The sequence below is a fragment of the Peromyscus maniculatus genome, chromosome 5 (assembly GCF_049852395.1).
Source record: "Peromyscus maniculatus bairdii isolate BWxNUB_F1_BW_parent chromosome 5, HU_Pman_BW_mat_3.1, whole genome shotgun sequence".
NCBI lineage: Eukaryota > Metazoa > Chordata > Mammalia > Rodentia > Cricetidae > Peromyscus > Peromyscus maniculatus.
Window position 1 is genome coordinate 71,097,829 of NC_134856.1, and position 288,358 is coordinate 71,386,186.

A 288,358-nucleotide genomic window follows, 5' to 3' on the forward strand; every position below is an offset into this window, starting at 1 on the left:
GGTTCAGCCTGCTGTTCTTTCCTTCCTAATGTGGTAGTGAGGATTGTGGTCCTGAGAGTGGTCCACACCCCCACTCCCAGATGGTGCTGCTGCTGCTGCACCCGGCAGAGAGGGATTTTCCGGTGGTTGAAGTAAGGCTTCTGAGATGAGGAGGTTCTCCTCTTTTGTTCAGATTGGCCCAGTGTGTTCACAGGGGTCCTTATGACAGGGAGGGTGGGAGGAGGGGCAAGGGAAGAAAAAAGATGATGGAAGAGGGTGTCAGACTCAGCAGCAGAGGTGCATGAGGATGTGGCATGACCAGCTTTGAAGATAAAGGAGGGGCACATGAGCCAAGAAATGCAAGTGCTCTAAACAAGCTGGGAAAGGCAAGTCGAGGAGGAAAGTTCCACACTGAGCTTCTGACAGGAACATAGATCTCCTGACAGTTCTAGCTTTATGAAAAACACTTTGAATTTCTGACTCCCAAAACTACAAGATTAGATAGATAGATAGATAGATAGATAGATAGATAGATAGATAGATAGATAGATAGATAGGTAGATAGGTAGATAGGCACTGATGGTGATTGGTATTGACACATTGTGTTAATGAGGTGTAGGGGTATGTGTTCATATTTGTACATGTCCATGTGTGTATATTGGGGGTCGGAGGACAACTTTATGTGTCATTTCTTAGGTGCTACCCTTGTTTTGTTTTGTTTTGTTTTGTTTTTTGAACAGTCTCTCACCAGCCCGGAGGCTCACCAACTGATGAGGCTGACTGGCCAGCAAACCTTCAAGGCCTTCAAGGACCCTGCTATTTCTGTCTCCCCAGACTTGGGATTACAAGTATGCGCCATCCCATTATGCCTGGGTTTTTTAAAAAAAAACATCCATTCTAGGGATCAAACTTAGATCAGTCTGGGCTACATAGTAAGACCCTGTCTCAACAAGTCAAAAGAAGTCCAATAACCACACAGCACCACTGTACACCTGTTATGGTGTAATCTTAAATGTTCCCCAAAAGCTCATGTGCCAGAGGTTTGGTCCCCCAGTCTACAGTGCTATTGGGAGGTAGAAGAACCTATATGAAGTGAGGGCCTACTTGGGTAAAGTTAGGTCTTCAGGGTCACACTCCTGAGTGAGGATATTGGGTCATAGGTCACTTCTCTCTTCCTGACCTGCCATGAAGTAAGCTGCCACACTACCACCGTAATGTATGTTTTAAGCCCAGGTCCAAGGCAAGGGCCCAGTGACCAGGGAATGACACTCTGAAACCATGACCCTAAACAACCCTTTTCTCTTCTTAGTTTTCTTAGGTGTTTCCCCCACAGCAATGGAAAGCTGACTGATGCCATGTCTACATGCTGGTAAGGCAACAGCAAGTCGGCTGGGCTCCTAGCCAACAGAGCGAGAAGACCCATAAATGGATGCCTATTTCTCCCCTCAAGTTGGTAGCAGGGCAGAATAAGACCACCAACTATTTGCTCCTTTAAGCATGCATGAAACATGTATTGATTATTTACTGCTCCTAGAGGGAGTTTCAGTGATATTGAAAATGTAGGTTTTCTTCTAGAACTAATGTAACAAAACATATCTGTTAAAAAAAAAAGCGTACCATTCATCCATTCATGTCCTTGAAGCCCGGCATCATGCCTGGAATTCAGTAGAGCTAGCTCATCCTCTGGCACTGATTTATGTCTCTCAGTTAACAGCCTCAGGATCACTGGTGGTGGCTAACTATGGTCTTCTGGGAAAGCAAGCAAGGAATTTCTTTGTTTTGCCGAGAACTGGCCTCATCCCTTACCTATCAAACCAGGGTAGATTCTTCCGTGTCTCCAATGACAGACAGTCCCTACCTTCAGGTATGACAGGAATGTTGTAAAAGTCGGTTTGTCTTCTTGAGGTCATTCTCCTTGCTTGTTGGTACATGGTCTACAGCCCAGCCACACAAACCAGTTTGCTGCCTGCGATCAGGGTCCTCCCTGGCTGCTGCCTTGACCTCTGGCATGAATGGTATTTTGCCACTGGATGCTTTTCACTTTCTCCAGGTTCACAAGGCTTTTTGTGTGCTTCTGAGTTACCACCAACCCAGGTAAATGGTCCCGGAAGTCGGTTTTCTCTGTTCTTACACTTCCACCAGAGTCACAAGGGAAAGGTCTGCGTTGTACTCATCAGTGCAGGCTTGTGTCTGCTGGGTACCCCCAGATTTCAATGCAAGCTTCAGAATGGGGGGAATCTTATCATTGGTATTTTCCCCCATACTTCCCTGCCAACCACAGGCATTGGGAGACACTTGGACTCTCAGCAATTTAGCCAAGTTCACACCTCAGGAGCTTAGATTCTAAGTGTACCCCAAAGGCCCAGGTAAAGAATGGCACTCACTGGGTTTGCTCTTTCAGGAAGACACAGTGTAGCCCTCATTTTAAATCCTGGCTCCATCGTCAACCCCCATGGGTGGTATTAGTCAGGACACAGTGATTCATGCTCCTCAGCCTCCCGTGACAGTTCCCGCCCCAAAGCACCCTTTCTGTCCCTGGAGTGTTCCCTCCATCCCACCCTCTCTCTTCCCACTGTCGGACCCCTCCAAGACTCCCCCAACATCTCGAACATTCTTGACGTATGGTAGCTGTCCAGGAGATGACAGCAATGTGATGAGCGCCCCCAGCACGTGACTTTCTGGAGGGTTTGTCTTGGAGTCAGGCAGGTTTGTTGGGACCACAAGTCCCAGCACAGTCTCATCTCAGACTAACTCTTAAAAGGACACCCGACAAGGCTCTTGGAGACTCTTTTCCTGTCCTATGACAACTCCAGAACTCTCTAATGGCAAGGGCCTAGCTGACCATTTCATCACAGACTCGGGGTGAGTCACCCACACTAGTGGAATGCTCCTCAACCAAGTGTTTTCTCTTGCAGTGTGAGCCTGGCTAAGTCCCCGGGGACAGATAATGGTACCCACTCCCGGGGTTCTTATGAAGAGTCCAGGAGTCACCACCGGACTGGGGACACAAGTGCTCAGCAGACGCTTGCTAGCATTATTATACTAGGGAGCCTCTTCTGTATCAATTCTCCACAGGACCCTCGCCCACATGACCACAGAAACCCAGACAGGGCGGGGAGGAGAATCACGGAGCAGCCAGCAACTTGCTGAGCAACACAGAATCCTGGGATTCCTCCTGCTAGTATTTTATTATTATTATTATTATTATTTAGCAATGATGGTGAATCATGAGCATTTAGTGTCAGAAAGACTTAAAATTGAAATGACTTTTAACATCTCTACAGTATTTTTTACCACATAATTTTATATGGGCATTAAAAAATATGGTTTTAATTATATCTTGTGTGGCAGAAAAAAAGGAAGAAAAGAAAAGAAAAAAAAAAACAATCACTTGCCATGTCTCTTTCTAGGCCCGTCTTTCACTCCCATAGAAAGCGGGCTTCTGAAATCATCGTCCCCGGTGAAGGGTCTCTTGGTCAGGTGGAGCTGGCCAGTGAAGCCCCACTGTGACCGCAGGAAATGAGTGCATTGTGTGGCCGGCTCTTTGTTTCCCCATTGTTTCCCAGGCACGGGCCTGTGTGGGAATGTTTGTCCGCTAGCACACACAGCAGCCATTGTGTCCTCTGCAACATCCTACATGCAGCTGTGAACACTTGTGCCCGGGCCAGTTTCTGGGCTGTGGAATTCACTCAGAAAGGAACTCTGTGAGCCACATACCACGGCAGGGCCCTGCTTTTCTCTGGGAATGTCCTGCGCTTTCCAACATTCCTCCTTCTACTTAGCCAAGAACAACAAGTAAATAGGAGATCTCGGTGCTGTACATAACCCTAGGCTACTCAGAGGTGAGACTCCAGGGGAAACCGTTTCCAATCTGTGCAAAGAATCTTTATTCACAACTTTCTGACCCGAAGCAGGGAATGGGGATGCCCACTTGGCTAGGTGTGGCTTTGGCCTAAGGCAGCAGCACCCTTGGTGCCACCATCTCTGGGGCCACGTGGTGGCTCTGCACGAACAACATCTAGAGGATGTCCTACCTGGTCATTTGACACCCATCCTAGCCAGAAACCTAATCTATAGTGTGTCTCTGAAACCCACATGGTCCCTTCCCACATTTCCTTCAGCCCCTCCAGCAGGTGTCTCACATTTAAATCATAGAACAGGAGAGGATGGTTCCCAGGGCTTGAAATGTGTGTCCAGGATGACAAGGCTTTGAGTTCACAGATCAACCAACAGCTTATCATCTCTGTGGATGAGCCTAAGGCGTGGGTTCGCAATGGCTGCCTTGAGAACGCTGGGAATTGCTTCTTAGGCACAACATCCACGGTTTCAGTTGTCAAATAACGGTAGCTGAAGAATTGGTGGTTGTTACCCTCAAGATACAAAGTGTCTTCTTAAAAGGCTCAGGAATTGACTGCTTGGCCCCCAGCTGGTGGTTGACTGAGACGTGATCGGATCATGAAGGCACTAACTTCATTCATGGGCTACTAGGAAGGAGAGGCTGACTGAAGGCCACTGAGGCGTCTCTTTGAAGGATAGATCTGGTTGCTAGTCCCTTCTATATTGCTTTCTGCCTCATGTTCACCATCAGGGAAGCTCCTTTGCTTACCACATGCTCCCTACTGGGATATTCTGCCTCGACACACATGAGGCCAGAAGCTACAGAGTAAAATGACCAGGGACTGGAGTCTGCTGAGTCTGGGAGCCACCATGGTCAGCACAGGGTTGGTTAGCTTTTTGGTTTTTTGGGTTTTTGGGGGTTTTTTTTGTTTTTTTGTTTTTTTTGTTGTTGTTTTTAAATCAATTTGACATAAGCTAGAGTCATCCGGGAAGAAGGAACTTCAGCTGAGGAATTGTCTCCATCAGACTGGCCTGGAGGCACAACCTCAGGGCATGCTCTTGATTAATGAGTGACATGGGAGGGCAGTGCCACCCCTCAGCAGGTGGTCCTTGGTTAGATAAAAAAGCAACCTGAGGCCGGGCGGTGGTGGCGCACGCCTTTAATCCCAGCACTCGGGAGGCAGAGCCAGGTGGATCGCTGTGAGTTCGAGGCCAGCCTGGGCTACCAAGTGAGCTCCAGGAAAGGCGCAAAACTACGCAGAGAAACCCTGTCTCGAAAAACCAAAAAAAAAAAAAAAAAAAAAAAAAAAAAAAAAAAAGCAGCCTGAGCAGGCGGTGAAAGCAAGCCAGTGAACATCGTTCCTCCATGACCTCTGCTTCAGATCCTGACCTCGGGTTCCTGCCCTGCTGGAGCTCCTGCCTTGGCTCCCCCTGAGGAAGTGGGGCAGAATGTAAGATGAGATGAACCCTTCCATCCCCAAGTTTCTTTTGATTATGGTGTTTACCACAGCAATAGAAAGCCAAGAAGGATAGATAGCCTTTTGGTTATCTTCTTGGGTATTTTGTCTGGGTAGAAACACTGGCCACAAGACATATATGTGTATGTATACCTATAATCGATGTGTACATATCAAACTGTGAGGGTATTCTCATCAGGATAAATTTTTAAGAGTCACAACTTTTCAAAATTTGGCAGTAAATTTGGAGAAGACGTCACTAAAAATGTCACGTAGGGGAGTGTAAACATATAGATGCAGGCTTCCTGTTTTCATTTTCAACATGACTGGTGTTCATGACCAGGGTGAGATATGAATGAGCTTCACTGACTCCCAAGCATCTTCTCATGGTCTGAGGCCTTTCTAGGGCATATGCTCAGCTTCCTCACAGCACTTAGACATTAAAGGCTTTTTTCAGTTTTCTGTGATGCTAGTGTAAATGACCCACTGATGGTAACTCCTTCTGAAGAGCTTGCTGTCTTTGGCCACACGGATCCTGAAGACTCCAATTCTCTACCGTTTTGTTCAAAGCACCTCTCCCCCGGCAGACCTGACCGCTGCTCATTCTGACCACCAGCAATGCAAAGTGTAAGGAGGGTTGTGGAAAGTACATCCCCATGAGCCACCTTCTTTAGCAGCCTCTTTTCTAGTTAGGAAAGACTTCTCTTGATAATCGAGTTTCCCTTGATCTTTGGAGTTTGGAGAGGCAATGAAGAAAACCACACTTCTTCCTACCCAGACTCCTTACCAAGCAATCCTGGGTTCCGCCACTTATTTTTAACAGAGCAGAAGGGGAGGAGGCAGTAGAGAATGAGTGAGATTGGGTTTGGCTTTAAAGTAACGGTGCTGAGATGGTTTCCCTGCGGGACCCGCTTCTTGAGTGGCAGCCTGCCTGCCCTCCCAAGTGTCCCCAGAGCAGGAGACTGAACTGCATATAAAAGGAAGGAGGGGTCAAGGCAGCGGTGGCTCCTGCCTTTGATCCCAGCACAGGAAGCTGAGGCATGCTGATCTCTGAGTTTGAGGTCAGCCTCGTCTACACAGAGAGCTGCAGGACAGCCCCGGCTACACAGAGAAACTCTGTCTTGAAAAAAAATTGAAAAAATAAAGGGAAGGAAGGTTGGGTGGTTTGAGTAATAATAGCTCCCCTGGGCTCACATATTTAAATGCAGAATCACCAGGGAGGGGAACTCTTCGAAAGAATTAAGAGGTGTGGCCTTGTTGGAGGAAGAAGGTTGTCACTGAGGGTGGACTTTGAGGTTCCAAAGCCCTTGCCAGGCCTAAGCTCTCTCTGCCGATGGATCTCTCAGCTACTTCTCCAGCACCATGCATACCACCATGCTCCCCAACATGATGACAATGGACTAAACCTCTGAGACTGTGAGTGAGCCCCTAGTGAAATGGTGTCTTTCCTCAGAGTTGCCTTGGTCATGGTGTCTCTTCACAGCAATAGAATAAGGACAAAGACAAGGGTAGACTAAACTATTAGAACTTACTGCTCAGTTGTTTGGATCTAGGGCCAGGGTCTCATTCTATAGTCCCGACTGACCTCAAACGTGGGATTCTCCTGCCTCTACCTTCAAGTGCTACAATTACAGGCATGCACCACCACGCGTAGCCTAATTTAACTTACTTCTCTAAGATAATTATTCTCTTTCAAGTTTTCCAGTGGAAAACAAGCTTAAACAAATTTATAAAATAAAATGTGAAACCCATTCATAGAAAGTAATCACTTCTTTAAAGCATATTTACAAAATTCTGCATTGGAGATCTTTAAACATTTTGTTCACACTCCCTGTGACCCACTCGAAAATAGAAATTTAAAAAGCTGATCACTTTCTCACTTGTCTGAAGGGTACCATGCAACAATTTTCAACATAAGCTTAAGTAACTGCTGGGGCTGTCACTTCCAGCAGGCTTTAAATAGTAACATTTGAAACTAAGACATCATGCCATTTTTACATGTGTCTGACCATGTGTCTAGACCATTTAATGCCCATTTCCGTCTACTAAAATATACAAGAAAAGCACTGTTTAATATGTGGAGATGGGATAGCCTGTCTTTTTCTCTATTCCATTCCACTCATATCATTCTATCCTAATGAAATTGATTTTTAATTCTTGAAAGTCCTTTATTAGCCACACTGATATAATTCCTCGCAATGAAATAGGTTCATGAACTGTGTTTATGGCTGGAATGCGGAAGGAGATTTGGAAGTAGACTGATGCTTTGAGGAACTGCAGCTCCCCTAGGAAATTATTCAGCGGTTTAGTTCAACATCATTCTCATTGTGATAAACTCTAGCAGCACAGGGGCTAGAACAAGGCCATTCCTCCCAATTCAGCCTCAGTGAGCAAGCCTCGGTATCTTACCTGGGAAAGGGAAGGAGGCAAGTTAAAATGGAGACTACCATTAGCATGGAATGCTCTCTGTGGAACCTTGGGAGTATATGGCCACACTTCGTTGGCCTGGAGTGTGAGTATACATCCCCTGATGGCTACAGAAAGGTTTAGCCCTGATTTTGGCAGGCCATCTCTGTCCAGGGAGTCACAGATACTATGAAGTTGAAGTTCCGGGAAGCAGCAAGCAGTTACAGCCACCAGACCAGCACCCACTCTGGTGGTAGTTGCCCAGAAGGAGTGAGCGAATGCACCCTGCGGGCAGCAGCTTCATTGGCAGGCCCATCAGAATGCTTTGGCTGTCTCAGTGTGGTGTTGGCACAGCAGCTCTGCCATAGCAACACATTCAGTGCTGGCCAGTGGCTCCAGCAGCAGCGGGCAGCACCAGCTCATGAGCGCATCCAAGGGTCAGTGCCTTTGCTGCGTGCCTTGTCGCAAGTTCCAAGGTGACATTTCCAAGGGAGCCAAAGCAGGAGAGCATATAGCTAACACTTTAAGGATTTATAGGCAGAACCACAGGAAACACCAACTAGGCATCTCTCAGAAATGCTTACTGTACAAGAGTCCCAGAGGTACTGTGACAGAAGAATGTGCCAGGACCAAGAAAGTGTGGACTCGTTTATCTGTGAAATATAAACTAGGGATGTTCTAGTATGGGAGAATGCCCAATCAAATTAAGTGGACAAATTATTACTGTGGATCACACCAGAGCCAAGTGTACATGCAGAGGAAAAAAAAAAAGCAGAATCGAGCATGGCAAAGACAGCATTCTAATTCCTATACAGTAAAAAGGGTGGGAAAAGGTCATGGCTGAAAAACAGCCTTCTGTTCCATTCATCGCCATTTTAGCTGAAGGGCACTACATGGCTAATTTTAGTCATAGCTTCAGAGAACATGAAGTTAGGTGATGACAAATATGTAGAGGAAGACGTATATACTACAAAACTGAGGCCCTGCTTCCAGCAAGTCTCTAAAGTGAAACTCCACAGGCAGCTGAGGCTGAGATGGAAGATGTGCTAGGAAGAAGTTGTACCCGCTTCTACGCTGCCTTTTTGTTTTGTTTTCCCAAGAGGATGAGAAAACAACCCTTTGCCAAAACAGCGCTGAGTTCCGAAAGCTTCTGGCTCCTGAAGACAAGCCGGTGTGCATTCCCAGAAGCTTCCAGACCTTGCCTCACACTGACAGGTACCTCCCCCAACTCCAGTCAGCTTCAGGCAGGGGAAAACAGTGCCACCAAGTCCGAGACTCTGCAGTACAGGTACACAAGCAAAGCGTCAGGCTCCCTTCCTCCTCTGAACTCAACATAACAAACTTCCAGACCAAGATCCATAAATTGGTTCAGTTCTGTATTATTTGGGGGGAGGGAAGTCCTTTTGGACTTATAGACTTTTCTCCTTCCTTTATATCCTCTGTACTACACAGGACACTGGCCAGGGCTTAGTAAATACTGTTAAATGTAAAGCAGAAGCCCGGGATTCAATTGCCAAGCAAAACAAGCCCTTATCAGGGGTCATTTAAGACAGCCCTGAAGATCCTCCTTTCTGTAGCTCCTCCCACAGTGAAGAGTATAATCGACATGTCTCCATGTAATCTACGGTATAATCTTCCAGGGCCTGTGCATTCTAGTGTGGCCTGGACCGGATCCCTCTTGTTACCAGAAGCTGGAGATGTATTTGTGGACTTGTAATTATCTGTAACTAGAAAAGAACAGGGAAGGAATAAGAAAGAAATGAGAGTAGAGTCCAGGTTATGCCAAATCTTACATACACTAACTCGGCTTTATACTAGAACTCGGAGAAAACTTTGGGTCTGCCAATCTTTACAGAACATCACAGGTCCTGCTTTGGGAGAGAAGTCAAGGTTAGGGCAACTGTGCGTCTGCTGATGCTCACTGACCCCTGCCCCAGAGTGCAGGTCCCACCTCCTCTGCCCCCATCCCACCCTCTGCTCTCTACCTGCCCTCCCTGTTGGGCAAGGGTTGAGTGTGGCAGGTCAGCCAGAACAGAGTTTCTCACCCAACCCCACATTAGTTCCATCCTCCCAAGCGTTTCTCATCTATTTATAGAGAAGGAACCAGATGAGAAAGAGGACTTCCTGAAGACAAGGAAGAGGAAATGTGGGGATGCCGTGCATTCATGTAAGGTTCTTGACCCATCCTGTGCCCATGTAGAGGGTGGGGCTCTGTTAGGCAAGCTCCAACGTCACCCTGCAAATACTAACTCCGTGTACATCTTCAGAAAAGTCCTTCGTGCTCTACTTGAAGCCCAGTTACTAAAGAATAAGCCACTCGTCTAGTATTCCATCAATTGCTATGACCCCAGCTGTTCTGTTTTGTTTTGCCTGCAATGTACTTACTGAAAACCAAAGTAACATTCCCAACAATGTGTCGCTTAAGGTAACAGCAATAATCATGATCAGCACCCATACTACTTAAAATGGATAAGCATTATTCTGTTTCAACGTATCCTCAAGAACTGGTTTCTATTGTGTCCCCATTTCACAGATGAGGAGTATCTCGTTCAAGGTCATATATCTAACAGGTAATGTAGACAGAATATAAACACAGGTGATTCAGATTCCAGATCAGATTTATAAGCAGTCACCTAAAACAACTCATAGGTTTATATTTCTTGTCAGCCCAGGTATGTAAATAATAAATATTTATTTATTATCAGCCAAGGAGAAATGGAGACAACAGTAGAGGATTGGACCTTAAGCCAGAAGAGAAGTCTGGAGTCCATATTGTTTGCATAATTTTCTGCCAGAAGGAGGGAGTTAAATTTATAAAGAAAAGAGAAATTGTATGCTCCAGTTCTTTCCCTGATTCTGATGTGTGACCCTCGCAAAATTCCTTGGGCAGAAAATAATGGCCATCTATAGCTTCAAAGACTCACTTTGAGAGTCCTTTAGAGTTTTGGTTACTTACGATGAGTTTAACACATAAATCTAATAAAATATCAGAAATAAAATTTTGAAATATCAAATGAACAATATGCTAACATATCTTTTGTAAAATGATCCTCCACCCCCACCCCTAGACACGGTCTCTCTGTGTAGCCCTGGCTGTCCTGAAACTCACTCTGTAGACCAGGCTGGCCTCGAATTCATAGAGATCAATCTGCCTCTGCCTCCTGAATGATAGAGTTAAAGGCATTCGTCACCACCACTCGGTGATTTATTTATTTTTATTTTATGTATATTGGTGTTTTGCCTGACTGTATGTCTTTGTGAGTGTGTTGGATCTCCTGGAGCTGGAGTTATAGACTGTTGTGAACTGCCATGTGGGTGCAGGAAATTGAACCTGGGTCCTTTGGAAGAGTGGCCAGTGTGCTTAACTATGGAGCCATCTCTCCAGTCCCAACATCTCTTAAGAAAACAAAAAAGAAAGAGGCAGAAAAGATGGATGAGATTGCATTCAGAATGGAAGCCCTAAATTCTGTCTACAAAGAGGAACAATATTGAAAAGAGTTACACACATACACACACACACACACACACACACACACACACACACACACGGTGTGGGGGAAAGGGAGAGAGAGAGGAAGGAAGGAAGGAAGGAAGGGAGGGAGGGAGGGAGGGAGGGAGGGAGGGAGGGAGGAAGGAAGGAAGGAAGGAAGGAAGGAAGGAAGGAAGGAAGGAAGAAAGAAAGAAAGAAAGAAAGAAAGAAAGAAAGAAAGAAAGAAAGAAAGAAAGAAAGAAAGAAAGAAAGAAAGAAAGAAAGAAAGAAAAAGAGTTAGAAAGCCACAGCATTGAGGATTGCGAGGAACTTGGGAGGCTGTGGGTTGTTAGAGGCGTAAACTGAAAATACGGATCCATCATCTCTCACCTGGGGCTTCAGCCCCGTGCTTCCCAAACCTGTAGTAATTCTGGGTCAGGAATAAACATTGCAAATAAACAAATAAACAGACACAATAAAAAACAGATCCTAAAACTTATAGGGAGAAAAATTAGTTCACACACAGAGTACCAGAAATTAAAACAACATTGGTTCCAATAACAGAATAATAACAATAACACACTGCTTTTTGATCTCTAGAAAGATAAGGAAACTTTTTCAAAATTCAGATTTCTAGACAGAGCCGATTTTAACCAAGTGTAAAGATAACATCATTTTAGATGTTTAAATGCTCAATGTTTCACCTTTCATAGACTCTTGTTTTAGAAAAAAAAATGTAGACTATGGCTCTTTGAAAACTGAGGAGATCTATAAATGGAAGGAAGTAGAGGCTCCTCTGAATGTCAGCTGTGGAGGAAGCGTGGACGGGACTCGGTCTCTCTTACACAATGCTGAGGAAAGCATCCAGGGGAAGAGTGCTCAGATTTAGACCAGCAGCGGCAGCAGAAAACCCTGAAATACTTGACTCTGTGGTGGACAGAACCAAAGGGCATACACAGAACTATGAGAACAATTAATGTTGGTGGTTGTACAAGCTAAGAAAAAGATATTAGGTTAATAATTCTAGGAACACTTTGAAAATGTGAACAAAAAATGAAACAAAATTATGTTATGCTGTTCACCTTAAGTAAAAAAAAATAATAATAATTTCCATAGTCTTAGTAATATAAACTCTACTGATTTACCAGCAAAGTACTGTGTCAATTAGGAAGAGTGGGAAGCAGGGAGAGCAGTGAGGAGAGAATGTCATAACCTCATGTGTGACGACAGGTCTTTAAATTTCAAAAATAGTAAGTCCAAAATGGAGGTTAAAGCACATTATTTTAAATTATAGAAGAAGAAAAGGCCAAAGATGTAGCTCAGAGGTAGAGTGCTTGCCGTAAGATGAGTCCACGGATTTGGTCCCCAGCTTTGCAAGGAAATAAAATCAAGACAGAAGAGCCACTCATGGTAGAACACATCTGTAATCCCAGCAATCCAGAGGCCGAAGCAAGAGGATCATGCATTGAAAGCCAGCCTGTGGTGTAGAGTGAGACTTGGTCTCCAAAAAAATTTGTTCTAATTAATTTAATTATGGAGAAAAATGTCACAGGAAAGTGTGTTGGACTAGATCGGTTTTGAGAACAGAATAAATGCTGGGCAGAATTCTTAATTTGGATGTTCTATGATATGGCAGCATCTCATTTCATTGCTGGCCTGGAACTCGTGGGTGGAACCATTCTCCCACCCAGCCTCCTGAACAGCGGGATCACTCCTTTTCTTAGAAAGAACTTGGAGGAGGCGGAAAGGTACATCAGTGGTCAAGAGCACTTGCTGCTCTCCCAGAGGACCATGCCAGGTGGCTCGCTACCACCTGTAACCCCAGTGCCGGAGGAACCAATGCTCTCTCCCAGCCTCCACAGTCAGCCACACATGCTCACGTACACACATACAAATAAAAATAAGATCAATCTTTTACACAAGCATCTTGGAAATACTATTGGATTTCTAAAAATACGTTCATGAGTTGTTTTTAAGAAGAATGAAAACTGGTGTACTGTAGCAGGCATCTGGGGCTCCCTGATGGTGTGTCTGCAACCCTTGCAAAGATCATTATACAAAACGAGAAAAACCAACATCCAAAGAAGAAGAAGGGAAGCAGCAGGCTATTATTGGCTTCGTTACTGAAATAATCACATGGCAATTTGGTAGAGAATTCAAGAGGCAGTCAAGGTGATTTGGAGAGTTTATCCTTATGCCCATGTATATAATAATATTATACCCATGCATATCTATTTATAATAGTTATATTTCATAGGTGTATATGCTACATATATTCCAAATGTGGAAGAGCTTGGTATCCTGGTGAATGATGATATCATGAATGATCTTGGATTTCATCTCTGTGCTGTAATAGAAAAAAAAATCATGGCTTTTAAATGAGCTCATTTATTGACTGTGTTTTCTGTTTGCCTTCTGCCTTGTACTTATAGAGTTATAACACTTAGAATTGGAAGGGACAGGTGATTAGATTAAGATGGCTAACTGGGCACAGATGTCTAAAACTGACAGAAGAGATTCTGTGTTTAAAATGATAAACTCGTAACAGAGCTGGAGCACGGCAAGGCATATTCTTGTGGGTCAGAAAGAATGAATTCCTCAGGAAGAGAAGGCAGGCAGGATTGGATCAATAGAGGAAGCTCTTTTTAAAACTCCACAGTCGTCTTCTTCTTCTTCTTCTTCTTCTTCTTCTTCTTCTTCTTCTTCTTCTTCTTCTTCTTCTTCTTCTTCTTCTTCGGTTTTTCGAGACAGGGTTTCTCTGTGTAGCTTTGTGCCTTTCCTGGAACTCACTTGGTAGCCCAGGCTGGCTTCAAACTCACAGAGATCCGCCTGACTCTGCCTCCTGAGTGCTAGGATTAAAGGCATGTGCCACCACCACCTGGCCACAGTGTTTTTAAGACAGTTGACTCCATTGGTAAAGAGATGATATCTATAAGTTTACAGTTCTCTCATTTAGAGTCTTACGTTTTTATAAATAGCAAAGGCCTGTTGTAGAAAGGAGGGTTCAGTCTGGATTGCTCTGAGCCTCTATCCACAATTTGGGGGTGGCAGTGTGAGCAAAAAGGAAATCCATAGAAAAAAATTGGGGATTAATGATTTCTGAAGTACATAAGGAACATCGCATGGGGTGACCTCTGACCTCTACTTACCAAACAGAGGTGGCTATCCTCAGGAGGTCAGAGTGATTGTAAACTGCTGAAGAGTATTTTGTTGGTTAGTTTTTTTTTGTCCACTTCATACAATGTGGAGTCATTTGAGAATAGGGAACCCCAAATGAGAAAATGTCCCTAAGATTGGTCTGTAGGCAAACCTGTGGGGGATTTATGTGCAAAGGCCCAGCCCACTGTGGGTAGGGCCATTCTTGGGCAGGTGATCCTGGGTAATATAAAAAATCAAACTGAGGAAGGTATGGAGAGAAAGCCAATAAGCAGTGCTCCTCCGTGGGCCCTGATTCAGATCCTACCTCCAGGTTCCTGCCTGAGTTCCTTGTTGGCTTCCCCTGATGATAAACTGGAACCTCTAAGCCAACAAACCCATTCCTTCCCAAGTTGCTTTTGGACATGGCGTTTGTCAGAGCAATAGGAAGGAAACAAACTAAGGCTGGTGCCTTAGAACTATCTAGAGTGTAAATGGAGAATCCTCATACCGAAGAGACTGTTGACGCATGGTCTGACAAGGCAGACCCAGCAGTGCTTGAGAAGGCTGGGAGACAGGTAGGGTGATCACAGACAGGCTGCAAAGAGACTTCACGATGAATATGAGCTCATAACTGAGAACAGTCAATCTCTGAGAAAAGCTAATATCCCAAAGAGTAAGAAGGAGGTATTTTTTTTTTCTGAGAGCCTTGCATTAATATCCCCAGAAGGGTAAGAGAGGATGTTGTGTCCTTGAGACTAGGACTTGTTTTTTTTAAAGAGAAAACTTCTAGGTGACTTGACTGGGGGGGGGGAACGACACACGGGGGGAGGGACGACACACGGGGGGGGGGGGGAATATGATGGTCACACTAAGGTTCTTTGGGATCTGATCTGTATTTCACTTTGTACTGTCGAGAGACAAGGAAACACCTTATGGCAACAGGCCGACCACTGTGTTGCTGGAAAGCTCACATTTGTAAGCCCTCATATGGGCTCTTGCCTCTTTGCGCCCAAGCCTGTTTGTCCTGGGCCTGTCATTAGAGCCAATCAAGTCACCTACCTTTTCCTTAAGAATGCCTTTCCAATATCTGCTTTTTGCCTTCATGGTCTTATCTCCAAACTAAATAGTAGCTCATTCATGGGCTTCTCGCCCAATCGCTTTCTGACTTTATTCTTCTGCTAACCTTGTCCCAAAGCTCTTTTTGGATTATCCTTAACATCTAAAACAGAGGCCATTCCAGAAGGCCCATAGTTGTCCTGTACTTCAGATGTTTTGCTTTATTTTTCACGATGATATTATTACTTCCTCTGATTATGCAGCTACTATTAATACATGTAAGTCCACATGAGCATAGTGCCTTCCCCAAAGAACTCCAGGAAATGAGTAAGCAGGTCTGTTTCTCTAATGTTTTCTGTTGGGTTCATCTGTTTAGTAAATATTTATGAACTTCAAGCCATGTTCCAGAGACAGTGCTAGGTGCTATTGGGACTCCTGGGGGATTTGAAGCAGAGCTCCTGCCTGAAGAAGCTCATCATCTGGTAGGACAGAGAAGATATGTGTCTAAATAACCTCCAGCTTAGAGCATGGTGCAGATGGGGCCGTGGGTAGAGCTGTGAGTAGACAGGCACACACGAATGAAAAGCAGAAATGCTTCCCAATCAACAGGATTTCAGAAGTCTGGAGTCAGAATGCCAGTTCAGATTCCTTCCCTGGACTTGGATCTTGTTATCCCAACTTCCTGTTCCGGGTGTGTCCTCAATTCCAGGACTTAGTGAGTGCCTATTTGTTCTTATTATTCTCCTGGGCTTAAAGATCAGCAAAGAAGCCTGGCTTTCAGAATCAGGCATTCAGTAATCCCATTTCTTCATATAAGCACACAGACACAGACACACAGACACACACACACACACACACACACACACACACACACACACACTGAAAATTGTAAATAGGGAGTTGAGTTGAATGGATATGTATGCATCCATTATATAAAAACACTATTCACATAACCAAGAGGCAGAAGCACCCCAAGTAGCCACTGATGGATGAATAGATGGACAGCCTGTGGTTACACACACAATGTAGTATTGTTCTGTCAAAGCATGGAACTTCTGACACATGCCACAATAGGAATTACTCCTCAAGATGTTATAGGAAATGAGATGAGCTATTCACAAAATGTCAAACATTAAATGATTCCACTTACGTATTATTCATAAAGATGGAAAGACAATGATGTTTGCCTTGGGACAGGGCCCTGGGAGAGAGGGGAGACAGCATTTGATGGCCACAGAGTTTCAACTGGAGAAGATGAAACAGTTCTACAGATGGTCATGCTGGTTGTGCATCAGTGTGAACGTGTGTATGTGTGTGTCCATTTGTATTTGTAGGTTCGCAGCCCTGAGTGTCCACCTGTGAAGGCCAGTGCGTGGTCCTCTTCTACTCCTGTCCTACGCCTTGTTCCCCCGAGGCAGCATCTCTCACAGAATGAAGAGCGTGCTGCTGTCCATCAAGGCTAGCAGGCCGAAGTTCCAGGGACCCTTCTGTCTCTGCCTCCCAGCTCTGGAGTTACAGGCACATGTGGCCACAGCTGGCTGTAGCAGGCTTTTTTGGAGCGCCAGCCCTCAAATCATGGCACTTATTATGACCTGTTAAGAAGCCTCTCTCTGCCCAGCTCTAACTTTTTAAGGGAACAATGCGTCTCCTTTACTGTTCCAGTCCAGTCAACATCTAAATGCTTCTCCCTTGTTCTCAACTTATGAGAGGAATTTTTGCATCGCACTTGAAGGCAAAACAGCAGCAGTATTTACTGAAAGCTGGGCAAGAGATTTGCCCTTATGTTGTCTTCCATCAGTATCGTCTGTCTGGCAGGCTAAGGCTTGCAACCTGATTTCACACCCAAGTACATGTTAGATGCACTAGAAAACATCGTTCACAAAACATAAAATTTAGCTGGCTACTCTCAACCGAAGCTTGTGAGTGTACTGTGGGGGAGGTATTAATGCACACTTGCACACACACACACATACACAGGTTGAGGCCAGAGGATAACCTCAGATATCAGTCCTCTGGCACTGTCCATCATTTTGCAAGACGGCAAGGCTGGCTGGCCAGTGAGCTCCAGGGACCTGTTTGTCTCAGACTCTCCAGTGATGGCATTACAAACTTGAGCGTTCATATCCGGCATTTTTTTTTTATGTGAGTTGTGGGGATCATACCTGTGTCTTCATGGTTTAAGTAACTGGGCTATCTCTCCAGCCTTCATTTATGCTCTTTAAATTTTTTCATCTTTTGTTTTGTTTCCGAGATGGGGGTCTGGACTTGTTTGCCCAGGTTGGTCTCAAATTCTGGGCCTCAAGTCATGCTTCTATCTCAAACTCCATTTTGGTTGTTGTCTTTGGGGGTGGGGAGGGGGGGTGACCAATGAAGTCAGCTAAGCCATGTTATTTTGCACACTCCTACTGGCTCCTAGACTGAATAATACCCTTGCTCAGGTCATCACGCTCTCATTCTCTTCATCTAGCCGATTACAAGCTGCTACAGTTCTGCGATGGCTTTCTTTGCCCTCCCATTGCATTTTGAGCATTCTCACTCCAGTGTTTCTCCCTGTTCAAAGCCAGACCATTGTGTGTGCCGAGCTGATTCTGCCCAGGCTGCGCAGGGTGTGCTGGGAGCAGTGTGGACTTTGTAGCACAGAGAACTGCTCTTGGGAATACTAATGGCATGCCTGATAAACTGGGCTGGGGGGAGCCTCGGGGACAATGGCAGACCCGCCTGAGAACAGAACCAGAAAGCGCATCTGCAGAAACAGCAGTCAAGGGAAGCAACCCTGTTCTCTCTCCTAACTTTTCACATCCTTTGGCATCCATCCTCTCTTAGGCCATTCCAGGATCAACCATTTCAAGAGCCTGCACAAAGCAGAACCATCCAAAATTAAAAAAAAAAAAAAAAACAACACAGAGCTCAGATTCAAGGTCTGTTTTGTCAAGTTCAGGATTAGCTGGAAAAGCCCTGCCTTTCGGGTCTTGTCTCCCCCCCCCCCCCCCCATCATGAAACGCCATTTTCCCAAGACATTCTTGTGGTACGTCATCATTCACCAATCAGAGAGCCCAGTGGGGTGATATTTAATTCATGTCTGTCAATCAGGACACAAAGAAAAGGCCTTCAGCTGGCCAGAGAGAATCCTGCGCTCACCAAACAAAGAGTCCACGGGGATCTCTGGGCCCAGCCGCCAACCACTCTCAGGGAGCAGGCTTCACGCTACCAGCCCCTTGTGTGGTTTCAAAATAATTGTGGCTTTGGAAGCTGCGAGGCAGATGAAAGAGATTAAACAGAGCATCCCCGCGACAGTCGGGATGGGACTGGGACTCTGGTGTTTGAGCCCCTCTGTCGCGGATCAGCATGTCCTTGGCATCAGACCTCTGTGTCCCATCCAAATATTTGAATTCTAGAGACAAGCAGAAGTCTGACCCTCCCGACTTGCGGTTATATTAGTTCCATGATTTTTAAACACACATATCAGCAAAACCAAGTCGTTAAGATAAGAATCTTGTGTATGAAAAAAAAATTTTTTTAAAGCCTCATTTCTAATGCCTGTCATTGATCTTTGGAAGCTGGAGGGATATGAACAATAAATAAATGAAATGAAATACTTCCGCGGCAGTTGTCGGCAACACAAACACAGGATTCAAAGCAGCAGATGGGCGACAAAGGAACCGGTCCTCGTGTTCAAACTTAGCTCCCTGAGTACTTCCCCCTCCACTCCCCCAACCCCCATAAACCGTCCCTGGGAAGTGCAGCGAGCTTCTCTCCTCCCTTTGGCTCCTCCGGAACAGCGGAACAGCGGTGGACCAAACTGCTTGTGCACTTGACCCTAAAAAACGGGAACCAGAGCTGCTGCTGCTCAACCCAGTGAGGCCCTACCCCTCATTTCTTTTTACTCAGAGAACAGTTATTTCACACCTTTTTCTTTCGAATTATATTTCCCTTGCTCGCTCATTTTAGTGGCGGTAACAAACGACCAAATAGGAGGGAGGGTGGGAGGGAGATGAATGACGAAGGGCCAAGAGCCAAGGCAAACGTGTGCGGCCCGGAGAAGACCAGCTTTTTAATCTTAGCCCTCCCGACTTCGGGCTCTCTGGGACTAGCAGGAGCTTAAACGCCTTGATCTTCAATTTCCTGTCTGGTGAAGTGGGAAACACCTACCCGCAGTATTCTCATTACAATTAAGTGAGATTACGGAGGTGAGAGCTCTTGGCAGGACCGGAGCTCTTAGACACAGTAGTTTCTTCCATAACACAAGAGGAGGTTTAGAGCATGGCTGAACAGTCTGCGTGTAACCGGGACGCCCCTGGACCACCAGCTAGCTCAAGTCCCTGTTTAAGGTTGTGGCTTCGCTGGCATTGTTCTTAGGCTAACGCCCTTAGATTCCTTTCTTGCTGCAGCGGCAGCAGGATCGGCAGCTGTCCTTCGAGAAGGCTCTCTCCTTCTTATTTACTGCTGTTATTATGAACATTGGGGGCACAAGAGATTTCAAGAACAGGTTAACCCCTGTGATGGTTAATCTTGATTGACAACTTGACTGGATTTAGAATCACCATAGAAACATGCCTCTGGGTGTGTTGGTGGGCGTTTCCGGAAAGGGTCCACTACAGAGGGAAGACACATAGCACCAAGGATGAGTTGAATAAGATGGACAAGTAAACAGCACCAGCATTCATCTCTCTCTGCTTCTTGACTGTGGACACCATGTGACCAGCCACCTCACACTCCTGCCAGTGGACCTTGTATCCCCACGGACTATAAGCCCAAATAAACCTGCCTTCACTTAAATTGATTCTTGTCTGGTATTTGATCACTTCGATAATAAAAGCAATTAACACACCCCGTTAGATTCAGGCAGGTACACGGTGCCTACCAGCTTAGACTATAATTAAAGGTTCAAGCAGCTGTAGTCTCAATTACTTGGGAGGCTGAGGCAGTAGGGTTGGTTGAGCCCAGTCTAGGGCCAGCCTGGGTAACAAACTCCTTATTAAAAACAAAAGCAATAAGCACTATTTGGGCTAAGTATACAGCTCAGTGGTGAAACATATCTGGATTCGAGCTTAAGCACTAAAAATAGCTGTCTTTGGAAAGGGGGAAGTGATAGTGGTATTAAGGTTGAAAAATGGCAAGTTGGAGCTGGGTGGTGGTGGTGGCAGTGGTGGCAGCTGCGGCGGCTGCAGCAATGGCAGTGGCGCACTCCTGAGATCTCACCACTAGGGAGGCAGAGGGGAGGATCAGGATCCCAGGCCAGTGGAGGCTACAAAGCCAAGTTCCCTCACTGTCTCCACATCTTAGTTGCCTCAGTTATGAAATGAGGTGTTTGATACTGTTGTTGGTGTTCGTTCTCATTCTTTATGTAATCTTCCGTTTTAATGACTGTAGAATGGACACAGGAGTGCATCCTCCTGTGCTCTGCTCTCTTCTTATCCACTGAAGGGCTGCACACACAGCTGCCTCCACTCTGCCGCCTAGCGCCATGCTTTCTCTGCCACTCCTCCAGCAAGCAGCTTCTTGCTGGGTATTGGGTCAGAAAGTCTTTTGTTTGGGTTTGTTTGTTGTTTAGTCTTGTTTTTGTTGTTGCTGTTGTTTGTTTAAGTAACCAATACAGGAAATTGGTGGAGAGAAGTGGGGTTGTTGTTATGATACCCTAACTAAGATTCCCAGGCCTTTAGAGCCAGCTTGTGGAAGGAATGGGGAAGGATTGGAGCTGTGGCCTGGAGAAGTGCTAGCAGCTTGCAAGCAGAGTTTAATGGGCCACGCTGCCCCAGCCTGGAAGGCAAGAAAGCAGATAGAAATGTAGAGTGGAGGCTGAGCTCATTAGGTTTCTGAGGGGAACAGGATTCTACTGGGAATGGGGCCAGAGGCCATTCAAGCTATACTCTGGCAAAGAATCATGTTCTATCTATTTCCTGAAAACCTGAATGAGGCTGAATTCAGAGGCAATGGACTAGCTTGTTAGACCAAGGTAATTTCAAGACAGCATAACATTTAGGCTGTAATGTGGTTTTTACTTACTGCATTCATCCAGCTTACACTGAGAGAGTGTGGGAATGTGAAAAATGACCATAGTTAGAGCTTAGGACAGGACAGTTTCAGAACAAATAACTATAATTATTAAGTAGATTGGCAGCAATACAGAGAAACCTCTGACTTCTTACAAGGACAATGGTGTTGTGGGATAACCTTTTTGTACACTGTAAAGATGTGTCTCTGCCCAAGACACCTTGTGATTGGCTTAATAAAGAGCTGATAGCCAGTAGCTAGGCAGGAGAGAATAGGTGGGACTTCCTGGGAGAGAGAGGAACTCAGTGTTAGAATCTAGGCACACAGGAAAGCTAGGGAGACATTGAAGAGGTCGGACATATGGTACAGAGTAGAGGTAACTGAGCCACGTGGCAAAACGTAGAATAATAGAAGCAGGTTAATTTAAGTTATAAAAACCCATTAAGAACAAAAATGAGCTAAAGGCCAAGCTTTCATAATTAATATGAAGTCTCTGTGTTGTTATTTGTGAGCTGGAAGCCCAAGAAAGTTCAACTACACAATAGGGAAGGTGTCTGTATGGGAAGATGTACCCGTGAAGAGTTCCAGGTTGTAATCATGAAATCAACTTGAAAGAAACAAACGTGAAAAAGAAGAAACTTTGGGTGCCCCATTTGAAAGTTGTCTAGGAAAGTGTTTTCCTAGACTCATCTACAAAGGCACAAGGAGGCTATTGCCAATGTAGTGCAGTGAGCAGGTTATATTTGAGCTGGCAGCAGAACTTGCTGGTGGGAGCCACAGAGCATTGGTTTTGTAGGCATGCAAGTGAGAGACGCATGGAGGCTGGCAACAGCAAGCCACCGAGGTCCAGTGACATCGCAGCAACGCCAGACTCCCTTCCTGGAAGTCCCGAGTGGGCTGTACATGGAACTTTGAAGGAAAACTCTGAATTTCAACGGAGATCTTAAAAAATTGGAAATAGCCAGGTGGTGGTAGTGCATGCCTTTAATCCCAGCACTCAGGAACAGAGGAGACAGGTGGATCTCTGAGTTCAAGACCAGTCTGCAGAATGAGTTCCAGAACAGCCAGAAAAAAACCTTGTCTCAAAGAGAGAGGGGGGGGAAGGAAGGAAGAAAGAAAGAAGGAAAGAAAGGAAGGAAGGAAAGAAAGGAAGGAAGGAAGGAAGGAAGGAAGGAAGGAAGGAAGGAAGGAAGGAAGGAAGAGATACTGGAAACATGGGTGTCTTTTGAGGGAAGGTGCAGGCATGAAGTGGGATAGACTGAGCAGAGAGGCTACATACAGCCTAGGAAACAGAGCTTTAGGAGGAGGGCTACCTACTTGATGCTGGTGGAGCCCAGGCAGAGATACTGGATGTGAAGCTACAGGGTCAGCCTGCTGGCGTCTATCTCTTATTTTTTACCTATGCTTGCCATGCTCCTATGTCTCCCCTTGGGTACGTTCACTCTGCCACTGTATATTGGAAGTATATGACTTAATTTTTAATTTACATATGTTCACTGTTGGAGCTTTTGGGCACTGTTAAAACTGTTAAGACTGGGGATTCTTCCAATGCACTAAGTGTTGATGTAACCAACCATCTTATTAAATAAGAAACACAGAAACAATGTAAAAGAGAAAGCCAAGAGGTCAGAGCTCAGAGCTAAAATCTCACCCTTCCTCCTGCTGTGTCCCAGCTTCTTTGAAAGAGAGCTACTTCCTGTGTGTCAGTCGTTTCAAAGTCATTCTGCCTTCTCATTGGTTGTAAACCCAAACACGTGACTGCCTCGTCACTGTCTGTATGTACAGCCCCCTAGGTCTTAAAGGCATATGTCTCCAATGCTGGCTGTATCCCTGAACACACAGAGATCTATAGGATTAAAGGCGTGTGCCACTACCGCCATGCTCTTTCTATGGCTCTAATAGCTCTGACCCCCGGGCAACTTTATTTATTAACATACAATCAAAATCACATTTCAGTACAATTAGAATACTACCACAACTAAGTGCTTTTTGCATTATGAGATGGCTATGAGCCTTTGAGGACTGGGGGCTGGAATGGTATAGGCTTTTGTTTTCGTTTTTCAAAACAGGTTTTCTCTGTGTAATAGAGCTCTGGCTGTCCTGGAATTTATTCTCTTTGTAGACCAGGCTGGCTTTGAACTCACAGAGATCTGCCTGCCTCTGACTCCTGGATGCTGGAATTAAAGGTGTGTACGACCACTGCCAGGCTTTGAACGTTATAGCTTTAAAGTGATTTGTTTGGGTGTGTGTTAACAAGATGTGGCCTTTTGATGATTCATCATCACTATCAACTTCAACGGATTCAGAATCACCTAGGAGACATACCTCTGGGCACATCTGTGAAGGCATTCCATTGGGGGGTTCACTAAAGACGGAAAACCCACCCTGACTGTGGATGGCACCAACCCGTGAAAGTCCCAAACTGAATACAAAGAGAAAATGGAGGAATCCAGCTGAGCACTGGCTTCCCCCTTTTCTGCTTCCTGGTCTACTGAGATGTGGCAAACAGTTGTTACACATAGAACCAGCAGCCACAGAAGCACCTGCCACCATGCCTTCCACACCATATTTCTTCAAACAAGAGCCAAGATAAGCCTCCCTCTCTCTCTGAAAGTGGGGAGGATAATAATAGTCCATATACAAGATCATCATGAGATCTAAAGGAAATGATACATCTAATGGAACAAATCCCAAACCACAAATACTATTATAAAAATGTGTGTATGTATATGTTTGTATGTTTTCTTTTACATGCATGTATTAGTCAGGATTCTCTAGAGAAACAGTACTTACAGAATGAATACACACACACACACACACACACACACACACACACACACACACACACATGTACAAGGAATTTATTAGAGCGGCTTACAGGCGATGGTCCAGCTAGTCTAACAATGGTTGTCTACCAATGGACGAGCCAAGAATCCTGTATTAGTCCATGAGACTAGATGTCTCAATTGGTCTTCAGCATATGCCAGAATCCCAAAGCAGTAGGCTCTAATGAAGTAAAGGAATAGACTTGCCAGTGAAAGTGAGAGCAAGCTTCTTTCTTCCATGTGATTTATATAGGCTGCCATCAGAAGGTGCAGCCCAGATTAAAGGTGGATCTTCCCACCTCAAAAGATCCAGATTAGAAGTGATGGTGGTGCACATCTTTGATCCCAGTGCTTGGAAGGCAGAGGTAGGCAGAGGCAGACCTCTATGAGTTCGAGGCCAGCCTGATCTACAGAGTAAGTTCCAGGACAGCCAAAGCTACTACACAATGAAACCCTGTTTCAACCGCCCCGCCCCCCCCCCCGCCCCCCGCAAAAAAAGTAGGTCTTTCTGGGGCTAGAGAGATGACTTAGTGTTTGAGAGCACTAGCTGCTTTTCCAGAGGTCCTGAGCTCAATTCTCAGCACCAACAAGGCAGCCCACAAACGTCTTTAACTAGTCCCATGGGATACAATGCCCTCTTCTGATGTGCAGACATACATGCAGACAATAGATACATATACATAAAATAAATAAATCTTTAAAACAAATAAGTAAATAAATAAAAATGGTTCTTCACACTTCAAATGATTTAATTAAGAAAAAAAATCCCTCACCAGTACCTAGCCAATTTTTTTTTTTTTTTTTTGGTTTTTCGAGACAGGGTTTCTGTGTGTAGTTTTGCACCTTTCCTGGAACTCACTCTGTAGACCAGGCTGCCCTCAAACTCACAGAGATCTGCCTGGCTCTGCCTCCTGAGTGCTGGGATTAAAGGCGTGCGCCACCACCGCCTGGCTCCTAGCCACTTTTTTAGTTAATTCTAGATATAGTCAAGTTGACAACCAAGAATAGCCATCACATATATGTATTATATGTATATATGTATGTACACACATATATATCTACAATGACATGCATGTATAGTATGCATGTGTATATATGTGTATATATAACCAACAGCATGTATTCTAGTATGTATATGCAATACATATACATATAGTATATGGTATATACATACTATATATACATGTCATTGGATATATATAAATATAATTTTTTAAAAAACATCACACATTCTCTGAGTCATAATCCCCTGAGTTAACAGGAAATTTAACTTCAGACCCTATTGGGAATTCCCACCCATATTCCTGGGCACCATTTCAGTGTCTCACATAGATGTTGTCCATTAATATCTACCAGGATGGTTCCAGGGCCTCTTGAGAATACCAACATCTACTAGTGTTCAACTCTCTTATAAAAAACAAAATGATATTTGCATATAATTTACCTATGTCTTTCTGTATATTTCAAGTCATCTTTAGGTTGCTTATAAAACCTGATAAAGCAGAAATGGTTTATACATCTTATCATTTCATATTATTTGGAAAATTATGCAAGAAAAGTATCTGTATATGTTCAGATTTTTAAAAATGTCTTCCATTCATGATTGGTTAGATCTAAAGATGAGGACTCTGCAGAGGGCTGATTTCCCAGTGTTCAGCAGGGGGTGGAGGCAAGGGCATCCTCCCGTGTCTCTGAGATGCCTGTTGCATTGGCGATAGGGGCCAGTCAGTAACTCTTCTGCCGTGTTTGGATAAAGGCTCCTGGGCTGAGACTAGGAAGTCCAGCATCCTGATCTCTTCCCTTTGCTGAGATCTGACGCCTGTCCTCCATGACTGGAGAGTTTCTTCATGGTCTAGTCACCACCTAGGTCTGGGACCAGTCTCTAGTGCTTGAAAGGCTTTGACACCAAGGAAGTGCCTGCAGCTCTCCAAGCCCGCCACCACCTCACCAGCTCTCCGCAGGCAGCTCTAGGTCTACATTTGCTCTCCCTGACACCTCAGCTGACCTCCCTCCATGCCCTCCTCTCAGCTAACTCACCCTGAAGCTTCGACTAACTTGTGGTCTCATTCAGCGGAGCTTCTTCTATCTTGCCTCCAGACAGAGTGGGCTCTTTCACCTCATTGCTACCACCCTAGTAACACGGTCCTGACTCCATCTTGTTACATATCCTGAGTGAGTGTCTGTTTTCACTGCTCGTTTGAAAACAACGTGAGTTCTCTTTGTCTCTGGCTAGTGCTGGACCCAGCAAGTACCCAGTTTAGGTTTGGTAAGTTGACTTTCTTAACAGCAATTCTATGCATTTAGCTTTCTCTCCTAACAGAGCTTGTCCTCTGTACTTGAACCCGTGGCAGTGCTGTGCACATTTAAGCCATTTAGGTCTGTGGCCACCAGTGACCACAGACTAAATGAATTACGTGGCTTCCTAATTGCAGATCCTGGAAAAGACCCCAGCTGTCAGCCATTCCAACCTCCTCTTCTGTGTAGTGTAGAACTCATTTATAGATGCTCACTCACTCTCTTCTTAAATAATCCCCAAGGCTTTCACATTAACTAGATTCAGAAGTACATTGTGGAAAACACTAGCATGTGGGTAGACATTACCAAGAGAACATCCTGGCATACAGCACCTGACTCATTCTGTGGATGAGAACGGAGCAGTTCAGAACACACAGATGCTGGGAGATAGGACATTCTGTTTTTGATGGGAGTTTATTTTTCTTTCGGATTACAGCCCAGGCCAATAAGGAGGCTGGGCGGCCCTAATCTTCCGGGCCCTGCTCTCTTAGTTGGTTTTGACTCCAGTTCCACAGGTGACAGACACATCCAGAGCCTTCTGCTCACTCTTCCAGGAGCCATTGTTATCACCACCAAGAGTTTTGGACTCGAACAGTTTTTGGAGATGAGGAAGAGGCAGGGACAGTGGCTCTTTGTGTCTCTCAAAGGCAGCACTGTTTCCTCGTGCTGGCACAGACCACCATCAACCATCAACGTGCTGCCCGTCATGCGAGACTGTTTGACTTCCCTGGCACATGGACTGCACAGTGCCAGCCCTCACGAGGGAGAAACGCTGGTGTCCCCGGCAGTGCCTTTGCAGGGCAGCAAATGGGGATACCTTCCCAGCAGAGACTGTCCATACCTCATCCTCCTCCCTGCTGCTGGCTTCTTCGTGTCTCCTCTAGCTAGCTGCCAGCAGGGGCCCTGAGCTTTGAAGTGGAGTTGCTAAAGGTCCCTCTCATGTTCCTCTATTTGGATTCATCGTCCCAGGCCATATGTCAATCGCATGATAATCTGTAAAAGTACCTGTTTGCTGATGCTACTACCACTTCCAGATTCATCCTACACCAGTCACTCATTGATACAGTTAGCAAACACTTGCTGAGAACAGCTTTTATGTCACCTGCCTCAGCCACCAAAGTGCATATTGACACACCTAGCTTAAGAGTTTCCTTTGCAGCCTACCTGTCTCTTTTGTTTTTTTCTTAAAAAGGGTGGAAATGGTGATCATGATGTTGAGATAAACGGGCCAGACTCAAGAAGACAAATAGTGCATGTTTTCTCTCATGCATGGAATCTACACTATACATGACATATGTGTCTTGGGGGAAGAGGGAGGAAAGGTACAAGGTAAATATTAAGGCACAAATATTGGCAAAGTACAATGATACACATCTGTGGAAATGTCATTAATGAAACCTATTATTTTGTATGCTAGCTAATAATAATAATTAACAATAATAATAATAAAATAATATGTGGCTCTTAATAACGGGAAGACTATCATTGTTGGTGTTAGGTGCTGTGGGTCCTTCGTTGGTTACAGAAATACCAGGGACAAAGGACCACACTGCCTCCTTGAAGCACAAAATAAGCCTTTGCTGTCTCAAGCCTCTGAAATTCTGGGTGCATCTGTAACTACAACATGAACCATTCCATCCTAATTAGCATGGAGTTTATCATACACTGACATTCTTGTACTTAGGTCATAGTTATCCTTTGTTTTAATTTCTGTCCTATGTTTCTATGGTGATGAATCTTGATTATTTTTCCTTTGGTTCCATACTGTTTATTGAGCTGCAATAATCCTCTCCGATGATTTTCCAGTGGGTTTTATTTTCTGAGAAATAGTCACATCACAAAAATCTTTCTTGAATGACTATCAATAGTGGAGTAGTTGGAATACATACTTTATTCATTATATTTGGCAAAGAGAAAGTATAGTTCTTTTTAGCGGGTCCCCACCCTTCAGCTGCAACTCATTACTGTCTACCTAAATGGCCTGAACTAGCCAGAAAGCAAATGTTTCCCATTACACATGACATCCATCAGCTAGTCTCAGCAATAGGCTCCCTTCAAAATTGATCTAGCTTGGAAGTAACAGTTATGACTCACTACTGGATCTCTTCATGCTTTCAAAGTGAAAAAGGACAATGGATGATACGGTTAATCTTGACCCACCACGTCTTTCTTAGGCATGCATCAGCCTTAGCATTTATTTCTCTGGTAAGATACTACTTTTGCCTATCAGTTCTAGAATGCCTTCCTCAGTAGGTCTGATAATCCTTCATCTGCAGGCATAGACTATATTTAGAAGTTTTTATACTTTTTTTTTTAGAACCTGTTATCTTATTCTGTAATGCTACCCACAAGCTGAATTATGTGGCACAATGTTTGAGTAGACATCAATGCTGATTGAAATGTATGAAGTACCCCAACTTCCACATGGGTTGCATTCTGAAAATGTATGATCTACATTTTTGGAACTTAGGTGACATTTCCCATAGGTAGTTCTGAAATCCACCATCTGTTCCATCCTAACTACTCAGAGCCAGTTTAACCATAAGAGCAGGTGAAACACACTCCTTCAGTATACTAACTATTTTGCATGAGTTATCTTCGAAATATAATCACTGTTTATAAAAATGTTTGTTGAAACCAGTCTGTTGATATAAAAAAAAAGTGGTGCACACTGGTTTGGGGAAATGTGTGGCCTCCCAAACTATCGATGTAAAGGAAAGCAACATAAAATCCACAAGAACATATTCTGGTCACTCACATGTATTTCAAAACAGCAAGTGGCCTGTACAAGAGGGAGAAAGCATCAGAGCCTTTTTTAGGGGCTCTGGTGGGTCCCTTCAAACATGAGCTATGGTTTAAGATGGAGAGTTAAGATCAAAGGGTCATTGTCAAACAGATAAATCTAATTTCAAAGTTAATTTTAGGCAATAACTTTGAGAACCCTTGAAGTCAATCCATGTCACAGCAGCATAATGCAAAAGTAACTCAAGTGCACTGGACTCTGTTATTCTGATTCCAAGCATAATGTACGAGTGGCCACCTGATAGGAACATCCATCTAATAAAAAGTATCATCGCCAGCTGAGAGGGCTCTGCAGTTGCCTGCCAGGAGGCACTGAAATGCCTCTGGGAGTCTTGCTTTAGTAGAAGTGGAACACAGAGTGTGTGCTGAGTGACAAACTGTTGCTACTGTCCTGCCTCCTGGACTCAAAGATAGACCAGCTCGGCACCAAGTCCACAAGTACCATTTTTTTGTACCATTTGCTCCCTTTTGAAAGCAAAGTTAAACAAGGGCCCATAGTCGACACAGGGAAGTAATGAGGAAAAACCCAGGACCCCATAGCAGTATTATATAACAATTCTGCCGTTGTCTGTGATAATTCATTATGATTCGCTCATTTTCAGAAGGAAATGGATGGTATTGAAAATTCAGCTGATAACCCAGGTCTGGGGAGGGTGTAGGCCCAAATGGAAGAACTTGTCTCTGTTTTTTAACTAAATTGACACAGCATCAAACTGCCTTCTAAATGTGTAAGCTTCTACCAATAAGCAAAAGCCACCCCAGCCTCTATCAGAGAACCTCTCCTTGCAGCAAATGGCAGAGAATAAAGAGATTCATGGCTGCCCAAGAAGTTCAGATTAAGTGGTAGTGGTGGTTTCATCCCAAAACAAGACATTTTCATCATTCCCTCTGAAGCTCAGGGACCATTTCAGAAAATGGGTTGGGAAGTGTGTAAGAGCCAGAAGCTAACTAGGCTCGAAGGGCAGTGAAATGCTGCCTCCTAAGCTCAATACAACCTTGGCAATCACTAACTTTGGTTGCCTACACTGGGCGCACACAAGACTGACCCCATCAACAGTCAGCCATGGATGGGGTTCGGAGGCCCTATCCTTTCCCCCTGAACTCTTGACGGATTCTAGGACAGGGGAATCGCTGTCTCTTCTTGTATGCTCACCATTGAGTCTACTGGTCTCCACTGGATAGTGCCAAAGCAAGGGACACACAGATATCATGGTTAAATTCAGTCATAAAACAAACCAGACATGAACCTGAGGAGAGAGAGAGGTTTGTAGGGAAGTGGCATAATAGGAAAAAATGGTAGGAAAATAGGAGACGTGTAGGGTAAGAGTGGATATAAGAAATTATCTAAGAACACATTTCATTAATAAAAATAACTTTTAAAAATAAATAGAAAATGCAAAATAAGTATTTCAATTTTTAAATTCTCTTAGAAATAGCTATGAAATGGAAATTTAATTTAATAATGAAAACAAAAGGTTCTTTCTCTCTTTCCCTCCTTCCTACCCTCTCTCCCTTCCTTTGCTTCCTTCCTTTCTTTAAATTTTGACAGGGTCTCACTATGTAGTCCAGGCTGGCCTTGAACTGACAACCTTTCTGCCTCAACTTCCTAAGTGCTAAAATTATAGGCAGGCACCACTGCACCCAGATTTCCTATACTTATTAAAGACTTGAAACCAGAGCCAACCACGAGGGTAAAAGTCTGGAAAATATTAATTTGTTACTGTAAAACTGCAATAGAAAAACAAACCGAGTTTTCTTTTTCTCCCTGGACCAGGGATTGAACCCAGGATCTCGGACACATGAAGTGAATGCCCTCTCACTGAGCTTCATCTCTAGCCCTGGGATGTCCTATAAGTTACCAATATTGATTCATTTTCTCCCTTAAATTGGATAGACAATTCTGAATGAGAAAGCTCTGGCATTAGCAGAGCCTGAATTAAGTTTCTCTACTCCTGGGCAGCATACTTTCCATGGTCATGTAAAGGCACTCCAAAATTAACCACTACATTCCAACTTAGTAAGCATCCATAAAGTATTTTGAATACTTAGTAAGCATCCATAAAGTATTTTTAAAAAGATACGTGTCTTGGTGTAAATATCATGGGTTTATTATGATTGAATTTTTAAAGTCAATAAATTAAAAATGCCAAAGGAAAAAAGCCAGGTGTGATGTTCCACTCTCGTAATCCCAATATTTGAGGAAGAGAAGTAGGGGTACCAGCGCAAGTTCAAAGTCAACTTAGTCTCCATAGTGCATTGACATCAGTGACTGGAAGTTCCCAGCTATGCCTCTGTACACACTTGGCTAATTCTGTAAACTGTCACTGTCTCCCTCTGGCACCTACCATGCATGTTAACATGGTAACTACCACACAACTCAAGACCTCTGGATCTACATCTTCCTTTTCTAAAGCTCTCTCATACAGCCTAGAGGATGCAGCTTAAGGTAAAACATAGTCCTACTCAGTTTCACTTCGAAGGGAAGGAAAAGGCATCGAGAGTCAACAGATCTACTCATTTCCAGTTGTGGTTCTCGGGTTTTGTTAATCATGGAGTCTGGCTGTTCCACTACATTTCTAAAGATTAAATAAATTAATACCATGAGAAATACCTCAACCTGGTTCTGCCTCAGATACAAATATACAAAAGAAGAACTCATACAGGTCTGTTTATAATTTAAAACAATAAAATAAAATGAGATTGAAAAAGTCATGGAGATGAGTCCAGAGTGTCTGAGCCAGCTTCAAGTTATCTGGCCTCTGAGTTGCTAAGGTTTATTTTTTCCATCCCCTTCTGAAAGCATTGTTGCTACAAAATCTCAGAAACAGAACTGCAGTGAAGGGACAGAACTACTTTATTCCATCAACCCCCAGTCACCAAACTGTGATTAAATGGGTGTGAAGAGGAAAGCAGCCCAAGATTCCTAAAATGTCACATATTTGCAATTTGCCCAAAATGGAACCAAGCCTAGAGAAGCCTGTCTCATTACTTTTTGGCAAAGGACAGGGAATATCCATGGAAATGCTCTTAAATTTGTCTTTGTTTTCTTCTGAAAAGTGGTATCAATTTATAAAATAAATTTGAGCCCCAGTGTGAAAGGGATCAGCATATCCAGCCAGGGACCCTCAAAGAAGAACCTGTCCACCCCAAACTTTACTGTTAGCGTTATGCTTGGAGCGAGAGCCAATAGCCAACCAAGCATACATGTCCTAACATGCCCTCACCTTATTAACTGTTAGAAAGAGTTTTCTCCCATTCAAAGTGGCTGCCTCTTTGGGGGGTGTAAACACTAGGCCTTCCAGGATAATCACTGTGCCTCTTCTCTGAAGTAAATGAACCAGTCCCTTTGGACTAATAGAAAGCATTTTAATGATCTTGGATTATGGTTGAGTTAGTTCTTTCTTTGTAGAACTGCCCATTAGAGAAATCAGTAGGCCCAGTAATCCACTCACAGAGTCTAACCATAGTTTCACAAGTAGAGCAGTTATGGACTTGTTCATACTTCTGCTTATTTGTCTAGAAGTTTCTGAAGCTGATAATAGCACACATTGGCACATCTTAGCTCTTTATTTAAGGAGGTGGCCATACCCATCAGCTTAACCATCTTCAATGTCCCTCTCCTTTGTTAAGGATGGAAATGTAAATCAAAAAGATAGACTTCTCTGTGTCTTTCTTATATTCCTTACAGCAGCCTGTGCCTTCCAGGGTGAGTATCTGATAACCTTGGAGTCCTGGACCTGCTGCTCTGGGCTTTTTGGCATTAGAGTTGTGTTGGTTTCATTCCTTATCAATGAGACAAAACATTTTTGGAAAAAAACATAAGGGAGGAAGGAAACCCAGTGCAAGGAAGGCATGGCAGAGTTCTTGGTGTTGGGATTCTCTAAGAGAGGACTGTTTACATCTTGGTGGATTGGGGAACTTGAGATAATCAGGTGAGTACAGTCTTCATGGCCTGCTCCCAAAGGTTCTATGACCTCCCCAAATAGAAGCACAACCTGGAGACCAAGGGTCCGAACATATAAGATTGTGGAAGACATTTCACACTCAAGTCCTGACAATAGTGCACTCATAAAAAATGTTGTTGATCTTAAGTGGTTTTGCATATGGCATTGAGGTAATAATGGTATAAAGTAAGGGAATTCTTATGTATTTAATCAAGGTCAAAGATGAAGAAAGAAAAAGCGTATCTCATCTATGTTTCAAGTGTTAGGTGATATAAACTTGTTTACAAAATAAAATGCTACTTAGTATCATACTGTAGTTTATAACCTGTTCAAGGGTGGGAGCAAGCATCCGGATTGAAAAGGGACAAATAGAACCTGTAGATACATCACAGAAGAAGGATGCAGAAAGATTATAAAAGCCAAAGTATGGGAGGACTGCTGTGGAAGTGTCTTCTGGATGTGTGTCTCAGTTAGGGTTAGCATTGCTGAGACAAAACACCATGACCACGAAGCAAGTGGGAGAGGAAAGGATTTATTTGACTTACTCTTCTGTATCACCGTTCATCCTCAAAAAAGGAACAGGCACTCGTACAGGGCAGGAACTCAAACTTACCAGGACAGGAACTCAAACAGGGCAGGATCCTGGAGGCAGGAGCTGATGTTGAGGACATGGAGGAGTGCTACTTACTGGCTTGCTCCACATAAGCCTACTTTCTTATAGAACCCGGGAACCACCTGCCCAGGGATGGCACCACCCATAATAGGCTGGGCCCTCCCCATTCAATCATTAATTAAGAAAATAATCTACAGGCTGGCCCACAGCCCAATCTTATGTAGGCATTTTCTCAATTGAGGTTTCCTCCTCTCAGATTACTTGTATCAAGTTGGCATAAATCTAGCCAGCACATCATGGCAGGGTTGTTGCATCCATGAACCCACAGCAGCTATTGAAAATCACTATTGGGGAGTGGCTTCCAAGTACCCACCCCTAGCCGAGGGACGTTTTTTGCTGTCGAAGGCTGTTGAGGGCAGGAAGAATCAGTGTTCCTCAGGGGTGTGGGCCCTGGTGGGTTTCCATGGCATCAACGGATGGTCCCACACCCATGGGCATTTGGGCAGCACTAATTGGACTCTGTGGGTTTTCGTGTTTGGTTTTATTTATTTATTTATTTTGGACGTCTTGAAAGGCTGGATGTGGTGGTGCACACCTTTTACCCTAGCAACTGAAAGGCAGAGGCAGGCCTTTGAGCTCCAGGCCAGACTTATCTACATAGTGATACCCTATTTAAAAAAAATCCCAAAATGTTGGCAAGTTGTGAGGGAAATATGGAAAAGGGATCCAGGAGGCTTTGGAGGAGCATAAAGGGTGTGAATAGGATCAAGATGCATTGTATTACATTGTATACAAGTATACAATTCTTAAAGAATAAATGAAAAATATCATATTAAAAAAACTTGTTCACAAATGACATAATAGTCTATGTAGAAAATCCTTTAGAATTTATAGAACAGAGTTCAGAAGTAGGTCAACATTACAAAGAAAAGTAAGTAAATTTCACAATGGTCTTAATGTAATTTAATGAATCAAAGGAATGTTTTTTGTAACAAAATTAACTTTAAACTTGTATCAATATACCAAAATCCATGCCAATGCAAAATATCTGAGATTAATAGGGTCTTTTTACCTTATATTCCTATATTCCCTTACATATAACAAATATCCACGACCCACCAAATAACCAAAAGCCTCCTACAACCCAATCCTTGGGAATGTGGACATTATTTTCTCTAGACTGCATCCTGCTGTCTGTAGGCAATGACATCTTTAAGGTTCCCTGAGAAAATTTGAGATAATGGTCAAGTCCTGGGAAAACCAGCTCTAACCTTTGTTGGTAGATATCACCTGTCAAGTTTCAGGAGGTCTCCCTTGATCAAACCTGGTCCGTGTTAACAAGGCCTCTCATTTCTTGTGGAAGCAAAAGCAAAATCTCTTCTCCAAAGCATTTTAAACTTCCATTTGACAAATATATTTTTCTGACTTCCTTTTTAAAGTTAAGATAACCCTAAAGTGTTGTCGGAAGTTTTCCTGTCCTGACCACCTGCTCCCCATCAAGGCAGCTGCTTCCAAATTACCACACAGATACTTAATATTATTTACAAATGATCGGCCAATATCTCAGGCTTGTTACTAGCTAACTCTAACATTTAAATTAACCCATATTACTATTTATGCTTTGCCCTGTGGCTTCTAGCTTGTTATTTCATTTTCTACACATCCTGCTTGCTTGGTGGCTGGCTGGCATCTCCTCTGACTCCACCCTTCCTCCTCCCAGCACCCTCTGTGTCTGACTGTCCTGCCTATACTTCCTGCCCAGTACCAGCCTGTCAGCTTTTTATTAACCAATGAGAGCAATGCATATTCACAGTGTACAGAAGGATTATTCCATAGCACTAAAGTATCTAGGTTGGTCTAATTTGGCAGTCCTGTTCACAATCCATGCGTATTTTCCATTGTTACATGTGGCTTTTTTATTTTACATTATTTTTACTCTCTCTTTAAAGACTTTGCTTTACTATTTTTTAACTATTCATTTCTTTCTATGACTGTCTATATCCATATTCTTTCTTTCTTAAGGCTACACACATTGTAAAACACACAGGAACTTGTTTAGAAGTGTTTCTGTCTGGATCTCTTTTACTGAATATCTTTCAGCCTTTTTTGTCTGCATTAACAAAAAAACCATGAAGTGGTGAGGTTATGACCTCCACACTGCTTTGGTGGCTGGCTCTACCTGCCTCTCGGGTCAAGAAAGCCAAGCCTAAGCCGGGCGGTGGTGGCTCACGCCTTTAATCCCAGCACTCGGGAGGCAGAGGCAGGCGGATCTTTGTGAGTTCGAGGCCAGCCTGGTCTACAGAGCGAGATCCAGGAAAGGCGCAAAGCTACACAGAGAAACCCTGTCTCGAAAAACCAAAAAAAAAAAAAAGAAAGCCAAGCCTAAAGCTCACAGCCCGGTTGGAGGTTCATGATCAAGAAATGAATTAAACCTTCCTCGCTGTAGGAAACTAGTACCTGTACTGCCACAAGCATTTTTTACTTAGCTTGCTGTTTTTATTTAGCGCTGCCCTGTCAGCTGAACAGCAGTGCCTCTTAAAGGAGCAATATCCTTTTTCTTTTTTTCTTTTTTCTTTTTTAGCTTTCTCGGGCCTTAGATGGAAATATAGCCCATGTTGGTATGCCAAAATGTTGTTAGTTTTTTTTTTTTTAACTCTTTGACTTTTGGGGGGATCCACAACCCTGCTCCCAAATAAATACACATGCAGACTTATCATTACCTATAAATGCCCAGCCTTAGCTTGGCTTGTTTCTAGCCAGCTTTCCTTAACTTCAAATTATCCCATCTACCCTTTGCCTCTGGGCTCTTCCTTTTTCTTACTTCTGTAATCTTACTTTCACTCTTTTTTTTTTTTTCCCAGAACTGAGGACCAAACCCAGGGCCTTGCGCTTGATAGGCAAGTGCTCTACCACTGAGCTAAATCCCCAACCCCCTTATTTTCACTCTTACTCTATGGCTGGCTGGGTGTCTGGCCCCTTCTTTTCTTGATCCTTGATTTCTCTTGCTTCTTTTTCTTGCTTCTTCCTTGGTCCCCTTTTCCCAGATTTCTCCTTCTGTTTATTTTCTCTGCCTGCCAGCCCTGCCTATCCTTTCTTCTGCTTCACTACTGGCCGTTCAGTTCTTTACTAGACCAATCAGATGTTTTAGACAGGCACAATAACACAGCTTCACAGAGTTAAACAAATGCAACATAAAGGAATGTAGCACATTGTTTCATCATTAACAAATGTTCCACAGCATAAACAAATGTAACACATCTTAAAATAATATTCTACAACAGTTTTTTCCAACAAATGGTTTACTCAGTTGAAGTTCCTTCCTCTCAGATGACTATAGGATGTATCAAGTTGACATAAAACTAGCCAGTACACCTAGCTTAATTACATCTTATAAAAACAAGGAGGACAGCACATGAGGGGGAAAAACTTTGGAGGTTGTTCCCTGGCCTGTGCTGTGGATATTGCTCTATATATAAATAAAACACTGATGGCCAGTGACCAGGCAGGAAGTAGGTGGCCAGGCAGGAAGTAGGTGGGATAAGGAGAGAGGAGAATTCTGGGAAGCGGAAGGCTGAGGGAGAGACACTGCAGCCACCGCCAGGACAAGCAGCATGTAGAGACTCTGGTAAGCCACCAGCCACGTGGCAAGGTATAGATTTATAGAAATGGGTTAATTTAAGATAAAAGAACAGTTAGCAAGAAGCCTGCCATGGCCATACAGTTTATAAGTGATATAAGCGTCTGAGTGATTATTTTATAAGTGGATTGTGGGACTGCGGGGCTTGGGGAACCTGGAGAGAAGCCCTCCGGCAACAAATGGCGCCCAACGGCTCGAGTTTCCACCTTAAACCTGAGACTATTTAATAAGCAATTCTAAACAGAGCCAAAACCAGGTTCCTGCTTCTTGTCTCATACGGGCAGCTAGACAGCGCAAAACGCAGGTTTGAACACTGGCGGGTTCCTGGCATGTGCGTTTGACCGGCAGTATGGCGGGAATGAGGCGTCTGCCAGCGGCAGATTACGCTGTGTGGTAGATTTAGTCTTTACTAGTATAAAAAAAAAAAAAAAAGAAGAGGTTTCTGGACTACACGCTGCTTTGATAAAAGCTTAGACATACTATTTCTGAAAATTGATGGCTCCTCAAGCTGGCGGAAAATGTACCACCGCCATGTTGGGAAGCTAAAGTGGGCGGAGCCAGCAGCCACAGCGCTGTTTCAGTCTTAGAATGGTGCAGCTTAAAGCAATAGGCTCGAGGTAATATAAAACATAAGCCACGTAAAGATGGCTACCACACAGAGAATCTGGATTATGTTCTCTTTGATATTCGTAACTGAAGAAAAACATTTGATTACAAAAACTGTTGAGTTATGCCAAAATGTATATTTTAAAGGTACCTTCACTTCAAAATTTGGATTTAAGGATATGTTGCTTTGGAAAAGAGATTCTGCTTTTGTTTCCACAGAAAGCCAGAGGCTGTGGATTTGTTCCAGATTAAGATACATCAGGTTTCACCAGCCAAGACCCCCTGAAAGGTCTCCGATGACATCATGGCCCAGATGATCCAACATCCAGAGCGGTTTCAAGGCAACTGGTTCACACAAGACAGCCTCACGGACTACCCCATAGGCCTAAAATTTTTTTTGCGTCCCCATAAGATACAGCGCCCGCCTCCAGCAGGAAGTAGTAAGAGATACTACGCCCAAATTCCCAAATATACCAAGCTGGCTTTAGAGGTGGAATTGGCTCACTCCCCCTCTAAACCCAGACATATTACTTTAAAAAAAAATGGTTAAGAGATTCTTGTGTCCCAAATCAGAAGAGCCCTCTGGTGTGGGACAGAGAAAAACCAATATTTTTATTTAAAACAGGTTGATTATAAATGTGATCTCTTTCTAAAAAAGAAAAGGGGATTTGATATAGATATATAGGAGGCTATAGAGATGATAAGATAAAAGGATAGATTAATCAACCTACTTTTAAAGAACAACTTGTTTAAAATGTTTTACATTGGTATAGATATTAGTTTATGTTTAAAATGTTTTACATTGGTATAAATTTTAGTTTATTGATACAAACTTGAAGTTAATTTTGTTATACTGTATATATATATTTCTATTCTTGTTTGAGGTATTATGTTTATGTAACTCATTTAAAATTGTAATAGATAATTAAATAATAGATTAATAATTAGTCATCTATGATAATCATATCTGTAGCCATGTTAGTTAAGTTTTCTAGGTATACATAGATATATTTCAGATAGATAGGTAATCTTCAAACACTTCATAGACCTAGAGAATATGGCATTTAAATAACTTAAAATTCTGTTGACGTGAGACACAATTGCTCCTGGCTACACCAATTGATCCCGAGAGAATGTTGGGCTTCTAAGACATTTCCATTTGGAAGTTTGTCTTTTTGGCACAAAATGGCCTACTGGGCAAAGAACTGCCCTTGCCTTGACGGCTGACAGTACAAATACAATGCTGTCCTTTCTGGACAAGCGGGACACAAGGAAAGTGACCACTGTACTCTGCCAAGACAGGGTAAGATGGTCTCTCAGAATTCCTGCTTCTGAAAATGGTCTGTCAGATACTCTAGGCCTGTAGCCAATTTGAATGCACCAACAATGCTGAGAAACATTAGGTGACTGTCCAGGCTGCCAGCTGTCTTGGTCTACTTTTACAAGATTCCCGAAAGTTGCTTGCATCCATCTACCATTTCTCAGGTACCATTATGTTCCTTCTCAGGTCTTTGATGTGATTAAAAACTAGATAGTTGTAATTTCCTCAGTTATGATAAAAGATAAGTTAGACATAAAACCTTAAATTCACAAATATAAGATAGATAGGACATCTTCTTTAATATTGTAACTATAATTCTTGCTCGGTAATTGTTTTGTTATATGTAATTTTACCATTTTAAAGTTAAAACCTTCCTTTTTAAAAAAAGAAGAAAAGGGAAGTGCTGTGGATATTGCTCTATATATAAATAAAACACTGATGGCCAGTGACCAGGCAGGAAGTAGGTGGCCAGGCAGGAAGTAGGTGGGACAAGGAGAGAGGAGAATTCTGGGAAGCGGAAGGCTGAGGGAGAGACACTGCAGCCACCGCCAGGACAAGCAGCATGTAGAGACTCTGGTAAGCCACCAGCCACGTGGCAAGGTATAGATTTATAAAAATGGGTTAATTTAAGATAAAAGAACAGTTAGCAAGAAGCCTGCCATGGCCATACAGTTTATAAGTGATATAAGCGTCTGAGTGATTATTTTATACATGGATTGTGGGACTGCGGGGCTTGGGGAACCTGGAGAGAAGCCCTCCGGCAACAGCCTGTATGAACTCATGTATGTATTTATGAACGTGCATGTGAACACACACACACACACACACACACACACACACACACACACACACACACAAAATAGAACTGACAACATCAAATGTTGATATGGCTATAGACCTAACAGAATTCTCATAGAAGGAGAATATTATATGTCACTTTGAAAAGCTATAAGATTTTATATAAAGCTAAATATATGCATACTTTATGATATGATAATTCTTCTAGGTATTTATTCAAGAGAAATACAACATACTTACAAAATATTTGTACAAGAATATATGTAGCAGTATTTGACTTTATTTATAATAGTCCCACAAGTGTAGTCAAAGTCATGAAGGACATATGAATAAAGGGGTTGTGGAATCTTCCTCTGACATTAAGGAAAGCCTCAGAGGCCAGGCATGTGGGAGGAGAGTCCCTGCATGGAGGCCTGGAGAGGCCATTGCATAAAGTTGTGAAGGTAAAACCTGGACTGCATTGGAGAACCCAAGATGTTGGAGATTCCAGAGCCCTGGAATGTCTTCCATGGAGAGCGGCAGACAGGGGATGTAGCCAGACCAAGAGAAAGAAGTTTGTTGAAGGCAATAAAGCCGGAAGGTAAGAACCATCTAATCCCCCTGCCACTGGATGCAGAGCTACAGAATTCAGTTTTCCTTGCTGGGTTTTGATCTTGTTTTCATTCAGTACTTTCTCGATATTCCCTCATGCCTGCCTTTTGGAAAGGTAACGTGTATTCTGTTCCGTTGTGTGTTGGAAGTATGTAATTGGCCTTTTGATTTTTGCTGGGGTGACAGTTAAGGGATTGCTTTGAGTCTTAGAAGAAACTTTGGACTTTTAAACAGCATGGAGACTGAAAGACTGTGGGGACTTCACAACCTGGACTAAATGCATTTTGTATTATGATATGGTCGCAAGCCTATGGGGGCCAGGGAGTGGGATGTGGCAGTTTGAATGAGAATGGCCCCATAGGCTCATAGGTTTGAATAGTTGATCTCCATTGGTGGAACAGTCAAGGAAGAATTTGTTAAAGGAGGTTGTGTCACCACCACAGGTGGGCTTTGAGGTTTCAAAAACTCATGTGATTCCCAGTGTGCTCTCTGTGCCTGCTGCCAGTGGGTTAATATGTGAGCTCTCAGCTGCCTGCCTTTGCTCTGCCATTGTGGACTCTAACACTCTGAAACCATAAACCCAATTAAACACTTTCTTTGATAAGTTTTATAAGTTGGCCACAGTGTTGAAGCAACAGAAAAGTAACTAAGACAGATGATGACTGTATTTTCTGTATTTTTTAATGCTAAACAAATACTTATTTCATAAATAAGTATGCATTTAATATTTTTTAAAAGCTGATTTTTAATTTTTACTCTATATGCCACTATACATCTTGTTTAACTAGAGTTAGAATGCAGGTGTTTATAAAGAGTGATGTATTTCTAAGCCATTTCTTCACCTAAGAGTTAAAATTTGAGAGAAAACCCAAAACAAATGCCGCTACAACATTGGGTGAGATTGATGGATTCAAGACCACAATGAAATGCCACACAACAGGAGGGAACAGTAAAAAATGGAAAACAAGTGGGCCTTAATAATAATTAAGCCCCCTGGGGGTAAGCCACACAAGCAATGGAAGTGAGTAGCCAGCCTTCTATGATCCCCACGGAGGAGCACAGCTCACTGCCAGCCCTGCCGTGACCTTGGGTCTTGCTCTCATGCCACGCATACCTCTCATTCCATGGGACACAAATATGCCTTTCATATCAGAAAGAAGACTATCCCCTATATGCCCAGCCTTCGTGTCCTTCCACAGACACAGGGACAGACAGCTGGACAGAAGCTATTTATGTTTCCCCAAACCTTTATTTCTTCCCAGATCAGTCAAATTTTTCTTCAGAACTGTTTTCACTGGACTCACTAGATGCTGTCTTCAAGAACAAGATTTCACCATCTGTTTATTTATTTATTTATTTATTTTTTAAAAAAAGATATTTTGTTTGAGAAGTAAAGTGTGTTGGTATAAGCAGCTGTTATTGCAAGCTGTGGAATGGAGATGTCCCGAGGGCTATAGGTGTTTCGTACGGCTTGCTTTTGGTTAGAAGTGCTTGTTTCCTTCACAGTTTAAGTGCAAACCCACATGGGCAGGCACCATGTTTGGCTTCTCCTCCGTGTCTCTCCTGCAGAGCTTTTAGCATGCCTGGACTTTGACAATTTACTTTATTAAAATGAATTGACTTGCCTTTCACCCTTCCCTCTACATTCTCAGGGGCTCCAGAGTGTCTCTGGCACAAATTCCTCTCCTTCAGCCGTCTTCCTTACACGTCTCAGTCTGTTTGGAAGGTGGGTATGTTCCATTCATCCGTGCATCTCATCCCAGCTCCTCCTGGCTTCTTTCTATCTTCCTAAGAAGGTCAATTGCTAAATAGATAAGTAAGAGTTGGCCTGAGTCCTGTTTTCTCTACAACTTCCTCCCAAAGAAAAGGCAATAAATAAAACAGAGCAAGCGGGGGCTGTGTCAACACAGCAAAACACCTGCACAACAACTCCGGGCTGACAAAGACTTATGCAACCCTCAGTGGCTGTCCTGGGTCCAACAGTAAGCTTTTCCGGACCGTAACTCTCTCCTTGCCAAGGAGTCATGACCTTTGAACCTGGTGGAGTTCAGTGTAACTCCATTATTGCATTATTGCTTCATGGAGCAACAGGATGAAATACATGATTGGAATTGGTCACAGACAGAGGCTATGTGTCAATTAACAGATGCTAGAAAATGGTAAAAATGATGACAACCCAAACAACTTGAAATGTATAATAGGATTTACTGTTTGCAAGCCGATTTTGCATACATTATATCAACCTTCTTTACTTCCACTTCCATTAATAAAATAAGCCTCAAAGTGGCTGAAGTTTTCTTTATGGTACCCACAAGGAAAAGTGCTCTGAGTGATGGGGGTATTTATTCAGGGTCATGAAATCATATTCCTCTTCAATATTCTGTCTCTCAGGTACTAGTCATCTAACTCCATTGTGAAATGTGTACCATAGCCAAGTTTTATTCTAGCCATCACTGAGCTTTGATATAGTGTTGTTTAAAGCTCAAAAGTGACTTCTCTTTGCTAATTTAGTTTCCCTAATTGTGCACAGAAATAACCATAGATCCATAGCAGAGGAGGAAGAAAAGTCACCACAAGGAAAATGGGAATATATATAACTCATAAAGTTGGGTGCATTTGACCAATATTAATGAGAAATATTGAGCATATATTCCATATCAGGCATTGTGTCAGGTGCCTATAGAATCTTTGGGCCTGTACTAGGCTGGGGTGCAGACTGGCTATAGAGCATTTGCCTAGTAGGCAGGAGGCTCTGAGTTCAGTTCTAGTACCACACACACACACACACAGACACACACACACACAGACACAGACACACACAGACACACACACACACACACAGACACACACACACACACACACACACACATTCTCTCTCTCTTTCTCAGAATAACCCAAGAATAATAGTCTATGAAAATGTAGTATGAAGCCAGTGGAAAGGAATGATCTCTACAGAGCTCTGAAGAATTTCAGGAATCTTAGTGACATCTTTACTAGAATGCCAGAAGATGCTCTCTCCATGAATAAGAACATTAAAAAAGAGAGAAAAAAAGAAAAAGATTTGAAGAAGAAGAAGAAAAAGAAGATCATGAGAAAGGAAATGAGTAGAGATAATTTGGAAAGCAAAGTAGATAAAATAAGAACATTTTAAAAAGCAAAACAAGAAACAAAATAACAACAACAACAACAAAAACCCCAGAGTTAAAGTTGTTTGTGTCTGAAAACAACACAATGACTTTCCTAAATATACAAGAATTAAGGAAATATAATATCTGACTGCACATAATGACAGTCTATAATCCCAACACTGTGGAGTCAGAGGTAGGAAGATCCTGAGTTTAAGGACAGCCTGGGCTAGCTAGACCTGTCTCAAAAACAAACCCCAAAAGTAATCAAAAAGAAAAAGAGAAACCAAATATAAAATGCAGTGTTTCTGTGCCTGGTCATTGCTTCTATTTAGGATTACTCAGGGCCTTTCAGTCAGAAATAGGTCAAGAAAGGGAATGATCCATTAATCAGAAAGGAGAAACAAGCTATGGGGCGGGGGGGGGGGGGTTTAGAGGATTCAATGCTATTTATTAAACAAATATGCAAAATTATTTCCTGCATATAAATAAATAGTTCGAAAATATACAGGCAAGAATTTCAATAACAAATCAGAATGAGTTATAAAACACCTCAGAATAAACTTAAATAAAGGCAGGGGGTAGGCAAGAGGGCTCAGTGGACAAAAAGTGCGTGATGCCAAGATCTGAGTTTGATCCCTGGAAAGAGAGAACCAACTCACTCCTGAGAGCTGTCCTCTGACATCCACATGTGTGTGTTATGTTAGACAACACACATACTTACACACACACACACACACACACACACACACACACACACACACGCTAAAGTGTAAGAGAAAGGGAGGGAGGGAGGGAGGGAGGGAGGGAGGGAGGGAGGGAGGGAGGGAGGGAGGGAAGGAGGGAGTTGGGCATGGATGTACACACCTGTAACACCAGTGCTCAAAAGGCTTGAGGCAAGAAGATTACTGTGAGTTCAAGGCCCGCCTGAGCTCCACAGCATAAAAGGACTATGTAAGAATGACATTGAAAATTGTAACGCTGGGGCTGTAGAGATGGCTCAGCAGTTAAGAGAACTGGCTTAGTCCCCAGCACCCACACGGCAGCACACAACTGTCTATCACTCCAGGTTCAAGGCATCTGATGCCCTCCTCTGACCTCTGCAAGCACCAGGTACACAAACGGCTCACAGACATACATGCAATCAAAATACTCAAGCAACATTAAGTAAGTCTGAAAAATAAAACACTTAAAAAATTATTAAACTCCACCCCAAGCGACAAACTAAGACAAAGTGCTAGAAAGAACATCTATTCATGGGTAGAGAAACATAAAGTGCCATCATATCCTAAAAGCAACTCTTTCTGAGTCCATGCAATACCATTTCAGTTTCAATTTTGGTGTTTTTTTGTTTTGTTTTGTTTTTTTGAAATGACTATTCAGAGAAGAAAAGCCAAGAATCAAATTAGAAAAATATTCCTGAAAGGGGAAGCTTGCTTCAACAAGGGAGGGTACATGTTAAAACAAAACAAAACAACATATGTATATATTCACTCTTAGTTTTGAGCTTGTCTAGACAGCCAGGCTCAGCTTGCCAATTAGCTGGTGGATCTAGAACTTCAAAATCAACATATCTGATACATTCCCTCCCCACACTGTGTTTACAGCCTATGAGACCACAGTTGGATGGATTCCAACTGCACATACTTCTCTTCCATTTCCACTCCTGAACCTTAAGACAGGCTCCTACACAGACAGAGCTATTGCCATACACTGCTGCAGGTCTCTGTGACTCTCTGTCCTTGGCCCCAGGCCTGGATTCTTCTTCCTCCTTTGCTTCTACGTGACTAATCTCCATGGAGAGACCTTGGTCATGGCATTCCTTCAATCACATGCTTCAGAACCTTTAGTGACACCTAACTGTCTACTAAATATAGTCCAAACTCTTTAGTTTGGTATTTGTAAAAGGTCCTGTGCGATTCTAACCCCTGTTTCTGTTCTTGGCTTTACCTCTCATTAACGCCCTTCTTGGCAATGAAAAGGACTCGAGTCTTCTGAGCAAAGGACATTTTAGTGGGAATTTCAGAGAAATCAAAGGAAATAACAGAGAGTGAAACATATGCAGACCGTTCATTAGAAACCTTTCACAAAGCCAGGCATGATGATGCGCATGCCTGTAACAAAAAGGAGGATTGCCAGTTTGAATGAGCTTTCAGTGAGACCTGCTTTCAGAAAGCCAAGGATTAGGCATATAGATCAATAGTGGAAAACCTAGCACATAAGAGCTGTGAGTACCGTTTCTAGCACAAGACAAAAAGCAAAACAAAAACAGAGAAGCACTCTAATGTGAAAGGATGGTGAAAATTGAATACTCTCTAATACTCTAGAAGAGGTTTTGTCTTACTTTGCCTTGGAATGGACTATTTGGAAGATACTTATTTCATGAGTTCCTTAGCCATTGCTCTGTAACACACTACCCCAATATGAATGACCATTTATATTGGGTGCTTATTTAGTTCCCTAGTCTACAGGACTGCTGATGGCTTGGTTGATTTGAACCATGCTTAGCAGATCTTGGCTGGGCTACCATTAGTCAGCTGATGGAAAGGTAGCGGACTCCTGATCTAGTATGGTTATAGCTGGTGCAACTGATCTCATTTGTGGAATCTTCATCCAGCATCAGGCTTGTTCATATGGTGGTGGGAAGGTTTCAAGGAAAAGCCAAAAGCAGCAGGGCTTCCAGGTTGTAAGCATCCCAAGGTGTGTAAAGGGAACTGAACTCAGGTCCTCTGCAAGAACAGTACATGATCTTAACCACGGAGTTGTCTCTTCAGTAGCCACATGGGGCTTCTTAAAGCTTAAGCTCAGAACTGGCACGCTGTTGCTTCCTTTGACAGAACAAGCGACAAGCAGCCTAAATGCAATGGACAAAAACACTGAAATCATCTCCGAACCGTAAAAACTTTAAGGAAACACCAGAAAGGACAGAAATAGGAGGAACAGCGAGGATTTGGGCCATGTTTGTAACCAGTAGTCACCAGTCCCTACAGCTTATATTATCATAAGCAGGACAGGCAAGGGGCTGAGCCCACAGCACTCAGTTTTGATTGACAGATACTTAGGCCAATCTGATTGCTCACGGTATGTGCTCAGCAAGGATCTCCTTTGCCCACTAATCTCAATGGTCACCTCAAGAGCTTTCTTGCAGATGCATCACTAAGAAAAGTAAGATGAAAGCAATATAATTTTTTTTTTGTGTTTGGGGAACTAACTCAATGTTTTACCATATCAATGTCATAATTTGTAAAGTTTTGTTTACACGCTGATAAATGCTTCTTGCTCTTTTGCCCTCGAAGATACTAGAACTCATCCTGTACGGAATGAGTCCCTCTGTCCTCAAGATGCACCATTGATCCCTTCTACAGAGGTTGGAAACCATATTTTTAAAATTTTATCTGTTCAATTCTTCAAACCAGTTTACCTAGCACTAAAATAATTTTCAAATGGCTTTATTATTCTGAAGCAGCCTCCTTTAGTTGGCCATTGTTTTTAGTCTTTATGCAGCATAGTAATCTGTATGTATGTCTGTTACAAATACTATTTGTTTTAAGGACTAAATGCAGAATCTCAGCTTTTTTGAATGACAACTTAAGTGGTTTATAGAAAGCAATTCTACACTTTCTTTCAGTATTTCAGTTTGTGCTCGCTCTGAGTTATTGTGGTAAAGAAACATCTGAGAAGACCAAAGGATTCCATTCTGTGCCAGCTGAGAGTCATCCCCTACCTAAAACAGCTTACAAATACAAACAAAAGCACCATGCCAAGAAATCAGATCACAGAAATTCCCTCCCAAATGAGTATAACTTATATAATAATTGTGTTTTCGGCTCATTTCATATATAACTGTGTTTGTACTGTAAAACAGTATTGTTACCTCACATTTAATACTAAGTAGAAAGGAAAATTAACAGACCTGTAACTAGATCCACATGCTAACACTTTCAAATATAAATTAAAAAAAAAAAAAAAACAAAACTCAAGGACATTGTAGCCCAGCATAATGTTGGAGCCCTTTTAACATTGAAGATTTTCCCATTGTTTCTTTTGCTGTTGTTGACTCTTCCTCCTTCATCAACTTATTCTCAGTCTCTTCCTTTTTGTCATCAAAGAAGCCTTGAATCTTTTAAAATTAGCACCACCTAGGTCCTTCCAGCACAGCTACGCAACTACACTGCAGGCAGCCTGAGTTCAGTCTTCTAACTGCGGTAGCAGCCAACGTTTCTCTCTGTGGTCGTCAGTGTTCACTGGCTCGGACAGTTTGTCAAGAGACAGAGAAGGGCTGGATCTGGTGGCACAGACCTGGAATCTCAGCCACTTGGGAGGCTGAGGCAGGAAGACCACAGTTCAAGGCCTGCCTTGGAGAGATCTTGGGGCAAAATGAAGCTGGAAGAGGAGAAGAGGGCTAGTGGTGCAGAGAGAGAGAGATTAGACCCCGAATTTGAGGAGAAGAGGGCTGGTGATGCAGAGACAGAGAGATTAGACCCCGAATTTGAGGAGAGGGCTGGTGGTGCAGAGAGAGAGAGATTAGACCCCGAATTTGAGGAGAAGAGGGCTGGTGGTGCACAGAGACAGAGAGATTAGACCCCGAATTTGACGCAGCATTCTACCTATATTTAGATGTTAACACCAGGCTCTGAATGTTTTTCTCCACGTTGACAAGAAATAAGGAATGTCACCCCAAGCATCCAAACATCTTAAGTTTCTTTTAATGATGATTTAAAACTTTAAATGTTGTTATTACATACAACATTAAAATTATTCAAATAGCATAGAAAAATAAATCTCAACCCCATCACCTGGCATCTAGTCCAATTCTTTAGTTAGTTTATAACTTTCCTGACAATAAATGTCTATCAATAAGGGCATATAAGTTATACACAGATACATATAATCAATATTTATTGTGTTATTCCATAGCTTATGAACCAATCCATAAATCTCTACCCAATTCATTTCGACAACCACATAACGTTTTTACTAATCCTTTCGTATAATCATTTAAGCCAAATGTCCATTCCTTGTTGAGGAGCTTGGCATATTTATTCAAACTAAGCTCTACATTCTATTTATCTATTTATATATCTACAATATATAATTTGCCATCATCTTTTTAAAGACTGCTCTAAGGCGGTGGTTCTCAACTTTCCTAATGCTGAGACTCCTTAATATAGTCCCTCATGTGTGGTGATCCCCCAACCATAAAATTATTTTTGTTGCTACTTCATAACTTTAATTTTTTTACTGTTTATGAATTGTAATGGAAATATCTGATATGCAGATGGGTTTAGGTGACCCCTGTGAAAGGGTCATTCAACGTCCCCCCGCCCCCCAAAGGGAATACAACACAAAGATTAAGAACCATTGCTGTAGGTGATTCTTGTGTCACTCATGGTTTCATTATTCTTGCCTTGTCCCTGATGGAAGAATCTTCTTCATTCTGTTTTTTGTTTGTTCGTTTTTTGTTTTTCGAGACATGGTTTCTCTGTGTAGTTTTGGAGCCTGTCCTGGATCTCACTCTGTAGCCCAGGCTGGCCTCAAACTCATAGAGATCTGCCTGCCTCTGCCTCCCCAGTGCTGGGATTAAAGGTGTGTGCCACCGCCACCCAGCCCTTCTTCATTCTTATGATTGAAGGGCATAGTTTAATAATATATAAATTTGGGGCTGACAACACACATATGAATAAATAAAGTAAAGTAAAAAGTTATAAAATTTTAAATTAAAATACATATTTTGTATAGGCTGAAAATATTAACTTACTACAAACCTTAAAAGAACCTTAAATATGACTAAGCCCTGTACATACCTTTGGTTTTGAGTAGATAATCAAAACTTTCTTCTCACTCCTTGAAATGGTGAAAGGAAGGATGGAAGAAAAGGTGTGCCTTGCTTGTGTTTAGGAATTCAGGAATCTGAATCAAATCTCCTAAGACCTTGTGAGTTACAGAATTCCTGGCAGTTTCAGACTGGAAAGTTTATCAAACATTTGTCAGGAATGAAGAGAACCTTCCCTATCCACGGACAGCTAGGAAGTGCATGGGAAAAGCCCAGTCCCATAAGGTATGGCTCTAACTACGCCTTGGGTCAGAAAGCGAGATAACTGGGCATAAGAATCATCTTATGTATTTTAGTTTAAATCCCTCTAGTGAAGCAAACTTTAAAGTTTTATGAAACACATGCATTCTACATAATAATGCAAACTTAACACTGTACTTTAAAGTCCTTTGCATGGGTTAGCTCATTAAATCTTCAAAATAAAAGGAGAGGTGGCACATGCTAGTAGTTCCAGCACTTAGGGGCTTCGGGAAGAGAACCAGGAGTTCCAGGTTGTCCTCCATCAGTTGCACAGGGAGTCTGTGGCCTGATCTACCCAAGATTCTTAACTCAAAAAAAAAAAAAAAAATTCCCAAACACAACAGGTGTTATGTCTGTTTTCAATATTGGAGAAATTAAGAAAACAAGAGAGGTTGCCTAAGTTTGCAAAATCAGACGTGGTCATAGCAACATTTCCTTCGGCTGCTTTTTTTTTTTTTTTTTTTCGGTTTTTCGAGACAGGGTTTCTCTGTGTAGGTTTGCGCCTTTCCTGGGACTCACTTGGTAGCCCAGGCTGGCCTCGAACTCACAGAGATCCTCCTGGCTCTGCCTCCCGAGTGCTGGGATTAAAGGCGTGCGCCACCACCGCCCGGCTCCTTCGGCTGCTTTTAAATAAAGTATAGAGCTACAGACATCATATATAATACATAATATATAGTGATTAAAATCCACACTTCATAAACAATGCATGTGTGTATAGGTGAGCATGCGAGAAAAAGTTCTGCATCAACAACCACGAGGAAATACAAATTGAAACCACAGTGAGCCATCACACGAGAGACTCTCAAGTCCCCACTAGGAAACTCTTAGAGATGCTAAGCACTTTCAGCAGAGTGGAGGATACACAGCTAGCGTGAGAAAACCAGTAGCCTTCCTGGACACCGCTGACAATCATCTGAGAAAGAAATCAGGGAAGCAATCCTAGTTACAAAAGCCTTTGAAGAAAACCAAACAAAAAACACCTTGGAATAAACCCAAGCGAGGAAGAGAAAGACCTGCTAAGAGAAGGACCCGAGGAAGACACTGGAAACAGGAAGATCTTATGCTCACGGATTAGGAGAGTTAATATTCGAAGAACAGCTATTCTACCAAAAGCCATCAGTCCCCATGATAAGCCCAACACCCTTTTTCACAAAAATAGGAACAACAACAGCAACAACCCTTTAAATTCATATGGAGGCAACAAAGAGCCTGGGCAGGCAAAGCAAGTCTGAGTAAAAAGGATACTGCTGATATGATAACACCTGATTTCTAGTTGTACTACAGAGCCAAAGTAATAAAAACAGCATGGGAGCTGGGCGGTGGTGGCGCACACCTTTAACCCAGCACTCCCGAAGCAGAGGCAGGCAGATCTCTGTAAATGTGAGGCCAGCCTGGTCTACAGAGTGAGTTCCAGGACAGCCAGGACCATTACACAGAAAAACCCTGTCTTGAAAAACCAAACAAACCAACACAAACACACAAAAAACAAACAAGCAAATGAAAAAAGAAACCAGCATGGGACAGGCACAGAAACAGACCCAAACATTAATGGGAGAGAATCAAGAACCCAAATACAAGCCCACGTAGTTATAACCACCTGATTTTTGACAAAGATATGAAAAATATACAAACCCTTCCACATTCTTCCCACAAACCAGTTCCTCAAGCCTAAGCACTACATACATGGTCAGGTTTATCTCGGCCATGGCCAGACTCCTCTGGACCAGTTTTCTGAATTAGTCACTTTTTTGTTGTTAGGATAGACTATCTGACAGAAGTCACTTAAGGGGGGAAAGGTTAATCTTGGTTCACAGTCAGGCTACAATGTGTCATGATGGAGGGCACGTGGTGTCCTTGAGTAAGAGCTTGAGTAGATTGTGTCTACAGTCAGGAAACAGCAAGACGAATTTTGGTGCTCAGCTCACTTGGACATCAACTCATGGGATAATGCCACCCATATTTAGGATGGGTCTTCTGTCTTCAGTTAACCCAAACTTAGAAGCTTCCTCATAGACATGCCCTGCTTCTTATTCCTTATTGTTTTTTTTTTTTAACTTTTCCTCTTCCTGTTTGAAGCCAATATGAATCTGCCCATGATTTTTGTACTTTTAATGAATGTGTGTGTGTTCAAATATACTATGTGACAAATATATACTATAAATCAACTCACACTTTGCAATTTCCATTCACATTCAGGATTCATTTTATTATAAATTGATATATATATATATATATATATATATATATTGACTTTGATTGATAATTCAACTTGTATTGCCTAAATAAAGTTGGTTTTATCCATTTCCTACAGAAGAAGAACTTATGTAGAGGGGATATTTTATACACATCTGCTTACACAGAGAAGATACATTTTGTTGGATGAATATGCAGAAGCATGACTTTTTTTGTAGTAAGATTTGAGAATGCTCAACTTTTCAGCCATTATATTTAAAAGCCCCCTTTTCCCCAGAAGTGGTTATTCACTCAGTTTTCAACACATACTTTACTGAGTATCTCATACAAACCAGAATCTGTGGGAGGCACCCAGGAGATAGCAATCCACAAAAGAGAACTTCTCCCAGCTCTTCTGAGGCTTACTGTCTAAAAAGAAAAAAAATAAATACACAACACCAGGTAATGATGAATGCTTTGAGAGACTGAAACCCAAGGGGCAGTATTATAGTTTGGATCTTAACTGTTCTCCAAAGGTGCATATGCTGTTGGCGGGACTGTCTGGAAATGGGACCTACGGAAGGAAGTGGGGCCACTGAGGGAGTGATCTTGAAGGGGATCTTGGCACTCCAGGCTCTTTTTTATCCTTCTTGCCCACTATGGCATGAAGAGCCTCCACCACACACTCCTCACCGTGATGCATTGTATAACACGACAGTCAAATACCTGATCAACACGGACTGTGGAGCCATGACCCTGAACAAGCCCCGTCCTCATTTTCTGCTGCCCACCTAAGGTACCTGTTAAAATTACTGAGATCTAATACAGGTAGAGGGAGAACCAACTGCAGGGCTGAGGTGGGGCCGGTGGGGGTAGCTAAGGTGCCATCTTGATTAGAGTGGTCAATGAAGACCTCTTTAAAAATGACTCTTAAGTAAAAGGCCTCAATGGAATGATGAGGCCCCTTGGCTGTGGGAGGGAAGCCTACTCCAGTCTGGGAGGATGGCAGGTGTGAACAGTAGGTGAGCCGCAGTTGTGGTGGGAGCAAGGCCCCAGTGCTTGAGGAATGACAGTGAGCGGATCGGTGTATCCTGGAGGTGGACCAGGAGAGCCAGTGTATGTTCTTGGAAGGATTTAGGCTTTTTGTCTTAACACAAATGGGAAGCCACGGGAGGACTTTAAGCAAGGAGGTGTCATGATCTGACGTGGGTTCTCAAAGGCTTCCCCTGGCTCCGGTGGATTCTGGTAAAGATAAGGGCAGAAGTCAGAAGACTAATCAGAGGCTGTGGCTTTAGTCCAGGTGAGAGATGGCTTGGCTGGCGTTAGGGTGACAGCTGTGGGGGTGATGGAGGTGACAGATACTGGGTGTAATTCAAAACCGGAGCTGCCCAATGTGTTTGTGGGCTGAGAGAGAAAGAGGGGTTCAGGGACCCTCATAAGTTGTAGATATGAAGCAACTGGAGGGACAGAATTGCCACTTATGTGGGCAAAGCAGATTGGGGATTCTCACATTGGAGACGCTTTGCTGGGAATACCAAGGTGGAGATCAGTGGCCTCAGATTTTGTAGACAGTTTGGAATGGGGGCCTGAGCAACCAGCATGGATTGCCTTATGATGACCTTGAATTGCCCACATGCTGGGAAATCAGCGCTTTCCTCCCCCACACAGTGTGGTGGGTTTCAGAAGGCCTCATCCTTTCGATTGGCATTATCCCAACCCCAGTGGCATGCAACACCTTTCTTTAGGCTTAGGGTCAGAGGTCATTTCTCTTTTGTGAACTATTGGTCTTTTCTATTTTTCTTACTGGCCCCTGGGAACTCTTTCCACATCAGAATACAAATCTCTTTGAGTTGCTTATGTCTCATGAGTCTGTGGTTGGCCTTTTCCCTTTCTAAGTATTTAGTCATTAGAATTTAAAACAGCTCAAATAACTTAATGGCCTTTCAACTCTTCCTTGTAGCCAATGAAGAAATCCTCATCATTGACATTTCTCCACCTTCTTCCTCCCCCCCCCACACCCTTGTTTTTGTTCTGTCCTAGTGTGCTATTGCAATATTAGTACTACCTTTTCCTACAGTGATTTTCTTCTCAAGATTTTTAGTATCTGCGTTCTGTAATAACATAGTGTAGCTCTGGCTGTCCTGGAACTCACTCTGTAGACCAGGCTGGCCTTGAACTCAGAGATCGGCTTGCCTCTGCCTCCTGAATGCTGGGATTAAAGGCATGTGTTATTTGCTCTTTATTTGAAAGTAAAATGGAACTGGGTGCCATTTATATATTATTTATGATTGAGACAGGGTTTCATGTAACACAGACTGGTCTGAAAACTTATGTTCAAGGATGGTATTGAACCTGATTCTCCCTTCTCCACCTTCCAAAGTGCCGGGATCACTGGTTATGCCACCATGGCCAGTTCTATCTAGCCCTGGAGATGGAACCAGAGCACTGCATGCCAGGCAAGGGCTCTGCTCAACGAGTCCAAACTCTAACCCTGGCCTTTCATTTTTCTATGCTAAACCTGACCACCTATCTTGAAACACTGTGAAGTCAGGGACCCCTTTCAGGGTAGAATTCTGGAGTGACCCACAGTCATTCATGTTTCATGTAATCAGATGGTCACACTTGGGAGGAAGGCTGGGAAATAAAGCCTAACTTGTTGCCCCAGTAAAATGAGGACAGTACAGATACTGGGGGACACTCAGCTCTAAGTCCATTTTACCTCTGAAAAGCTTTTTAGTTTTGTTAATGCACACTCTTTGTCAGAGATCTTTATTTCTCTAAATTATATTTTTATCATTTATTCCTTATATTTATTTTTCTCACCCTCCTCCCTCCTGTTGTGAATAGTTTCCTCTGAGATTGAAACATTCTGTCGTGCAGGAAAGTACCTTAAATACCTTACAGGAAGGTAAACTATTCAAAAGAGCTTCAGGAAGTCCCTGAAACTGACCAGATTCACTAGCGCCCCTCCCTGCCAGAGTAAACAATAGACTCGGAGAGTCCCTGTCAGAGGAGTGAAGAAAAGCTGCAAAGACGACTTTTAGGCAAGCCAAACAGCAAAAAAGACTCTGAGACCAGACCAGCTGCCTGGAAGAGGTTTAGGCCAAATGAGTCACTGGGAAGGGACACTCACCAATCCGTTGAGCTGCCTGCAGGCTGTGCAGTGTGCTCCAGGTTCCCAGCTTTTGTGAGCTGTCACCATGCTGGGGTGGGCCTTGGTGATGCAGCTGTCTTTGAGTCATTTCTGCTCCTGTAAGCGACCCCTCACCTACACTCCTGTAAATAACCTCAATAAAACTCATGGGTTTACCAAGTTGGATTTTGGAGGCATTTGTATTTTGGTCTGGTGTGGCTTTCCCATCTAGGGTGAGTAGACGTGTGTGATTCTCCCCAGGAGAAGTGTTGTCACACAGTACTGCCCTCTCCTTCTCTTTGGTTTCCCCTTTCTGCAGAACTGACTATGTAGTTCAGGCTGCTCGCCCGACTCCCACCCCCAGACAGGGTTTCTCCATGTAACAGCTCTGGCTGTCCTGGAACTCACTCTGTAGACCTGTAGACCAGGCTGGCCTCGAACTCACAGAGACCCACCTGTCCCTTCCTCCCGAATGCTGGGATTACAGGCCTGGGCCACCACTGCCTGGCTCAGGCTGGTCTTGAACTCACAATCTTTTTGCTTGCTCCTCTGGCATGATTTTAATCTCTAGCCTATCCACTTTACATCTCTTCTTTTCCTTTGGGTTTCATATGGAAAACAACCAGACCAATGCTCCCACACACTAAAAGCCTCTCAGTCAACCACACTGCGTTCTACTAAAGATTTCTTACCCCGATTGCTAACTCACTCTTTACCTCCACAATGGCATGCTTCTTCCCTGTGGATATATTCTCTCAGCTCTCCTAGTGCTTTTTACATTGTCTTCATTCACTTTTAATATGTCATTTCCACTAAGGTATAAAATGTTTGTCTACTTTTCTTCAGTTACTGGAGTTAATTTTCTTCCATAATATACTCTTTTCTCTCTTGTAAGAAGAATAGTCTCTGTTTTTGAAGTTTTTACAGTTTATTAGTCTTCTGATAATCGGCCCTATCACTGCAGATCCAGTCCCTGCAGAGTTTCTGCTCCTGCTGTTCGCCCAGCTGCAGTCCTGACTTCACGATCCTGCTCTTGCAGTCCACACGCCGATTTCTTGAGGTCCATTTTGTCTCATTCAGGGCATGTTTGCAAGGCTGTTTGGGCTGGGTTTTCTTTGCACAATCCAAGGAATCATCAATGTCAATGTCACTTGTTTTGCCACCACTAAACTCAGTTCTGAACCAGTACAAAAAAAACGATACTGAATGTAGTCTTGTACATTTTAGATCATCCGCCTGCATTTTTTGTCTTAGGAACCATTACCTTCTCAGAGTGAGAGAAACTGATGACCATTCATTTCCTTTGAAGAGATTGATCACAAACCTGTTACCACTGATGTCCAGTTACCATTGATGATGGTAGATCCTCAGGCAGCCAGGAAAGGAAAACTGCATGCTCCTTTATTTTACCTTCATCCCCACAATGACAATGTAAAATGTTTCTATCAATTAAAAAAAAAAGTAGCCCAGGTATGCGTAGAACTCACTAAGTAGCCCTCCAAGTTGGCCTTGGACTTGTCTTAGTCTTAATGGTCTAAGTCTTCCTTAGTGCTGCAATTAAAAGCCAGCATGTCTGCCTCTCCATTCGGACTCACACTCTGCCTTTTCCATTTGTATATAAACAGACCTCAGAGTAGATGAAATATCTCTGAGCATCTCAGGATTCCTGTTGGATTCAGCCAATAAGGAGCTTTTGGAAGAAGGCCAGGCAATGGATTTGTATGATATAAAGTCAGCTCTGCATAGTCTGAATGTTAATTTTTTGTTTTGTGAATCTTTTAGAAATTAAAATATAATTGAGCTGCCTTTAATCACAGCAATTGGGAGGTAGAGGCAGGTGGATCTCTGTGAGTTCGAGGCCAGTCTGGTCTATAGCTAGCACTATATAATAGACCTTGTCTCTCTTGTGCAAAGAAAACAACACCAATTATATATTTATATGTAGTTGAAATAATCTTTAGGGGGAACGTTATGCAAGCCTCAATTTATCCTTCTTAAACTCACACATGAATCGCCACATATTACTCTGTAATGTGTTCCTATCTCAAAGAAGGCTCTTTAGTTAGTTGACTTTTGGATTAATAAGGAATTCAGGCAATTTTAGGAATAAGAGAATCTAATCTAGGGAGCTAAGGAGTATGGAAAGACAACCAGAGTTTCACTAATGCAAGGATGTCTTTCCTACTTCTGCCCACGATGATGAAAGGAACTGTTAGGACCTTTGTTTTTTTTTTTTTTTTTTAATTCCTTTCTTTTTTAACTATGATGAAAAACTTGGGTTACTCTGGATTGGGCCTACCATATTAAAAAATCAACTGCTGGCAGTCTCCTAGTTAGAACCAACCAGCTGGAATGTAGCACTCTCTTCCAAGATGATAAAACACACTTCACTTCTACTGTAACGTGGGTTTCCACCCAGAGTGCACAGTGTTTGCACAGCATGTTCCAGTTCAGATTTAGGTGAGTGGGTGGAAACATTTTTAAAAACTGGTCTCATATTTTTTTTTTAAATAGAATATTTCTAAATGAAAGTCACGATTCCTAGGACAAAATAAAAGCTGTGCCTAAATGTATTTAGTTCTATTATTCTTAAAATGCAGAAATAAACTCTTTTTAATGATGCTGATTCATTGTAGCACTACACTGGAATAACACAAATTTGACTGCTGAAACACCATTTGAATTCAGAAGAAAATGTTGGGTCTGTGATTCTGGATAAACTGTGAGCTGAGATTTTACACCACCCAAATGCAAGTGATACTAGGTTTGGGATGATGTGGTGAGCTCAAAGAGTCGGTCATCAGAGATGGAGTTAGGTAAAGAGCTAAAACCTGGCCTGTGTGGAGCCTGAGGCACACGGCTCCTGTTCTCTTTATGGAGACCTCTTTGAATTTATTCTCTCCAACCATATGCATACTGTGATCTGGATAATTAGTGATCAGCAAGGAATCTGAGATAAAAACATTTATCAATAATAGTGATATAGACTCAGTGGTGGAACACTTGCCTAGTGTGTGTGAGGCCATGGGTTCGAACCTTAGAACTACAAGTAATAACAATCATAACAATACTACCTTGATTATTTATTTGTTGAGTAATTGAGTACCAAAATCTGTGGGCCAAAGATGTGGCAGGTATTATGGGAATCTAAATTAAAGCTTCAAAATGAATACTAGTATTTTATTACAGAATTGGGGGAAAAATAAACTGAGAGCAAAGAAATTATTCACAATTAGTATTTAACTCTTTGCTGGTCACTGTATATTAGAAACTAAAGACTATTACCTTCACATTCAGAAATTAATGGTAGAAACTAGATCATCTGTAATGTGAATAAGAAATAATATATTTAGCAAATGCATAACATTAAACTAGCAAATAATTTACAGTATTTGTTTGAAAGGGTTGTGATGAAGGGCCCTAGGATTTCCTTACCTTGGAGAATCACTCCTGTCTCTTGATTACAACAGTTAAATGCCTTGTGAGTGAGGTGAGATTTCTGTAGCTGTTTACCAGGAAAGTGTCCTTTCAAAGAAATGTTAGTAGATATCATATCCCCTTCGAAACTGTATGAGTAAGAAATAAAGCACCCAGTGTTTTCCTCATTAAAAAGGAAGTCGCTCCTCCGATGGCATTTGGGCTCAAGTATCTCAGACACATAATTTTGCAAGTGCTTCATACTGCATTACAAATTTCACTCGTGGAATTCTCTGGCAAACACTTGTGCCTCTCAGACTTGCCAGCTTCTGTATTCAGAGTAGAAATCATCCATAGATTGTCACAGAATGACCTCAGACCAGACCAGGCCAGGACATTGTGGCTCTATTTTTGGCTTTGACATTTTTCCCTGATAATGGGTCACCAAACAGTATTATTATGCCGTCCACAAAGCCAAAATTTATATTTTGAGGATATGGTTGCCATCTTTAAAAAAAAAAATGTCTTGCTCGAACTGCAAGAATTATAGTTTATGAGTTGGCCTTCTAGTTGTTAATATAGTGATTTTTGAAACTCGAATTTCAAGTGAGAGGATAGGAAATCACACATTAGGCATGCTGTGGGGAGGAAAAGATCGGTCTCTCTAGTCAACAAAGCTAGAATTACTGTTGGTTATCACTTATCCAAGAGACTTGGGTAAACAAGAGTCCAGGTATCAACCATGAAATCCATGAAACCCGTCAGAGTTCATTCCCGTGCCCTCTCAGTTACAATGACACCCCCCCCACACACACACACCAACATTGTTTCACCAAGTATCTCAGGAGAGCTTTTAACAAGTAGCCACATGATTGAAGCTTGGCTGGGTTTCCTTTCCCTTGACCCTCCCTCTGGTGGAGGTGTTAATGAGTGAAACGCCAAGATGGGCAGCTGAGAATTCCATGGGCTTGTGTCCGGTACCCTGTACTCTATTAGCCTGGGGCGTGGTGGTGAGTGACTGGTGTTGGTTGTCACTTTCTGGATGAGCCAAGGGTGTCTGTGCCCTTTTGTTATACAGAAGGAATCTAAATGGGAGACGAATCATTTATTCAGAGATTACTGTGTCTCACGTCTTCAGACAGGAAAAGACCCAACCCTTAACTGGCTAATGTGTTTCTAGTAAGTGTCAGTGAACGAGTGAAGTTCCATTGGAGAAACAAGAGGAAGTCTTGCTTCACAGTAACTTAATGGTTTAATAGTTAATACACAACGATTTGGTATTCTAATTAATTATTTATTTATTTTGAGACAGGGTTTCTCTGCATAGCCCTGTTTGTCCTGGAACTAGCTCTGTAGACCAGGCTGGCCTCAAACTCACAGAGATCTGCCTGCCTCCGCCTCCCAAGTGCTGGGATTAAAGGCATGAGCCCCCATTGGCATACTTTAATATTTTAATAGCCAACATAATGTTTTTATATTTTCAAAGTCCCTTTATAGATGTGATTTCACTTGATGTTCTCAGCCCAACAAAAGTACTGTTATACTCACAGATTCTAGTGGAGGGACCAGAAGCGTGTTTCCCAGATTCTAGCCACACAGTCTTCTCCATCCAGCTTGTGGCTGATACATACAAGCCACACATGATGTAACTAACTTATAAAGTTATGAAAAGCATTCTCACATTTTTGAGACACCATGATCATACCTGTCCCAGGAATAGGATTAAATTGGTGCTTACAGACCCTAAAAACTAGCACATAGTAAGTTAATGTTAGCTAACATGGTAATTATCATTGAAAAGGATGTTTGAGGTAGTCTACAGCTGTATATAAAAGAATGGATTCTGGAACCAGACTCTCTGGGCTTGACTCCTGCCTCCATCACACAGCAATCTCATAAGATGTACATATAACTCTTAGAGTAGTACCTACCAGGAGACAGCGAAGGAGACGGTGGCTGCTATTGTTTCTCATTAGCTCTAGTACTTACGTACAAACAAGACTTTGCGTGTTACATGAAAAATGAAGAAGATAGATTATATTTTAAAAACACTTTATTTTTAATTGTGTGTGTGTGTGTGTGTGTGTGTGTGTGTGTGTGTGTGCAGTGAGGAGACAGAGGTGTCGTGTTACAGATGAGTTAGCTGGAGTTACAGGTGAGCTGGCTGGTGTGGGTGCTAGGAACCAAACTCTGTTAACTGCTGAGCCATCCATCTCTCTGGCCCCTGGATATAATCTTGGTTCTCATATATTACTTCCTTTGACAGAAATATCCCATCTGTAGAGTATGTTCCTTTCCAGTATTTCCACAATGAATGTCATTTCCTTTCACGGCCAACCTTTTATTCTCTAGTACCAAATGGAAACCCTTTTCCCAAGCCAATGTTTTCAAAGATCTTCTGCAAAACTTCTGGGTATCTTCAGCTGTTAGGCACTCAGTTATGCCACGTCTGCACATCTACACCTGTAAGTAGAGGATGTGAACTTTTGCCCATCTCCTCTTATTCTCTAAGCTCACTAGAGACAAACTGCTCGAATGTTATATTTTTATTCAGTTTTTGTTGATTTATCCAATAGCAGGGTGGAACTAGATCTGCTATAGAACAGTGGGCTGCTACGGAGCAAATTACTGAGCAGTAGGCTCTATTTTCTTTTTCTCCTTCTCTTTCCTTCCTTCCCTCCCTTTTTCATCCTTGGCTATTGGTTAACTATTTTGGTTAGAGCCTGTCAGACCTTGCCTATCTCATGGCTACTGAAAATGATCTAGTTAATTTCTCTCCTCTAAGTGTGAGGGTTTGGTTGTAAATTCTTTCATTGTAAGGAACTATAAACTAAGGTTCGGGTTCTCCACCAGCTCCAGAGTGCTTTAAACCTGGAAAAGAAACAGGACCCTAGGCGGTGGGTGTGGAACGGGGAGGAGTCTTCAGAAGATAATTGTAGCCAAGAAGAAAAAGGTAACACACGTCCCACAGTGTCTTGTTTTTGTTCTGTTCTCTCAGGATGGTGGTGACAGTTGATCAGACACAAAAGCTGGCAGTCCTCTGCTGAAGTGAGGATCAAAATAACCCTCAACAGTATCAGCAGGAGGACAGAGATCGGGAGGAGGGGTGTGCATAAGAGGAGGAGAGGACGACGGTGACAAGGTGCCAAGCGCCACAGCCGCAGCTAGAGGCTCCTCTAAGGATCAGAGCCGGTGAGCCACCTCCCGAGAAGGGGTGGGGGTGGGAAGGGGAGGTTGGAGGGGCGGGGCAGAGGGCCTGAGCCGGTAGCCTCTGATTGGCTCGCATTCTCTCGCAGCGTCTCCGGATTGGGCGGTTTGCAGCGGGAGATGTTGTGAGGCGCAACAGGGCGGAGCTAGCCTTTGGGGTCTGAGCGCAGGCCCGGGAGTGGGGTGTGCAGCCCCGGCCGCGGTGCAGGCGGCTGGCCCGCGGGGACGGGAGTGTGGGGGATAGCACAGCCGCCGCTCGGTTCCGCTAGCCGCGCCTAATCGCTCTGCCGCTCCGCAGGTTAAAAAAGAAAAAAAAAAAAAAGATAGCAACTCCAAAAAAATCTGAACGACACGTAGCCGCCACCACCGGGTCCCCGCTTACCGCAGGAAGCTACCTTGCAGTGGGGCGGGCGGGGACACTCCCTTATCTGGAAGCCCCACATCCCGTAGCCTCTAACCCCACCCGCTGCAGAAAAGGGGCCGCCGTCCCCCAAGACCTGTCCCCGCGGGTCGGGGACCCTCGGTCCCGCAGACAGCAGCAGCAGGGCTGCGCCAGCTCCCGAAGCGGCGCTCGGGAAGCGGCCGGGGTTGTGTGGCCGCCTTCGGGGTGCGGGGACGAGAGGGCTCGCGGGTGTCCAGGTTTCGGGGGGCTTGGCGAGCACCACCCCTGTCCTGGCCCGTCTTCCTCCTCCAGCTTGGCTTCCCGGGCCGGGTGACTGCAGACCGAAAACTCCTCGCCCCCGAGCGTCCCCCGGGAGGGGAGGGGAAGGAGGTGGGGTGGGAGGAGGTGGATCCAGAAGGAAGGCGCGAGCAGTCCGCCCCCGGGAAGCAGCTCGCGCGCCCGCTGGCCCGGACACTCTTCGCGTTCGGCGATCGCGGGAGCCGGGGGGCCCCGGCCGGCCCGGCCAGGCGAGGGGGAGAGTCCGGCGGCCGCCTCCCCGCCCCACGCCCTCCCGCGGCGCCGAGAGCCCGGGGCCGGCCGGGGCAGGTCGTGGCTGTGCCTGGGAGCGGACCTCTAGCCCGCGTCCTCCGTTGCGTGGCCGGCCGTCTTTCTCAGCGCCTGGGGCTGAGGCGCGGGCCCGCGGAGGCCGCGCCCGCGTGTGCGCAGCGAACGAGGCCGGGGCACAAAGGCGGGCGGCGGGCGCCGGGGTCCGGCGGGCCGCGGAGGAGGGGCGGCGCCTCATGAATATTAACCGAGCCGCGGCCTAGCGCGCCCCGCCGCGGGCCGAGCCGCCGAGCGGAGCCCTTGCTTACCCGCACGCGCCCGGGCCGCGCTTCCCGGGAGCCCGCGCCGGCGACCCGCCTCAGGAAGGGGCGGAGGAAATAGTGGTAGGTGGGTGGTTTGCTTTGCGCTTTGCCTTCTTCAGGTGGCCACCCGGGAGGGCGAGCCGGGGTCGGGGGTTGGGGGGAGCTGGGGGTTGGGGGGCTGCAGCGGCGAGCTGAGAGTTGCCGGGGCCGCGCGGCTCTCCCAAAGCATGCCCCGGGAGCTGGAGCGGGAGCGGCGCCGCGTCCCAGCCGCGGCCGCACGCCTCCCCACCCAGCTCCGCCGCGGGCCAAGGAAAACAGCCGCCTCCTCGGGGGCGCGGGCCGGGGCGCAGGGCAGGCTGCCACGGGCGGCCGGAGTCACCCGCGGCCCGGGCGGCCGCCGCAGACGCCGCCGAGCCCACGCCCGCCCGGGTCGGAGCTGGCTTTTTGTTTGTTTGTTGGGGGAGTTGGAGGGCGTCTGCGAGTCTAACCCCGGTGCGGTGCGGAGAAAAACTTCACTTAAGAGTAGGTATCCGGGTGCTGCAGAATGCGCACACTGCCTCGGCACTGCCCAGGAAATGCAGCAATTAAAATGCACTTGAACCGGGAATTTTTTTTTTTTTTTTTCTTGAAGGCTTCATAGCAGCCGGGCGTGTTTGACACAGCCACCCAGGGCAGTTCTGAGGTCTCACTTGCTCATTCTCTTCCCCACGTTTAGGCTTTTTTTTTTTTTTTTTTTTTTTTTTAAACGTGTTGCATGCGAGGATTGTTTCTTTCCTTTGCGGGGTTCACCTTCGTGGACTGAGTAATCCTTCGGATTGTGGGAGAGGGGGAACTTGGTCTGGACTTGTGGGCAAGGCTAAAGATCGGCGCCTGGGGAAAGTTCACGTCCTTCATTAACTTCTCCCTGCTCTAGGAAGGATCTCCGAAAGCTGACGCCAGAGCAGCCCAACTAGGATTTTTCTCTGGCCTCGGAGTAATACCGCTTGGAAGTAGACCTCTTCTCGCTGCACTTGGCCTCCACCCGGCCCGCCAGGGAAACCTGTCGCCCCTAGACTTTTAAGTCTGGAGACATGAAGAGGGCGAAGTCTGTTGACGAGGGCATTTGAAGGGGGCTTCCTGCGAATCTTTCTTATCTCGCACGTTGTTTGACCAGTCCCTCCCTACCCTGCACCGGCCGCCCCAGAACCTGCTGTGGAATTGGTCCCCTTTTGGTGTGTTGTGGCGTGCGGCACCTCTCCAATGTGGACTCCAAAGGATTTGTCCCTTTACAGCGTGAAATGAAATGATGGCCACACATTGGACTGGTCTGCCTGAGGGAGATGGTGACAAACTCAAGGCCTGTGGGGCCGCCTCTGCCTGTGAGGTAAGCCAGCCAGCTGGGCGGTGGCTAATGTCTGTGGGCGTCCTGAGTGAGTGGGGTCCTTTACCCCTGGGCCTCACGAGGGGCCTTCGAGGGGGCGTTCAGCGGCTTGGTGGCAGCGTCCTGGTTGACCAGGAGGGAGGGGAAACCTGGCCTACTTTTGTTTCTAGGGACTTTAGTGATTTAATTGGCAGGAACGAGCCTCTCATGTCTTACATGGCCACATACATCTGGGTTACCCTTGGGGGCAGGGGCATCCTTCCATTCCTGAAGGCTGAGAAAGAAGCCTGAGAACAGACAGTGCAGCATCCATTTTTCCTCTCAGTGTTTTGGAGATCGAGCTGCTCGGGGGTGGCTTTATGTAACTCGTGTGTGTGTTACATCCCCAGTGGAGAGGGCAGATGGTGTGCTTTGCTGCACCTGGAAGCCAGTGTTTTTTTACTCGGGTGGGAGGGGATCCTAGCTAGTGGTGCCCAGAGCAGCTTTGGGTGGGAATCGAAGGAAGCCTTCCCACCGACAGTTTAGGCTCAGTCTTGGAAAGCGCCTGGAGTGTTGAAATTCTAACCTCCAAAAAATCTCCCAGCTTTGCTGTTCTTTTATTGATGTTCTCTGGGCCCTAAGACTGCTCCACAGTTCTGGAGGCTGCTCTGGGTGTCAGGTGGCTTGCACTACAGTTCAGAGAACGGTTAGCTGGGAAGAATGTACTCCAGGTTTCCTAATTTTTTTTTTTTTTTATTAACTAACAAACAGAATTTGTAGAAAATTTATCCATTTATGGCATCCACATGTCCTGTTGTCTTCTCCTGCCCTTTTATTCTCCTTGTATGTGAGTTGGTATATGTGGAGTTTATTTCTATATTGGAGCTATTGTGCTTTGTTTTGTATAGTTTCTCTAATTTGATTGGTAAGGGCCCTGAACGTTGTTATTCTTTAAACTTGATCTTTGAGGTGCCTGTGTCTTTATTAAGATGTCAGCGATGACAATCATAACATCTCCAGTGAGCCCTCACTACCTCACTGTTTCCTTGGCTTCCTTTGTAAATTTTCACTTCTTGGTCTTTGGAACACGACTAGTTCTAAGCATGTAAATTTGGGCATTTAGTCAGTTAAATTTTGGTCCATAAAGCATGCAGAAAACGTGCTTCAGACAGTTTATTTTGTGTGGGAATAGAAAGTTTGTGCAGAGGGGACATTCTGTGTGTTACCACACAGTTTATTGGTCGGAGCCTCAGGTTTACATCTAGAATAGGTATTCTACTTTTGGGTATCGGTAAACACCTGCTTGCAGGTAAAGCATGATTAAGTCTGACACCACAATCCTCTGATCCAGTAAACCATAATGACGCCTTTTGGAAGACCTACCTACAGCCTGGTGATTGCTTAATGGGTATTGTAGTTACGTAATGATATGTGCTGTAGTCCGAAAGCCTTATTTGTCATTGTCTTGTGAACACTTTAATTAGCATATTGCTTGCATTGTGTTTGCTAGCACTAATGTTTATTTGATAACATCCATCTATGTGTGTGTTGTTGTTATTGTTTAAGAGTTGCTCTCAAACCAAGAATTTAGACACACCTTGTACTTGTCTATAAAGCATTGTGTACTTCCAGTTAGTTGCATACTGTCTTTTATTGACAGTGGCAGTATGTATGTGTGTATGCATATATACACACACATATATATGTATATGCATATATGTGTGTATCTCTCTCTATATACATATGTATGGATATATGTATATATATATTTAAGAGCTTTGAAATTTGTTTTCATCTTGGCATTTTTTTTTTTTTTTTGCTTGTGTGGCTATATTGTTTCTAGTTGGGAATGAAGAAACAATGGTGTCTGTATTTTGCTCATTTAAAGAGTACTTGAATCTGGTATTAAATTAATATGTTTTGGCTTTCTAAAGAATAGTCTTAGATTCTTTGTGCTTCAGGAAGCGTTTTCAGATTGGCAGGTGGGAAGTGAGGAGCACTGTGACTATTGCCTGCAGTTAGCTGGGATGTGGGGTTCTCTCAAGTGCTGCTTTCAGCTTGTGGATATTTCTGAATACCGGGAAGGGAGTTGCTATAGTTTGGTTTGATAAGTTTTTGTCATTGAACACCACACTCAACATTTGTTTTTAGTTTTACTGGACATAGTCTATTCTGTAATACTGTCATTCTTCAATGAAAAAGAAAAAGGAACAAAAAGGAGAGGCAGTAGCTGTATTCCTGGATGTGTTAGAATAGTAAATTGATGTATATCTTTAACTAACCAGGAAACAAACACATATGTCTTGGTTGTAATGCTGTTTGCTAGTTGACCAAAATGCATAACTTTGTGAGACAGAAGAAACCAATTGGTAATTTAGTTGGAATTTCTTTCATGCCTTATCTAAGTAGCCCATTCCATGTTCTATGGATAAGGTCAGTTGCTTTGCTTACAACAGAAATTTCACGTTCCTATTAAATGATAGAATCCCCTTGTGTTGATAAGTATAATATTAATTTAGGCACCCTTCCTCAAGACTATTGGAAGACTGAAAAAGCAGATTACCAATTGCTCTCATGACTTAAAGAATTATGATAATTCAGAAAGTGTTTTGGACACAGTAAGGACAGTAGTAATTGTGTTCTTACTATCTTACATGGACTTACTCTGTGCCTCTAAAATGTCTTTCTCCTTCCCTTCCCTCCCCCACCCCCGTCCTGTAGGGCCCTGCTGTGTAGCCCAGGCTGGCCTCCAACTCAAAGCAGTCACCCTCTGTCAGCCTTCCAAGTGGTGGGAAGAAAGGCTCGAGCCGCCAGGTGGGCTTTAAAGATGTGGTTTTTAGTGATGGTTTTAGTCACTCTGAGCTGTGGTGTGTGTGTGTGTGTGTGTGTGTGTGTGTGTGTGTGTGTGTGTGTGTAAAATTTGGGCTTGCTATTTTGTATTACATGGACTCCTTTAATTCTGTGATAAGATCATTTCCCTTACATATTACTTAGTTTTAGTATTAAAGGTTTAGCTTGCTATTTTGTTAACTGGAGAACTGAACAGTTGCATTGATTTCCCCTTTCCTTCATTTTAAACACTAATTTCACCTTTTAGTCTGAAGCCCCTAGTATTCTATAGTAATGAAAATTTTAGCAACTTCATTATTAAAAACTTACTTGTTATTGTTAAGTTCATTAGTTCACTCTATGTCTTGCCTTTTTTTTTTTAACTTAGCCTGAGATTATTCTGTAACTGTGATGTATTTGTGGCTGATGAAAACTCTTTGCTCGTTGATAATGGAATAATGTGTAAACACTACGATAGGGTGATTTTTCTGAGTAGGAAGTTGTGTGAAGTCTTGCTTCGGTTGTCTTTTATAATAGTGCTCATTTTCTTTTTGTCCCAGACTCCCTTGCTCCATCTCAGCCTCTTTCTGTCCTCCTCCTCCTCCTCCTCCTTTTTCTATAAGATTCTTTTACTGTCTGCCCGTTTCATACTGGATTAAGCCAGAGCCAGGCTCTTTCTAGTCTTATCCTCTGTTTTCATTCCCAGGCTTTATTTTATGGTTTCCTGGGACTTGATAATATCAGTGATTCTCAGTCTACCACTCCATCCCAGATTTTGTGGTTGTCTAATCCTAGACCCACATAAGCACTTTGTTTAGTTCTCGGCAGTGGTTCCGAAAACCCCACAAGCAATGCAGACTTGACAGTCTTAGCCCTGCCACCAGCCTTTCTGTCTGTCGGTCTGTCTGTTTGCTGTCAGTGGGCCGAGCCACCGCCTGTGGACTGTCTCTGTTAAATACTAGGTGGGTCGTCTTGACTAGCTTCGTGTCTGGTATCTAAGTTCTGTCCCGTCTCCACTCCACATTGCTGCTGCCACTACCTGAGTTGAGGTCACCTCCTCTCTGAACCACAGAAACAGGTTTCTCCAGGAGCTTCCCAGTAGTCCAGCTGGTCTCTGTCTTCTTCCAGAGCTTAGTCTTAAGTGACTTCAGTAGTCAGGGTCACCTTTCTCCTTTCTCGGCTCTTTCTGTACTCCTATAATTGAACTTGCGGGGTTGTGGGGCAGACGAGGCCTGTTTACCTTCACCTCCTCACAGGTGTCTCTCTCACCTTGCAGTCACTCTCCTCTGGCGTCCCCACGGCTGCCTTTATCTGATTTTCACTTAAACCTCCAGGCTTTCCTTTTCCATGAGTCCTAGGGAAGTCTGCCCCAGTCTCCAAGACTGATTAGTTTGCCCCTAGTGCATTAGTCCAAAGCACACTGTACTTTATTGGGAACAAGTGCTTACAGCTCTGGCCATCTCTGTCTTCTTTGGACTGCAGCCGACATAAGAGCACAGATCATGTTTATTTCCACAGTGTCAGACACATAATAAAGGCCCAGTGTTTGTTGAATAGATGAATGAACACACTGGCAGGCTTTACATTTCATTGACTGGTCACTGAGATTCTAGTACACTGATGGTTATCTCGGTTACTCCACCTCACGGTTCCTTCCTTCATCGTCCTTCAAGTTTCTTCAACTTTCTGACCTATGTACATCTGAGGACTCAGTTTGACCCTCTACATTTCCTCCTACATTTCATGGTTTTGACCCCAGGGTCGTCTCAAACTGGATGTCCTTGAATTTGTGATCTACCTGATTCCACTTCCCAACTTGGGGATACAGGCATATGCCAGGAAGTCTGCTTTTCTCTGTTGTTTTTGTGTTTGAGACAAGATCTCACCATAGAGCCAGGGTGGTCTTGAATGTACCATCTTCTTGCCTCCGCCTCCCCAGTCTGGGATGACAGGTACCTGCCCCCACGTCAGGCCTCCCTTTTTCTCTTGGATTCAGATGCCCACAGCCTCCTGGCCTGAGTACTCAGAATCCATCTGCTCTCGGAGAGTAGGCAGGCAACTCCAGAGCCAGACTGGAGCTTCTCAGCCTCCTGCTGCTCACCTTCTCCACTTGCTCCTTCTGGGCATGCTCATCACATGCCTCCTCTCTGCAGGCTCTGGAGTGATTGGTGTCTCTCTTTTAGTGCACACATGACATGTGTATTTGCGTGATTGGGGTCTCGGCTTGCTAAGCTGGCGTTTCTCTCCCTGCAGTAAGCAGAGCAGAGCGTTTACAAATCAAATCATGTCCTTTTTTTCCACTCAGATTCCTTTAATGGCCTTTCGTTTCCTTAAAAACTGAAGGACAGAGTTCTTTCAGTGACCTTCAGGGCTTTTCCCCTTTCGCCTTCCTGCCCTCACTTCCTGTTACTCTTTCTCTCATTTTCTACTGGCTTTCCCAGATTTTTGCTCTTCTGCTGCCTCCAGCCTCCCATTCGCCGTCCCCGCCCTGCGGGCTATTCCCCTTCTCCTCACAGCTTGCTCTGGCTTGCTCTGGTCTCCCATTTGTGTGGACAGGCCGTTCTCTGGACGGAGCCCTGCCACCGGCCCAGGTGAGTGGACACCTGCCCTCCACCTGCTGCCCACTGCCCCTTGGCTGGCGTTACTTATCCCCGCGTCACCCGTGTCCAGTGGGCGTGCCGAGCTAGATGATTTGACTTTTTTTTTTTAGAGACCTATAGAGAATAAAGGTTCCGAGTGCAGAGTGTGGCTGATGTGTTCATGTGCTCTTTGTGTTCTAGGACATTTCTGAGATGACTGAAGACAAGGGAAATCCCACAGTGTGGCGGAGCTTGTTCTTAGGCAGGTTATATGGAAAGACTGTGTGTGAACCATGGAGTAGGAAGTGCTTGTCCTTCAGGAGGCCTCCTCACTCCTTAAGTTCCCTTCCATTTCCATCAAGACTGCTGCTGAGATGGTTGAGTCATGGTTTTTTTTTTTTTTTCCTTTGTATCTTTCTTACCTTGGGGAAGTTGGTTACCAAGTTACAGTAACCAGGACGATTTGTAGTACAAATGAAGGAAATAATTTGCACCACTGGGTTTGGTGACAGACTAGTAGAAGGGTAGTTAGAGTGATGGGTGGTAAAAGTGTACGAGAAGGTAATATATCAGGGCCTAGAGTGCTTTACCTGGCATGCATGTGGCTCTGGGTCCGAACCCCAGCACTTAAAAAAAAAGTAATATGCCTGTATTTACATTGTTTCCTTAGTGAAATGATTTTCTAGCATATGGCCGACACTTATTGTCTACTTTTGTTTTTAATGTAACAACCATGCAAATTTAACAGGTGTTGATTTTGATGAGAGTATAGAGATGATAAGTTTTTATCCTTTTAAATTCCAAACTGCTGTTACATGTTACCAGTCGTGTGAAATTCTGATTTCTAGCAAACCCATACTCAAAGCAATACATGAACAGCCTTTCAGAGGCACATGCTTTGTTCTGGGAAGTCCTGGGATTGATTCTACCTAGTTATGGTATAAGACAACACCATTACTTAATTTTAAGTCTTCTTCCATATAAATAGATCCAAAGCCAGAATACCATTCTGCCAGAATCTCTGTGTAGAATTAGGAGTGGGGGTGAAGCCTGCCAGGATTGAGAGCAGTTCAGTAGCAGAAGCGCCTGTCACTTGGGGCATCCTGTGTGAGTCAGGATTTGAGTGCGTCAAGCAAGATCTTTCACTAGAGAAGAGCCATCAACAAAGAAAATTTCCCCATAAATTATTAGTATTCCTTAGCATTCATTTCTCTTAACACATTTTGAAGTCTGTTGTGCTTTGATTTCGTGGTTTTAATCTGAGCAGCTATGGGTCAGGTAATCTACAACAAAGGTAATGCTCTCTCTCTTTTGTTCTTTGCGCTGTGGAGAGCTTTGTCGTCTTGTTATATTAACAGTATGCTCGCTGAGTTAAGGATGGGCAGCGCTAGTGTTGATAGATGCACAGATGCTGTTCCTGAATGCAGCTATTTTCTGTTACAGAAGGACCATATGGTAGGCACTTGTTTTTCTTTCTGGTTGATGTGATTAGATTACTAAAATGAAAGGTTACTGTAGTTAAAGACGGTCCCAGTAGTTATCTGCTTTTAATTGACCTTAAGGAATTAAATGTGTGAACTATTATAAAATAGCCTTCTGTATAGTCTCTGGAGGAGAAAGACTGTGTGTAAGTTACTTTTCTAGTTTCGGCAATGAAACACCTGACCTGAAGTAGCCTCAGGAAGGACAGGTTTATTTTGGCTTAGAGTTCACCAGGATCTAGTCCGTCGTGGGAGGAGCAGCATTGTGCAGAAGGGAGAAGGTGCTGGCCACGCTGTGTCTGCAGACAGGAAGGAGCTCAGGCTGATGACTGCCAGTGCTCAGCTGGTCTCTCAGTTTTAGCCTCTCTAGGACTCCAGCTCATGGAGTGGTTACACCTGTAGTCAGTCCTTCCTCAATTAAGTTTTCAGGGACCATCCTCATGAACAAACCCAGGGGTGTGTTTCCATGGTGATTCTAAATCCAGTCATGTTGGCCATGGAGACACAAGAGCTCCATTTTGGATTATTTTTATGAAAATAATTTTACAGTTTGAAGTAGTCAAACTACAAACCATAGTTTCATCAAACTGAGTACTATACAAAATAGTTTATTTCACAATGAAATAATGGAAGACAGCATTCTGTGCTATTAAAGTAGTCTGAAAGTAGGCTTGAAAGATGGCTCTGGGGTAAAGGCACTTGCCATGTGAGCCTGGCAGCCTGAACCCAAAGCCTGTAGCCCATGGTGGAAGGAGAAAACTGATTCTCCAGGGTGGTTTTCTTACCTCCACATGTGTACCGTGGCATGCGCACCCCTCCATCACTCTCTGTCTCTGTCTCTGTCTGTCTCTCTCTCCCCCCTTCTCTCTCTCTCTCTCTCTCTCTCTCTCTCTCTCTCTCTCTCTCTCTCACACACACACACACACACACACACACTGTAAATTTTTTTACAAATCTGAGAGAGAAATGGATATACTGTACTGTAGCTTTAAACACTTCACGCGATAGAGTTTTGTTTTTTAGTTAATATAAAAAATTCCATTCTCTTAAGTGAGGATTAAAAGAATAAGGTTTAAAACTTAAACTCAGTATTTCTGAATATTTATCTATTTATGGGAACATAGTTAGACAGACCAGAGCAAACTGTCGTCCCTTACTATAAAGAAGGCTAAGTTAAGGACTTTTATTTACTTTCACGTATCTGGCTGCTCCCCGGCCTTCTGTTTGCTGTTGGGTATGTTTGCATTCTGGCTTGGTCACTTACTGCCTTTTGCCCTGTTGCTTATCTCAGCCCTGGATGGACATCTGGTGCAGCTGTGGGTCCGTGCCAGGCATTCTCTGTCCTTCTTACAACCTAATGAGCACACGGTGTCTTGACTTCCTGGCCTTCTTTTCTCTGCATTCATTACTAACATAGCTTATGAGGACTTACATTCTTAATAACATGTTGATTATTTGATATCAGATGGGTTTAGTACATTTGGAAGTTTCTTCTGGATATCATTGAACTTGTATGATCTTGGACTTATAGGCACTTTAAAAAGTATCTTCAGGAAAAGTGTTTGGATATACCAGTATCTCCTGGTATATCAGGTTTCTGTATTGAAGATAATCTCTGTGAGCTTGATTTGTGAGGCCTGCTTTCTGGCCTCTAAATATTGGCTTCTGGAAGTAATAGGGATTGGTATGTGAGGTGAGGGAAGGAAATGCTTGGGGCACCCATTTTTAAATGGATCTTTATTAAAAAGCTTTTAGGACATTGCTTTTTACTTCATTCATCCATTCATTCATGCTTCTCAACAGGTTTGAAAACAGGAAAATAGAGACAGGAAAATAAAAAGCCTAGAATTGTCTCCAGGTGTGTGTTTGCAAGTTCTGGTGAGCATTGCTGAAGTTATGGGCTGAGCTCCTGTCCTGGATTTCTTCCTTGACATTCCAGTTTGTTCTTTAATCCTTGAAGTGAGAGAAACCCAGGAAGGAAACAAAGGCAGAAACCCCTGAGGTACTGGAGACGTCTGAGAGGCCTATCATTTCCTAGAACATTCTCTCTTCAGTGCCAGCAGTTTCTTACAGGGTTACTTCCACTGTGGAGCATGGGCCACAACTTTGATGTAGCGAAGTAGAGTGCAACATGATTAGAAACTTGTTTTTGCTTTTTTAATTTTAAAAATTTCATATTTGCACTATATATTTTTTAGAAAATCATTTCATAATATATCATAGGCATATGTCTTTGTCCATAGGTTTTATGGATGGACCATACCCATATTGTATATGGAGGACAAGAAACCTAAACATTATAGGCCAAAGGGAATTTCAAAGTCTGTAATGTAGAACTACGTATGATTCACCTCATTTCTGTGTCTGTGAAGGTAGAACTAGGTGATCCTAGGTAGATAGGCCCATTTTAATAGAAGTTTTCAGAAATTAAATGTATTTTCTTGACAGAGGTAGGACAACCTTCAGTTAGAGATGTTCTAGTGGCCACTTCTGCCTTGGAGGATTTTCAGTCAGGTGCCTTGGGGTGATCAGTTGAGTAACTTTTTGAACTACAGATTTCTAGTCTATAATCATTAATGTAATGAATAGAAAACCCTGGAATTCACCCAAACCTTTAACTATTGAATGGGTTTGTGGTATATCAATGATCATCCCAGTTTGAGAACAGCATAACTCTAGATCATATTCACTGACCTTTCCAGGAAGATTCAAGCGGCCATAAACTTAGTTAACTATCTGCAAGATTGAAATCGTATTGTAGCCCCTTCTTTGGCAGTCAAGCATTATGTCCGTGTTGCTGCTCTCCTGAAGTGATATCTTAGACACAGGAAGCTGTCAGGAGAGCCAGGCATGGTGGTGCACATCTCTAGATGCAGTTTTGCTAGCTTGGAAGCTGAGGCATGTGCATAAGTTGAACCCAGGGGCTCAGGGCAGCAAAACAAAACGCATTTTAAAATTCAACAGGTGTAAGTGATAGCTAGTGTACTCTTGAAAAATATCTGCTGTCCCTTAATTAAATGAAACATTTTAAAGTGGTGGAATTCTGCTTCTTGGCTCAGTGCAGCTACAACTGTTAGGTTTTTTTCTTTATTATAAAAGTAATTTATGCCGGGCGGTGGTGGCGCACGCCTTTAATCCCAGCACTCGGGAGGCAGAGGCAGGCGGATCTCTGTGAGTTCGAGGCCAGCCTGGGCTACCAAGTGAGCTCCAGGAAAGGCGCAAAGCTACACAGAGAAACCCTGTCTCGAAAAACCAAAAAAAAAAAAAAATAAATAAAAAAAAAAATAAAAGTAATTTATTTGGTTTCATTTGCACAAGACTGTACTTAGAAATAAATTGTAAGCAGTTGTTTTTACTAGTTTTTTAGCAAGAACAGAAAAAGTTTTAGTGGAAGAATATATATGCATACCCACATGCACACATTACACATGCATGCACATGCACACACAGCTCTGTCCCTGCGTACACAGTGAGTACACATTGTGAGTGACAGAAATCATTACAACATAAATCTTCGATAATGAAGTGTTCATTAGTGAGATAATGTCCCCTGTAAATCCGTCCCCATTTCTCTCCAGCCAGCAGCTCTTCTGATTCTGTCCTTTGAGTCAGTCTGGTCTTTCAGTCTGACTCACAGTGGCCGCCATTGGATAATATGATGCAAACACAATGCAAACTAATTGCAGTGTCCAGTTGCAGTTCTGAAAAAGAAGTGGGGTTTCTTGAAGACAGCGAATGTGAAGGAGAAGGCGCACAACCACTGACAAAGAGGCTCTGGCAGAGTGAGACCCGTTCCCAAATGGAGAAAATGTAATCAGGGTTGATAGGCATCTCAAAGGAGAGCAGTGGAGAGCATGTTTAAGGATTAAGAGCTTTTGAGAAATTGATGTCTTTGACTGTGATTGCATCTAGGAGGGTGCAGCTCTTCTCAGAGGCAAAGTTTAGCTTAGACTCAGTCTTTCAGCAGCTCTGTTTGCCAAGAGACAATAAAAAGCAGGTATGAATATATTGATGGATGGATGGAAGTAGTGAACAAATTTCTCTTACCACTGAGAATTAATAGAAAACCCTAGCTTTTCTGGTTGACTTTTTTTTTTTTTTTTTGGTTTTTAGAGACAGGGTTTCTCTGTGTAGCTTTGCGCCTTTCCTGGAACTCGCTTTGGAGACCAGGCTGGCCTCGAACTCACGGAGATCCGCCTGCCTCTGCCTCCCGAGTGCTGGGATTAAAGGCGTGCGCCACCACCGCCCGGCTCTGGTTGACTTTTAAAGGAAGCTGTTTTAAAAAAGGCACTCAGGGGTAGCCTCATACAAGGTTGTGGTTCTTAGATGCCCAAGTAGTTCAGAATTGTGACTGTTTTAGCTGCTACCATTTGTGACTCTCACAGGTCTTTGCTGCCTAGAGTCCCAGTGATGCCTTAGCCAGGAGGTCAGGTGATTAAGACCAAGACTGATAGGCACAATTAGGTTATAAGCTCCGTGAGAGTCTTCCTTAGGATATATGACTCAAACTGTCTCTAGGTGATGATATTAACAGACCCATAGTTGGTGGCTACCAGAAATGTGTCTGCTCTAGGCATGTAGAATACAGATTCTCCCCAGCTCAGGGAGAACCTAAGAATCATTTGTCTCTGTTTGGCCTTTGATTGCCGTTGTCACTCTTGACAGTCTTTGGCCTCTGTAATCATCATTTCTAATTTTGACTTTTAAGCAGATTATTCGAATGATATGTTTAGATTAACCAATATTTTGAGAAGAAGGTAGACAGTTATTTAATGGCCTATAATATGTGTGCCCATTTGGAGAGCGCAATGATTCCTCCAAACAGGGCTTAGAAAGTGCATGCCCCATGCTGTGCTGAAGTGTTAGGCAAGCATTGACAGGAAAATGGTATGTCTTTCCTAGCTGGCTCTTAATTGACCGTAGACTAAATAGAACTCTTAGTCTCTTAATAGGATTTGAACTTTGAAGTTATTTTGTATATTAACTAAGAGGGATAGAGTACTAATTTTATGAATAAAATAGAGGTCATTGTTCAGAGCCTATATAGATAATAAAAAAGAGAATTTCATGAATTAATTTATGTCAATGAATTTGGCAAATGAAATGGTCACATTCCTTAAGAAGGACAAATTACTGAAACGGACACAAGGAGAAATTAAGGAATCTTCACAGTGCCATGTGTTGGAGCAATTGCATGTGAAATCATAAGCCTTTGCAAATAAAAGGTTCTAAATCCATTTGGTACATTGGTATATTTAAGGTATATATCTATATACCTATATATATCTTATATATTAAACGTCATATTTAAGAAAGAAAAGATCCTATAAACCAATTTTTTACAAACTCAAAAAACAGGTAGAGAGAACTTTTCTGATCTCCATTTTGTGAGGCCATTGTAGGCCTTCCAGATACAAATGTAAGAAAAGGAGTTTGTATTAACAACTGTCATGTTTAAATGAATTTAAGAATATTAGCAAATCAGATCTAGGAATGAAGTAAAAAGGGCAATATACTGTGAAAAGGGTAACATGCCACAAGTCAGTTTGAGTTATTCTAGAAATGAAAGTTTGTCAAAAATGAATTAGTAACAAAACGAGAGAGTTCATATGATCATCTCAGTAGATGCAAAGTATTTTGACAATGTAAGTCAGAAAGCTGGCACTATAATGAAACTTGTTGAATTTGATGAAGAGCATCTATCTATAAGAAAAACAGCTGTCATACTTTGTAGTCATGAGTGTTTACATTCAGGGTAGCACTGTAGACCTACCTAGTGTGTAAGTCAACAGAGGAACTAGAAGGAAGGAAGAAGAGAGGAATAAATCACTTCTCAGATAGAATACGTCTATACACATTGAAAACTATAAGGGATGCACCCCAAATGCCTACTAGAACCAGCTAGTAACAGTTGCAAACTTAGGGATGCAAAGAAGCTGTGTGGTAGACTTTCTTTCTTTTTTTTTTTCTTTAATTTTTATTAATTTTTCTAAGCCTACAGCACCCGGTATTCCCAGGCGGTCTCCCATCCAATTACTAACCAGGCCCGACCCTGCTTAGCTTCTGAGAGCAGATGAGATCGGGCACGTTCAGGGTGGTATGGCCATAGACCTATTTTTTTTTTTTTTAAATAGAAACACTTTTAATTAATTTGAGTATCTTTTAAATGGATCTGTTTAAGCTTACCAAAGTAAAAGAAAGTTGGCATGGTGTAAACAAAACAAAACACCCTTATTGGTAAAGGCTGGAAATCTGTGGGATATTTTTGGTCAGGAAATGGCTATGTGACCCACTCCACATATTAAATTGAAATTAGTTATTCAGTTAAGATCCCAGTGTCTAACTGAAGCTTCATTCCCATAGGTTAGTGGTATGGGTCTTCCTGGGAGGTGATCCTAGCATCAGTCACCAGGGGAGATGCAGGTCCTCAGACACAGGTATGGAGGGGGCTTTAGGTGGCTTCTTTCCCTGGCTCTGGATTACAGGGGTCTGAATTGGAGTGGTTTCTGGTAAGTGGGGGTGAAGAGGGCACTACCACACAGAGAAGTGGGGAGCCTGGCTGGTGGCGTGTAACACGAATTGCTAAATGGTCTTATAATAAAAAACCCAGAGCCAGATACTGGTGTAAATGCTAAAAGATCAGCGAGACAAAGGAAGAGACCACTGCTACCTCTTACCTCTAAAACTCCTCAGCCTGAAAAGGCTTGAGCCAATAGGCCTCTAGCTGAATGAGCTTCCTCAGCCAAAAAGGCTTCTAGTTCCTGCCTCCTCAGGCCTTGTTAGGCTTTATTTCTATATGCTAACAGCAGCTGGAAAATGAGACTTAGAAGTGAGCTTTATTTTAATGTTTGAAGGGGAACTAGACTGAGAGTTAGCTACAAACTGCTCCGTTAGATTCCATTTCGTTACAGTTAGAATTCTAGCAGGCTTTTGGTGGTGGTTTGCTTGGTTTTTGAGACAGGGTCTCTCTACATAGCCCTGTCTGTTCCGGCACTCACTCTGTAGACCAGGCTGGCCTCTAACTCACAGAGATCCACCTGCCTCTGCTGGGACTATAAGTGTGTTTTACTACACCTGGCTTTTAAAAAGAGAACTAAATAAGTATGTGGGAATGCAAAGGACAAACAGTTACTAAAGCTATACTGAAAAAAAAAAAAATACCAAGTTGGAGGGCTCACAGTATCATGTTGACTGAAAGCCGTGGAAATCAAGACAGTGTAGAATCAATATAATCTTGATGTATGCAAGAATGAAAGAGTTGGGAGACCTATTTGTCCATCCATCCAAATGCAGTAGGGAAAGGATAGTGTTTTCAACAAGTGGAAATACATACAGAAAAAAAAAAGTATCATTTTTTATGTCTCATTGGACAGAAAAGTTAATATATTGATCACTGATGTGAACATAAAAGCAGATTATAAAGCTCCAGTAAAGCAATAGAATTGGCAAAGATTCTGGGAAATGACAAAAGTATTAGCTAGAAGAGAATAATAGTGACTATTTCTACTTTATCAAAATTTAAAACTTCTGTTCTTGCAAAATGCCATTAACAAAATGTTTTCTGGCTGCACATGGTAGCACATGCCTTTAATTCCAGCTCTTAGGAGTCAGAGGCGGCAGATCTCTCTGAGTTCGATGCCAGCCTGGTCTATAGAGTGAGTTCTGGGACAGCCAGGCAGGGCTACACGGAGAAACCTTGTCTCGATAAAACAAAATAAATAGGTAGCTAGATAGGTAGATAGACAGACAGACAGATAAATATTTTTTAAAACCAGAGATAGGGAGGAGAGGTTTGCAGAATCTGTCTTGGATGAAGGGATTGCTTCCAAAATCTGTTCAGAAAATTCTTATGACTCAGTGATAAGACAGCCTAGTTTTAAAAATGGGAAAAAGCTGAACTCCACAAGACAAGATAAATGAAAAGCACATGCAGACATGTTCATTGTTATTAGTAACTGGGGAGGGGAACAAATTAGTTTGTAGCATTAGCTGTTCTTTGTCACAATGAGATTTGCTGCTGTGATTTAACTACACTTAGTTAACTCTGATAGTTCGTGGGACCGTCTTCATTTAGGTTCCCTTGGAAGTAGTAAAATAATACTGCTGTTACTTTTTTAAAAGTAATTTTATTTTATGTTCATTTGTTTGTATGTATGTCTGTGTGAGGGTATCAGACGCCCCAGAACTGGAGTTACAGACAGTTGTGAGCTGCCATGTGGGTGCTGGGAATTGAACCCTGAGCCTCTAGGAGAACAGCCAGTGCTCTTAACTGCTGAACCATCTCTCCAGCCCGATTGCTGTTACTTTTAAATTTCATTTTCCAGTTAGCCATTACTACCACATAGGAATGGAGGATTTTGTGCAGCAATTTTGTATATTCAAAACATGAAAGTTTTGGCTACTACTGTCTACCCATTAGAATGGCCAGAATTAGAAGTCAGAATACCAAGTGTTGGTCAGTGAGGAGCAACTGAACTTGACATGCTGTAGCTGACATGATGACAGAGCGTGGAAAAAGACATTTTGGCAGCTGTCAGAAATCCAGGCACTCATTCACTATGTAGCCCACTCTAGTTAATTATTTGTGTTATTTTGAGACAGTCTTGCCATGTAATATCCCTGGTTCACTTAGTACTAGCTACATTGCCTGGGATACCAGGATAGCCTTGAATTCAAGATAGTCCTTCTGCCTCAGCCTCTCACATTCTGAATTTACAGGCATGTAGCACGTGTCTCTTTTTCGCTAGACACACACACACACACACACACACACACACACACACACACACACTTGTTTTTTTTTGAGACGGTTTTTTGTTTAACAGCCGTGGTTGTCCTGGAACTTGCTTTGTAGACCAGGCTGGCCTCGAACTTACAGAAATCCGCCTGCCTCTGCCTCCCAAGTGGTGGGATTAAAGGCGAGCGCTGCCACCACCACCACCCAGCTGCTGTTTATATTCTTAACAGCTAACATCTTCAAATTTGAAATAGCCCATGTGTCTACCAACAGATGAACCAGAAAATAAATTTTAATGTATTACATAGTAGAGTACCATTCAGCACTTAGAATGAGCTGATACTTGCAACCATATAGATGTATCTCAAAAAGAGAAATAAGATGTGAAAGAGTGTGTGTGTATATGTGTGTGTGTATGTACATACTCTTATTATATATATAAACATATATATACTTAGACATATATGTATACATCCATCCATACACACACACGCATTTCCACTTATAGGGAATCCTAGAACTGGAGAAAATAAGCTCCAGTGATGGAGAGTGCACTGTTGGTGGGAAGATGGATTGCAGAGGCCCGAAGGAACCGGGGGTAACCTTGTGTGGTAGTGATGGTTATGTGTATACATGTATTTGCCAAGATGAATTGTGCATTTAATGGGTACATTTTGTTCTGTGAATTACATCTCAGCAAAATATATTTGAAAAGAAAAAAGTTTGGTAACATGAAATTGTGGTGACTGCGACTGCCCTCTAAAATGGCACACTTACCCAAAGACTTGATAGCTTCCTATGATTGACATCAGATACCTACAGTATGACCCAGAATTTTCATTCTTAGATGATGCCCCAAGGGAAATAAAGCAGATGCCCACAGGAGTATTCATAGGGCTTGCTCATGGGAGACTGGAAGCAACTCAGCTGTCTATCATAGGAAAACAGATCAAGCATTGTGTGTGGTTACACAGCCACAGAGGATGGATGGATAGGAAAATAGCCTGAACAGAAGAGGCAGACAGACAGACATCAGGGCCCAACACTATGATTGCAGAACCATTACATGGTGATAGAAAGCAGAACTGAGTTTGTTTTTGTGCCTGAAGGCCAGGGCATCACTAGGAGGCACACAGGCAACTTCCAGGGTAATGGGAATGTCTTCATGTGTGTGTGAATGGCATAGGTGCATGAACTTGGAAAATCAAAGAAATGGGGCTCAGGAGCTGCATGTGACTGTATAGACTGCAAAACACACTTGAACCATTTTTAAGTGTATAACTGGCTACACTAAGAATATTCATGATGTTATGTAATCATCACTCTTTATCCCAGGGTCTTTTCGTCACACTAGAGTGAAACCCTGCCCCCTCTCCCCAGCCCCTGGCCACCTCTGTTCTATTTCAGGGTTACCGGTTTGCCAGTCCTTTGCAGTAGTCACACAGCATTCGTCTCTTCCTGTCTGGCTACTGCACTTAGCACAGTGCTTTCGTGCTTCTCCCACGCTGTGTGACATGTCAGAACTCCATTTCCTTCTATGGTGAGCAGCATCCTGCTGTAGGAACATAGTGTAGTTGTTATGCATTCACTTGTGTATGGTTTCTTAGGCTGTGAATAGCACCATTGTGAACATACCACACAAGTATCTGTTTGAATTCCTGTTTTCTTCCGAGAGTAGAACTGGTGACAGTTGCAGGCAGAGAGGACAACATGACAGGAGCAAATGGGAGAGAATGACTGATGTCCAGAGCAAACCAGAAATTTATGCACGGGAACTCCTGTTAAATATGCCGGAATACATACATTAATTTCCAGAGGAGATTTTCACTGTCACGTCTTCCAGTGATGATGCAGGGAACAGGCTCTAGTGTCTGAACAAGTCTTTGCTGCGTTCCATTCCAGCTCAGACCTGTTTTTGGCTCATGAGGGCACTGTGCAAGGAATCTCTGCTATAGTCTGCATCCAATATCTGACTTTTGAAAAGCACTAGTGTTAGGAGCAGTAAGCCACTGGTGTTGGTTTGTTTATTTGTTGTTTGGTCAACCTGGATCATCTGTTAGTTCTCACAGAGAGTGTTTTGAGGACTGAGAAATGATAGTATTTTTTTGAGTTTTTCCTTTCTAGTGAGTTAAATCAGAGGTGTCTCCATTTTTATTATTTTAATAAATTCTGGTTTTGTTTATTCATTTACTTAACTTTGTTTCTGCCCATCTCATTTCACTGCTGGTTTATAACCTGTAATCTGCTGGGGACTAATGAGTGGCTGTTTTACCTTTCTGTAAATGGAACAGACACAGTCATTAGAAATAAATTTACTTCTATCTGGTTAGTTTTGCACAGTTTTAGAAGCTTGTTTGCCAAGTTACTTAAGCTTTTAGCAGGATACTAGTTAGATTGTTTTGTCTTCAGGTAAAAATAGACTATGAGAACAGATTTTAAATAGTTGGAGTAATTACATTAAAGACTTTAAAAAAGTGTGTGTGTGTGTGTGTGTGTGTGTGTGTGTGTGTGTGTGTGTGTGCGCGCATGCCAAATGGGTGCAGGTGTTGAGGAAGCCAGAAGAGGGCGTTGGATCTCCTGGAACTGGAGTTAAGTTTTTGTGAGCTGTCTACCACAGTTAGGTGTCTGGAAGAGCAGGAAGAACTCTTAAACAATAAAGTCTTTCCAGCCCCTAGGGAATTAAGTCTTTGCAGAGGGTGATATGGGCTGTTGTTAAATAGCCATATAGCTTATGCCTTGGTTTCTTGTTTTGTTTTGTTTTTTTGTTTTTTGCCTATAAATGTGTACATCAAAAGAAAGTAGTAGTTGCTCTGCTTTCTAACATGCAGTATGTAATTGCATCTGTTTTCAGTTTTGAGTATTCACAACCTTTTAGTACTCGTTCCTACTGTACTGTAGGCATTTATGCTGCTGACATTTGTGAGCTATGTTTGTTTAGTCTGAAAGTACCGATGAGTTCTTTGTAAGCTCTAGACAGTAGTATCTGTTTCCTAGAAGTAGGCTATGAGACAAAGAGCGTTTTAGATAATTTTATAGTGCTGAAGAAAGAGCATTAACACTCACTGAATATTTCAACACTCTCAGCATTCCAGGAAGGTATGTATGACTGTATGTGTTTTCACGGTAGAAACTGAGGTTCAGAGAGCTTAATTAACGTGGCCAAAGCCACACAGAAAGCCTGTGTTGAGGTTGAATCTGACCTAAGCTAACCTCGTCCTTGGAGCTCTCCATCTTGTCTTGGTAGCAAGTGTCATATCCGTGGTTCCTTGAACTCAGGAGACACCCGAAGTCTGTCATGTCTGTTCAAGTTCATTATGCTGAAATACCTTTCTTGTGTCTTCTCATCTATGTAAATCCTGCACTTTCTTCAAGCCTGCCTCAGATTTCACTGCCTGAGAAGTGAAATCTGACCTTTTTCTGACCTTACTGACCTCAGGTAGAAAATATTTTTCCAATTCTGTAGGCGAAGTTTTCCTGTTCTGACCGCCTGATCCCAAATAATCACTCAGAGGCTTAATATAAATTATCAATGCTTGTCCAGTAGTTCAGGCTTATTATTAACTAGCTCTTATATTTTAAGTTAACCTATATTCCTTATTTATGCTCTGCCATGTGGTGGTACCTTTATTGGCATGGCAAGTTCATCTGCTCCCTCTGTGTCTTGCTGGTGACTCTTCTGACTCTGCCCTTCCTCATCCCATCATTCTCAGTTTGGCTCTCCTGTCTAACTTTATCCTGTTCAGCTATTGGGCAGTCGGCTTGTTTATTAAACCAATCACAGTGACATATATCCACACAGTGTTCAGAAGAATTATTCCTCAGCACAGTCCCAAGGTGGATAGTCTTGCTTTTGGTGGCTTTTCTTCCTTTACTCTTGTGCTTTCTCTCCCTCTGGACTCCTGCTGTCCTTTACCTTATTTTTAGTATTGAGTAGATCTGCAACTCCTTATGTTCAGAGTTCAGAAGTTCTCAGATCTTGGAAGTGTTAGAGGATGCAGATTCTGGCTGTGAACTGTGTGAGTATTTGCACTTCATGGAATAAACACAGACTTAGAGCCTGTGTTCAGCTTAGGTGAAGCTTTACTACCAGTATGTTAAAAAAAACATTTTCACTTTCAGGGCTGTTTGAAATTTAGGATAGTCAATATGTAATTACAGATAGAGATCGACTGTTGTTTTAGAAAACCTATCTAACAGTCACATGATACTTTGACTTGTGTGTGTGTGTGTGTGTGTGTGTGTGTGTATATATATATATATATATATATATATATATATATATATATATGAAACAAATTGGTCTTGATTACCTTAGAGATGATGTGAATGTGTGGGTATTGCCTGCCAGTTGATCCATCATTAACAGGTAGATGTGAGCATATCATATCTTTCAAAGCTTATTATAATTTGATTTTTTGGTCACTGGTGACCTTTTGTAGTTTTCTCCTAAATCCTTTAGACACAAACCCAGTTATCACCAAAGGTTTTTTTATTTTCTAGTTCCATTTTATTTGCTGTTACAGCCTGAGATCTGGAATCAGTCATTGTTTCAGCATGTCCTGGTGTCTTTGAGTGGACACAGTATTCTAAGACCTCGTTTCCTGTTAGAGATGTTCATTCCTAATGAATTGACTCTGAGACTTTTCACACAAACATACACACTCATGTCCTGTAATCAACCCTCTATACTTACTCAAACCAGGACAGTGGTAATAATATTGCTATAGTATTGTTACTAAGTTATAGGCCTATTTGCTGTTTGTTTGTTAAGATAATGAGATAGTGTAAGTCATGCTATTTTCCTTTCAAATTCAGGGTTCGGAGGGTGGTGTTGTTTGAGACAGGGTCTCACTATGTAGTCCTGGCTGTTTTGGAACTCACTGTGTAGACCAGACTGGTCTAGAACTCACAGAGATCCTCTTGCTTCTGCCTCTTGAGTGCTGGGATTAAAGGTGTGCGCCACAACACTTGGCAGGGTTAGGAGTGTTGTTTAACTTCTTTGGGATTGCATTCTGTTCCTCTTTACCCCCAGAGTACTCATTTAATTGTATCTCAAACAACATACACAACAATCTGGAAAAAAAAAGTAGTACCCGATGAATGTAATCACTGAGAAGTTACAATCCCCCCCCCCCATTCTTTCTCTACTACTGCCCTTCCCTTCTTTCCCATCTGTTTTTCAAGTTGTATTATATCTGCCTTGTCAAACTATCAGGAATTACAGGTCCACTTTCCCCTTTTAACTCTCAATTAGTGTTAATTCTAAAATAGCTGAGTGTTTAATATCCATCTCTATTTCCCATGCCCTTGCCTATCTATCTATCTATCTATCTATCTATCTATCTATCTATCTATCTATCTATCTATCGGTTTGTTTATTTATTTGGCATGGGGGTCCTTCTTTGTAGCCAACACTGGCCTGTGATTTACTATGTAGCCCAGGCTGGCCCAGGAGTCATGCTTCCTTAATTACAAATGTGAGTCACCACACCTGGTTGCTTTAGTAATTTTGATTGTCTAGAGGTGGTTTTCTGATAGGTTCTGTGGGAAAGTCCTAGGACACAGAATTCCTGGGGTCTCACAAGTTTGTCTGTGGCTATTACAATGGAAAGCTCTAGCCTGGGCAGTTGTTCCCAGACTCATTTTCTTTCTGAAAATGTCTTAAATCTGATGCTGCAGTTTGTTTTTGTTGGGGGAAAGTCAAATGGCCATTTAATTCTATTCCCATCGGCACTTTGCTCTTTCTGCCTCAGTTAGGCAATATTGGTTATTTTTCATTGCTGTGATAAAACACCATGACCAAAAGTGACTTAAGGAGGAAAGAGTTTATTTTGGTTTACAGTTCATGGCAGGGAGTCCATGGCAGGGAGTCCGCAATGGTGGCGGAGGTGGAGGCCTGGCAGCAGACAGCTAGCGCCCGACGCCGGGCAGTTTTTTCATCTTTCACTAAAAACACTAAGCAGAAAGCAAACTGGAAGGGAGGCCCGGATAGAAACATTCACAGCCTGCCTCCAGTGATGCAGTCTTCCATCAAGAGTCCACCCCTCGAAGGTTTCACAGCCTCCCCCAAACAGCACCCCCAGGTGAGGACCAAGTGTCCCAGTACAAGACTGATGGGAGCCGTCGCTCGTTCAGATCACCACAGTGGCTCCAGTTTTTGTCGTGTGTTGATGGCCATTCTGAGGGCATTCTCTTTCGATTTCCAATGTTTATTTCGGGAAAGCATCATGAATTAACTCCTTGTACATGCTCTTCTTTCTGCTTCCCTGGGACTCTTAAGGGACTGGGCTGTGCGCACATTGAAACTTCTCTCCTGTTTTCAGTGCTTACCACATCCTCTCGTGTCTCCTCCAGCTTGCTGTTTACTTCTGGTTTTGTGTCTTTTTCTTCTTTTGAGTTTTATCGTCTCATTTCTGAGTTTGTGTAGTGTGGAAGCAAGCTTATTTGACCAGCTGGTGACTGTTTTAAGGCAATTCTCATTCCCGTTCCGTGTCCTGTAGAAGAAGTGGGAAACATACCTTGTGAAACGGTGCTGTATCCTGACAGAAAGCAGTGGTGGAAGTGATGGAACCTGGGTAGTCCCGTGTTTAACTTTGCCTTAAAATATTCTGTTGTTAATCCTGTGGAGCAAGGTTTCAGAGAGGTGTGACAGAGTGGTTGAGAGACCAACCCAGGAGAAAGCTTCTGGGAGTTTAATTCAGCGGGAGGCAGAGGGGTAAGAAAGGGACAGCCTTTTAGAAGTGACAGATTTGGTAGCTGGGTAGAGAGAAGGGACTCCAGGATGACTGTTTGCTGTTTGGTAACCAAGGGCTTGAACTGCCCTGTCGTTATGTAGATTAGGAGATGATTGGTGCTGGGAGGTCGGGAGAGGGAAGAGAATGAGCTCTGTTTGGGGCATGTAGTCCATCTAGGTACCCGGGCTTAGCAGGGGCTCAGTCATGCAAATTGGGGCTTTGGAGAAAGGGTGGCATTGGAGAGGGTTGAGAGTAATTCATAGTCATGAGCCTGGAGGATGACATCATCCAGGGAGAGCGTAAGAAAGGAGAAAGTGGGTCAAGGAGAGAATTCTAACTTAGATAAGAAGGGAAACCAGCCTTGGGCATACTAATAAGAATGACTGGGAGCCCCTTCTCTTTTAATCTTGGTATGGTTGTTCATGCTAAAAGGCCCATGCAGGTGTTACTCATTTACAAACATGATTTGGAGTTCAAAGGTTAAACCATTCCCTCCTTGTTGCTCTGCTAGCAGGCAGCCATTGAGGAGGAAGCGGAGTCTGGGTGCCTTGAACCCCTGCTTCTCACTTCCTCCCTGGCCTCTTGCTGGGCAGGAGTTAGGGAAATAGTGCCCAAGTGCTGATGTGCTACCTGGGGTGAGAGCGAATGGAAGGTGTACGGTCCTGCCGAGATTAAGAAGGATAAGTCACGTCATCATCGGTTCTTCTGTTGGAATTGCTTTGCTGTGGAATGTAGATAGCATGGTTAGTTTATTGCACCGCTTCCCTAAGCAGTGCTTTTATTGACTAAGTAAATGCCAGCTCACAATTCCCCAGAAGAAGAAGACAGCAAAAAACGAAGTGATGCTAAATACAGACCGAGACTGCTGTGAGACAGGCTTTCCTGCGTGATGTAATAATATCCTAGCGTTTGGGAGGGTGATGCAGCTTGGCCAGCTGCTGACGCGGCTCAGACAGGAAAGGGAGGGGAAGGGCCTCTGTGCGCACTTGACTGCGGAGGGAGGGAGCGCTGCTTGCTGACAGAAGCTGAGTCAGAGGATGAAGAAGACTGCGCTATAGCAGACATGGCCCAGTTCAGGCTGCTGGACTGCATGATCAACCACAACTGGGGTCTGCTCTGCAATCTGTACTGTGCCTGGAGTGGCCAGGTGTGTCGGGTGGGTGCATGCTCTTGCTTTTTAATTTGAGGCTGCTGTGACTGTAGAGCAGAGTGGAAATGCTTAACGTGAGAACATCGCCTTGTTGCAGTCGTCTTTTCCTACTTTCTGCTGATTAATTAGGTTTTTGCACATGGCGTATGGTAAATCTGAGGATCTGAATTACTCTGAGAGACTTAGTTCACTCAAGTAGTACAGAGGATGCTGTTTGTAGAGCCTTGCGTGGTGGGGGAGGGGAAGTGGGCATGAATTACTTGACACAAAACTAATAAATATGCAAACAATGCAGGTGTAAAAGAAGGCAGACAGCACAGCCTTCCAAAGAGTTTAGGACTGTGTTAAGGTAGTGGGAGTCTGGAATGAGCTACCTTTTAGCAAGCTTTTTATTTGCAAAAAAATACGGTTCTATTTCTTTCACAGTGGTATTGAAAGAAGTTCCTTTCTGAACTTTCCGTGTTACGAGCCAGGCTTTTCTGAAAACTGTTGTTTTGCAGTAGAGAAAACTTGCTGTGCATATTTCTTAGAATAGCTCTCCGCTCTTGAGTGTTCTCTAAGAAGCAAACCGTTCGTTCTCTGTGCATCCCATCAATGCTCTTAGCAGGTAGAGTGCTTCAGTAAGCCGTAAATCATGTTGTACATGCTCAGCCTAATGGCTTTTAAAACACAGAAGACCCAGCCACACCCCAGGTATGTCTCAGTTCTTCCGCAGGCCGGACACAAGCTTCCTAGGTTGGGAGACTTGAAATTTGTTCCAAGCAGAACATTCGGGTCTCAGTTCTTTTCTATATGTCCTATTTTTCCAGGCCTGGAAAATAGTTCCATAGTTTAGCATGGATGCAATAGACCAATAAATCAGAAAAATTAGAGATAGAGGTCATTGAGTGTCTGTTTCTTCCAGGCTAAGATTGATCCCTCAATGCACTTTCTAGTACTCACCCTAATGCATTTACATTACCATAAAAATATGGGTTTTACATGGCTGCTAAGAGAATAAAAGAATACTGCAATTATCTTAACATTTAAAATTCATGATATCAGGAGCCTAGTGAAGCTGAAACTTGAGCTCTGTGCTTTATACTTGCTCCATCACTATTCGTAAGGAAACTTTCTTGTTCGAAGTCTGAAGCTTCTTGGTCATAGCTAACCCCAGAGGAGTGTTAAGTGTACCATAGGTGCCCCAGGATGAGGCGATGCAGCTGCTGATCCTGAGAAGTTGGTGTGTGCCCTGGCCCGACTGTTGCAGAGCTGCTGTTGCTGCCTTTCCTGTGGTTTCCATCTTGTTGGCCACTTAGCTAGTGGCATCTCTCAGAGAGTTTGCAGAATGTAGCATAAGGAAAATGGCACAGGACACCGTCTCGTGTGATTTTGATGCCATTACTTAAAAGTATTTTGTTTGGCCAGGCGGTGGTGGCGCACGCCTTTAATCCCAGCACTTGGGAGGCAGAGGCAGGCGGATCTCTGTGAGTTTGAGGCCAGCCTGATCTACAGAGCGAGATCCAGGAAAGGCACAAAGCTACACAGAGAAACCCTGTCTCGAAAAACCAGAAAAAAAGAAAAGTTTTTTGTTTGTTTGCTGGGTTTCTCTTTGTAGTCTTGGCTGTCTTGAAACTCACTCTGTAGGCCAGACTAGCCTTGAACTCAGATCGCCCACCCCTGCCTCTCCAGTGCTGAGATTAAAGGCGTGTGCCACCACTGCCTGGCTACTTACAAGTATTTAATAGAAGTCACAGATGTAGTACCTTTGAGGCCAGACTTACAATTGAAGTATGAATGGAGTAAAGAAAGAGCGAAGAGACTGGTCAGGTGTGATGGCACATACCTGTAATCGCAGCACTTGGATGCAGAGGCAAGAGGATCAGGAGTTCAAGGCCAGCCTGAGCTTGAAAGAGTGAAGAGACCTGCATGGAGGCAGGTATTAGAGACCACAGATGACAGAAGAGCAAGCTCTCGGAGACAGCTCCTCTGCCGGACCTGGGGGTGACAGATTCTGCCTGTGTGTGTGTGTGTGTGTGTGTGTGTGTGTGTGTGTAGTAACACACATAGCTGGTGCCGGCAGAGCTCAGAAGAGGGGGTTGTGTAGCAGGCTTTCTTGGGCTGCCAGCCCCCAAATCATGACACAGAGACTTATTATTAACTATGAATGCTTGGCCTTAGTTTAGGCTTGTCCCACTAGTGCTTATGACTTATTTTAACCTGTTTCTCTTCATTATGTTTTGCCTCAGGGCTTTTAACCTTTTTCATTCTGTATATTCTGCTTTCCTACTTCCTCCATGTCTGGCTGGCTGGCAGCTGCCTGGCTGGCAGGCTCTGGGCTTCTCTCCCTTTCCTCCTTGTTCTCTTCTTTTCTGAGCCTAGATTCCTCCTACAGATTCTTTCTGCCTGCCTGCCTTGCCTATTCCTCTACTGCTTAGCTATTGGCCATTCAGTTTTTTATTAGAACAATCAGGTGCCTTAGGCAGGCAAGGTGAAACAAATGTAACACAACTTTACATAGTTAAACAAATACAGCATAAGCAAATGCAACACGTCTTTACATAGTTAAAGTAACATTCTGCAACATAAACAAATGTAAAACATTCTTACATAGTTAAAGTAATATTCCACAACAGGGTTGGATCCCCTGGAACTGGAGTCATGGATGGTTGGGAGCCACTGTGTTGGTGCTGGGAACCGAGCCCAGGTCCTTTGCAAAAGCAGCAAGTGCTCTTAACTTCTAAGCCTCGTCTCTAGTCCCTCAAGATACTTTATTTTTAAAAGAAGCTAAATTTTCCGATTTGTATGTGAACTTGCCATATCTTTTAAACATTGATGACTTATTAAAAAATTACAGAACAGTAGGCTCTGAAGCAAATACCAATGGTAGGCAGATGTGGCTCTAGGCTTCCAGTGTGCAACTTGTGATTTATAGTAGACTTAGGGTCGTACTTGGTTCCCTTGATTCCATCATTGAAGCTAAGCTGTGCCCTAGAATGTTGCTGGATAAAAGCATGTGATATTGATAGGGAAGGTGTGCAGAGGATGAGGAAGAAAGGGAGTAAATGAAATGGTGGGTGAAAAAGGGAAACAAATTTGAGATGAAGAAATGATAAACTAGGAATCAGGAAATGCCATCATGGGCACAATGCTGGTCAGTGTGGCACACTGAGAATTCTGATCAAGGTCATGTTGGTTGCTGCATTTTTCACTGCTGTAGGGAGACAGGATAGTGGAGAAGGATGCCAAGTTTAGTGTCCCCGAATACCTAAGGCAGAGGTAATGATGGTTCTTGATGGCCATATGCTGCTAACTTTGTGCACCTCAAATAGTGTGGACATCAGGGATGACCGTGAAGATGAAAACTAGGGAGCGTGGTTCAGCATTTAACACAGTGCCTGGCACGTTATATTTGATGTGTGCTTACTGTTATTGTTCATGTATTCTAGTTTGAGACAGTGCTCATAGAGGCAATACCATATGAAATTGATATTGGAAATTAAAATTACATGTAAGTTGAATGATCATGTACAAAATGAGAGCTATAAGTTAAAATTGATTTACACATTTTAGTCATTCAGCTATCACTCCTACTAATATCTGGTTATTATATGACCAGTGTTTTCCAAGTGCTTTTGAGTGTTTTGAGTAGTTCATAGTTTTTACAAACTGGAGTCATATTGTGAACACCTCTCTCTCCACCCCTAGCCCCATTTTAAAGGCTTCATAAAAGAATTATTTTTTTTATGTATGTGTTTGTGTGTGTGTGTGTGTGTGTGTGTGTGTGTGTGTGTGTGTGTGCATGTTGAGTGCAGGTGTTCATGGAGGCCAGGAGAGGATGTGGGATTCTCCTGCAGCTGGAGTTAAAGGTGGTTGTGAGCAACCCTATGTAGATGCTGGGAACCAAATTTAGGTACTCAGCAAGCGCAACAGGGACTCTTAACTGCTGAGCCATCTAGTCCCCATGGCTTTGTTTTTAATAACTAATATTCTAGCTAGAAAATTATATATTTTAAATACATTTGTTGGGCATTTAAATTGCTTCTTTGTATGTTTTCAGGTGTGTCTGTATACAAGTGTGTGTGCATCTGTATGTGCATGTGTGCATGCACTTGGAGACCAGAGGACAACCTTAGGTGCCATTCCTTAGGTAGCATCTACTAGAATTGTTGTTTTTCTTTTTCTTTTTCTTTTTTTAGACAGGGCCTCTATGTGGCCCTGGCTGTTCTGGAACTGGCTGTGTAGACCACGCTGGCCTTGAACTCATAGAGATCCACCTACCTCTGCCTACAGAGTACTGGGATTAAAGGTGAACACCACCACTCCAGTCTCCTGGGCTTTTTAGTGATAGGGCCCGAGGTTCTCTGATTAGGCTAGGCTGACTATCTACTGAGCCCCAGGGATCTGCCTCTCGGCCTCTCCAGCGCTGGGATTTAAAGCCCAGGCTACCATGCCTGGCATTTTTGTGTGGGTTCTGGGGAATTGAACTCAGGCCCTTGTGCTTGTGTGGGTAGCACTTTGTTGACTAGCATTTCTCTAGTCCCCTCTGGTGGTTTTAATAACAATGACTCACGTGGGACTATAGGGTGTGGCACTGTTAGGAGGTGTGGCCTTGTTGGAGGAAGTGTGCCATTGGGGGTGGGCTTTGAGGTCTCAGAAGCTCAAGCCAGGCTGAGTGGCTCACTGTCTCTTCCTGCTGCTGTGGATCCAGATGTAGAGCTCTCACTACCTCTCCAGCACCCTGTCTGCCTGCATGCTGTCATCCCCCCGCCCCCCATGATGATACCGGACTAAACTTCTGAACTGTAAGCCAGCCCCAATGAAATGCTTTCCTTTACAAGGGTCGCTCTGGTCCTGGTGTCTCTTCACAGCAATGGGAACCCTGGCGAAGACCCCCTGCTTCTGTATCTTTGCTGTAATAAATTGCTGAGTATCCTTCAAGGCCAGGGCTGCAGCTCAGTTGACAGAGTGCTTGCTTAGCAGCAGGCAGAAGTCCTGGGTTAGATCGCCAGTGCAACTGGGTGTTGCAGCACATGCTTGCAATTTCAGCACTTGTGAGGTGGAGGCAAGAGCATCAGGAGGTCATAGTCACTTTACAGCTACCCCCCACCCCAGTACCAATACCAGTACCCTCCCTACCCCAAATCCAATATACTCCTCCAAGAAAACCAATAATCTCAGTTTTTCATGTTTTGTATTTCACTAACATAGAAGGTATTTAATTATTACTACTTTAACCAGCTAGGGGCTTCACAGGGACTTTCGGCAAAGATCCCGAAGGTTTTGTTTCCTAATGGACACAGTGCTGTAAATGGGCTGTACTCCTTACTTCCAGGACAGCCCTGTTCATAGCTTTGTGCGTATGCATCTGGAGTCTTCTGTCTGCTCATTCTGTTTGCTGCTCATTCCGTACAAATGGCCTTCTTAAGATGCGCAGGTGACATCCGCTGGGAGTGGCACTTGAAAAACACACTAGTGAGTGGGACAGATACAGGATGAACACAGGTAGGACTTGGAGATGAGGTCAGGCGACATGGGGATGGGAGAACAGAGGCTTCTTCGTCACTGTTGAGAGAGGTCCAAGCGGAGCCAGCTGTGTGTTGAACCACTGGTGTATAAGGACTGTTAGCCCAGGTCTCAGGACCAAAGCTCTCACACCCTCGGTCTCAGGAGGAGGAGGAAGCAGCACTGTTCCGCCATTAGCTCTGAGGTGAGCCCTGTCATAGGAAGCCTGTGCAATGATGATAAAGGCCACGAGGAATTTTAGTTCAGCGCTTTCAGAGTGATTAAAAGTAGGTGGCAGGCATTTCAGATATGGAACCTTGTTCAGTGCTTCTGATAACCCCACGGTGATGGTCTAACTGTCACATTCCTGTTTTTGCACAGGCAGAAACTAAAGTGGGAGGTTCAGTCCCCTGCCCAGGTTCCCACAGCCGCCATGATGCAAAGCAAGATGTTCTGACAGTCAGACTCAACAAGACAGGTTGGGCCGCCTGTTAAACTAATGTGGTGATTTCCAAGGATTCTCAATTCTAACAAAATAAGATATGGTTTACATACTGCTGTATGTTTGAGAAATGCCATTTTAATTGTGCTTTGTACCGTGGTTAATGGTTAAGTCATAGTTGGTGAGGTTACTTCTCCGAGTGGCCTTGGGTTCAGAGACTGACTGGGGAAGTTCTTAGAATGAACTTCACTTGGTGCATTAAAGAACACCGTGCTTGATTTTCCTGCGGTTTATGCAGGCACAAGCAAATGCAGCAGCCGTGGGCTCTGCTCACTTCATCAGCAAGAGGCCTGCGGATGTCTCTCTCCAAGTGCAGTATGTGTCTGTCTTATACTGTATTTTCTCTTAGAGAAAATTGGGCTCAACCACTCATCTGGCTTTAAGTTAGGAGCCATAAAGCCACATTCAGAATGTTTAAGAAGTAACGAGTTTAAAAACCGATGAACCGTTGGCGGAGTAGGAGAGAAGGTTTGGCCTAGGTCAGTAATCAGAACAGGAGAGAGGAAAGATGAAGATGGCATAGGACACGAAGACAGCAGCTCCTTCTCACTGCTTCCCATCTTTCTCCATGCATGCACCCCTTTATTTTCCGTTCCTCACAGTCCACTTGACGAGGCCAGCCACCATCCCCCTGTGGCCGACCCCTCTCACCACCCTCCTGACAGCAGTCCTGTAGCCTAGTGAGATTTGCCTCTCCTGTGACATTTCCCCACTCTTTGGAGGCAGGTGGCGGCGAAGGTTGGACCACATTTCGGAACAGTGTTTTATTACTCTTCTCTATCATTTCTGACTCGGGCCCTTTGGTACCGTTCTCACCGGGACACTCATTCCTGAATTTCATCTTGTAATGAAGGTTAAAATGCCACTGTTGGACCCCTGCCGCTTCCTGTGATGATGCCATCCCTGTTGCTCGTCACAAGGCTGTATCTTCATTCTTAGTGCTGACTTAGAGAGAGAGAGAGAGAGAGAGAGAGAGAGAGAGAGAGAGAGAGAGCGCGAGCGCACGTGCAGCATCTTGGCATTTGGCGCTGCCCTGGTAAATGGAGTCCCGTCCGTCCCCCCCCCCCCCCCCCCCCCCCCCCGCAGATCCCTGCTAGCTGTTTTCTTTTCTTTTCTGATGCATTGGCCTAGTCCTGGATGTCCAGTTCCTGAGCATCATGGTCAGCCACAGCAGTTCTGTCCCCTCTGTTTCATATGAAGTCTCACTTTGTCCAGGCTTCTTCCCCTCCGGGTGGTATGTGTGAGCCTCCCGTTTGCTCTACCATCCCTACGGCCCTACAGGTAGCAGTTCCCATGCACCAGTGGGTACTGGCCAGGGCCTGCAGTTCTTGGCGAATAAGAACCCTTTCCTCTTCGTCTTGATGGCCGTGTTTATAACCATTATTAGGTGGACCAGTTCACTTTCAGTTGGGGGCAGATCCACCCTGTTAGTGGGCAGTACCCTTAAGTATTTTGCTTGGTGTATCACTACTGACTGCATGTTCTCTTTCTTGCTGGTGGGAACAGGCTGTGTTCCTGGTCCTGTGTGATTTTCAGGGACTGGCCATCCATCCTTTCAAGAGGTCCTTCCTTCTGGCAGACTAACCCTGGTTTCTTAGGACTGGGCTTCTGGGGTAAAATCCCCTGATCTCTCTCTCTGGTTCAGCCCTGTGAACTCAGTCTTCCCTGCCTGGATTTCCTTTCCCTGTGCCGAGGTCTTACAAACTGTGTAGAAGTGAGGGTGATCATAGGCTCCCTTCGTCCTCTCAGGCTCACTGCTCTTTGTCATCTGCTGAGCCCTGTCTGGAAGCCATTGCTTCAGAGCTATTATTTGAGTTTGGCTTGTGTACATGGTAGAATGTTAGTTATCTATTACTGAGTAGCAGATTACCCCTGCAACTTAATGGCTGAGAGAACATTATTATCTCAGTTTCTTCTTGGGTAGAAATAGAAGCATACTTTCCTAGGGTTGTGGGCAGCATCAGTCACAACACACTCATTCATCCTGGCTCTTGGTTCACCTGGGGAAGGATCCTGTTGTTGATGGTGGACTTCAGTTCTTCAGAGGCTGTGGAGCTGAGCACCTGAGTTCTTTTTTCTTTCTTTTTTAAAAGAGATAATTTCATTTTATTTAAATACATCTTTTACAAAGAAGTAAATTTTTATTTTTTATTTTTATTTTTTTTATTTTTTTATTTTTATTTTATTTTGGTTTTTCGAGACAGGGTTTCTCTGTGTAGCTTTGCGCCTTTCCTGGGACTCACTTGGTAGCCCAGGCTGGCCTCGAACTCACAGAGATCTGCCTGGCTCTGCCTCCCGAGTGCTGGGATTAAAGGTGTGCGCCACCACCGCCCAGCGTAAATTTTTATTTTTAATGTGGGTGTGTTTGCCTGCATGTATGTGTATGAATCTCATGTATGCCTGGTACCCATGGAGGCCAGAAGAAGGTGTCAGATTCCCTGGAACTGGTGTTGTAGATGGCTGTGAGCTGTCATGTGGGTGCTAGGAACCAAACTCTCAGGTCCTTGGCAAGAACAGCAAGAGTCATCTTTCTAGGCCACCTCCCAACATTCCCCCTCCTGCATAAGCTTTGGTTGTTAAGCAGACTGCTGAGTGGAAGGCACCTTCCATTTTGTGTTTTGTGCCACGTGACCCTTTCCAGAGAGAGTGTAGTGTACAGCACGGTAACCTGTTTCATAGGAGGATGGAAGGGAGAAGAGGCAGAGAGTGGACAAGGCAGTGATTCCTGTGTTTTGGAATCTAACCTTGGAAGGGACATTCCATCACTTTTATGGAATCCTGTTCTTCAGGAGCTAATCACTAGGTCCAGCCCACACTCAAGGGAGGAGTTTGCACGTAGACAGGAATGCCAGGAGGTGGGGAGATTGATTAGAATCCATTGCAGAGTTGGGGAATGTGTTGGAAATCATCCCCAAATCCCTTGGTTTGTGAGGCGGCGCCTCACAGATCTGCATCTGTAGGACTCAGCTCTGGTAGATCTGTCACAGTGAAGGGACGCAAAGCAGATCAGCAAAGAGAAAAGGAAAAGGCCCCTGGGACAAAGGTCAGTGGAAAGCACACACAGGCGTCCAAGAGTCCTCCCTCGGTGAAGTCACACAGGATGTGCTTAATTGCTTCAGCAACAGACTGTTACAGTGAATGGAAAAGAGCAGTGCACCAGGGAAACTCATTCAAGGTGAGATTTTGTTTTTTTTTTTTAACTGCAGCCCAGTCAGTCACCTTGTGCCTAGAATATACCAAAATTCTAGACTCCTAGAAAGCAAGCAAGTGCTTAGCATAAAACATTGTTTGCACTACACAGTTTAGGCAAAGAAAGCCTCTTTCATCAGCTAGGGACTGATGGGAACATTCTTAAAATCTAAACAGCATGACACCAGTCTGTGGCTTCCTTGCAAGCAGCTCGCAGGTCCTGTTCTTCTGAATAGGATGGAGTTGGAGTTTATGTCCATCTTACTACAAATCATAGTAACCAGTCAAAATATTTTGTTAAAACCAGGTGTGGCAGTGCATACTTGTGATTCTAGCATTCAAGAGATTGAGTTAAGAAGATAGACCGTCTTTGCCAGCCCGGACTATATAGTGAGACCATGGCTAAAAAGAAAATAAAGTAAATTACTCATATAGTGGAATAATGTTATCTAATTCTTTCTTTTAGTAGTCTCTTTTTGAGTAAACAAAACAGGTTAACAATGAATTATAAGACTTTGTATTTTTTTCAGCAGTTCTAAGAACTGAATAACTAAACATTAACTAATATTAAATATTTTCTACACAGATAGTGTCTATTTTGGATATAAAGAGTTTTCAAGAGAATAGATCCGAAGTGTGAATTAGCATTGTTAGAACTCAACTAGAGTTGGGAGCTGGCTCACTTGGTAAAGTGCTTGTTTCACAAGCATAAAGACCTGGTTTGAGTCCTCAGAGTCCACGTGAAAATGGGCATGACGGAGCACACTTGTCATCCTGGTGCCGTGGAGGCAGCTCTGGGGCTCGTTGGCCAGCCAGTCTCACCTGATAAGTGAATTCTAGATCAAAGGTAGACCTTCCCCCAAAAGAGGTGCACACAAGGTTTTTTGCTCTGGCCTACACACACACACACACACACACACACACACAAATGAATGAAAATCAGCTTTCAAAAAAATAACATTAGTTGGGGATGCAGGTGAGTTGGTAGAATGCCTAACATGCTGGATGCTCTGGTTCAACCCTAGTACTGTGTTAAACTGGGATGGTGGTGGCACCCAGGCCTATAATCCAACGCTTCACAGGCAAAGCAGGAGGATCAGAAATTCCAGGTCATTCTCAATCCCAGCCAGTTCCTGGCCAACCTGGATTATATAATATCTTGTCTTAAAAAAACCAACAATAACAAAAAATACATTGTAAGAAGACTCTTGTTCTTCTTTCACAAGAAGAAACAATTTTTAAAAATAATTTTTAATTAATAATTAATTATTTAAGCCCAATTTACCTATAGGTTACTCTTCTGAACACAGGTTCATTTTGATATCTAACTGTAAAGCCACTCTACATGCACCTTACAAGTACTTAAGGACTCATGTTAATGACTAGTATGTCCCTGTCTCCCAGTACCATATCCAACATCTCTCAAACACGGACAAGAATAGCATATCAGCATCAACAAAAATGTAGTATTTGCTTTTGGAGATGTCCTGACTGACCAGTATTTCAAGACATGCCCCATGGCTTCCAGTGCACCCAGGAGCATCTGCTCATGAGCCAAGCAGAGCAGTGCTGCCCATCCTCGGCTGTTTACTGTGAATGATGCATGCTTCCTTTAGCTTCTAAATTTGTATGCCTTTGTGTTTTCAAAAGTTTGATACACACTTTAAGACACCTGAAAATATTCCTCGTGTAATATGCAACTTTCTTAAAAGTTGTGATGGATTAGGTTGTAGTGTGGAGCACTTGGTCAGCATGCACAAGGCCCTATTTTGATCTTAACATCTTCACATTATAGATGGTTTCTGAGTTCCCAATTTCTGTATCTTTGCTTCTTGATGATTGTTGGGTCACTTCTGGGTTTGGGAAGCATTTGTCTTTGTAATCTATTAGAACAATCTGTTCTATAATGTCGTTTCTAGAAATACAGTACATTGAAAGGCTGTATTGTAGAATTGTTGAAACCCTTCAGTGCTTTCTAAAAGATTTACATCAAGGTTCTCTTAAATATCACGCTTCCCCACAGTGCTCAAATGTGTTTAAAATACTTTCTCGATATTTAATTATAGCTTTTTCATGACCCAATTGTAAAATAAATATGTCCTTCATTTGGAACGTTTTACTTGGCTGAGTTTTTAGTGATTTTGACCCTAAAACGACCTTTGAAAGTTCAGGAAGGAATTGTGTATTTCTACAATGGAAGTGGGACAGGAGGAATCTTGGGGATTGGCTCAGTGGATGAGGCACTTGTCGTGAAAGCATGAGGGCCAGAATTTAGGTCCTAGAACGCATGTAATGCCAGGTGCGGCATGGCTGCCCATCTCTAATCCCAGTGCACTAGGAGAGACAGCCAGACTGGTGATCACCATGTTCAGCTGAGATGTCTTGCCTCAGTTTATAAAGGTGCAGAACAATTGATGAACACACCTGACATCAATTTCAGGCCTCCATACTCACATATGTACCACGCACATACCTACCTCATACATGACACGAATGCTTGCTCATACACACACACACACACACACACACACACACACACACACACACACACACACACACACGCACACAAATGCATGTGGACAAAAAGACAGAAGGAAGGAACTGTAGCCTCCTTGCTCCGTCTACAGGGTGTGTCTTCCCCCCAGGGAACCTTGCATTTCTAGTTAACTGTTCCAAGGTCAACCCACTCTGCTGGTTCTACCCATTTAGGGTGCATCCCTGTGCTGTGACTAATCAGATTATAAAGCAGTTCCAGCCTACCTTGGTTAGGACATTATCTCCTCTGTGAACCCAAAGGTCTGCTATCTTTGGTGATAACCTCTGTGTATCCGCAGCTCTTGCCAGCCCTCAGGGATTTTGTTTTGTTTTGTTTTCTGCTACCAGGATTCAAGACATTCCTGTCAATTTGAACTGCATTCTGAATTTCAATGAACCACACACTCTTCTCTTTGGGGAGACTGTGCATTCTTTTCTGCTATTTATATTATTTACATTTATATCTAGGAAGAGTTTAATGTGCTTAGCTTTGCTAGATGAAAGAAACAAAAAATTAAGTCAGTGAAAATCTTTTTCATGTTAGCATATTTGTAAAACTTAAAAAAAATCCCAGTGCTAATTGGAATACAACAATGTCCTGCTGTAGATGGGTTTGTTCTCTATTTTATGCTTAGCACTTTGAAACTTTGAAATGAAAAACAAATAAAATGATAATATAGTAACAAGCCCATTCTCAGGAATTTACCCTAATGTGATTCTCATGTTTTTTCAGACACTAGCCTACAAAGAGGTAGTAAGTAGTGTAATAGTAAGAGAAGTTCACTGGTCGTATAACATGACCTGGCTAGAGACATGGCTTACTGCTCTTGCAGAGGAACCAAATTCAGTTTCCAGCATGGAGGTGGGGCAGCTCAAACTCCAGTTTCAGGGGATCCTTTACCCTCTTCTGAACTGTGCAGGCACCAGCACTAATGTGCACACAGACACAGCCACACACACACACACACACACACACACACACACACACACACACACACATACACACTCCTTAAAAAGAAAACAATCTTTAAAAAAAGATAATGAATGTAGCCCGTTGTGGTGGTGCACACCTTTAATCCTAACACCTGAGAGGTAGAGGCAGATGGATCTCTGAATTTGAGTTCTAGGACAGCCAGAACTACACAGAAATCTGTACCAAAAAGAAAAAAAAAAGTGAACAGTGTATATGTCCAATTTAAAAAAGTTTAAATGAACAAAGTATGTTTTATTCATGTGATGAAATAGTTTTAAAGATAATAAAGACATATAAGTTTTAAAAAAAAGCAAATTAGAAGAGAAATTTCTCTTAAGTATATTTTCATATGAAAAGTGTCTGAGAGTATACAATATATAACAGAATTTTGACTTAGTTTTCTCTAAAGAGGTTAGTTTTTCATCAACTTGACAGAGAACCTTAATTGAGGAATTGCCTCCATCAAATTGGCCTGTGGACATGTCTTTAGGGTATTTTCTTACTAATTCTTGATTAATGATTGATATAGGAGGGTGCAGCCCACTCTGTGGTGCCCTGGGCTTGTGTAAGATAGCAGGCTGAGCAAACGCCTGGGGAGCAAGCCAGTGAGCAGCACCCCTCCATGGCTTCTGCTTCAACTCTTGCCTCCTCCTGCCCTGAATTCCCACAGTGATGGATTGACCTGGGTGTTGGAAGATGAAATAAACTCTCTCCTTTCCAAGTTGCTTTTGGTCATAGTGTTTATCACAGCAACAGCAAACAAAATAGGACTAGAGGAATGGTAGATAAGTTCAGTTATTTTCTCCTTTGCTTATTTTTATCTTTAATGAACATTGATTATGTGTCTACTAAGAAAAGTGGAATGCCACCCGCTAGCTGTCTCCTTGTATTGCTGAGATAGTCTTGTGAATGATGTACTTTACTGGGAAAGTTCCAGTTCAGGAGACTGGAAACTTCAGCTGTAGTCCAGGCTGTGCAGCTAGTTAGCTATGAGACCGTCAGCGAGTCACCGTGTGTGTGTGTGTGTGTGTGTGTGTGTGTGTGTGTGTGTGTGTGTGTGTGTGTGTGTGTGTGTATAGGTTGGTTGAAGCAGATCTCGGATTCTGGGGGTTCTAGTTGTCAGAGCTCCATGTATGCTCCCCGCCTCTCTCCCCAGCAGCTCTGTGTAGTTGCTCATGTAGTTTCTCTTTCATCATTCATAGATGGGGAGAGGAAGAAAAAGAAAACCCACCCTCAAGACTTAGCAATCTGTGCTGGGCATGGGCAGGCGGCACCTTCAGTCTTCTCTCTTCTAATACTGAGACAGACCGTTGTGAGTTCAAGGCCAGCCTGGGTTATGAACTAAGACCCTAATTGAAACATAGTCACCTGGCTTGGTGGTGCCATACGTGTCAGGATGCCCTTGCTGGTCTGGAACTCAACGTTCCTTCAGCACCAGTTGGTAAGTGAATGATTGTTCTAGTGGACTCCGAGAGAACTATGCTTTACACACGAGAAAGCTGTATCAGCACTTGCTCTGTGCTGTTTTCTCTTAGTCCTGACCCTTTGAGCATACTGTCTTCTGGTCTGCCCAGCTGAAGCTGGACCCTAATGTATAGTTTGAACTGCCATATTTGCAGAGTGTTAGGCCATTTGCTTGAGGTTTCAATGTTAGCGTGTGTGTCTATACGTTGTACATCAGTAAGTGTAGCTGTGGCGCATGGTGTGAAAGTCAGAGGACAACTTTGGGAGTTGGTCCTCTTCTTCCACAGTGGGTTCCAGGGATCCAGCTCATCAGGGCAATCGCCTTCACCTGCTGAGTCATCTCACCAGATTGATGTTTTGAAGATGCCAAGTAACTGAGTTGGCTTATTTCATCTCCAGGTTTCCTTTGGCTATAAGTTTCTGTGAAATTATATGTAATCTTTACACTATTAGGTAATGAGTCCACTGTTAAGTTGATAAAACTGTGTGTGTGTGTGTGTGTGTGTGTGTGTGTGTGTGTGTGTGTGTGTGTGTGTGTTTTCTTTTTGCAACAAAGTTTCTCTCTGTAGCCTTGCCTAGCCTGAAACTCACAGTATAGACCAGGCTGGCCTAGAACTCATACGTGATCCACCTGCCTCTGCCTCCTGAATGCTGGGATTAAAGGCACGCACTGCCACACCAAGCTGATATTACAGTGTCTTAATACTATATTTGGGGTGAAAGGTGCCAAGGCTGTGTTCATGTTCATTATATACAAAGTCCTGAGATTGCTCAGCAGAATAGTAAAAGCCTGTGCTGTGGGGGCGAAGAAAGGGGGAGTTAAAATAATTTTGATTATATTGTGAAGTTTTATATCTTATTTTCTTTAGCATTACACATTGGGCATCTTCTCATACCCTGAAAAGGTTTCACACTCATGACTTTAGTAGCTCGGTCATAATTCTTTTTTGTTGCTGTTGGACATTGGTTTGTTTGTTTATTATTATTATGGAGCTAGAACTCAGGGCTTGACCCATGCTTGGAAAGTGCTTTACTGCTGAGTCACACACCTAGCCTCTGAACATTTCACTAGTTCCAAATTCAATTTATTATTATAATTAGGATCAAGGAGAGATGGGGAGGGGGATGAGAGAGGGAGAACTTTGCTTTTGAAGAGCATTATTCATGAGAGGATTAGCTGAATGTTAGATACTGAGGTGACTTCTTCAGGAATCCTTAGCAGAGCAATACTTTGGATATTGAATGTTTTTTCTTTATAATTTGAAAGTCTCTTAGAAAGGTATTTTAGGAGGAGGCTAACTTCATAATGGAGAGGATAGTGTATCACAGTGTAGTAATTAGGAAAGAACAGGGTTGTTGGTTGAACTGTACTTGTGGACAAAACTTTTCCTGGGGAGAAACAACCCGGATCTGCTCACCCCTGATAGGGAGCCCATGACAGACCAAAGTCAGGATACCACCAAAGTTCAACTTAGTAAACCCATGAGTTTTATTGAGGTTACTTACAGGAGTGTAGGTGAGGGGTCGCTTACAGGAGCAGAAATGACCCAAAGACAGCTGCATCACCAAGGCTACCCCAGCATGGTGACAGCTCACAAAAGCTGGGACCCAGGAGCACAGCCTGCAGGCAGTTCAACAGGTCGGAGAGTGTCCTTTCCAAGTGACGCTGGTCTAAGCCTCTTCCAGGCAGCTGGGCTGGTCTCAGAGTCTTTGCAGCTTTTCTCTCTGCCAGTCTGCATTGCAGCTCAGCTTCTCTGGGTCTTCTTGGCCCCTCAGCTCCCATATGAGAGTCTTCTTTGCAGCTCAGCTTCCTTTAGTCTGAGAGGGACTCAGCTTCTATGGCTTACTCTGGCAAGGAGGGGCCTAGTGACTCTGGTCAGTTTTAGGGACTTCCTGAGGCTTTTTTGAGTTGTTTACCTGCCTGTTTAAAGAGCTTATCTGAAGGATGGAATGTTTACATCAGTTATTATACAACATTATCATTCTGTTAGGTATGTTATGGTTAGGAAATGCTTAGGAAAGTTAGAAGCAAATAAAGAATGAAAGTAAAATTGTGGTGCCAGGCTTTGGTACCATGCTTGAAGGTGATGGGCTATGCATGCTCAGTGCAGTTGGAGTGGCTTTAAAAGGGTGGAACTACTTGTGCCAGCGGAAATCGTAGTAAACTGCGGGTGTCTACACTGATCTAGTGCTGTGGTGTGGTGTCACTCTTGGCCTGTGCCAAATGTGGTTGACTCTTGTCTCTTTTTATCTTGAGACCTCTCCCTGCCGTTAGGAAGTTGCATGTTTGTCAAAAGGTAGGAAAGGAAAAGCAATTGATCGGAAAAGCTAGTGCTTATTAAGACAATGCCACAACATGACTTGTTGAGGAAGAAGTCAATGAGTGCCTAAAATTGTGTTACCAGATTGTTTTTTCCTATTTTAAACATGCATTTGATTTGGTCACTCTAGTTGGTGCTCCTTAACAACTAAGTAAGTCATTATTCATTGTAAACCTATTCCTAGTATGCTTAGAAATACTCAGCAGTCAAAGTGATACATTCTTGGGATTGAAAATCATTTGTTCACTGGCAGTTTTGTACATGTGTACAGCGTATTTTACTCACATTACTGTTGCTGCCTCTTCCTCCTCTGTTTCTTCCTCCTCTTTTGTTTCTCCTTATAACCCACTTGAATCCAGTTACTGATAACCTGCATGTGTTGGACCTGGAACCAAAATTTCTAGAAAATTTTTATTTCTGACATTTAGTTTGAAAATTTTTGTTTGTACGTTGCTTAATCTTTTTTTTTTTAAATAAAATACCTGAAGTATATATCTCAATGAAAATAATTTTCTTTTTCACAATGTTCTAGTAGCAGCTGTTCATTGAACTTCCAGTCTCCCATGTCCTTGTGTTTAATCATGATTAATGTTTGAATTTTTATTGCAGTAACATATCTAAGTAGAAACACTGTCTTTTGTAAGTAGAGTTTGGACCTTCGGTTCCTTAGGAGACAGCCCCTTAGTGTGCTTACATTATTCAAAATACCTTCTTTTGTTTTGTTAAAAGTTTAAGCCATAAACCATTTTTAAAATAATAGTGGACAATTTCAACTTCTTCTGATGCAATACTAAGGAGAGTTTGAGTAAATCTTTGAATAAAATTCTGAGCAAATCCCACAGATGTCCAGAGAGAAGTGACATCCTTCTCTTGTGCCTGTCTGGGTGGAAGATGGCAGAACAGACCACACTGTAGTAGCTCTTGGTGGCTGAGACCCAGCTCACATGTTTCAAATTCACTCCATCTTAATATTATACTGTAGAGACACTCTATCCCAGCCAAGTTCATGAAAAAGATAGAAATACTATTAAGCATGTGTAAGTACCTTAAAGAATTCATAAAAATACTGTGTAGATACCATGAAGAAACCACAGCACAATGCATTTCCCTACAGACAGATGTTCCGAGGAACATTTAAAAATTTTATTAGTGAAGTAACTGGACACCCACATTTCCATTTACTGGAGAATGGATAAATATAATGTAGTCTTCTCCCATAAGATCCCCCCCTTTTGTGGTGGAGTACCTAAATCTCATGGCCTTGCATCCTCCCTTTAATGAGTATTGTTAATAACAGAAGCAATGCCAGAAGATGATAAAGAAGTGGCTGCAGACATATTGCAGATGCTGTCATTTGTATTTCAGAAGGAGAGAGAGGAAAACTCCCCCACCCCCCCACCCCCACCCCCCGGGTTTCTCTGTGTAGTCTTGGCTGTCCTGGAACTTACCCTGTAGACCAGGCTAGCCTCGAACTCACAGAGATCCACCTGTCTCTGCCTCTTGAGTGCTGGGATTGGAGGTGTGCGCCACCACTGCCTGGTGAGAGAAATTCTTTTAAATTATAGATACAAATGCCAGAGGACAGGTGAAAATTTTTGTTCCAGGCACAATTTTGAAAACTTTATCCTTTACTTTCACTTTTTAAAAATTTTTGTGTATTTTTCATTATGTATTTGTGATTGAAGAGAGACACACATGTTGAGGTCAGAAGACAATTTTGTGGAGTTGGTTCTTTCTGTCTACATTTACTTGGGTCCGTAGGTTAGAATTCAGGTCACAGGGCTTTTGTGGCAAACACTGCCTACTGAACCATCTGGCCAGCTGAACTTTCTCTTTTAGAAAGACAATTGTCCCTGTTATCATGAAGATATGTATTGTTTGTTACAAGGAGACCAAGGGAGATAGGAGCACATAATTGGAATATGTCATTACTACCAATAAAACAACTCAGAGAACATGCCTAGAAAATAGTCTGGGGGACTGTTGTTTATGAGACATACCAGATGACATGACACCCTCTTGTTATTCTGTGAGATGATAATATTGTTGTAGGATTGTGTGTCTGTAAATTAATGAGATTACTTTCAACGTCTGCCTGTAGTCACAGCTAACCTACTTGTGAAGCATTCCTGGATGCTTCGTAACCTTGATGCATTTTTGGTTTCTTTTGCTGTTATATAAATGAAGTATAAAGTGATGATGATCTAGGAGTCTCTTTGATGGGTTGGGATCTAAAAACAGAAAGAGGGAGCAGGGAGACACACGGGGAGGTGAGAGTAGGGGAACTGTTGAGGTTATAAAGACAGTCAGAAGCAGACGCGGGATAGAAGGGCAGGCTAAGGGTGACTAGTCTAGCGAGCAGAAACTCTGCAGGAAGGACCGACTGCAGCAAGGCGGCTTCCCAAGTGAGCTGCAGGGGTGGTGCCACTGTTCACCCTAAGACTCGCCAGAGAAAAACCAGCTTCATCATTTTGACCAAGTTCAGCCAGCTGTTGATGAAAATGTTCAATACTGACCAAGATGGGATTTGGTCAGGACCCCTCCTGGAAACTTTCCCGATGAGTGGCCCGGAGGCACATGTCGGGGCTTATATGGACAAAACCTGTAGGCCACCATGCTTTCCCATGAGGCTTTGTTGAGAACTACAACTCAAGAACTACAACTCCCAGCATTCCAGGAAGTTATTTGGTCTTTGGGCAGGTGGGGCTTAGCCTTTACCTTAGGGTCTAACAAACAAATGTCTACCGAAATGATGGTAAACTTCAGATTGAGCTGTTTGTAAGAGTACTGACTCTCAAGGGTTTCCTTTGCAGTATTACAGGCAGAAGTTACCTGGGTCTTCAAGCTCCACTGTTTAGAAAAATATGTGCAGGTACTGCAAGATACGTAGTATCAAAGCACATGTCCTTGTTTTCAACCTGGATTGGTAAAAATGTCTTTAGGGCTGGAGAGAGCTCAATGGTAAAGTGCAAGGATGAAGATTTGAGTTTGACTCCCAGAACCCATGTCAAAAAACAGGCATGGTGTGGAATATCTATAATCCCAGCTCTGGGGAGGCAGAGGCAGGTGGAGTCCCCTGAGGGCTCTCTGGCTAGCCAGTCTTGCCTGGTGAGTTCCAGAGCAATGAAAGGACCCTGTCTCAAGAACAATGGATGGCATCTAAAGAATGTCACCCAAAGCTGTCCACCAACTGGACTCATTTTCCTCTGCAGCGCTCGCTCTGCTCCCCCCTCCACAGACACACACACACACACACACAGATACACACAGACTCTCTCTCTCTCTCTCTCTCTCTCTCTCTCACACACACACACACACACACACACACACACACACACACACACACACAGATACACACAGACTCTCTCTCACACACACACATACACACACACACAGATACACACAGACTCTCTCTCTCTCTCTCTCTCTCACACACACACACACACACACACACACACACACACTTTCTCCCCACCACTCCATATAAACTAACAATCACACACAAAAAGATTTTAAATTAGGGGGAAAAAAAGGGATTTGCCAGCAAGCTGCATGGTAAGAATGAATTTCAAGCACACTTGGCATATCCAGATTATATTTAAGAGTTTTTTTTAAACTAACTTAGAACCTAAACCAATAGACCAAAAAGCAAACAAACAAACAAACAAAAAAACTTCATTTCAAAATACCAGATTATTTCTCTGAAATGACTTTGGAGAAATTACAAGCTATATCTAATTTATCAACACCATATTATTATTTCATTTCTGCTAATGGTGTGCATCGGAGAAGGTGAGCTAGCTCATCACTTACTAGCTGTCTGGTTTTGAGAAATTACTCCCCACTGTAAATCCACTTTTCTATCATACTCGTGATATGCAAGATTTTGGCTGGCAATGTTGACTTAGTCTTAAAGTGAGGCCCTAAGGGTCAATCTCCAACACTGAAAAAAAAATCAATAAAAGTATAGATATTCAGGCTTTGTTTTTCTTAGACAAATCATATTTTACACTTGATCTCAGTAACTGAACAGTGATCGTTTAATAATTTTTCCAATAAACTTTTTCTGTTTAGTGACACTTGTGATTTTATTTTACAAAAGAAATTTATTATTTACTTTGCAAGGTACCATTTTAAGTATTATGTACTTTGAACTCATTAAAAAAATTCAGGGATGGTAATGCTTGTGTATAGTCTCAGCACTTGGGAGGTAGAGGATCAGCGGTTTAAAGTCATCCTCTGGGGCATAGCAAATTCAGGGCCAGCTTGGGCTACATGAGACCCTGTCAAAAAAAATTAAAAATATCTCTGAAATAATAGGTAATAATGACACAAACAGGCATATGATGTCGTTGTTTATATAGTTTGACTGGTCCTTATCCCAAATGCTTGGGCTAGAGTGTATTTAATTAATGTGCTGGTTTGCTGGTTTGTTGGTGGACGAGATCTGACACTGTGCACACATACATCTGGCCAGCATCTCAAGTGCTGTCTCTCCAGTGCTCTCTGGTTTTCCCGAGACCTGTTAGGTGAAGTAGGGAGTTTCTACTTCTGCTGTCATATAAATACTCAAAAAGTTGTACATAGTGGAAGATGGTTGAGTTTTTAATTAGTAATATACCTTGCATTATCATCCTCAGAGCCAATCAGTCAAGGCATAGGCATGCTTTAAACAGCTTGCCGACCACAGTCTCAGCTATAAACCAAGGGTCTAGATCAAAGAGTCGAGTTCAGAGACCATGTCCCTCTATGCCATATCCTAGAAACAACAACAAAATAACTTTGAGCCAGATGAAAGTTGCAACCATAAAGTTAATAATACAAGGACATAAAAAGAAAACCAGTGTTTTGTGTTTTCTTAGCAAGTAAAATCATCAAAAGAGGTTGGATGGCCGTGAAGAAGATCTGGCTCTTTAAGCTTTAAGTAGACTCTGTCTTTAAGTCACTGTATGACCTGTGGTAAGAGGTAACAGAGAACAGTCTTGTCATTAGGACTTGTAGAATTTATGTGAGGGCCTCTTACGACAAATAATGCAAAAATGCTTTCTCAAGAACACATCCTGGGATGTACTAATATACTAGGAAGCTGACTTCATTATACGTTAAGTACAAACAACTAGAGAAGGAGGCGTGTATACTTACTGTGTATGTCAGCATCTGTCCTGTCTTATTCACTTGGAGGACAACCCTATCTCTTTTCCTCCCGCCCCCGCTTTTCTTCTGTCATTGAGCCTGGAGCCTTCCATGTTCTAGGCAAACACTTTACCCTAAGCAGTCCCTGCAGCGATTTTCAAATAAAAAATTCATCCACTGTAAGCATGCAAATTTACTTGTGTAAAATGTTTACCTCAATCCTTCAGAAAGTTCCATCATGCCGTTTCCCGTTTTTTTTTAACAATGACTTTTATATCTTCTGATTGGTGTTTCCCCCTCACACTCTATCTCAGCCTTCTTTACTTTGCTTTGTCTAGTTACTCTGATTTTTATAGATCTATTTGTTATCCTTTAGTTTCTTCTAATTTTGAGCTTTTGTTCAATCAAATGACCTTGTTATAAAGTCTTTCACAGGAATTGAATCTGATATCCAGCCATTTCTTACCTTTTTTCACTCTTAGTTAATGGGCACTCGTGGTTGGGAAGTGAAATGCACAGGGAGATGCAGATCAGAGTCTTCTTAACTGGAGGGATCTGTGAGTGCTGTCTTCTTTCCTCATAGTCCACAGTTTGCCCTTGTTACTAAATCCGGAAGATCAAAGGCTCTGTGGGTATGTAGGAGTGAAGAGGCACTCATGTATGTTTCTTTTTATCTCTTCTTTGTATACAGGCCAATGAAAATGTAACCTTCCCTTCTTTCCTACAGGGGAAAGGTCAGGGACCAGAAGGGCTTGGATGTGTTCTTCTGGGTGGATGGAATAATTGAAACAACTGAGCTATGTGCTGTTAAAAAAATCAGTTTGTGGAGGGCAAAGTGAAATTGCTTACACTTACCCAGAAAGAACGCAGTAAAGAAGAGGTAACAAGGCCAATCAGAGACTGAAGAGGAAGAACCATGATCCATTAGAGGTTCCTGTGTGATTGAAAACAAACTGGAATATATCTGGGGTTGTGAGGCTATCAAAAGAATATTCTAGCTGGGCGGTGGTGGTGTACGCCTTTAGTCCCAGCACTTGGGAGGCAGAGGCAGGCGGATCTCTGTGAGTTCAAAGCCAGCCTGGTCTCCAAAGTGAGTTCCAGGAAAGGTGCAAAACTACACAGAGAAACCCTGTTTCAAAAAACCAAAAAAAAAAAAAAAAAAAAAAAACAGAAACAAAAAAAAAAACCCAAAAGAAGAATATTCTAGATGTGAATATAATGCACAGGTTAGTTTTCAAGTGTTAAAATTAGAGTCCAAAAGGATCTTTAAAGATCCTAACTTAGACTGAAGAACAAAAATACACACTGCTTACAAGGTAGAAGAGATGATGAAAGACGCTGACACAGAACGTCTCCTAGCAAAGGAATCAGGTGGATTCTTGACATAAGATCTTGCTATATATCCCAGGTTAGCCTCAAATTCAATCTTCCTGCATCAGCCCCTTCTCCCACCTCCAGTGCTGGGGTTACCTTGTCCATTTTAGAAATCATGTCTTAATTCCATACCAGTGCAGTTGAAGGAGCTCATGTTTCTTCGAGATTTCAGCTTTTTCTTTCTCTTTCACATTCTTCTTTCCCAGAACAGCCGTGGACTTGAGTTCATGGCCCTCGTTCCATAGCATCTTATTTTGTTTAATTTTCTTTAGGAGCTATGTTAGTCATGTAGTCGACTGCACATATTTAAGTTGTATGATTAACTATACGTGTAAAAATGTTACGTGATCAGGGAAGTGAGCATCCTTACTCCCCCCCCCCCCCCCGCCCCCCCACTACTCTTTCTGTCTCCTCTGTCCATCAGGGTGACTGCTGTCTGCTTCCTGATAATATAGACTCAGTTGTAGAAATTAGGTCTTTTGTGAATGGAATTATGAAGTAAGTACTCTATTGGTCTAGATTCTTTAACTTAGTGTAATTAATAGATACTTACATAGACAGGAGTTCATTTCATTGCTAAGTATTGATTAATGTATCACAGTTCATCTTTGTTTCAAAACCTTTGAGAAATTTTTCAGTTATAATAAACGAAGCTGCAGTGAACAATTTTGTGTAAGTTTTTATATTGACATAAAAAATCTGAATTTCTCTTGAGCAAATGGCTGTGTCACAGGAAAGACACATATTTAACTGTTTATGAAACCATAAGGTTGTTTTGCAAAATATCTGTACCATTTTAGTTGTCCATTAGCAGTGTGTGAGAGGTCCAGTTGCCTCACAGCCAGCACGGGCTGGTCTTCACAGTAAATAGGTCTTGATGTTCCATTGTGGTCCAGTGTGCATTTCCTGATCACTTACAATGTTGACCATTTCTTAGCTTCTTTAGTAAGGCATGCTCTGATCTTCTGCCCATTTAAAAAAAAAACAACTGGATTTCTAGACTCATTTTTATGTTCCATATGTCAGTTCTTGATGAGATTCCATTTATAGATACTTTCCACTTCCAACAAATTGTCTTTTCATTCTCTTACATATTTCCCACAACAAATTTTGATGAAATACATTTTTTTTTAAAAAAAAAAATAGAATGTAAGTAGAGGAAATGTCTTCCTTAGAGTTAGATTCTTAGCATGCTACGGTGAATTTTAGAAATAGTATGTCTTCATGCAAAAGTGTTCTAAGATCTTGATTGGGAGTGCTTTGAATCAATATACAAATATAAATCTATAGATAAATCTAGAGTTAATATGGTAACAACTCCAAATCTTGTAATCACGAATGTTCTCCGGTTATGTGGATATTCTTTCAGGTGTCTCAGTAATGCTTTGGATTTGAACCTTCAGTTTTAGGTCTTGCAAATGTTGTGTTATCTCAAAGTTCAGTGCCATTTTAGTTGATATGTCCGGGTTTTTATGCATATGTGTTTGTGTGTAGGTGTATGCAAATGATCACACCCTCTTCAGAGATATAGGATCCCCTGGAGCTGCAATTATAGGCAGTTGTGAGCTGTCCAACATGGATGATGGAAATCAAATTCAGGTCCTCTGCAAGAGCAGTACATGCTCTTAACTACCAAGCCGTGGTTATAGCCTGGTTGATACATCTTTTTAATTGTCAAGTTTCAGTTGTTGATTGCCGATATGTGAACATACCATGACTTTTTTTTTTTTTTTTTAACATTGCATAGTACTTTCACATTCCAATTACTTAGTTACGTTGCCTTACAACAAGCTTGGCTGGGTAATGTTTCTGTCTTACCCTTTCACCTTCATATTGTGGAAATAGACTTGCTGAGAGAAGATAATAGGAAAGGAGAGTCAGCATTTCTAAGTATTTGCTATCGGATGAAGGTGACAACTTTCAAGTTGCTGCAAGGAGCTTAGTTATAATTTAAAACAAAATTCTGTTAACAACTCAGTCATATAAAGTTACCTATTGGATTGGAGGTATGCTTGGACAATAGATACCTATTTGATGTTGAGCACACGAGACTAAATGAAGTCACCCAGAGAAGAAAGAGTTTAAAGAAGTCAATGGGTTCACTGTGGGGGTGGGGTTGCTGGCACCTCAGCTTGTAAGAAGCCTGTGGGGTGCACTGCGCTTCTCTGGGACGTGAGCCCGCTGTCAGTCGTCCCTCTCATGCTGGATCCAGCCTCTCCAGCAGCCAGACCAGCCAGATCTCCCACATTCTTCTCCCGCATCTAACCCGGTCTACACTCGGTCCCACTAGTCCAACCACTCCTGCCTGCACTGCCACAAACCTCCAGGCTTCTACCAGGACCCTGCCTGCATGCCATCACCCACCGGTCCCTCTGGCACCACATCTAACCTTTCCACTCATCTCCATCTCCCAAATCCTTCTCCAGGGTCTAGCCTGGTCCCCCCCAAAGATTCTCTCTTCTGCCACAACCTACTCTGTCCATATAAGATTTGAAACTATCAAAAAAAGTCCACGTACCCAGATACCATCAAAAAATAAAATGTGAAAGATCAAGCCAATATCTTCTCTTCAAAACCCACCAGTTTAGTCTTTAGGAATGTTTGGCAACGAGAATTACCTAGAAGAACCCCAGGACACAGAATTTAAAAGAACAATCATAAATGTCAAAGAATTCAAGGAATTTAAAGAAGACACAAAGAAACAGCTCCATAAAATTAAGGAGAAAGAACTTAAGGAAAATAAATGTCTAAGTGATGCCCGATAAACACAGACAAGGCTGATGGACATGATGAAGACAATCCAGGATCCAAGAACAAAATTCAGTAAGGGGATGGGAACACTGAAGAAGACTGAAGCTGAAATGAAGCTGGGATTGAAAAACTCAGTAACTCAACTAGAAGACACAAAGGAAAACTTTACAGGCAGACAAAGGATCTAGACCAAATAAACAAGGAATCTGAAGAAAAATATTTTTAAAAATTAAATGTGAGACACCATGAAGAAAACCAAACCTTTGAATTAGAGGCACAGATGAGGGAGAAGAATCTCAAATCAATGATATAAATCAGATCTTCAATAAGCTGATTGAAGAAAATTTTCCTAAACTAAGGAAAGACATACCCATAAAGATGCAAGAAGTACGCAGAGCACCAAATAGACAAGACCAGAAAAGAAAATCCCTATGGCATATCATAGTTAAAACAGTAAGTATGCAGAACAAAGAAAAGTATACTGAAAGCTTCAAGAGAAACACACACACACACACACACACACACACACACACACACACACACGACACACGACACACGACACACGACACACGACACACGACACATAAAGGAAAACCCATCAAGATAACATCTGATTTTTCCTATGGAACATTTGAAAGCCAGAAGAGCCTGGAACAATGCATTCTAAATCCTAAAAGACCACTACAGCCAGTCTGGATTAATAAGAAAGAAAAACTTTCCATGGCATAAACAGCCTAAAAAGATTTTTATATCCAAAAACCAAAATAAGAAGATACAGGAAGTATTCTTTTGGGCTAGAGAGAGGAATGAGCACAGCAGAGACTGGGGAGAGAAGTACAGAGCTTTACTGTACCACAAAGTACCACCAAGAGCACAAACAGCACCAAAAGTCAGCAACAGGATGACCACAATTAACACACATGACAACATTGTAGTAACAACTTTAAATATTAATGTCCTCAATTCTCCAATCAAAAGACACAGACTGGCTGGATCAAGAAACAAAATCTACCTATCTGTTGTCTACAAGAAACATCTTAGTTTTTTTTTTTTTTTTTTAAGATTTATTTATTTATTATGTATACAGCATGTATGAGTTCAGGCCAGAAGCGGGCACCAGATCTCATTATGGATGGTTGTGAGCCACCATGTGGTTGCTGGGAATTGAACTCAGGACCTCTGGAAGAGCACTCAGTGCTCTTAACCTCTGAGCCATCTCTCCAGCCCACATCTTAGTTTTAAAGACAGACACCACAAGATACATCTTAGTTTTAAAGATGGGTACCACCTTAGAATGAAAGGATGGACAAAAATACTCTCATCAAATCGGGCCAGGAAGTAAATAGGCCTTCTTATCCTAATATCTGACAGACTAGACTTCACATCAAAACTAAAACTTCATTCTGAATAAGGGAACAGTTACATTACTATCCTAAACATATATGTACCAAACCCTTGTGCAATCAATTTCATTTAAAAAAATGTACTACTGATTTAAAGACAAAGATTAACATCAATCCATTAATAGTAGGTGGTTTGAATACCCCACTTTCTCTAAAAGACAGGTCATCTGGACAAAAATAGATGCACCAGGATTAATTGACATCATACATCAAATGGATTTAACAGATCCACAGAATATTCCACACAAACACCAAAGAATACACATTCTACTCAGCAGCACATGGACTCTTTTCTAAAATAGATCACATCCTGGGACACAAAAGCAAATCTTTACAAAGTAAACAAAACAAACAAGCTTAAATAACTGCTGTACCCTGTCTGACCACAGTGCAATAAAACTTAAAATTGATGGCAAACAAATCTCTAATAAATGTACAGACGCATGGAGATTAATCTGAATGATGAGCGAGTCTAAAAAAGAAACAAAAATTTATCTGGAACTAAATGAAAAACAAAAATACAATACAACAAAACCTCTAGGACTCACTGAAAGCAGCCTTATGAGAAAAATTGATAACTAAGAGGTTACATTAAAAAAAAAAATCACAAATAAGTGACTTAATGATGCAACTCAGAAATCTGGAAAATCAAGAACAAACCAAATCCAAACCTAATTAATGTCAAGAAATAGTAAAAATCAGTGCAGAAGTCAATGACATAGAAACAAAGAAAATAATACAAAGAATCAACCAATCTAACAGCTGGTTCTTTGAGAAGATAAACACGATTGACAGACCCTTTGCTGTGGGATGTTCTGTATGGCAAATGTGTTGCTCTGAGTGGTTAGTAAATAAAACACTGATTGGCCAGTAGTCAGGCAGGAGGAAGTATAGGCGGGACAAGGAGGAGAAGAATTCTGGGAAGTGGAAGGCTGAGTCAGAGACACTGCCATCCAACACCATGACAAGCCACATGTGAAGATGTTGGTAAGCCACCAGCCACGTGCAAGGTATAGATTTATGGAAATGGATTAATTTAAGCTATAAGAACAGTTGGCAAGAAGCCTGCCACAGCCATACAGTTTGTAAGCAATATATGTTTCTCTGTTTACTTGGTTGGGTCTGAGCGGCTGTGGGACTGGTGAGTGAGAGAGATTTGTCCTGACTGTGGGCAAGGCAGGAAAACTCTAGCTACAACCCTTGGCCCAACTAACCAAAAGAAAGAAAGAGAGGATCCATAGTAATGGAATCAGAAATGAACGGGGAAATACTACATCAGACACCAAAGAAACTGAAGATATTATAAGAGAAAAGGGAATATTGTAAGGAAAGGCGAACTCCCAAACCTATCTACGAAGCCTGTATCATCCTCATACCAAAACTAGTAAAGGCACAACAGAAAAAGAAAACTACAGGCCCATATCCTTAATGACTATAGACTGAAAAATGCTTGCAAACAGAAAACAGACATACGTCACAAAGATTATACACTATGACCAAGTTGGCTTTATTCCTAAAATGTAGGGATGGTTCAACACATTCATGGCAATAAGTGTCATAAACTATATTAATGAACTTACAAAAATCCCACAATCATCTCAGTAAATGAAGAAAAAAGCCTTTGACAGAATCCAGCATACTTCATGATGGAAGTCTTAGAGAATGTAGGAGATGGGGCCATTACAAAGTTGTGCGGTCTTATACACTTCAATCTGTTATTATGAGAGAGGACAGGGAAACATGGGCCCGGTAGGTAGGTACATGTCAGGGGAATACATTCTCTTTGTGTCTCTGTTTTCTCACTGTGAAAGCCCGATAGGGACATTGACTCCTGTGAGGATGAGGGAGAAGGGATGAAATAGCTGCTTAGGATAAGGATACAGGATGTAATGTAGCTGACTGACCATTCTGACTGATGATTCCTCCTGGACTAGTCAGGTGACAGTGAGGAGTTTTGAAGGATCAAAGGTAAGGGAGTAAATTAATGCTGTTCTAGAGTGTGAAGAGTTGGGATAGGTGAGGCACAGTGTAAGGATTAAGACTTAGGGCACAAAAGGGAATGAAGTACTGAATTGGGGGGGGGTGTCTTTGATTTTAACCTGTAAAGGATTTTTTTAGTCTTGGTCAGGCAAAGGCTGAAGAGCAGAGGTCAAGGGACCTCAACAGTCAGAATCTTGGAAGGATTGTGATCTCTGTGCATATGGAATTTGGGCTTAGAACTGAGCTTTTCTGCTATTTTTTAGTATTTGTTGCATTGAACTATATGGAAAGGCTTAGTCTCCTTCCTTGCTGAGAGTTCTGCATCCCTTCCATTGTTTCTCCTCTTCACCCTTTGTGTATTGTGGGGTTTCCTTAGTATCGTCTTCCATGCCTTCTATGACATTTTTTGTTTTAATTATTGTGCCAGTAATTTTCAAGAATTCTCTCTTGTTCATTAATTTCCCACAGTATAGTTTTTTTTCATAGTATTAGTTTGGGCGTGGGGATGGAGAGATGGCTCAGCGGTTAAGAGCATTGCTGTGTAAGCTTAAGGACCAGAGTTTAGATCCTAGCATCCACTTGATAAGCTAGGAGAGATTCTGCATACACCTGTAACACCATCAATGAGTAGGTCACTCAGAGGAGGATTGCTGGAACTTGCTGCCTGCCAGCCTAACCTAGCCAAACATGACAAACTCCAGGTTCAGCAAAAGACCCTGTCTCAAAAGACATAAGGCAGAGAATGGTAGAAGACACCAGACACTCTCTGGCTTCAGCATGCATGTAGAGGTGCCTACACATGTGCATACACCATATGCACACACGCACATATATGCACATCTTTTTGGTTTGGGCAGTTGTAATGCATCTAACTCTATCAGCAAATATACATCTTCTCCACTAAGTTCATGCTTATACTTGGGTATTATGTTTGTACATAAAAATTTTTCTAAATTAAGTACCTTGTGCTCTGTAGTTAAGTGTTACATATCTTTGCACTTTAGGTGTCAAAAAATAAAGATGGAAAAGAACAAAGTGAAACCGTGTCACCATCTGAAGATGAACCGTTCTCCTGGCCAGGTCCCAAAACAGTTATGTTGAAGAGAACATCTCAAGGATTCGGTTTTACATTAAGACACTTCATTGTTTATCCCCCGGAGTCTGCAATTCAGTTTTCATATAAGGTAAGAGAATTCCATCTCCTCTGGGCTTCTTCCCTTTCTCACCTCCCCCCTTGCCTCCTTTCTATCTTAAAATTAGTGGTATATTTGCATTAAAAATTTTTTTATGTATTTTTTAAACCTATAACAAAAATTTTGCCGGGCGGTGGTGGTGCACTCGAGAGGCAGAGGCAGGCGGATCTCTGTGAGTTCGAGGCCAGCCTGGTCTCCAAAGCAAGTTCCAGGAAAGGCGCAAAGCGCAAAGCTACACAGAGAAACCCTGTCTCGAAAAACCAAAAAAAAAAAAAAAAAAAAAAAAATTTTAATTTCCAAAATATACTGATTCTAAACTATATATATTTTTCAGAGACTTATAGCTTCGTTTTACTCCTTGTGATATGTAACTTCCCCTACTGTCTAGACAGATTCTGTATTCTCTGGGCAGACAGTGGCAGTTGTTGGTTAAAATACGATGGTGGTTACAGATACTTAAGAATAGAAACTGCTAACTTTTGGATGTATCATATGGTGGTGAGTCAGAATCTTAAAGCATGGTGATCAGGGTAAACTGCATGAACATGCTTCAGTAGAGAGCACTCCTGTTGGAAAGGGTCCGTGTGTGGTGATTTTAGCTGCAGTTGACATATTGACTCGCTGTTCTTTACCACCATCATTAGTGTTAGCTTACTTCATCCACAGCAGAGACGTGGAGCAAGTGGAATTAGCTGCATCTAACAGACATGAAAACTGAGTTAAGTCCTGTAAGTAGAGAGGGCCTGGAATTTGAACTTGGCTAATGTATTAATTAGAGACATGTAAAGATAATTGTCCAGTTGTACCTAGAGATGACACTTTTTTTTTTTTTTTAAGTTTTTGAGATACAGTCTCACTGTGTAGCTCTGGCCGACCTCAGACTCAGATATTTGCCTGCTTCTGTCTCCAGAAAGCTGGAATTCCAGGTGTGCCACATCTTCTTGACCCTCACTTCTTTTTCTCTAAATACCTCTTTCCAGGAAACTATTGTAGGATAACCTTTGAAAGGCACTGAATATCTTTTAAAGGTTATAAATAATTTCTGCTGTTGGAATTAGAATTTGCTAGTCAGGTTTCCTAAAATGTCTGTACAGCTACTGTCTAGCTACTTTAAGAACCTATTGATCTTTAAAAGCTCTGGTAGTATTACTTACATTTTCGCTAGATATACATGCTAGAGCTGTGTAATTTTTGTCTGTTTCATTTAGATCACAAGGAGCATGTAAGTAATAGAATTTCTATAAAATAATTTGCTTAACACAGGTTAAAAATATATCTGTATTAAGCCGGGCGGTGGTGGCGCACGCCTTTAATCCCAGCACTCGGGAGGCAGAGCCAGGCGAATCGCTGTGAGTTCGAGGCCAGCCTGGGCTACCAAGTGAGCTCCAGGAAAGGCGCAAAACTACACAGAGAAACCCTGTCTCGAAAAAACCAAAAAAAAAAAAAAAAAAAAAAAAAAAAAAATATATCTGTATTAGTAAGTGTGGAGTCTAAGGAATCCGGGTCTGACCCCACCTCTGTCCCACATTAGCTCTGTGACCTTGAGCACAGCACTTGGGGACAACAGCAGTGCCTTGTCACAGGTTGTGTGCTGACTGTGCAGCATGACACATTTGGAGTGGGAACTGATAGACAGTAATGCTCAGGATAGCTATGTGAGGCCGGGCTTTGGCGCAGATATTCACACGTGTAGGTCTGTCTTTATATGTTTTCCCTGGGAAATACATATTGGAGAATTTTCCACTTTTATATTGAAATTTTATCTATTCACTCAAAGACCTTGTGTGTGTGTGTGTGTGTGTGTGTGTGTGTGTGTGTGTGTGTGTGTGTGTGTGTGTGTGTCTGAGGAGTAGACCTAGGGCCTTACACATGACACTTGCTAGGTGGGCACCGCATCACTGAGCTATGCTCCCAGCCTTAAGAGAATTTAAAATAATTTTTAGTGTTATATAGTTTTTAGAAAGTGTGCAATTGATAAAAACAATGTCTCTATTATGTCACTTAGCTGGCAACCGATTAGTCTCAGAACAGAGCTTATAACCAGAAGAAGAAAAACAACATTTGGGCAGCCAAAATAAAGGTCAAGAGTTATGTAATAAATCACCAGCCTTCAGCCAAAGCTCCGTTTTCCTTTCTACAATGCATGGTAGCTTTGATTCGGTCAAAGGCTCAGCAAGTACTTGCCTTGATGTATTTTCATACTAGCTTTTTAAAGTTGCCCGTCTAACTTCTCAGCTAGACATAGGCAGCATGGCAGCGAGAGCCTAAAGACAGCAAACATGAACTTCCAAATGAGTACAAGAACTTAAACATGGAGCGATTAGCCCTGTGTGCTGTCATGGCCACCGAGAGCTCACTGAAGGTCACTGCAGTACAGTAAATAATGACCCCCGGCTCTCTTTCAGCCTCACCTCTCCAACTGCTCGTGCGCTGCCTCCCCCTAAATACCTCTGTGACGTACCCCACCCTCATGCCAGTTTTCAGTACTTGGTTGATTTCTTGTCCCTAACTTGGCTTCACTCACAGCCTTTTATTCTTGTGAAAACTCCACCCTTCTGACAAAGGTGCTTAGTAAGATTCTAATTGGTATTATTTATAAACCAGGAATTTGCTTGAAGTTCAGCTGTGATCAGATAAGAGTTTACTGTTGGTGCTCAAATGTGTATTTTGTTTTATTTTCTAGGATGAAGAGAATGGAAACAGAGGAGGTATGCCATAAAATCTTCATACTTCTCTAAACATTGCCCTGTGCATTCTCGCGGTTGGGGGGGGGGTTGTCTTAACTGAATTGAGTTCACGTGTAGAGCGGTTTTGAGGTGTGAGAATCTTGGGAGTTGAATGTCCTTTGCTGCCACGTCAGGGTTTTGTGAATGCCTTCACTGGATTGGTACCATTTGAACACTAACGCTTTCCGTATTTATGCAGCACAGTTCTAAGGGCACTGTGGGGAGGGTTTTGATTGAGGTCCGAGGGCCTTTGTAAACTTAGTGCTCCATTCAGGGCTGGAGGTGTTGTGCTTCGGTCAAGGTGGCTTCGGGTTCTTCTTCCCCCTACTCTATTTCTTAAATACACTTGAGAACCTTCGTAAAAGGTCCAGGCTGAAAAGGGGTTATTTCTTAATAATTCTGATTTGATAATTTTCAGTCAACTGTAATGAGTTAAGTTCACATGCAATAGAATAGATTCATACAAACTTTATTTCTGGGGCTGGAGAGATGGCTCACCAGGTAAAAGTAGTTGCTGCTCTTCTGGAGAACCTGAGTTCGGTTCCCAGGACCCACATCCAGCGCTCAGAGGTGCATTTTTCTAGCTCCAGGGGACCTGATGCTTGCTTCTTAAATATCCATAACTGTGAGACAGTGAGCAAAACTAAGAAATTGACATTGATGGGGTGTTAGTACATTAGCTACAGGCGTTTAATGTCATCGGCTTTTCCACTAGTCTTGTTGGTTTTGTTGGTTTTTGTTGTTGTTCTAGAATCCCACTTTGCACGCAGTTGTGACACTTCCTTAAAGTCCCCTAGTCTGTCTTCCCTTCATTCTTTCTGTATCTCGTGACCTCAGCATTGTTGAATCTGCCAGTTTTGTTTTGTGGAATTGTTTATTCACTTGTTTATTCACTTGGTTTTGTCTGATGTTGTCTTCTTACTACCAGTTCAAGTTTAATGTGCTTTAACCAACAATACCACATTTGCACCAGTTATAAGTGTAGCGTTGTGTGAGATTTAGTAAGTGTATAACCCATGAATCTTCCATTCCCATCAAGCTATGATTTAAAAAGTAAGTATTCCACCATTTTGGAAAGTTCCTGTGTATTCTTTTGTAACTCATTTGGTTTCTTGTCAATATAGAAATTTGCATTTGATGGAATTTCTTGTCAAGTAGAACAATATAGAATATTCTTTCTGTGTCTTTTGCCTGACTTTTTTTTTTTTAATGTATGTATGGGTACTAACAGTATTACTATTTTTTTTTTTGGCTGAGTAATTTCATTTGAATCTATTCCACTTAGCCTTACTGTATCTTTGTTGTCTGTATCTTGCCAGCCTGCTTTGGGGTCCTAGAATTATCATGTTTAGGGTGAACATGAAAAGGAAGTCGTTTCTTTCGGTATCGTCATGTAGAAAGCATCAGAAATGTCACCTGCGCAAGCTGGGGCTCTCCTGTCTCCATCTGTTACACACGAGGCTTAGGACGAGTTCCAAACGCTCCTGCTGGGACAGGAACGGGGCAGCTGACAGAACCAGCCCGGGATGAGCAAAGGGCGTTTGAGTTCTCTCTCATCTTCCCATCATGTCCCAGGCTGGTGTGCTGAGGCAGATATGGCACACACAGAATCTAGAATGTCTTGCTTGTTACAGGGGAGATGCATGCTTAATAAATCTAGAAAAATATAATCAGAAAGCTGTGTGTGGGTGTTATGTATCTGCCACGGCCTGTTGAACTAATTGGATGTAGTTATGTGTGTAAGTGGGAAGAATAAATTTAAACACCTCAAGGGGCCAGGTATTAGAGAAAGAAACTTAGAGAGGAATAGTAACATGCAGATAAGGGATAATCTATCCATTTTATACCCACTCTTATTCAAAACGGGCATTTGTCCACATGTAGAAATACCGTGTTGTGATTAAATAGGAATAAGTTAATGAAAAGAAAGGGCACAGTGTTGGGGGGCGGGGCAGGAAAAGGGGAGTGGTTCTGGGCAGAGTATGGGAGGGGTCATATGGTCCAAATAGGTGAAATTCTCAAAGAAACTGACACATTTGGGGGTAAAAACATTAATTTGATTGACAGAAGATAAAGTACATAAATTTGTGCTGTGGGTCCAGTGTCATTATTAGAAAAAAAAGCTGAGTTTGCTTTTAAGCTTCCTAACAGCCAAAGGATCAATAGTAATAGTAATAGTTAGGGATACACATCACCTGTTTTAAAAAAAAAAAAATCTTGTTTGCATTGAAGTCTGAGGACAGAGCATCTTATATGTCCCTGTTCTGGAAAACAAAGAGAATGCTCCAGCAGCATTGCTCCAAATGGCTATTTTTCCAATGAGTTTGCATCCCAGGGTGCAATTCCTTTAAAGCTGTGGTTTTCCACCTTCCTAATGCTGCAGTCCGCTAGTACAGTGAGGCCAGCCTGGTCTATAGAGCCAAGGCTACGCAGAGAAACCTATCTCGAGCCCTCCCCCCATTACTATTATTATTTTTTGGTTGCTACTTTATAACTGTAATTTTTCTACTGGTATAAATCATAATATAAATATCTGATGTGCAGATGGTCTTAGGCAACCCTCGTGAAAAGGTTGTTTGACCCCCAAAGGGCTCACAACCCACAGGTTGAGAACCACTGCTTTAAAGGGTTTCTCAGGCTGGAGGAACGTTGTGTCTCAGGCACACGGGAATGCCTGTGAACGAGTTGGTTATCCCAGCATGGCTGCTGGTATTTCACAGGTGAGGCCAGAGGGCTCTGAACATCCTACCAGTAAGAAGTAACTTGGAAAGTCCAGAAGGTATGGCCCTTTTGTCCCTGAGGAGAACTTGGGACACCTAAAGACGCTAGTCTGTTACACACTAGACATACACTTTGGTATGGAAGAGCGCTGCTGGGTGTGGGGAGGGCGAGGGAGTGTGCCATCAGCAGGCACTTGAACACTTAATCCAGCCAGACATCAGAGTGTGCGTTAGGGGTCTGTTAACCACGAGGATGAGGTAATAGTCCTCTTTTGTAGATAAAAGAGCTAAAATAGCTCATGCAGATCACATGGCTAGTGAGTGGCAGAGCTGGACTTTTCCAATCAATTCTCTCACGTACTTTTTAAGTTCTTAGTTTTGTTTTTAAACTTGCATCTGTTGACTTATTTTTAAGTATTCTTCCTGATTTCTTTTTTGTTTTTCACAAGCATTTTACTTCAAAAAAATGTTCTCACATTTAGGGCCAAGAGTTATTAGGTAAATATATAGTGTGTTTTGAAATTGACCCTGGGAAGCCTACATGGAGAAGGTTAAGATCAATGGAACTTGTTTCCTATTTGTGAACACCTAAAGATAAAACATTCACATTAAGGTGAGGGAGCCCTAAATACCTTCTAGAAGGAAATTTTACTCACAATGACATTCTGAACAGCTGTTTAGCAATGGACCTAAAAAATCCCCTGAGCCTGAGGAGTTTCCAGTGGTCTGCCTGCCTGATCATACTTCCACCTTCCAGGGCTGCGTGTGTCCTCCCAAGTGTGCTCCCGGGCTGCACAAAGCCCTCTCAGCCTAAGCACAGTAACAGCGTTTCGCTAAACTAGTTGTGCATTGATCATATTCCGTGCTAAAAAACTGCCGGCTCCTGAACAATGACTTATAGATGCGGGTTTTTTTTTTGAGTGCCCCCTCCTCAGAGGCAGCTCGGATATTATTCACTGTTTGAATTCAATGGAATGTTATGAGTTTTATTTGTGTGTTTCCTTTTAAAATGTGTTTTCAAGCCTGTTGAGATTATGAAACTTTCGTGTGAGTTGTGTTTAGTGTACTGGAATCCCAGCCTCCAGTGTAGTGATCAGAGATGAAATGTGGCCTCGCTGGAGAAGAGGTAACTGCTAGAATTGTATTCTAATGCCTAAGAGACCCTGCTGGAGTGCCACCATTCTGTAAAGCAACTAAAGTCTAGGTCTGATATTTTTCCTGTTGGCCATTTAGTAAAATTTCTTTTGGCATTTAATTTTCTAATAATTAAATTACGCAGCCTTTTTTTTTTTTTAACATCCCACACTTGCATGTTATTTTATGTTTTAAAACATTATTTTTCAGCTGGGCATTGGTGACATATGCCTTTAATCCCAGCACTCCTCTGGAGGCAGAGACATATAGATCTCCGAGTTGGAGGTCAGCCTGGTCTACAGAGCTAGTTCCAGGACAGCCAGGGATGTTACATAGGGAAACCCTGTCTTGAAAAGCAAAACGAATCAAAAAATAGTTTCCATTTTTGAATTTTCTGTACAGTGATGTAATACAAGAAAAGACCATATACTGTTTTGGAGAGAATAGCTGTTTTGGACAATTGACCTTTAAAATCCTGGAGTAAATACTCATAATCATATGAGAATAAGGTTGGCTGTTGCTATTATTTCCTTTTCTTAGTTCCATTGTTCTAGCGTGTTAATAATGGGGTGTCTCAGTTGTGACCTTTGTGATTTGGCTATTTCTGACTGAATAGCTCTGTAGTCTGTACGAGTGTACGCCAAGAGTAACAAGGCCCAGGACAGGCCACATGCAGAGGAAGTCGTTCGCTGGCCTCAGGCTTGCTGGAGCGACTCAGCATTAGCACCTTAGAGTTGGAACCACTACAGCCAAAGCCCTTGGACTTAAGGCCTGTGGGAGAGTCCATCTGGGAAATCTTGGTTGGCCTCTGTGTCCATGAGCTTTCGCTCTGTAAAGTCCAGCCTTCACCATGTATTCTCTCTTGTGCTTCTCAATCCCCAGGGAGGGAATTGCATTGGACCAGTTAATCATTCAGTGCAGATGTACCTTGGTGCTTCATTCAGAAACAAGTGTGCTTCAGGAAATGCATTTTTAGTGATGAAAAGAAGGCTTATAAAGCTGAGAAAATGCAGTCTATTTGTGCTAGTATTTCCATTAATTATCTGAAAACACATTCTTTCAGAATAGCGTAGCTAAAATATGGACCTAAAATTGTGTTGCAAGAAGTTTTTCTTCTGGGCTGGTCAGTAGCCAGAGATTTGTTGGTAAGCATGAGAAATACATTTACATTTCTTTTCAAATGCAGCATTCTAACTGAGCTGGGTGGAGGCCTTAGCTGAACCCTGTAGGATACAGGTTTAATTGGGTTGTTTTTAATGTGCTTGACTGGGTAGGTATTAATTCATCGCATATTTTCTGTTAATTTTTAGAATAGCCATAGGTGTCTTAGTCTTGAGCACATCTTAGGAAGAAGGAGAGATAGATGGTCATGATGGTGAGTGACAGCAGTGCCACGGGGCAGCCGTGGTGGTGACAGCGATATTCTGGGGCTTCCCTCTTTAATCCTTAGGTGATGTAATCGAGACATGACATCTGAGTCATTAGCAAGAGGTAGAGTAGCTGGGTCGGGCGTTTCCTCTCAGTTTCTGCCATGGCCTCTCAGAGCTTAATTTTTGTGGAATTCACGCTTGAAAGTGTGGATGACAGAGGGTCATATGTTCTCTTGAATTGTACACACTATTAACGGATCGCTTGTGCAGCTCCAGGTGTGGTTTTGGTTTGCATAACGTAGCATTTCACACATGTTCTTTAATTTCCTCATTTTCACAGGCTAGCGTGTTACTGGCTTTTGTTTGTTGAGTCTCTGCTTAATAATAAGGCATAGTTATTATCCTTTTTTCCCCGTATTTCTTTACATTTATTTATTTATTTATTTTACAGCACCACCTCAGTTTCCCCTCCCTCCTCTATTTCCAGTCCCTCCCCATATTTATTATCTTAATGTCTGAGTTTGCTTTTCATTTTGGTTCAGTTATATTTTTGGTATGTGGAATGTTTTTTGTCAGTTATCTTTATGAGATAAGGGAAGTCCGAGGTATGGACCTAAAATAAATTAGATGTGAGCAAAAAGTATTTCTATAGAAATATAACTGCCTTTTCAACATAAACACTGAATTTGACCAAAATATTCATTGACATATAAATAGGCAAATTGTGGTATATCCACAAAGAACTGGATGAATCTTGAAAACTTTTTCTTTCTTTAAACAAATTCTCCTTATATAGCTTGGTACTGTATAGACCAGAGTGGCCTTGAGCTCACAGAAATCTTCTTGCCTCTGCCTCCTCAGTGCTAAGATTAAAGGTGTAGACTACCATGCCTGGCTTGAGAACAATTTTTTGTCATTAATTATAATAAAATTTACCACTTTAAAGCTAACAAGTGAGTGGCAGATAGATACAGAATGAAAGGCATGTGAGAGGTTCGTCTCTATATAATATATACTGGCACTTAACTTTTTATGGTTGGAATACTATTTCATATCTGCATCTTTCTCTCTCTCTACACACACACACCCCACCCCACCCCACTGTTTATCCATTTACCCATTGTTGGACAGGTAGACTGAATAGTCCTTATGGCTGTTGTGGTTGGTGTCACTTTGAACATACATGTACTGACATTTGAGCCCATGTTCTCAGTTCTTTGGATGGATACTCAGGAGCTGGTTGCTGGGTCACACTTTTCTACAGAGGCCTCAGCATTTCCATATGTCCATGCAGTACAGGAAGGTCTTCAGTTCTCTGTATTCTTTCCAACAAGTATTACTTCCTGTTTTTGTATTAGAGCCAACCTAATGGGTATGTAGTGAAATTTCATTGTGGTTTTGATTTGCATTTCCTTAACTGATTAATGATTTTGGATAATATCTTTCTGTGTGCTTATTGGCCATTTGTGTAACCTATTTGGAGAAATATCTGTTGATGTCCATTGCTCATTATTTATTTTTAAATTATCGTTTTGTTACTGTATGTATATGGGTGTTTTACCTGCATGTATGTCTGTGAACCGTGTTTGTTCCTGGTACTTGAGGAAGGCAGGTCAGGGTGTTGGATTTCTGGAACTAGAGTTACAGGCTGTGAACCACCATATGGGTGTTGGGAACCGAACCCATGTCCTCTGGAAGAGCAGCCAGCGCTCTTAACCACCGAGCCCTCTCTCCAGCCCTTGTTGCCGATTTTACAATGCACTTGGGGTTTTGTTCTTCAGCTGTAATAGCTCTTTATATTTTTATTTTTTCCCAGTTTGTAGGCTCTGCATGTTCGATATTTTTTCTTATTTTTTTTTTTGCCCTTTTTTAGAGGAGAGGTTAAAACAAGAAAAATTTATTCTCTTATTGGCCATCCTATCTCTTCATTCTCCTGATAATAGCTGATGAACAAGTGTTTTTGGATAGTATTTCGTTCATCTACTTTTTATTTTATTACCCATGTTGTTAAAGCATTTCAGTGAGTGAAAAAGCCAATCATAAAGAAGTATATACTGTTTGATTCTACTCATACAGACTTGCAGGAAAGATGGACCTAAACTCATGCATGCTGGTTTGAATGACTGGGGAGAAAACAAAGATTTTTTTTTTTCAATGCTGCTTGTAGAAACCATGGTTTTTGGCAAGTTCCCTAGATAGAGCAGTATCCTCAGCCTGAGGGAATACTATATTCAGATTATGCTGGTGCTTATCTAGGATATACATTTGTTAAGATAATTAAACCTTGCACTTGATGTAGTTTATCTTAGTTGTAACTTACAGTTACATCTCAGTAGACGATTTAAAGAATGTATACGGTTTGTTCACCCTACCGGCTATAGACGGTAGTGTAGGAATGTTTTGAACAGTACAACTATGGACCTTCTTTTACCTGCTTTGAATCCAAAGGCATGCATATGTGGGAGTGGCGTTGCTGAGTCACAGGGACAGGCACAGGTTCCTGCCGGTGTCCAGTGCGGTTGGACCAGCCTGCACTCCAGCAGGCACACACACGCACTCCAGTTGCTGTGGGGTCACCTGTGCTGGTGCTAATCTTTTAACAAACTTTGGTCTCTGTGGTTGGCATGTACAGTGGCACGGGTTCTAGCTTTAATTTACATTTCCCAGAAGACAAAGCTGATTACTTTTGAAAAGCTCAAGTCCATTGAATTATGAATTTGTAGGTATTCTTTAAGTATTTCAGGTGAGGAATTTGTTGGCTACATTATGTATAGTGGATGTCCATTGATCTTGCTTTCCAAATTTTTACTAATTCTGTTAAGTTCCTTATTTTAATGCAGTCTGAATGGGTGATATTTTGTCTTTAATGCTTTGAGTTCTCTTTAAGAATTTTGTTATCCTCTGTGGACAGGAAGCGTTCCACTGTGGTATTTCTAAGGTGCTTTTTGTTTCATGGGTCACAATCAAAACTGCAGTTTGCTTGTCTTTATTGTCTTGGTGTATGGTTTGAGTTGAGTTGAGTTTTTTCTTATATTTATTTTGATTTCCACAGTGTTTAGTGTAAAGTCTGTCCCTTTTCAATTACTGTGTAGCGGAAACCACCTTACTCATAAAGTTGTCTATCACAGTGTTGGTTTGTCCTGGACTTTGCTCTATCCTGGGAGTTGGCTTGTGGCTTGTTATTATATAGCTTCCAAACGGAGAATGTACGTTTTTTTTTGTTGCTGTTGTTGTTTTTAAGAAGAAAGGAACATGACAGAGACCATAAGTACTTACAAAGCCCAAAATATTTCCTAGCTGATTCTTTTCAGACACACATCATCTGTTCTGTTGTTCTGTTCCATTGGTCGTTTTATTTGCATCAAGACAACACTGCTTTTGATTGCTGTGGCCTGACAAGTGGTTCTCCTGCGACATATTCTCCCATTTGTCCAGGATATCTTGCTCGGATGAGGGAGGGATAACTAACTCAGTGCTTGTCACTAAGCCAGCGTGCATGAGGTTCCAGATTAAACCCGTAGACAAAAAAAAAAAAAAAAAAATCCTGGCTAGTTTTGTTTATTTGGGGTTTCCAGTTGCTAGAGTTTTTGTTGCGTATGTATTACTTAGAAAATTTAAATGTTTAAGAACACTTCCTTCAGGAGGCAGAGGCAGGTGTGTCTCTGAGTTATTCCAGGACAGCCAGGGATACACAGTGAGACCCAATCTCAAAAGAGAAAGTAAGCAAGCAAAAAAACAAAAACCCCTATAGCAAAACAAAATCCTTGGCATGTTGAAGATTGTAGAATAGTTGGACTGCGTTTTTTGAAATAATCCTTTGCTTTTTCTCTGTTCATTTTTTGATGTAGTGAATGTATATTGATTGGATTTTTAGCTGTTAAACCAAACTTGTATTGCTGAACCAAACCAAGCTTGTTCATACTGTTATGCTTATCATTATTAACTTTGTTTGGTTTTCTATTTGAAGATTCTTGCTTCTCTGCTCAGTGACTGCATTGTGATTAGCGGACACTGAACAGCAGCAGCTAGCAGGATGGGATGACTCATGCAAAAGAGTTAGTAGGGGAAACGATTATGATGTATGTATAACCGAAGAGGACTGGGAAAGGATGGTGTGATACAGATCTGGCCCTAAGGGAGAAAAGTGAAGGGAAAATTTGTTAGGAGAAGCCTCAGATTCATTCTGCATCTATGGAAGTCTTGGCTAGGCCAGCAAACAGTGGGAGCAATCTTCTTAAAGAACTCTGCTTTGGGCGGCGGTGGGGACATGCTGGCTTAGTGTGGACCTGGCAGTGGATCTGATGGATAGGAGCTGCTGCCTGTGAATGCTCTCGGAGGGCAATGTGAGCACAGTATCTTCTGCTTGACAGGTAGGCCTCTTTGTCTCCATCCCAGCTGAAGGCATTAGATTCGATTTGCAGGCTGCCCTTGTTGGCTAGTCCTTTCCACCTTGCATCCCCTCTAGCCTTTGGAGACTGTGGGGCTCTTTGCCTTGTCTAGCTTTCCTGTAGTGGTCCATGGGAGAAAGAGTTGACCATGAAGCCAGCTAGCAAGCTATGTGTATTTAGAAGCTTTTATGTCTTTATAGCTAGTGAGAATTTTCATTTTTTGTTTAATCTTTTACACATGTGTATGTATGTATGTATGTATGATGTGTATGAGTGTTTGTTTTCCCTGCATGTATGTCTGTGTACCACTTTCATGCTGATATTCTCAGAGGACAGAAGAGGTCATCGGATTCCCCGAGACTAGAGTTGCAGATGGTATGAGCTGCCATGTAGGTGCTGGGAATCGAACCCCTGTCCTCTGGACAGCCAGTGTTCTCAACTGCTGAATTCTCTCTCCAGCCCCTTGTTTAATCTTTGTTGTAAGAATCTGCTCATTCAGACTTACTTATAAATTCCTTTTTTGAGATTAAAAAAGCCATTTCTCCTTCATGCTTTCTACTTGATATGCTAAATAATATATTTTCATTTGTTTGTTTGTTTTTTTGGGACAGAGTTTCTCTGTGTAGTTTTGTCTGTTCTGGAACTCACTTTGTAGACCAGGCTGTGTGGCGGGTGTGTGGGGGTATGCGTGTAGGAGGGGTGTTTGTGTTGTTGTTGTTGTTGTTTGTTTGTTTGTTTGTTTGTTTGTTTTTGAGACAGGGTTTCTCTGTGTACCTTTGGAGCCTGAACTCCCTCTAGACCAGGCTGGCCTCAAACTTACAGAGATCCACCCGCCTCTGCCTCCCCAGTACTGGAATTAAAGGCGTGCGCCACCACGCCCAGCTGTTTTCATTCTTTTAATAGTTTGGTAACTCTGCTTATCGCCCTACTGCCTGCATATCATTTTGTGCTGTGTTGAAATTCAGTTTTTATTTAATGAAATTCCTTTATCTTTCCCCCATTTTTGTTCTGTACATTCTTCAGTCATCTTGGAGATACAACTCTAGTCTTACTTGGCTTCTGCTGTTACTACTAAGACATCATAATATGGTCATACATATTTGGAGGTAAACACATAGACCTATGCATACTCGACACAGACACACGCACACAAAACACACGCACGCATGCACGCATGCACGCACGCACGCTCTTAAGGTTTTTCTCTGTATCTTTAATGCTCAGCCATTTCCTAACAGCATAGTAGCTGATGATATGATGTCTGGTGGGGTCAGTGAAGCGTCTTGAGACTGTGGACATCTTTCCTGCTCACGTTTCATCAGTCTATGCTTCTTTCTGGGGTCTCTGTTAAATATTTTCATTTTAAAAAATAAATATGACTAGATTTTCCTGGTTTTGCTGGAAATAAAGAAGCTAATGGATAGCCGGTTTCGATTTTTTTGAAGGGCTACTTTATAAGAAATGTTTCACAATTAGAAGATTGAAGATATGTTCATTAACAATACACTGGCAAATCCCTGCTCATGGAGACAACCTGTTGGTTGTTGATGTTTGGTAAATTAGGTGAGAATTTCTGCCCCTTGGTTTACCTGTCCAGAGGAGCTGTGGCACTAGCTTGGGTTTGATACTCAGAAATAAGAAGCAAAAATTGGTCCTGAGACGATGCAGAGTAGATAGTTGTGCAGTTGGGCTCCCCTCCTCCCTCCTCCCCTCCTCCCTCCTCCCTCTCCTCCCCTCCTCCCTCCTCCCTCTCCTCCCCCTCCTCTCCTCCCCCTCCTCTCCCTCCTCCCCTCCTCCCCTCCTCCCTCCTCCCCTCCTCCCTCTCCTCCCCTCCTCCCTCCTCCCTCTCCTCCCCCTCCTCTCCTCCCCCTCCTCTCCCTCCTCCCCTCCTCCCCTCCTCCCTCCTCCCTTCCTCCCTCCTCCCTCCTCCCTCCTCCCTCCTCCCCCTTCTCCCTCCTCCCCTTCTCCCTCCTCGTGCTCCTCTCCTTCCCTCTTTTCCTCCCTCCCTCACTTTTTGTAAAGGAACAGGGTCTCTTTATGTTCACTTGGCACTCCTGAACTCCTGGGTTCAAGTGATCCTCCTCTCTCAGCCTACCAAGTCAGGGACTGACTCCAGATCCACTCCACTTAGCTGTCAATGTGTTTTTGAAATGATTTCTGTGTATTCTTCTCAGAGCAGAGATTGTGATGGACAGGAAATGCCCAGATGGCTGAACTTTCGGTGAGCAGGTACCTGGTACATAGTAGGAGCTTAGATGCACCAGTGACTGTTGACTGAAGGGAAGGACGGTGACACTTGTTGTCATGGCTACCCTGGTACTGTTTCTGAGTGACTGTTGTCTGCTGCAGAGGTTAGCATGGCAGTCTGTGTCTGCTACTGGGCGAGAAAGCTTGTTCGTTGTCACCCTTCTTACTCCCCATGGTCTTTGTAACTCAAGGGTCAGTGGCATGTTGTGATTTAACCCCATTTCAAATAACTAAGTGTGTGAATGGGAAAATAATAAAAATAGGGCAGTCTTGGGCTTATGTAGAAATTTAGACACACGCTGTAAAATAAACTGGTAGGTGAGAAATTTAAAAGAAGGCTTGATATTACTTAAAGTAATAAATGGCAATCTATGATGAAGGAAATTCAGCTGGATTAGATACCAGAAATCCACTTTTTAGGAGTAGACTTTAAGACTTGAAAAAGATAATACATGAAGTTAACTTGGTGGTCAATAAGTCAGGTGTGATTTTAAAATCTCTAAGAATTCTAAACGCTTTATTAACCATGAAAGATGGCTTCAGAGAGCTAATCGGAGGTATTGGGCAGAGGGTGTAACTGTAAAAGAAGGAGAAGTTCCCGCAGTCTGGCCAGGCTCTGCCGCCCAGCTCTCTGCTCTGCAGATTCCTCTCTCAGGAACGTCGCCTTGGGCAGTCCTATAATTAGGGGATTTGAGCTGTCTTTTCCTAGCTGCTCGATAACTTGTGACCTGGCTCACAGACACCACCCTGCTAGATTACCCCGTTCTTATTTCTAATTGCTTTCCAGCTAGCCTACATAGAAAGCATGGGATTCCTAACTTCATAAAAGTTAATTGTGGGAATTACAGTCCCTGCCTTTGACGTGTAGCACATAACTTTTCATCTTTGGCATAAAATCACGACAGAAATACATGGAGCTAAATGCTGAGTACATTAAACTAAGACATACGTTTCTTGTTTTTTCATTCCCTTACAAACATCTGTTCAGTCTGGACCATGAGCCAGAAACTAAGCTGATTGCGTGGAAGGAAGCAACGTGGCCTCTAACCTCACTTCCCTCAGAGTGTTGATCATGTCACCTGATACAGTGGACTTCCTCGACCGTTTAATGAAAACAGCCTAGCCTTTCAAGCTTCTGCCCTTCTCTTTCTGTGTGGTGTTCTCCATGACATCGCCTCCCGCTAATTTCTGCACTGCCCTTTTCTCCCCTCTCAGCTGAAATGTAGGGCAAGGAGTTTTGCTTCTTTTTCTTTTTCTTTTTCTACCTTCAAACACAGAATAGTTTCTGCCTTTATTGGAAACATAAAGACCCATACATATGACACTCTGATTTCAAGAAACTTGTACTTTGTTAGAAGATGAAAATATAAAATAATACTTAAAATACAGAAAGAAAGTGTGTACAATTGTTACAAGACTATGGCAAAATAAATCATTTTTGCCCAGGGAAGGGTGCTTAGGTGGAACATTTGTTAAGATTGTTAATGGACAAAGGAAACTTAATAAGAAGGAAGGAAAAATAGCACATCAGAAGAAATGTCTGAGAAGAAATGTCTGAGACGTTTTGAAGTTATCTTTGCCTAACTTGGGGGGAAAATGGTGGGGGTAGATTGTGTGTATTAGTTGTGGATTACTGATACATGGAAAGTCATGCTTTTCTAGGTTGAGTAAGATTGAATGGATGAAAACTCCATTAGTCAAAGGATGCCAGAGGGGAAGCATCTTCCTGTCCCCAGGGAGTGGGGTTCAGTTTGGGATAAGGTGCTTTTCTGATGACGACTAGAGCACCTAGTTTGGAGTTCTTGAGGAGGAAGGACCATTTAGTCAGCGGCAGCAGCAGATATGCTAAACTTAAGTCCTGGGCATAATGAAACCATCCAGAGAGCATGGAACCACAGGGTAAGGATGGGACCAGGGAAGATAACATCTAGTGATGGATGGCCAGAGTCAGAACAATCAGAAAGATATCAGAATAAGCAGAAGAAAGATCTGAGGACAGCCAGCATTGACACTTTGTTAATTAAGGGGTGGTAATTTTAGGGTGTCAGTGAAAACCTTTTCATTGGTAGTAGAGGCTGTATTAGGACAGCAGCCAAAAGGATACTTTCCAACAAATAATAAATTAGGGAAGTTCCAGGGAACGGTAGAGTTGACAGAGGAGGAGGAAAGCAGGTGTTCACGAATTGGAATGTTAGAGCATCAGTGCCTGCCCAGGGACAGCAGTGGCATGGCGGCGAGTCTGTACGCCTGGCCTCGGGGTGTTTGTTCGTATCAGAAACCCTTGCACACAAGTGAGTGAAGATCAGCGAGCGCAGACAGCACCAGAGGCTCACGGTGGAGGGGAGAGAGAGGGAACTTCTCGGGGATCATGTACGGCTGATGAAGTACGTCCACGAGAAGTGGTAGCCATGGACCAAGGCCCTGAAGGATGCTGTGAGGACTGAGGCCTTACCAGAGACAGGGCACAGGAGAAAACCCCCTCAAAATGAAAACTGAGCATTAAAAAGAAAAAAATGGAGCCAGCACAGCACAAGTGCAGGAGACAGATGGAGTGTGAGCGCGCTGCAGGGAGAGCAGGTCAGAGTCTCCCAGAGGTTGGAAGAGCAGCCTTGAGGGAACAGGGCTTGGAATACAGCAGGAGCCTTTCCTGAGCATTGTAGGAACTTGCTTGAACTCAGGAAGCAGTTCACTGTGTGGCTCAGCTTCTTTCCAAGAACTAGGGGCAGAACCGGTCGGTGTGTAGCTACCTTCTCTGTAGCTAGATGGGCAAATTGTGTGCTTTGAAAGGTCAAGGGAGAAAAGAGGTTGGAGTTGCTGGTAGGTTTTGTTGGAATGTCGGTCCATAGGTGATATTGGAAAGATGTCCTGAAGGAGGCTGGTAGTCTTGATGGGTAAAAGGGGCACAAAGGAAGGTCTTGACAAGATTGGTTGGTCAAGGGGTTGAGTAGTGGTAAATTCAGAGATGAAAAGTTGTTACTTGTGATTTAGAGTGCTGTATTCACAACTAGCCTAGCAGGAACAGGGCTGTGACTCTGTAGGCATGATACGTGATTAATGAAACTCTTCAAACTTATGGGAAAATCTAACAGATACTCCGAAGGCAATTGTGGGCTGTTTCGTTCATAATAAAAGAGTCAGTATGAGACTGGGTTGATATTGTCGGGTGATAATGCTCCCACAGTGTTTGCCTAGCTACACCACCAGCATCTTTTGATTCATGCCTGACCCCTAGTGGTGTTGCACTTACACTACTCTCAACTGCCCGCCCTGTCCCTGTGCAGATCTGGACAGGAGACAACCCTCAGAAATGCTTCAGGCTGTTTAACTGTAGGCATTTTCCAGGGTGACATTTTAAATTAGACAGAAGGTATTTTTTGAGCATCTGTTACATGCCAGGTACCATTCTGTGCACTTGAGATTTTCACATGGCATGTATTCTCTTCTATAAACTCAGAATTTGAAAATATAGCTGAGCAAATTGGCTATAAACTCACTGAATTTTAACATACAACTGAGAAAATCCACTGTAAACTCACTGAATTTGAATATATAGCTGAGCAGATCCACTATTGATTCACTAAATTTGAACATATAACTGAACAGATCCACTATTAAACCATGAAATTTGAATATCTAGCTGAGCAGATCTACTATTAGCTCGCTGAATTTGAATCTATAACTGAGCAGATCCACTATTAAACTGTGGAATTTGAATGTATAGCTGAGCAGATCCACAGGATGCGTAACTTGCTCATAAACTTGACATAGGGTTGTCTTGTGATTTTCACATGTGAGACTTTCTTGTATTTGTCTCATGGCTTTGGGGGTTGTGTCCGTCCTTAACGTTATGTAGACATTTGAGAAGATAAAGATGGGTTTGTGCTCAGTGTATGTGAGAACTGTGCAGAGTCCTCCGTACTGTGGAGACCCACTGGAGCATTTTGCTGATTTGCCTGTAAGTTAATACTAAAGTTCTTATCTTTTAGCTGTGCCTGCCGAAGTGTGTACAGTGTTTATGAATGAATCGGCATCTGGGATTTAATTTAGAATGCTGTAGAAGGATATGAGTGGGCTTAAATGGAGCAAGATTTTCATAGCTCTTTAGATAGGCTCCTGCGGCTTCGTGCTGTTAGCCTCTCTGGTTCTGAGTGTATGAAACTTTCCCATGGCAAAAAGTTTTAAAGACCTAGATGTATCCGATTTGAAAAAGTTTAACATGAGTAAGTTCAAACATAGTCTGCTTTTTAATTTTTAAAAAGATTTTTTTTTACTCTATTATTTAAAGGTCAGCATGTGTAAAGGGAGTACATATTTGTTTCTAGTGTATGTAATTGTGATTGAATCATGACAAGTCCCACCCAAATTCTATTCCGTGATTATTATAACTTGAGAACAGGAACTCTTAAAGTTGTCAGATCTGCAGATTGGGAGGTAAAACTTGAATGTACTAACTAGCATTCTGAAAATGAGCATGTTGAATAGAATTTGGAGAACACCTTGTTTTAATAAATTAGTATTTTCCTCATTGTTTTTGCCCTTACCACAAAAGAAGAAAAAGAGGCTAACAAATCAGCTATAGTATTTATTTTAATGTTTGATTGTATGATACATCCATTTTTGTTTGTTTTTTTGTTTTTTGAAACAGGATTTCTCTGTGTAGTTTTGGTGCCTGTCCTGGATCTCGCTCTGTAGACCAGGCTGGTCTCGAACTCACAGAGAACCTCCTGATTCTGCCTCCCGAGTGCTGGGATTAAAGGCATGCGCCACCGCCACCCGGCAATGCATGCATTTTTTAATGCTAGGTAGTGTGTCTTTTTTAGGATCTTAAGATGGCTTTTATAACTAGATGTGGTGATTCATGCCTGAAATCCCAGCCTTCAGTGTGTTGTGAGTTTGAGATCAGCTTGGTGACAGTGCATTCCTGAGCAACTTGAGCGTCAGAGCTGGAGTCATTGGTACAGTAGCCATGAAGCATGGGCACCTCTTCCACTGGTCCCGTTTCCTTTGGCTGTATAACCAGCAATGGGATTGCTAGGTCTCATGGATTTTTGATTCGTTCATTTATTTATTTATTTGAAGAAGCTTTATACTGTTTTCCATAATAGTACGTTGGTTAGTTTTATGTCAACTTAACACATGCAAGAGTCATTTGGGAAGAGGGACTCTTTTTTTTTTTCTGTCAGTGTGTTTTTTACTCATTGACCAAAATAGTCAACTGCAATTTATTAGTCTCAATTTGCATTTATATGTATAACAGTTATTATTTGTATTGATCGTAGTTTTGAAAAACAACCTAGTAAAGAAGTTGATATTTCAGTAGAATCAGACAATTCCAGAGGCTCCATTATTCCCTTGAAAGAACAACCAGTGAGGTCTTTTGCAAATTCCCTGTCTTAAATTTTCTTTATAGTTAAAAACCATGTGAAGAAAATGAGTACATAAAAGGAATTCAGGTATATTTTACAAATTAAACCTTACAAATAATATTTTTATTTTTATTTTTTTTTGAGATAAGATAGTTACATTTTTCCCTTTCTCTTTCTCCCTTTCAACACCTCCTATATACCCACCTCCCTATCTCGCTCAAATTCATGGATTCTTTTTCTTTGGTAGTAGTAGTTATTACTGTTTTCAGTGTGTGTGTGTGTGTGTGTGTGTGTGTGTGTGTGTGTGTGTATTCCTCTTTTTTTTTTTTTTTTTTTAAACCGGAGCTGAGGACCGAACCCAGGGCCTTGTGCTTGCTAGGCAAGTGCTCTACCACTAAGCTAAATCCCCAACCAGATGTATGTGTGTATTCCTGAATTTATAAATACAACCTGCTCAGTCCGTACTGTTTCTTGTGTGTATGTTCCCAAGACTGACCATTTGGTGTTGGATAACCAATTGGATGGCTCTTCATGAGGAGAGTTCTCCCACTTGGAGCATTCCTTAGTAGCCTGTAATTCATTTGTCTGTGAGTGAGGACTCATGGGTCCCCCACTTCCACGTTAGCGTGCCTATTGGTATTGTCCTTGTTCAAGTCATAGTTAGGCTTTCCTGTCAGTGTGACTTCGTGGGTGTAGCTCTCTGACATTTCTAGGAGACAGTCTCACAGCCAGCATCGTGTTCTCTGGCTTTTGTAGTCTTTCTGCCCCTCTTTGGCAGTAACCCCCGAGCCTGAGCTGTAGGAGTTCCTCTTTCCTATGTATCCGATGGAACTGAGCTTCACAGCTCTGCATTCTAATCAGCTGTGATTTTATGTAATGATCTCCATCAGTCACAAAGAGACGTTTCCTTGATGAAGGGTGAGGACTACCCTTATCTGTGGTTATAAGGATAAATATTTAATATGTAGTTAGGGATTATGCCTACTTAGTAAAGTGGCAATTACAGGTTTTCCAAAAATCTGTGACTTCATTAGCCCCAGGTAATTGGCTACATTTCCAGTATCAGGCGTGACTTCCCTCTTGTTGAGCAATTAGAGAGCTGTTGATGGCTGCCAAGGTCCGCACGCCACTGCTGCACCTAGGGTTACCCTGCCATGCTGGCTGTTGTGGTTCATAGGCATCATACACAACTGGGTAAGACTGTCGGTTGCTTCCTCCCCTTTGGAAGCTTGTGTGACACATTTCGGTATCATGAGAGCTAGTCCCTAGGGAGGAGACATTCAGGTCAGGTCCAGCTCAGGTTCTCTGGGTGGAAAATGATCTGCCCATATATTCAAATTCAGTGAGTTAAGAGTGGATCTGCTCAGCTATATATTCAGTTTCATAAGTTAATAGTGGATCTGCTTAGCCATAGATTGAAATTCAATTAGTTAATAGTAGGTCTGTTCAGTCATATATTCATATTTCATGAGTTAATAGTGGATCTGCTCAGCTGTATATTCAGATTCAGTGCTTGGTGACTTAGCAGTAGTGACTTAACCTCCACCTCTTGGAAGCAACTGGAGGTAACAGCAATAGCCTGTAATTTTGGGGGACTCCCTTGGACAGCCTTGACCAATAACACATAAGAGGGCTTCTCATGTCTGGTGGTACGGTTTTTGTTAAATAGTCTATGGCTCTTGAGAGGAGCATTATCAGCCCAGATGGGATAATTTCATTTAAACAATGTATGCATGTGTATATTCAGACTTAGACGTATTATCGATATTTTCAGGTAGATAGACAATAGTATGATCTCTTCCCTATGATGTTTTCCTGACACCCTTACTGTTAATTTTACCCTCTTCCCTTCTTCTCTATCTATCCCCCACTCTCCTCTGTTACTTCACACCTCCCCCAGTTTTCCACTCCCTCTTCAGATCAATTACATCCTGTTGGAAGAGGGACTGTTAATTGAGAAAATGCCTCCATAACGTCGATTCTGCCTGGCATTTTCTTGATTAATGATCGATGTGGAAGAGCCCAGCCCACTGGATGGTGCCAGCTTTGGACAGGTGGTCCTGAGTTGTATAAGAAAGCAGCTGAGGAGACCATAGTGAGCAAGCCAGTCAGTAGTGCTCCTCCTTGGCCTCTGCTCCAGTGCTTGCCTTGCCTTTCCCCAGTGGTCGGAGTGTGACCTGACATCAGCCGTGTGACCTGAGAGGGGAAAGCTGAAGTACACAAACCCTTCCCTCCCAGCTTGCTTTGGGCCATGGTGTTTTACCACAGCGGTAGAGACCCCAAGACAGCCGCATCACTTTCCATTGCCACCAGGGTACAGTGCTTCCCTTTTTCCAGCGCTTGTTACTTTTGTCTTTTTCATGGGAGCCGCTGTGCCTGGGAATGAAGTTCTAGCTCTTTGCTGCTTAGTAATGTGCAACAGTTTGTCCACTATAGTTGACCACCTGTATGTCCGCTGAGAAGTGTCTGTTTACATCTGGTGCCCATTTTTTATTGGGTTGATTGTCTTTTTTTTTCTTTTTTCTATTGAGTTTTTGTAGTTCCTTAATATTTTGAATATCAGCTTTTTTCAGGTGTGTATTTTGCAGAATTTCCTCTTGTTCTGTGGGATATCTCTTGACTGTGATGACCATTTCCTATTTCTATGCAGAATCATTTTAGCTTGATATAATCACATTTATTTATTTACTTGCTTTTGTTTGCTATATTTCTGGGGCAATGTGAATATAAGTGTATACATATTTATGTATATGTGACAATACATGATTTTTCAGTCTGACTGTAGTACATTTACTTTGTTCTGGAACTGTAGGAGTCCCTGGTTGCTCTGTTACTCTGTGGGTCTTTTGGGGTCTTTTTTGTAACTGACTGTCTTAGTTATGGTTTCTATTGCTGTGAAGAGACACCATAACCACAGAAGTCTTACAAGGAAAACATTTAATTCGGGTTGCTCACGTACCACTTCAGAGGTTCAGTCCAGTATCCTCATGGTGGGGAGCATAGCAGTGTGCAGGCCAGAGGTTGTTTCTTTATGTAATCTGTTGGCTCTGTGTACTTGATACTTAAAATTTTCAGGTAATCTAAATGCTGCAGGCTATTTCAACTTGAGCATTCTCCAAGGAAGTTCATTATAGATAAGTCATCTTCTTGACTCTAAAGATATCATACTTCAGTCTAGGCCACCAATCTCTTTGGAAATGGGCATCTAGTTCACAACAGGGATATTGGAACATTTTGTGTTTGTACCTTTATGTCCTCTTCTCTTTCATTTCTGTTTTCTTTGGGCTGTGCTCTTCAGCTTCCTTCTAATATGACAGTTGAGTTTAATGGATAATTTCCCAGCCAGTGTTTTCTAATTACCTATAGGGATACAAGGTTGATGTCCTCTCACAGGGCTTGTCTCCATCTGTGGGTAAACCTTGTCTATAAGCCTGGTTGGTAATAAAAAGAGCATAGTCATATATATTTAATATCTTTATGTTAATCCTCACAGCAGTTTTGTTAGGTAGGCAGAATCACTGTTGTTACCATCGCAAATGAGCAGACCAGCACATGTAAGCAAGTTATGTACAAATCACCTGGAGATACGATTACCAGGTCAAAGGAAGAGTGCTCAGTTCAATCTGACATTCGTATCAAACACTAATAATCATTAGTTAGAACTCGTATCAAATATTACAAAATTGGGTAGCCGGATTGGAAAGTAAATGGTAAAGGGTGACGGTGATGTTTTAAACCAGATGTTCTGGTGTAGGGCCTAAGTTTTTCTTAAGTACTCCATCATCCTGGGCACAGAATCAGACTCCCCTGGACATTCAAAACTGGATGGTCCCCTCTACCTATATATTACTAACTCTTTTTACTTAAGCTGCAACGCATCACATTATTGTAAAGTTTATGTGCTCTCTGATCTCAGATGTAATCCGAGCTCTGAGTCAGTTCTCGGTGCTTTCATGCCTTCTTAATCAAGCCAGGTTGCTTCAGTTAGCCTTCTGTCCCCACGTAAGCTCAAAGACAAAGATTTAGTTAGTTACACGGATGTGCTGATATAAGTACTTTGAGATGCTCAATGGAAAGACACCCAAATAAGATACTTGACCTTTAAAGCATGTTGTCTGTGTCTTCAAAAAGTCAAGGAATGGTGATGTAAAGGGAGGAAAGTGGAAGTGACTTTCTAAGAATCACCGAGACTCAGTCTGGAAGCAGAGGAATGATTCTCCCTGTTGGATTATTAAGACTGTGGATTGGGCTGTTCATTTCCTGTGTTCAGAAACTGATCTACAAGAACTAATGACCTGAGATTGCCTGACTCACATTTTTTTAGTTACTGTCTTTCGTTTGTTTGGTGTGTGTGTGTGGGGGGGGGTATATACACGTGTGTACAAGTGTGGGTGTGGGTACACTTACTCATGCAGAAACGCCAATCACTTTGGCTGTCATACTCTATCACTTTCCACTTTGTTCTTTGAGACACACACACTGAACCTGGAGCTCACTGTTACAGCTGGGGGACCAGCCAGCGAGCCCCTGAGATCTGCCTGTCTAGGGCAGGTCGTAAATGTGTTCTGTCGTGCTTCCCTTTTACATGGTGGTGGAGATCCAGACTCAGGTCCTCAGCTCAGCAAGAAGCACTGTATCCGCTGAGCAGTCTCCTTAATGTACGTTCGTTTGTTCGTTCGTTCATTCATTCATTCATTCTGAGACAAGGCTTTGCTCTGTAGCTGGGCTGGCCTCAAACTCATGATCCTAATGCCTCCACCTTCTGAGTGTTTAAATTAGAGGTATGTCCCACCACCACAATTTTAAGTTTGGTACATTTGAGCTCAAGTTCAAACAGAATTTCGGCACCCCCTCCCTGTGTGTATGTGTGTGTGTGTGTGTACTATTAAAATTAACGAGCCAAATGTCTTAATTCAGAATATAAAGTCTTGAGTCTTGAAATTGAAGACATGTAAATTCCTCCTGAGACTTGCTTATATTTAAGGGATACTTGAAGAACAGTTTTCTTTTTTATAAGAGGAATTAGTTTAGACCCAGGTAGAATTTAGAAGAGTTCATTCTCAAAATCCATTATGGTTTATTGATATGGTTGGCCTCTCTTTTAATCTATTCCATCCCCATAGGTCTTTAGGCATAGGGTAATGATAGACTTGTCATTAGCAAAGTGACTTTACAAAAGAAGCCATTGCAAAGGTAGTATGCCTTTGTAGACGTTAGGACCCAATTACTCTGTAAGTCAGCTTTTCTACCAGAGTTTTTAGGGGTCACCACATTGCTACCCAACTTTGTATTATTTTTTAGAATGTATCAATAGTCATTTGCATTTAATATATATTTGCAGCAAGCTCTTTTATTTTATTTTTTTATTATTTTATGTGTATGGGTGTTGGCTGCATGTATGTCTGTGTGCCACATGTGTGCCTGGTGCCCAAGGAGGCCAGAAGAAAATATCAGGTCCACTAGAACTGGAGTTATGGTTGTGAGCTGCCATGTGGGTACTGGGAATCGAACCTGGGTCCTCTGAAAGAGCAGCCAGTGCTCTTAACTGCTGAGCCATCTCTATAGCCTCTATATTTTGTATATTTAAATGAGACAGATGAGAGGATATCAAGAAGAAAACAAATGTCTTTATTTTATAAACCTTCCTGTGAAAGCAATGTCTTGATAAAACAAATGATTTAATCCTCAGATCTTTAGCTGAAAGGATAAGTAGTTTTCCTTTAATTCGAACTGTTGTAAATGTTGGGTTGCTCACAAAGGGATCTAGCCAGATTAGCTTCTTGATTAGAATTCATTGTTTGCATTTTGAATGACTTAAATTGAAATATATTTTATTTTCTTATAAATTGCAGCTGTGCATCACATAAAATGGCAGTACATTATGAGAAGATGTCCCTAGGTGATTTTTGTCATTGAGTTAGTGTTATAGTGTGTATTTACACAGACCTAGATGGGGATGTAACTCATTTCAATGCTCTCACCTAAAATGCAAGCCCTAAGCTCCATCCCAGCACTACAAAGAGAAAACAGCTAAAAATGTAGCTAGATCTAGTGCTATATGGTATAGTCACTATTTATATGGTTTATCACTGACGAAATGTTAGGCTCATGAACTATAATTGTAAGTGGGCTTGTGTCAGTAAAGCTGGACAATTGGATTAACATCAGATGCTGAGATGCCACATTTGAATTCATACCTGGATGTAGATCTCTACTCTGCCTTTGCCGAATGCTTAGTTCCTCATTCTTGATCAGACAGATGACAGTCTTGGATCACACCGCCTATTTTCAAAGCTTGTGAGAGTTAAACTAAGTAATATGTTTGTTCATCAACTTAGTAATTGTTTATTAGAAGCCAGCTCTGTGCCAACCATTGTTCTAGGTGCTATGGCTATCAGAAGAGTGATTTTTTTTCCTGCCCATTAGCTTATTTGACACAGCAAATATGCAATTTTTTTAATAAATAAATCTTATTTATTTATTTGTTTGTTTGTTTATTTATTATGTATACAACATTCTGCCACCATGTAACTTTGCACGCCAGAAGAGGGCACCAGATCTCATTATAGATGGCTGTGAACCACCATGCGGGTGCTGGGAATTGAACTCAGGACCTCTGGAAGAGCAGTCAGTGCTCTTAATCTCTGAGCCATCTCTCCAGCCCGCAAATATGCAATTTTTGTAGTAAGACTTTTTGTGAACACGTTACGGTGGTGGCACACGCCTTTAATCCCAGCACTTGGGAGGCAGAGCCAGGTGGATTTTTGTGAGTTCGAGGCCAGCCTGGTCTACAGAGCTAGATCCAGGAAAGGCGCAAAGCTACACAGAGAAACCCTGTCTCAAAAAACCAAAAAAAAAAAAAAAAAACAGAAAATTTCAAGTGAGAAAGGTGTCTGTGGCCATAGCCCCCTGAATGTTGTTTGATCTGAAGTGAGAAAGGGAACTGAGCCCATGCCTGCTGACTTCTGAAACAGAAACAGTTGCTACTGCAGTAGCATGGCTTAGGTAGTTGAGTGATCAATTACTGCTTTAGCGGGCGTCTTTCAGATTTCAGATCTAGGTGTGAACAGAAGCAACCAGTTGATGCTCTGTGACTGAGAACTGTCTTTGAGCCTGCTTTGTCTACACCATAGTATTCAGTTTTCATGTGGCAATAATCGAGGATTCTCATGTGTGGCACCCTCTTCTCCCCGGTGTTGCTACTTAGTAAGTAGCATCAGATTACCCAATGCGTGCATATACCTTGTTACTCAGTTACATTCTTTAAATGTCTGCATCTACTTCAGTGGTTCTCAAGTTTGGACACTAACTTGAGTGTCTGGAGTCGGTCTACAGACCCACATTTCTAACACAGCCCCCAGTGATGTTGATCCACACTGGTCTGGACCTTGAAAATTGTGGGATTTTTTGTTGTTGTTGTTGTTTGTTTTGTTCTTTGGCATTCCACAGTGCTCATCTTGGTGTTTATCACTCAGCTGGCCCGTTTTTTCTTCTCTGACTCTTTCCTGTTTCATGGAAACTATTATTCTCACAGTCTAGTATTAGGGTCACTGGGAAACGTGTTAACAAAATAAACTTCTGCTTGGACTCTAGAGCATTCATTTTTCATAAGTACTGTGGTTTTCCCTACAGGTGTGTCTGTAGACCACAGCTTGTGAAATACTGATTGTCTTAGGGTTTTTATTGCTATAAACAGACACCATGACCACGGCAACTCTTATAAAGAAAACATTCAATTGAGGTGGCAGCTTACAGTTTCAGAGGTTCAGTCCGTTATCATGTCAGGGAGCATGTCAGCATGCATGCAGATGTAGTGCTGAAGCTGAGAGTCCTACATCTTGCAGGCAACAGGAAGTCGACTGTCTGTCACACTGAGCGAAGCTTGAACAAAAGAGACCTTAAAGCCCGTTCCCACAGTGACACACTTCCTCCAATAAGGCCACACCTACTTCAGCAAGGCCATATCTCCTAACAGTGCCACATCTCCTAACAGTGCCACTCCCTTTGGGGACTGTTTTCTTTCAAACCACAACACGGACTGTATCCAGGTTGGTGATCTCATTGTCACCACTGCACTGTATCTGTCTTGAACTGATTTTTATATTACCTTATCATTGATTTATGTCTTTTTTTCTCTACCAACTCTTAGAAGAAAGGAATGTTTGCAGTGTTTAGCACAGTTCAGTATTAGAAAGCAGTAACCTGGGCATTGCTGTGTAACAAGCTTTGGCATTTGTTAGTTCTGTGACCTTCAAAGATCTTTAATCCCTTGAAGACTGGTCCTCGTTGTGCTCTGATGGTCATTATATTTATTAACTATGGGAATTAGGAGCTGTGAGGTGTGCATGGCATATAATGTCGTCATGATTATGCAGAATATGCTCAGTAAATGGAAGCCATCAATTTGGTTGTCGTTGTGTTATGGAAGAAGCAAATAAATACTCCTTTAACAAAAATCCTTACAGTCTCATGTTCGCATCCAAATTCAGGTTGTGTTTAATACTTTATGAACAATCTCTACTCTTATTTTATGTGTGGGAGTTTTATTAAAGTACTTTAGTAAAGTAAAACCATGCCTTGGGCTTTTTTTTTTCTTTCCTAGGAAAGCAAAGAAACCGACTGGAGCCGATGGATACCATATTTGTTAAGCAAGTGAAGGAAGGAGGGCCTGCCTCTGAGGCTGGATTATGCACAGGTACTAGTCAGCAGTGTCTCCTCAATTCATTTTACTTTTCCTAACATTTTCTATTGTATTTTTACCTTTTCTGTTCTTCTGGGTACTTCTGTCTCTTCACATCCGTTACTTCTGTTTCTGAGATGAGTTATGTGTGTCTTGAAACTCATGGATGTAGCTGAACAGACAGAAGAATGGCACTTGATGAAGTATGGGCACTTTTAGTTAAGACACAGACTTACAGTCTCTCTTAAACTTATAGTTGACTTTTGACAAAAGGATTACAAATGACAAACTGATGAAGATACTTCTTTAGTGTAATTGAGATGATCTTATCCTCCGAGTCTGGAAGTGCCTGGTCAGGCAGGTAGCGTACAGAAGAATGGCTGAGATTTCCTGAATACTTGTTAGTCTCTTCATTTCCAGGTATCAGTGGAAATAGTCTACTGAGGTACACTTAATAGCTGCTTGCTACTATATCCTGTTAATTTGGTTTGTGATTTTAATAAAATTAACTCAAGATTAAAGATTAACAAATACTTGAGAATATTTTTATTGTTTTTATTCATAAAACAATTTAAAATAGAAATCGATAGCCTCTATGAACTTCTTTTAGTCCCCTTTGAATAAAGTGTATTTTCAACTACAAATAAGTAGTAAGTACCACTACTAAGGTTTACCAGGATGCATTGTAATTATCCTTATCATCATATTTAAAGTAACCCTTATATTAATATCATTAATATGTATAATAAATATTAGTATCTACACATAGGAATTCCATTAGAAGGTATCACCTATCATATTGCAAGTGTCACAGTTTTGAGAAAATAAGTTGGAGATGATGTGATAAGCACACAAAAAATTTCCCATCCCTGTGTCTTTTGTCTCTTTTTTGCCTTTCTATTCCCGTTTTTCTTAGTAATCCAGTATTTCCCCCATTAAAATAAAGAGTAAATTAATAGATACAAAGTAAAAAAAAAATCTATATTTAAATTTCATAGTACACATCAATTAACCAGATATATAGATGGGAAGGACATTGTAAAAGAAATCAGTGGATAAAATCAGATAATACTGCTGAAATGTTCACAGTCAGCATTTGAAACCTGGTGGGCAAGTGGAGGAGTAGCTGGTAGTTCTGCAGTCTTTCCAGCTGGTGGGGAACAGGAGAGGGGCAGCGCTCTCCTGGGGCAGTACCATCGCAGTTAAGTACTTTGGTATCAGACTTCTTTCTTAGAACATTGCTATACTTTATGAGAAGTTGGGTGCGTCAACAGGTAGATTTCTTTTTGTAACAGGCACTTAAAAAATATGCATGTATATTTTAAAAATAAGGGCATATTGGGTCTGGGGTGGAGTTCAGGCAGCGAGTGGCTTGATCCCAGCACCACCAACATAGTGAAGAGGTGGGAGCAGTCTTGGCCTTACTTCACAGTTACTCAAAGTGAAGTCTCTCAGGAGTTCCTAATGTGTTTTGTTTATTTTCCTTCCTTTTCCCCCCTTCTCCCTCCCTCCTTTCCTTTCCCTTTCCCTTTCCTTCCCTTTTCCCTTTCCCTTTCCCTCCCTTTTTCCTTTTTCCTTTCCTTCCCCGCCTCCCTTTCTTCTAATTATTCTTTGTAATTATTCTTTGAAGGTGACCGTATTATAAAAGTCAACGGAGAAAGTGTCATAGGAAAGACCTATTCCCAAGTAATTGCTCTCATTCAGAACAGGTAAGATTCTTGAAAACTGATTAATTTTGGTTAAAACCCTATAGAGCAAGTAGGTTTCATACAGTGCTGTGCTCCTGTAAGGGACTGGGGTGACATTCTAACAGTCTTATTGACTAAAACCAGTGGCTTATATTCTTTCATTTGTTTTAACAATCTTGGCAAGATATTCCTTTTAAATCCATTTGCCTGTATTCTACAGAACGATAGAATTTTGAGCTCTAAAGGTAAATACATATTTATAGAATAAGTATCTGTAGGACCACAAAGACAATTTAGTCTTTCTTTCACCCACACACTTAGAAAATTTTAAATAACCTTTTTTTTTTTAATCCAAAGTCAAAGAGGTCACAATATTGCATTTCTATCAAACCATATGCTATGAGTCTGGCTCTGATATCTAATTCTATCTCTGTTCTAAGAGGTTCTTCCCCAATTCAAATCCATAACTTTTAGATTATCTAATGGTTCCTCTTAGCTTTATTCACCTGTTTATAACTCATTTGAAATTCTTTATTTTCTAAAAGGTAAGATTGTATGTGTGTGTCTCAAGTCAAAGACAACCTGGGGTATCTTCTTCCTCAGGAATATTATCTACCCCCTCCTTTGAAACAGAGTCTCATTCCCTGGAGCTCACCAATTACGTTAGACTGGATGGCTAGAGATACCCCCATACACACACTGGAATTACAAGCTCGGGCCACCACACTGGGAATTTTTAGCTGGGTTCTGCAGATCCACTCAGCAAGCACTTTGTACTATCTCCCCACCATTCTACGGTTTTTATCAAGGATCTCTAGCTATGTCTACAGCAGTTTGTGCCATAGTATAAATTATTTATACTAATGTCCTAATGCATTGTGATGTTTTTACAGTGAAATGACATGATCGTGATTAATTGACCTCCAAGTATTCTATTTGATGTTTTAATATTTAATGAAATTCCTAGAGAAGCCAAGTCCTGAATGGAATGTAGATGATGGAGGCAAAGCTTCTGCAGAGGCAGCAGGCAGAGATGTGCACATTCTTCCTTCCCAGTAACCAAGATCACCACCACACCAGCATATGATATATAGCCTAATCTCTGCTTTCCCCAAATCCCCGTAATTCCTCTCTTATGGGCGCTTACGGGTGCCGATCTTACAGAGTAACACGAGAACGGTAGTCTTAGAATTTCAGCCACAAGCCATTTGATAATGAGAGAAAAGCTGTTTATGACGTTGCTTTCTTTTAGAAAGCTGTAGCAGTGGGCCAAGCAGCTGAAAGCCGCTGGGCTGCTGCAGTGTGCTCATGTAGGGCTTCACTGCCGGGGACTTCTGGACATCGTGTTTTTTGCCACCTGAAATGTTGAATTGCGGGGCCTTCCCTGTGTTGGTGGATGTGTTTGCACCTGTGGCTCATTGGTTCCCCAGCCTCCTGAAATTTATCAACCTAAACAGACATGGGCAAATTATTGGATTCTGAACTGTTTTCCATTTTAGGTTGGGATTATTTATTAGTCTCCGAGGGTATTAAAGGGAAGCTAGGATAATTGTTAGATTGAGATAGTGCCACTGTCCTTAATATATCTAAGTATGAATCCAGGCCATGTCACAGGGTTCAGTTCAGTTTTCCTCCTCTGTCCTCCTGTTTCTTTCATGTGCTGCAGATCAAACCAGGGCCTGGCAGATGGTCTTCCACTGCCCTGGGACCCAGGGAACTATCTCCATCACAGCTAATGGAAATCTGCAGTGCTGGCATGAAAATCTTTAAGCTGTACCTATAATGTTCTACGATTAAATCTTATGGATAAAACAAATAGTTGATATGATACTGAAAATCAAAATCGAAATGATTGTAGTACAGGTAATGGTGAACTAATGTTCATCACTCCTGAGGCTAAGATGGAATTTTCAAAATTAGGAAGTTTAAATCTGCTTAAAATGTTAAATTTGAGGGGCTCGAGTTTAGCAAGCTATAGTTCAGAACTTAAAAACATCAAAACAAGAAAGTGGCTAGAAGAGTTTTTAGTTATTTTGTGTTAATAAATTTTAAGTTGATAATAAAAACCTATAATTTGTCTTATGGCTTAAATAAGCAATAATGAATCATACTCTGATATTCTTACAAGTTTTGTCCTAAAATTATTTATTAAGTAACACTTTTTATTTCTGAATTCGGGGCGCATTATAAAGACAGCTCACTTGATTATGAACTATGCAAACTGATGTGGGGATGCCCCTTTTGTATGTCACTTAGCTCTGTATTAACAACTTTTTTTCATCTGGTTTGTTTTGAAAGTCATGATTTAAAAACGCTCCTAAGCAAAGCATTCTGAGTTAGAGTTTGCTGCTCAGCCTCCCGCCTCCCCTGACAGTGTTGTGCTCAATTTCAGTGACACGACACTGGAGCTCAGTGTTATGCCAAAGGATGAAGATATTCTCCAAGTGGTAAGTTTTCTCCAAATAGAAAATGTTTTATAGACATGAATATTAAGATAATTTTGAAAGGAAGGTGAATTGCATTAAAAAAAAGATTTCAGAACAAAACAACCTCCTGATCTGCTTAGCAGAATTTGGATTTCTGTACATTTTATAATAGAGACTGTTGTCTATCATTTGGAATTAGTGATACGGGACTGTTTTATAATTCCACCATGAACTCCTCTGGAGCTAAGGGCTGAACCCAGGACCTTGGGCTTCCTAGGCAAGCTCTCTACCATTTAGCTAATTCCCCAACCTCTAATTTCACAGTAGACTGTTAATGTTACCGTTTAGGATGGAATTCCTGAACAGTTAAGCTAAGTTACATTGCTGCCCTTTGACCCTAAGGCCGGAGTAGATATGCATAGCCGTAGGAATTAGAATTCTTGTTTTTTAATATGTGAATAGAAGTTTTAAGAAAGTAGATGCCGAATTTTCTCATATCTGTTACTGTTTGAAGTTAACCCTGCCGCTTTGTTAATAGTGCTGACTCATTACTTTAGAAGTGTTCGTTGTGAATGGACCCTAGAGCTTAGTAGGGAATACGCTTGAGGAAATGAAACAGCGTGGGTACAGACATGATCATTTAGTCTAAAACATTTTCCTGATTGTTAGAAAGAAGTATGTTTAATGGAATATTTAACAACCAAGTGTAAATATTACTTAAGGTAAAAGGGAAAAAAATACAAATTTCACTCAAAGTGATGTTTTCAGTGGAGTCGGCAGGTCGGTGACACTCCATTTACATGCATGCGACTGGCATTCAGTGGTGACAATCTTCCTGGTGACTTGTTTTTTTACTTACAGCTAAATTCAACAAAATAGGGAATATAGTTTGAATGTAGCCTAAAAGCTCCTAAACAGTTGGGGTTTTTTGTTGTTGGTGGTGGTGGTGGTGGTTTTTTTTTTAATCAAAAAAGTCAGTAAGGACACCCTAATGGTTCATCTTATTTGCTGACATATAAAATATGAATTAGCTGAAATTCATGGAAATCAACTCCAAGTGTCCTCAAGGCATGCTGGCTTTATTAGGAATGACTCACTATTGATCACAGAACGTTCTTCCTAAGTATGTGATAGGGGCTGGGGAGACTCAACCAGAAAGGTGTAGGTACAGCGCAGGGGCAGAACGTTATCCATGAGTGAGAATGATGCTCAGGGACTTGTAGATGTAACTAATCGTCTTTTTTAAAATAAGAAACACAGAGCCAATGTAAAAGAGAAAGCCGAGAGGTCAGAGCTCAGAGATAAAATCTTACCTCCTACAGTGCTCCTAGCTTCCCCGAGAGAGAGAGGTACTTCCTGTGTCTCTGTTTAAATAATCTTTCTGTTCTGCCTTCTCATTGGTTGTAAACCCAACCACATGACTGCCTCATCACTGCCTGTAAGTACCGCCCTCCAGGTCTTAAAGGCGTATGTCTCCAATACTGGCTGTATCCCTGAACACACAGAAATCTACCTAGCTCTTCTAACCACCATGCTCTTGCTATGGCTCTAATAGCTCTGACCCCAGGGCAACTTTATTTATTAACATAAAATTAAAATCGCATTTCAGTACAAATAAAATATCACCACAGGGACTAGAAGTGGGGGATCTTCTCTAATGCTCCCTCGACTCCAGTGCTGCAGGGTGCTCTGTGAATTCAGTAAACCTGCAGTCTGAAGACTTAAAGATAGACGACTCTAAAGTTGAGTTGTCTGGAGCTTTAGTTACTTTTCCTCACCAGCAGCAGCTACTGGGGGAACAGTGTGGCTGGCATTGTCCTAAATTTCTAAGTTTGGAATTGAATGCAGATTTCTGTCACTGTCTGCGTGTGATAGATGAAGGATAGCAAAGGACTTCATGCAACCATGAGAACAACTTTCTAATAAGATCAGAGAAGGCTGGGCATGGTGGTGCATGCCTGTAATACCAGCACTCCTCAGGTAGAGATAGCAGATCTCGGTGGGTTCCAGGACAGCCAAGGATGTTACACAGAGAAACCGTGTGTCAAACAAACACAAAAATCCAAACAAAAACCAACCAGCCAAACAAAAATCATCAGAGGAAAGCTAGGTCATTCTGCTGTATAATTCTTCACAGCACGTATACAATAAAAAGAAGGTGCAAAGCATTCCAAATATAGGGTGGCATGGGCATACAGGTCTAGGCTCAGCAACAAAGAGTGTGGTGAAATCTAAAATTTACTCTTAAAATATATTTTTAAAATTACTTCAATCATGAATTTAAAAGCATGTACCCTTAATGATGAAAGAAAATTCCATCTTTATAATTCAACCTTATAACTCATTTCAAATCATTAAGAAATCAAAAGGGTGAATGTATAACATAGAATTAATCACAATATGCATTGTTCTATGAAGGGCAGCAGGATATAGCTACTTCTTTTCTGAAGCATACTTTTATGGGATTATAGACAAGCATTGTCTTAGTATTTCTATTGCTGTGATGAGACACCACAACCATGACTGCTCTCATAAAGAAAAGTATTTACTTGGGGCTGGCTTACAGTTCCGAGGTTTAGTCCATCATTATCATGTGTGAGCATGGCAGCACACAGGCAGACATGGTACTGGAGAGTAGCTGAGAGTTCTACATCTGGATCCACAGGCAGCAGGAACAAGAGAGTGACACTGGGCCTGACTCAAGTTTTTGAAACTTCGAAGTCCACCCCAGTGACGTTTCCTCCAGCAGGCCACACCTCCCAATAATGCCTCTCCCAATGGGCCTATGGGGCCATTTTCATTCAGACCCACAAGCATCATTTTTGGAGCTCTTATAAATATGCAAAGAGAACCAAAGGTTTTGTTTTTGTTTTAACCTTACATAGAAATATACTGTGTTTTTGTATAAATCCTGGGGCTGAACTATTTCACAAGGGACCTTGAGGCCATACATAAGTACTTACATTGAGTTTAAATTTGTTTTTAATTTTGAAGAATCCATTTGGATTTAAAAAGAAAAACAAAATTAAGAGTAGCTAAATAAACAATTCTTAATGATATTGATAGCAGTGATCATATAATTTCAAATAATTTTTTCATACAGTATGACTTAATATCATCATAAAAGAATATAAATTGATACCATTATATAAGAACATAATTGCTTTGTTTTGCTTAAGGAGTATTTTGTGCCATTTAATTGCTGCCCACTGATAATTTAAAGGTTCCCTGATGGGTACTTAAAACATTGATATGTCAGACCATGATTATTCATTGGAAGATTTGGTGCTGTGTAACCAAACACACCAGAGGGAGTACAACACAGTTACAGATCTGAGAAAGTTAGAATTATCAATTCTCTCCCAGAATGTAAAATCATATCTTTATACTCAGGGTTCATTTGCCTCAAAAAAAAAGTGTATATTCTGATCCCATCCAAATGACCTGTCTTATGAATACTTCTTTGTGGAGCCCAAAGCATTCTTCAGATGTCATGGGAGAAAAACATTTTGCAGTTGTGAACTGCCTATTCCTAACTTGCTTCCCCAGTATTCCTTGGGACTAGTTTGTGCCATGTATTTATGCTTCCTGGGATTGCTATCTACAGCCCTGAGTTATTCTATTGTACAGTGACCTTAGGAATACTGTTGGTTTCTCCATGGGGAAACTGGGGAGACCATTTGTTCCCAAATTTAGTGTCTAGAATTTTTGTATAGAAATTGTATTTATATCTGAAGAATACAAAAATTTAAAGTATTTTATAGATAATGTTCCTCAAATTTGAATAAATGAGTTACCTTTAAATTATTGCAGAATGGCCTTTCCAAGCTTGGATAAAACCTATGGGGAGTAAATATGTGTATGCTTTCTTCAAGTACAATGTGTTCTAGTGCCATAGAGGTTTGCCAAAGCTCACCAGCTTCCCTGACATTGCTGGCTGTAGGGACCTTCCCTCCTTTCCAGGCAGCACATAAAATTACACAAACCCACCACAGGAAATACTGCAAGACAGTCCACAGTGCTTAGACCAGTGTGTGTGTGTGTGTGTGTGTGTGTGTGTGTGTGTGTGTGTGTGTGTGTGTATGTGTGTGTGTGTGTGTGTGTGTGTGACAGAAAAGCCCTGAGATGAACATAATCAGCATGAAAAACTAGGCTTATGTCTAGGTATATATCCAAGATGCACACTTCATGTTCAGATTAACAGTGTTTATGCTATAAAAATATTATGGTGTGTACATGTGTGTTTATAGTTTTAGCTTTGATTTCTCACTCCATTCCAGACTGTGATCTGTAATACTCATTATCTCTCAAGTTTTTCTCTGGAAGTGATATTTTTATGTCTAGTTGATAGTTATTTCATAAATGAGTAAAACACTATAAAAGACATTGTGTTGAAAGATCTTAATTTTTGAGTGAAAAAATCTATTTAAACCAAGCAGTTGTTTCCTGCAGTCAGACAGTGAGGTCTTCTGTAGTCAGCTGACAGCTTGTGGTTGTGCTCTGATCTCCCAGGGAAGGAGGAGGTTGCACTGTTTAAAATGCATAATAGAGTATTCATTTAGTTTTCTGGAAGCAGAGACGAGGCGCTCAGGGGAGAAGAGAGGCAGCGATGCTGCCCACGTTGAAGGGAAGCTTTTGTGGCACGTTACCAGATAGCAGTGCATACTGGAGGACATATCTGTCAGGGATACATGCCACCAGATGTGTTCTGCTTCCAAGAGTAGGCGACAAATCCAGTAAGAACAGATAAGAGCTCGAGAATAAGATGCTCAGGTGGATACTGAGGTTATTCTTATGCTCCACTGCCCTTTACCTCTCTTGGTACCTTCCAGAGAAATCAGTGTAGATGTATTTTTAGCTTGCTGTTTCCAGCGTCAATATGACAACATGCTTCTGTCTTGATATCAGTAAGCAGCTTCTACTGTTTCCTATTTTCTGCTAGCTACAATTTACAAAGGATGCCACAGCACTGGTAAGAGATGCACAGTAGCCATTTCCTTGTTTTTTAAGTTGTGTTTCATAGAGATTTGTAACAAGCCGATCTATTAAAAATTGTAAGTTTGCTTAATCATACTAATTTGCAGAGAGTGTATGTGATAAATGGTTTTCCTTCCTCCTCTATGTTTTTGGTTATGCCCTCTATAACTAGTGTTAAAGCATATTTCTCTGCATCTGTATTTTTTAAGCATCTCACCCTCTCCCTCTCCCTAATCCTTTGCTGTTATTTGGTAGCTGCACTTAAGCTTTATGGGCTGTGTAGTGTGGAGATAGGATGTGCTCCTAGACAGGAGTTAAGCGCATTGGATCAGGGGTGATAGTCACCACACCTAACTGCCTTGGAGCTGAGCATAGTCCTGTGTCTCATCCATGAGCTCTGTTGGTGTGGAATCTTTCTAATTAATTTCAGTTCTTAATTTTTCAAAAAGCATTGTTAGATAATTTTATAAATCTTTTTAAAAAGCTGCATGCATGCTTGTTGGTAATTGAATTGTCTTAAGTAAAAGAGACCTATTTATAAAGTAATGTTCGCTTAGCTTAAAATAAGTTTATATTCAGAAAGATGAATTATCTTTTTTATATTTTTTTGCTTTTAGTATGTGCTACTTAATTTCTTAAACATGCACATTCATTGACTTCAAATATGAAAATAATTAGCATGGCTATTTAGGGGCTTAATTTTTCAAGATTTTTAATTCTTTAGTTAATTGACAAGCCATTTCAGTAAATGTTTTGCTTGTTATAGTATTACTGCCTTAAATAACATGTTAATATTTTGACTTTCTTCCCTTGTAAACATTAAGAATCCTTTTTTTGCTGGGATTTATTAGATAGTCATTTAACCTGTTGATTGCTAAAAGATCTTAAAGCTTAAATGGAGAGATTTTAGAAATAGCATGCTATGTCTGGTTGGTTAGGAGCAATATTATATGTCTCATGAACCTTCTGGGAAAATTAATGATTGCAGTTTGTGTGTATGGCACGTTCTACAGTTTATTCAGTTTCTCTAAGAATAATTCTTGAGAATGTACCCTGTGCTGAGCTTTGCATGCATGCCATAATAAGCATCATTCGGGATTAAGGTAGGGCTTATTTAGTCACCTAGTGAACTGCAGACTTGACAGTTGTTGGTGACACCTCTCTCTGATTTCGTGCAGGCGTATTCTCAAGATGCCTACCTGAAAGGCAATGAGGCTTATAGCGGCAATGCCCGTAACATCCCCGAGCCTCCGCCAGTTTGCTACCCCTGGCTGCAGTCCACTCCTCCAGCCGCGGCACAGCCAGCGGACACAGCTCCTCCAGACCCGCTACCGAACAAACAGCAAACCAGTACACCGGTCCTGACACAGCCTGGCCGGGCCTACAGGATGGAAATACAAGTGCCTCCATCACCAACAGATGTTGCCAAGTCCAACACAGCAGTGTGTGTTTGCAATGAAAGTGTGAGGACTGTCATTGTGCCTTCTGAGAAGGTCGTAGACTTGCTGTCCAATAGAAACAACCATTCAGGTCCTTCGCACAGAACTGAAGAAGTAAGGTATGGTGTGAATGAGCAGACCTCTTCAAAAGCAGCGTCCAGAACCACGTCGCCGTCATCAGTCCCCACTGCCCATCTGAGTCATCAGACCCCAGGCTCCAGAGTGTTGGAACCTTCTGGAATTTTACTTAAATCTGGAAATTACAGTGGCCATTCGGAAGGCGTCTCAAGTAGTAGGCCTCAGGCTGTGGATTCTCCGTCTGTGCCTGTCAATCACTATTCCCCAAACTCCCACCAGCACATAGACTGGAAAAATTATAAGACTTATAAAGAATACATTGATAATAGGAGATTGCACATAGGTTGTCGGACAATTCAAGAGAGGCTGGACAGCTTACGAGCCGCATCTCAGAGTGCAGCAGACTATCACCAGGTGGTGCCCACCCGCACTGCCCTGCAGGTACGGCGTCGCAGCACCTCTCACGATCGGGCGCCCCAGTCGGTTCAGATCCGGCAGCGCAGCGTATCTCAGGAAAGACTGGAAGATTCTGTGCTGATGAAGTATTGCCCAAGAAGCGCCTCTCAAGGAGCGCTGACCTCCCCGCCTGTCAGTTTTAGTAATCACAGAACTCGTTCGTGGGATTACATCGAGGGACAGGGTGAGACCACAGCGGGAGCCAGTTCTGAAGGTCCAGTGCCCGACTCAAATGGGGAACGAAAACAGACGTACAAGTGGAGTGGCTTCACGGAGCAAGATGATAGACGAGGCATTTATGAGAGACCCAGGCAGCAAGAAATTCACAGGCCTTTCCGAGGTTCAAGTTTGACTGTGGCCCCTGTTGTTAATTCTGACAGCAGGCGACTGAGTGGTAGAGGACCCGTCTCACAGTTTAAGAAAGTCCCACCAGACCTGAGACAGCCACATCCCAACAGAAACTTTACAACTACCAGTGGCGTGTCACTGCCAAGGGGTGTTTCCCAGGACAGGTCCCCACTTGTGAAAGTCCGAAGTAATTCTCTGAAAGCGCCTTCTACTCCTGTCTCAAAACCATCCTTCAGCCAGCACTCACTGGTTTCCACAAAAGACCAAAGGCCAGTCAATCATCTACATCAGCATGGTCCACTGAGTCAGCAGACGTGGTTTAGACCGGAAAGAACCCTCGATCACCAGCTGGGGACCGAGATGTCCCCATGTTTACCCGAAACTTCTGCTAAGACCGGGCCTCAGCTCAGTGAGAACTTGGGAACCTCAGACTTAGAATTACCTGCCAGTCCAAGGAATGGAGATTTAAATTTACAGGAGGCTGAAATTCAGCAGCCAGATGTGCCAGATAATAAAGAATCTGTCATCCTAAGAGAAAAACCTCCATCTGGTCGCCAGACGCCACAGCCTTTAAGACATCAGTCTTACATCTTGGCAGTGAACGACCAGGAAACCGGGTCAGACACCACCTGCTGGCTGCCAAATGATGCTCGCAGAGAGGTCCATATAAAAAGGATGGAGGAGAGGAAGGCGTCAAGCACCAGTCCGCCCGGTGATTCCCTGGCTTCCATCCCGTTCATAGGTGAGCTCATTCAGAGGCACTGCACAGCGCCAACTATGTAAAAACGTGTTCAGATAGGTCGGACTTACATTCCATAGACATAGATGTCTTAAACTGTGCTTTCAAAGCCTTTTAAGTGTTGTTTACTTAGTGGTTTTCATGCCGTATTTCACCGCCTGCTCAGGCTTTCCTGCATTGCATCTAAAAGAGCTGCTTATCAAATGTGTCCACCACAGATGTGCTCCAGGCAGACCCACGTTTGTACTTTGGATTGCACATCTCTCTGTCAAAGTAGAGCGTACATGGTGAGAGTGCTGGAATGTTAAATCTGTAGTTCATGTCATCATTCCCTATGCCTAGAACACCGCCTGGAGGAAAGAGGCACTCATGCAGGAAATAGTTGTTGAAGTAGTAGCTGAATGATACTTTGCAGTGATGACTAAATGTATAGAAAAATGGAGGGAAGAGAAAGGAAGGAAAGGAATTATGTCATAATTACTATGCAGTCCTAAGACATAATCTACAAGCATAGTTATGATAGATATACTTAATAATGTCTTCATTTTTATAAAGAAGAAGTCTAGAGTATAGAGAACTAACTACTTCCCTAAAGGCACTTAGAAATGAGGGCTCTAGGTTAGCTTGATTCAGTGTCAGAAACACTCCAAGGGCACTGTTCTCTATGGAGCACATTGTAAAGAGGGACCATGTAGCTGGAATTTTTTCCAATCCCACCCGGGCCCGCAGCTGCTCAGACCCAAGTAAACACACAGATGCTTATATTAATTAAAACTGTTTGGCCTAATGGCTCAGGCTTCTTGCTAGCTAGATCTTACAGTTAATTTAACTCATAATTCTTATTTATGTTTAGCCACATGGCTTGGTACCTTTTCCCAGCTCTGCCTTTACATCTTGCTTCTCATGGCGGCAGCTGGCAATGTCTCCTGACTCAAGCCTTCCACTTCCCAGAATTCTCCTCTCTCTTATCCCACCTACACTATACTTCCTGCCTGACTACTGGCCAGTCAGCGTTTTATTTATCAATCAATCAGAGCAACACATTTCACAGCATATAGGACATCCACAACAGGACCATGCATCTGTGTGTACACAGGCCTTGCTTTGCCACCAGTGCCTCCTCTTACAAGTTGTGAAAGACTCTCCGTAGCTTTGTGATGTAATGTTTGTCAGTTTCTTACTTTTTCCTTTCTAGAGAAACAATTGAACTGGCAGGTGGCAGCATCCAAGTCATCCTGAAAGGAACAGTCTGCATAGTGTCAAATTTTTATAAATAGGATACTTTCATAGTGAGGAGTGTTTCAGCCAAAATTATACCCACCTGCATGTTTGTGTCCTTACTGCCAAGCCTACTGAATAGTTCCTGTTGTACATAGAATTTAATACCTCATCTACATAGGTAACTGAGAACTAATGGTGTGAGTGTGTGTGTGTGTGTGTATGTGTGTTTTAAAGTCCTACAACCTGAAGCCACATTTTACAGTCCACTAGGATCTCACCAGAATGACAGCATTATATTTTCTTTCTTCATAATGAGAATGTTAGAATAAGATGACATAGAATAGGTTTTTTTTTTTTGAAGTGCTGGCTATTATCTGTTAATACTTAATCTTTCTAATCCTATAAAGTGCAGAGATAAAATGAAAATCAACTATTTTATTAAAAAGCAGCCATTAACTGAAATCTAGAACCGTTATCTATTCTGTATATAAGTAGATAATGAAAACAGACCATATTCATTAAGAATGAAATGCTCAGGGCTAGGGTGATGGCCCAGCAGTTGACAGTGCTTCCTGGTCTTCCAGAGGATCTGAGTTGAATTCCCAGTTCGCCCACACCAAGTGTCCTCCATGGTATCTGTACATGTGTGATGTAGACTCACATGGATGCACATACAAAACAAAAATCAAGCTGGGTGGTGGTGGTGCACACCTTTAATCCCAACACTCAGGATGCAGAGGCAGGTGGATCTCTGAGTTCAAGGCTAGCCTGGTCTACAGAGTGAGTTCTAGGACAGCCAGAGTTACACAGAGAAACACTGTCTCAAGAAGCAAAACAAAACATCAGTCTTTTTTAAAAAGAACAAAAGTGCTCACTAACTCCCTTCATTGATTTTGAGTACTTAATAAAACCTTTCTCATAATTCCTACAAATAAGCACATCTGTTTTAGATACTTCCTGAAGTTACACAGCAAAACTGCACTTAAAACCCGCTTACCTCCTTCACAGATAGCCTGTGGTCACTGTGGCACTGGTTACACTACACCAGGAGCAGAGGCGGAGATGCCTGCGGTTCTTTGACTGTTTTCCTCCTGTGGAAACTGTCCATCACATGATCAGCCTCCCAGACTTTCCCAAGCCTGAGGGGGGCAGCTCGGCATCTCCTGAGTTTTTTACAGCACATTCCAGCTTTTATACTATTTACTGCTGCTTGAAGTAAAGACACTGAAAGGAATATAATTTTAGTATTCATCTATTTTTTTAGAAAATAAGCTTTCTTTTTACTTAAAGTATTTACCCTTTTCCTTGTGGTGCATTTGACTTTTTGATTAAAAATCTTTTATTGAAACTTTCAATTCTAAAGACCTCGTTGTGTTAAGGAGAAGTTGCAGAGCTTCTGTGTTCTTTTTGAATTCATAAAACCTCAGTCCTTAGTGCCCAGCTTTAAATGTTATCCTGTGTGTTTTTCATTACTGATTGGTTATATAATTACATATTCTAGGGATAGTAGGATAGATAGCAAGATCCAAGTAGAGAGAAGAGAATGTATGCAATGTTCTTAAAGGGCTTTCCAAGAACACAGATTAGGTTGTGTTACTGAGAAACAATTGAGCAGCCAAAGAAACTGACAAGTGTTAGCTTACTTGGGAAAACAAGCTTTTGTCTTTTTACGATAGCACTCTTCAAGTCCTTAATACAGTACTAGATGCTATGAACTTCCTAGGTTTAGTATGATATCTCAAAAATCTCTGCTAGTCCATTCCTTTGTTTAGATTGTCTATGGGGTTAGTGGACTATAAGCCACATTTTGGTGTATGTTGAGCTATGTTTTGTGCTACTTCATTCAAATGTTAAGTAACAAGGAAAAAATTAAGGCTGCTTTTGTGCCATCAAACCCAGAGGTCCTCTTATTTTAATAATGCTTTTTGTTACTTGAAAACATTATAGATTAGTGCCCTCAAATACCAAGTGCCTTGTCTTTTCCCCAAAATGTCAGTGTAGAGCCAGTCCACTGGTTTAGCTGTCTATCAGACAGAACTAATGTCTGACAGCAGTGGTTTTCAACCTGTGCATCATGACTGCTTTGGGGGTCAAACGACCCTCTCCCAGGGGTCCCCTGTCAGATGTATTTACATTCATAACAGTAGCAAAATTAGTTATGAAGTAGCAACAAAAATCATTTTATGGTTAGGGGTTCGCACTACATTGGGAACGGTATTAAAGGGTCGTAGCATGAGGAAGGTTGAGAACCACTGTTTCACAGGAAGAGAACTCTCCTTACATTGTATTACACATTTAACATGTATCGTTAACCCTGTACTACAACCAATGTAGAAAAAAATCAACATTTCTTTATCAAATCAAGAATATTAGTTATTAGCAGTAGTTTGCAAATCTGTTACACACTACATATACTTTACAAGGCTACATAAGTTTTGAGGACATCTTCAGATTCCTTTATAGGCAAATAGAAAATCCAAAATGATTAACCATTTGTAGAATGAAGACTGAGTAGGCTGTAGCAGCAGGTACTTAGAGGGCAGGATGGCTGATTGAACCAAGAAGCCAAGGGCAACACAAACCTGTCTCAGTAAAAATGAGAAGTGAGAATTATATCTCTTCTTACTCCCCTCTGTAGATTTAAATAAAAGACATGGTATTTGCTGTGTTAGAATAGCTTTTTAAATGGCTGTGTCACAGCTGAGTTTGTTTTAGAAGGTTGAAGGCCCACCCCACCCCATCCTGCTGTAACGGGTACTGAGATGTAGCTAGAGTTTTCCTGCCTGGCCCACAGTCAGGACAAATCTCTGTCACCCGCCAGTCCCACAGCCGCTCAGACCCAACCAAGTAAACACGAGACTTATATTGCTTACAAACTGTATGGCCGTGGCAGGCTTCTTGCTAACTGTACTTATATCTTAAATTAATCCATTTTTATAAATCTATACCTTGCCACATGGCTTGTGGCTTACCAGCATCTTCACATGCTGCTGGTCATGGCGGGAGCTGGCAGTGACTCCCCCCACCCCCGCCTTCCCGTTCTTTCTTTTCTCCTCTCTGTTAGTCCTGCCTATACTTCCTGCCTAGCCACTGGCCAATTAGTGTTTTATTTATTGACCAATCAGAGCAATTTGACATACAGACCATCCCACAGCACTAAGAAGAGAGGTAAATTTGCCTAGGGTGTAGAAAAACATCAGATTCTTCACAATCTCATTTAAAAAAACATTTATTATGTGTATGGATTTTTTGCCCGCATGTATGTCTGTGTAGCACATGTGTGCAGTGCCTGCAGAAGCCAGAGAAGGGCATCAGATCCCCTGGACCTGGTTACAAATGGCTGTGACCTGCCATGGGGCACTGGGAATAGAAACTGGTTCCTCCAGAAGAGCATCCAATACTCTTAACCACGAACCATCTCTCTAGTCCTGATTTCATTTCATTCCCTTCCTCCCTCCCTCCCTCCCCACTCCCCTATCTCTGTCTCTGTCTGCCCCCCTCCTCTCTGCTCCCCCCTCTTCAAGACAGGGTCTCAGTAGATAACCCTGGCTCTCCTAGAACTCACTATGCACACCAGGCTGGCCTCCGAATCACAGAGAGCCTGTCTCCCAAGTTCTGGGATTGGACACTACATGTGCCATGATGCTTGGCTCCCTTGTTTCATTGACAGTTGTAAATGCTTATGGGATATAAGGTGATATTTGATCATCTACATTGTACAATAACCAGATGAGGTGATTAGCATTTCCACCTCCTTCTACATTTATTATTTCTTTATGGTATATGCATTCAAAACCCCCTTCTGTTTTGAGAACATAATTTGTTGTCAGTGCTTTCCCAGTGGTGCTGTAAAATTCCAGAATTTATTCCTCCTGTGTAGCTCAAACTTGGTGCCTCTTCTCTAGCCTCTGGGAACCACATGCATGTGAAATCATATGGATGGTTGACTTTCCCCTCCTGACTTCACTTAGCAAAATGCCCCCACATCCACCCACCCCCAGGTTTGCTTACATTGCAAATGATCCTTTAAAAAAAATCATTTCATAGTATTCGGTTGTATATATATTCCAAATTTTATTTGTGTCATGATCCCAAGCATGGGCACTTCTTCAGTTGATTCCATGTTGAGTCTTGTGAATAGTTCTGGGGCATACCTGAGGAATCGGATGCCTCTCCAACATACAGATGTCGCTTCTCTTGGATATATACCCAGTGGTGGGATTGCTGCTTTTGACTCTGAAGAACCTTCATACTGTTAACAGCATGTGAGGATTACCTTGCACACCATTGCCAACACTTGGTACCTGAGTCTTCTGGGTCTAATGGCTGGAGTGAGGTGATAGCGCAGAGCAGTTGTGGTGTGTTTCCTGCTGATGTGTGTTTGTGAGCTTCTACTCTGCTCTTTTGCTCATTCTAAAATCAGTTTATTTTGGGAATGATGGCAGCTATGGAGTCCTTAAATGTCCTGGACATTTTGAGCCCTTGTCAGATGTATAGTTTGTAAACATTTTCTATCATTTTCTATGTTCTCTTGACTCGGTTATTTCCCTTGGTTTTCATATAATCCCACTTGTCTGTTTTTGCATTTGTTACCTACTCTTTTGACATCTTATTGAAAGAAACAAATCCTTGTAGTTTTGGATGTGCAGGTCTTACCTCTAAGTCTGCCATCCATTTGACCTGGCTGTTGTATAGAGAAAGGGTGTGATTTATTCTGGGTGTTGATATGTTTTTCCAGAGAGGGGAAGCTGGTGCTCAGGTGTCTTCTTTATTCAGACCGAGATCCCCCCTCGGCTGTGCTGCCCACGTCAGCTGGGTTTCCCCTCTTCAGTTACATCCTTCTGGAAATGCCACCACAGACAAACCCAGAGAGTGCGTTTCCGTGATGATTCCAAGTCTAATCAAGTTGACAGTGGAATATTAATCATCACAATGATCATGCCATCTGCAAACAAAAATTTAAACCTATTTCCTATTGTGATGGCGTTGTCATCTTTTTGGTTTTTCGAGACAGGGTTTCTCTGTGTAGCTTTGCGCCTTTCCTGGGACTCACTTACTTGGTAGCCCAGGCTGGCCTCGAACTCACAGAGATCCACCTGCCCCTGCCTCCCGAGTGCTGGGATTAAAGGCGTGCGCCACCACTGCCCGGCTCGGCGTTGTCATCTCTTAATTGGGCTTTCTCTTGTTTTCTTTTAGAGTGACTAAGGGTTTGTCAATCTTGTTTATCTTTGCAGAGAATTAACTTTTTGTTTTATTGACTCTTTGTATTTATTTAAAGGCGTTATTGCTTTTAGTCATAAAATAGAAATGTTACAATTTTTTAAACATTAGTTCTTTTTGCTAAAATACTTATTAAAATGATAGATTGTTAGAATTTGCACAGAATTAGTGTTTGACTTTCTGAACCAAGTAATCAAAATTCTGTTTTATATCATTATAGTTTCATTGTAAAGGATTCCATTATGGGACATCTAATCGTATGCTTTATAGTTCTGGCCTCTTATTAAATTATATTTGGTCTAAAATATTAGAATTTAAATCATGGATGTTTTTACAAGAGTAAGAATTTAGAATGAAGTTCTTGCTCACTAACGGAAGACAGGTGCCAAGCAGGACTAGTGTGAGGCTTGGTTTAGATGACGTCATTGAATTCTGCTGTCTTAGTCTATAAAGTCCTATGTTTTGGGGTTTCATTTGTTTTACAGGAAGTAGGATATGTAAACCATTTACATGTACTAGCACATGCTAAGCACCATTAATGTTAGCTGTCATGCATGCATACAAATTTGTTTGACAGATGGTGACAGACTTGGAGATGGTGAAAACTCAGCACAGAATTTCCGTTTCTACAGGTCCATCTGCACAAAGCTAATGGGAAAACCATGACTGACCCCTGTCGGGGAAAGAAGGGGCCTTCTTGTGATTTACATAAAAGTGCCAAATAGATCAGAATGTCCTGGTAGTGCACCACTTCTGGCTGTTACAAGCTGGGCTGCCTTATCACACTCACAAAAATGAAAGACTTGTGTCAGGGGTGGATGGACGGACTTGCAAAGTAACTTTTCATATAATGTCTGATTATTTGCTTTGGCCCATTTGGGTTATAGATATACCTACACATTTGGATATGCTTGTTTTCATTTACACATAGTTAAGAAAAATGAGTATTTTTTCCCATCTTTTCAGAGTTATTGGCGTCACTAGAGCAGTGGCTGTGTAAGGTGAATTTTAATAGACAACTGTGTCATTTACTGGTGCTTTGGTGGCTGTAAAACCTTTATTGGCCCTTTAAGTAACAACAGTCGACTGTGAAGTTTTTAGGGTTGCAGTAATTGTTTTCCTTCTTTACAGATGAACCAACTAGTCCTAGCATTGATCACGACATCGCCCACATCCCTGCATCCGCTGTCATCTCGGCCTCTACCTCCCAGGTCCTCTCCATAGCAACAGTTCCTCCCAGCCTCGCAACTTCCGCTCCTTTGATTCGACGTCAGCTCTCCCATGACCAAGGTATGCTTCAAGTGATTCTGCACACCGAACCTCACAATGCATGGCAAACTGATCTTTTGACCAGTCCAAGAATCTGGAAAACCACTTGAAAAGTCTGAATGCTGGGTTTTAATTGCAGAATCTGTTGGACCTCCCAGCTTGGATGGCCAGCACAACTCAAAGACAGAAAGATCAAAATCCTATGATGAAGGGCTGGATGATTATAGAGAAGATGCAAAATTGTAAGTTTCAGATGTATTATTTTAAATGTTTTCATATGAATGGTATTCATTGTGAGTTTAGCTTTTAAGGCTGTCTCGTTTTTAACTTTGACATTAGAAGTGCAAATCAAATAGTATCAAAGTAACATCCATTTGATTTTAGAAGTTATATTTTTATTGATATATAGCAATATACTTTTATATGTTATAGATTTAAGATGCTTTTCCTCCCCCAGACTTGTAGCTATTTATAGTGGTTTTATAATGTCTTTATAATGAGGTAGGGCTATTACTCATCATTATGATGTGTTCTTTCAAAATTCTGCTGGTTATTTTTATTTTATTACTTGAACCTTCCAATATGATTTTCTAGTTCTTTTTCATGTGATATTTTCATTAACACACTGTCTGGTTCATAGATTAGTTTAGGAAATGTTGACAGCTTTTATAGCATTGAACCTTTTATCAGTGACCAATTCTTATGTCATTTTGTTTAATACCCTCTTATACTTTCATCAGATTGTCATTTATATTCTAATTCAATTAGTTCTTCTAGGACTAGTCACTTAAGAGTGGTTCCTGTGAGATACGGCCAGGGTACAGTGTTCCAGCTCAGTAGGAATTGTCCTAACGATACCAGGTTGGATATGTGAGCTGTTTGAGCTTTTCACTAAAACATGTCTGCCACACTCCAGGCTCCTTCCCAACACAGGCTGTGCACAGCTTTCTTTAAAATGGCAGCACTGTGTGTTTCCTCGTTTACTTGCTCCATGTACGATGTCTTAGACAGTATTAATGCCCCATTGCCTTCTCTGGTTCCTTCCCTCTCTAAGAACAGACCCCACTATTCTTCCCGTCTGTGTCCCTGTGTCTCACTGAGTTCAGTTAGGGCAGCTTGTGTGAGCACGTGTGGAGTTATTCACCCAGCATGAACACCTTGCCAGTGGCCACACTCAGGAAGAAAATGTCTCCCCTCACTGGGGCTGGGTGGTGGCCGGTGAGTTTGTCACAGCTCCACCTTGTGTCCCATGAGTGAATGGGGGCAGAGGGGTGGCTTTGATCTCAGAGACAGTGAACTGCGGTGGGATTTGAATTTTGCCGCTTATTGTGTCCTCTCTATTGGCTTTTAGCTGCTCTTCTTTGTACATGTACCTTGTCTTGAGAGTAGTTAGTATATTTTGCATCGATTCTCTGATAATTTCAGTGTCTAACTCATTTCTGTGTCTGGTTTTAAATCTTCCATATCTTGAAACTGGGTTCTTTTGTCTTTATTATTACCACTGCTATTTTTTTTGTTTTGTTTTGTTTTGTTTTGTTTTTTTTGAGACAGGGTTTCTCTGTGTAGCTTTGCGCCTTTCCTGGATCTCGCTCTGTAGACCAGGCTGGCCTCGAACTCACAGAGATCCGCCTGCCTCTGCCTCCTGAGTGCTGGGATTAAAGGCGTGCGCCACCACTGCTGTTTTTTATTGAAAGCTGGACACTATAGATACACAAAATACGGGGTTAATGTTAGCACATTCGTTCTCAGAGGTGGGCACAAATTGTGAGACAGGCCCTCTCCAGGAGTTTAACCAGTAGGACAGAAAGAAAGGGTAAACAGTTTCAGTGTCTCCTGGTACTTGTCAGGATGGCATTTGTATACCTGTTTCTAGTTACCTTCTTGTTTGAGGTGGTTTTTGAGAGAACTATGATATATTTAGTCACATCTTTAATTAGTTTGCAGAATTAATGTAGGCCTGTCATCTCTTCTCTTTGCATTGACAGCCTTTGCCTCTCCCCTTCTGGAAAGCACTCCGAGAGTGGGTGGATGAGTATGTGCACAGGAGTAGGTGAAGAGGGGCGTCTCTGGACGCCTGAGCCTGCAGGCAGATGATCCATAGGCAAGAAGTCTCGTTCAGCATGACTCAGTAGCCACTGTTGGTTCAGACTTTTGGAGTCTGACTCTGAGTAGTTTATTTTAGGCATGTTTAAGCACAGCACAATTGAGTGAAAACTATTCTGCTGATAATCAACTCAATCCTGGGAGCACAACAAAGCATTCATAAATCTCTTTGAGAAACAAAGTAAGCTAAAGAAAGGTGGGAGGTGAATACATTGAAACTCTTTGTTAAAGTACAATAGGACACCTTCCATAAGGGTAGGTTCTATAGCTTGACTGAGAAAAACAGGTTTACGAGGGTCTAGAGGAGGGAGGGTCCAGTGCCAGAAAGTCTCAGACTTCACAGAGAGTGCAAAGGTCAGCAGACTAGAAGCACATCTGCTTCAATCTTCTGGGCAGAAAGCAGGTTTTGCATTCCTTGTCTTGAAGGAACAACCCTGTGTTCTTCAAGTTCCAGGTTCCGCCAGTGCTTATCTGTACCACAAAGACCTCCTGCCTCCTACAGGTGGAGGGACAGGTGTGGCTGGCATCACCTGACAGCTGGCTGACTGCTGCAATCGAAGCCCAGGGTTTTCACTGGCTGCCTAGGACCGATGAGCTGTAGTTGCCTGCCAGCTATAGATAAAAAGTTCAATGGTTAGCCCAAGTAGCTTTTCCTTTGATACAAAGAAATATTTTTTTTTAAAGTTGCTCACTTGAACAGAATAGGCAGAAATGGCTGACCAGGCAAATCAAAGCTAAGAAAGCTGCTATCAATGAATTGAAAAAATACATATTTATAACTTAGCTGTTCTCACATTGAACAATGAACATATCGATCACATGGTAAGGATGAAATGTCAACTCGTTAATGAAAATTTAGTTGTAGTAGTCAATTCTTTCATCAAGTTTTTTGTATTTATTACACATATTTTTATACTTTCCCAACAGGTCCTTTAAGCACGTGTCTAGCCTGAAGGGAATCAAGGTCAGTATTTAATATTTTTTAAGATACCAAGTAAATGATAAATGTTTTATTTACCTTAGTTTATTTTAGCCTGGCAAAGAAAGGTATGTACTTTCTCCTTTGGATATTTTGTATTTAAATGGTGTAACTTTTTAATCCATGTCCACTGCATTTGAAAGATGATGGAAATGTTTAGAAATTAAGAACATTTATTCATGCAAATATGTAATGCCTTATAAACATTGGGCTGATTTTTCTCATGAACAACTCAAGGCCCAAATCAAACTGCCCAGCAGTCCTGTGTTTTCTTTTCTCTACTCACAATATAGCTGCTGCTTGTAGCCACATCTGTATTGTCTCCTTTACCTTTCCTTGTACTTCACTGAAAACTTCGGAATGACGGGACAGGAATATTCTTATTTCCCGCCCCGGGAAATGGCTGTGGCTGCATAGTTCTCTCCTTAAAGTCTTTGTGCTTGGAACACAGCCCTGCCCAAAGCCAGCCAGCCAGCACACAGACTTCTGTGGTGCACACCAGCGATTGCTTTCTCCCTCCCTGTCCTCTTCTGCAAAGGCAGTCTTCCTGTGTGTGTTCCAGTCATGCAGACATCAGCTACTATCTTTGGTAAACAGAAAACTTCTGGAGTCTATGTCTCTCTCTGCCTCTCCTGTTTTGTACCTTTTATACTAAATCTTCTTGAGAGCCATGTACCAGTCTCTCCTCCTCAGTTCACACACGTGGGAATCGTAGGTAAGTGTGCCGAGGTTGCCAGTGACACTCGGCTTCACAGAGGCTGGTGACCTGGGTTTTTAACTGAATGCAACTTCTCAGGAATAGTTACACAATTCCTGCCCCCGTGGTGAAGTCCCTCCATTGCGGACTTCATCATCTCTCCCTTTGACTTCTAAGAGTACATCTGTGTCTCCTTTGCTAGGTCTTCCGCAGTTAAAACTTTGGAATGCCTACAGCTAGTTTTAACCCGTTTCTGTACACTGATTTCCTCGTTGATTAATTCAGAGGCTTCCCAGAGTCTGTTTGCTGGCCTTGGCTTCCTCCCAGACAGCAGCTCCTGTAAGCCGCTGCCTTACCTGACATCTTCGTCCACATGGTTATTTAGTAAGCAGCTCTAGGTTTGAATAGCTCTTGACTATCCTGAGATGCCTTATCCCTTCTCTCCATCTCAATTCCACTTCTGTTCTCCCATTTGCTCAAGCCACACTGTTTCCCTCTCCTAAGTCAGCTGCCTACTGTGTCTCTGAGCCGTTGCCTGAGTGTTTCATTCCTCCTCATCTTCACTCACGGCCTCAGTCCCGTTCTCTCCAGCTCCTTGTCTCTCCATGCTTCTTGTCCCTTTAGAAACCATGCTCCATGGAACAGGGTGATCTCCTTCCTCACTTTCAGGTTTTCCTTCCCCTTTCTACCACAGACAAAGGACCAGAACACCCTTTCCTTGGCTCTTGCACTTTCATGGACTGTAAATGATTAAAATGATAAATCTGTGTTCCTGTTTCTTCCTGAACTTTTCATCTCTCGGATGAGTTATGTATGGCTGGCTCCTTCGCTGTGAGAGGCATTGCTGTGGTCCCACAGTCTGCAGCTATTCAGTCTCCAGTGTCACTGTGCTCCTTCTCCAGAAGCATACATCACAAATGGCTCACTTTATTTTGTTTTAAAGCAGGATCTCATTGTGTAGAATAGGCCAGCTCTAGAACTAACTCACTTTGTACGCCAGGCTGGTTCCAATCTCTGTAGTCTAGACATAGATTCATTATTTGTACACCATGAGATCTCCTCCTGCAGCCTATTGAGTGCTGAAGTTACAGAGTGGACCGTATACCTGGCTTCTTGTTTGTCGTCCCATCTGTCCATCCTCATGTGTTTGTGTGTGTGCGCACATGTGTGCATGCGTCCGTGTCCAGCCCACTATCTTTTTCTGCCAAAATGTGACTCCATGAGACCAGGGAAGTCAGACTATTATGTAGATGGCTTTTGAAAAACAATGAAGTCAGTTCACCTTAGAAATACTTCTAATCTTTTTGTTGTTTTTGTTTGTTTGTTTGTTTTTAAGTGTGACTTCTAACCCCAGAACTTTCCACAGTGTTTTACTTAGAACATTAAATATGACATTTGCCAACACAGTTTCCGTGTAAAAATACTTACAAAAAGAAAAGCTGACATTTTACTGTTCTCTTGGCCCATTCTGTAGATCACAGACAGCCAGAAGTCATCGGAAGACTCTGGATCCAGAAAGGGTTCTTCCTCCGAGGTGTTCAGTGATGCTGTCAAGGAAGGGTGGCTCCAGTTCCGACCCCTCATCACAGATAAGGGCAAGGTAGTGCACTTTCTTCGTCATGTGACATCAGAACCGAGGCCTGCTAAGAAAAGCTCAGACATAATATATGTGCAGTTGTGAGGTGCCCAGGCGATCCTAAGAAGGGAAAAGCTGGTCAGTGGGGGTAGTTTTCTGCTCCTCATGTTGAACACCAACTACATGTGGAGTTCCTTACAGTGTGCCAGTGTGGACAGGAAATCAGGGTCTAAGGATTGGTTATCACTAAATAACAGTTCTCCTTATTAGTCATTAAAAATATTTAGCCTAGTTCTTTTCAATTTCCTTTTTAATTTTTGTTTCATTTTATTTTATAAACTGAATTATGTAAATGAGTAGAATGGTATCAACATGTGCTTCAGTAAGTAGAATCCAACACAGTAAAATCTTTGCATAAGAATTACTTTAGTGTTGCCAAAGAATTTAAATTTGCAGACATACTTGGATATGGACACTCCTGCTGTACCACACACAGCTGATGACTTTGGTGATGTCATTTCCCGTCAGTACATGTTTTGGGAACACTCCTTCTGGATGATATTTACTTGTTTTTTGTTTTTCCTTTGATTGGTTTTGGGTTTTGGTTGCTTTCTGGCCAGAGATACAGCTCAGTGGTAGAGCACTTGAACAATATTCTGGATTCAATCCCCTAGCACCAGAAGGAAAAAAGGAATATTAATGGATTTCTTTCTTTTAATTATGAAAATTTCTTTACTACTTTTGTGTTCATATGATTGTTATTTTTTTTAAGCAAACAGTTAATGCCCACTTTTAATGCATTTCTGTAGCACGTATTTTATTGGGTTTAGTTGTTCATTTTTGTCTTCCCATCTAAATTTGGTGCAGATACATTTCCTAATTGGTGTATATGTGACATGTTTTTTAAAAAGTACTACTTTTTTTTTTTAAACCTTTTTATTGATTCTTTGTGGATTTCACATCATGCATCCGGATCCTGTTCATCTCCCTGATACCTTCATATCCACCCTCTACCCTCGCAACTCCCCTACCCTAATAAAACTTAAGAGAAAAGAAAAGAAAACGAAACATCTTAGCATGGAAGCTGTAGTGTGACACTTCACAGGGAGTCACACAGTTTACCCTTTAGTCCATAACTTTACTTGCACGTAAGTGTTCACTGCCAAGAGTCTGGTTCCGGGCCTCTGCTATGCTATCGACACTGGGACTCCTCTTGGATAATCTGCTGTTGCATGGAGATCCTGCAGGTCTGGATCTGCAGGTCTGGCCCCATCACGTGCTCCAGCAGATCACAGATGAGGTGGATGTTGGGGTGGGTCAACTCATAGCCCTGGTTCTGGGCCTGGGTGGTAGCTGGGTTGGTCAGCCGGCCAGCTTTCCCTCATCATTACCCCCAGCGTGAGCTCTTCAGAACTGCCCTGGCTAGCTCCCCAGTGCATCAGGCGTCAAGCAGCGGGGCCAGTTCTCCTGCTCTCACGCCTGTGGGGCCAGCTACCGGCATCCATACCGCCAGGGCCAACTCTACTGTTTTGAACAGGCACTACATTTAAATTATTTACTTATTTATTTAGATAGGATCTCACTGTGTAGCTTGGAACTTGCTAAGTAGACTAGGCTGTCCTCACACTCAGAGCCTTTGCCTCCTGTATGCTGGAACATGAGTCATCATGCCCAGCTACACTTTTTAACTCTATCTCTGTGTCTGTCATGTGATTGTCTTTATGCCGTGGCAAGCATGCGGAGGTCAGAAGACAGACAGCGTGTGGGAGTCGGTTCTCTTATACCGTCAGTCTCTTGGATAGAACTCATGTCAGGCTTGGCAGCAGGCTCCTTTCCCACTGAGCTAACCTGACATTTTTCCTTTCTTCTCACTCTTCATGTGTATTCAAGTAAATGAGACATCTGCTACACCAGGTACACAAGTATGCATCCGAAGGGCGTGACTTAGTCCTGCCCGTCACAGAGGTCTAGCCTTGTATTGTGCATTCACAGACCACTTACTGTTTTCCAGCGTGTTGGTGGCAGCATTAGGCCGTGGAAACAGATGTATGTTGTACTTCGGGGCCATTCACTTTACTTGTACAAAGACAGAAGAGAGCAGACAACGCCATCAGAGGAAGAACAGCCCATCAGTGTCAATGCTTGCCTGATTGACATCTCGTACAGTGAGACCAAGAGGAGGAATGTGTTCCGACTTACCACATCCGACTGTGAATGCCTGTTCCAGGCTGAAGACAGAGACGACATGTTAGCGTGGATCAAGTCTATCCAGGAAAGTAGCAACCTAAATGAAGAGGTATGTTGTAAAAAGGATGTGGGTGAAATTTGACACTTATCAAAAGCATTGGATATATTTTTATAAAAAATAAGATATACTATTTTCAGTCATTAAAAAGAAAAACTCGGGTATACCTGCATTAATTTTACTTATCAAAAAAGTACTATTACCAAACAAGAAAAATAGGATCTTCATATTCTTCATGTCTATTCAGACACAACAAACCACAGGCAGGAGCCCATGTTATCTTGGATCATTGGTGTTGTCCCTGGTGTCTCTGGGAAGGTCAGGACACCCTGTGTCTGGGGTGCTTCACCCTCTTACATAGGGCCTAGAACCTGCAGGCACCTTTTGACCAATTATTACAAGCCTGTCTTGGATATTGAAATTAGCATTGTGGGTTATGCTACAGTAAAAAACATTTACAAAAACAAGTTGCTATGTAAAGGTAAAGAAATGATTTTTTTATGGAATTGTATAGGTAAAACTATATCTTGGTATGCTCATGGGTTTCTAAGGAAGAATGTTTTATGAAAAATAACGTCATAAGCCAGTTTGTTTGTTTGTTTAGTGAGGAGTGATGCTTGACACTTATTGGTGAAATTATTATGGCCACTCCACGTAGTTAAAAGGAAGATTTATTTAGTGGGTAACTTAAAAAAAGGGAAAAGTAGGTTGTTGGGTCTGGGGAAGGTGTGTCACAGTCCAGTGGTGTTCTCTGCAGCTCTGCTTGGTCAACCTCCACCGTCTAGGGTCCCTGAACAGAGAGCGCTCCGCCCGTCCAGGTCTCGGGTCTCCAGGCGCCTCCCCTGGCCCTGCCTCATAGGCGTGACAGTTGCCAGAGTCTCAATGGGGGCTACCCACTACAGACACTTGTGAGGGTCTCTGGCTTCGGCCATCAAGGAGATGCTTCTGCAGTAAGAATTTTTGTAGTCAAGGTATTTTTCAGTACAATGGAGGTCGGACTTTTGTTCAACCCCCCAGTCCCTTGTCTCATTAACACAGTTTCCTTCGCATTCTTCATGCTCTTGGTGCCCATTACCCACAGTACTCATGAACACCTGCATCAGCTGTGCAGCCGCACATAAGATCTTCTCTGTTCATGTTCATCGTCCAGCTTACACTGAAAGGCTCACACCGTGAGGACAGCTTCCCTGCGCTGCCTTGCCTTCGTGCTATAGCTGCTCCCTGCAAAGTGTCAGCTGATTTCGGCATCAGCATCCAAATAATAGGATACATTATGGCATTTTCTTTCTTTCCCCCCAAGACAAGGTTTCTCTGTGTAGCCCTGACTGTCCTGGAACTCACTCTATAGACCAGGCTGGCCTCGAACTCACAGAGATCTGCCTGCCTCTGCTTCCCAAGTGCTGGGATTAAAGGCGTGCGCCACCACGGCCCAGCTATATTATGACATTTTCATGTGGGCTCTTTCTTTGTTGATCTCTCCCTTACTCCCTTTTGTCCTGGTCCCCTTCTTTCTGCAAGTAGCCTGCATTCCACTTTCATGTCACATGCATTCTCTTGCCTTTTTATCTCCTCCATTTTTCCTACTCATGGTTCTGTTTCTAATTCCATGGTCTGTACCCACACTCATATAGGCACACATATGAAAATTAAAATCTATAGTCTGCATAGGAAAAGAAAACATGTGCAATTTGTCTTCCTAAGCCTAGGCACAGTAATAATGACAAGCAAAGATGAGATTCATTCAATGTAGGTACTCTGGGAAGAGGAACAACGAGGTCCAGTGGCCTCCAGTCCATCCTTGGGAATCCTGCATGAGGGTTAGGTTTAAATAGATGCTAGAAAGGCGTGCATAGCTAAGCAGTCCTGATCAGAGTGTGATCCTGCCCATCATCATTGTGGCTCAGGTTTGACAAGTTACAAAACTGAGTGGAATATTTCTGGGAGACGTGCCCCCTCTTACTGACATGAAGCACAATGTTAGGCTTTCCTTCTTTGAGCATGAGATTCCTGGGAAATTCCAACTTCTTGAGAATCATTGTTTCAATAATTTGATAGCCAAAAGAGCACAGTCTCTTCAAGTACCTTCATTCCTGCCTGTGTGGCTACATGTATTTCATTACACTCAGAATAGGATGTATTTTGAAAAATGTTTGCAGACACCTGCTGGTGTATAATTGCAGTTGCTACAAATAGAGTTATTCCTGTTTGCTAAGCTCTGGGTTCACCTTGGGGCACAGGACAAAGCAGGCCCTTGATGATCTGCCCCTCTTGATGCCGTCTGACTCCTAATTCACTATTCCTACAAGTTAATCATTAACAAATTCTGGTGTATTTTTCCATCTTTGACTCAATGGTGTTATTATTGAATGCTGATCTTTCATTCTGGTATTAGAGAAGAAGCTGGCTTTGTGCTCCCCAATCATGCATTTTATGTAGCATATTAATTCAGTACATACTGAATCATTGTTACTTAAAAACTGTCCTAGGTATTGCATATATACAGAAAATACACAGCAAACTCCCTTGCAGGGGTAGGAGGCACTTGGACCATATGCCACATGGTGACCGCTCCACTGAGAATAAGTCATAGCATTTGTAGTATTAAACAAACTGATATAATAGCAAGCTTCAAACCCAGGGGTCACCCTCTGCCTCTAATAAGCTAATAACATTTTCTAATGTTACTCTGCTCATTCTGTAGGACACTGGAGTTACCAACAGAGATCTAATTAGTCGAAGAATCAAAGAATATAACAGTCTGATGAGGTGAGAATCCCATCATGCCTAGGGTTAATTTAGATGTCAAATATGCAGTTGTTAAGAAGTGTTCGTTTGTTCCAGCAGCAAGACAGAACAGTTGCCAAAAACACCTCGCCAGAGTCTTAGCATCAGGCAGACTTTGCTTGGGGCTAAATCAGAGCCAAAGACTCAGAGCCCACATTCTCCAAAGGAGGAGTCAGAGAGGAAGCTTCTCAGCAGAGGTAACTAACTGTAGCATGGTTTAAGTTGGGTCGGCAGTGTGTGTTGCTGCTTCACGATGTGATTTTTACCAGCAGACTCAGGGTCAGCCAGCTTAAAGCTCATGGTAAACCTGGTACAAGCTCATTGGGCCTTTTCCTTAAGGTGAAGCCCAAGGCATCTGTCTCTGATCAAGAGAAAGGGAAGGAGAGCCCACAGCCACATCTTTACAGATGTGGATGGCCAGACGTATCATTGTAAGACAAAGGGGAGGACACGCTGGTTCTGCTGCTTTCTGAAAGGGTGAAGAAGTGTGACTGATCTGAGAAGTTACATGGACGGGTCAGAGGCATAGCAGAGTAGGAAGAGAATAATGTGCTATATGTAGACTGTTTTTATAAGACTGTAGTTATGGAAGCATTGAAGAATTAGGCTTTTAAAGTGATTTAAACAGTCTTGTTTCCATTTTTTATAATGTCATTTTATTTTCAATAACAATCAAAAGATGATACCAGTCCACCCAAAGACAAAGGCACTTGGAGAAGAGGCATTCCAAGCATTGTGAGGAAGACATTTGAGAAAAAGCCAGCTGCCACAGGGACCTTCGGAGTTAGGCTGGATGACTGCCCGCCTGCCCACACCAACCGGGTAGGAGATCCCAACCACCTGGACTAGTCAATGGCCGTCATAGCAGGGCCTGAGTTCCCAGCCCTTTAGATGAAGTGTCTGCCTGCTCATCTAGTCTGTGCTTTCCTCCCTTAGTATGACTGTGGGTTGAGCAATTTTTATCTTTCAACTTTTTATCTAACATATTAACTCTGAACTAGAGTAGTGACCTACTCAGAAATGGTCAGTAGGAATTCATTTCAAACTTTTGTACTGTGTTAAATAAAATGCTGGTTTCTTGTTTTGCAGTATATTCCATTAATCGTTGACATATGTTGCAAATTAGTTGAAGAAAGGGGTCTTGAATACACAGGTATTTACAGAGTTCCTGGGAACAACGCAGCCATTTCCAGCATGCAGGAAGAGCTCAACAAGGGGATGACCGACATTGATACACAAGATGATGTAGGTTCTTTTCTGTTTGAATAACCGGTCTTTTTTCCCCTGTCATATATTGACCACAAAAAATACTATATTTCTGTTTTGCATATCCAGAAATGGCGAGATCTGAATGTGATAAGCAGTTTACTAAAATCCTTCTTCAGGAAGCTCCCTGAACCCCTCTTCACAAATGGTGAGTTAGCTCCCACAGACCGTGCCAGGGAAGGCTCACAGCCAGTGCTGGAAACCAGGGCGTAATCAAGCACACCAGGAAGACAATACGAGAGATGAAGGAGATGGCATTTACCTCAGGTCTAAATTTAATGAAAAGCATAATTAAGAACTGGTTTTGTTCATTTGTAGTCTTCATAAACTTTGGTGAAAAGTCATTTGCAAAAAGTTGATATACTTCAGTCAAGTGAAAATAAGATCTATATTGACCATGTCTATCATCAAGCTAAAAATGTTATTATTGTTTCAGTCATAATTATTTGGACATAGGTATAGTTAAAAGACCCTGTGCTAGATACTTGGACAGGCTGAATAAATGCCAGACAGTAATTTCAAAGAAGTCCCATTGAGAGAACTCTCCTGTTTGTTGGAAAGGCCTGGAGATCATTAAAAACCATCTCTAGCATATAAATTTCATAGATTTATATTTCAAAATAGACAAAAATCTTACACATTTTAAATTGTGGTTTAAAATTAAGCCCTGAAGGGAAGGGGCTACAGTTCACCTGAGCAGTTTAACTTGTTCTCTTTTCCTACGGCTGCCAGATAAATATGCTGACTTTATTGAGGCCAATCGTAAGGAAGACCCTCTCGATCGGCTGAGAACATTAAAAAGACTAGTAGGTATTCCTTTTTATTTGGGAGGGGGGGTGTGTGCAATTCAAATACAGCATTTAAATTCATTCTGAAAATAATATGTTCCAGATTCATGATCTGCCGGAACATCATTACGAAACACTTAAGTTTCTTTCGGCTCATCTAAAGACAGTGGCAGAAAATTCAGAAAAAAATAAGGTGCGTAAGGTACAGCCTATTGAAATACAGCCTCAGTTTGAGGGTTAGCCTTCATCACTCTGTGCTGAGTACTCAAAGGCAGGCCTTTTTTTCACAGAAGCCTAAGAATGCATCAGACTGGACTGGCTGGGTCCTTCAGAAGATCACTCAAAAGCAAAGGCTCCACAAACAGCAGTTTGTCACTCTTGTGAAGGGCATTTCATTTAGAAATGTTTCATTTTACATTCGTCCAGCGAGAAAAATGGAAGAGTCAGAATTTTGTTTTCAGCTTTATGTTACTACCTTAAATAGGTGGCATATATGCTTGGTAATCCAGCCCAAGGGTACCAGATGCCACACACTGAAAAGTAATGTTTTCTTTAGTTTCCTGTTAAACAGGTATGATGCCTTTCTTCCTTTTAATACCACATCACCACATACCCACAGTTAGCTGTCCTAAGTATTATCAAATACTCAGTTCATGTTCAGGTTTTCTTGATCAATTGTTTTTAAAATGTCTTTACAGTTATTTGTTTAAATAGCTGGATAAGATCCACATTGTATTTCACTGGTCCATTTTAGTCTTAATTTTTCATCCTTTTGCTTAGTCAGTGAATGATTGTTACCCAAGTCCATTATATCAGGAGATTGCAAATGATTCTTTTTCTAATTCAGTTCATTCTTTAAAGTTCTGTGATGATCCTGTTGAGTTACGGAGGGAAACAATGAAAGAGAAAGCTAAAGAGCATTGCTATCACCCCTGAGACCACTTTCTGCCTGAGAGAGACACAGCTCAGTGGTACAGGATTGGCTCATGAGCTCATCATCACCCTGTTACCCGCAGTTGAAGAAGACTACAGCATTGCCTGGGCACCGTCCACATGCTCTTTGTCTCCAGTTGAGAGAGTTGTTTTAAAGGAAAAAAAGGGGGGGGACAAAACCCTAAAACATCAGTTTACTGAGCTGTCTTCAAAAGTTTGTTCAATAAGCCATAGTTTTCCCAATATAATTCTAGCTGAAATATTTTGTAGTTGATTATCCCTGAAGGATGGCATGTTTCAGTTTTGCTGGATGCTAGTGCTTCTTGAAAAGAGTGCCATATTTCTTAGAGAACACTTAACATTGCTAAACACGTTCAGCGAAGTGGCATGATACAAAATTCAGTAGCCTTCCCGTGTACCAATGTCAGATATACTAAGGAAGAAACCAGGGAAACAATCCCATTCACCATAGCCTCAGAACTGGATCAGTTAGCAGGTGTCTGTGCTGTAAAATTTCTTTTGTTGTTGTTCTTTTTGTTTGGATAGAGGGTCTGTATGTAGCTGTCCTGGAATTTGCTGTGCAGACCCAGGCTAGCCTCAAACTCTGCCTCCTGAGTACTGGAATTCAAAGCGTGAGCCACCACACCTGGCTTAGTTTTTTTTTTTTTTTTTTTTCTTTTAGAAATCAATTCTGTCTTAAAGTCTTGCTTATTTAGAAAAAAAAATTTTTTTTCTGGAGAAGGATCCCTGTTAGCTTGGCTGGCTTTGAACTCAGCTATGGAGCCTATGTGTCCTTAGACACTTCATCCTCCTGCCAGTACTAGAGCCACAGGCATAGACCACCACACTTGGCTTCTTCGAGTTCTTATTGGATTAATAGTGACTCTTGAAGACAATATGGTACTTTATTTCCCTGACATTTTTTTTTTAACTTCAGTTTTTGGAACTTAAGTTCAAACAATTAACCAAAACAAAACAAAACAAAAAAACCCAAACAACTTTAGGCTGTGTCATCTTATATATAGGAGCTAGCTAAAAGCTACTCACATAGGACAAACCCGTCTCTGTACATAAATGTTAAAGTATGCCATTCATCTGAAGACGTAAATGAAGCCATAGACAAGATTCTACTGAATGCCTGACATGAAGCATTTGATGTGGTGGATTTTTGCCTTGGGGCCACTCTTCCCAGCACAGGGGTTACATAAAATTGAATATTCCAGAAGGTGACACAAACATGCCAGAGCCCACATCCTTTCCTGAAGGTAATATTTTTATAGTCTAGTATTCTAGGAGAATCCTAAATTCAAAGAAAATTTATTTTTCTTCCAAGTGGTATGATCGCACATGTAACACCTGTTACTGGATGGGTGGCATTTGCTTCAGTAGAGGAGATCAGCTGCAGACTCCTTGTCTAGTCAACTACATGCACATGTCAGTGCCTCCCAGGTGATCTAGTAATGTGGGATCCTGAGTGATCCATTTACCCCAGTGAGTTCTAAGGTTGGCTAAAGTTATTTAGCAACTTGAATCAAACCTTAAGCTCAGCGTAATATAAAAGACAACAGGATCCATGCCTGTGACAGTCATAATTCAACAAATTCAGAATAGTATGTCAGTAGTGTGCAGACCGAATGTCATGCTAAGAAGGAAGCCAGCCAGCCAGCCTAAGCCCAGGACCTCAGGAGATTTGGATGAGGTGAGAGTTCATCAAAAAAGATATTTCCAGACTTGTTTTCCTCTGTTAATGATTTTGATGTTATGACACAGAAGAATCTGGAACCTTGCGTGTATTTCCAAGTTCTTTGCCCCTTCCAATTCCCAAGAGACAGAGTTCCTTATTCTTTAATTTCACTTTTTTCTTTTCCCATCCAATCCATCTTTGGTTTAAAAATTATTTTAAGGCTTCTTGGGAAAACAGAAATACCAATTAGCCATTGTCTATTATCATTCGAGGATTTGATCATGAAAGCCCTAAGAAGAATTTACTTTTCTTCCTCCATTTTTTGTACTTTTTTTGTCAAAAAGAACTTTCCAGAAATAAATTTCAGCAACAAAATGCCAGACCTGCCATGGAGGTTTAATCTAATTTTCCACTTTCTTCCTTTCCTTCAGATGGAACCAAGAAACCTAGCAATCGTTTTTGGTCCAACTCTAGTGAGAACATCCGAAGACAACATGACCCACATGGTCACGCACATGCCAGACCAGTACAAAATCGTAGAGACTCTCATCCAGCATGTAAGTTCACACTGCATCTCCTCCTGAAAGTTCTCTCGTCGCGGCTGACAACTGGTAGGACAGGAGTTGCTTCTACTTTTTTCCCCTCTACGACATTTCCCTTATTTCTGTGCCATCCCCCAAGATAGAAATCCACTGAGAGGATTCTTTAATTATTCTCACCTTTTTATTTTAAATTTTAGCATGACTGGTTTTTCACAGAAGAGGGTGCTGAAGAACCTCTCGTAAGTATTGTCAGCGCGCGCGTGCTCAGCTGTTCTCATGTGGGACACAGGCTCCTTCTTGACGCCACGGCAGTCTTGATCTTCTGCTTTGTGTGTTACTGTCAGCCTCACACCCCGGAAGCAGGTCTCTAGTGCCTCAGTCGCTGATCTGATAAGAATTTAACTGTGGCGCCTACTTTACCGTTAGTGACATCCAGTCAAATCAATGCGAAGTTAAGCTTGTGCTCCATAGACTAATGTATCTCTTACTAACTGTTGTTTGCAAGTTGTCTTTGAAGAGATGATGAAGAGCTCTTTGTTTGTTAACCATAGACAACAGTGCAGGAGGAGAACACAGTAGACTCCCAGCCAGTACCAAACATAGATCATTTACTCACCAACATTGGAAGGACAGGCGTGCTCCCTGGAGATGTATCAGGTAACTCTTGTGTGGGCAGTACTGACCTCTAGGTTATTTGACATTCTTATAACATGAACCAGCAAATCAGCCATAAGTAACAATCCACTATTGAGTTTTTTTTTCTTTTCCTTCCTCTTTTTCCTTTCTACTAATAAAAGCTGCGGCCTGCCTTTTCTGATTGACCTCACTTCCCTTCCAGTGATTATATTGCCATTGACAGTGCATGGAGTTGTGATGTTTGTCAGAATGGAAAGATGGGAACAAGGAGCATGCAAACCACTGTTTTGTTTTGTTTTGTTTTGAATTCACAGTTTCCATGTAATAGTCATCACAAGGTAAAACAGATAAATGCTGCTGAATATGTGGTTGCTGTGATGGCAGAAAGTGTGAAAGTTAGACTGAATGCATAGTTCTTGTTTGGGGCCAGTTCTGGGAGAGCAGCATGCTAGACATTCTGAGCTGCCCTTCTCAATCCAGTGTGTCCTCTGTCACTAGAGACGTCGCAGTCAAAGTCCCTCTTCTTGACCTTGATTTTCTTCTCTCTCCTATTGCCACCCTAAAGCTCGGTGAAGTATCAGTATTTAATAGGCTCTTGATGAAACGTCTCCTGCAAACTGTTGCGCTAATCTGGCATGCTGTTTTACATGCTGTTCTTCTCCCTTTGTCTCTAGTTCTTGTTTTAGCTCTAAAGGGTTTTTTCAGCACTTACTGACACAGGCAAATCTATATGATGTTGCACAGGCGAAGTGGGAGGAGTCTATCACACGGTAATGTCACTAGTGGATTCTGTGATGTCCCTGATGGACAGCTGGAACTGTAGGAAGAAGGAGGACTGCTGTCCACACTGTAGCTGCCTTGTCTGCAGAAACCCCCGGTTCTTGTAAATGCAAACAGAGCTGATCTGTGGTGTAATGTCTCTCTTAAGAATATTGTAAACAGATCACTACTACTCTCTTAAAAGTTTCTCTGCTGTCTCTTGTTATTTCTGAAGCGGACCCTGAGGAGAAATAGCATGGTATGGTCCACCGGTTCTTAAAGTCATAAGCATTTAGCCATGTGTTGAAAGGGGCGTGGCACGGGGCCCAGCTCATTCATTCTGAAAAGAATTTTCCCAAAAGTTCAAAGATAAAATTCTAAAATTGATATTTATTCTTCATTACGCTGGCCCCTTCCTACCCTCTTTATAATTGTATAATCTGAGTTTTTTGCCAGACAGCAAAATTATGGTCTCCATTTTTCCATTTCCATAATAGCATTTGTTAATAGATACTTACAAACCTGGTAGCAATTTAACCAAACTAACCAAAAGGATCCCTGACTGCACGGTTGTGAAACTGGGGTCGAGCACAAAAATGAGCATCCTCTAACAAAACCAAAAGTGACCCGGAAACAAGGTCACCCTAATGCCTCCATCACAGCCACTCCCATCCGGGATATCTTATACAAATTCCAATCTGACGGTCTGACAAAAATCAACACATAACACCAGTGTGAGTGTTTCGATTTGTAGCTAGGGCAGCCGGCAGTCTGGAAAGTCCTGCATTGTGTATCAGTTTCAGATACAAGATGCGGCACATCATTTGTAAAGGTCTTCAAGCTTCTTTATTGCTAGATGTACTCTTTAGAAAGATAAACACTAGTGTTTCTGTTTCTGTTTAGCACAGGGCTCCTTTGCCATCCTATCATTGAGCTGGTTCTGCCTACAATTCACAGCATCCTTTCATGGCGGTGGCTTTCTGTGGTGCAGCTTGCATCTTTGTGAGCTCTGACTATCCACTGTGTTCTATTGTTTTGAGTTTTGCTTTCACATTTTGTTCTGTGCCTGTCCTCTTCATAAGTTTTGCATTGTTTGTTGGAAGCGGTGAAGCTTGGCTCCCACTAACCACCTTTTATTTACTTCCCACAGATTCAGCTACTAGTGACTCAACAAAATCTAAGGTAAGTTGCTTTAAACAGTCTGGAAACACTCCATAGTGGGTTTGAGTGAGAGCTTTTATCATTAACATAGAATTGTAGTCTATACTGGAGCCAGAGCAGTCAAGTCCAGTGTGTGGAGAAGTTAATTTGGAATAGAAGAAGCCTGGGAAATACAAGATTGTGAGCTGGAAGATTGCAGTTGTGGGAACAGTTTAGCACGATGCAGACAGCATTGGCTTGTTTACATCGTCAAAAATGTACTAACAAAAAAGCGGGGAGAATGGGATGAGGAATCTGCAGAAGCCGGGATAATGGCACAGGCCTGAGACAGGAGGATAACCCATTCTAGCCTGGGCGTTGCTGTTACAGTGAGACTCTGTCTACACACACACACACACACACACACACACACACACAGAGAGAGAGAGAGAGAGAGAGAGAGAGAGAGAGAGAGAGAGAGAGAGAGAGAGAGAGAGAGAGAGAGAGAGAGAGACTTCCAGCACAAATTGGACTCAATGGGTCATTTTTTTTTTAAAAAAAAGACACAGTTATAGAGTGGCTCTGTGAGTCTATGAGGGATAAAAGTAACTTTAAAAAGGATTTCCATGCATGGAAAGGTGCTAGAGTATTAGTTTTCAAGCATGTGTGCATGCTGTACTGCACATAGAGAGGTAAGAGGACAATGTACTAGATTGGTTCTCTCCACTTCGTGAGGCCAAGGATTGAACTCAGGTTGGCTGGTGATTTTATCCACCAAGTAAGTCACTTCTCACCAACTCTTAGAGTTTCCTTTCTGTTGCTATGACAAATACCATGACCTAAAGCAACTTAGAGGAGGAAAGAGTTTATCTCACCCCTACTTTCAGGTCACAATCCATCATTGGGGTAAGTCAGGGCAGGAACCCAAGGCAGGAACATGGAGCAGAAACCTCAGAAGAACACTGCTAGCTTACTCAAGGGTTTATGCTTTTAGCTAGCTTTTTTACACAGCCAGAACCATCTGCCTAAATATGGTGCTGCCCACAGTGTCTGAACCATAGAAACTCAGCAATCAAAACTGTTCCCACACACACTTGCCCATAGTACAGTTTGATCTGAGCAACTCAAATAAGGCTACCTTTTCAGGTGACTCTACACTCTGCCAAGTTCACAATTAAAGCTGATTAGGACATCCACTGGGAGTTTTGTTTGTTTGAACATATATTTACAAGCCTTTTACCTTAAATTCATTGGCTGGTAAATTTGTGTGTGTGTGTGTGTGTGTGTGTGTACTTGATAGTATCACGCACACACATGTAGACTTAGCTAATTATAGTACGGATGACACCACCCTAAATAGTGCAGTCCCTGTCTCCCACAAGCAAGAACATTCTCCTACATAACCACAGTCTAATCATCATAGTCAGGTACTAACACGAGCATGATACATTATTATAGAATGTAGTTTTCAATGCAATTTTTCCCAGTTACCTGAGTAATCTATTAACCCCCTGTTCAGGAATAACCAGAAATCTTTTCTTACACTCAATTGTCCTGCCTCCCTAGTCTTTCTAGATCTAGAACACTTCCCAAACCTCTTTTGCCAGAATTTTGTTTGAAACAGGGTTTCACAATGTAGTCCAAGCTAGCCTGGGACACAAAATCTTCCAGCCTCAGCGTCCTAAGTGCATCACTGTATCCAACTAAACGATAAGCTTTAAATTACAAAGACGGGCTTGAAATTCCTTTTCCCTCTCACTAGATGTACATCCCCTTTCCCTGTATGTCCATCTTCCATTGTTTTGTACTATGCCTATAACAGATATTTGAATTTTCACATTGTAGAAAAGCAGGGTCATTTTCCCCAACACACAGAATTAGAGAATTTTTAAAGATGATATAATCCAGGTGCTTCTTTTATGAACAGTAAAATTGAGATGTGAAAATGAATTCATCTCTTCTCTGTGCCTGGCAGAGCAAGCTGGGAACAGGAGACCCGTTTCCCCTACTCAGCCCAGTTTCAGCCATGGTCCACCAGTGTTAAAGAAAACCTGGAGGAAACAGGAGCAACCCATAGGAATGCTCTGGTTGAGAAATCCTTTGTAATGTATAAAAGCGCAAGCCTACTGACCTGTGATTTGTCCTTTTTAATAGAACAACAGCCTTTCAAAAGAACTTAGGAGAGCAGTCTAGCTTATTTGATTTTTTTTTTTTTTTTTTTTTTGTAACAGAGAGATACTCTGATCCATTACTCCACATGCCTTCAGCTAGTCTCTCTTGACTGAAGATGGTGTTCTAAAAACAAGGACTTATTCACCTGCCCACCAACCACTTACTTAGCAGGCAGACAATTCTGAACAAACTAAATAGTTGTCATCAAGAATTCCCAATACATAGCAAGTGACTCTTACAGTAACTGTATTGGAGCATTTTGTGGCAAGGATTTACAACTTTTTGAGTAACCTTATGTCATGAAATTTTCTACTTTGCTGTTACATGAGATGAATGAAGCCTTTACTAACCTGATTTCCCCCAAGGCAAGTCCCTGAAGAGCCAGTCTTGGTGAGCTAATGGCAGCCAGGCTCCCCTTAGCTGAATGAGTACCTCAGGTGTCTTGCCTGTACCATATCCTGTCCACAACCAGAAAGTTGAATTCAGCCATGCAAGATTAATCATGTCTGAATATTAAACTGTCAGAGTGGTGTTTATCTATTTTCCTTTTTGGATGTTTGAGACAGGATCCCACTGTGTAGTTGGGGTAGCCTTGGAATTTGTCCTCTTCCTGGCAGCCTCCTGAGTGGTGTGATCACAGGTGTGCACCATCACACCTGGCAGAATACTGCTTAACTTTTCCACTTGTAGACTGGATAAAGGAAGTGGGGATATTTGAGCATTATGGATGTAGGGAACACCAATGGGGAAAGTAATAATAATTTGGAAACCTCAGGACCCCTAAGTGTGAAGTCTTTCCCTGAAGGAGAGATGTATCTGTTATGATGTGGCAAGAATTGGGACTCGTGATTAAATAAAAAACTAACACTGATACAAGTTCAAAAGGGAGTATTAAAAAAGAAACAGACTATGTTGTGGGTGCATCTGGAGCTTTGGTAGACCTTAATTCTTCAGGAAATATCTGGGGACAAGCCAGCCCTGACAAGGCCCTGGACAGTGTTCATAGCCTCATTTTTCTGCTTGTTTCCTAGGGCTCTTGGGGATCGGGGAAGGATCAGTATAGCAGGGAACTGCTTGTGTCCTCCATCTTCGCAGCTGCTAGTCGCAAGAGGAAAAAGCCCAAAGAGAAAGCCCAGCCCAGCAGCTCTGAGGATGAGCTGGACAGTGTGTTTTTTAAGAAGGAGAATGTGGAGCAGAGTCACAGTGAAATTAAAGAGGAGTCCAAAAGAGAAGGTGAGACATCAGGCAGGAAGCAGAGGACTGCCCTTGCCAAAGACGGTCATGCCAGGAAAGACATGGGTACAGCGAAGGAGGAGAAGAAGACGCCGCCATCGGAAGAACCCTCCCCACCACACAGCTCCAAACGCAACAAGTCACCAACTCTCAGCTGTCGCCTGGCCATGCTGAAGGAGAGCCCTAGATCACTCCTGACACAGAAGCCCCACTGCGAAGAAACAGGGTCTGACTCGGGTACTCTGCTGAGCATGTCTTCCCAGGCTTCACTGGCGAGGTCCTCCACCAAAAAATCCACCAGTCCAGAAACCAAGCACAGTGAGTTTTTGACCAATGCCGGCACCATCACCTCGGATTATTCTACCACATCATCAGCTACCTACTTGACCAGCCTGGACTCCAGCCGCCTGAGCCCCGAGGTGCAGTCAGTGGCAGAGAGCAAGGGGGACGAGGCTGATGACGAGAGGAGCGAGCTAGTGAGTGAAGGGAGGCCGGTGGAGACGGACAGTGAGAGCGAGTTCCCCGTGTTCCCTACCGCCCTGACTTCAGACCGGCTGTTCCGAGGGAAGCTGCAGGAGGTTGCCAGGGTGAGCCGCAGGAACTCGGAAGGCAGTGAAGCCAGCTGCACTGAGGGAAGCCTCACACCGAGTTTGGACAGCCGCAGGCAGCAGTTCAGTTCCCACAGGCTGATCGAATGTGACACGCTGTCCAGGAAGAAGTCGGCTCGCTTCAAGTCAGACGGTGGCAGCCCCGGAGACACCAGGACTGAGAAAGAAACCCCTGCCTTGGCCAAAGTGTTTGACGTCATGAAGAAGGGCAAGTCAACAGGGAGTCTCCTGACACCCAGCAGAAGTGAATCCGAAAAGCAGGAGGCCACTTGGAAAACAAAAATAGCAGATCGCTTAAAACTGAGACCTAGGGCACCCGCCGACGACATGTTCGGAGTTGGGAGTCAAAAACCTACCGCCGAGACCGCGAAAAGAAAAAACATCAAACGCAGACACACGCTTGGAGGCCACAGAGATGCTACTGAAATCAGCGTCCTGAGTTTCTGGAAAGCGCACGAGCAGAATGCAGACAAAGAGTCCGAACTTTCAGCTGTGAATCGGTTAAAACCCAAGGGCTTGGCCCAGGACCTCTCCATCTCAGACTGGCTGGCCAGGGAGCGCATCCGCACCAGCGCCTCCGACCTGAGCCGAGGTGAAGGTCGTGAGTCACAGGCCGAGAGCCCCAGTGTGCTGGGAACACCTGCTAGCACCCACACACCCCTCTCTCAGCAGCCCGAAGGCAGGGGTGCTGCCGGCCCCTTGGCTTCAACCAGTGGGCCCCCTCTCTCCACACCACCACAGTCACCTGACCAAATAAACGGAGAAAGCTTCCAGAACATGAGCCAAAATGCTGGTTCTGCAGCCAACACCCACCCTCACAAACTGTCTGCAAGTCCCGGCACTAAAGCAGAGTCTCCTCCCTGTCTTTAAACTGGGTGTATCCACTCTAGCAAGGAAAAGCTACTGTTACACAGTCCAGTAACTCTGTAAATATTTTTCTTGTACCAGAATTGTTATTATGCAGCCTTGGTTTGGGCTGGATTCACCACTTTGCACTGTGAAATAGCTTTACAGTGCATTACTACAGCCAGAAGAACACACACATATATTTAAAAGTATATCAGATAGTTGTATACAAATAAGCAAGGTGTTTGTTGCAACTTACTACATAGTATATTCCCCAAATTACTGAAGAAAAATCACTGGCTCATGCAGCAGAATTGTTCTTTTGGTTCCTCACTAACAAAAGTGCCTCATGATAAAAGTACATTTGATTTTTAGGGTGCCATATTGTTGAAATTAGATAACTTACATTGAATAAATGAATGCGGTTATCAGTAACAAATTTCATTACATTTACCAGTTTTAACACAGGTGGATACAGAACTTCCATTCTTTAGTCATTCCAGGTGGATCTGAGTTTTATATTCAAACTTTTAATACAGTTTTTGAGTTTTGTGTGACTTGAATTTTTAATCTTTCTGTAAAATACGTAATAACTTAAATGAACATATTCTATGTGTATCTTTTCTTCAGATACCAGATTTGATATAAATGTTGTAACATAGGTGTGTAGATAGTGGATCCTGGATGGAACTGGCTTCTTACTGAGAAGAATATAATTCTGCATGAGGACTTAAATCCAAACCTGTGTCATGCCTGTGTGCATACCCAATTAAACACTGGAAATAAAAATTGTTTTGGTGAACTTGGCACTGTTGGGAGCTCTCTCTATTTTAAAATGTTGCCCGTGTATAGACTATCTAGCCCTGTCATCAGAAAATGAGCCTCTGTGTTTGCACAGTCCGTCCACCTTTCCTCCTCCTGGCTGTGACTGGGAATGACCTCTTGGGAACACTGATGGCGATCTCACTGTGCATAGGTAGTCCCTAGGAGCTCTAGCTACAGTCGTGCATGCCACCCACCTTTTCTTGAGGAGCACTAAGTGAAGGCTATTGTGGGGTGCTAAGCAAAGGCTTTAAGAGTTCTTCCGCGTCTACTTCTCAGTTACATAGTGTGTTAGACTGCATAACTTCTGAGTTAGCTCCTCTTATAAACAGTGACAGCAGTACTTTCCAGTGCAGCATGTTATAAATAATGCTTCCACAGAATCTAAACGTGTTAAGATTTGATGACCTTGGAAGCCACTGGAGCCACAGATTCTCAATGTTGTCAGACCTGAAACACTTTTTTATGGGAAAAAAAAAAGTTTTAAAATTCTCCCATATCATAAAACAAAATTCTATATCTATATAACTTTATATTCAACATAACACAGGGGCTACATTCCTTCATTATAGGAAAGGAATTTGCATAATCAGTATGCAAAGGCTTTGACACAACTACATTCCAGAAATGTAGTCATCAGACACTGTTCTGGTAGGCATGGCCACAGAGGGCACAGTGCAGGCCATGCCATGAGTAACTGCCATCAGTAATGGATTTTCTTTCTTGTTTCAAACAGGGTCTCTCTCTGCGGCCCTGGCTGTCCTAGAACTTGCTATGTAAACCAGGCTGGCCTGGACTACACAGAGATCCCCCTGCCTCTGCCTTCCCAGTGCTGAGACTGTAGATGTCTGCCTCTGCCAGGCTGGCTGTGATGTATTTCCCTTAAACAGAATATGCTGTCAGTCATGGTCCAGAGAACACATGCTTTTTGTGTAGTTTACATAGCAAAAGTAAAAGTCAGCATATTATTTAAAATGTCAAAACAATCTTTTAGGCATTTTTGATAGTCTGATTCAAGGCTCAAATGATTGTATTTCAATCTGCCCTTGAATTAATTATCTTTTTGGATTTAGTTGGTTGTTGTATTTTTAAAATCCCTAATGTAATTGCTTAGACTGTTGGTTTTTCCAGGATTTCATTCTCTCATTTTCTAATATATGCATTTTAGACCTTTGGACTCTTATTTTTATTAACTTAAACATATTGGCCAGGAAGATGGGTCAGTGGATAGGGGTGTCTGGCCCCAAGCCCAACAACCTGAGTTCCATCCCTGAAACCTACATGGTGAAAGGAGAGAAATGATCCCCCACATGTGTGTCCACATGTACACACATCAAAATATAATAAAGAAAATCTTAAATGTTTTTTGGTTTCCATCCTGAGTTTGTTTTTCCCAAACCTGTATGTTATTTCCATGTGGATCAGCTTTATTTCCAAACAACTGAAGGCTTTGTTTACTGATCCACTGTCAACCATCCACATGGTCACTAAACACAGCTCAGCTTTGAACCATTCAAAAATTAGACATAAATTCTGAATTCATACATTGCTTTAAAATTTATTATGCGCACGTGCGTACACACACACACACACACACACACACACACACACACACACACACACACACACACACACGGGCATGCACAAGCCACAGCCCACATGCCATTGGCACTCCTGGAGGTCAAAGGACAACCTCTCGGGAATCACTCTTGCCTCCCCTTAGGATCCAGGGTTGAACTCGGGATATCAGATCTGTGTGCAAGCATCTCTACCCTCTGAGCCATCCCACTGGCCCTGTTTAAAAAAGAAAAATGTTCCTTTGCTCCTTGGGAAGAATATTTGTCACTACTGGGCTTTTATTGGCTAAATTAGGTCAAGTTTATTACTTTGTTTTGGTTTTTCGAGACAGTTTCACTTGTGTATCCCTGGCTGTCCTGGAACTCACTCTAGACCAGTCTGGGCTTGAACCTGCCTCTGCCTCATTGCTGGGATTTAAGGCATGCGCCACTGTGTCTGGCTTATTACTTTCTTTTTGGATCTGCTTCCTACCTGATTATTCAGAACCTGGCTAGCAGGTGATAAGAGTTTACGACTGTGAATCTGTGTCTATCAACTTTATGTTCTGAGATTTGATTACTAAGTAAACATAAGAGCTGGCATGTCTGTTGTAGTGGATTAAGCTTTTCATCCATGTAGAAAGTCCTGATTTCTACCAAAGCTCTTTGCTTTCAGTTATTTCCATTACATCCATATAGCTGCATTGGTATAACAGATCTTTTTCATCCCTTTGCTCTCAGTCTTTTTGGGTTTGTATGTTGGCGCTTATATCTTAGACTGGCATATAGGTTTTTCAAGTGTAGTCTGTAGTTGGTTACATTTAGTGCAATTACTAATGTGGAATGGTTGAAGATCTGAATATGCACATACACACACAAGTTTTTAGCCTTGGCTAGCCTGGATTCCCTATATAGACCAGGCTAGTCTCAAATTCAGAGATCTGCTCTCAAGTGCTAGGATGAAAGGCATGTGCCATCATGCCCAGCCAACATTTTTTTTTCAAGTAGAATCACCATATAATTTATTATCTGTTGGTTTGATTTGTATTGCCACAGGAAAGTGCCTGAGGCTGAATACTTTATAAAGATGTCTATTTAACTCGTAATTCTGGAGGACTAAGAACAGGTTTGCCGCATACGGGGAAGGCTCACACCACAAGCTGTGTCACATGATGCCCGAGAGGTAGGGAGGACACTGGCCATATGCAGAAGGGGCCAAGCATGAGGGCTGACCTCACTTGACAGCAAACAGCTTGAAGAAGTCACTCCTTAAGACCACCCTCATTATCTTCTGAGGGTGATGCCCCTGGACCTAGTGAACTCTCTAATAGACACCTCTCGGGGGGGTGAGATGTCGCAGTGGGTAGAGACCCTTGTTGAAAATATCACTACCACAGCAATGCTACACCAAGGACCACGCCTCCAAGGCATGGACACATGGACAGCAGTCTCAAACCATACCCAAACCATAGCATGGGGTAACACAAGGCTTTTCTCTTTAAATATTTTTTAAGGTTTCATTTCTTTATTATTGTGCGAGCATGGGTACACATGTGCCATAGTCTAGGTGTCAAGGTCAGAGGACAGCTTTCAGGATTTGGTTCTCCCACCACGGGTGCAGAGAACTGAGCTGAGGTCCTCAGGCTGGGCAGCAGCAAGCACCTTGACTTGCTGAGCCATTATGCTGGCCCATGGTAACATTTGCAAAGGACTTTGATGTAAGCTGTCCGATTTTGAAGAGCACGTGATGAGGACTAATGGTTTTTGTCCTGGGGTGCCAGTTTCCAGGACTGATGGTGCCATTTTCCCACTGATCCGCCATGCCTTGTTGTGTCTTCTGTCATTTGCAGGACTGCCTGGGGCTCAGTGTCTTCTCTGCGCTTTCCTCCAGTCCCTGCTCATGGTACATACTTTATAAATCTTGATGGGAAGTTTTTCTTCCTGTTTCTTCTAAGCCAGGCCACTACAACTGCTGTAGACTTGCCTGTGAGTTTCCTAATTCAGGACGTTACCTTTAACCTGTTCCCTTCTATGGGAGGAATGGTTTTTGTTCTTATTTTCTCAAGCTGGATGGTTGGGTTCATTATATTTTTAGTCTTTCAAATCCAATAAAGTTTATAATGTCCTTATGTTTTTAAGCTGTGTCAACCAAGTTTTAATTCCAAGTGTTTTTATAGTCTCATTATGATTTTTTTGACAGATGGGTTTAAATGTCCAAAAATGTGCATCTTTTATAGTGTATCATTTTGCAATATTTTCCTAAATTCATTATGGTAGAATATGTAGCCTGCATGGGCGCTGTCATGATGGTTACCATCTCCATTTCTTTCCTTTTCTGGAGGAGGCAGTGAAGTCTTTTGGGACAGTGTGTTGACGACACTGGGTACATGTCAGGGATCCTAACGTGCCTCATCCCTGTCAGGAAAGCCTTCTCCAGGTCTAATTGCGAATGTTAACAGTGTGTGCAGAAAATGTCCATTGTAGCTCCCCCACCCTCTCCCCCAAGACGTTTACAGCCTGAAGACGGCTTCCCTACAGAGACTGCTCCTGCTGAGATTAGCTAAACCTGCCTCTGTTCAGCTGTATATAATAATGACACCTATTAAAATCAATTCCTGGAGCCATGCAGAACATGGCACTTCTTGCTGGTGTTTTTTATTGATTTCTTTTTATCAGTTTTAAATTGCTGTACCTTCCTGTCTAGCTAAGGGCAGTTGAGATTGCATGAGTCGACTCTGATCTTTTTCTACTGGGTTCAAGTCTATTTTGACTTGATCTTACATTCGTTGAGTGAAATTAGCCTTGTTCTGGTTTGTGTAATTTCCATCCTTGGTCTATTTTTTTCCATTCTTTCTTTAACCTTTCTCTATTATCCTTACAAATAGCTGCATTCCCTTATGTTCATTATGTTTTTTAAGTCGTCAAAGTGTCTTTCAACCTCAGTGATCAGTCTATCCATCTGTATGTTTGGATTGTTCCATCCTGGCCTTTTATTTTCACTTGGATTGAGGTTTTTCTTTTTCCATCCTCCAATTTCTATCCTTTTAGTAATCTAGAAAATGCAATATTTGTGACTGGAGACATTGCTCAGTGAGTGTGTACTGCTCTTGCAAAGGGCCTGCGTTGGGGTCTCAGCACCCACAGAGGTGGCTCACAAATACCTGTAACTTCAGCTCCCGGGGGATCCGATGCTCTCCTCTGGTCTCTTTGGGCACTTGCACTCACATGCATATGTACACATATGTGTGTATACGCACACACACACACACACAAAAGCTAACAAAATCAATTTTAAAATGAAAAATGTAATGTGCATACTAACAAGAAATTTCCTCAGTAGTTGAGCTTGGCTCTCGAGCAATACAGACATGCAAGAGCAAGCCCATGTCAGCTGCTCCCCTCCAGTTCTATTGTGACATCTTCCAGAAGTTTGTTTTTATTTTTTACTCCGTGATGTGGACAGTGTTCCTTTCTGGTACAGTTAGGCCAATACTTAGATTTACTTACCGGCATGTCACTGACCACTGTTACTTGTAATGTAGGTTGATACTCTCAGATCATTTTCGACCTGAGTTATGACGTTTAGAAGTTCCTTCAGTGGAAAGCATTGGTCATAAATAGCCACAGCTCCTATTTATCTTTCGGTGGAATTATTTCGCTTTTCACTCTTGAAAGTGCGGTGTTGCTGGAGGAACAGTAACGGGTTGAAGCGGTATTTTCCCTTCAGTTGGCGATGCCAATGTCTCTGGTGTTGCTGGACCGACTCAGCAGTCTGTAAGTGACTTCCTTTTAAGAGTCTCTCTCTGTCAGCATTCTGAGGCTTTGGTGTAATGTGTGGGATTTCATTTCCTTATCCTGCTGGGACTTCTGTGGCTTTGGTACCTTCTCAGTTCTGCCCCTTCTCGTGTCACCTTCCCCTCCTTACGATCGGTCATCTCCTCCATGAAGGCCTTAACAATGTGCTGACTGAAGTCCCTCGCCTCCACATTCTTTTCTTGTTCCCGCATTCTCCCTGGGCTGCCCTCTGCCTAACTTCCTCGAGGTTCCTTTCCACTGCGCCGATTCACTTTTAGCTCTGTCTAATCTGCAGTTAAATCCTTTCAGCAAGTTTCAAATTTCACTTGTTTTGTCTTTCTCTAAAAATAACACCTTTTTCAAAGTGACCTCATCAGCTTTGAACTACCACTTGTCATATTTACAGCCTTTTGTAAAATGAAACAATTTTATCTTAGCATGAATCCCAGAAGCAGACTGCTTGCCTACAAATCTAAACACTGCCATTTACAGAGGAGGCGAGTTTCCTCCCATGGATGCTGAGGGGAGTAACAATTCCTCCCATAGTGCATGTGTGGTTTTGTTACTGATGTAATCCAGCTCCAGAGGGTCTGATTGCTTTATCTCACTCTTGCTGATGGAGACCATTTTCTCCTGGAGCACATGCCCAGTTTCCACTTTTACCATGATCAGCATTTGTCACATGGTATTTGTCATACCATATCGAGTTCAATGTACCCAAATGATGTTTGTCCTTTCCTATCTCTGAAGATACCCAGAGGCTGCTTCTGCAGACCGCCAGGAAGGAGGATTTATGCAGGCATTTGAATGAACAATTGATCCTGTGACCTGGAAAATCAGCATGAGGTTCGCAGCAACCCAGAATCATATAGGATTCCCAGGAAAGATTTTTTTAAAGGAATGTTTACATTAAGAACCAAAGAGTTGATCAATAACTAAAGCTATCCAGAACTGCTAGGAAGTCAGTTGACTGCTAACATCTCATTCTTCTGTAATTAATTTGTTACAAGAAACTACTAACCTTGGCTATAAGCATCTGTATTTTTAGGCTAAATATTGTTGCCTCCTTCAAAACCCAGCCTCTCTTTGCTCTCAAGCAGCCAGAGAGAGACTTAATTTATAAATTGTTCGTTATCTGTTCATTTTGGCCAAGATGTCTTGAAGCCCACATTAAAGTTTCCTTAATGGTATATTGACATCTCTATAACTAACATTCAAATTTTATCCTGCTCATAAATTCTTAAGAGAAATATCTCATAATTTCCTCCCCATTTTCTATAAGCAATTGCTCTAAAGACCTAATACAGCCCCAAAGGACTCTTTTGCTGCAGAATAATGAGGAAAGCCATGGCTTTGATTACAGACCCCAGTGGTCCTTCAGGGTTGATTATTGACAGACAGACATTTCCCAGTCCCACTTTGAGGAAATGTGACTTAAAGGGATTTGTCCCCAGTCAAAGTAGAGGTGAGGAAAATAATCTCCTTCATGCTAGTGGATTTCATGGAGTGAGTGGATGTTTAGTAGCAGAAAAACAAAACAAAAATACCTCAGACCAGGCCCTTCGTGTGTGCCAGCCTCAGCACGATGCAGCTTTGTTGGTTTTGAGTCAGGGTCTCACATAACCCAGGTTGGCCTCCAACTCACTCAGTACATAGCCTTGAACTCCTAATCCTCCTGCCTCCACTTTTCAGTGCTGGGCTTACAGGCATCGGCCCACACATTTCAGCTCAGTGTCATTTTTAAATGGGTGTCATTATTTCTAGTATAGTTTTTTTTGTTGTCTTGTTTTTTGAGACAGGGTTTCTCTCTGTTGCCCTGGCTGTCCTAGATCTCACTCTGTAGTCCAGGCTGGCCTCAAACTCACAGAGATCCGCCTACCTCCGCCTCCTGAGTGCTGGGATTAAAGGCATGCGCCACCACCGCCCGGCTTCTAGTATAGTTTTTAAACATTGGAAACTAATAATCTTTCCATCCCTCCAGCTCACTTTAGCAGACACCATGCAAACAAAAACTCTGGAGTCACAACAGTGAGTCTCTTCCCTCCCTTGGGCTCCTGGTCCAGCTGAGAGGGGGCAGCCCCATGAGGACCACTTCCAGCTCAGCCTTAGTAAGCTCCGCCCTTGACGTCTCCCCCCTCCCCCATGTGGATTTTGTAACATTTTACAATCACGCCTCCAGCTGCAGCTAATTGCTTTTCCAACCCATCCCGTATCTCATTATTTTCCATCTCATGTGGTCTCAGCAGACTGATTGCTCGCCTGTGGCCATAAGACAGTGTTCAGAGTGAATAAAAAGGTGTCACACTAAAATAAGCCAAACTATTCTAATGTCAGAAGTTCTGCCTGTGTCAAGTACCCACCCCTTAGAAAGCCCGTGCCTGTTTCCAGAGTGGCCGGCTGGCCGGCCGGCCCCCCCACCCCACCCCCACCCCCCGCACCACTATTGAAATGTGTGTTGATTCCCAAAGCTCCACCCTGACTCTCAGCTTGACTGAAATCTCTTTGAATAGAGAGGGCAGACTTTAGGCCTCTCAGCCCCAAACCCGTCTCTTAGGATAGATCTAGGAATATATTCTCCTCCATGCTACGGAGAGCTATAGGAAGGAACAATTAAGAGGGGGTTTCTGATGCTCACATTTCCCTAGGCTGAAAAGCCTGTCACCACTGCTCCTTGTCTTGTGATAGCAGCTGGCACAGTGTGAGAATATGCAGTGTGGCAGGTTCTGACTTCAGTGTTGGATTCGCATTAGCCGCTTGAATTCTCAACGTGACTTAATCAAATTGGCATAGAGTTCTGGTTGTTTTCCTCCTTGTGCTGAGTAATGAGGAAAAATGAGTGTTAAACAATCTCTATTCTGTATCCTGTGTCTTTGGTTTTCCTTGTGTGCCTCACCAGCAGGTTCTCTCACTTTGGAAAAATCTTATTTCTAAGAAGCATCGCATTGAAAATCGTGAGGTGACTAGATTGTCTTCAGATGAATAATGCCCTAGTCAACCTGACAAACTTTAATGCATGTCTCAGCCTCCAGACAGCCAGCTGTGGCCACCGACTGAGTTCTTGTTGGCTGTTCACAGGAGGAGAACTTCCCACCAGTTCCTAGAAAGGCAGCCACATGAGCCTGGACTCAACTTCCCCTTGGCATGGGCTGACCACAGTCCAAGGCTCTTGAACTTTAAGCATCTTCAGGATGAAAGGCTTGCATAGAGGACCCTAAGTTCGTGTGCCATGGACTGCCACCCCAAATAGCCCTGCCTCTCAGCTGCGTGCACACAGGAGAGGAACAGACATCTCTCTTGCTTCAGCCCTTCCTGCTTTGGGCTTCTGTTGTGTGCAGCTGCCCACAGTCCTGGGTGAGAGAGACATGTGGGGCTTTAGATGAGGTCACATGGGAAAAGGGTCAGTCATTTTTCCAAGTTTGTATGGCTAGGAACAGAAACACCTGAACTTTAGAGCTTAGAAAATTTAGGAATAGCTACCCCTTATATGATATGCTAAGAACACAAAGGAAAATGGGAACATCAGGTTAGTATTATTTTCTGAATAAAATCTAGTCACTTGAGGATTTAAGACATATGTTCTCACTTAGAAATAAGATTTTTCCAAAATGAGAGAATTTACTGGAGAAGTGTATCAAGAAAACTGAGAACATATAAAACTAAGATTATTTAAACACCTTTTCTTACTATGTGACTTAAATGTGCTTTTAATTGCTGGCCTGGGCTATTTTCATAATTGGCCTCACTTTCTCATAGGCCAGCTGACCTTAGGATGAGTTCAGAGATGTTAACCTGCCTCGGGGAACATGTATTGATTTACATACAATTTCATTTCCTGCTAATTAAAGTCCTAGACACTTAAACCATACTTGTTATCATCCCCGCAGAACATAGTGTACACCTTGGTTCCTATCTGAAATTCAAACAGTTGTGATTCGTGTTAATTATTTTCTTTAAACAACCAGTGAAGCAGCCTAGCAGGTAAAGGTACTTGTCACCAAGCCTGATAACCCAAGTTCAATCCCTAGGACCCACAGAGTCCCATAGGTTGTCCTCTGACCTCTATTCATGCCTGTGTGTGCATGCACACACACATACATACATACATACACACACAGGAGATAAATTTTTCTGAATAGTGGCCAAAATATACGTGTTAATAACTTTCATTTGGTTTGATACAGACATCTGAGAGGAACAACTTCAATGAGAAAAGATCTGCTCTGGCTTATGGTTGCAGATGTTTTAGCCTGAATTTGGCTCCATCTTTACAGAGGCCTCTGGTGAGGTGGTGTATTATGACAGAAGGGCCCAGCAGAATAAACTGCTCACCTCAGGGCAGAAAGCGCGCACGCGTGCGCGCACGTGTGTACACACACACACACACACACACACACACACACACACACACACACACACGCATGCACGCACACACGTGCACACACACGCTCAGTGACCTTTATGCAACTAGGTCCCACTTCCTAATCCTTCCAGCTGTGCCTTATCAATGGATCAACCCCACTGATGATGGCAGAAGTCTCATGATCCAGTCACTGCTCCGAAGATTGGCTGATGACCAAGCCTTGAACTAGGAATCATTTTGGGCTGCCTTTAGATTCACCCGATGATAGTTTTCCAAGCCTGTAAACATCTGAAGGGTGTCCAGTGCCGTCATTTAGTCATTGCATTCTAGGGCTCTCATTTGGTTCTCCAAAGCTTTCTTGCCGCCAACACTGGCTTTACAGATGTGGGTTGGATCCCATTTAACCCAGCCTGTGTAGCATTTTTTGGGGTGACTAAACTTCTGGAAGCGTCCCACTGATATTAGTGACGTCATATACTGACTCCCACAGCCCCTCCTCCATCCTCTGCACTGTTGTTACCATAGGTCATGGCGGCCACTTCCCATCATGAAGACTGGAGGTCTGGGGTGAAGCGAGACCTCCTCAAGGCAATGCTTGCTCTTTTCTATGCTAATTCCTCAGCAGAAGATGCTCTAGCAGAAAGCCATTTCATTCCATGGCCTTTGGCAGCCAACACCGAGGCAGAATTAGCATGCGTGTTGGGTAGCCCAGAGCTGACAGACTCACATGGGCACAAGATCATTCATCAGCTGGACTACTTAGCTCTTCCCCTGGAGAGACTGAGTTCTCCTTATTAAAAGAAACTTTCAGGGTGGCATTTCCTCTAGAACAGTGGTTCTCAACTTTCCTAATGCTGCGACCCTTTAATACTGTTCCTCCTCATGTTGTGGTGACCTTCAACAATAAAATTATTTTATTGCTACTTCATAACTGTAATTTTGCTACTGCCATGAATTGTAATGTAAATATCTGATATGCAGGATATCCAGCATACAACCCCTCTGATAGGGTCGTTTGCCCCTCAAAGGGTCGCCACCCACTGTTCTAGAAGTTGACAAAGTTGGACAGTATAGCCTTTGCAGAGAAGGGGATAGGGAAGCCCAGAGTGACAGCCGCTCAGAATTGCTGCTCCAAGGACAGGGTCATTTGTCAGAATGTTTGACTTTGGTGTGTCTGGTGTTGAGATGGCACTGAGCTGATTTTTCAGAATCTTGGTCTATAGTTTCAAAAAAAAAAAAGTTTTGTGCCTGACATCTGTAATGCCAGCACTCAGGAGGCTAAGGCTCTCACTGTATATCCCACAAGTTTAAGTCTAGCGTGGGATATACAGTGAGAGCCTCTCTCCAAGACAAAACAGAAACTACCAGGAGTGTGAAGATGATCCTGTCACTTTTCCTCAGTGGCTCTGCTTTCCCAGAAGCACCTGATAATGACTGGTGTACAGCTGTGTGGTGAAGCACTTGTCCAGCCTATACGAGGGCCTGACTTCAAGCCCGAGCACCAGAAACAAACGAAGAAAAAAAAAAAAAAAACCACGTGGCAAAATTCATGCAGACACTTCTCTCTGCTGAGCATCATGCATCAGCCAGCAGTGCATTTAGATTTTTTTTCACAAGCTGGTGGTAAAAACAATGGACAGAACCAGTGAGGCTGTGTGCCAGGTAGAAGCATAGCCTCACATTCAACCAAATGCCAGAAGAGACCACAGAGGGACCACCCTCTTCCTTGTTAACTCCTGCCCCGCCATAATTCAGACCTTTGATAGAGTCAGTATTTCCCGAGCAAAGAAGAGTTACCAATTGGTTGCTTTCTATGAAAAGCACTTATTAGTTCCAACTACACTTTTCCTAACATGCTGCACACCCTACATCAGTAGCTCTCAACTTTCCTAATGCTGCAACATTTTAATACAGTTCCTCATGTTGTGGTGACTCCCAGCCATAAAATTATGTCATTGCTACTACTTCATAACGCTGGTTTTGCTATTAGGAATCATCAGGTAAATATCTGATATGCAGGATATCTAATATGCGACCCCCAAAGAGGTCATGACCCACGGGTTGAGAACCACTGCTCTAGACAAATCACACAATTGTCTTTGGCTGGCTTTGTTTTCTTGGGTAGCTTTCCTAGGTCTCTCCTCTCTGACCCTGCTACTCAGCTCTAAATGGTCTTGCCAGACTCCTGAGCATGTGTCTAGATGCTGCTCAACCTTTCTTGCTGGCTTTAGAAGTCTTTGAGGGCAGGAATTGAGTTTCGCTGCAGACAGTGCACAATTGTTGGACAACAACAGAAATCAGTCAAGAAAAAAAAATTCACAGCTGTTGAGGACTGGGTCATGATCAAGAGACCAAATCCAAGAATCAGTAAGTAGAAGAAGCAGCTGAGATAAAATCCAAAATTTATTCAATGGAATTATAACAGAGCATTCCCCAAATCTGGGCAAAGAAATGGATATCCAAGTACACGAGAACCCCAAATGGACATGGCCAGAAAAGAACCTCTCCAGCACACATTGTAGTTCAAATGCTCAGGCTGCAGAACAAAGAAACAGGATTAAATTCTGTAAGAGAAAAACTCCACTTACAAGAGCAACCCCACCAGAATATCATCAGACTGCCTAGCAAAACCCCTCCAAGCCAAGAAATCATGAATGACATATTTTAAGCCTTGGAAGTGGAGAACTGCCAACTAAGATTACTATATCCAGCAAAATTATCTCTTAAAATCCACGGAGAAATACAGACATTCCCAAACATGCATAAACGAAAGCAATTCATGACTTTTAAGCCAACACTCCAGAAGATACTTAAGAGAACCCAGTTCCAGTTTGCTTTCTGTTGCTGATATAAAACACTGACTAAAAGCAGCTGCCACAGTCTGTCATGGAGGGAAGACAGAGCAGGAACTTTTGGCAGGAACCTATAGCCAAGATCCATGGAAGAAACTTGCTGGCTGACTCTCAGGCTCCAACATACCTAGCTTTCTTATGCAGTCCAAGATCACCTGCCTAGGGATGGTACCGCCCACAGTGGGTTGGGCTCTTCTGTATTAATAACCAAGAAAATCTACAGACATGCCCACAAGTTAGTCTTACCTAGGCAATTCCTCAATCAAGGATTTCCTCTCAGATGATGACTCTAGGCTGTGTCAAGTTGACAAATTTAACTAGAATAAATCCTATACACAGAAAAGGGGGAGGGGACCACACATAGCCACATGGTCATATTTGTTTCATATTTGGCAATACTGGGGATTGAACCTAGGTATTCATGCATGAGAGGCAAGTGCTCTACCACTTTAATATAATTCAGTACCTATTTATGAATGGGAAGGAAAATAGACTGTACTAGGAATTTAGTATGTTTTTATAACAATATAATTGTATAGAGATTGTTTACTGTGAAATCTTGGACTTAATGGCAAAATCTTGAAAAGTTTCACCACTGACAACAGGAACAAAGAAGGGATGATTGGAAATACCAATTCTATTCGGGAAAGAGGAATGAACCTAAGTGATTATTAAAAGTGAGCAAGTTAGACTGGTTAGGCAGCTCAGCAGGAAAAGGCACTTGCTGCCAGACCTGGTGGCCTGAGGATGCACATGGTAAGAGAGAGAGAGATGACTCAAGCAGGATGTCCTCTGATCTCTGTATGTGCTGTGGCACACATTCACTTACTAACACACACACACACACACACACACACACACACACACACACACACACCTCTCCTAAGTTACTTTTGGCCATGGTATTTGTCACAACAACAAAAAGGAAAACTAAAATAAACCTTTAGCCAAATTAACCAAGGATGATTTGACATTTGCAAATCGATAACCATATAATAGCACAAACAGAAACCAAGGACCATCTGAAAATATAGAAAGAGCTTTTGATAAACCTTAATAACCCTTCATGATAAAACTATCGATGAACTCAATAAGAGAGCCATCTCTTAATATAATAAAGACAGTATACAACAAATCTACAGCCAATGTCATACTAAATGCGGAAAAGTGAAGCATTTTTCTAAGATAAGGAGCAAGACAAGAGGGTCTGTCCACTGCTACCCCTCTTCTTCAATATAGTGCTTGAGCCAGGGCAGTCACAGAAATGAAAGGGATAAGAAATAATAGGAAAGAAAGAAGCCAAATTATTCTTTTTTAACAAGATATGATTCTGTACTCAGAAAAGTCTAATCACGGTCCCAAAAGTCTCATATCTGATAAAAATTCAGCAAAGTACCAGGAAACAAAATCAACATGCAAAAGTCAATAACTTTCTTCTGTACCAATATGGAACCCACAGAGAAAGAAACAAGAAAAGCAGTATAATTTGAAATAGCTTCAAAACCCAGACAAACAGGCAAAAACAGGAGTGAAACTAACTGAGGAAGTAAAATGACCCTACAAGGAAACCTTCAAAACCATAGGAAAGAGAAGGGACCCCAGTGTTCACGGTCAGAGAAAATGGGTATTGATAAAATGGGCGCACTGAAGAAAGCGGTCAGATCCAAGGCAATCCCCACCTAATTCCCACAACATCTGCCACAGAATTAGAAAACAATATCCTAAAATTCATATAGAAGTCCAAATAACCCCAAATAGTCCAAGCCGTCCTGAGTAAAAGAGTGACCAAGCACACCATGAAGTCAGGACAACACAGCCGCACTCAGTGACTGCATCCAGATTTGTGGAGCAAAGAGACTGCAGCTGGAGCAGAGAACATTGGATGCAAATATTGAAGAATGGACAGCATCTTTAATGAATGGCGCTGGGAAAACTAAATGTCCCAATATGTATCTCACCCCATTATGTATGGAAATCAACTTAAAATGGATCTAAGACCTTAGCATAGGACCTGCAACTTGAACATTTCTAGCAGAAAATGTAGGAGAAACACTTGATGTTGGCATGCAGTGGTTTCCTGAATAGGACCCCAATGGTTTAGTGAATAAGAGTGAGGATGAACACTTAGGTTAATCTCAAATGAAAGGTTTCTGCACAGCCAAGGAAACAATAGACAGAATGAAGATACAACCTCCAGAAGGAAGGAAATCATAGTTAGCTATTCATTTATTTGACAGCAGGCCAACATCCAGAAGATCCAAAGTACTTAACTACTCAACAACAAAAGAATAATTCAGTCAATAAATGTAATTTAAGAATTTTAAAGTAGCACAAATGGCCAGAATGTGAAAACATGTGGAGCATCCCTGGCTGTCGGGGAATGCAAATACTATACTGTAGCAGGCAGATGGCTGTCAAGAAGATAAACAGCAACACATGTTAGTGAGATTGTGAAAGAAGAACAAACACGTAGACATTGCTGCGGGGATGTAAATCCATCCATTCACCATGCAGAACTGAGCAGAAATGCCTAAGAAACCAACCAACCAAAACCACTAAAAATAAGGGCTGGAGAGATGGTTCAGCAGTTAAAAGCACTGGCTGCTCTTCTAAAGGACCCAGGTTCAATTCCCAGCACCTACACGGAGGCTCACAACCATCTGTAACTCCAGTTCCAAGGGATCCAATGCCCTTGTCTAGCCTCTGATGGTACCACACTCAGATAGTGCATGGACATGCATGAAGGCAAAATACCCATATGCATTAAAATAAATAAGAACTACTGTTATGATCCAGTTACACCCACCCTGAGTGTACTCAAGGGAATCGAAGCCAGCATATGATAGAAACAACTCCATACTGTTTATCATGGCATTGTTCATGATACCTTAGAGTTATGGCCAGCCTAGGTGTCTAGTAATAGATAAAAACTATGCTATATACTCACAATGGAGTATTATTCAGTCACAAAGAACAAAATCAACCTTTTTTTTTTTTTTAATACAGGAAAAGCAGATGCAGCTAAAGATTACCTACAGGAAATGAGCCAGACTCAGTGCTCTATTTCCTCTCATGAGAAAACTAGAAGAACAAAAAAGGTGACTTGGAAGTAGTAGAGGGACAGCTGGGGACACACACAGGGATCTAAGGGTGGACGACAGTAAGATAATGGAAGTGGGGGGTGGGAGGTAGATAGGACCAAGCATGACATTCAAGGAAATGCCATAGTTGTTTTACGCGGTGTGCATCAGTGGCCGCAGTAAGGACTCTGCAAGAGCTACTTCTGATGTATGTACTTTAGCGAGCTGGGCTTTGCTGAGTCAGTGAGTGACCTTCGTGTCTACAAAGGGGAAACAGCACTTTTCGAATAAAATCTCTACGTGCAAAAGGGATAAATGGGCAGCAAATAACTACACAAGGGATTCTCTCTTCATTGGTAACTAACTGACTTGATAGTTTTCTGTCAGCTTGAAACAAGCTGGAACCATCTGGGAAGAACCTCCATTGAGAAAAGGCCTCCATCAGATTGGCTTGTAAGCAAGTCTGTGGGGCATTTTCTAGCTTAGTAGTTGATATTGGAGGACCCAGCCCACTGTGGACAGATCTGTCACTGGACAGGTGGTCCTGGGATGTATAAGAAAGGTAGCTGAGCCGGGCAGTGGTGCCACACGCCTTTAATCCTAGCACTCAGGAGGCAGAGCGAGGCAGATCTCTGAGTTTGAGGTCAGCCTGGGCTACCAAGTGAGTTCCAGGAAAGGTGCAAAGCTACACAGAGAAACCCTGTCTCACAAAACCAAAGAAAAGGGTAGCTGAGCAAGCCATGGGGAACAAGCCAGTGTGCAGCACCCCTCCATGGCCCCTACTTCAGTTCCTGCCCTGACTTCATTTCATGATGGATAACAACTGAAAGCTGTATAAATAAACCCCTTTCTCCTCAACTTGCTTTTGGTCATGGTGTTTATCACAGCAATAGAAAGCAAACCAAGAGGCAAACCAAATGAAATGGATGGAGGTCGACCTCTCTATACTCCTGATCATAGTTAAAATTCAGATGGTGGACTGTGTCCAGGATTGAGGAGGCTGTGGAGGGACAGGGCCACCCACAGTCCTGCTGATGTGAACACACAGTGCACAGTTCAGAAAACCAGTCTGAAGCCTCCTTCAAACACTAAATATGGCATTCCTGAATGACGCAGGCAGGGCTCATCTCAGTATTTGCCCAGGAGGAGTGATAAGGTATGTCCATGAAAAGACTCCTCTATAATCGTCTGCCATAACTTGGCTTGTCAAACTCAAATCAGGAAAGAACTCCTTTGTCTACCAACGGGTAAGAGATAACTAATCACAGAACATCCCTGCAATGAGATACTATTTGGTCATCTGAAGAACTAAACTACTGATCCACACAATAACATGCATGGAGCCCAGAACAGTTAGGGTGGAAGAAGCCAGGCTAAATCACAGTCTATAACTCCATTTACACAAAAAATTGAGAGCACTCAAAACTGGGTTATACTTACTGAAAGCAGAACAGAGCTTGGAGAAGTAGGGGTGGGGGAGGGATGGGAAGGAAAGACATTAAAACAGAGCATAGAGTGGAGTGATTTAGGGTGACCCCTGTTGTCCCCACATAACAGCATTCACTGCCTCATCTAATCCTCACTCCTGGAGAAATTTGTTTGTGAGCAACACACTACCTCAATGTTGGGGTGGGGTCTCATCTCCAATAGATTAGGTAAAATTTCACCTTCTGTGGTGCTAGCCCACGCTATCCCTTGCTGGATTTTTCTTTTCTTCACCTTAATATTTTGGTGGGCTTGAGGCCAGTCCAGGGACTGCAGCATGCTATGCACATGCTATGCACATGCTATGCACATGCTATGCACATGCTATGCACATGCTCTGCCACTTAGATGCTTCCCTATGCCCACTTGCTAGCTTTGATGAGGCCATGGTTATGCTGGGAAGAGCATGTGTCAAGGAAGTGAAGGCAGCCATGGCCAACAGCCTGCAAAGAACAGAGTCTGAAACAACCAACTGAACCTGGATGCAGAGCAGAATCACCAGGTCCAGATTTTAGGACAGATCCAATCCCAGTTGATACCTCAGTCCCCCAAATCCTGATCCCATGCTCCCTGCTAAACCACGTCTGCACCCCAGGTTCTTACAAGTCTGTGACTATTTGTTTCACAAGAACAGATAACAATCACAAGACACACAAAAAGAACAAGTAAGTGAACTGCATGCCGGTGATGAGGGGCATCACAGCCACCAGCGTGGCTAAAGTTAAGTCGGGAAATACCCAATGCTCATCTGCGGAGCAACTGGACCCGCCCATGCTGGAGTGTGAACAGGTGCTACCTCTTAGAAAATTCAATGGACTGACAACCTCTAACTTAGATCCCAAAACACCTGCCTCTGCTTCCCTAGCACTGGGATCCAAAGTGTGTGCCACCACCGCCTGGCTGGCTGACTGCTTACTGACTAGTATTTCCAAGTAAAATCATTGCTTGGCTTAGCTCTCCTGAGTCATGGGTGATCCATGACTTAGGGATCCGAAGCCTCTGGCCTCCACCAGCCCCGACATTCTTGTACACATACCCACACAGAGACACAGACACAATTAAAAATAAGATAAATAATTTAAAAAAAAAACATAGCCCCAATGAGATGGAATAGAACAAAGTGGTATTGGGTCAGGGCTTTCCAAAGTGATTAGGTAATGACAGCAGGATTCTCCTGAGTGGAATTAGCACCCACATACAATAGACTCCAGAGACTCCATTCTTCTCCACAAGATGACCTTGGTGTAGATCCAGTGAGCAAGCCCTCACCCTCACATTTGACAAAAGTTTCATCTTGGACTTCCTCCATCCAGCACTGTGAAATATAAACTCTTGTGGTTTATTAGCCACCCAGTCTATGGCAGCTCACCTTAATAGTCGTTGTGATCAAAGACAACTGAGCATGCCGTGGTAAAAGTCCCACACAGCCACAGGAATAGAGTGATTTTTCAAACTGGCTCCACTTGACAGAAATGGGTCTTTGAGTAAAACTTTCATGAAGTGTAACCTATGCGTGAACACACAAAACACAAGTCTATTGCTCATTGTCTACCAAGTTGGGAGTGGTTCCCAGAAAAATTAGAGAAATAGAAAATTACAGCGGTTCCGTCACACTGTCCCCCAGACACGACCCCACGTTTTGTGAGTGACTGGATGCTGTGTTTTACTTTCCTCTCAGTAGTATCTGTGAGGTTAAGCCAACATGGTGTTGGTATATGAAGTTTGATCTTGTTGACTGGCCTTGGTCAAGCTGACATGACTCCTATCTTTGGACACCATGGTATATGTTTTACATATACCTCTGGTGCACAGGTGAGTCATGGCCCCTCAGTTCCTGTGGCATATTTGTGTGTGGGTGCACACTCAAGTGCACGTGGATGGATGTATATATGTGACTTAGGATTAAACCCAAGGTCTTGAAAAGGCTCTACCACTGAGTTTTATCTCTACCTCTGTGGCACACTTTTGTTGTTATTGTTTTTTAAACATAGGAGTTTACACTTTCTAGCCATTCCCTGCAATGGGCAAGAAAACTTCTGGAAATTCTGCAGGTATTGCATAAAAGAGAAGTAAGCTCGTCATGAGCAGAACTAACCACACAGTGGTTGAAGGACCTGGGCCACATTTCCTGCACAATTCCTGCCCACGGAGGAGTTGCTTTTCATGGGATTCCACCTTGCAGCTGACCTCTGACCCTTAGGATTTCATTATCAGAGACTCTACCTTTGAAGTGTCGCCCTGTGTCTGAAGGCCTAAAGGACTTGCTTTTCTTCATAGGAATGATAGAAGGCAGTGAGTCTTCTACAGAGGGTGATCTTGAATGAGGACAGGTGTCCCCCGATTCACACTTTCATCCTGTGTCCTAGGCTCTATAAGCTGCCTAGCTACAGCAAAAGCTGCAATGAGGAAGTTGAGAATCTTAAGGGCAAGGTGCTTGAAGTTCCAGGCATAAGCACCAGGGGGCAGTACATAAGCAATCTTTTCCCAAGAGTGTAGACTCGGCCCATTGTGAATTGTAGGAAACAACGCAAGTCACCCACCAGCAGAACACCATGATGCTGAAGGATTTGCAGCAGGTCCTGCTCTTGGTTCCTCTTCTGTCTGTTGTATATGCACTTCATTTCTGTACTTTGAAAATGTTTACTGACGCCCGCCGCCGCCTCCGTTGCCTTTGAAAAGTTAGATCTATGATCTCTGGGGTTTCCATGGCTTTGTTCAGTGCCTCCCCTCGGAGACTGGCAGAGCTGTCTATACTTGACAGGGCTCCTTGAACTCCTAGGAGAGCCTATGGAGAAATCTGTGACTATTACGATGCAGATTCTTTGATCGTCAGACATTCTCACCTCCAATCAGCAATTACCTAGGTACCACATAAAGCTATACAATTGAGTTCTTCAAGACGGTGACAGCTGTGACTCTTGGGGTACTTGGCCAGCTGCACATTCTTTCCCCTCCTCAGATGTTGTCTCTTCATGTCGTCCTGACAAGTGAGAGATGGTGGGGGTGGATTGGGAGAAGTACTTTGGTATATAGTAATTGAACCCAAAATAACAGTGGGGGCTGATTGTAAACAAGGAGGATTCCTTCCCCAGGGCCCAGGGGTGGCATGTGAATTCTTGTGTTGATACAGACCTCTCCATCAGAGGCACTGCCATGACGCAGGACCAGAGCTGCCGCTCTGCAGCCCAAACCCCCTCGGGCGCTTTCTCAACTGCACAGCTGCTGCCATGCTCCTACTCCTGGGCTGTGACCTTGACCGTTGGCACTACAGGCTGCTCTGCCAGCCACAGCTGGTGGTGCTTCCCTGTGGAGACCTTCCTCTGGTGCCCTCAGTGGCCGTCCTTTGCTAAACACTATCAGGGACATCTTAAAGGTCGGGCAGGGGTGTGGTTTGGTTTGGCATTGGCCCTGCAAAGGGTAGAGGGTCTCTGCATGAACTGACCAGATCCTTGGTTTTCTTCCAAGAAAAGTTGGGGGGATGTCATCTGCTCAAAGTTGAGTGGTTTATTCAAAATAAACTAAGTTTCTGATTTAAAAAGAAAATGTTTACTGGCCATCTCATGCATGCCTCCCTAACTGGTATGGAAGAGGGATGCTTCTAGCAGGGACCCAAATCCAAACTTCCTGGAGGGGGCAGCCCCTAAGTGAAGACCAGAGGGATCACCAGAAAGCAGAGGAAGGCCTAGATGTGGAGAACATCACAGGTGGAGAAAGCTACTTATGGCACGGGCTTGTCTTAGGAGAGTGAGTGCTTGGCCCTGTGACTGCAGGGCAAGCAGAAGCCAGCTTGCACCCGTGGGGCAGGAATACCTAACTTGCATTACACGTGTCTCCTTTGAGGCGTTTTAGACAACAGGGAAAAGTTCATGCCCTCTCTCTTTGAGGGGTCAGTGGCAGAGCACTCTTTATCCAGTATGGAATTGCAGGCCTGGTGAGACCCTTCTACTCTGGCCCTATTCAGTTGTGAAGACAAAAGCAGTCTGATCACACCGATTGCAATGATGTATCTGGTCTGGAACCTTCTCCTCCCTGCCCCCCTTTCCAGGTAAGGGAAGGCTTTCTTGTGCCTTGGCTTCCTCAAGCTGACATCAGGTGCAAACATGGACTTTTCAGGAAGAGCACTGGCCTAGAAAGGAGACCACCATCATGGAGGGAAAAGATAGGAGCCCCAAGACTTGCATGGGTACCTAACGAAAGGGCTGGAAACCCAGAAAGGGGGAAAGCTGGCCCAGTGAGGAGACTGGCCCATCAAAGGTGCACTTTGCTTCTTCATAGCTCTAAGAAAGCTGCCGCCTCTAATCCATCTGTCACGTTCAATCTAATGCACACGCTTAGGTCCAGTCTGCTGAAAAGACAGCACTGGATGCTGCTGTAAATGCTGGCTCAGAACAAAATCAAAATCAGAACCAAGCAAGTCCAAACAAGAATGATGGACCAAGTAGATGGTCCTCCTGAAAAACACACAGGGTCCTCAGCGGAGAGGTGGCATGGCCTGTGCTTGTCACCAAGGAACCATTAGCATCCCCTCCCTCCTGCAGAGGTGTGCTGACTGGTAAGGCTGGCAGACTAAGGTCACCACTCCTCTGGGTCAATACAGAAAGGGCTCTGTCCTGTTAAACCCAGAACAATCGCTGGCAATGGCTCTAAAGGAAACTAGAGATGGTGACTGAAGAAACGGAAGCTGCAGGAACTTCAGAGGTAGTGCCATCCGCAGAAGCCTGGTGAGCATGGCTGAGGAGCCTGGGGTGGGGGATGAGTGTACAGAGAGAAGCCCAAGGAGAATGGGGTCGGCAAAATGGGCTGAAGCCATGAGGCCAAACTTGGATGGGCCCAGCCTGCATTAGGTGGTGTTGAAGACAAAAGGGGCTGGTGGGAAGAGGCCACCCTTTCTGGAGCAAGGGATAGACTGAGGATTTGGCTTTCGGCCTTGTATCTATCACCTGCTCTGTTAACCTGATGACCAGAGGAACTGTGTGTCACCCTCCTGACCAGAAACCATGCCATTGCAGCCAGGACAGGCTCCCCTGCTTTCTCCCATATCCTGCACCACATCTGCAGGAGCCCCTCCCCATTAGGGTTAGGATGCCCTTTGTTCTACACATGTATACCATGGTACACAGAAATAGGGAGGCACCGCATGGGGCACATCGTTACGACGCTGCTTACCACTTACATTACCAACACATTGAACAGGTCTCACTTGAGTACTAGGAACATTCTGGAGACCAAGGAGGACCCAGGTCTGTACCTTCATAAGGCCGGGTCTTAATTCCACCTGCAAAGGCACCTGAATGCTATGAACTGGCATTGTAAAGAAAGTGCCAGGTGTAGCCAAAACCCAAGCCAGCTCTCAAAGGCGGCAAGAGTATGATTGTGGGGCGTCTACCCACCAACCCCACAGCTCCCCAGAGTTTTCTTGAGTGTGAGCAGCAGGAAATATTAGATAGAAGGATTTATTGCGGAGAATCTTGCAGAGATAAACAGAAAATAAAGGATAGCCTCGAGAGGGCCTGGAACCTATTCCAACAGGCCCCGACTGTCTCTACCCCAGGGTATTTATAGAGACGCCAAGGGGGTGGAGCAAAAGACCTCCTCCCCCAGCACAGCTAAATGCAGACCATCTCAGACACCTGCACTCAGGCCCGTGGTCCTGATCATCCTCTATTCGGACCTGCTGGGTAAAGCCACGAGGAACCTTAAAACGGGCTCCCACATATGATACATAAGGTGTTTATAAATTGTGACTCTATAAAGTTGGGTGGAACATAGTGGCACTCCAGCTGCAATCAGGGCACTCTGGGGCGCTGGAAGACACGAGCCTAATGACAACCTGGGCTATATATGGAGCCCCTGCTTCTAAGTGCATAAGTAAAATAACACAGTTGAGAAGCTGGAGGTGGGGTGCGCACAATTATCCCCAAATGATAGCTGAGCCAAGTCCTTCCTGTGGGAACCGATGTGGCAGCAATGGCATCTGTATTTGTCTCTGGCTTTCCAGCCCTGGTGTCCTTTTAAGAGTGATCTGGGGGGTTGAAAAAATACCTCATCCCCATCCCTTCTGAGTACCCAAGCCTTGGCAAGTTCGTGTGACAACATTTCACAGCCCTCTGGGAGGGCAATGCAGCCAACTTTGAGAAGCTGCTCCGTGAGCCGATATCTTGCACCAGGCTTTCTTGGGTTCTGCTGCTTCTGGGGTGCCTCTCACTGTCCTGGCAGCCTGGCAATGGTGTTGGTGGCAGGTACTACCCTGGTTCCAACTCAGCTTTCCTCAGTTTCCCAGTCCCCCTCTCACAGGTGCCCAGGGGCTGGATTTCTGTTGCTATCAATTTTATCAGGCTTAATGACGAGAGCATACTATGATACAGACTTAATGACAAGGTAGAGGAGTAAAGCAGGACCGCACACAGAGGCAACTTGGAGGATCCGGGAGAACGCTTTCTTGTCCGCAGTGAAGGTAAAATTGTTATTTAGTGAGTCAGATTCTAGAAGCCCGCTCAAGAATGGCCTCTGCCTGGTAAGACCATGCTGCCCTCCGCTGGACAGTTAAGAAATGAAAACCGTGTTTGTAATTACCAAATACCAGAGACCAAATTCATTTCACCTTTAAGCAATCTAGTCTCCCGAGCCGTGTGAAGACAAGGGGATTGGCATTTGTTTGGTTTGACCCTTTAAACAGTGATCCTCTCTTTGCAAAAAGTCACAACACATGGCATTCACAACGTTTTTGAGTCTGAGTCGTGGTCTGAAAGTGTTTTCATTTGAGGCTGAGTTCTGCTGATGATGTGACATGTGACAGGCTTCGGGCCAGGGACTGGTGTACTGGGTGGATACACCCCTAAGGATTTCACCTCATGCAAAACAGTTTAAAAGGGGAACTTACATGCAACAGAATTAAGATTCCTTCTCTCATTTCAAAGGCTGTCTGGGGGTCTGTAGTGAAGCCCCTTCACAAATTTGTAGCTGGCAAGTTTCCAAGCCAAGACCCCAGAATCCCTTTCAGGAGACACTTACCAACAGTACTTCACCAGATGAACGCAACCAGCCAGAGAATTCCCATGTTGGAAAGGACCCGGTGATGGTGGTGTCGGGTGCAGCAGGGAGGACCAGTCCTGACAAGAGGTTCCTGCCCAGCACCCTGGAGTTTCAGATGCCGACACGGACGGGGCTTTGGGGAGAGCTGTGTTGGGTGCCCAGATTTGTACCCAGCTCATTTCTCTCCCAACAACAAACAGCTGATGACAATGTCAGCCTGGTGAACAGGCTGCCCCTCTTCTGAAGGGGAAGATGCTAGAACCTGAAACCCCATAACCCCTACAGTGGCTGCCTTTCTTCAGTGGGCATGTTTGTTTGATCAAGGAATGGAAACACCTGTCAACAGCACCGCCTACCAAGGAGGCACCCGGAGCAGTGCCCCTCCCCATGCGAAACAGCCAAGCTCCTCCCCACTCCGGCTGCCCCAGATGGCCATTACGGCTGCTGTGTTCACATGCTCATGGTCTGAGGAATCCCTGGGAAGCTCAGGCAATTAAACCTTAAGCATTTTGTGTGGATTTAAGGTATGCGGCATAGCGTCTCTGTCTTGTGGGGCAGAATGTGTGGCGCACAGCTTAACCCTGCTGATTTCAGGCTGTCACGGGAGCCTCTGCTTCTAAGATGGGCAGCATGAACTGTTGTTCCGGGCAGGACCCAAGCGTGTGGCCCAACACATCACCGTACACCTATGAAAGTTTTCTGTCTTTTTGACTCAGTCACACAGTTCTCGAATATACACATTGTGGATGGCAATGTCAGACTTCAAAGTCAATAGCTTGGACACACTCGTCATCCACTCTGCGGTGCAGATTCGGGACTGGATGGTGGGCCTGGCTAGAGGCCTTTCCCTGCCTGGTGTTATTGTTGCCATACTGACACTAGCTTCCATGATATTGGCTGATACTGTTTCTCTGTCTTCTGTGTCCTCCCAAGGGCTGTTGGGTTGCGCCGGTGTATTAGCATTTTCAGAGTATCAAGGAAGTTGGTTAGCCCTGTAGGGACATCCAGGAAAAGGGGTGTTTACCTACAAACCTGGTTGAAAGAAGGATTGTGCAACCTGCTCCAGGGCCCAGTAGCTGGGTCCCCTTCCTCTGGGGTCTGGGTCTGGCACTCCTCCTAGAGATGGGCCACACTGGGGATGCAGAGCCGACTGAGCTGGGAACCCCCGCCCTGAGAATTTAACTTTGTAGAACTACCTTCTTGCAGTCACGGTTCTGAGCATCGGTATTTCTCCATGCCTGTGCAAGGATTCTAGTCACGGGTGCTAGGTGCTAGTCAAGCAGCTCCTTTGATGCCAAGTATGTTAGAGTTCCCTACTGTCCCCAAGAGGGCCAAACGGCACCAACTCCCTGAAGTCACAGAAAAGAACTTAGCAGCATCTGTTAGGATAACCCTGCCTCCCTGGGATTCACCCCCACCTCCTGATTAGACTAGAAACTTCTTAGGGGTCAAACAGTGCCATAGTCGTCATTGAAATTGTGTGAACGATAAGCCTAACCTTTTCTGAGTACTCGGGATGTGTTAGGCTCCGTCTTAATTGTATCCTACTTAATCCCACAGTCCTAAGAGTTAAATCCCATCACTGTACTGTGTCAACAGATGAGAAAACCAAACTCTGCTCAAATTTGTACAACCAGGAAATAGCAGTAAGGTCTCAGGTCACAGTGCCACACCCTCCCAGCCCCCGAGCCCCCAAAAACTGCTCCAGCGGAGTTGTGTATTGTTCAACAAGTGTGAAAAGGCCACGCAGCACATGGCCCAGGTCAGGGGACATTTTTTTTGTTGATTCAGTCTGCTCCTTCCATCTTTATACCTGTAGTGAGTATTGAACCCAGGGCACTAGGGTTTTCTTTTAAAGGCATTAGGTGCCTTTACCAGAGGAACCGTCTCACTGGGTCCATGAAGCTTATTTCTAAGAATCTTTGTCAGATTGTAGAGGTTTATTAGATTAGTGACAACCATAAATGGTTCTTAAGCAAATCTCTATTTGTAATTTAACAAAACCAGAGAAGCCAGCTGCTCTTGCTGCCACCCTTCACCCACTTTAGATGCTGAAATAACCAAGGTGTGGTTGTGATCTTGACTGCATGGATTCCATTCTAACCTTGAGATCTGGAGTGCCCTTAAGCCAGCCCGCCCCTGTCTAGGAGGCCCTATTCGGTTTGGGTGCATAAGCACGTGCAATGAGGCAAGAGCTTACGCACCAAATACAGGAAAGAGAAGCAATTTATTCTTTAAGGACCTTTGAGTGCTGATGGGCGTGGAGCACAGCTTAACCCTGATGACTTCAGGCTGTCACATGAACCTCTGCTTCTAAGCTGGGCAGCATGAACTGTTGTTAGGGGCAGGACCCAACAACCGGGTGAATGTTTCGTAATACGGTAAAGAGTTCCATAAGTCTTGTGTAGCTTATGGAGCCGCTGGATGGGATGGGAATGCTGCCATCGTGTTTACTGAAATACTTCCCTAAGTGTTTCGCCCAAACAGGGTGATGGTGAGTGCTCACAGAACAAAGCTCGGCCAGCAGGTCGGCAGCAAGTCCAAGAGGACCTGGGGGTGGCGCCTTTATTAAGGTCCTCATGCATGCTCCTTTGCTTTTCAGAGATTGGTTGGTTTAAAGAAAACTCATGTGAAGTAGCAATCATTTGGTCGTGGGTGCTAACCATGAGGTTTGATTATGGTTAGCAGCTGAAAATGGGTTTGTGGTCAGTGAGACGAGGAGCCACCCCGAAGAGGATCTTAACTCAGCTAAAGGTGACTGAGCAAATGTGGGTCTCAGATTATGTCAGACTTAGAAATGAGTGTTGAGCCAACACATTCCTGCCTGCTGTCGTTTTGCTAAGCGTGGTTTTGGGTAGCCTATGTATCCCTGGGCCCCCTGCCCCACCCCACCCCTACTCTACTCTGCTCGATGTTTGGAAGAGGCAGGCAGCAAGCTGGTTTGGGTCAGCATGAGAGGTCTCTAGCCCAGGGAATCTGCACCTGCCTCTCTGACACTGACTCAAAGGGACCATGAGCTGCAGGACTCTGCAGAGCTCTGGGAAGTCTGATGATGTCAAAATGAGCCCCAACCTGCCGCTTAGGTGTTTAAGCAAACATTCCCAGCATGGCCATACACAGGACCAACAAGTAGACCAGCATGAATTAGCTAGCTATTAGTCACACAGAACGATGATAGTTCTAGTAGCTGGTGTTGTCTAGGAACTCTTGTGGAGCTAATGGAACCGCTGGATGGGATGGGAATGCTGCAATCGTGTTTACTGAAATACTTCCCTAAGTGCCCCCGAACTTGTGGCTGCCATGACTGTTGTGAACAGAGGTCTCAGGTGAAGCTTGGGGACACACAAGTTGTAAAGTGTGACAGTATTAGCTTTTTACATCTAAGCAACAAATGAAATATTTTTTGATGTGAAAAATAAGGACGAGCCGGCTCCTAAGATGGTTTGTGGAATCTATTTTTATTATTAATAACTCTTTGTCAGTCTCTCTCTCTCTCTCTCTCTCTCTCTCTCTCTGTGTGTGTGTGTGTCTGTCTGTCTGTCTATATTTATGTATGTTAACAGCCAGAGGTCAATCTTGAGTGCTGTTCCTCAGGGGATCTCCTGGCCTGGAACTCAATGGTTAGGCTAGCCTGGCTGGCCAGCCCTGGATCTACCTGGCTCACTCCAGTGCTGGCATACAAGGGCAAGCCACTCTGCTCAGCTCTTTTGGTGGGTTCTGGGAATCAGACTCAGAATCCTCACGCTCGCAGGGTGAGTCCTCTGCTCCGTCTTCTTTCCATTCTTTGTAAATGAAAATGTGCTCTGCTGCACGTACATTTCCCTTAGACCAACAATATTTCTCTTCAAAATGGAGACCTCCAGGCTGGAGAGATGGGTCAGTGGTTGAGAGCACTGGCTGCTCTTCCAGAGGCCCCGGGTTTGATTCCAGCACCCACACAGAGACTCACAACCAGATGTAACTCCAGTGTCAGGGGACCCAAGAACTCTTCTGACCATACGCAGCAGACACACATCCAAGCAGAATTTCCATATACATAAAATAATAATTTTAAAAATTCAAAATTGGGAACTGAAGGAAAAAAAAAACAAAACAACCAAAAACCCATCCCAAACCCAGTGATAAAGACATTTTCTTTTTACTTTTACTAGAAATTAAAAAATATATATATCAAGAAAGCAGCAAAAGCACCTCTGATGAATGAGTATGCAAACTTGTACGCAGCTTTATTTTCTGTTAGCCAAAACTCCAAGAAGCCCTCAGAGAAGAGTGAGACCGGAAATTAAGTTCAGACGACCACACTGTCAATTAGTTTATTAGGAACTCATCCTTAGCTACCCCGAGCCTTCAGAGAGCAGCACCGTGTAAGTGGGTGAGGCTACATGTTACTCAGAACGCCCTCAAAGCCGAGACCCTGTGGAGATACTTACATGCTCTGTGACTAGGAAGCAGTTGGTTACAATGACAAGGTACAAAAAATAATAAGCATGCAGCCCTTTATTTAGTTTGCAAGGTCTCTGCTTACAGTTCTGTATGTTACATGGCTGTGTTATACAAATACAGTTATTTACAAAACCACTCGAGCTGTGCACACGTGGAGCTTTTTAAAAAGGCCTGGGTGGTCCCATTTCTGCCCATCCTGACAGAGAGACTCTTAAAGCATGCATAAAAATGAACTTTGGTGTGGGGAAACTACTCTATGTGCTATCACACATTGTATTTTGATGTCTATTTATATTTATATATTTACAAAAGTTCCTCAGTGTACAGAACCGTACAGAAGTGTATGTTTTAAAATCCACAATGCAACAGTGTGTGTGTTACCAGGTCTAGGAAAACGTAAAAAGGGGTTAGACACCGCAACAAAAATTGCTACAGAACATTAATTCATTCATTCTTTCTTTCTTTCTTTCTTTCTTTCTTTCTTTCTTTCTTTCTTTCTTTCTTTCTTTCTTTCTTTTTTTTAAGAAAAAAGGAAGAAGAAAATAAAAAGAAAGCAAAGAAAAAGAAAACAGACTTGCTTGAGCTAGCAAATTATCATACATACTTTGGAGCAGTGCAAGAGTTTGCTGACTTTCTTCCTACGGGCTGTGTGGGAGCTCACTGGCTTAGGGTCTGGCATGCTACTTTCAAATGTACAATGCTGTAGTATCAAAAATGTTTTGGCAAAAAAGATCTTGAAAGGAACCATGAAGTTTCGACAAAAATAGAAATCTGTAATAAAGCTAAATAACACTAAAATAAAAGAAAATATCATAATATATGCTTTACAATTTATATAGTCACACTTGTGTATCTCTCTGTTCACCTCTAGTCTCCATAATGAAAAATATTTTTATACAAAACATACTAAAATTCTGGAATCATACATGTTTTACATGCGTAGTACAGCTTGTCTCACACATCTCTTCACTCTCTCTCTCTTTTTAATAGCACATGCTTTCTTCATTTAATAGGTATTGAGTCTAGACAGTAAACACTATGTAAGTACAATAGCGACAGAGTAGAAAAAACAAGCTTTACTGCAATCTATGAACTCAGTATTTAGCACATACTTTGCATGAAGCCTTGAACAGCACAACAATACGGTACATTCTCTTGTGAAAACAGTTGTTCCAGACTGCTAAAAATTAAAAACAAGAATGCAATTCCATCTTGTGCCTAATAGGATCTGGCCTTTAAGAAGTTTCCTTTGCTGTGGATGGGGTGGCTTTGCTTGAACCTCCGTTCTGTGCTTTGTAGCTGGTGAGGCTAGGAGTGTGGATGGTCCTGACGCCCCTGGCACCTTGATTCAGGGAGGTGGGGGAGGCAGGGGAGGGAGGGGAGGAGGAGGAGGAGGAAGTAGGGGCAGCTCGGCCATTTTGAGTCTGCAGTGCAAATGAAAGGTGATGGCCTTTACCTGCATGAGGCGGGCTCTGAAACTTTAAGGAGCCATTAGAGACAGAAGGGATGAGGGAGGCGGAGTGAGTGGACCGTCCTGCTTGGGGGCTGAGAGGGGTAGAAGCAATCGATGGTTTAGTAGCAGGTGCACTGGGGAGGTTAGCGATGTCACCACTAGCAGAGGGCAGAGAAGTGCTTTTCCCCGAGCTGGGAGAAAGGGCTGGAATCTTAGAAGCAGGTAAGGAGGGGGAAGGAGGCTTACAATCCCCACCAGCTTTCTTAGCACTTCCATTAGCCTGCAAACAAAGATGGCGGGAGACACTTCGTCAGAAAGCCGGTAACACGATGATCAACAACGCACAGGGCCTGGCAACACAGCCCTTCTGAGAATCATTCAGCCACAGAAAAAACAACAGACAGTCTGAGGCCTGAGCTAAGTTTTGTGCTTATCTGGACCTGGCTGAAACCACCCCATGCACATAGCGAAGGAGGTACGGAAAGGACCGAGAGGAAGACCACACACATCACACATTCTACGGGCATCCCCGGTGCCAGCCAGCCATGCATGGGGATGGTGATTGGGGTGGGGAGTGTGAATGCACTTCTAACGTGGGAGAGTGAATGGGATTTTAAAGCAATGCAGTCAACACAGATGTTAGTAGTGGCGACTTAAGAGCAGTCACGACAGGTTGGTTTGTCTCTGTTTCCCAAGAGGTTTTGATGAAGCACTACATACATCCCCAAAGCAACCGCCACTGCCTTGGCACCATGTGTTAACAGTTAAGAGCTGGAGTCACAAAGGAAAAGATGTTTTATTGTAAGCATGCAAGAGTGTGGTGAGAAGTTTAACAGAGGTTCTCTTTAGACCTTCTTCATGCCCCCAGATCCAAGATGTCTATGGAAATGATATCTCACACAGAAAACACAGTATTTGGTATAAACTCAGTCAGCGACTGGCTTCTTAATCGCCATAGTGTCCATCCAAAATTTGGTTTAAGGTAAAACTACCTGACGGTATTGGCGGGGGTCCTGCAGTTTGGATTGTTTGCTGGGCTTATCCAGGCTTCCAGGTCTGTTCTTAGAACTCATGGGGACTGGCATCCGACTTGTCTGTGGGGTGGTGCTGGAGCCCTGTGGAAGGACCGGTGAGAGAGGGGAGACAAAGAGAAGAAGGTGAGCGGATTGTTCCTGAGACTGCCCCACAATACGCAGAGAAGGTCAAGTGAGAAGCTAGCGCCCTACATGCAGGACAGACCCAGGAGACACCAACTGGGTTAATCAGAAGAATCAAACAGAATCAACAGCTCACTATCGATCAATTGGATTTTAATGTGAGTACCAAGAGCACACAGCTGACCCAGCTTCCTTCTATGGACCCAACACCAATCAGCAACAGAGGCACAAACAGAATTGATTAGCTGTTAGACATTTGTTGCCGTTGTTTTTGGAAGGCGACGGAGAAGGGAGGAGAGACGGGTACATGACGAATACACAAAAAAACGCGAGCCACCTGAAAGGAAGCGATTAAATCACGAGACACCTTTTGCTACTGTGATTATGACAGGCTTAAGAAGCAGCTGGATCTTTCCATTTTCTACAGACCAAGATACCTTACGTGAAGCTGAAGATATGGACGTGGGGGGCTCTGGGGCAGGGGGCACTTCATCCAGAACTAGCAAGGACCGGGGAGAGACCTCTTGGGACATGTGGGGCGAGCCTGCACCACAATCTCTGTTGGAAGAACACGGGGTATCAACTAGGGCCCTGGGGCTCATTTCACTGATTGTATTTTCAAGTTGCCTTATGGTCTGCTCCAGGCTGTCCAGCGTTTTGTAAGTATTTTTCCTAATTTCATCCGTCCTTGAAGTCGGAGATGTGCCTTCGAGACTAGGCTGTTCTTGTCTCCTAGCCATGGTTTTCAGGGCATCTTCAGGCTGTGACCTGGTGATTTCAAACCGCTTGGCCTCTTTGTGCTGTTTCAAAGTACCATCCTCTTCCTCTTCCTCGTAGACCACCACCTGAAGGGTTTTCTTTCCCGTTTTTGTGCCTGTGAGGATTGCCTGAGTAAGAGCAGCAAGCTGCTTTTTAGGGAATTTGAACTTGAACTTTTTCTTGGGGCTTTCAAACTGGTCATCGGCCACGTCACACTTATTTCCCGAGTCTGGAGAATCTTCGGAGCTAAACTTTCTCTGCTCGGCTTTATGAACTTCCTGCTCTCCTGGGGTTTGACTCTCTGCTGTAAGGGAGCGGGGTCGTGATTGTGTCTCTGCCGTTTGTCCCCGCCCACCACTTCCCGAGTCAACCTGCGTTTGGGAAGAAGGCTGGACTCCAGCGTCTCCATCTTCCTCCTCTTCCTCCTCCTCGATCTTTTCCTCTGTCATCATCCTCTCCAGTTCCTCATCACATTCCTCAAAGATGGTTGAAAGTCTCTTATACGCAGATCGGATGTCCATGGGTTCATCAAAAATGATGATAACTGGCTTCTTGTCTAGACACACGACTGGTTCTTCAGCTTCAGTCCCTTCTTGCTGAGAGGTTGTCTCTTTCCTCGCATCAATATTGACTGTCTGTACATCTTGTCCCTTTTGGCTCACAATGTCATGGACCTCCCCACTGGACAGAACCTGCACAGCGTTTTTGGTGATCATGAAGGCGATGTTATCAGTGGCTGTGTGCTCCTCACTGGGAGAACTTGGAGTTGACTCCCCATCCTCGATAGTGTTCATGTTAGCATGCCTACCCACCTTGGATCTTAGGACAACTTGGCCAAGGTCTGTCACGAGAACATCGTGATCTTGTGTTTTGGTCTCATGAATACTTAATTCTGCTGATCTAGATGGGAGAGGAATGTGACTCTTATCTGTATTTTCCTGTCCTTGTCGGCCTGCCTCTCTTGTCTTTCCATGATTCAACTTCTGATTGTCGGTGTCAGGAATAACACACTGTAGTCCTGAGACCTTAGGTCCTTGGTTGAGTTCACCTTCCAATGAATTCATGCCAGTAGAATGAAAATTGACCTTAGGCACATTTTTCTGGGAATAATTTCTACTATCTCTGAATAGATTCTTATTGGGTGTGGAAGTGTCCTCAATGAAGGTGTCACCTCTACATTCAGGTGTTCGTGATGTGTCAGGAACACTAGTCACCACTGTTCTTTCCCACTTGGGAGGGCCACTAGGTCTCAGAGCCCCTGCAGTAACCTGAGAGGCAAAGCGGAGAAAGGAAACCACACACATTAATCAGAAAAGGATCTGCAAGGGGAGGTAATTAAACTGCATAGCATCAGTTGGAACCCAGATATGGCAAACTCACCTTTTGAGATTCCACTTGGGGGCCATTTTCACATTCAACACCAGATTTTCGTACATCTTCATGGAAAAATTCCAAATTCTGGTAGAATAGTGTAGGACACGTTACTCCACAAAACCACATGCTCCCCAAAGTGGACTATAACTATCGTTCAATTACATTTCCAAACATGCGTGTGGCCCAAGCACATGTGTTACACAGCAACCCGAACCCTACAGCTCTGTTTACCTGGGACTGTTTTGTCCTCCAACCTCCAAAACTGCCCTGTATTTGTACAAGATGAAAGTCTCCATTAGTGGAATATTTCAAGTATTTCCAATTTCGTGGGGGAGCAGGGAAGAGGATAAGTGGAGCCATTAACAACTGTCTTTTCAATGCCTGACTGTCTGATCGTGGCAGACTCTAAAACCAGAACTGTAGGAGGCCCACTGGGTGTGTGGGGGGGGGGCAAGCAGCGATTAGCATTCTGATACACATCTGCCTCTTACTGATGTGACTTGGGACAAATCCTTTATTTCACATCTCTGTACCTCAGGTTTTGGTTTTGTTTTGCCTATAAACTGAGGAACAAGAGCAGAGTTTTAAAATGTCCCTTCCGACTCTTTTATGGAAGTCACAGCCCATAAGGAGTTCTGTTTGGGTTGGTTGTCATACTCTGGGATGAAAAAAAACATTTTTCTTCTGTGGTCCAGTGACAGGGTGAAAATGTCTTTGCAGGTTATCAATGTGTTCAAATAACCTTCGAATTAATAACAGCCCTGAGGATTGCATCCAAATTTGCAGTGATGATATGTCACAGTTTGCAGCCATGTAGTCCTCAACAACAGAGACACGTCCTGGCAAATGTGTCACAGAGTGATTCTGTCGTGCAAGCATCTGAGCGTGTTCTTACATTTACCAGAGGTCTAGGCTACCATTGTGCTTGGCCTCAGGATGCTCGTGACAGACTCAACAAACCAGCACATGAAGCTGCCGCCTGCTGCCTGTGTAGCACAGCCTACTGTGTTATGGTGACTTTTGGTTTTCATATAACTAGAAGTCTACTCTTAGACACTGATGAAAAATATAGAAAATTACATAGACCAGTGACAGCTTTTATTATCCTTATCCCACCAGGCAGGGGAGGGAACTGTCTCTTTCACACATCAGCATCGAGTAGACCTGTGTAGACCACCATAAACCACCTCAGCACGACTGTGTGATGCAGCTGACTGCCATCAGTTAGGACCTCAGTGGATGAGCCACCATTGTAGACGTGGTCCATCGCTCACCAAAACATTGTTACATGGGGCATGACTATAATCTAAAAAAAAAACAAAACAAAACAACAACAACAACAAAAAACCAAAGTGGGCGTCTGAGGCCAAGATGGCAGCTGTGGTGTCATAGTCAGGTTTTATTCCCTGCATTTTATGATGCAGCTTTTATTCTCTATATTTTAAGATGTAAAGATGTTCATGAGGGTCTCACTAAGATTCAGAATTGAGGACCCAACAGCAGTGAGGATCCAGGTAATCAGAGCATTTCATCTAAGGGCACTGTGTTCTAGCCTGGCTGTATGAGTAGCCCCAGGCCCTGCATATCCCTAATATTAGGATACCTCCTCCTCACAGGGTACTGCTGCTGGCCCTTCTAGCTGCAGAACGCCAAGAGGAAGTGATATCTGTCACAAGGTGAAATACAGTCCCAGTGAAGGCTGTTTGGTTAAAGCAATGACAATATCACAAAGCACAATAGCCCAGGTTGTGCCAAGGTTAACACGACTGCCCTGGTTCAGAGTGGAAGGAATAGTCACACACATTCAAGGAAGAACACAAACAACACAGTCAGCATTAACCACACGGAACACCATTAGTGACCAAGAACGAGGTGCACTCGCCGCCAGCCCCCGCCGGTTAACCTGTCTGCTCCCCCTGGGGTTTCTCCAGACAGGGGCAGTTCTGCTGCTGCAAGAGAATGTGAGTTTATCTGTGGGACTTGAAATTCAGATTATAAAGCACCTGATGTAGCACATAAAAGACTTTTAAGGAGAATATTAAATGAGGATCCAGCCCAACGTTTCAGTTCCAAACATGGAGCTAGTATACTTCACTAGGACCCAAGTAAAAGCTGACTCTCCGAATCAAAGAAAGGATTGGATTTGTGTAAACTCAAGTCCCCTGCCAGGCCCATTTACGGGGGGTGGGGGAGGCAGGGGGGTTGGTGGGGCTGGTATCTGCACTGGTTGGCAAGGGCCACACCATAGCCACTATTAAATATTTCCAGTCTCACTCTGTAATATGTGTATTCAAATACAATTCAGTGGTGGGACCACTCCAGCAGCAAGTAACTAAACCGAAGACTAGTTCAGGTTTCACATGGGCAATTGTATTTAATCCATGGGCTAGACACAAAAGGGAATGAATGCATCCAAGCAAGCGCATGAACTTCAGGGAAACTCGGTCATAGTCGCCATGGAATAGTATGGATGGTCACAATTTTGCGTGAAAGGCAATCAACCTTCTTTAATATTTGCTTATGAGCCCGTGATTTAGATGACGTAAATGGCTAGGGAAGCATGCTCCATGTGAAGGAATAATCAACGGAAAAGAGACCCAGTCACGAGCAAACTGTAAATGTGGAGTGCCAGGCTGGAGCTTCATGAGGGTAGGAGGAAAGACAATGGAGAAAACATTTAAGTTAAGGAAGATGAAAAGGCCATAAAGAGGTTAATAGAGACAAAAGCTGGGGGTAAGACTGATAGTTCTGGCTACTAGGAAGTGATTCATCTACTGAGTTTATGATCCAAAATGAGTACCTAACCTACAAACTCAGGGCTGGGTGCTCAACGATGACCCACTGGCATTCCCACAGCAAACGGCTTCCAGTCTGCTACCAACAGGTAGGTGTGGACTTCAGACTGCCAGACAAGAACCCAGGACAACATCAGAGTCAATTAGAGTAAGTCTGCAATGACACAGTGGTCACCATAGGGGACCTTTGGGAGGTATGACGTTTCCAGTTAGTGTTCTAGAATGGTCACATTGGCCCAAATACAACACACCAGGCCCTGCCAGGGACCTGCTACAAACTAGTAGTAATAAAGCCATATGGGAAAGTTCCACACACTGAACAAGCAGCCTATTTCTGGGGTGATTTCATGGGTTTAGTTTTCTGCATGAGACAGCTTGTTTATCATTGTCTAACAACCTGCTGGTGTAGAAAGACACCCTCTGCCTGCTGACAGTGTCAACTGTCTACTGGGGGCAGGTCACTTCACATTAGGGCTCTTCAATAGTGGTGGGCCAGAGCTGAGCAGGTCCCTTGAAGGCTGCTGCATTTGCCCTCTGTGGTCTGATATATCTACCTCACTGGGTTTGCTTATATAAAAGCCAAGGGTCGAGGTAGAGCAGAAAGAAGGCCACTTGGCAACTTTTTTTTGTTACGATTGTTTCTCTTTATTTAAAATAAAGTAGTGCCCCTCAGTTCTGAAATGTAAGTTTTCTGGTGGCAAATGTTAGAACTTGAATTGGTTAAACTTTTTGTCCTCGATTACGGTTAGATGGCTCTAAACCCTCAAATCCCAAATGCTTTAGATTCATCCTCACACTTTAGCTCTGACGCTGGTGACCACAGCTGTCTCCTCGGCATGGATGGATGCTTTGTTACACAGCCTAGACTCCTCTTCGAAGTCACAAGTATATTATTTTAGCATTAAAGCTATACTTACTAATTTTGAAAGATATACCTCAAAAATCAGCAATAATTGGCAAGGATCCTGTTTGGCATACTTCAGTGTATATACAGGTATGTTTCCATGATTCTTAACTTCCATGAGATATGTTGAAAATGAGAAAAACTTGCATTTACTTAGCTATTATTTCTGGGTTTCGTCGTTGTTGTTGTTGCTGTTGTTGTTGTTGTTTCTAATGAGTTGGTCTGAAACTCTTGGAAGGTACACATTCTCTCCTGGGGGAAGCCATTGCGTTGGTTTTGCCTACGCTGTTGTGTGGTGTTCACAGGGAACAATGCTCACTTTGGAAACCTGAGCCAGATATTTGTGATCTCACTCTAACCTGTATCTCCATGAGTCGAAGAAGAGGAACAGAGCACTACGGGAAGGCCATGTGCAGGAGGTCAAGTGCAAGAGTGCCGTGTTAGTAGCAGAGCAGAGCAGGGCAGGACAGGGCTGTCTGACTGTGTGGTAAACAGATAGCTACCACGTGTTACCTTCTTCTCCTTGGGTGGGACTGTGGCGCCTGGCCTAGTGTCTTTAAGGTGGCTGTCAGCTCGGGACTGCTCAGCATGACTGTTTGGATTTACATCCATAAAGGAACACTTCTGGAATGCCTAAGGAATTAAAATACTGACGTTAACAGGGGTCCGAGTGTATGGAGCAGAAAAGAGGCAGGCATCCAAAGACATGGGGACATCCCAGCCCTGGTCCTGAATGCAGGCTCCTGCTAGGAGGCGGCATCCTGGAATCCTACATCCCACAGGGCCTCAAGCAGGCCTCTGGCTGAGCTCTAAGCAAAAGCTTCTTTATAAAGATGAAATGGACAGAGCCCTAAAGACTATTAATACCCTTGGGCTGGAGGTATGGCTCAGTGACAAGTCCATGCTCGGCAGGCATGAAACTCTGGGCTCAATAGCTAACATCAAAGAGGAAAAAATGCTCTCAGGTGCACCTGATTTGACTTAGTGTCACTTTTTGTCTTGACCTTTTCACGTTGGTACATATATAAACAAATCAAGAAAAGATGAAAAGACATCTTTACGTTCTTCATTTCTTATCAGCTTTACTAAGATTATAGGAAGAAAACTCACAAGACATTTTAAACTGAAAAAGTAATAACACACACCTGTTCGCTCACTCTCTGAAACAGTCACAGATCCCACTCTGCTCTGTTGCTCATTTCCAAGCAATGAATGCTTTTTAGCACCACGTGGTCCTGAATGGCCAGGGAGCGGCTGAGCTCTGGTTATAACTGTGGGGCCAGCAGCTGGCTCACGTGAATAGGGTCACGTGAATAGAGACTAGTTCGGAGATGAAAGAGCAGCAGTACTGCTTCTGTCTGTCCAATGACGGGGTTGGGAACATCAGGAGAGTCTCCTGACACTGAACTGTGGAGGACAGCTGACAGCTGAGTCCAGGGCTGCTTAGCATCAGCAGTCCGCATGGCTATGCATTAAATGGCCAACACAACCAATCAGCAGTCCTGCCAGGCCTCACTCAAGAGAACTAGGAAACAAGAGTCTCTGGGTTGTGGGCATTTTCCACACAAATGCTCCAGTGACTCTAGTGTGCAGTTAGCATGAAAAAAGAACTCAGTGAAATGAATAATCTTAAATCATTGCCTAATATTCTCTCTATGTCAAATGTTGACATCTGGAAATACTTCAGTAGGCTGAAAGAAGAATTTGTGACTTTGCCAAGTGAGCATTCTAGCATCTGTCCTAACATCTGGACAGAGCGGACCACAGGGACGCTCTTCTGCCTTCAATGCTTGTTGCTCTGTTTTAGCCATCTTTGCCCTTCACGCTCTCTGCTCCTTAGAAAGTGAATCCTGGCTTGTCCCAGACATGCTTGACTTATCTCCAGGCCTGTCTGCTGAGAGCATCTGCTATGCCCTTTGAGCTGTTAGAAGTTACATTTCCACACCTGGATTTTCTTCTGATGCCTATTTACCTGAACACAGGACACTATTTCATGGAAACTACCCTTAGAGGGGGCTGAAGAATCTCTCGCCCATGCCTGGGGTCTGACTCAAGAGCACACACAGACAAACTAGCTGGACCTACAGAGCTAGAGAATTTCAGTTTTTATTATAAATAGCCACTTATAGAACAAGAAGCCAGATACCAGATACCCCACTTCCTGGAAAGGGATCATCACAGAAGACACCGAAGACAGAGGACTCTGAATGGTCATCTTGCATAGTAGCTAGAAGTGTCTATGACAAATATATGGTTTCTACTGGAGTGCTAAGATTGGAACATTCAAATGTCTAAAGGTTGCTAACTATAAATCTGTTTCCTATCAGTAAGTTTCTGACCATTCTAAGGACGCATGGAGTCTGCTTGGCCGAGGGCTTGACCTAGTACAGTCTGTGAGCTTGGGCGAGTATTAAAGGGTTCACCCTGCAACGGAACACTCAGCAGTCCCATTTGTCTTATAAGATGCAAGGAGCTCAATTTTGGCAGCTATTACCATGGATACCACAAAAGCCAGGGTAGACTCGCATCACAAAAGTGACACGGTTTAAAGTTTTCTTCGTTCTATGTGAAGAAATGAGATTCACTGGTCTGTACCAAACCACATGGACAGTAGTGAAAAAACAGCATTTTTGGAGTCCCACAAAGGGTATCTAAGAAGCAAAAATGTCTCATAAAAAGCAGGAGTCAAAAAAGTCCAGAGTGTGGTCTAGGAATTATGTATGTATTTAATGAGAGTTCTCAGGACATGCTTGTAGTGAAGAGTCACATTCATGACAAGAACATGGTCTTGGGTATATACCCTGCAATCCATTCTCAGTCCTAGCAGAGAGTTGTGTATATATATATATTTCTCTAATAGGCCAAGGAAAATGGAAAAAATAGAATATTCCTATCATCTAGAGCTAGGGAGGTCTGCAACTGATTTTTCTATGTGAGAATTGTTTTAAAAATGGTCTCTATCCACACATCTTCCAGTGCCCAGAGAAATGGCTGGCTCTCATCTTGGAAAAATGGAGGCCAGGGTTAAGACACAACTAACATGTGCTGGCTCCAGCACCCTTTACCAGCCTTGTCCAGTTAACAGACCTGTGGGCTCCACAGCCTGAGAAGCCCAGATGAGAAGGCCGAGAGCCAATGGCCAGGAGTCACCTCAGCTACATACCTGGAGTTCTGCCATGATTTTGTCTCCTTCTTCTTCTTCCTCCTCATCCTTGGAGGAAGAGGGAGGGACTGGTGGTGGGGATGGGGCCCAGGCTGAGGCTGGCTCCTCTGTGGGACATTTTGTGGCTCTAGCCTGTGGGGTTGGCCCAGGGTCTTCACTGCTCACCTACAGGGGATTCAAAGCACAGACATTGGTATAAGACCCTCAGGTCAGACTGCATAGATTCTCAACGCCTCTTTAGCTCTGGCTCTTCTTGCCAAAAGGCTGTTTTCTTTCCTTGATTTTAGTTTGGGCTTGTTTAAGTTGTCACGCTGGTGAATGGTTTGAAGAATTATGAAACTGTAAATCCCCCACATTTACAAAAGGCCCTCCCCCACACTGCATTTCCAATTGGAAATTGCATTTTTTCATTTAACACAAGGGACAAGGCTTTCCAAGTTAAGTCAGCTAAGCTCAAGTAACAGCTTTTTATACAAACACCCACAGCTTTGTCTGCTGATCTGTTCTTGATAAGACCCTCACTCTAGTTTACTGATATCACACCAGGGAAAGTGGCTGGTGATCTGCATTTCATAGTGTCCCACTAAAAGTCACATAAGGCTAGCACCCATGGTGCCCAGCCTCGTTCAATAGCACTGGCTGGCATTCTCCATCTGAGGCACTTTCTGGAGATCTAGATGAGTTGAATCACTACTTTTTTTTTTTTATTGTTCAGACAGATAGAACTGTCTGCACCCAGAAACCAGTTTGCCAGGACTCAACCCATCAGACCTTAGACATGCTCTCCTTTCTGCCGGTGTAGACCACATCGCCAGACCTTGTGGTGGTGAGTCCTGACCCAGGAAGGTAGCTTCTCCGAGGGGGTGGGGGTGGAGGAGGGGGTGACTTTCCCCCTAGCTTGTCCAACTCCTGCTCTGAATTTGGAGAATCTTCTGGAAGAGAGTATGCCATTTCAAAGATAATCTCTTTTTAAGATACATCTGTATGCAAACACAATGCAATTTGATGTACAAACTCTCTCTTCTTGCCATAGACAAATGATTAAGGGGACAGCCTTGACAACAAACGGAACTTAACTCCCAGAAAGCGCCTGCATATGTGACCTCCCTTCCTGTTGACTCAGTTCTCTCATCTCTTACATACTACATACAACATACTACAACAGACTTTCTACTGGGGTGTTCTGGGGGTTAAATGACAAATGACATTGGCTTATTGTGACTCCAATACAAACCATTAGATTTCTTATTAAATGAACTTCTTGGTACATACATAAAATGAGGGGCACCAGAAAAGTGACAAAATTGGGCAACTAGAGGTAAGTCCCAAACCCTTTGCCAGGCTTCTGAAACCTCCAATCCCAGCCTGAAACAGTATATCTGTAAGAACTGACATAGCTCAGGGATAGCTAAAGAGGGAGAGGGAGAGAGGAGATGGGGACAAATCCCAGCACTGGGAGGCAGAGACAGGCAGGTCTCTGTGAGTTCAAGGCCAGCCTGGTCTACAGAGCGAGATACAGGACAGGCTCCGAAGCTACAGAGAAAGCCTGTTTTGAAAAACCGAAGAAGAAGAAGAAGAAGAAGAAGAAGAAGAAGAAGAAGAAGAAGAAGAAGAAGAAGAAGAAGAAGAAGAAGAAGAAGAAGAAGAAGAAGAAGAAGAAGAAAGACCTTGTATATAGACTTTTGTTTCACTAGTAAAGATGCATAAATGCAGCCAGGCAGTGGTGGTGCACACCTTTAATCCCAGCACTTGGGAGACAGAGGCAGGAGGATCTCTGTGGTTTGAGACCAGCCTGGGCTACAGAGTGAGTTCCAGGAAAGATTTCAAAGCTATACAGAGAAACCCTGCCTCAAAAAACAAACAAACAAACAAACAAAAAAACCCAAAACAAAAACAAAAACAAAACAAAAACGTATAAATGCATATAATGACATTACACACACACACACACACACACACACACACACACACACACACACACACACACACACACACACTGATAGAAACCAGCATTTACAGGTGACCGATACACAATCTGGGTGACCTGTACATTAATGAACTATTTCTGATAATGGTTTTTTGTTTGTTTTGTTTAAGTAGAAAATAGCAATATACTAAATGAAAACATTCATGCTGGTAACTAAATAATTTATGCAGGAATTTTTTAATTTTTATTTATTTTTGGTTTCTTGAGACAGGGTTTCTCTGTGTAGCCCTGGCTATCCTCAAAGTCGGAGATCCACCTGCCTCTACCTCCCAAGCGCTGGGATTAAAGGCCTGTGCTACCATTGCCCACTGAGAAGTTTTTAATCTGAAAGTAAAAAGTGAAAATGAGACATCTTTACAAAAATGTGTGCTATATTTGTGGTGCATAAATAAGGAAAATTTATGAGAATTATATGAAAGACCAACAGACTGTGAGAAGACTAGTATGAGGGGAGGCAGTTATCCAAGGAAGAAATGTAATGAGGTGGGTCAGAAATGCCAGCGATCTGAGGAGAAAAGCCAGCTTTGGAGAATAGTGACTCCTCTAGCGTCTTGACTTCCTCGGGACATTGCTTTCGTAGAGAGACTGTATTGCGCATGTGTGTGCGAGTGTGATCTATGGCCTGCACATAGAGGTCAGAAGACAACCTTCAGGATTGGTTTTCTCCTTCTACTGCTTCGCTTCTGGGGATGAGCTCAGGTTGTCAGGCTTGGGGGTGAGTGACATTGCCTGCTGAGCCACAGAGATGCTTCAGAAAGCGAGGCATGGTCTTCTTGTCCCACAGGAGCTTACGTGTGTGACAACCTCTGATTTGAAGCCAGTGAGCCTGCACAGCTCTGCCAGGCCTGCTCTGGGCTGGCCCTCACCTGACAGCTCCAGCTTATCCACCGAGACTTCGGCTTTCGGCACCGGGCCGGAAGCTGGCGGCATCTCCAGGTTTGGGATTGACTTCATGATGTTGGCCTGAGCTTCTTCCAGCAGCTTCTCAAACTCTTTCCCGTTATAGTGTTCCAGATTTTGCCTTTTTTCTTCCCATTTCCTTTCTGCTTTCTGAAGGAAAATAACAATTGCAGATAGTTTAAAAACGAGAGAGAAGATTTAGGTTAGAGATTTCATACTGAAGTGTTGGAGGGGTATAGCACAGTTAAAAGTGTTGATGAGATGATGCTCTGGTCCATCTGAGGCTGCCTACTACCTTATGTCTGCCACACTGCCCAGACCCATCAAGCTGCTTCAGAAAAGCTATCCCAGAAGCTCAAACCTAGCCCTTGACAATCACTCACGATATACTTCTGCCAATGCTAAATTAAAATGGGTATGGATGTTGCTTTCAAAGGTATTTTCTATTACTAAACTTTGTTTTCTAAATTCAGCGTTCATTGCAAAAGGAATGTTTAGACAAACAGAAACGCAAACCCAAATGCTCACTAAGAACCACATTGAGAACCTATGTCCTGATTTTACAATGCATTCATGTACTGAAATATCACATGATACTCTATTCATATGTACAAATTTATGTTCTTATGTATCAACTGCAAAAAATAAATTAAGGTAAAAAAAATCCTTGGCCTCAATTCTAATTCTGCTCAAGATACTGCGGGACCTCTGGGCCATCCTTTTCTTACTTATGAAATGGGAAAGGTATTGTTTTAGATTGTCCACCATGGGATCAAGTTTCTTCATAGAGACACACTCAAGTATTTTGAAAACAAACAGAAGCCCCACTTCCAGCACCACCAGTCTCCTGTGTGGTCCTCCCTGGTGCTGACCACCTGGCATATACTTGGTGAGCCACAAACAGGCGAGAGCCTCGCTCACGGCTGACCCAGAGTCTATCGGGGACAGTAAGGATCAGCGAATGACTAAATCATCCCTGATCTGTCAATGGCCCGGGCAACAGAAAGGCCCTGGGCCTCCCTACCCATGCAGAGGGCATTTCAGAGACAGTGACTAAGTGTCCTTTCACAACGTGAGATGCACACATCTTATTGATAATTATGTCTACCAGGATTTTAGTAGATGTTTATAAAATACAAGTGTTGTCACACTGACATCCTTTAAGTAAGGAAATACACAGCCCCGCCCCCACCCCCGTGCTGGGGATAGAGTCATACTCCACCTATCACCTCCCATCCCTTCTTCAATAAGCAAGTTTTAAACAAGTGACATGGATCAGGACACAGACACTGCATATGTAATGGGAACCTCCCCTTGGCTAGAGGCCACACGACTGTGCCTATGGCAGTTTTAAGAGGTCATCCCAACACACCTCGAGTTATCCACTGGTGACAAGTGAGACAGGTGAGGGTGGCTATGACCAGGCAGCTAGGGACAGAGTGGAGGAAAGGCTCTGGGATTAGGGGAGAGTGAGAGCTGGGGAAGCAAAATATATTTACAATAATATGCTTTTTTTTGTATGGCATTTGACTTATTTTCTCAGTGTCGGGGAACCCAGGAACGAGCATATGCTGAGCCAATGCTTTGTTGTCCTTTTCCCACACCAGCATCTTACTGTGCAGCTCAGGCTGCCCTCCAACTCACCATGTTCCTGCGTTAGCCTTTCAACTACTACAACATAGGCGTTCCCTACCACGGCCACTGCTTCATTTCCATTCCTAGACTACTACCATAACTTCCCATTGGCTCCCTCAATTCCAAACCCACCACCTCAATCAACTCTGCGTATTGTCTCTGGATTTCCTAGAGATACCATTTTGAGAACTCACTCACTGGTCAGACCTTCCATGTTCTCAAATATCTCTAAATCACACCCCAGGGACCTTGTACTGGCTTCCAAGTGCTCCCAGATCACCACACAACCAGCTAAACTGGTTTACTCCCAGCCTGCCTTCTTTTCCAGCTTTGCTCTAGCCCAGGATGCCCTCCTCAGCATCTTGTCCTGGTTAGTTTGTCAACTTGATACAAGCGAGAGTTATCTGGGAAGAGGACCCTCAGTTGAGAAACCGCCTCCATCAGATTGCCTGTAGGCAAGTGTGTAGGGTGTTTTCCTGATTAACAATTGCTATGGAAAGGCTCAGCTCACTGGGGGCTGTGCCATCCCTGGGCTGGTGGTCCTGGGGTCTATAAGGAAGCAGGTGGAGCAAACCATGGGGAAGAAGCCAGTAAGCAGCGCTCCTCCGTGGTCTCTGCTTCCGTTCCTGCTCTGGGTTTTGCTTTGAGTTCCTTCCTTGACTTTCCTCATTGGACTATGACCCAGTATATGGAAGCCAAATAACTCCCCCCCCCCCCCCCCCCCCCCGAGTTGCTCTTGGTCATGGTGCTTATCACAGCAACAGAAAACAAACCATGCCTTCTCTGTTTACTAGTGACTTCCGGATGGGAGGCAAACACTCTCCAAGCTCGCCTTTAGCATGGTGTCTCTGTGTGCGCTGGCTCAGAAAACTTACTGCCTCATTTCTCTGTAAGCTTACATTCTGCCACCTCAGGTGGGCATACAAGGTCCCAGATCAGCTCCTGTAGGAGCTGGCAGATGTTTCCTATCAGGTTTTTCCCCATGAGAACGGGTTGCTCAACATTTACCAGCATACCTCTGACCCATCTTCCTCCAGGTTAGGGGTCATCCTCACACCTGGTGACCTTTCCCTCAACCCTACTCCTGTATTCTGTTTCTAGAAAAATCTAAACACAGACAACAACAAAACCCCTACATATCTATAGAAAGCTATCTTTAGTCACAATGTATCTTTGATTCATATTGCATTCATATGAATACAATCCTATTCATGTATGTGCACAATACATATGCATACATTGGCATTTAAATACACAGCAGTCAGAATATACACTCCCTGCAGGAAAGGGCATGGGGTTGTGAGAAATGAAAATAGGACTCTACCTCAATGGACACTGCCCTGTTCTTGGCACTCACACTGTGGATTTCCTCAATGAACAAACTCTGCATGGAGGAACCGTTCATCGGGGTTTGAGGGGACTGGGGGGCTGGAGCCGACTGCGGTGCAGAGGTTATTTCCTGTGTGGCTGCTGTGGGGCTGGCTGCATGGGAACCAGTCCCTCCGGGCAAGTTCTGGGCTGGGTTCAGCAAGGCTGAGGAGTGTTGAGAGGGCTGCATGACCACAGGGGAGCTCTGTACATGGTGAACCGTCATGGTGGACAGCGGTACCACTTCTGACTTCACATCACCAGGACCTCCCGGGCTGCTGTGGAGGGGCTGCCCAGGCACATGGACTGTCTCCTCCTGATGCTTCAGGACTTCTGCAGCTGTGGCTTTCTCCATGGCGACATACTGGGCAGCTTGGGCTGCATCTGTGCCTTTCAGGAACCCATCAGTGACATGCCTAGGAGAAACCATGCACAGCAGTGTTAAATGGGGACCCGTGTCCCTCCATGCTCTCTCGGTGGTGTGTTTGAATGCCATGCATCAGTATCAGTTTAGGGGAAAATATTAAAGAACTCAGGAGTAGCTCAGAAGTGAGAGGGTTACCCTGGCAATGCACAAAGCCACACAGGCTTTTGCAGTTCTTCAAAAGATTTTGTGTGCATATGTGTGTCCGTCCTCACACACATGTGCCAGGGTCCACATGGAGATCAGAGTATAATCTGTGGACTCCCAGTCCTTACTTCCCACCTTGTGGAAACTGAGGCTGGATTTCATTGCTGCTCTGGATGCCAGCATGGTCATCAATGCCAGCATGGTCATCAATGCCAGCATGGCCTGTGAGCTTTTGGAGACTTGTCTGTCTCTACCTCCCATCTCTGTTCATAAGTGTACTCATGCCACTGCATTGGGTACTACAGGGGTGCTAGGGATTTGAACTCAGGTCCTTATGCTTTGTGGCAAATGCCCTTACACAGTGAGCCATGCCATCAGCCCCAGGAAATGGTCTCTCTTTTTTATGATAACACTGTGGTACCCAGACTGAGACTAGTCCCTCACTGCTTGGTGGTGGTAAATGAAAGTGAACCCATGCTTATCAACATTCACTCCTCCACCTGAACTTGGCCTGTGAAGCCCTCACATACACTCAATTCTCACTCAGAAGCTTCTAGAAGCCTCCAAACTCTTCTTGGATTGTGAGCCATGTCAGGCTGCCTCTCACCTTATTGCTTTCTTTCCCTTATACCTTATTGCTATTTTTTCCTTTACATGGAATCAACCAAGTATTTCAAATTCAAGGCCAATTGTGATTCTAAATTGAGGTGTGTTTTGTTCCCCATCCTCCCGAACATGCTATGCAAATGTTCTTCAGCTGATTTAAATCCATGTGCTTGGGTTTGGAGACAAAGTCTGTGTAGCTCACGCTGACCTTGAACTTGTGATCCTCCTAAGGGCTGGGGTTATAACCTTCCCTGGTTCTTTGGGAGTCATTCAAAGTTATGTGTCTATTTTCACACAGACTGCACTGGAAAAGATGGTGGTCTTTGGAAGTACACACCCTGTGTTTGAGTATCAGTTCTAACATGTTCTCGAATGCCAGGGACATTGGCACTTTGAATCTCAGGTACTTCTGTAGAATGTAATGATGGCAATAAAGATGGCTCCTTCTTACAGTTGGGTGGTGGTGGTGCACGACTTTAGTCCCAGCACTCAGGAGGCAGAGGCAGGTGGATCTGAGTTTGAAGTCAGTCTGGTCTACACAGTGAGTTTCAGGGCAGCCAGGGCTGCACAGTGAAACCTTGTCTTGAAAAACAAAGACAGTGCCTTCTATGAGGAGTGTGTGTTTGAATTAATACTGTAAAGTTATGTATCAAGAAATGTCAAACAGGGGACTTACTCCTCACATTTTAATTAGTTTTGCAATCTCTTCTTATTAGAATGCTTTCTCTTTTTTTCTGACTTGAACAAAAGACACCAAGTTCTCTGACTTTCCTCTGCAACCCACCTGTGTCTTTTCTGCTTTTTACTTTACCTAGTATAGGCTACTTCGTCTCCAAGTCACTGAATATTCAAAGCAAATGGTCCCATCTTCTTCAAGACCTATATACTGGTTCTAAGACAAATACTGAGCTTGATCACCCAGTGCTGGGTATGAAAACATCTTTTAACTGGTTTCCAGAGAGAAGAGAGAAGGGCCATTGCTTCCTGCCAGCCTACTGTTTACCTTTAATGAGGTTGGCTTAGTTTAGACTTCATGGGCTCTCACATTTGGGCAATAGCTTACTGAAGAAGTACTTTAACTGGTCTTGATTGTAGTGGAGGAAAGAGTTTACTTGGTAAGAGAAAATGAATGAACTCATGGGAAAGAGTATCACAGTACAGCTCCTTGCTGGATGGTCTATGTGGACTTAGAATTCCTTTGGCATTTGGTATTTCTGCAGTTGACTATACACTTGCTTTGGAAAGTTATCTTATTGAGGTTTGTTATTGTTAAAAAAAAATCAGACCTGCTTCTTATGACTAGTTATCCATCTCAAAGTTAAATGTATACCCAATATAATTCTCTTCTAAATCTGATAGAGCAATTATAGTCAGGGAACAAAATTCTTACAAAGTTTCTGACATATTACTTTTGCCTGGCAACTACTACTTCTTTTTTCTCTCTCTTTCCTTCCTTCCTTCCTTTTTTTCTTTTTTTCTTTTTTTTTTTTTTTTTGTGGTGGTGGTGTTCATGACTAAACACACCCTAGGCAAATGTTCTACTACTGAGCTATACCCCAACCTTTGTAAGCACGTTTTCACTGGGTGTGATGATTCTAGATTTTTTCATTGAGAGTTACAGATCAGGCAGTGATTTCTCTGGATCTTTCTTCACAGTAATGATCTTTAATGAGCAGGTCCACTCAAGCATGCTTATCTTCTTTCCTAGGTGGTACCAGCATGTTCTCAGACACTCTTTCAGTAGATAAACACTTGACTCAGTCTTTCTAACTAGTCTCCTAGGCCCCAAAGGTGAAGGAGGCTAATAGAATATTTTAATTTGTTCTTCACCTACAAAATGTTACATTTATTTTTTAAAAACTATTTACTTACCTAATTTTATTTTTAAATTCATTAATTTCATAGTAGTGGGGATCAAACCCAGGAGCACATGCTACCATTAAGCCTAGCACATGACTAATAATTTAAAAGAAAGACTATCATGGGTCCAATGCAAAAGTCTACACTAAGGAATTAGACCCTCAAGCCATATTGCAGCAAATGTTTAGGGCTGAAGGAGTTGTGAGTCCTCCTCAGGATGCCATAAATAAGGGGTTATTTGGAGAAGGGCAGGAACCTAGAGCCCAGGAATTGCACACCAGCCTTTCAGGTCTCCTCCTCAGCCACCCCACTAGGGCCACAACAGTCACCTCCGCAACATCGTCAGGACATCCGTCATGCTCCTCACTCGCTTCAGGAGGCTGTCCAGCTTGTGTGGTTCTTCCTTCAGGAACCTTACTGCCTTGACTTCTATGCGCAGGACAGCACGCATCTTATTTTGCAAGGTTGGAAACTCTCCTACAGGCCAAAGCAGTGAGTTAATGGAGTAAGAAGGCAGAGTAACCACACCCATCCCACTCCTGTGACCTCGGGTAGCACAGAATACCATGTCCACACGTGTGGGGAGGCAGTGGGTTGAGAGCACAGGTGGTCAGACCAAGTGACCTTGGAGAAGGTCACAGCCCCTCTAGATCCATTCCCTGTGTGTTACGGATAAGGCCAACTGAAAGTTAGGTTTGTGTTCAAGAGTGGTATGTCTGTAGGGTCCAGTAAAAGTGAAGAGACAGTTATAATTGTATCATTCAGTTTCCATCTTTAGCACACTCTATAAGGGCCCTTTAAGAAGTCCTGAATGAATCTGTCACTATCTGAAAGATTGGTTATTTATTTATCTATTTATTTGAAACAAGGTTTCACTGTTTCCTTGGGCTGGTCTCAACACTTGAGATGACAGGTGCACATTTGAAAGATTCTTAAACATCCCAAGAAACACACGTCCACCTTCCCCCTCCTGGCAGAAGACTCGCCTTTGAGAGTGGCCACAGCTTCTCCCACTTGTCGCAGGAGGAACGCTCCATCCTCCACGTCTTTCAGAGTCACCACTCGGCCAGCGGATGAAGAGTCCTTCTTCAAGTCCTCAACAAAGTCCTCCAGCTCACTGTGAGGGGGTCAGACAGTGGAGGAAATGAGCTTGGAGGGTCTGAGAAAGGTCTGGAGCAGGAGCAGGGCACTCCCCATTTTCTGGGGCGTCCCAGCCCCACCTTGGGCTTCCATGGAGGTGGTGGGAGCACATTAAATGGTAGTTTGCTTTGGAACATTGCATAGAGGTATAAGGCAGCTACAGGAAAGGCCTCCTGTGCCTGCCATTTGAGGCCCAGGTTGGCCAGGTGTGTGTGTGTGTGTGTGTGTGTGTGTGTGTGTGTGTGTGTTGGGGGAGTGGCTTGTGGCTTGCTGAAGATATTGTTAATTTTCAGTGATATTCATGCCAGCCAAGGGAGCAATGTGTACCCTTGGTGACCAGGAAGGGAGGGAGAGAAAAAGTGAGGGAAGAAAGTAGTGATGGACAGTGTAAGAAAGATAGTGATGGAGGCAGGCGATGTGAAGGGGTGCCGTGAGCCAGTTTTACAGTGGAGTGAAATCAGACTACCAGGTTTCTCAACTTTGGCATGTGACATTTTGGACCAAACAATTTCTTTTTTAGTACAGGGCTATCTTGTGCACTATGGATGTTTAGCTACATCCCTGGCCTCTATCTGTTGAGTGCCAATAGCAAGTGACTCCAAATTCCAATAATTTGTGACATGTGAAAGTCCCTTGATATTGTCAGCTGTCCTTGGGAGAGAGCAAAACTGCCCTCAAAATTCCCTAATAGATAACCTTTAGTAAATCTGATTGTCCCACCAATAATGATTGCCTCTCTTCTTATGGCAAAGCACTTAGACATCTGATTTCTGGTGTGTGTGTGTGTGTGTGTGTGTGTGTGTGTGTGTGTGCGCGTGCACGTGCATGCGTGAGCACAGATACCAAGTCCAACAGAACTAAGTTACATTCTTCCACTTGAGAAAACAAAAACAATCTGCCCAGGCCTCTTTACTCGTCCCCTATGTATTTGTATTCTTTCAATTTGTCTCTGCAAATTCAAGAGAAAGCTTTTCTTAAAGATTAGTGAGGATAGCATGCGGGGAAACATACGACCACTAGGTGGCAGCAAATGAATGTCAACTCTACCTCCAGGAGCCCTAGTGGAGCAGGCAGAGGTGACCTGGTCCCTTTCCTCTCAGTAAGGGAGTGGAGGGAGCTAGGATAGCTGCATGACCAGCAGGGCAGAGTATACATTCAATAAAGACGAAGTCACACACAACAAATTTGACCTCTTCTGAGCAAGGAGATGGAGTAGTTGGTGATGCTGGCCATTCTGATATAAACATTTCAGAGACAAGGATCCATTTAGGGTCATCACCTTGGCTTCTCTGTGTCTGCATTTGTGAAACATGCCGGGTGTTATGTGAGTATATCCACAGGACACATACAGTGGCTGCTCCTTGAGGTGGGAACTGGGCCACTCCTTGTGAGACCTCTAAATACGATCACCTTTGTGACTCTATACTCTACCCAATCCCTTCAGGCTTTCATACAGCCCTTTGACGCTAAGACCTGAGTGCTATTCCAGTTCCATCAACCTCCCATATGCTGGTCAGTATGCAAATACTCTTCCAAGGAGATATTACTTGACCCAAAGCCATTCTACCAAAATAAAATCCTATTCAACTTTCTCTGACACAGTCCGCCCCCTGTGCATTGTGATGCAGCCATCGGAAGATCTCCAGACTCTGCCCCCCTTTGCTGTGCAGCAGGGAACCTCTGACACCACTATTCTCTTGGCTCACGTGCTTGTGATTTCCATTTAAAGCACTGAAGGTCACTGCTGTGAATGATTGATTGATAAATAAAACACTGATTGCCCAGTAGCCAGGCAGGAAGTATAGGCGGGACTAGCAGAGAGGTGAATTGAGAGAACAGGAAGGCAGAGAGGAGGAGACGCCAGCCTGCCATCCAGGGAGCATCATGTAGAGGCAGCAGGTAAAGCCACGGAACACGTGGCGACATATAGATTAACAGAAATGGGCTGAGTATAAGAGTAAGAGCTAGACAATGGTAGGCCTGAGCAAATGGCTGAGCAGTTTAAATAATATAAGCATCTGTATGTTTATTTTATAAGTGGGCTATGGGACTGCCGGGGATTGGCGGGACCCGGAGAGAAAAACTCTTAACTACTGGTCACTTTTATTAATTCAAAGATTGTAAAGAGACAATGCACCTAAAAATGAATGCAGACCATCTTTTGAAAATCATCAATGGGCTTTTGAAATGTTGGCTTTGCTCAACAAAACATCAGATATCCATGGGTGCTAAAGATTATAGCATTGGCTTAAGTTGCTTTTGATTCTGCCCTTGTTAAAAAGAAGCATATTGTTGGTTAAAATGAACTTAATCTGACTCTTATTAGAGGTCTGTTGGTTGACCCTCTCTCCACATTTCCCAGTGCATGCACCATTCCCAGAAATCCCCTCTTCTCTTTTCCTGTCCCTCCCTCTTAGACCTCCTCAGTCCTCCAACAACTCTATGGCTAATCCTGGTCAGCCAATTGCTGACTCCACCCTTGATTCAAGGTGATTTTCTTTATTGGCACAGTGGAGTGTCAGTATGAACAATTCTCTTGCAACAGAAGTACATTATATCCATGTAGAAAAGCATGAAGGATCTTGACTCAACTTTTCTCTATTCTTTTAAACCCCAATTCACCTCTCTCTCCTCACGCCTAATGGGCTGTATGAGAGTATTTCTTTTCTGGTGCTTAGAAGGAACAGGGAAGGGAGGGGCGGGGCAGAGAAGGGTAGTCATTGCTTCTTCAGAGGTCCAGAGTCAGAGTTTCCACTCATCTTTCTTAAGCCCTGTTCTCCTGCCATACAGACCCACCAAGTTATCTAGTTAAGATAGAAGGGGCATTTATGATATCATTAAAAGGAGATATTTCATAAATTTTAAATTAGTGCTGTGTGTATATGATGTGTGACTGAGCGTGCAAGGGCACACGTGTGGAAGTCAGAGGACACTTTTCTGGAGTTGGTTCTCTTGTTCTACCGTGGGTTCCCATGCTCTTCCAGTCTTGGGAAGTACAGCCCATCCAGGCATCCAGCAGGTCTCTAAAGCAGGAGTGTGGTCTATGGAGGGCGCCACGTGGATAGGAATGACACAATTCAAACATGAGAGGTCATTAGCACCTTGGACCCAATTTTCCTACCAACGCTCTTGCCCTCCTCCTCTAAGGATGTCCCACACTCTCCTGATCAAGAGCCATGCTGCCATGGAGACTGTAGAGTTTCCCAGGCCTTGATGGAGGGACACTTGGAATCACAGATACCAGGGTCAGCAGATCTCTGGTACACACAGTAGGGGCTCAGTAAAGAGGGGGGGGGAAATACCAACTAAGAAGAGCACCCTGTGGACAGGACGGTTTTTCTTCCAAGGTGACCAGCACTCACCGTAACTTCTTGCCAATCCTCTCCTCTTCATGAAGGTACTTCTGCCTCTCTTGCTCCACCAGGGTGCGCTGCCGCTGTACCGGATCCTCCAGTCTCTTCATTGTCTCCTTGACTTTGCTACTGATTTCCAGCTCAGCCTTCTTCATCATCGCCCTCAGAATCTCCTGGTTCTGCAGCTGTCGGACAAAAGAAATCAGCTTCCATTGGCTTCGCCTGTCTGCCACCACGAAGACTGAAAGAAAGCCCCGCTGTCTTCAGAAGTGGGCTCAGAGAAAAACCCCAGCTGAATCTTTATTTTGGTAAGAAAGAGAAGCAAGCAAGGACTGTATACAGCATTGCTTCCTCAAGGAACAGCTGAGCTTTAGCAAGCAAATGACAGCCGAACTTGAGTCTTTGTGTCTATAAAAAGGGAGAAGCTTTTCTACTTTTTGGCTACTGTCACACACACACACACACACACACACACACACACACACACACACACACACACGAGGCACACACTCTGACGGACATGATTTTACAGAGAGGAGCCAAGAGCACTAGTGTTGGAAGCCAAGTAGATCAATCAACCCTCAATCGTTTGCCCACAGAGACTTGAGGCATACCATTGCTCTCCATTTCACTTTTCTCTGATGATGTGGGATCTGCTTTCCTTGGCAGAACTACTCTGGGGCTCTCATGAATACGTACCAACCATCGGCTTGACAGGAATTTTTCAGAATGTCTTTTAAAAGTGAATCTGTACTCTCTGGTTTGTTTGGCTCCAAGTCTCCATACCATGGAATCATAGCTCCCTACCATGTGATACTCAGTATTGATGGTGACAATGATAATGAGTTCAGAGGAGACCAAGGCTCTTGGGAATTTACTAATTTCACTAGATTTGACAAAGACTCCATGTGTATCTAAGACCACAATTTCCATACAGTTTCCAGAACTCTGGTTGTTCATCTCATGGAGCATACAGCATGCAAGTTTGTAGCTAGGCTTTCTAAGACACTTGTCAACACTTGCATCCTTGGGACAGAGCAATGATAGGCTTTCATATGGCCATGAAGGGGACGCCTTTCATCAGCCTTAGCAGCAGTGACTGCACTGTATTCCTTACATTATCCCTAAGTCCCCCTGAAACACCAGAGAGACTTTCAGTTGTTTTCAGGACCCTTCTCCACTACATGGCATCACCTCACAGGAGTGGGGACCCTGTTGTCATCTTCACACTGAAGGGAAGTACAGTTTGACCATGGTACCACTTGTTTAAAGCCTCGTTATGGTCTCCATTACCCAAGTGAAGAATAAACTGGGTCACATGCAAAGGCATCATTGAATTCCAATGTCAGTGCAAGATTCTGCGTGGTGATTATCCGCTAAAAGGGCCATGAATGTTACTAGTTTCCATACTGTTAATAAGGAAGTGTGATAACAGGACAATGGTTTTGGCGATTTAGGGAGACAATTTAAAAAATGTTTAGGATAGCATCTGGTGCAAATCTAACATTGAGTACACACCAGCCGTTGTTATCAGAGAGCAGAAACCTGGGGGTGGAGCCTGTGGTTGCATCTGGGAGGGAGCCAAATAAAAGTGTGACACTCTTGGTGACCTTTATGACTCACAGTCATGTTCACAGAGCTTTGCTAATGTCCTTTCCTTGTGCTCCTAAAATCAGTCAGTGCATAGCAGTCACGTGTCTTTGCTGTCTGTAGCTCTGTCCTGTCCTTCCTTGAGACAGCCCTTCCTGAGTATCTAGTCTCTTCTCAGTTATGGCTCCTACACTCCCTATGCCCACACCAACACCCTTTGGTCTTTCTGGCTTACTGAGCTCCTTTCTGCCACAGTGACCATGTACCTGCTATTTCCACCCCCTGAAATAGTCTTCCCACTGCCTTGTTAATTTCTGCTCTAGAAAAAGGATCCAATAACATCTTTCCAACAAATGAATGTAAGCAGCCATCTTGATAACAGAGAGCATTGGAAAACCCAGAATTTGTTCTCTAAGTGGTTGAATTAGGGAGTGACCCCCGGCTCAGGTGAGCCTTGGTCTCAGCCTGTGCTGCAGAGGCTGTGGAAGATCTATGGTCAACACTGTATAGGTCAATGAAACATCAACAGTATCACTGCCTTCTGTGAAAAGCTGTGCTCAAATTCAGGGCTACGGAGCAAGCTCCACAGACCTCTGCCTGGGATGGGGAAGTACCGTGAATGGAGATGGATTTGTAAGGCACAAAGAAGTACTCGATTAAATATTTGTAAAGGTTATGGATGCCTGGGTGCTTGTGAGAGAAGCATCTCATTTAACTGGGATGCAAACTGAGCACCGGGAATTTTTTTGACCTCCTGAGTGATTGTGTTTTGCCACCAAGGACAGTGTCATGGTCTGAGAAAGGGGCCCATGAAAGGAGAGATGGTATTACTGCTCTAAGAGCTAGGGCACAGCCCTCGGCCATAACCCTCCTGGCCACACCGGCAAAGAAACAAGTAACACTGCAATCTCATTAGCAGTAGACATTAAAATAGCTATCAAAATAGGAATTATTGTTGGGAGGGCCTTCACATTGAAAGTGGAAAGTAGGAAACAGACCCCCCCTCCTCGAGAGGTCGTGTGACTTGCTCAGTTTCATTTAGCAGTTGTGGGCTCAATCAGGGTTAAGAACAGGTCATTTTATCCTGACTCCCAAATTGCTCTTCTATCCAGACAAGCGTCTTGCTCTGTGCATACTCTATGGCACATATATCATTTCTGACACAGCTATGGACAGACAATTCTGTGTAACACAGAAGTAAGTTACTGTGCTGCCAGAGTAGAAGAGGACTGGAGGATCCTGAGGGCTAGGCTTTATTAGTCTCCTCGCCAGGAAGAAGACTTCCCAGGATTCAGCTGAGGAGACGGAGAGGGAACTTCTTATGGCACTGTGAGGAGCAATTCCTGAAGGGAGAAAGGCCAAGCTAGCTAATTCTGAGTCTACTTCTCCACCCTCTCCTCCCCTACCCTGCCCTGGTACTGCCATTATCTCCTGGTCATGAGAATGCCCCGGTTTATCCCTCAGAGTGCCAACAGGAAGCAAGGGCAAGACTTGGATCCATAGATGTGTCTGTCTTAATCCATCTCGGTATCTGAGAGCATAGGTAAGGTTTGTAGGTCTGTTTGCCTTTAAGATGATGAAGCCCATCAACGTTGTGAAGGGACAGTATACAAACAGTAAGATATACACGTTCACATTATGGTCACACTGCTCCGTAAGTCCACAAATGTGTCCACCAGTAAACACCACTAAAAAGAGAGAGGTTTTCTTGTCGTTCCAAATATTTCTTTCATAATCCCTCAAGTTTGCAACCTCTAGCCCAAGGAAGCCACCCATGCTTCTGTTCTCACAGAATACTTCCTCCTGTCCTGGAACATCATGCACATGGAATCCCACATTGTCCACTGTATCTGGCTTCTTTTATTACTCCCAGCCTCAGTGCTGAGATGGAACTCAGGGTCCTGCATGAGCTAGGCAACTGGTCTACCCTTGAGCTACACCCCCAGCCCAGCCCGGAGCTTTTGAGACTTCAGCAATGGTAGTTCAGCAGCTCATTCTTTTTATGGCCAAGTGACATTCCCTTGTATGGACTTACTAAACATTTTACATTTTGACTTGATTCTGGCGATCTTGCTCAAGTCACTTATTTCTAATGGCACTCTTACAGATCCCTTTCAACCTTACAAGCAATTGTGTTGTTTGTGAGGAGAGACAAGCACACTTTTACTTTCCGGCCATACACCTGCATTTCCTGTACTAGCCTTGCTGTGCTCAATAAGATATTCAGTACAGTGCTAAATAAAGTGATAGCTGACTTCCTTCCGCTTGGCTCTTACTTTTACTGGGCTCATGTATGGGGTTTCATTAGCAATACCATTTCCTATGGGCTGAGGAAGGTTCTTTCTCTCTGGATACTGCCGAGTGCTGGTGTCTCTGACGGTGAGTTCCAGCATTCTTCTTTTGTATTTACTGAAAGGCTATGCCTTTTTTATTCTGTTGATAGAGTTGAACATGCCAACTTATATTTCTATGCTAAAGAACTCTGGTATACTTGAGATAATTATCTTTTAATACAATTCTGAACGTCATGGCTATTATTTTGTTAAGGATTTGAGACCTTTATTTTTGCAAGGGCTACTACTGGTCAGTGACTCTCCTACCTTTGATTTTGTTCTTAGGGTGTGTGCTGGTTAGGTTTTGTCAACTTGACACAAGTGAGAGTTGTCTGGGAAGAGCGAACTTCAATTGAAGAATTGATGATCCTCCAGATCATTGTCAGATTGGCCTGTGGGCATGTCTGTGGGCCTTTTTCTTGATTAACAATCGATGTGGGAGGGCCTAGCCCACTTGAGCAGGGGTACCACTGGGCTGGTGGGCCTTGGTTTATAGAAGAAAGCAGGCTGAGCAAGCTATGGAGAGCAAGCCAGTAAGCAGCACCCCTCCACTGCCTCTGCTTCAGTTGCTGTTTGGACTTCCCTTCATGACGGACTGTGATTGGGACATGTAAGCCAAATGAACCCTTTTCTCTCCCGATTGCCTTTGGTCGTGGTGTTTATCACGACAATACAAAGCTAACTAGGACAGAGTGACACTGACTTCATGAGAAGAGCTGGGTACTAAGCATACTCCCTTACTGATTTCCTCCCTTTGGGCCTTTGAAGATGTCATTAAACTGTTTTTCTGTCTTGTCTTGTTTCTGATGAGAAGTGAGTATTAATCCTGATTTACGTTTCCTCGTAGAAAATGCTTCTCCCCCTTCTGTCTGCCTTTTCTATTAATCCTTGTTTTCTCTCGATCTGTTCCCAACATCCATTGCTGTGGTTTTCTTTTAGAGTACCAGCCTGGATATTCACTGGGCTCTTCAGTCTGTGGATTTGTAACCTTCATCAAATTTGGAAAACTTGTACCCCCTCTCTCTTGTAAGAGTTTCCTTTCCCCACGGACCCTTTAATACTGCTCCACAGGTCACTGAATTTTCGTGTTATTTCTTCTTGACTCTTAGATGGTTTCTTTTGCTGTTTTCTATTGCCTTCTTTGGCCAGTCCCTCATCTTTTAAGTCTATCCAGATACCGATTTTTGTTTCATCTATCCAAAGCTCTACCCTTAATCTCTTGTAGCATTGCTTCATGCTTTGTTCTAAATCCTTGAGAATAATTTGAATGGCTTTTGGAAGTCTTTGCTACTGATGTCAACATCTCCATCACTTCTGGTTGGCTTCTAGTGGCTGAGTTTTCATAGATCATATATATATATGTATGTATGTATATATATATATATGATTATTAATATATATTAATATATATTATCAACCATCATTCATTGTTTGGTAGTTTTTGATTAGATGTTGAGCATGGAGTATTAGCTTTCACTGTTTTCCTTATGATTTTGGGTATTCTCCGACAGACCAGTTATGTGTGGCTCATTTTGTTACTGAGAGGATAATTTTTAACTTTTTGTAGAGAGAACCTAGGGTAGTCTTCACACTGGGGCTACTTTGGTCCAAAGACCGGGATATAGCCCTTTTCTAGTCTGTACATAATGCTGAGGTACCAAATATGGCCTCATCATTTTTGCTTGTGAAAACTTGAACTGCTCCAGGCCTGGGTGGTCTCTAGGAAGGTTTTGGCTTGCTGGTTTACCCACATGGTCTTTACTTGGACTAGAGGTCTGTTCATCCTACACATGCTTGGTTTATTACCCAATAGCTAGCCCACAGATGAACATAGTCCTTTCTGTACAGAGACATCTTCTATTTGGCACTCCATTCCACAAATGCTTGCTGCTTCAGCTCTCTGAACCGTGATTTTTATCTCCTTAGCCCTGATGATGATCACAGGACTGCCCGAGTTTCTGCATTACATCTGGAGAGTACCTCCAGGCAGATGCATGGGTCAACCGGGGATTCGTCTCCTTTATCTCCATCCTTCTGAGCAACCCAGGCCCAAGTTCTCTGTTGTCCAGGATCTGCAAATCATGCTCAGTAGTTTCCAGTTCTCTAGCTGTCAACAATGGGATGGTGAGTGGAGCTGCAACTACTCCCTCTTAGCTAGAAACACAATTTATTGAATATGCCTGTGATGGTTTTATAAGCATACTTAGAATGTTCTTGGCCATTAAATCTTTAATTGGGCCGAGTGAGTTATCCATGTCAACTTTATGAATAATGTAGGAAACTGTTTAAATCTAACTGCCTCAAAATAGCCCTGCACCTTCTAAGCTCTATCTATCCCTGACGTGTTAGGTGAAACGATCCTTGACAACATGGCCAGCTGGCAAAATGGACCAGCTGCTGCAATTGCCCGGAACACTGAGCAGTGGTTACACCACAAACCAGACCCCAGAATGACTCCTAACCACCTACATAACATCCCCCAAGGTTTCAGGGAACAAAATAAACACTGCCTGCTCATGGACACATGTCATCTGGGTGTTGTCTTAGCATCTTAGATAGTCTCTTGTCTGTAGATCTGACTGGAGTTTGGTAAACTGCTCGGCAACTCCTGCATCAGTTCCATTTATCATTTCTGCCTTGGTGGAAAAAACAGTCTGTCCTACAGGGGCCAAGTTGTGGTGTGCTTTCCTCTGGGACACACATTCTCCTGACTATAATTTTGGTCATCAGAAAATAAAAGACTCTGGCATGAAAGATACATTAAGATAACTGTTGAATTATGTCAGGCTGGATCCTGGGGCTCTGGGAACTGTAGGCTCTTCTTTCATGTTGATCCTCCCTCATCAGAGGAAAAACAAGATTCCCAGAAACCTTAAAATTGTAACACTAAGTTCACAATAACCTGATTTTTTTTTTAACTTATCAGGAAGCTGGATAAAGAGATAGGGGACTAAAAAAATTGTGAATTGGAACAGTAGAATGTATCTATTTTCTTGTTTTGGTGAAGTCCTGACTGTGGTCTCCACAGAACTTGTTTTCTTCCAGGAATACATTTTTCTCCTCAACTCAGCCAGAAAGACAGAAATGCTGTCACTTCTGTGGATCTGGAATTCTTTTGGAAAGAAAAAAAAATCTATGCACTGGGACATTCTGTAGGAAAGGAATTATTCACCATTAGAAAAAAAAGGTTTATTATTTATAAATCACATCAGGAAAAGTAATGGACAGGGATCATCATCTGTTGAAGAGAACATTTGTTGAGTTACAGAGTTCTTTGTTACGGTCTTTGTGGACCCAGAGGTTACTTGGGAGTGAGAACACAGCAGTGGAAATATTCCATCAGCTTGTGGCTTGTAGCAAATCTGATGAAGCAGAGGAGCCACAGCTGATGAGCACAGTTTGGAATGGTTTAAGTTACTATCTCCTTCTGGGCTTACAGAGTGGTGGCGTACTCATTCGCATCCATTTGTGAGAGCTGACTGATCCTGGCATGCCTATGAGGCTTTTCACTGGATTGAGCATTCAGAAGAACATGAAAGCAGTAATTCTTACCCTGGAATATTCTAGAACCACTAGCCTACCTGTCAGTCCATACCAATGAAGTCAGACTGGCTGGGTGACTCAGTATATGTCCTTTGTGAAGGACCCTCGAGGTGACTCCAGTGGGTGGAGCATGTCTTGTCTACTGAAAACCCGTATGAAATTGGAAGACAGTGAACCACATGGAGAGGGACTTGGTTGTCTCAATGGCCTTATTGACATCATTTCCCCCATCTAACCACTCCTTGTGTCTGCTTCATATTTTTATTCCTGAGAAGAATCCATCACTTCTGGAAATGAAATGTTCACATATGATGATCTGCTACAGCCTAGGGCTTATCAATGATTTAATTATCTAATTACTGGAGCAGGCTGCCAAACACAAAAGGATTCATTCAGTTTCACTATTTTATAACACAGCTCAAAGAACACTGGAATTTCTAATTCAATTTTTGTTCTTTTGAGACTCTTCTAGCGAGTTCTGCGTGTCTCTAATGATAGCTCTATTACTGGATTCATAACCACTCTGGAGCTGCATTTTATATTGGGTGCAGGATAATACAGGTGCTGAAGGAGGATCAGTGCTGCCACGACTTAATTATTCTCAATTGTTCTTGTATTAAATAGGCTCCCTTGGCTGAAAAGACAGAAGTTCATGGAGGAGGGGAGCCTGGGACACTGAGAATACAAAGATTGGGGCGGAGATGAGGCGAGGATAGCAGCCAGGTTAAGAAACAAAGCACGTAAGCACGTACCTCCCCCCCCTCCCCTGTCCACCCTGGAAACTGCTAACACTTCTAAGCCCAAGAGCTCATTGCTCGTTTTCATTCACTCCCAGAGAGAACCAATGAAGTCGAGTGGTACTACAGGGATAAAGAAACCCATAGGGCTCAGCTAGTATTGCTAAACCTTGGCCAAGAACTTTCTTGTTAAGCAATGGACAGTTTTAAACTGTGCTGATGTAGGTTCGAGGGTTGACAGGGGTGGTAGGTGGTAGGAGATCTCTTCCAACCATCCCAGAACCAAACAAGGCCATGTACCAGCCAAGGAGGTAACATACCCACAGCAATAAATGTGTCTCAAATGCTTATGAAATAGCTAAGGCAGCTGTGCTCCTGATAAAGCAATGCCACCCATGTCCCCAAAGCAACAGCTGCTCACTTTGGAGAGCAGTTAGAGCCTACTGTAGAAATGATAGATTCAGTCTGCAAGGGGCGGGCACTGCAATGTGGGACTGGTTAGGGGGTGTCCAATCAGGAACACAATTTCCAAACAGCCAGCAGGTGGAGCTAAAACTCAGCTGCAGTGTGAGGAGGGGGCATGCTGTGGAATAATCCTTCTGTACATTGAAAATATGTGTTGCTCTCATTGTTAATAAAAAGCTGATTGGCTGATAGCTAGGCAGGATTTTTGGGGCAGAGAGAATTCTGGGAAGAAGGGCAGAGTCTGGGGAGTTGAGAGCCAGACACAGAAGAAGCCATGTAGGAAGTTCATAAATGAGGTAAACAAGCCTTGGGGCAGCACATAGATGGATAGAAATGGGTTAAGTTATAAGAGATGGCTGAAGAAAAGCCTAAGCTATCAGCCAATCATTTATAATTAATATTAAGTTTCTTGTAGTTATTTGGGACTAACTGCTGGGACAGAAAAACTCTGTCTACAGGGGCAGACTCCAGACAAACTGGGAAAGAAATTGGGAGGTGACAGGTGGTGTCTGACCTACATGCCTGTCCTTTGGCCTTGGGAGCACCAAACAATTGAGTTTTAATTATTCTCTAACACATGAAAATGGAAGTGTTTTATATCAAACCTATTTCCAGATTTTCTGGGAGTACTGAAAATATCCAGAAACATGGTATCTAAGTTCACAGGGATAGGGATGGCAGCTGCTTTTTAAAGGGGCTGATTCCTTTGTCCCTCCTTGCTTCCTCTGTCCCTTCATTGTTAGGACACTGAGGACTGAAAACATTCTACTCTGTCATTCCAACCACTGACAGAGACACTGTACTTCATTGCAAAACCAATTCATTTTTATTCTCATTCTTCCTCCCGCCCCTCTTCCTACCTTCCTTTCCCTTCTTTGCAGAGAGATGGCTCAATGCACAAGAGTACTTGCTGTACAAGTATGAGGACCTGAGTTTGAATCTCTAGCACTCATATAAAAAACAGGGCATGGCTGCACAGTCCTGTGATCTCAGCATTGGAGGACAGGACAGGTAGATCCCAGGCGCTCAATGGCCAGCCAGCCTAGCTGAAGCAGCAAGCTTTACTTCAGTAAGAGACCAGGCTGCAAAGCAATACAGTGAAGAGCAATGGAGGAAGAACCCCAAGGTCCTCTTCTGACCACTGCACACACAGGTGCATGGGCACACATCTGCACACTTACATGCATACACCACACACACATATATGTCTACCCCATACACCTAAAATGAAAAAAAAAATTTTTTGCAAGGCAAAGGGAAGTCCATCTGAGATGGATTTCCACAGATGCACCAGAGGTGCATGTAAATAAAGATGCACCAAATGTCCCAGGTTAGGTCTAGGACAGAGAGAAAGAGTGGTGGATAGTGGTGTCTGAGCACTAAGCAGCGTGGGCTGTTTCATCAGCCCTCTCCTTGTACTCCAGGGTCTCAGAGGAGGTCTTCCAAAGCAGTTGTCCTTATTTTATATTTTCATTTTAACTGAAAGTAGGAGAGGTGGTTTGGGGACAGGATCTTATCATGCAGTAGGCTGGCCTCAAACTCATGAACTTCCTGCCTCCCAGTGCTAGGATTAGAGAGACCTGAGTTATGTATGACTCCACGCCCGGCTCTGGCTGCCCCTCCCCCTTTCCCACTGTTAGACACTGGTGGCGGGAAAGCATATTCTTAGCTTTAATTAGGTGGGGAAACATGTTGGGTTTATGGCACTGGGGTGCAGAAGTTACTGTGGTTCCAAGTCCTTTCCTGCCTCTACCTCACCACTTGGGCGTTGCTTCCACAGGCTACAGAGGAGCCCCGCCCATGTGGCTGTCCCAGCTCCTGGGTGTGTTCGACTTTTAACAATATTTGGATTATGAGCTTCTCAAAGGAGGCCAAAGAGATGTCTCCATAAAGCCCAAGCTAGAACTATGCCCTCCGTGTCCAAGTCCTTGTCAAAGGCAGGGAGGGCGAGGCTGTGCCAGAGGCACACAGGTGACCTCATGCTGTGTTGAGCCTACCAACTCCTTAGGGCTCAAGCCAGGAGATGGAATATCCCACTTTGTCAGATTGACAGTGTTTGCTGACCAAGATCTAGGGTGCAAAGCTGTAGGTGCCTTCCCCTCGATCCCTTACAGCTCATCTACTGCTCGGTGACGAAAAACGACAAAGGAAACCTGGGACATACCACCCCGATAAAATGCACATGTTCTGTTCTCAACACATCATCCACAGTAGCTTTTTCCCCCCACCCTTATTAATTCATCTTCTCCGCTAAACTCATAGTTCTGGAGGAGGGGGGGGGAACTGTTTCCCCGAGGAGGAGGAGGGAGGGGCTTCCACCGCGCTGAGAGCCGGCAGCCTTGGCTGGCAGCATGCTCCACGGGGCAGCTCTCTTTTCAGCCCTCTTCCACAAAAGCAGGTGCTGGAAGGTTCCTTCTCTCATGTAAAGCACTTACTGTCAAAGGCAGTCGTCATACACTGGCTATAATTACAGGGGAAGGTTCTAGACCAGGCTTCCAGGGAAACAAGGAAGCTGTGCCGTTATGATTACACGTGCAGGACCTTCAGTTAGCTCCCGGGGAGAGTAGGTCAAGGGGCCCCGGGCTGGGGCTACGGGGGAGAGAGAAACCAGATCAAGAGCCACTGAGACAGGGGACACATCTGTGAGAAGTACCTGGAGCTGCCTCATTTGCTGGAGCTGGAGCCTGAGTTCCGCCACGTTCCGCCTCATGTCAAGCAGGCTCATGTGGATGGATGAGGTCGCGCCGGCAGGCAGGGGTTGGCTGGGGGGCAGTGGGGATTCCAAAGTGCCCAGACTCTTCCCAGCAGAAACATGGACCGTTCCTGTGAGGGAGAAAAAAAAATAACAAAATTAAAAAAAACGAAAAACAGCAGAGGCCTTAGAATGGAGACAGCACCTGAGCGGTGAGGCCTATCTCCACACAGATGACTAAAAAGTTAATTATGAACATCAGGAAAACAATAGGTCACAGGATGCTAAGAGTTGCAGTGTGTGACCATCATGTTCTAGAAGCTTCACTGTCGTGAGATGGCAGAGCGGTACTGTAAGCATGATGTCATGTCAGGGAGGCTAAGTGTCTATGCTGCTGCCAGCCCCTCTGTTTCCATCCATGTCCCCTCCTCCGCCCCTCGGTCCCTCCCTCCTCTCTCTCCATCCCCCTGTGCCGTGATTTCCCCACCTTCCTTTTTCTTTTTCTTTAATTACACAAGGTTTCACAGACAAAAGTTGAAAAGCATCTAGAACAAATATTAACAGCATTTCTGGCTGCTGCTATTCCAATAATCTTATTGCTAAATTTTAGATTTTTTTTTTTTTTTTTGGTTTTTTCGAGACAGGGTTTCTCTGTGTAGCTTTGTGCCTTTCCTGGAGCTCACTTGGTAGCCCAGGCTGGCCTCGAACTCACAGAGATCCGCCTGGCTCTGCCTCCCAAGTGCTGGGATTAAAGGCGTGCGCCACCACGCCCGGCAAATTTTAGATTTTTTAAAAATCTGTTATATATACAAAACATACATATGTTATATATAACAGAATATATATATATATATATATATATATATATATATATATATATATATATATATATATCTGTCATTCTGAAGTAGGGGAGGATTTAATTTCTGGGCCTTCACAGAGCATGCTGTGTGACTGTCCCCTGCTGGCAGGTGGACATGGGGCATGCTGGAGACGGGAAACCAATCAAAAGAGGGTACCCTTTGCTAAGTCCTCACAGGTTTCTAAATCCGAAAGAAGGAAGATTTCTGTGCATTGTCACCCTTAGTAAGAAAACACGACTTTACTTAATAATTCTTCAGGAAAGGAATCAAACCCGAAAGGCAACGGAAAGAAATGTCTAGGATGGGGCACAGCTCGTGGTGGATTACTCAGGCCCGGGCTCTGCTCCCTGCACTAAAGGGGCTGATACAGAGGGAAAGCTCCTCAGGTCTTCTCCAGCTACCACAGTCTCTGTCTTTGGTTCAGCTTACGTAAGATTTGTACATTTTGCGAGCCCACTGGGGAGGGTCCTGAGCCGAAGTATGACTTACAGAGCCAGCAAGGTTTAAAGAACCTTTACTAGATGGTTCGGACTTTTTTTTTTCTTTTTTCTTTTGGTTTTTCGAGACAGGGTTTCTCTGTGTAGCTTTGCGCCTTTCCTGGATCTCGCTCTGTAGACCAGGCTGGCCTCGAACTCACAGAGATCTGTCTGCCTCTGCCTTCCGAGTGCTGGGATTAAAGGCGTGCGCCGCCGCCGCCGCCGCCGCCGCCGCCGCCGCCACCACCAGCACCCGGCTGGTTCGGGCTTTTAAAGAGAGTGCAAAGATATGGAACAGGCTCCAGAATAAATGCTGAATCAATCTCTCTCTCTCTCTCTCTCTCTCTCTCTCTCTCTCTCTCTCTCTCTCTCTCTGACACACACACACACACACACACACACACACACACACACACACACACAGCACTTCTGGCTTTTCTTATGGACAGGCCCCTAGAGTAAATGCTGAATCTGTACCACCCATCACACACACACACACACACACACACACACACACACACACACACACACACACACACATACACACACACACCACTTTGGGTTATTCTATGAGCCTTAGCAGTTATTCACACCGTCACCAGTCAGGACTTGGAAAACTTATACGTGTCCCTGTCCCTTACACACAGATCAAAGTCACCCTCAGGAAAGTCAATATTTGCCATGTGTGTGTGCAGCTGTTGAAAAGACTGTTTTCCACTGTGAGGTACAAAGGAAGAGAACATCCAGTGACATCTCTGGCTACAGCAGTAGCGTGTCATAATTAACTTAGTGTCTTCCAAGGTCAGGTATTCTGACAGGGTATAGCTATCAGTTCCAAGTTGTCACTTGTTGTTGAATCAGACAGCTTATGCCTTGTCTGTAGGCAAAGATACACATGTACAGGCATGCGAATACTCCTGGATTACACGTACATCACCTGAATAGTAAATGGAACCGCCATGGTTTCTCTCTGTTAAAATGACGCTGTGAACGTCAGTCTGTCCTGGCAGTTCCTCAGCCAAATGAAGGCCCATTCCTCCTATATACCTTGTGATCCTTGTATGCTCTGAGGGTACCAGCTTACCTCACCAATCCTATTTATTTGTGTGTGTGTATGTGTGTGTGTGTGTGTGTGTGTGTGTGTGTGCGCGCGCGTGTGCGTGTGCGTGTGTGTGTGTGTGTGTGTACATGTCGATTCCCACCTTCCAACTTTGAGTGGGTTCTGGGGTCAATCTTGGGTTTCCAGGTCTGCACAGGAAGCACCTTTACCCGCTGGGCCAACTCTTACAGAACACAGGCTCCAGTCTGCATGTTTTTGTTATAGCTGACTGCGGACATCAGGCTTCAAAAACATTTTCAAAAACCAGCTTCTTTCTGGAGTCTCTAGTATTTAAGAATCCATCTTTTTCAGTAACATCTGGTTCTATTGCACATGGTCTTTAGTTCCACCAATTCCCTGACATGGCTGCTCATCAAGGGGCCAGCTATGGCCACTCTCCAGGGAGAGTGACTTCAACTAGCATGCCATTGGCCTGCCAGTCACTTCTCTCCTTTCCTGTCACACAGAAATGTCTCTCCCTTGACTTTTCTCTCTGATGCTCCAGCTTCATCAGTCTGTCTCTTCTCCAAACACTCCCTCCATCAGCCTTTGACACCCCACTGCCTGCTCTTCTCACTGGCCACAGCGTCAGGGGCAATTCCATCCTCTTCTGCTACCTGCCCAGCTCCCCACACCACCCTCCCCAGATGCCACATACCAATGGCCTCAAGTAACTCTCAGCCTCTCCTCCAAGCAGATCCAATTCACTATCTCTTCTCACCTCCCCGCAAACTGCCTCCTGTCTCTAGCCATTTGATTTTAGCCAAGGCCACTCTTATCCATTTCAATATTTAGGCCAGAACCTGTCCACTTTGCCATGTATGATCTTGGGCAAGCAAGAGCTTAACCATATTCTTTTTGTATTTGCTTAGATGGGTACTGGTGCTACCCTGCAAGCTAAGGAAGTTACCACCTTTAACTGCTTAGCCCAATGTCTGGTGAAGAGTGAAATGTTGCTGGAGGGTGGACAAAAAGGGGGAGATGTAGTGGGTAGCCATTCCAGCTTGGATCTGGAAGTTCCAACCCGCATTGAGACTCTGACAACTGTCATGCCTACGAGGCAGGGCCAAGGGAGGCGTCTGGAGACCCGAGACCTGGATGGGCGAGCGCTCTCTCTGTGCCTGGACCCTGGACGGTGGAGGTAGACCGAGCATTGCTCCAGAGAACACCGCTGGATTGCGGTGTTCCTTCCCCAGACCCCCGCAACCTACCTATCCCTTCATTTGTAAGTCACCCACTAAATAAATCTTCCTTTTAACTACGTGGAGTGGCCTTAATAATTTCACCAATAGTGAAACGTACTGCCCTTGGCTGAATTCTGAGCAGAATGGTAGAAAGGACCATCTTTCCCATCTCCATCCAGAGTCTCAGCACGTACAGAGCATTGGGGGGTGACCAACAGCCAGCAAGAATCTATAGCAAGGGCCCTGAAATATATACTCAGGATGGAGAAGATCTAGTTGCTGAGGACTCCAAGTGGGTCCCCACTCACACTGGAGTCACAAGACCTGGAGGTGGTCTGCCACACCCACAGATGGGGAGTCACATTCAGTTTCTTGCCAAGTCTAGCAAGAAGAGACAACGTACAGTTTGTCCCCAGAATTTTAAAATTATAATTATTATAATCCTCCTCCTCCGTGTGTGTGTGTGTGTGTGTGTGTGTGTGTGTGTGTGTGTGTGTTCATGAGGACACGTGTACGTGTGCACACTGTTACAGGTCAGAGTACAACTCTGGAATCCGTTCTCCCCTTCTACCTTCTGTGGGTCCTGCAGATTGAGGTTGCCAGGCTTGCACAAGTGCCTTTACCCATTGAGACATCTCACTGGCCCTTGGTAAGTTAGATCTTAATATGAATTTTAACAAGAATGCATGTGATGTGAGCTTAATGTACCTTGTTGTGGCAGAGCTAGTACTGGTGTGAGATGTAGGAAGACCGACTGTCATTAGCTGGGAGACTCTGCACATCTTAACTCACTGTGAGTCTGTTTCTCACCATAAGATACAGATGGCAACGTTTTCTCCACAGGGTTAGGTGTGCTGACTGAGACGAGACAATGTAACACACATGGTAGGCCTCAGAAATGGGAGATGTCCTCTGCTCCCTCATGTCTACAGTAAATTACACCTTTCTAATGTAACCAGGAAGTCTGGACTTCATTTGTGTTGACCTTTGGCCAAATGAGTACGTTGGCTTCTATATAAGCCTGTTATTTGTCTATACTCAGGGATAACACCACTTTCTTACAGTTTACTTTCTAGGATTATGAAAGAATTACTCTATTTTGTGCACTGTACTGGCTGCTATGGCAACTAACCCCCTGTGGGCAGTATCTAGCCTTGATACATTCATTAGCAAGAGAAAGACCAAACTGGCCTGAGTTAAAATCACTCACACTACCAATGTCATTGCCAATGCTTTTCAAAAAACACGTGACCCCTACCACTGTCTGTCCCCTACAATTCCTGATCACACTTGGAAATATGGCCCAAGAAACTACACTTGTCTCTTCTGCCTTGCTCAAGAGAGACATTTACAAAAATTTCAGACTGAAGAAATCAAACAACCTGTGCATCTTTCAAGGGACTTGTGTGTCCTAACGTGAAAGAATGCGATCAAATAGGAGGTTTGTGGACTGTATGTCACATGTGTGGGAATGTATGCTCCACTTACTTATGTGGAACAAGGAAATAAAAATGATACCTACCCCTTGGGGATAGACATTAATGGGTTAACGCACAAACAGTGCCAGACACATAGGAATCATTCCCTAAATGTTTCCTTATTATTTATTACTCTATAGAAATCGAGAGAGCATCGGAGGCTACAAACCAGCATGTACATCTTGAGCAGAATGATGTACAGGACACTCATCATTTCCAGAATGGATTCCGGAGGCACTGAAGGCTTTGGTGTTAGCAGTTTCATTTTATTCCCTTAAGTTCACAATAAATAAGAAAATGAGTGAACACATATCCCCAGAGCAAACTGGCAATTGCTCTGAAGTTAAGTTCAGTGATTTCCATGAAATAACTGTCTGGGTTCAGCCCAGGCCATTGACTGATTTTTTTAGTTGGATGCTGGAGAAGTATCTCTTTAGAACTGAGTGCCGGGCTTTGCTCAGCCCAAGGGGAGCCAGGGGGAGGGGTGGGGATGCTAGACCTACGTTCCTAATCCTATCCACATTCATGTGCTGCATGACTAGAAGATGTGGTTTCCCCCAAATGAGGGGTTTCACACAACCCCTGGCTGTTTGCTTCTGTCCAGCCTCAGCCTGTGAGCATGCTCCTACCATGATCTGTTTCTAACCCAGCGGGCAGGAAGATAGCATCTTCTGGAGGGAGACCTGCCTGGGGACCCCAGGATCAGGCTGTCACCACACAGATGTGGTGATACCAGGAAGTTATGCTGGTGACAGAGTCAGTCCTCCTTCAGGGGACCATTAACATTTAAAAGGAAAGCCCTAAAGCACGTTCATTCACTCTCTTTCCCTATCTAGACTTAGGTAAGTGGTTACTTCTTCCCATTCACTCTTGTCCATTCGCCTGTTACACCCAGGCTAATGTTCTTCCTCAGAGTACAATCTCCCAATGGCCTCACTTTACAGTTAAGGACCGCCCTCCAAGTTGCCTCCACCTGGAAGGATCCTCTCCTCTTTCCCTTCCCTGAGTTCTTTGTACTCCTCCATCACCTTTCCAGGGGATGCTTTCAACACAGGCAAGCCCTGCTGGGTAAGGTTTTATCCCACAATTCTTGATACTCAACCTACATCTACTTCCAACTTTTCTGTGGATTTAAAGTTCTAGGCAGGTAGCACCGTGGTTTATATTTACCATATCCACTCTGCACACCAGTGCCTGGAATAGAAGTAAGGTCATATGAGTGAGTGAACGAACCACGAAGGTAATAATTTCTGCATTGCATTAGCAATGGAGTTGTTGAGGATATCTCGGAATCATACCAGGTGACTTGGAGAAACACTGAGTACCTGTGAAGCCAGCCGGAGCTGACTGAAACTCACGGCCCTCCAGAGCTCCTGGGAACACTCACCTGCACCATCTGTTTGGTTCCTGTTGGCTGTGGCTTTCATCATTTTCTCACTGAAAGAAAGAAAAGGAGAGTCCAATCTATAGTTTTCCAAGTGCCACTGTCTTTCCTTGACCCTTCTATTCTTAAGAATTAGCAGTGATGGATTAAGCAATGGAGGTGTTTGCCATCAGCTCCATGACTGCCCGGGACGGGAAAGGCTTCCCACGTGTGTGCTGATTCAGGCAGATGCAGCTGGGCACGCGGTGACTGTTCAGATGGTGGCGGATGTGGACACACGTGGATGGTAGGAACAGGCACTGTGGAGCAAGTGGTCCATGAAGCCACATGCACTGGGAAGCCCGGTGTCCCTTCTTGGGCCAAAGTGTTACCTTTGTCCAAGAATGACCAGAAGAAAAACAAAACCAAAAGAACAACCCCCACACCATGATTATAAAGATGTAAACATGTCAGCCCTATAATGATCACGAAGAAACGAATTCCAGTGAATGAATGGCTGCAATGATTAAGGAGAAGCAGGTTGATTTTTTTTTTTTTCCTGCATGGCTTGCTTTTTTTTTTTTTACCTAGACGCCTCTTTGCTACTACTTGTAATGGGCCCTTTAAAAAGCGCAGACTGAACAAGGCCAGTGAGACTGGCAATCTGCTTCTCCATGGCTTGCATCCTCTCTCTGCAAAACAAGAGAATTATTTGTTAAAGCTCTGTTGACTTTCAGACGGGTTCTTCTAGGTGAATGATCCACCTGAGGGCTATAAAAGGTACCACCCCACAGGCTGCCAAAGTCTACCCAAACCTGGAGAACTGAAGATCCTTGGCTGAGGCCAAGATTCACTGGTAAGAGTGGAGAGAGGAGGCTGTGACCTCACAAAGAAGACAATGCGTAGGCCAGAAGAGGCCGCCCAGGAAACAGCATCTTCCTCCGATGTTCACACAGCATGTGCTTTTCAGTCTTCATGCCCTATTTTGTTGTTTACATTGCATCAGAAGAGACCCCAGTGGGACTGGTTATACTCCGGGCCAGGCCCTGCATTCATACATGCCCAGAGGCTGCTCTTCGCAGCTGGGAAGCTGCAGGCTGATTTTGGTGTGAATGATGGAGATATTTGTTGTGTGTGTAGTTATGCTTGTTTCATAGCCCAAGGGCAGACAAACAAGTGTCTCTTGTCAACACCATGGAGAATGCAATTGAAATCAATATGAGTTTGGAAGTAGATGATGCTCAGTTTAATGGTGCAGAGGCCTTAGCCTGGAGGATTTTACAGGATCAAGAAAGAAAAATATACCCAACAACTCAATCATGAACACACTAATAAAAATCCCCCTAGTTACTGCCTATGGACAGGTACTGTACCTTTCTCTTCAGGGCTCTGTGATACTACAGTCAGGTATTTGAAACAGACTTGCCTCTCTACATCTTAGACCATGTGATGGTGATTCCTATTCTACAAACAGCACACTCATACACACACTGTGGCTCTCCAGTGTAAACCAACATTTTATCTGATACTCTGTGAGGACAGAGTAGCAATCCATCCTTTCACCACAGAAACAGAACTGGTGAGGCTGGGCTCATGGAAAGGCAGGACATCTGTGTTCTGAACTTTGTGGTAATCAGGAGCAACCTGGAGCTTTGAGGCCTTGAGTCTTGCCTTTGGGCTAAAACCTTTAATGCCTTATCAGTCACGAAGTTTAACTTTGCAATCACCAGCTTCTGACTTGTTGAGTCTACGTGCTGTCTTCCCTTTAAACTGGCAGGGCAGCTATGACCAAGAGGTTTCTTGTATGTATGTCATGGCGTGTGAGTAGTTCACGGTGCAAAAGGCAAGCAGCCCCACCCAGGGATATACGTCTGAACAGTGTGATCTCTGTTCTACTGGGGGAGAGGTCATCTCAAATGCCAAGTGTGGACACACATCTATCTCCACAGACCGACTGCTCATATGCCCAGGCACAGCAGTGGATGTCAATCTCTGAACTGAAGCATTTTCAGGCAGGCACCCTTGTGTGCTTGGCTTCCTCTTTACCATAAAAGTATCCACAGGTTAAGAAACAGAGTTAGTAAAAATTTCTAATAATGAAATCAGGTAAGTAAAAACTTGCCAGAAAGCCCGTGCTTATTGGTAAGTCATCGTGTCATCTCAGAAGTGATAAGGGTAGTGATTGGCCCCATGTCTGCCATGTAGGAGACACAGGTGGACACAAACACCTGGGAAACTACTTCTTTGGGAGAAAATGCCAGTACAGAGTGAAAGTTGTTTAGCCCTATCATTCACTGCACAGAAGATGGAGAGAAATGCAATGTGCAGGCAGGTGCACAGCTACAAGGAATAACCAAGAATCTACTTAGAGGAAATGACAAGAAGAAATCTTGGCACTGTCACACTGGCTATGGAGGCAGTGCAGATCCACTGGCACTGTCACACTGGACATGGAGGCAGTGCAGATCCACTGTCACTGTCACACTGGCTATGGAGGCAGTGCAGATCCACTGGCACTGTAACACTGGCTATGGAGGCAATACAGATCAGGGCTAAATCAATGTTCTAGCAGGTTTCTTGTTGGTCAAAGTATTCATTACCCTGTCTTACAAGAGGGGGTGGCAGCAGCATTAAAAAGACAAATAAAACACCCTGGACATAGGACCATCTTTAACTGGATCATCACTGAGGACAGTATTACAGAGCATCACAGCAGAGGCAGGGTTGGACCCATGAGGGCCCATAGGGCTTCCTAGAATTTTCTTTGGATCAGGGGAGATAGGCTTCTCCACTGCCCTTCCCCTCCCTAGTGGTTTTGGGATGCAGATAGCAAACGACAATTCTTCATTTGCACTCCACTGCCCGATTCTTCAGGGCTCAAACCAGCACTGGTAGAGCAGCCTGGGATGACAGTTTAGATGCTTGGAGCAAAATCCCTACATGTGATCCAGGTATCTACATGCTTGGTTCTGCACTTCGTAACTATGAGTTAGGACATGAATACTCCCTGGGTGGCCTCTTCCAGGCTATGGCATCAACAGGGCCACCAGGGAGAAGACACCAGTCAGATGCGGCCAGTAGCTCTTGGATGTCCTCCCTATAGTTTATAGACACTTGAACCAAGCACACAGGGGCCACAGTTCTCTCCCACTCCGGCATGGTGGAGCCAGTGATGAACAGCACAGAGATGGACAGCACACTGACCACAAGAGTATGCGCCAATGTCTTAGCCCAAACCACTTCATGAAAATACAATTCTTTTGACACATGGTAATGAGAAAACTTTTCCCTTCATATTTAAGCATCAAAGTGTTTCTGGTTTCAGGATTCATTTGAGGGAGATTATCTGATTTATAAATTCATAAATAAGATTGTCTTTCCATTTCATGGTTGGTAATCTGGAAACAATTTTATGGCTTAACTAAATTACAGCAACTGGAAACTTATGCAGCCTTCTCCCGTGATGAAATGTTATGAAGTATGTTTAATGTGAACAGAGGAAAAAAATAAGAGAAATGCAGTGGAAGGAGAGAAATTAAACACAACCCTGTCATTTGGCTGCACTGGCAGTCCTTGTGATAACCATCAGAATATTAAGGATGCTTAGGCTAATTCTTGCCAATTTCACTTGGTTTAAGGTATTATGGGCTGGTATAATTACTGTCGAAGAGATGGCTCAAAAATGATTTCATAAACCATTTTATACCATTCCATAAACCATATTTATGTGATTAGTAGGGACGGTTAACTAGTCATTTAGTGCTGTACATCAGCTTGGCCTCACAAATCTTTCTTGGGGCCCAAATACAACATGAATTAAAAATACAAGGCAAATTCAGGGAAAGTGCTATTCCCAGCATCAATCAGTCGCTGATTTTGCCGGCATGCCTCCCTGCCCTGGGTCTGTGTGTGCAGGTGAAGAGACGCCTTATTGCTAGAGGGTGGCCCTCACTGCCTTTGGAGCAGAGGGAAGAAAACCTTTTATGGTTGAGGAAATAGTTTTAGTCAACGAGTTCATTTCTGTGATTTTTGATTCAAGTTTCACCTTTAACCTCTTTTGATTATGGACATGCCTTTGTTCTGAAGGAGGTCTCTTTGAGCCTGGATTAGTTTCTTATCTTTGTATAGTTAAGAAAATTAATACCAATTAGGAATCAAGATAGTACCATACCAGGTGAAGACCAGAGTTCTTTATGGTGAATCCCAAAGGGTATGTGCAAGCATGCATGGGCCTGTGCATGTACATATTCGTGTGCATGTATATGGAAGCCAGAAGTTGATGCTCTGAGTATCTTCTAAAGTCTCTCTCCACCTTATTTTTTGAGTCTCTCAATGACCTAGGAGCTCATTCATTCAGTTAGGCTGATGGCTAATGAGCTTCAAGGACACACCTGTCTCCACATCCCCAGTGATGGGATTACAGAGGCATGCTACCTGTTCTTATTTGTGTGCTGGGGATCTGAACTCAGGTCTGCATGTTTGTGTGGCAGATGACCTGAGCTCTCTCTCCAGCCCCCAAAGAATATGTTTTCAAAGATACAAGAAAGATACGGAGGAGCTAGCTGAAACCAGTCTGGCAAGCTAGTGGCCATTAGAAATTCAGCCCTCCTTAGCCAGTTCCCCATCATTAAAAATAGCTGCACACGGCAGTAAGGAACAACTACAGGAACCGAGACCACTATTCTAAGAGTATTAAGTGATGCCTAGTACTAAGAGTTCTAAGTGATTCACTTCTGATTATAATCTTTTATAATCTTATCTGTTGTTGCTCCTCCTTCTATCATTGGGGAACTAATCAAGGAGCTTTCCATTTCTGGCCTAAGTCATCCTATTGGAGGCAAGCTAAGTAACCAAGACACCATGATTCCCAACTCTCCGTAGAATCTTAACTTCTCATTGAGGCATCTGGACTTGCTGAGGGGATATGGATGGAGTTGGCAGTTGGAGTCTGTTATCCATCTGCCCTCTGCTTCTGGATTGAGCAGGAAGACCAGGCATGCTTTGTCCTTCCCTACTGTGGCTCCAGCCATCTCAATGTGTCCCCTGCTTCTCACTGTAAAATTATTTGGGAGGACCTGGGAGGCGTTACGGGAGGGGCAACCATAATTGGAATATAGTTTATGGAAAAAACTATTTTCAATTAAAAAAATAGATGACAAAAAGAAAAAAAAAGAAAAACAAAAAGAATTACTTGTCTTAAGTTGTCTTCCAAAGTCAGGCACCCTTGACTGGTATGTGGGTATCCCGGCACAGGAAGCTGCCTTTTCTGTCACATACTTGTGTTAGTTTATAGTTTTCTGTCACATACCTGTGTTAGTCATTGCTGTGACTAAATCCCTGACAAGAAGCAATTTCAAAGAGAGATGATTTATTACGTTTCATGGTTTGAGAAAGTACAGTCCATGGTGGGAGAAAGACCCACAGAACTCATGGTGGCCAGAACACATCTCTGGACTCCATACCTCTTGATAGACAGAGTGGGACAGACAGGAGGCCAGCAAGCCTTCATCTCTCGGCAACTCATATCCTCCAGCCTGGTCTTGTTTCCTAATGGTTCATAGCTTCCCCCAAACAGCGCCACCAGCTGGGGACCAAGTGTTCAAACAGATGGGAGGGTGGAGCCTCATATTAAAATCATAGCCTTATTCCAATCTGCCATCTTTTGTAGCTTTAAGATCCATACCGACAACCCGTGTAGAAGCCTGAAATTATAGATCCTTAACCACATTTCCTGTTAACATTCTGACTTCAGCTTCCAACTGAGAATGTTTTTTACAGTCTAGACCTGAAACTCCAAAATCGTCTTTAAGCAAATTGGTCTTTCATTCTCTTCAGTTCCCTCGTTCATACAGACTAGCCCCTTCTCTGTATCTTGGCCTTTTTCCCTTGTTGTCCGCCATCATCACTGTCTGGACGGTCCCTGGGGTTTTTTGTTTTTGTTTTTGTTTTTTTGTTTGTTCCTTATGTCTTCTGAAGTTCAGACTGAATCCACTGGCCCTGTTGCTATGGCCTGTGGTGGTCCAATATCCCATGATGGGACACATGTGCTGGAGGAGCCCTCTGCAGTGGCATGATGGCGAGGACGATGAGGTCAGGGCTAGGTGGAGAGGAAGGGATGGGGTAAGGATCCTGATAGCCCCTTCAAGGTATGGTATGCCCTGAATAACCCAACTTCTATCTTTGGGCCCAACTTCTTCAGGTTCCATCACTTCCAACAACGCTACAGATCAATTCCTCAACAATTGTCCTTGGGGAGCTTTTCAGATGCAAACTGTAAGAGTGCCTCAAGTAAGTACTATAGCACCCATCCCCTCCACCTTGTCAAGACTCCCCTGCTTCTAGACTCTTTGTCAGTCTTCTGGACCCCATGCTAGGCTGGTTTTGCTTCCCGACTGTCTGAGGAGGGCAACAAACGAGAAGAAATGGGCCCCGTGACACAATCTTACAATGTCACTTTATATCTTTAACAGTCTTACAACGACATCTTACAGTGTCATTTTCTGTTGGTTTCAAGGAGATAGGGCGAGGCATCATCTCACCAGGCAGTCATGTTTTCCCAAGCCAGATAAAACGCAGTGGCTAAGCCAAAGGCGGTTACCTAAGATGCACTGCATTTGACATCTTGCTATTGTTGCTGTTACAATACCCAGGATGGAAGCCAGGGCCTGCAAAGGTGCTCTACCACCAAGCTGCACCCGAGCCCTGCACCTTACATTATGATGCACAAAAATACAGACTTATGCGGAGAAGTCTGGCTTGAAAGCAAGACTGGAGCCCCGTTTATGGAAGAGGGTAAAAGGCTGTTTATACAAATTCTGAGACTCAGAGGGAATGAAAGTCTACAGTGCAACACGAGGAGGAAATGCCCAAGTTGGCGGCGTTCTCTCTAGTTCTTAGTCCTTCACAGACTAGAAACCGATACCGTTTGTTTTCCTCAAGGCCATGGAAGAGGCTGATTATCAACTTCAAGTTCACCTTGGCAATGACTTTGGGTGGAGGCACCATGACAGGAAATGGGGAATCATGGCACAGGAGTGTTCTTCTCTTGGTCTCAGGCTTCAGATGGCCTGAAGGGTGACACAGGGAGTCACACCCAAACTAGGCTTCTGTGGTGTGCTTCTGTCCTTGGCACTGTCCACAAAGAGCTCCTGGATGACCAGAAAGAAGTCAACTAGAAAGGCAGCCCTTCCTAAGAGCTGGCACACGAACCAAACACAGACGTGGGAAGGAATGGGTGGGGCTCACAGACTAACAGTTCTAATGTGGGTGCTACACCGAGGGCAGCAATCGCAAGCCAACTAAAACAATTCCAGCAAAAACCCGGACGGAGAATTGATCTAGATTTGGGTTCTGACTTACATAGGTGTGACTTGTCTTTCCTCCACAAATTCAACCAACATGTATTGTGCTAGGCAGTGTTCTAGGCACGGAAGACACAGAAGTAAGGTTTTACACACACACACACACACACACAGAGGGTGGGGTGGGGTGAGGGTGAGGCAGGACATGCCTGGATGCCTGGCAGGACTAAGGGGTAGGTGAGGAGCTACTTACTGTGCCTACAGTAGCATGAAGGAAGAGAGGGCAAGAGAAACCAATGCAGGGGGTGGCCTTTTTCAGGTCCCACAGGGAGAGCAAATCCTATCATTTACTTGTAAACGAGTAAACTTTTTGGAACAAAAGGGAGCCACTGGTTACTATGTAAGGACCGCACGGTAAATCAGACTGGCCCCAGTCTAGGTGGAAAGTGCCCTCTCCCCAGATGTGGGTCACTTTTAGGGCCTTTGGCTCTGACTGTAAATGTGATGGTGGCTGAGGTGAGGACATTCAGGGACTCAAATTTTAATTGGAGCCCATGGCTTCTCTGCTGAGAACAGCCCGAAGTAGATGGACTCGGAGTCAGGAGCCAGCTTAGAAAACCACATGACAGTCAAGAACAGCCTCTCTCAGCTGATGGCATTTGGGTGAAGTCCTGAGGCTGGAGAGGAGCCAGTCAGGCGGCTCTTCAGTGGCAGCAAGCACCAGGCAGGCGCAACCACAAATGCACATCTTCAAAGCAGATGAGTCTCTGCCAAGTTCAGACCCAGAGACCAGCACACATGCAGTAGAGCTCATGCTAGGGGGTACCAAAGGTCTGCTTGAGTTTGGCTCTTGAATGTCTTCTAAAGATGCTGTGTTTAAGGATTCGTCCACAGCCTGTGGTGCGACTGGGGGAGTGGAAACTTTAGGAATGGTATCCAGTGGAAGGAGGCTAGGTCATAGTGGGTATGCCCATGATGGGGATACATGATCTAGGCCCATCTTGCTTCCTGGCTGCCATGAAATGCAAAGGGCTCTTCTGCCACACACTCCCACCTTGATAAAACTGGAGTCACAGGCTCAAGGTGACAGCGCCAAGTAAATGTGGACTGAAATCTCTGAACCATGATCCATGAGCCCATCCTCTTAGTAAGCTACATGTCTTGGGTATTTTGTTACAGTGACGGAAAGGGCACACAAAGCTGGAGTCTCAACACTCAGAGGTTCCAGGGCCAAAAGGCTCTGGCATTGTTCACAGGGTTGCCTTTGGTCTCATCCACTGCCTGGAAAGATCACATCTGAAATAGAGCTGGAGTCAGGATCCTAGAATTGAATGGTTTCTCGGTTAGGAGGAACTTATTCAGCCCTCATAATTCTCTCCATTCTGGTTCAGTGATCCTGACATAAGGAGGAAAAAAAAAAAAAAAAAAAAAAAAAAAAAAAGGAGGGTGTGTCAAGTCAGGCAAATGGGTCAAAGCTCAGACACACCCAGGCCAGGGCTCCCAAGGTGCACCGTTTCTGAAGCCGGATGGGTTCTTCCCAGCACAGTAAATGCAGCCGGGAAGCACTCCCAATGGTTCATCTATTTCACAGTTTGCTTTCTGTGCAGGCTGCTGTACTAGTGGGGACCTGGAAAGAGCTCCAAGTCTGTAACAAGACACAGTTGTCTCTTGGATCCGGGTGGCCAGCACAACTACATAGCTTCATGCTTGTATGCCCAGAAGGTTCCTGTTGACGAGAGCACTTGCTGGGTCACGCCTATTTTCCTTAGAACTGCACAGAACCCAGAGTGGGTAAGACCTCTCTATGTTACAGCAGACACCGAGTTTCAGCAAGGGGAGGTTTCATCAAGAAACACAGCTAATCCCCTGCAGAGTACAGTGGCCATGGCTTCCTGCTGTGGTGACACACAGCCCGGGGTGAAGCGTTTCATTTCCTGTTGGCTCTGTCAGCAGCTCGAGCTACCACACCCCAGAGCAAGCCAACATGAAATCATCAATTTTGGATTTTCTTTCTCTTCCCTGAGGGTGCTCTTCAATATTCATGCTCTGGAGTGGTATCTCATTTTTTTTTTTTAAATACAGGTACAAACTGGTAGAAATAGCTGTTCATTTCTGTTACAGAACATAATTTATCTTCAACTGACGGACAGTGTCGGAAGCTATGGAGAGATGGTCCTCAGGTGGTTGTGAAAATAAGATCCATCTTTTCTTTGACAGGATCTTATGACATTGTCTACGTTGGTCTCCCTGCCTGGGCCTCCTGAGCTGCCGGGATTACAGGAGTGCTTTCTGTACCCGGGTCCTACCTCCTTTAGCTGTAAAATCCTAGTGTGGACTCCAATGAAATACAATGACTCAGGGCTGGGTGGTGGTGGTGGTGGTGGTGGTGGTGGTGGTGGTGGTGGTGGTGCACACCTTTAATCCTAGCAGTTCAGGGGCAGAGGCAGGCAGATCTCTCAGTTTGAGGCCAGCCTGGTCTACAGAAGAAGTTCCAAGACAGCCAGGGCTACACAGAGAAACCTGTCTCTAAAACCCAAACCAAACCAAATGGAAAGAACAAAACAAAAACAATGACTCTTTGCCCTCTCTCATGTTCTTATTGACTGTCACCATTCTGGTTGCTTGTGAGTGATGGAGGAGGTAGGGACCTACTACCACCATTAAAAGACAGTCTCAAGGCAGTGTGGTGTTGAGACCCCGTTTTACTGGAATTTGGCTCCATTTGACACACCCTGGACTGGGTCTCCTTTTATCTTCTGTAAAGTCAGGCTGCAGAACAGAGTTCTCCAAATTCCCTTTAACTCTGAGCGTGGACAAGGAAGACATGATTTGGCTCACAACAGTACAGTGGGAAATACTGATTTTTTTTTTTTTTTTTTTAAGACCTACCATTTTTGGAAAGTTGGAATTAATGCTTAGACTTAGCTGTAGTTTTGAATCACATCATTCATGAAATATAAAGCCTAGAGTTTAAGTAAGGATAAATATCATCTACTTGACCATCAGTTGGAGAGACAATGAGTTACAACAGATGCTAAGGTATGGTGTGGGCATCATGAGAGCCTTAGTTACTTAGATGAGCCCTGTTTTCAGGTTGGGGGCAGTCATGCTGATTTCTACAGCTTCATGGCTGGGGCTGCCCCTAAGCCTTGACTCTTTGGAGAGGTTCTGGCTGGTAAGGAGAAGGAATTATCTGACTGTTAAATTGTTTGGATGACTCTGGTTTCCTTCCCTGTGACAGATTCAAGACTTCTGATTGACAGTACCTCTTGAATATTCAACGGAAATACAGTCATGTTTTAATTGGATCTAATTAGCGACAGGTGACAGCTTTTCCTTGGGAGAAGTTGGTTTGTTTAAAGTAGCTCAGACTTGACAGCAGTCATTCCCTGGTATTTTGTACAGAGTATCTTTGGGGTAAATATGGGGAGGGCTATCTTTGTAAATCAGTTAGATGGACAAACATGGTTATTAGACACCTGACACCTGAGTTCAGCAGTCTATTGCATGGATACCAAATATCCCTTATCCATGAGCTTAAATTCCTGGGAATGTAGTCATAATTCAACTTATTGGCACTTACTTGATTTCTTAGACTGGCAAAACACCCTATCATGATGTCATTTTATAGGTACTGTAATGGTAGAAATACAGCCAGTTTTGGCTAAAGACCAGTTGGCCTTCTTTTTATTTCATTATATGCAGACCATAAATTCCAGACCATCTGAGGATTATCACGGAGCTCCCAGATGGGTTCGGCTTAGGAAAGTGCTCCTGTTTCTGAATTCTTAGCAATTGCAATCTGTATCACTGCTTTGGAATTAATTATGTACAAGCATTCCCCCCAATTATGGCAGGGTTGTAATTGAAAAGTTTGCTTGTACTTCCATTGTTTAGGACTTGGAATAAGTGGCGCTTGGATTTCCAGCTGGCCCACAGAAGCTTCTTTACCCTGAAGCGTGTTATTAGCCCTACTGCTCCACATTGTTTTCAAGGAAAAACGTGTCCTAACTTCCCAGCTGGATGCTGAAGCACTGGAAAGATCTACCCCGTGGAGCTCAGAGAGGAGCTGGGCTGGACATGGCCCTCCCTCCCATCCCCTACTTTAACAGGAGACTCTGTCACTCTCAAGAAGACAGGAAAACATCTCCCAAGTATCCCCAAAGCCAAAACAAACCCCAAACCCTAGGGCAGGTGTTCTTCCCAGATGGGTACAGAGTACCTTTCAGAGCCAGAGGGCTGCTGCACTTCACCAGAGCCCAGCTTAGATGCATATATTAAGCTCTGAATGTTTTATGATTGCCTTCAAAGTTTATGGTCCTTGTGTATAAGAACCACATCTAAGCTCCTCTCTGTGTCCAGCAAAGCATCCAGTTCTTAGCCAAATGTGTAAGAGGACCCCAATAAACATCCATTGATCCACAATTAGAGCTCCGTGGGAAAGCAAATCAGACAAGCACCCAGTTGGTCAGGCATCACAAGAGCTGGCGATCCAGTCACACCTGTGGAGGGGTCCTCTGCCATCAAACACATTGCTCAGGTTCAGGGGAATCTTAAAAGGATGCCCTCAGCCTGCCTTGTCTTTCTGTCCCTAGACTTTGGCATGAACAACCTTGATGACTTTCCCGAAATAGACTTTGCTGTTTTTAAGCGGCTTTGCTGCTCTATATCTTCTGAGTCAATTCCATTCTGTGCTCACACTTGGTTTTACACAACCCCCCCCCATTCTACCTTTGATTTTCTGTGCTATTATATTAAAAAATGTCTGCCTGCCCCTTCAGGCAGCTGTCTCTCTCTCTTCCTCTATTCCTTCACACCCCCACCCCTCACCTTGGGCAGAGTGGTTTGCTCAAAGCGGGAACTCTTAGACACTTACTCGTGAAACCTGTATGGAGTTCTTGTCTCCATTTTACACAGGAGCAAATGGAGATGGAGTAAGATTCCACTAACGCATCAATGAACCGGCTGCTGGCAAGTGTGGGGATTAGTTTGAACCTAGGCAGACTCTGAAGTCTAGAATTTCATGCCTCCCCATAAGCAGTTGGTGGGCAAAGAACTTGAGCTGATGGGAGAACACTGAGTTCTATCATAATGCACCCGTAGTCTGGCATGGTAGCACAAGTTTATAAACCCGGCATCTGGAGGCCTGAGGCAAGAGGGTCTGGAGTTCGATGCCAGTCTGGGTACATAGAGAGATCCTGTTTTAGAAATGTATACCCCCAACCAAACCAACCAAATAGACCACAATATTGCTTTTCCAGAAGGTAAAGGGTAGAACTAAGTGATGATGGTTATAGTCTGTATTTTATGCCTGTGGTCCAGCTGCTTGTCAGGTTCATTAGGTTTCAAGAAAAGCCTGTATTTCCCCAAGAGCAGAGTGTCCTGATGGAGGCCTCTATCTTGGGAGTGGGGTGGCTACTCGACAATGTTAGGAGACAGCTTTGTTGCCCTTATAGGACAGCATTTGGGTGTAGAGTTTCTGAGTTGGCTCACCTTGACGACCCCAGGGAGAAGGAAAGGAATAATCCTATTTTTTTTTCTAATCATGGTTCACTGTGCTCTAGTAGAAGAAAGTGCCATTTGGAGGCTCATCCAAAGGTTGCCAGTCAAATGGACACTTTTAAATGCCACACACCCAGATTTCAACTTTCATCCTATCAACTCCTAAGGCAACAATCCATCCCATCCTTCAAAGCTACCAACACACTCACATTTAGTCCTTGTAAAATGAGAAAATGATGAGAAGCAATTAGAAACAGACCCAAGTTATCAGCTAGCATGTAGGCTTCCTTCTGCACACATACGTTTTCTTCCCTCTTCTCCTTACCTGGCCAAAGGCCAGGGCTTTTGTTCTTCAAGCCTAGTGCCTAGAAAACCCTAACCAGGTGCCAGGCAGCTTCTCTTTCTTTAGACTCGGGGTACAGACAGGGCTACACTTTGCCCCTCAGTGTGACTCCTTGCTACTCTGACGAGCTTACCTGCTCTGGCTGCAGAACAATGTCAAAATGGGATCTCAGCTCCAGTTCACGGAGCATAAAGAATCATATTCCATTTGAAGGATTCTGTTATGCATTTGGAGGGATGGCCATTAGCGACTCTGCAATGAGCACCTTTAAATTGAGTGTTATTTCTAGAAAGATGCTTTCGATTATATGATCCAAACTACAAACAGAAAATAGTAAAAACACAAATGCCCTCGAGTTTTACAGTTCTTCTGTTTTATGTGACATGGTCAGATGAGATGATGCTGTTTAATGAAGAGATCTGATAGCCAGGGGAAGGCAGAGCCCCATGCTCTGACCATGTGTCCCACACACTCTCCCTCACAAGTCTCTTATAGTTGCTGGAACCCATTTTTCCTTTTTGGAGTCCCAGCAGACTGGGACTGTCTAGGCAAATCCATAAAAATATGCAAGGTGATCTTCCTTCTAGAAGCTCAGATACAAGAAGGCTGTTATGAGAAAAGTCAACACCCATGGAGTCCATGGAAGGAGAATACCACCATCAGGTAGATTATACCATTTATGCTGACCTTGATCAGATATTTACTGAAGGGTCTGAGAGAGAGAGAGAGAGAGAGAGAGAGAGAGAGAGAGAGAGAGAGAGAGAGAGAGAGAGAGAGAGAGAGATGCTGACTCCAGGAGAATGAGGCACATGACTGAGTATAAGAATCGAGATTAAACGACTCAGTGTTTAGCGCTTCATTTCTCTGTCAACAGAGCTGTTACAGAATCATGTTCCTTCAGACGAGCTGCCGATGGACCTCTCCTAGCACACATGTGGAAGAAAAGATTCTTCTCTCTGATTTCTAATGTCCTGCAGCTATTTTAGCTATTACACTGAAGTGCTCTTAGGAATCTTAGGGAGCCCTGCAGGGCTCAGGAGAAAGCACAGCTCCCCGCAGCTCTGGTCCCTGGGTTTTGTCAGCTCACATTTTAGATGTAAAATCTCACTTTGAGACTCACAAAGAAAAAGCACTCTCATTTATTTGCTCTTAATATTATGAAACGGCAACAGAAATCGGCTTGGCATTTTATACCCCATACTCATGAAGTTAGACTTTCAGGGGGCCGAACATGCTTTAAAAGACTATCCAGATTAAATATTTCTAAAATAACGTCATGAGCTAAGCGAGACTAAAGCATATAATTTTGCACTTTGGTAATTGTTCCTGGTGTTTGTTTTTTACATTTTTTCCCCTTTGACATAGTATTCAGATGCACTTTTTTAAAAAAAATAAATTCTACCAAGAATGTTCTCTCCTTTTCCCATTTCTATGTAATTGTGCTAATATACCAGCTAGGGCAGTTATACTTTAAATGGCATGCATATATTTAGCAGTATAATTATGCAAATTCTGCCATGTTTATGATTGTGAATGTCCTTTGGGAACAGTTACTTAGCATCCAGTCCTAAATCGATCTTTGAAGGATTCTGGTTCAGAATTCGCTTCTTTCTGCTCCTCTGCTGTGGGAAGGTGGACGTACTGCTGTCTATTACCCATGGCTACTATAGCAGATTACACACCCCGTGAATACTGTATTTCCTCCTTCCTCTTTCTTCCTTGAGATGGGGATGGAGCCCAGAGCCTTTCACATGCTAAGCAAAGACTCTACTACTGAGCTGTATCCACTTATCCAGCTTATTATTTAAGATAGGGTCTCACTGTGTAGCGGGGCTGGTCTCGACCTTGAATCCTCCTGCCTCAGACTCTCTGGTATTGAGATTACAGGTTTGCCAACATGCCTGGCAAAAGGCACAGGCCCCTTACTAAACTGAGTCATTGTATAGCACTGTTGATTTTACAAGATCAACTTCACATCCCTGTCCCTCAGTTTCTGTCTCTGCAGTATGGGGTAAAGCAAGCATGTATGTTAGCAGCTGTTCTGACAGTTGTATCCCATGATACATGGAGGATACTAATTGCAGTGCTTGTTTCAAAGAGGCCCCTGTACCTGACAGATGTGTCCGTGTTACGTTTCAGCTGAGTCATCACTTTTTACGAACGTGTTGTGTTCAGTGAGGACAGGAAAGATACCTTTCGTTAGCAGAGGCTCAAAATGCAGGTGTTGTATGTGCCTGTGAAGGTCTGTGGTGCGTGTATCAATACATGCGCACCTGTATGGTGTGCATGTTTGTATGAATGTGGATGTGAATGTGCGTGCCCGTGTGGTATTCTGTGTGTGCCGGTTAGTTTGGGGTTTTTGTCGTTGTTGTTGTTGTTGCTTTTCAACTTGACGTAAGCCAGGGTCATCTGGGTAGAGAGGGCTGGAGAGAGCCATTAAAGGCGAGGCTCACAACCAAAAATATAAGAGACAATGTCTCCATTCTAGTGGCCTGTGTGCAAGCCTGTGGGACATGTTCTGGATTAGTGACTGATGTGGGATGGCCCAGCCCCTGGACAATTGTTCTGTGGGCAGCGCTCCTCCGTGGCCTCTGCTTTACTTTTATGTTCAGGTTCCTGCCTTCAGTGACTGCTCAGACTCCCTCAGTGGTGGACTATGACCTGGGAGTGTAAGAGGAAATAAACCCTTTCCTCCCCACGCGGCTTTTGGTCATGGTGTTTAATCATAGAATCTAACTAGGACAGTGTGTATACATGAATGTGTGTGTTTAGAGCATATATGTCTGTGTCTGTATATATCTATGTGGTATATGTGAACAGGTGCCCCGTGGGGTGCCCGGGTTTATATCTATCTCTGTTGCATAGGTATATATGTCTGTAGTGTGCATAAGAGTGCGTGCATGTGCATATATGTATTTACAGGTCTGATGTGTGTTATATATGTATGTGCATAGTATAAGATCTGTGGAAGAATGTGTGTATACAGTACTAACTCGCCCACAAACACGCAAGCACTCCAGCTGTAACCTCTGGAGATAAGTTAATTACCAAATCAAGAGTCACCTAGGCAGGATGTATGAAATAAAATTCTTTTGTTATTTCACATTTGGCGAAGGCGGGAACATGAAAATGTGAAATTACAGCATCACTGTCATCTGTCATAACAGTGGTGACAATGGCATTGTGTCTTAGGTGAGCACTTATCTTTCCCAGTTAATTTTTTCTAATATTTTCTATTCTAGATATCACATAACTTGAATTGTATAAAAATGTTTTGTAACATGTAAAGAAGAAATCTATGGGCTTGTTTTTGAGATTTGAAAAAAAAAATGAAGTCATTGAGGTTGATTTATCCTTTTACACAAGAGAGTGAAAAATCCAACAGGGACACTGGCCAATGGAGAGGGAGTATCCTTTAAGGCATTGGTCAGGAAGCCGCACATGGCACCTCCACACATCCTCAGAGGCTGTGGCTTTTGTTGTTGCTTGTCTGCTTGAATGGATTTTTAATCCAGGGTTTCTCAGGCTGACTTGGACCTTGCAGCAGTCCCCCATACCTCAGTGTCTTGAGAACTGGGACTACAGAGCACCCCACCACACCCATTACCAACTCTCTTGACGAATGGGACTCCGTGGGCTGGGTACCTGCGGCATCTGCATCAATGACACCACACCGTGGGAAGGACGATGTGGTGGTTTGAATGAGAAGAGCCCCAGAACACTGGGTCCTTAGTGGGCAGCACCGCTTGGGGATTTTAGGGATCCTGTAGGAGGTAGAACAGGGGTGCTGGGGGATGGGATTTGAGAGTTTATAGACTCGCCCCACTTCCAGCTCTCACACTGCTTCCTGTGTGCAGTTAAGACGTGATCTCTCAACCTCGTGCTCTGGCTGCCTGCTCCAGCCTCCTGCTACCACATTTCCCCCACCATTAGGGACATCCAACCCTCTATAGGCATAAGCTAAAATAAGCTCTTTCTTTTATAAGGTGCTTTCAGCCATTGCATTTTATCACAGCAACAGAAAAGTAACTAATACAGAGGATAACACCTCTGTTGACAAAATGCACCCAGAACCTAGCATGGGAACAGTGTCACGTGATGGCGGTAAATCAGGCTTTTGGTTCTCTGCTCCCCTCAAGGCACCCATGGGAGTAGTGGTAGCATGGTGGAAAGGTAGAGAGAGCGGATTCTGGTTCTCAGCCTTCTATCCTGGAAGTGGATTCTTTTTTTAATCATTTCCTTCACTAAATCTTTGTGCTTCTAATTCTCATCCTCCCCATGACACACCATTTCCCATCCTGCACCTCAAAGACCATTTCAGAGGACGCACCTGTCACCATATCTGCTGAGTGCTCAGCATTAGCTCCAAGCACCGCCTTTTTTTAGTTCTGCGTTCTCAAGCCAATCAGCCAGTCTCTGTTTTACCAGCGGTGAGAGTTGGATTTTGTTCTTGCATTAATGACTCCAAAACGGTCAGGCTCATTCCTGTTCCATTCTCCTGAAATCTTTGTGCCCTGAGATTTCTTATGACTGAACAAATAGGGACGGCCTCACTTGATCAAATTCTGCTAGAGGCGACAGGGCTTTGGACTGATTTGAGTGTGAAAACAGTAAGTGAAGAAGACAAGTTTGGACTTCTTATAACGTTATGTAATCATGTGCAATGGAACCATTTTTCAGTGAGGAAGGGAAGTTCTAAGCAGGTTCCGAGCAACTTAGTATCTGATTCTTGTATTTATTCTTTTGGAACCTACATGAAAGAGATAAGTTGCCCTTTTTACTTCAATTTCTCTGTTAAATTTTATGACTATAATTATTTTTATTCAGTTCCATCAATTCAGGCTAGGGAACTTTCTCCTATGAAAATTTGTTTTTTAATAATTACTTTGCAGATTTTGGAGGATTTTTAAGATACATTCAGGGTATAAAATTGAATACTGGCATACACACACACACACACACACACACACACACACACACACACACACACACACACACTGAATACCCAGAGTGTTTTATTCACTAGAAAACTCTTCTCATTCTAGTTCCACTCCTGAACGAGTATTAAATCCAAACAGTCCATGCTCATGCAAACTCATTCTTTCCATTTTCCAAAACTAGATGAGAAAATGAAATTGCATTCTATAGGTAGAACATGAATGGCTGTAACCGACAGTTAAACCACTATTCATTTTCTGTGACAGACAATTATTGTGACCCTCCATCTATTGTCTGCACGGTTTCCGTTAATCATCATTTTCTTCCCAATAATAACAATGCTGTGAGGACCAGAGTCTAGGGACAGGAAGGGCTGATAATCTCTGTGGTGCCTCTTTCTCCTTTCACATGGTCCCTGGTGGGCCTCAATGACCTGCAACCTGCTCATTCAGGAACTCTGCAGGAAAGGGCCACTTTCTATGAGGCTCAGATTTTTGTTCCCTACTTGGGATCTACTAAGGGGTTTCCAGCAACACACAGGCACAGACCACCCTCGGCCACCCCTATGCCTTACCTGGTTTCTCTGTCTTTGGGGATCGTAGCAGTGCTGTAAGCGAAAACTTGTTTCTCAACTAGAGGAGGCCCCAGGTCTACCAGGCTGGATAATCCTGGAGTGTTCCGTGGCTTTTCGATGTACACCAGGGTGCCGGGCTCCTTTTTGAAGGACTGGCGACTGGGTGAGGCCCGGTCTGGCTGCAGGGTGTGAGGGGGCCCGTGTGCGTTAAGATGAGGGTGCATGTCTATCATTCTCAGGTCGCCCACCCGGTGCGGAGAGGCTGGGGGCGTTTTGGAGCCCAAGGTAGGCAAATGGCTGTCGGGGTATTTCCTTGGCTTCTGTCTGTACAACGATTGCTCCATATGCATTTCTGCTTGCAGGGAAGGGTTACAGTAAGCACTTGCTGACCGGATCGCAGTGCGGTGATACGCGATGACATGATCTGGGACATCCAATGGGTGGCCACCATGGGACGAGGCTATGCTCATGCGTCCCTCGTGATAGAGGTAAGGGTCGGCATAGAAACCCTCATTTCTGAACATAACTAGGTTTTTGCTGCTCATGTCTTCGTCAGGCTTGACATCTCTTCTTTCCAAAATGGCGCTCGGGCTTGGGGAGATGGATCTGGAGACTGGCAGGCTAGACAATCTGTCCCTGGGGATGGTGGCATTGCCAGGAATAGCCATGGGTCGGCTGCCCCCGTAAGGAATTCTGGATGGGGAGGGAGGCAAGGAATGGGGCACTGGAGTGGATGGTGGCGAGTTTGGAATTGCATGGGGTGGGTGAGCCGTGGATCCCGGTCTGGGGGCTACAAGGCCATCTCCTCTTGCATAAATAATTTCTCTCTGCATCTGGAAACAAAGCAAGGAATCAAAAAAATATACTTAGAAAATCATGTTTGTGGAGGATTCTCAATGTGACAAGGTGAATTTCTTCATACCAGACACACACCAAATGAATGGAACCGGAGCATTTGTCCCCTTATTGGCAAAAGGGGCTTTACAGAGGCAACCAAGTCATGGACTCTAAGGTGACAGCCATTATCCAGGTGGGCTCATTGCAATCACAAAGGTTTTTTAAAGTAGACAACAGGGAAACCAGGAAGTCAGGCTTGTTGCGGGGCAGGGGGGTGCTGCAATGGTAGAAGCAGTCAAGGACAGAAGGGCTAGAAGGTGCTATGCTGCTGACTTGGGAGGCAAAGGGGTAGCCAGGAGCAAGGGACTGCAACTGCACAAGACAAGGAAATAGATTCTCCCTTAAAACCCCAACCAAAGCGTGGTCCTGCCTACAGGTTGATAATGACCCATGAAACTCACGTTAGAGAACCAACCCAACCTCTACACAGGAATAAATTCATGGCATTTAAAGCCTAAAGGATTTTGCTTGTTTGTTTTGTAATGTTGGAGTTCAAATCCATAGCCTCATTGCTTAGGCAAACACTTCACCACTGCACACCAGCCCACAACTCCAAGTCTCTAGTAATTTGTTTTAGCAACCCCAAAAAAACTGACAATATACCCAGTGACAACGACACAGTGCCATGGTCTAAATATCGAGCCGCTCAATAAATGTAAGGCTAATGTATACATGGGTCTAAAATGATGTTTTCTGAAACCTGTGTTGGGTACATTTTCCTGCAGTTAGCCCTGGTAAATAGCTAATAAGCACTTTCCGACTTTTCCAAGTGCATCCCTGGGAGAAGTGTAAGGAGGTTCAATTCACTCATCACCTCTTTATTTGAGCTGATGTGAAGACAGCTCAACCGTTAGGGGAAGAGAAGGGTTAACTGGGAGATGATAGGTAAACTCATTGTGAGAAGAGATGGCATCTGAAGCATGGTGGGGGCACAGTGGAAAGTCCTAATGGCAAAGGCTCTGGGGCCATAAGGTGGCAATGGGTGATGGGACATCACTTGAGAGATGACGGGACTGGGGTGGCAGGCTCCTAGAAGCTGGAGCTTTGGGCTAGGTAGCTTAGATATCCAGGCTATTACATCACATGGTCTAGAAGAGGTAAAGATGCTCATGGCTCCTTGACAAACACATCTTCAAAGAGAAACAGTGACAGGAGAATCAAGTTAATGAGGAAAAGGAGGGAATGAATTTGCACTTTGCAACCACACTACTGTGTTTAGCAAGAACAGAATAAAAAATACAAATAAATCCAGGCTATGGTTATTTGAATCACTGGTGATTTGGTCAAGGTCCAAGAGGGAAATGCTCACTGAGATTCTCCCTTACCCATGAGGGAGAGGGAAAGGAAACTACAGTCCCTTATCCTGACTTCCAAGAGATGACAGAAGGGTGTCTGGAGCTAGAAAGTTTCTCTGGTTCTGCCAAGCCCCCATAGTCCTGTGGCTTGCTTATAAAATAATCACTCAGAAACTTATATTAATTATAACTCCTTGGCCATTAGCTCAGGCTTATTACTGACTATCTCTTACACTTGAATTGACCCATAATTCTTATCTGTGTTTAGCCATGTAGCTTGGGACCTTTTCTCAGTTCTGCCTGGTCATCTTGCCTCCTCTGTGTCTGGCTGGCGACTCCTGACTCAGCCCTTCCTCTTCCCAGAATTCTCCTCGTATGCTCACCCTGCCTATACTTCCTGCTTGGCTACTGGCCAATTAGCGTTTTATTTATCAACCAATCAGAGCAACACATATTCACAGCATATAGAAAGACATCCCACAGCAGGTGTCAATGGTTGGAGGGTAGCTGTGCTAGGAACATGGGAGAGAGAGAGGAACCGGAACGTGCACCTGAAGGACCCATGGTGGGAGGAGAGTAGGTTGAGTAGGAAACAGAGTCCAGGCCTTAATAAAAGAAACTGATCCATCACCACATAAATTTGTTTAGTGAACAACCTTTATCAAGACCTTCCTAAGAGCCAGGCATTGGGATACAGCTCCAAACAAGCTTTCTAGTTCCTCCCACTGAGAAGGTGAAGCTTTCCCACAGCTCCTCCATGGGAATCCAGAGCAAGAGCCAATCAGTCTTCCACAGCTTCTTATCTTGTGCTTGGCATCCAATGGTGCAGAATCCTTGACAGGATCAGGGACTTCTATGTATTATAATGGATTTTACATCGAAAGTGACCGCTTTCTGCTCAACTGACACATATGTGACTCAGGTGTGCAGTTCAGTAGACCAGAAGGACCCCACCCAAAGTGTGGGGTAGTATATCTCATTAATTCTCCAGAATGGTTGGAACGACCATGGAATGGAGGGTTTGCAAAACCATCACAAATCCTTACAAACACCTTTCTCATTGTCTTGCACAGTTCAGGGCTCAGTAAAAACAAAGGTATACTCAGCACATGGCTTTATAGGTCATAAAGCCTGAGAGGTGCTAGCTCAGCTGGCAGTGAGGATCTGACCAAATGCCCCAAACAATCATAACACACAATACAATAACCAATCCCTTGCCCGCCCCCCAAAAATCTCAAGATAAACTCATCACATTGCATTGATTCAGAAAGGCCACTGTATGAAGTACATCACACATTGCCCAAGACAAATTAACACATAGAAAGTTCTGTTGCATTATTGTTAGGAATTACAAAGGTAAACAAGATGAAAAATGCCTAGAAGCCACTTGGGACCAGCAACTGCTTTAACCAGGGACATCTCTGTTTTCCTTGCTTTCTTATCTATCTCTAGGTAACATCTAGATTTTGGGGATCCCAGCCCAGCTGGCCACAGTAGAAATATCCATCTTTTTGTTAAGAGGGTAAAAATTGAGAACAAGATTCTAAACAGTAGAGATAAGATAAATAATATTAAAGAGCCGGGCGGTGGTGGCGCACGCCTTTAATCCCAGCACTCGGGAGGCAGAGGCAGGCGGATCTCTGTGAGTTCGAGGCCAGCCTGGGCTACCAAGTGAGTTCCAGGAAAGGCGCAAAGCTACACAGAGAAACCCTGTCTCGAAAAATCAAAAAAAAAAAAATAATAATAATAATAATAATAATATTAAAGAAAGGAAAATGTAAAGTTAACTTTAATTAATGAAAATATAGACATGTATTTTTTTAAACAGTAGAGGCATTTGAATAGGAATTTTAAAATGTTTTGCGATATGGAAAGACATAGTTAAGAGTTATATTTTATAAGTATCGTTTAAAGTGAAATACCAAAAGACTCATTAAAAAAAACTTTAAAGTTTCTGGTGGCATGAATGGATATATTCTGAAATAATAAATCAACTAAGAATAATTCTGATACATTGTGTTGTGCATTCATGTGAAGAATGTGGGTGTCAGTCAAAATACCTGTCTTGGTCCCGGGGCTAATCAGTACAGAACCTCCACGGGTGAGGCTGGATCCCAGCTCTAGCCATCAGCATCACATACTTGCTGACTGTGCTGGGTATCATCCCTGACCTTTCCACTTCAAAATAATCTTGCCATGGTCCAACGGGGCCGCTGAATGAACCACTGAGTTAGCCACTGGACATTCAATTATGACAGAACAGTTAATCTGAGGTTGAATGTCTCCATCAATACCAATGGCATAGTCAAAGCCTCTGGCAAAATGTCCGTGTTGTTTTGCCAGGCTGTGTCTGATTTTCCAAGACAGCTTTAAAAAGCACCCTGATCATTTCACACCCTGTTCTAAATAGAGCCCCAGGAGAGGATGACATGATAATCCCATTAAGCTGTGGGAAAACATGGCTTTCAGATCTACATGAGATGACTCCAGTTCATACAGTAAATGCCCGAGTCCAGCTGACGGCAACTCACTCAGGATCTGGTAGTAGGACTGAGAGATGAGGAAGGAACCTCATGCTGATTTTTAAAAAACTAGACTTTACTGACTTCACAAGATACTTGTCTGACTGGCTGTGGGACAGATAAGTTTTATAGTTTGCCATTTAGAACAACCTTTGGCGCTCCAGCTAGTAAGTACCCTTCTATGGCTGTAATGTCCCTAGTTTCAGGCGTCTACAGTCTGACTTTGTTGTGGTTTTTAAGTTTTTAACTGTCTTGCTGACAAAGACCTGACATTAAATATGAATGAGCTTTTCTTACGCTAATGCCCACAGTCAGGTCTAGGAGAAGATGAGACTGACTTGACGTGGTAAGAGAGGCAGACACATGTGCACGCAGGACTGCGGTTGTTTCCCACCCACTCTGACGGTTCTTCTGCACCTCATTCCTCTCGGCAAGTTAAAAGTAGCTACGCCCATCACTGAAGCTTTCTCTACAGGGAATTTAACGTTCATACCTGTATGTAAACTGCAGATTTTTGTTTTACAGAAATAAAAGAGGGCCTACATACACTTTTCTACTCCTTTATCAGAATTCAAGTCAAGTATTTATTTGTCTATACAGGCTGGGGCACAGAAATGCTCAACCGTTCAGCAATGCATAAAGCAGGCTATTCTTCGGCACTCACTTGCTTGGTATGGTACTGTCTTTTCCTCTCTCCACTACTACCCAAATCCCCACTGGGTCTTGGTTGTGTGAGTCCTTCCAGGGCTGGTAAACAGGGAGGTGTCTTACAGTCTCATCACCAAGGTGCCCTGAGTAGAATGTGGCTGTTCTTTCTCACAGCGCCCAGTTCAAGAATCCACCCCATTCTTCCATCAACCCGAAAATACTAAGGGTCAGTTCAAATTATGTTTGAGTTAGGCGGCTACACACAGAGCTGGATTTTCATTTCTCTAAGTATTTTAAGACAAGGCAAGTATCACTCAGTTGGAAGTTTCTTGAAAGTAAGACAAGTAGGAACATTTTTAAGTTGTTTCTGGAAAAGAAAATCTAGCATGAAAAAAATGTTCACTTACCATCTTTTGCGGAAATGTTCACATAATCATGTCTCTTTCTGAAGCATTTACGACACACATAGATACGCTTTGTGGGGAGGGAATATTATGTTCAGCTTACTCTATTTCAAGCCCCACCCTTCCGAGCCTAGAATCTGTACGTGGCCTCCTCCATCAGACCACATAACAAAGTAACCGGAGAAAATAGAAAAAGCGTCCTTAGAGATGTTTTCATCCTCAAAGAATAAAAGCCACTTACTTTTTGTCTGAGGGAACCACCTGTGTAACTGACGCCGTGAAAAGGCCCATTGGCTCCGTGCCGAGCTATACTACTCCTTTGTTTGAGATCCTCATCTGAGTCCCTCAGGCCCTCACTGGGATAATGCAGACAACTTTTTCCTCTTCAGAGTCCAAACCACCACAAGGGCACTCAGGTCCTAAAATGCTCCCCGGTGAAGACCAGTTTGTTTTGCCCGGTCTTCAGAGCGGAGCTGCCACAGGCATGGATAAAAAGTAGCTCTCCCCATGATAAGCCAATTCTCCTCCCCTTGGAAATTAGTCACTGAATAACCTCAGCTCACATCCAACCACAGGCTACTGCGTGGGTGACTCAATCCTTCAACAATTGCTTACAGGGAAACACAGAGCAAGGAAGGCAGGCGCTCAACACTGAGAGCCCTGAGTAAACGGGTTAACAATAAAAGCTATATTACCAAGTAGAATCGACACAGGGCAAAGATGATCCCTAAAGCAGACCGAGAGCCAACCACTAAGAACCAAAGCCAGCAGAGAACCGGGCTGATTATCCCCCAGGACCATCTCTTACACCAGTTTCTTGTTATGGGTGCTGAAAAAAAAAAAAAAAAAAAAAAAAAAAAAAACAAGAGAAAAGAAAAGAAAAAAATCTGGCCCAGCACCCACTGTTCATTCTTCTGCTAGACTTTTGAAGTCTGGTTATTGGCAAGTAAAGGGAACCTGCCTCTTCCCTAGGTTTGTGGTACCTGAGGGAAAACAAGAGGGAGGGAAAAGAGGCTGTCTACTAATTAACCAGCCGGTTTAACCAGGCTGAGCTATCAGCCCTCTGCAGCATGGGGCTAGCAATGGCTACAGTCCTGGAAAAGCCAGCTGGAGTGCGGAGGGCAAAGAGAAGGCCAGCCCGCCGCCGAAAGAGGAGATCCGAGAAAGGCAAGCAGCTCCTGGCAGCCCCACCCTAGGCAACAGGGAAGAGAAAGCCAGGGCTTGTCCAGAGGCATCCCCTGGGGGGAGGTACGGTGGAGCCTGCTCTTCCAGGGAGACAGGAACAAGAAGGGGCGTGTGTGTCCACCACAAGTGGCTCCCTGGAGGACAGGTGTCAACACCTGGCTCACAAAAGGTGAGGGAGGCAAAAGCCAAGGCTTCCCTTGGCTCACAGAGCACTCTGTTTCTCTCAGCCCTCAGGGACAATACAACACCCAGCTGGGAATCCTGCAACGAGGAACCTCAGAGGCTGGGCTGGCCTTAAGCCACACCCCACTACCACACTCATGGCTGCCTGCGCATTTTTAAAAACATTTTCAGGCTGTCAGAGGTTGTTCTTGCTGACCAAAAGAATTCCGTGACGTCTCTGAAGTCCAAATGCAGTCAGTGCTGTGAACTCACCAAAGGAACTGTTTACTACCCCCAAATTGCTCGTGGTTATTAAGGGAGGGGGAAAGTGGTGGCCGCGACACCACCACCCTCCTAAGATGCCCCATTAGAAACAATATTTTGATGAAGTGGTTGTAACGGATCCCACCTAAGAGGTTGGGAAAGAGGAGAAGGGATTTGAAAACCCATGTTTTGATTTTTTAATCTAATCAGCAAGGATTTGTTATTTCTCACCGGGCTACGGGAAGCACACGCTCTCAGCTCCCAGGCATCTGGCA

The 288,358-nt window shown here is 43.4% G+C and overlaps 2 protein-coding genes and 1 non-coding gene across 51 annotated transcripts in view; 1 reads left to right on the plus strand and 2 right to left on the minus strand.

Moving 5' to 3' along the window:
* Positions 1-62,115: 62,115 nt before the first annotated feature.
* Positions 62,116-190,582, plus strand: Arhgap21 (Rho GTPase activating protein 21). Of its 19 annotated transcripts, XM_076572563.1 has the most exons (27): positions 63,091-63,226; positions 64,055-64,504; positions 118,104-118,283; positions 120,976-121,000; positions 146,846-146,938; positions 148,554-148,632; positions 151,004-151,058; positions 155,980-156,009; positions 157,193-159,077; positions 166,647-166,805; positions 166,924-167,026; positions 167,553-167,645; positions 169,815-169,851; positions 172,038-172,163; positions 174,151-174,435; positions 177,086-177,150; positions 177,226-177,365; positions 177,848-177,990; positions 178,258-178,413; positions 178,504-178,582; positions 179,167-179,240; positions 179,326-179,415; positions 182,271-182,396; positions 182,579-182,620; positions 182,933-183,038; positions 184,927-184,958; positions 188,120-190,582. In XM_076572563.1, exons 2-27 carry the CDS (start codon positions 64,424-64,426, stop codon positions 189,797-189,799), a joined length of 5,964 nt encoding a protein of 1,987 aa, XP_076428678.1. In that variant the 5' UTR covers positions 63,091-63,226; positions 64,055-64,423; the 3' UTR covers positions 189,800-190,582. The 19 variants fall into 19 exon arrangements, with proteins under 19 accessions (XP_076428693.1, XP_076428685.1, XP_076428692.1 ...); XM_076572570.1 differs by lacking the exon at positions 167,553-167,645 and having other exon boundaries at positions 63,083-63,222; XM_076572567.1 differs by lacking the exon at positions 167,553-167,645.
* LOC121829955 (5S ribosomal RNA) lies at positions 77,362-77,480 on the minus strand. Its single transcript, XR_006072994.1, has one exon. It is a non-coding gene; the product is annotated as a 5S ribosomal RNA (ribosomal RNA).
* Positions 190,583-219,236: 28,654 nt separating the features above from the next.
* The window catches only part of Kiaa1217 (KIAA1217 ortholog), a 796,433-nt gene continuing 727,311 nt past the window's right edge, over positions 219,237-288,358 (minus strand). For 9 of the 31 annotated variants that reach the window (XM_076572599.1, XM_076572595.1, XM_076572597.1 and 6 more), the window contains 17 exons: positions 280,707-281,539; positions 262,636-262,740; positions 262,073-262,122; positions 255,547-255,716; positions 244,235-244,410; positions 240,719-240,849; positions 240,062-240,209; positions 236,652-237,111; positions 233,659-233,842; positions 231,577-231,737; positions 230,806-230,970; positions 228,156-228,275; positions 224,175-224,210; positions 223,950-224,027; positions 222,248-223,837; positions 221,646-221,768; positions 219,237-220,933 (listed from right to left, as the gene is read on the minus strand). In XM_076572599.1, the coding sequence (XP_076428714.1) occupies positions 220,436-220,933; positions 221,646-221,768; positions 222,248-223,837; positions 223,950-224,027; positions 224,175-224,210; positions 228,156-228,275; positions 230,806-230,970; positions 231,577-231,737; positions 233,659-233,842; positions 236,652-237,111; positions 240,062-240,209; positions 240,719-240,849; positions 244,235-244,410; positions 255,547-255,716; positions 262,073-262,122; positions 262,636-262,740; positions 280,707-281,539 (5,028 nt within the window). In that variant the 3' untranslated portion in view covers positions 219,237-220,435. Of the gene's footprint in view, positions 220,934-221,430; positions 221,769-222,247; positions 223,838-223,949; positions 224,028-224,174; positions 224,211-228,155; positions 228,276-230,805; positions 230,971-231,576; positions 231,738-233,658; positions 233,843-236,651; positions 237,112-240,061; positions 240,210-240,718; positions 240,850-244,234; positions 244,411-255,546; positions 255,717-262,072; positions 262,123-262,635; positions 262,741-280,706; positions 281,540-286,713; positions 287,103-288,358 lie in introns of those variants that run through there. The other 22 variants (XM_015997448.3, XM_076572588.1, XM_076572604.1 and 19 more) reach the window with 15 other exon arrangements.

What these genes read in the sequence shown, in the direction of transcription:
- Arhgap21 (XM_042278023.2), top strand. Translation starts at nt 87,904, where the DNA reads ATGGCCCAGTTCAGGCTGCTGGACTGCATGATCAACCACAACTGGGGT. An exon ending in CGCCTGCCCACACCAACCGG is followed by an intron (nt 177,991 to 178,257) that starts GTAGGAGATCCC and finishes CTTGTTTTGCAG; the next exon opens with TATATTCCATTAATCGTTGA. An exon ending in AAAATTCAGAAAAAAATAAG is followed by an intron (nt 179,416 to 182,270) that starts GTGCGTAAGGTA and finishes CCTTTCCTTCAG; the next exon opens with ATGGAACCAAGAAACCTAGC.